Raw genomic sequence first — 279,456 nt, forward strand, 5'->3', positions numbered from 1 at the left:
CTGTGTGGATTTGGGTGAATCACTTCCTTCTGTCTTGTGTGTCTGCCTCCTGCTCCTGTCTGTTTAGACTAGAAAGTTTTCCTACCAGAAGCTGCCTGTGGTGGAAGTAAACACAAGTTTGATGCCACCAATAAAAACATGAATGAGGGAGAAGAAAAAACCAATGTGCTTTAATTTTTCTATTTAAAAATATATTTTAATTGAAACAAGCGTGGCAAGCTACTTAAAATTAGCTTGTTTTTTTTTTTTTCTTTTTTTCAACTATCCAAAATTGTTTTTATAGACAACTGACTTTTCAGATTGTCCATTTTATATGCTTTGGTCTATGCCAGAGATATTAAAATGTTAAACTTAAGGGGAAACTATAACTTACACCTGCTTTGTGGCTGTCAGTGAGGTGCTTTTCTGTTTCTGATGAGCATTTATGGAACATAAAGTTTTATGAGGAAGATTCTTAGCAAGTGTAAACTAATACAGGTCTATGGGTGTTAGTATAGGCTTGCTTATTTATACCTGATAAGTATCTGCTTCTGATGATTTGCTGGGCACATAAATTCACTTTTCTCCCCACACTGAATCTAACTTTTTAGATTTCATGCTGTGGAAGAATTGCTAAAGTGCATTTTTATCTTGGAAAAATAATATTCAGGCTTCAGTCTGGAAAAAAAACCACAACAACCCAACAAAACTCTGTTGGTTTCCTGGGCAATTTCTCTGTTTTTGTAACTGGTTTATATTAATGGTTTTGAGATGAATCCCAGGAATCTGAAGCTGACTGCTTTCCAGCCAAAGGGGGTATTTAAATACAGTACCATCCAAGATGCCAGAGGGCAGGAACCACGGAGCTTGAGAGCTGCCTTACAGCAAAGGCTGCAGACAGAGCTCCCTGACCTGGTACCAGGACAGCAGTGCTGGAAGATCATCCAAACCCACACATGGATTGAAGTCAGAGCAGTCTGCCTGGATGCTACAGCTCAGCTCCTCAGTTGTGCACATCCACGTCCCTGCTAGGCCAGCTGCAGAGCTCAGTGCCTCAAGCAGAACATCAAAAACCCCTGGAGATTCCCTCTGACTAAATATCTTGCATACCTGGACATTCACATTACTTAATTTATGCTCCAATGCCTTTGGCACGTAGGGATCTCCAGCTGGAGATCCGAGACAGGAGGAACTTGAGGAATTGCCCCCAAATAGCACTTTTGTTCCTGGGTAACTCTCTCACAGTGCTTCAGGATCGTGGCAGTGACTGCCACTGTGGGCTGGTTTTGTGGACTTCACCCTTCCCTGCTGGAAACAGGTGTTCCCAGGGGTATTACTGCCTGTTGCCATGCTATTGTTTTATACATGCCTAGTGCAAAGGGTGTCAGATCTCTCGTGCACTTGGCTTGGGTGTTTGCTTCAGCTGCTGGTTTAGTGGCTGCATCACAGGCTGGTGATCACAGTGGGACTCCAATTAAATATAAAGCAGAAAAACATCTGTCCAGACCCTCCAATTGTCATTTGGAATGTGCTCTCCAGGGAAGGCCAATCAGGGGTTTCAGCATTGCTGCCTGGGGAGCAAACACTGTGATGTTGGGTCTGTATGAGATACGTGGCTTGTTACTTCACTGGACTAATGACAGGCTTGTTTGACAGCCCTGTCATTGTGGTTGGGTTTCAGTTTTGTGCTTTTAGTTCACAGCTCTTGCTGCAAGTTGGATTATTTCAGGCTTGCTTATGGGGTTCTTTGCAGCTGAAAGGTTTTCTTGAGAAAAGCTTTGCAACCAAATGAAGCCTCTCAGGAAAGGCACATGGGGTGGTTCCCATGGTTCTGTGTTCCATTGCTCTTTTCCATCAGCAGATACCTCTGAAGGCCTCTCCTGCCCACACCAGACTTTTCTGAGAAAGGGGGATTGAATATGGGTGTGTATTTATCCCTCTGAGTGTTACAGGTTGATGACACTAACAAGGGTTATTTGAGCAGCTCCCACTAGAAGGTAAATGGTGCCAGGGTACACCAGCCCTGACCTGCAGTGCCACTGGTTCTTTTCCTGGTTCCATTTCTGCTTATATTTGGCTTTGCAAGTTCCTGGCTTCCTCTGTACCTGTCAATCAGCACTCTCCATTCCCAAGCTGTAGCATTCCCTAATACTTTTCAGTTCTAGGAATTCTCCTTGCATCTGCTTATGGGTAGATGTTTTCTCTTTTCCTTTGATCATGGCAGAGCACTATGGGTCCTGTAGTTAAAAGAGATTGAAAGAAGTTGTTTGTAATAAGCATGGAGTGTTGATGTATCCTTTACATAAGGCCTTGTACTGTAATTTGTGTCTTTGTGTCAACAGAGCATTAATTCTGGCATTCCTTTTTAATACATTTTATTTATATCTAGGAAAATGAGGTGGAAGTGGCCACCTCCACTCCTGCTTCCCAAGGCTAAATGGTTCTGAACGTTGCAATGGAAGGATGGAGACCACCTCTTGGCATCAGACCTTCTTCCCAATCTGATACTTGCTCAGATTTTCTAGGCTGTTGCTCTTCAATTCAGATTTATTGGGAGGGTTCTCAGTGCAGCCTGCAGCTATGGAAAACAAAACTGTTAAAGTGGAAGAGTCTGGGAAGAGGAAACTTCCTGGCAGACATGGCTTGCCCATTGTTGTTTCCCACAAGCTAATTCATCTTGTGATCTCTGCACTGTCTTTGGCAGGGCTCTTTTTCCACCTGAGTCACCAGCATTTCACATCTGAAATAGGTATTTCATATCATCATCTGTTTCATACCTGAAACAGGGGTGACTCTGGAGCCAAAGGAGCCTTTCTTCACCCTGCTGGCCTGATCTGTGGTGAGGATGGCAGGTGCAGAGCTCTAGGAAGCAATACCCACTTCCTTGGATGAAGCTGTTTTCTTTGGACAGGGTGTGTGGCCAGGGCCAGCTGTATGTGCCACAGTGGGCAGCTGGGGGATGCTTCTTGTTTGAAGAATATACCAAATACCTCTGGGAGTGAGGAAGGAGAGAAGCTAAGGAGAAAAGCTGAGGTTCAGGCCAGCCTTAATGGAGAAGCTAGTTAAAAGTTCAGCTCTTGACCAGGCCAAGTGTTGCCACAGCTGCCCTTCCAGCAGCCCTGTGGACAGCAAAGCTGTATTAAAACAGGGCTGGCTAGAAACTGCAGAATGAAAGAGTGAGGAGAAGGCAAAGATCTGTGAAACAGCCCCCTCTCTCCTTTTCTTGCTGTCGTTGTGAAGCCCAGAGAAGCTGTTGCTCTTTCCTTCCAGTGAGTGGTTTTCTTTAGGAGATTTCAGTGGGTTCAGCCCGAGCTTGGCTTCTTGCAGTCAGGAAATAGCCAGTTCATGAGCGCAGCAGCCGCAGGGATCTGCATCCAGCCCCCAAGCCGTGCAGGGAACAGCCAGTAACCTCTGCAGTGCCACAGCCAGGAAGCAGAAAGGTGGAAAAACAACCTGGAATTGCAGCACGCGAGGTTCTGCGTGTGGTTGAGAGGAACTACGGGAAGGAGAAGGTGCTCGATGTGCTGTCTGTGCAATGGGAGCAGCTTCTTGCCTCCCAGCCCCCAGTTTGCCTCCCAGTTTTCCAGACTCTCCTCTGGTGACGCAGCTGAACAAAAAGCTGTCAGATCTGAGCTGGCTCCCTGGCCTGATGGAGACAACAGGAAAGGCTCCTTCTTCCATGAGGCTTCTGGCTCAGCAACAGGCCAGCACCTCAGCAGCTGTAGATCAGGGCTGTCTCTGCTGTGATGCTTGAGAGCCTGGCAGCAGGTTTTCAGTGTAGGGATGTGGGGTAGAAGGAGCCTTTGCTGCATGCAGCTGCTTATGGAATTGGCCTAATGCAAAATATCTGAGGCTGGCAAAGACAGGCCTGTGTTTATGCATTGGGGTTAAAGTTGGGCTGGACATGTGAACATTCAGGCTGTTGACATAGCTCAGCTGAGGAGTGTGGGAACTTGGACTCTTGGTGGCTGTTTATACATCTAACTACCCACAGACTTCCCCATTTAATATAAATGACAGAGTTGAAGTTTGCAGTGAAATTTTGTGAGGTTCTTATCTGAAGATTATTTTAGAACTTTTCGCTAGAGAGAAACAAGCAGTTACCTGGATCTGTTTTGGGCAGGTTAGACCTGCTATTTTAAGGAGTCTGTCCCCTCTGAACATCCCACAACATCTAAAGAAGTAATCCCCTAAACTGGAAAAATCGCTGTCTCTGGTTTGCAGATGCAAGCTGAAGGGAGTGGAACTTTGGTCTGTGAGTGTGCAGACATGAAGGTTTGCTTTTGTGAAGCAGTGTTTGGAGTTCAAGAATGTACTGCTTTTCTCTGCTGTTTCTCACTGATTGTTGTCAGTAACTGCCAATACTCCTAATTGTTGTGGGGCACAGAAGTGGGTTATAGAAACACAGTTAAATACATCTCTACAGGCTTTAGGAACTGGTTTAACAGTCTTTTCCTTGAGCAAAGTCTGCTGAAAATCCAGTTGTTGCTTGTCACTGCTGTGGTGTCTTGGCAGTGCTCTCAGGGCTGGTGTTACCTTGGAATGTGCAGAGGGGACCAGCTCCTCAGGGTGGTGGTTGAGGTTCCTGCAAGGTGCTTTTCCTCTTAGTGCCAGTCAAGCACCTCCAGTACAGTTCAGTTCTTGTGGGAAGGGCTGAAAGCAGAAGTTCTAAATCTGACCCAGCTTTCCAGGTCCTGGCCTCTGTGATAGGGAAGCCCATTCCCCAGATCAGTATTCTGGAGACTTCAGTTGCATTCTGGGCTCTTCTGCCTGTGCTGCCCTAAGCTCCCACATAGTCACTCTGTCATTATTCTCCTTGTGTTACTATAGCTGCTATTAAGCCCTTGCTTACAAATCACAGGACAGAGTAAAGATTGTTTTCCAGGTTGTCTTCTGAGTCTTGAGCTTGAAGTAGAACCATATGAGGAGACAAAAGATCAAAAAAGCACTGAAGGCAGCAGATTACAAATCCAGTCTCCAGCAGACAGCTGGGTGAGTGTCAGACAAAGGAGGCAACAGCTGGATCAAGTAAAGCGCAAGAAAAATACGTTCCATCCCTAGGGGGAGGGAGAAAGATTGTTTTGTGATCCCAGAGCTGTGTGGGACCAACTTTTACATCAAAGTCAGGGGCAGATCAGAAGGTCCCAGAGGGAGGGGAAAGAGAAGAGTGGGTGTTTGTAGTAATGGTGCAGGAGGCGTTAGGGAAAGGAAGGAGGTGGAGTGTGAGCGGAGGGGAGAGTGAAGCGGGGAGGTGGGGAATTGGAAGTTGTAGGTGGAGTAATTCTGCAGAATATGAGCTGCTGTCCACAGCTCTCTGGGTGTAAATTGATGAGGTCATAGTGTTTTCCAGTTACACAAAAAAAAGTTTGTTGGTTTTTTTGCAAAAAAAAAAAGTCTTCAACTTGTTTTTCAAGAGAGACGAAAACACGGAGAAGCTGAGGAAATGGAGCAACTAGCAAAACTCCTCCTGTGGCAGATTTTGCTTCAGCAAAGTAAGCTCCTAGCTGGTTGGCATGATGTTACTTGTTTTTATTTCAGCTGCAGAGCATGGGGCTGGGGTTAGCTAGAAGATTTTGCACTGTTATCTATGTTAACTTTTGTTCAGATGCCTAAGTTAGCTGTGTTTGTGTCTGCAAGGGGAGGGAGTTGTGGATTTCTCATGCTTTCTGGAGAGGGAAGGGGAGAGGACAAGAGGAATGTTTGAGGTTGTTTAAGCTGTCTTTGTGTGATTTATTTTTTCCTATCAGTTCCCTTGATCAGCAAATTAAAAAATAATAAGCTTGCATGTGAGTACAGTAAAGCTTTAAAGTTAGATTTACATAGTCCAAGGTGATTTTATACTTTTAAAAAGGGCAGAAGCAGCTGGGACAGATCTGTGTGAGTGTTCAGGATGGAGGAAAAAACTGAAGTGGTGGTTTGTGTTTTTTTTTTTTTCTTGTCAGCATAAAGACAGAGACACAGGAATACACTTTTGGGTGAGGTGCAAGAAAGGGATGAGGACAACTCTGGTGAGCTTACAATAACAGAATGGCTTGTACCTCTTCCTTAATCACAGAGTTTTCTTTAAGAACTGAAAGCAGGTTCAGGGTCCTGAGAGTCTGGCCCCAGGCTAAACAGAGAAACTCCAGAAAAGCTGGGATGACAGGATAAATTTTGAGGCTTAAAAGCAAAACCTCAGCAAATCTACACTTGTGTTATTTTGGGCTCTAAGAAAGGCACCCATGAGCAGAGCAACAGTTGCAGCCCTAAGGACAGCATGGAGAGGCTTCATTCAGGGTGCTGGCAGTAGGAAGTGAGGAGCACAAGTTTTTGGGGAACCAGTGACCCCCCCCTCTCCTTGTTCTTCACAGCCCTGTTAATGAAAGGCTGCGGTTGCCATCTGAGCCTCTCAAAATTCCTCAGTGTGTAGATGGAGTCAGCTGAAGAGTTCTCTGGTCCCTATTTAGTCTAGTTTCCGTGTCACCTCACCATCCCCAGCTTTGCAGTGCCTCAAGGCAGGGTTTAGGCATTGGCAATTTATGGCCTCAGTCATAGGGACAGAAGGGTTAAAGTGGCTCAGAAAACTAGTTTAGGGGGACGGTTAAGCTTGTGGAGAAGGAGGAGAGGCCACTTACTGTATTTCAGAAGCACCAACCAGTCCAGCTACTCCCCAGTGTGGTTTAGCATTTGGCAGAGCTTGGGGAGCACCCAGGGCAGGAATAGCAGGTTGGGTTGCTGTGGAGCAGTGGGGGGAGCTGTGTCCCACGTAAGGATGGATGATCTCTGACAGACTTTTCTTGGAGTGTTTAAGAGGTAACTTCATCTGCCAGGCAGCCCTGATGCTGGAGTCCTGCTGTCCCCACACAAATCAGGTTATAACATGATGAGTGAAGGCAGGAAGGGAAGAAGGGAGGAAATCTGTTCCATATTTGCTGAGATGATCCTTTCTGGAGAGGAACCACACCCTCAAGTGTTAATGCCTTGCAGGGAGGAACAGCACTGGGTTTGGAATGGCTCTCCAAACTATTCTGTGGGCCTAGAGCCAACACCAAGTACACAAAGCAGAGAAGGGTTTAGAAAGCTGAGCTAATATCCAAACTGCCTGTGAGAAAGTCGGGGCAAATCTGTGAGGGATCCTGACTGTGCAGCACCCCGTTTCTGGTTTCTTGTACAGACAGAAGGCTGCTTCCTTTCTGCCCAGGCAGCACATTCTTGCTTTTTTGCTGATTGATGGGCTAGTTTCTACCTGCAGGGAGGTGTTGGAATTGTTGTGACTGGGCAGGTGGTTGAGGGCTCTCCAGTCCTGCCGTCCTTTTTGAAAGCAGAAGAGTCTGCTATTGAGAAGGTTGTCCCTGGAAGCTTTTTAAAAACAAGCAAACATAGAGACTTAGATAAAAGCCCAGTTCAAAGCCTGGCTGGACCATCAGTTGGCTTTGTGAGGGGAACTTTATTGTGCTGAAAAGCTTAGGCTTGCAGGCCCAGGCCAGCAAGGGCAGGGAATGAGAGATACTCAGGTAGAACTGTCTTGCTCACTTTCTCCCTCCTTTACCTCTTAGAGGTGGGCCCAGATGTTATTTCTGGTTACTGATCAGTGGGTTTAAAAAACCAAAGGGTACCAGGAGAGATCTGAGCTCACTTGTGTAGCTGTCACCTGGAGGTTATTGCACCATAAGCCATTATGGCCTTTGAAGTGCTGGCTGGGTCAGCTCCCTAAGGAGCCACTGCCATTCTCCAGAAGTATTTGGAAACAGTCTGGTAGCACAGGCTGCTCTTTTTGCAAGAATTGTGTAACTGCTCTGCAGAGACCAGTAAATCCACTGCAAAGACAATGGGATTTATGGGAGAAATAAAGAAGCTGACATGTTTTGTGAAGAACATGGCCTTTCTCTAGGACTGCACCATCCCTCTGTGTCCCTAATGTAAAAGTGATGTTCCTTCCTTTTTTAAAAGAAGAAAAGAGGCTGAGGCAGACTGGGAAATCCTGGAGAAGGTGTGCAAAGGAATAACAGACTGAGCTTACCCAGGCAAGTGGAGTGTCAGCCTTGCAGATCCTTGGTTCAACTCATGTGCCTGGTGGGTTATGGTACCCCTTCCTCCAGTGACTTCTCAGTTTGTTTTCTTTCCTGTTCACCACCACAATCTGGACTTCCTGGCCTTGCAAGGCCCTATTCCAAGCAGCTCATCCCTGCTCTGCTGACATCCACGGCAAGGCTCTTCCTGAGTCCAGCAGAAGCCCTGCAGGTAGAGCTGGTGGTGTCATGTCACCTGGAGCATAGATGCCACTTGGCACTCAGGCTGCCACTTCGGGTGTTGCAGTTTCTTTTTCTGCTCTAGAATTCTTCCATCCTCCAGCACAAGACAAGATCTTAATGGTTACATTAGCACATGCATCTACCTGTGGAGCAGAACCTCTGCCAGCAGCTATCTCCAGGAGGAGAGAAGTGGTAGTATTGGTCAGGCAAGACTCAAGGGATGGTTTTCTGTTTGAACTGCTCCAAGGACACTACCTAGAGAGGTCTGGGTATCTAAGATGTTTTGCAGAGGCTGAGGCTTTTATTTCTAGTTTGCCTGCAGTTTTTGTAGCTTAATTCTTTACTTGAAAAGTGGATGGAATTCAAGAAGAGCTGGCTCTGCCTTTTACAAGGGATTAGGAATCAGTTTTGCAGGCTGCTTTCCTCTTCCTATATGGTGGGACCAGGAGAAGACATCTGGGGATCCTGCTGAGAGGCATGCAGAGGCTGCACAGAACATGCCAGGGGACAGCACACAGATGTCTTCTTGTTGTTGTTTTTCTTTTGTGGGTGCCTCACAGAGAGAGGTCAAAGTGATTCTCCATCACATGGAATTTGAAACTTTAAGATGAAAGCTACAGTGAGTTATTGTGACAACTCTTCAGGTATTTGGTGGTTTTGAAGCTCCAGGTCCTGGAGTCGTGTGATTACGAAAGTCCAAGATTTTACGAGATGCATAAATACTCCTTGAATTTACAGCTGCAGATTGGGAAGTGTGACTCCTGCAATCCTGTAGTTCATAAGCTGTTAACTTGGCTGGGTTGTGGCTCTATCTCTGCCTTTGTTCAGCAGCTGATGTGATCTACAAACAATAACTGTCAAGAGCATGGCTGGGGGACATGTCTGCTCTGCTTGTCTCCCATAGCAGAGCAAGGTCTCACAGCAGAGGGAGGAAACTAAAAAGACAAAAAGGCTTATTCCTTCTTTACTACTCTATGTCCAGGTTATTGAAGGTCATTTGTTTTAGATTCCATCTTCTCCAGGCATAGGTGAGATCAGAGACATTCCAGATTCCTTAGATTGGTAAGTGATCTCATTTACAGCCTTCTCAAATAAGTTTGAGTCTTACCCATGACCTGCTGGATGTGTGCAGATCTCCAGCATTGCTGGGGAATCAGAACCACCAGTTCTTCCTCCTGTGAAGGTAGGAGCTGCAACCCTGGGCCCTGCAGCTTTGCCTGGGAAGTCAAAAGAGCAGCGTGGGAAAATGCAGGCAATCAATGGTCCATCAATGGACTCTTCCCTTTTCCCAACAGGAAGCAACATCTCCTGCTCACTGAGGGGCAGACCCAGAAAGACCCTGGAGTGTAGTTGTCAAGTAAGCAAGAGTGCTCCTGTCCTGCTTCTTCAGGAGCTGCTAGGAGGGGCTTGAACAGTGGAAGGAAATGGAAGCTGTCAAAACCCACAAGAAAAAAGCTTTCTTATCAAAAAGCTGTTATGTTACAGACAACTTCCCTGCTTCCTTGTTTTACAGCAGGTTGTGCTTGGAGGTGTGCTGGAGAAATGCAGGGAGCTGGCTGCCAACTGCAGCAGCCTGGCAAAGGCCCTTGTGAGTGGGATGGAGGGGCAGGAGCTGGGTGGTCCTTTCCATGCCAGCATGGCCAGTGAAAAGATGCAAAACTAGGGATTAGAGCTGTTGTTAGTTTAGGGCTGTGACAGGCTGCTGAGCAGGGCACACTGGAAGGCTTTGGTGGATACTTTTGTGTTAGATTTATGATGCTGCATTTAGGGCTCAATGTTTTTTACATTAACTTGCAAGAGGAAGGGAGAAAAGTAACTGCATTCCTCTGGCTGAGCCAGGAGAGGATGTTTCTGTAGCTCCAAATCAATTGGCTGTTAATGAGCAGCAGTGCAGGACTCCAGGAGCCCTGGCTGTGCAGCCAGCTCACAGACACTCCCCAGCACACCAGTCACTGCTCCTGGGGTGACACTGGGCTGCCCTTCCACAGGGCAAACAATCCATGCTCGTGGGCATGGCTCTGTCACACTGTGATATAAGGGGATGCTGTTGTGCTGAGGGCTGGCTGTCCTGTTCCAAGGGAGACTGATTTCTCCTGGAGAAGGCAGATTTGGTGCAATAAAAGAGCTTTTTATCGTTCCTTTGCTGCCCGAAGCTAAATCTAAGCCCTGGCTTCCAGAAGCAGGGCTGGCAGCTCATTGTGTTTTACCATCAGGCATTTTGGAGAGAGCAACAAATGATGGAATTACAATGTCTCGTGCATGATGTCCCTCTCCTATATCCAGAGCAGCACAGACTTTGTGTGAGATTTTCTTTGGTTGATGCTGAGATTAGAAATGTAGAAAAAGTAACTTCTGTTTGGAGTGTCTTTGAACTGGCAGTTCACCAGATGCTGCTGCTCATGTTTGTTCTCTGGTGTGACTGCTCAGTGTTTTGTGATAGGGGAAAAAGAAAGGAAACAACTCAGCCCATGCACATGATTGAAGTAGCCCCAGTGTGGAGTCAATTCTCTTCGGAAATGCATAAATTCAGGGTTGGGGGGGAAAAAAAATACAGCCTTTGTCTGGAGGGCATTGTGCCTGTGACATTAGCAGGACAAAACATCTGATGATCTTTCTGGAACCCACTTGGGCTTGACTGAGAGATGAATGATGTCATTGTGTTGGGAATCTGAGCTGTGCTCTCAAAGCATGATGGCAGGAGGCCTCCTAGACCCCTCCTACACAAGAAGCAGGAGGGACTGGACCAGAGAAATGCGAGAACAAAGGCACGAGTTCATTTATTGCAAACTTCCTCCTGTATGGATCCAGGTCACGTGAGCTGGAGCAAGTTGCAGTTGCCCCCAGAGCATTCCAGTGTTAACTGCAGCCTGGGAATGTGAGCAGGGGGACTCTAGGGACATGCTCCCCAGGCTGGGCAGTGTGCCCAGCTGAGTGTTGCCAGCAGTGTGTGTCTGGGGTGTGAAGTGAAACAACCAAGTCCCATCACCCCTCATGTGACAGGTAGACTCAGCATCCTGCAGAGTTACAGAATTCCCTCAATGCATTAATCCCACCATCAGCTTTATAGGAGTTCAATTTTGGAGTCTTGGATGGTGTGAAATAAAGACACGGACTGTGTGAAATTCAGTTGCAGGCAAAGCACATCCCACGTTGCTGTGGGGTTGGTTGGGTCAGGCACTGTCTTCTGCTGTGAGGGTGCAGTGTCTGCTGCAGCCCAGCCAAGGTTTGGGCCTCTGGGCTTAACCACAATCTACATGTTAAATAAGTATATGAATAGAGAAGGGAGGAGTAGATGGAATCATAACAGAGGAGGTGGCTGCTTGTGAGTTTATTTGTAACTTTTTTTTCTTCTTACTGTCAGTAACTTCTTTTTTTTTTTTTTCTGCCTTGACAGGTTCTGTTTATTTATATTCAGGTGAGTGAGATTTTTGTAATCTGCCTGTTTTAGTGGTCAGGAGAAGAAAAGAGAGAGGCCCTGATTCCATGACATGCAATGGGGGCTTCATTGCTGACTTCCATAGGTATGACCCGTGCATCCCATCAACTAGTGCCTCCAAGCTTTGGTTGCACTGGGGGTTAAGGTTAGGAGGGGTGGGTAGGACAGGTCAAATCCACGATCCTAGTAACAGACACCACGCTCAGTGAATTTAAGCAGTGTTTTAGTGGCTTTCTGCTGTGTTTTTCCATTAGAGAGCTCTAAGTTGGTCTTTAAAGTTACTTTATGATGGGTGGAAGGCGTGCAGAGATTCTAGGACAGCTTTGAGCCCTCATCCAGTGTCTTCTTCACATGCCATTGACCTCCTAACTGTTTCTTATTCTTTGCTCCTGGCTCTCAGTCCCAGCTGATGCCTCCAATCCAGACAGTGTGGTCGTGTCAGTGTCAAATATCAGTGCCACCCTGGGGTCCCAGGCTGTCCTGCCCTGCAAGAGCCACCGCATGGTGTGGACCCAGGACCGCCTGAACGACCGCCAGCGGGTGGTCCACTGGGATGTCCACAGCACCTACTATGGAGACAACAAGATGGAGAGGCTGTGTGACATGTACTCAGCTGGGGACCAGCGTGTGTACAGCTCCTACAACCGAGGGAGGATACTCATGCCCCAGAATGCGTTCACAGATGGCAACTTCTCCTTGGTGATCAAAGGTACTCACCAGCATCACTTCTCCCTGTGCTGTCTGCAGAGTAGGGGGGGTTCATGATTGAATTAACCTGGTGTTTTTCAGTGAAAACATCCATTTTTACAGAGTATTTTCTATCAATAAATAAATATCGGTCTAATAAGGTTAATGGTATTATCTGAAGGACTGGCCACAGTGTTTTACTTCCCTTTGAAACAGTCTCATTTTAAAAGAGAACTGGTAACATCTCATTGCCTGAAAGTCACTTGGGCTTCCTGTGGACCTTTGTGTTTCAGTTCCTTAACTATAAACCCAAGATAGTAATTCTTCCTATCCCTGCTCTTAGCTAAACTTGAATTAGCTTCCTCTTTTCATCTGTTAGTACAAATATCCTCCATGCAAGAGCAAATAAACGGAACAAATGATTGTATTAGGTGAGATGATTCTTCTCTTTTTAGCCCACCCTGGTGATAAGGATGGGTCAGAACTAAGTTATATAAAGGAATTTTTTTCATCCATACAAAGCATTTGGGAAAACAGTATAAATGACAGTAATAATTGTCTGAGTATAAAACATTCAACTTCACCTCTTTTGCCTGTTGTACCAGATGTTGCAGAGAGTGATGAGGGCACATATTCCTGTAATCTTCACCACCACTACTGCCACTTGTATGAAAGTGTGAAAGTCCAGCTAATTATCACCAAGCAAGGTAGGTGTGGCAGCCAACTCTGGGTTCCTTTCTGCAAGGGACCTGGTCTGGCAGCTGGAGTCCAGTGGCCACCAGGACTCTTGAATTCACACTGGGGCTTGTGTGCTCATTCACAGTGAAGAGCAGTGTGGACACGGGTTTGTCCATGCCTTGTCACTTGCAGGTTCAGGGCACAGATGCCACAGGAGACTTGGAAGCATCAGGAGACAGGTGCTCACTATGTTCTTTGCTATCTGAATCCCTGAGTTTCAGAAATGTTATTCAATGTCTATATTTATGAACCTCTCTCCTTCTTTTGGCATGTGCCAGACAACACGTGGAGCTTGTTAAGTGATTACTCTAAGCAGCCCAGTTAACTAACTGCCCTGTTACTGCTCCAGCAGCAGAACATCCCCAGAAACAAGCCATCAGTCAGATTAGCCACAAAGATCTGCCTTCTACAACCACAACCCATAGTGGTTGGTGGGCTTACCCTGAGAATCCTGTAGTTAAAAAGCCTCCTCAAGTTACCACACCTTAACTCCAGCTCTAAAATCAAGCTTCTGAGGGCTGCTGGCAGCTGTGGTGTGTGCCCCCCATGCACCACCCCGTGGAAATTCACCTGTGTAGGGTGTACAGGTGAAGCTGCTGGGGCTGATTGTGTTGGGAAGCTGCTGAAGGGCTGATGGGACAGTAGAAGGACATAATTTCTGCTGCTGTTCTCCAGCTTCTATGGAATAAAAACACCCAGGCAGGCCTCTCAGCCCCAGTCTGCTCATCTGTTTTGGTTCCTCTTGTTATTCCCTCTCAAGAGCAAAATGCAAAGCAGTGCTGCTCGAGCTCTGCCAGCAATTAGGGCATTTGTGGATAGAGAAGCATTTCCTGCCTGGAGAATTGAGATGCAGCACATTGGAGATGGAATCTGTTGCTCTCTTTCCATCCTGGGTCTGTAGAGGGAATGTGCTTCCTGCTGTCTGGAGCGAGGGATTAACTCTGGGAGAAGGAAAAGAAAGAGCTCTTGCTCAAGGCACTGGGGGTAGGAGATAAGGGGGCCTTTCCTTACTGAGTGCAGAAGGAAGCATGAGCGAGACTTCAGGGTCTTTTGGGGAGGTGTTACGGGGTCTGAGAGCAGTCTGGGGTGTCCCTGGGCACAGGACAGGCGTGTCCCCAGGTCCCGCAGCGCCGGTTGTCTCCCCCGCAGCCGAGGACGCGAAGGAGTACTGGGACGGGGAGAAGCCGGTGCTGGTTGCCCTGGAGGGCAGCACGGTGCTGCTCCCCTGCATCAACCGCCAGCACATCTGGACGGAGCGGCACAGCGAGGAGGAGCAGCAGGTGGTGCACTGGGACCGGCAGCCCCCGGGGGTCCCTCACGACCGCGCCGACCGCCTGATCGACCTGTACGCCTCGGGCGAGCGCCGCTCCTACGGGCCGCTCTTCGTCCGCCAGAAGATGAACGTCACCGACACGGCCTTCGCCACCGGGGACTTTTCCCTGCGGATTTCGGAGCTGGAAAGTGCGGATGAAGGCACCTACTCCTGCCACCTGCACCACCACTACTGTGGCCTGCACGAGCGCAGGATCTACCGAGTCTTCGTGACGGAGCCGGTGAGAGAGAAGAAGGTGGTGAACCTGACAGCTCACAACGTTGCCCCAGCCGCAGGTAAGTGGCCTCTGAAGTGATTCTCCTGGTTGAGGAAGGGACACGTATCTACTGTTGCACCCGGGAGCTCTGAAGAGCTCAGGAAGCCAGGGGGCAGGAATATGATGCATTACTCCCTATCATCTGGTCAGGAGGCCTTTGTTCCAAGTGACAAAGTGCCTGTGTCTTCTCTGTCCCTCCCAGTGGTCTGCAGGGATCACCTGGTGCCAGGAGGGAGCATGGTCCAGGCAAAGCTGTGACCTGCAGAGGCACCACAGACAGGACTGAAGTGAAGGTGCCACACTGAGGTTTCGTCTGTGAAGGTTTCTCACATTTGAGCCAGGGGCTGTTCTGTCTTTAGGAGAGCAGATGAGGTCTGGCCTCCCTCACTACGATGTCTGGGCTTGGTTGGTTCTGAGCTTTTTCCGTGACATTCCTGGAGCTGCCCTCCTAGCTGTAGCAGTGAGGGGGCTGCAGAGCTGCCTTCACCCTCTGCTGCACCAGCCCTGGAGTGTTCCACTGTCACGTTCACTACCCTGCTGGCTGTAGTGACATCATGTTCAGCTGCTGTTTTCTTTGCTCCAGGGCAATTCTGCAGCCTGTTCAGCTTTGCAGTGCTGACATGACCCGAGGCAAACAAGCTGTTCTTCTAACAGGCTCCCTTTCCTGATTGCTTTTATGGAGCAGAAGGTGTGGGGCAGAAGTTGGTTCTGCTCTCTTTGCTGTTACAACGTGCCACTATTCTCACCTCTTTAGATTTTCTCCCCCCTTTGCACGGGTGTTCAGGTTGTGCAAGATGCCAGACCATGCAGAATTAAGCACCGGGAATTTTCCTCCATCCTTCTTAAACCAATTTTCACATTTTCCCCTGCAGTGAGCTATCATCTGACAGCCTGTCCAAACTCAAAACCATCATCCTTAGTTCAGGCAGAAAAATAAAATTTAAAAAGCCCAGGTTTAATTTTTTTTTGTCAAGTCTTTTGGGTATAGTTCCTTATTAACGTTTTAAAATATTCATTGTGGTTTAATATGTGTTGGCTGCTTAATACAGCATTTTGACGTGCTTCATAAATTTTTAAATAAGTCTATTCTTCTCTAGCAATTGGCTTTTTCAAGTCACAGAAACGTGAGCCTCTCCCACGGGACTGAGGTTGGTGTCCAGAAACCCCAGGCAGTACCAAAGCCAGGTGGCTGTTGGGGCTGGGCTGTTGTGGAGGCCAAGGACACAAAAACACTCATCTCCCTGCCTGCAGCCCTCCAGCCCTCTCCAGGTCTCACTTGCAGATGGAGACTAGATCTTGTTTTCAGAATTGCCCACCTAGGAATTTATTTCTCTCTTTCCTGGATGTTGTCCTGGTTGTTGATGAACAGTTACCTACCTGCTCATAATTCAGACAGAAGCAACAATAATTTAACCTGCCAGGGCTGTCTTCGTTTGGCAGAAGTGCCCTCAGTCCTGGAGGAATTTGCCTTCCTGAGAAAAGCCATTTCCACTGTCAGGAAGAACAGCCTTAAAACAGTTTTGTCCCCTGTGGGCAGTGGAGGCTCAGCTGGTCTGAGAGAACCACACACAAAAATGTGCTGAGTTGGTGGAAATGTGAAAGGAGCTGCAGTGTCTTTTCCCAGCCCCACTGCTGCTGAGGAGCCCACTGGGACATGCTCGTTTTGTGGATGGCAGGAAAGGCTGAGACACTGCCCCATGCCATGAAAAACTGGATAGAGCACTTCTGGAGTATAACATACAGCCAAAATGAAACTTCAGGAGATAACAAAAGCAAAGCAATGAGCTTTTTCAGCAAGCAGCTCTAGTTTCTGGCTTGGCTTCAAGGCCTGGAGCCATTTCCAGACAGGAAACTTCATCCTCTTTTGAATATAAGCATGAGCTCAATTCTGCTCTCAGTCTCAGCAGTATAAATGTGGGGTATGTCTACTGATTCAGTGCATTTTTTTTACTCTGCTTTTGCTTTGGGACCAAGTGATTGAAGAGTGGCATCTGTTGGGTCTTGTGCCAATTGCTAAACTGTTCTCAACCCTTTGCCAGCCTAGAGGGGGGGGGTGGGAAAGGGCCACATGTCCAGCATTTGTGAGCCCTTTGGTAGGCAGCTCTCCCTTTGTCCCAGCAGGGGAGTCTGACCCTTTGGTAAAGTAATGTAAAGACACCTCTGTTCTATTTAGTTTTTTCCTCCCCACACCATTAAAACTTATTTTCCAGTAGTTAGATTATGGGAGTGAATTGGAGGCAGATGGGCACGGCATGGTGAGATGTACTGAAAGATCAGGTCTTGGTTATGGAATAAACCTCCATCACCTCAGCTTAAATTCTAATATTAGGATGAGGAGGAGAGTCTGTGTTACCTTGGTGATGCTCTTCTAGGTTCTTCTACCATTCATCTGCTGGGTGCAGTTGAATCCAGTGTTACTCTCTGCCTCAGTTTCGCCCATTACAAAATGGGATCTAGCCTGCCAGGGATGCACGTTGAAGTCCAGCAGGGATGCTTTGTCAGAGCACTAGTATGACAAGTATTTTTAGTTTTACTTGATGGGGTAAACCAAGGAGACCCCAAAGTTATTGAATCTCTGCACTGCTTGTTGTTATAGTGATCTAGTGAAGTTTAACTCCACTCCTACCCAATCTTGCAGTGTTGTGGGAGAGCAAAAAGCCAGGAATAGGATGCACTTAGGTTTGACTTGTGGCTCTGCACTGCCCTGGTGGCTACCATCTCATTATGGCAGCTGCTGAAGAAGCCCTTCACCAACCAGAGAACTGTTAAGGCAGAGCTGTCACGTGTGATGTTTGCAGCTTTGCAAGTGGGTTTTTTGGTTTGGTGTTTTTTAGCTTGGCAGTGGTGAAAAGCACAGGCTGGTTTTGGTGCTGGCCTCAGAGCCAGCAGGCACACGGCGTCCGGCAGGGCCACTGGGGAGCTGCTGGGGCACCAGGACAGGGCATTTGCTACAACCTCTTAATTTTCTGGGCCTGCTTTTGCAAACCATCATCTCTGGTTTCAAAGTGTTTATTTCAATCCACTGTCATCTTACTTGATTTTATTGATGGTGGGCTGGTGTTTTTTAAATGTTGGAAACAAACTACCTGGCAAACTGGGACCGCTCACTGTGCCAGCAGCTCCAAAAATGTCAACATTTCTCACATTAGATTCCATCTGCTAAATGGTGCTGTGGCTTTGGGTTTGTTGTTTTTTTTTCCCTCCATCTTTCCCCTTATTTCCCCAGCTAATTTACAGGGTTAAACTCCCAAGGGAATGGGAGGGCCAGGACACCACACTTGCCTGATGCTCTGGAGTGTTCCTGGTGAGGGTGGGAAGAAGGGGTCACTTTCTGCTCTGGTTTTGAAGTGAAAAGGCTCCCCCAGCACAGTGTATGGGTTTGCTCTCTGAGCCTGGGCTGGATCTGTGCACTCCCCTGACTGCTGCAAGCAGAGAACTCGCTTCCTCTTTCGATGTGTTAAAACATTGACCTATTTATTTGAGATCTACAAAAATGTTCCACGTAAGAGTTTTGAGTTACCAGAACTGAAATGCTGCTGCACCCACAAATGGAATGGAATCTTGGCTTTTCTTTGTGCCTTTTTATTTTATTGATTTATTTTTTTTAATTATTTTTTTTTAAATTATTTGAAAGGAAACTCGTTCTTTGGCACTGAAAATTCCTCCCACTCTGTAAATTACAACCCTTGGCAGGGAGGGGCTGCTTCATACTTGTGCTGTCTGGAGCTGAGGCAGCGTGGTGCGTGTGTGGGTAAGGGCCCCAGAGGAGGGTTCTGTGGCCCTGCAGAGAGCCCTGGGGCTGGCTAGTGCTGCTGCTCTCTGGACTTGCCCTCTGCAGTAAACAAGAGCACACAGACAGCCAGGCAGCAGGAGAGGAACGTTCACTGTCACGGTTCATTCTTCACGCTCCTGGGAAGCATAATGGGCTTGTGAAGAGCACAGGTGTAGTGGTTTCACACTGGAAGAGGGTTGATTTAGATGAGGTGTTAGGAAGAAATTCTTCACTATGAGGATGGTGAGACCCTGGCCCAGGTTGCCCAGGGAAGCTGTGGCTGCCCCATCCCTGGAGGTGTTGAAGGGCAGGTTGGATGGGGCTTGGAGCAGCCTGGGCTGGTGGGAGGTGTCCCTGGCTATGGCTTTAAGGTTCCTTCCAACCCAAACCATCCTGTGACTCTGTGAAAGCTGCAGTGTGTTGTAAATGATGCAGCCATTTGCCTTTTCCTTCATGCAGCTCAGAAGAGTTTCTGTCTCTTTTTTGAGTCTGCACAAGGGCCCACAGGTGAATGTGCTTTGCTTTGGATGCCAGTTACAATTATCAACCTGTTTTTCCTTTGCCATCAGATCCAAACGTCGTCAGGGGCCACAATGTGATCAATGTCATCATCCCTGAGAGCCGGGTGCACTTCTTCCAGCAGCTGGGCTACATCCTGGCAACTTTGCTGCTCTTCATTGTCCTCCTGGTCATTGTTGTCCTGGTCACCCGCAAGCACCGGCAAAGAGGTGAGTGCAGGACAAGACCAGCCCTGTGGTGCTTGAGGGGCATCTCAGGACAGGAGAGCTTACTCTGCAAAGAATTACTGCAAGGCACAGTGCTGAAGGCAGTGATCTTCTGGGGAACCAGCAGCCTACAGAGGGGAGTGTCACTGCAGGTGCTGGTGCCAAGAGAGATGCGTTAGTGTGGTGTAAAAATGTCCAGGCCTTGATTTGCTGCCTTGCTCTGTTGTGTGGAGAAGAAAACTAGAACCACTAGATAGTTGCTCTTTACTTGTGGAATCTATTTTGAGCAGAAGGCTCCCGTGCATCCCTTAGGAACTAAGATGGACAAGTCCTTGCTGGAGTCCCTGTCCTGGGTGACTCTGTGTGCGATTAGATAGAAGGACACTGAGATCTTTGCATGGAAAAGAGGAGCCTGAGATCATCCCCTTGCCTGGTAGGGTGAGATGGGAGTGTGGTTAGATACTGGACATGTGGGAAGCTGGTGGAAACCAGCAGCTGTGGCATGGGATGGGTGCAGGGCTGAGCAGTGAGCTGGGGGAGGGCAAGGGCACACACGAGATGACAGATGGGCTCAAGGTTTTTGTAATAAATGGGAGGTGGAAAGAAAGGAAATATGGCAATTGCTGTAGTTTCTGGAGGCTGGTCATCCATAGATCTGGAAAACTGGTGAGCAAAGGAAAGGGAAGCTCCCTGTGCCTGTGGAACACACAGGAATTTGTGTGTTGGAGGGATTGTGAAAGTGCTCATGGTGAGCATCACAGCATGGAGCCCTGTGAACAAGTGCTGGGTGTTACTGTGGTCACTGTTACCTGGAGGGATTGGCTGGGCTGGAAACCACTGCTCATTCTGTTTCTTCTCCCTGTTTAGGTTATGAGTACAATGTGAAGAAATATGGAGAGTAAGTATAATTACAGGGTCTACTACCTATCATTAGAATACACAAAAATGAACTTATGGGCCCCAACCCTCAGCTGTCACTAGGAGCCCAAAGCAGTTGAGGATCTGGTTAGTACCATAGAAAGCACAGGCTGTTGGATGGAGTTTGTTCATTGCTTTCCACCAGTTCTTTTGCAGCTTTACACTCTAGTCCTTACTAGTGTAATGTTCCCAGGAATGCACACTTGGATAATGATTGCATATCAGGGAGCAACTTCCATCCTGTCAAAGCACAGAAGGAGGGAATGGTTTGTAGGGCTGATCTGGCAATTCCATTTCCTCTTGTTATACTTTGGGAATTGATTCACAGATCATATTTATCTTCTGCAAACCCTACAGTGAGATTGGAGCCCAGATTGTGTTCCTGGGTTCCTTTATGGTTTCTTCTATATTGTTGAAGTGGAAGAGATGGGGAACTTCCAGTACAGATTGGCTCTCTGTTGTTCTAAATTCAGGCAAACACATGGGGGGTTAAAAAGAGGCAGCTAGTGAGAGATCTGGAGGTGTTAATGGAAGACAGTGAAAGGAGGAGAGAGGAGAGCCAGATTCCCTGGTAACCAGTGTGACCTTCTGAAACCTGTTTGATAGGTTAGGGGCAAAGACAGGATAAATGTCCAGGATAAATTGTACCCCATGTACAATTGCTACCAGTGCTGGTGTCTATCCTGTGCTTTCTCCAGGGAAGCCTTGTAGAAACTGGAAAGGATTCTGGGAAGATTGCTGTGAAAATCACCTGGTTTTCATAGAGAATTAAATCCTCTATGGATTCTTTTTCAACCTTTCTCCAGATATATAGCAAATAAACACTGTACATTAAATTGTCTGAGGTAGCATTAGAAAAGCTATTGTGAAGAGGTGTGAACAGGGTCAGTTATTAAAGGGTGTGACTATAATTTTTCACTGTTGTTCCTTTTTCAGGAAGGATGTAAATCTGAAAGAATTCACGGTCGACACAACAGATCTGACTCCACACAGAAGTGAAGACATCAGGCTGGGTGAGCATCAGTTAGCAACTGTTCTCCAAACCAGGTCAAAACTAGTTGTAACTGGGGATTTTCTAAGGGCATTTAGATACCCACGTTGGAATGACTTTAAGTGGTGACTTGGAGAATCTCAACCCACAAGTGGGTGCTAGCGGGGGGGGGGGGGCACAGGCCTGAATTTTAATGAGAGGCTGATTGATGAGGTTGGTCAGTAACCAGGCCCAGCTTTTGTTTCACCTGGAGTTTTTGGGGTTCTTTGACATGCACCTGAAAGCTAAATTCAAGTGAGTTGTGGAATGAGATCAAGACAGCATCTAGGGAAAAGGATTCTTCCAATTAAGGAGTTTGTGTAGGGGAGAATATCACCAAGGCAGTTCTTTAAGTTCTCTGTGTCATCAGAGCTCCCCTGTGAGCAAATTCTGTGCCAAACTGCATGGGGTGATATTTGCATAGATAATCCAGAGCTGTTTGTTACATGTTGGAAGAATCAGTGGTACTTGTGAGGAGCAGGACACTGAAGTATGCATAACTGCTTAGTGCCAGGGGCAAAAATGAAATTGTAGCAGTTTTCCTGCTGAGTGGCTGAGGAACTCCATGAGTTACTCCTAGAGATCTGGAGATGCCAGGCCTGGAGTGCTCCAAGGAAAGACTGATCACATGTCCATCTTGCTTGTGAAGCTTTATGTTCTTTTAATGTTCTAATGGCTGTCTGGACTGTGCTCCTCCCTTGCACAGATTACAAAAACAACATCCTGAAGGAGAAGGCTGAGCAAGCCAGAAGCTTCCCAGCAAAGAACATTGATTTAGACAAAGGTAATAACGACCTGCTTCACCCTAATTGGTGGTTGTAGGAACTTTCTGATGGGTTGGAGGAGGGAAGCACACAGTTTGGCAGGGAGCTGACCAAGCCACAGCTGAATGAGGAATGATAAACATCATGAAAAATGACAGCAGGAATGAGAAGCTGGTTCCCTTCCTATCCTTTCATCACGGAGCCACAAGATGCAAGTGGTGATTTGGCTTTATAAACTTTTGGTGTGGCACAAATAGATATTTTCTTTATTGGAAAAAGAATGCCTTGCAGGGCTGGAATAGTGCATTCTGGACTGTAACCTCAGAGGGAGATGTATCTCAAAAATGTCCTGGCATGGTGTTTGAGAAGAAAACACTGTGTAAAGAATGTTTTGAGTTGAATTAATTTATGAGTAATGGACAGTCACTAACTTCATCCACCAAAAGCAAACAACTCTAGGGGCTGAATCTGCTTTTGCTTATCCAGTATCAGCCCTGAGCATTACCCCTCAGGCTGCAGAGTCACACTTATGCCAAGCACTGCTTGTAAGAAGTTATTAGATTCCATGACTCCTTTCATATTGATTTAGAATATGAGAAATGTAACTGAAATGATACCAAGAAGGGAGTGGTCTGGAGAGACTATGAGTTTGTCTTAGACCTGCTGTTCTTTATATTTATAGAGATTGATATTTATAAAGATTTTATATTGTTTTCATTAGATTTTTGCCTGCACTCTGCAGAGGTGATTTGTGCAATAATTTATGCAGAGTATATGTCCCTGTGGAAGTTTGAAGAGGCTAGTGGGCATGTGGTTGTCTGCAAATGGTCCCTTGTCACTGTGCAATGAATCCATGCTACAGTGTGCTGTTTTGGATGGTTTGGAATCTTTCTCCAGGTACTGACCTCCATTTCAATTTGCTTTCAGATTTCAGGAAGGAATATTGTAAATGAAGACATTTCCAAGCTGCTGGCTGGACCAGAAGCTTCAATCAAAGATAGATGAATGGAAGAGAGATGCCTTTTCTTAATATCATGTCCCTCCAGTTACCATAGGTTTTTTTTTTTTCCACATAGACTTTGTCCCCACTAAGCACAAGGGCACTTGCAAATGCTTCTTGAAAGAGTTAGACCATCTGTCTTGTGTGCACTTCTGATGGGTTTGGATTTTGCCTTTTCTTCTGTTCTCCCAGTCCTCCATTCCCCTTTTCTTTCTTGACATTATTGTTGGTTTTATGCATCAATGATTTTTATGAGCTGAATCAGCAGACCCTTTGCTTTGATGTTACTGCTTTAAATAAACCAACCTGCATCACTGATCTTGAGCCATCATTATATCAGGCATGCTTTTGTGTAGAGCATTAATCAGAAAAAGAATAGCAAGGCCTGACATTGATCTCTCCTGGGCTGGCATAAATCAGGAGGGGCAGGATTGTCACACAGCACTTTTACATATTCCAGGTGAAGTACAAAGAGTACACCTTTTCACAAACAATGTAAATACCTCATTTTATGAACAGGGAAATGTCAATATCCTTATTTTACAGGGGAAAGGGAGGCACGGAAGTGACCAAGGGTAGGGTTGGGATCAGCTCCAAAGAGCTCTGGAAGCCTGACTCTGTATTTCTCATGCTAAGCTTGTTTGTTGATCTGTTTTTGTTTCAGTGCAGACCAAATCAAATTTGGCATGAGCAGACACTTTCAGCTGCAGTTGATGGAGTTACAGTGCTGTAATACCAGTCTCAGTTAGATCAGAACCAGAAAGATTATGGAGAGGGCAAAACTCCTGTGTGGAATCTGGAATGTGATTTTCCTGCAGTCCTTGGGTGGATCCAGGCCACAGAGCTTGTGTGCACATCAAACCAGAGGTATGATCCCAGCACAGGTAGACAGATGGTTAAAAGGAACAGCTTCCCATGAGCTGGCTGTGAGGAACAACACACTGAACAGCCTGTCAGGAATTGCCATGGGCCAGGGGCTCAGAAGGGGACTGGAGGAAGGAGATTAGTCCATTCTTGTGGATTTTGGCATTGTTTTGGGGAGGGGCTACCTGGATAGTGGGGCTCTGGGCTGAAGGGGAGTTTTGCAGATGAACAGTATGTCAGGTGGGGAATCTCCAACACTGGAAGCCAGTAATTGAGTGTTGTAACCCAAGCAAGGTAAAGCATCAGGAAAGCTGGAGGATAATATTAAGAGTTCTGCACAGGTCCTCTGACTGCTTGGGATATTCTTTGGCACCATTCCCAAACCAGCCCCATCTGTGGTCCTTGGGACACAGAAGAAAAGGTCTTTCCTGCTGCTGTGAGCATGCTGGCAGTGGCTTGTGCTCTTATGGTGCAAGGGTGAAGTGGGCAAGGATTGCCAACCCACTCCTGGTGGTCTGAAGAGAAGGCAGAGGGAGGGATTGTGCATGGGCATGGTGACTGACTGAAACTGGGGCAGTGTCTCCAGGGTGTTGGTGGTGGAAGTGTGGGGAGGAGCTTGTGTGGAACTCCTGTGAGGGAGGAGATGAGGATGATGCTGTGGTTTCAGTCTTGAAGTAGTGTTCTGCTTGCAGCTGGTATCTTCCCACCCCTGCCAGCTTGGGTGCTTTGTCTGACTGATGTTCTTGGACATCTAAATCCCATGTCAGACTCCTTTCCCTTCTCCCACCAGCACCACTGCCCTCTGCTGCTGTGTGGCAGGACTCAGGAAGGCTCTGAGCAGCCCAGAGTGTGGTGGGTGAGTCTCCTGTGTCCAGGGCTGTGTTGCCTGTTCAGGAGCTGGGACATCACTACTTCAGTGCCCACTTTTCATAGGACTGGAAATTGGACCATGTCAATTTATAGATGTATTAATGCTTCTGTTAGTGAGGACTCTGTTCAAGAATAAATGTGTTGTGGACCCTTAATGCCTTCAAACATTAAAAACATTAAGAACAGACTAAGCTACAGCTGGGCAGATCCTTATTTTGCAGTTTGCTCAGCCCTTCCACTGCTCTCTGCTCAGCTTCTGTGATTTTGCCTTTAACTTAAAAGTCACCCCTACAAAAGTGCTGGGATGGGGCAGAGCCAGGGCTGGTGCAGAGGAGGGGCTGGGGTTGGGCCCAGGACCCTGCTTGCCTGCCCCAGAGCTGTCAGCCTTTCCTAGGCTGCCTTTGGCTGGACCTGTCTGAAACCCAAGCTGCATTCCTGCAGGTGTATAAGGCTGCACTGGTTATTCCATCAGGGTGGCACAGTCTCAAGTAATTGTCATTAATGTCTTTCTCTCTCCCTTTCATGTCTGTGAGTCAAAGGTTGGAGATCTTTACTTGCCAGTTGAAATAGCTCATGTAGACACCAGCTCAAAGTGGGGTTACTCATAAACTCCAGAGGCATTTAAATATTTTATTTGACTTTTGGGCTGCAAAATAGCTTAAGGGGAAAAAAATTAATATGTTCTCTGAAACAAGCACTAGGAAGAGCTTTATGAGTTCCTCATCCTTGCTTTGATCAGCAGTTTGAATTTGGGAATGGTCAGACATGCAAGTATAACCCTAGACTGATGAAGATGGGAGTCCAAGTTTAGATTATGGCCCTTTTTCCTTCAGGGGAGGTATCTGTTATGTGACTGGACTGATGATCAACACAGTAGTTTTCAAAAGCAGCTTGCCACATCCAGTATGTAATTTAGTGTGTTAAAATTCTGGCTGAAAGAGATCCAGGCCAGGGTGCTGGAGAACCAGTTTTGTTCTCAAACTGGAAAAAAGAGAGAGAGAGAGAGAGAGAGAAAACTGACCAGTAAATGGAAGAGTTTTGTTTGTTTATTTCTTAATACAGAGGAATTCTCAAAGGCTAATTGCCCTGAAATATTGGGGAGAAGCCATTTAGGTCCTTTACAAATGCACTTTGTGTTCTGCCAGGCTTAGGCTTTGGGGTGGGGTCTGTGTAGCTGATCTTGCAGGTGAAATAAGAAGGCTGGACCTGCCATGGCCCCTGGGCTAGGAGCAGGACCCTTGGTTCCTGTTCCTGCTCTGCCATCCCAGCCCTGGTGCAGTTCTAGACAGCCTGGTGTTCTCTCCTCTCAGCCTTTCTCTCCCTGCCATGGGACAGTAACTCGTTTCTCATGGAGAAACACTTTATTCCTGTGTGTACTTGGGTAAACCTGCCTTGCTGAGTTCCCAAGTGGTGCTCTCACTGTGCTAATGGATTGCTGCATCTTGACAGGCCTCTTTGCCTGTCACTGTGCAGGCTCTTGGCAGGGTTTGTCTCGTTACAGGCTCCTTGTTTTCCTGAGACACATTTTATGTTCAGTTTGTTAAAATGATCATAACCCCTAATATTTTTGTGCCAATTGTTTCTCAGTGAGGGCAGAGAAATGAAAATCTTTTTCAGGGTCGTGTGCTGTGCAAGCCCTTGTTGTGGGACAGGGAAAGGGTGTATGACAGGGACCTTAAAAAGCTTCAAAACTGAAACTAGAACTAGAGCCCCCTCTTTTCAGCTCTGTGCACACTCTGCTTCCTCTCCAGACTGAGAAGAGAACTTGCTTCATAAAGCTTGGGTTGTTTTTTTTTCCTTTGTAACAGAATTTTCATTATTGTTGTTACTTAGCTTTACCATTTATCATTGTTGTGTAACTCTCCTAGCATTTAAGAAATAAAGGAGAATATAATGGAGTTTCAAGTTAAGGTTGATTTTATTTCTTGCTCTTTGGAGATGATAGCTGAGCTACTAGCCAGCATGAGCTAATTCTTCCCAAGAGCTGTGCAGTGTGTTTCATCTCAGAGCATCCTAAAGTGCCTGACAAAGTGCAGATTAGATGCAATAAGTTATTCCAGTGATTTCAGTATTGTTTCCACATGGGACATCATCATTTAACTTGGTCTGGGGGCCCGCAGACAAACTTAAGCTCTCCAAGTGTTGTATAATTAATAGATCTGCAGCTTTAGAGGGAGTTCAAACCATCTCTCAGAGGTGAAGCCTGGCAGCTCCTCCTTAGTCCATAGTTCTGCAGGTCTAGAAGGGAAGAGAACACATCCTGCTGGAATAGTTAATGGCACAGTTTCATATTGTGCTCCCAGCCCAAATTCCTCTTTCACTTGCAGAACTAACACCTTGCAAAGTTTCTGCTGCACATTCTGCTCTTGGAGGGCTTCCACCCACTGAGTAGTATCCCAGCTGGCATGACAGAGTTCTTCCAGGGACACTGATGGGAACAGCTTGTCTTGCTGCTTGGGTGCCCTGTGCAAGTGCAAGAATTTGAAGGATCAAAACATGGCCATGACACCGAAAGTGGCAAAGAAGTGTATTTAGCAAACCAAGATTATTGACCAGCTTGTCTAGCTCTGGTCAATGTATTATCCTCTCTTACCTGGTTGGAAATCATCCCACAGCCAATGTCCTGCCACTTCATACCCCCTCTTCACCCAGGGCTGGGTGTCATTAGTGCTTTCTGCTGGCAGATTCCAGCCAACAGCTCCACTCTTTGTGATTTCTTACTGGGGCATCTTGTTACTTTTCCCTGTCTCTGTAAACAATGGGTCTGATTTTCCAGAAAAGCAGCTGGGAACAAGGAAAAGCTAATTTCGTAACCACAGGGCCTGCTGTGCAGACCACTGAAATATTTCTTTGTCTTCAACTTGACTGAAATGAAGACCAGATTGTCCCCAATTCCTTTCTGTCTCCCAGTCTGGGGAGAGTGTTACCAGTGGAGAAGGACTGGCCAGTTATGAACAGAACACATTTCTGAGGGGAGGAGGCAGCACTAGGGCCTGAGAGAAGCAGGATAAAGATCCAAATAGACATTCATAGAATGGTTCAGGCTGAAGGGACCTTAAAGATCATCAGGTTCCAATCCCCCTGCATGGGCAGGGACACCTCCCACCAGACCAGGTTGCTCCAAGCCCCATCCAACTTGCCCTTGAACACCTCCAGGGATGGGGCAGCCACAACCTCCCCGGGCAACCTGTTCCAGTGCCTTCCTACCCTCATGGTGAAGAATTCCTAAGAAAAAAAAACTCCACTCTTTCCTAGAGGCCAAGTTTTTCAACATGAATGTGGCCCTCTGCAGGTCAGCAGCTCTGAAGACAATTGCTGCAGGGTCTCCCCTTTAAAAAAAAAAAAAGCTGCAGCTGCTAAGAAGAGGTAAGAGAACCAGAAAATGGCCAAGGAGAAAGCAAATAGATTGAATTATGAGGAGGAGGAGCTGGGATCAACCCAGTGATCTCACTGATGTGTGCATCACATGAAGATGTTTACAATGGCCAAAGGAATTGGTGTGCAACAGTGACTGGTTCTTCATGACTGGCACTGAGAAGACTCCAGGAGAAGTGTTGAGTGTTCATAGCTGCTGTTCTGACCCACAGCCTTTTGTGTATGTGGTTCAGTCCCAACGGGGTTTTTGGAAATGTCACAGAAAACACCTTCTGTGGTTTCTCCCCGGGTTTATTGGCATTTGAATGCAGTGGCATGAAAGCCCTGGGGAGCCTTGCCCAGGAGCTGGGAGCAGGTTGCTGCACTGCAAGTCTTCTGCCTCCCTCTAGTGTTTGATGGCTTTATCTTCTTGTGAACCATCGGGGCCCAGTTCTGCTGCCCAGAGAGGAAGAACAAAAGGGAAATAAAACCTTGCAGGTCTTTTAGACCAGATCCATGAGCAGTGCAGACTGACTTGGTTTGCCTCCTGGGGGTGTGTGCTAGCTTGGGAGCCAGCCAACAGCACCTGCAGTGGGGTTGCAGTCACACCTCTCTGCTTCTCTTTCAGGATCAGCTCCATCTTTAGGTCTTAATTGATGCTAACCTTGCCCGTGTGAGCTGGCAGAATGAGATGGGATCTTTTCCCCAGAGATGAAGAGCAGCTGCATAAATTGTCTTTTTAAATGTGCTGGGAGTCTTCACATAGTGCTTGGTGTTTACAGGGGAAAACTGGGGATCCCTGAAGGTGAGGAGCAGGTTGGCTGACAGTTCCTGTGTGGTTCATTCAGGCACCAGCTTCTGATCCATCCCTTCAATGATAAAATTCTAAAACCCCTTTCTGCTTTTATTTTTAAACAATGGTGATTTTGGATAAAATACTTACAGGAATATAAGGATTAGCCCTACTGATAGGACTCAGTACCCAGATTTTGTGTCTCTAGGTCATTGCTGTCTGGGATCTTCCCTGGCTAATGGGTGTTGTCAGTTTAGTTTCTAACCCATCTGTCCTACTGGCCTCCTTGTAGGGACCACCTGCAGGTGGCATGGGCAGCTGGCAGTAGGTGATGGGAAGCTTGCAGTGATGCCAACCACACTGATCCTGCTGTGTGAAGCAGAAGTCTTCCTTTCCCAGGGTTGACCAACCAACTGAAAATACCCCAAACCTGGTTTCATTGACATGAGTGGCAAAACTGCCCATGGCTGACTCTTGAGAAGAAATAATCCTCCAGGTAAAAGGTGAATTTTGTTTCCTTACAAATCCATTCTTGTAGGTGGATTAAAAATACTCCTGAAATCTCAGAGCTGGTCCCAAGCCACAGCTTCAGTAAGTGCTTTGGTTTTCCTTCTGTCCTATCTCTTTAAACAAATACTTATTTGCTAAGCACCCAGAGTGTGATGAGCTTTCTGAAGTCCCTGAGACAGGCAACAACCCTGTCTATAATTCAAAGGCTGGCTTTTTAAAATGGCTTGCTTATTCTCTGTGTGGTAATGAAGTGCACTGCTATATAAATGAAGAAAAGGGTGAGCAGCTTTTATGCCTCAGGCCACTCTCTGCTCCCTGCAGGGGTCAGCAAGACTATTTGCTCTATCACAGAGAGCACAGCACTAATAGGAAGAGATTTTATGCCTTATATTTATTTTACACTGAAGTGTTAAGGCCTGAACTCTGCAAGAAGCAAGATATTAGCCCTGATGGGCCAGTGGCTTGCTAAGGTGGTGTGTCCTGCATCCCTGTGTCCATTCTTTAATTGGATTAGCTTGTGGTTTGACTGCAATGTGAAAGTGGGTTATCTCCTCCCTTCTGTGCTGGATGGGGACACAGGGAGGTTTTTTGTGAGTCACAGATCCAGTCTTATCATGTCTGTTCCTAGGTAGTCATCTGACAATTATACAACTTGTTATCTTTTCAGTTGTCAAAAGTAAAAGCAGAGCTAATAGAGCAGGGACAGAGCTCTCCACAGATTTAGTCTTTGTGGGGACACCACCTGGGTTGCTGAGGAATTCAGGAGGTCATTAAGCATGAACTGAAGAGACCAAAGGGCTGGATGATAATGTTTTGCCTGAGTTTCATACTGCAGAAACTACATAAAATTCAGTATCTCAGAAAATACAGCTCGTGCTATTTACCCTGTAGCCCTGCCAAAGGAAGCCTTCCCCATCCTTGCTCCAAGATTCTTGTGTGGTGGAATTGATGGATTCATGGCATGTTTTCCATACCAAGAGTGCTCCTGGGTGCTTGCAGAACTGTAGTACGTGCTGCACTAGTTACCTGATGAGGACTAAGGCCATGCCTTGACTTTGCTGTTTATCTTATCTGGTTTGATGACCATACAGGCATGAGTGATATCAGTGTCAGCAGATGAGCAAATCACTGAAGAACCCCAGGGAATGTGATTTTGTAATTGCTTCACTGTGCCAGAAATGACAGCAGCTAGTTGATGATGATCTGGTTTCTCAATACTATGAAGACTTGTTGAGTTGTGGGTTAACCATGGGTAGAGAGGTGCCCAGATCTGGCTCTGCATAGGAGAATTTGGCTCTGGAAGGGGTATTGCTGTGTTCATGTGGTAGTGTGCTGGTGGGATCTGGGAACTGGCAATGATTAAGCTTCCAGTAAACTGAAAAGAACAAATAGCATTAATATTAGCAGACCTTTTGGCAGCCTCTAATGCAATTGGCTCCTCTGTTTCGTGCTGGCAGAAGAATCATCCCAGTGCCACAGGTAATTCAGTCACTGAGCTGTGATTTTCCCTTTCACAGCTGAATATCCTGAGAAGTGTATGTCCTCTTTCTTTGAAAGGGAGAAAGAGAGGATGTCATTAGCTTGGGATTTTCCTGAAGAGGTATTTTTTTTTTAATGAACAAAAGGTTCCTTGAGACCTGAGCACACTGCTCTGAAATCTTCATTTCCTGGCTGTTGTTTCTAGGGATTTTCAGAAAGAATGGTGAACTCTTCCCAAATACATGGTGCTCTAAGGATTTTTTTTTTTTCTCTGGGCTGTGCACTCCAAAATATGTCTCACCTGGTGGCATTGAACAGTGGCTCTTGCTGTCCTGTGAAATTCAAGAGATGATCAGTCTCAAGCTTGCTCTGTGCCAGGCACCTCCATGGGCACAGTGCCCACAGGCTTCCATCACAGCAGCTATTAAAAGCAATTTCATCTGAGCCACGAATGTCTCTCTGCTCCCTTATTAGCATAAGCTGCAGAGAAGCCAACTGCACTGTGGAAAATTTCAGGATCTGCAGAGAATCCATGAGCTCATTGCTTAAAGAGGACCCATCCCACTTCTCAGGGAACACAAAGGGAACCTGCCTGCAGGGGAGGGGAGCCCAAATTCTTGAGATACCTGAAAAACACCCAGTCTGCCTGCCCTCCTGGTGCTGCAGCAGTCAGTTCCCTGCCCAGCTCTCATAGAAATACACCTGAGAGAATGTATTTTGCACCTTGGAAAGAGTTAGAATATAAAGCTTTACTAACTGAGTATAGATCCAGTAATTTACCTCCCTTTTCCTGTTGTCTCGTGGGTAAGGGACAGTAACAGCTTTGCACAGTGCCTAGGGGTCTGTACCTGGAAAATGTTGCCTAGAAAATCAGGAGAGAGCTGCCAGGGGACTAATAGTGCTTCTATAACCCTTTGGGAATGTTTCCTGGGGATGCCAAAGATACTGATGCTTCTACAGAACATCTCCTGTGTGTTGCACTCGGATATATCACTGCTGGCAACAAAAGGACCCAAAGCTGTGTTTGTTTGAAGGGGAAAGGTGTTTTTTTTGGGTTGGATGGGACAACATGGGTTAGTGGAAGGTCATGGCAGGGGTGTGGAACTGGCTGATTGTGGAATCATGGAATGGTTTGGGTTGGAAGGGACCTGAAAGATCATCAGGTTCCAACCCCCCTGCATGGGCAGGGACACCTCCCACCAGCCCAGGTTGCTCCAAGCCCCATCCAACCTGCCCTTCAACACTGCCAGGGATGGGGCAGCCACAGCTTCCCTGGGCAACCTGGGCCAGGCTCTCACCACCCTCACAGGGAAGAATTTCCTCCTAATACGCAACCTAAACCTCCTCTCTTCCAGTTTAACCCCTTGCCCTGTCGCTGTGAGCCCCCTTCCCCCCTCTCCCCTTGGCAGGACCGCTGTTTAGACGTGATCTTAGAAGAAACCCCCTGCGAGACTCGCCAGGAGAGCGAGAAAGAGACCCGGAGATGCGGTGCTGAGGGGACGCGCTTCAGCAGAGCCGGGTAAATAAGGGCGGGGAGAGTCAGGAGATGGTTGGAAGGGTTTGAAGGGGTTTGGGGGGCGGGGGGGGAGCCCCCCGGGCCGTCCCGCTGCGTGTCGCCGCCGCTCCAGCAGGGGGCGCTGTGCGAGGGCATCCCCGCCCGGCCCGGCCCGGCCCGCTCCGCCGCCGGGAGCCGCGGGGGCGCGGAGGGGCGGGAGGAGGCGGGAGGGGCGGCCGGCTGCCGTTCCCGGCGCGGGCAGCTAGAGAGCAGTGCAGGGAGGGAAATCCCGGCCCTGGGAGCTCCCTTCCTGTCGGGGGCGGCTCCGGGACGGAGGCGGTGAGAGGAGCCGAGCGGCTGAGGCCCCGGGCCGCCTGCCCTCCCGCCCTCGCCTCTTCTCGTCTCTCATGGCGGAGACTAAAATTATTTACCACATAGACGAGGAGGAGACCCCTTACCTGGTGAAGCTGCCCGTCCCGCCGGAAAAAGTCACTCTGGCCGATTTCAAAAATGTCCTCAGCAACCGGCCCGTCCACAGCTACAAGTTCTTCTTCAAGTCGATGGACCAGGATTTCGGGTGAGCGGCTCCGGGCCGGCGGGGGCGGCCCGCGGCGGGGCGGGGGGCGGCGGGCCCGGCCCGCTGACAGCCCCGGGAGGGCCCGCAACCCCCCCCCGCAACCCCCGGGGCGGAGGCACCTGCTCCGTGCCGGGCCCGGTGCGGCCCTGCCCGCCGCGCTAGGCCCGGGCGGCAGCCGCCGAGCCCCGGGGGAGCCGCCGCTGTAACATGGCGGCCCGGCCCACCCGGCTTCCCTCAGCCCGCCCCGCCAGCTGACAGCCCCGCCGGGTCCCCCCCCGGGGCCGGGAGGCCTCCGGAGCTCGGCTTCCCCCCCCCCCCCCGCCGGGCCTGGGAGCTGTCAGGCTGGTGACAGGAGGGCTCGGGCTGCAGGTGCGCTGGAAGGGGAAGCCGGTGAGGAAAAAGCGGGTCGTTCCGGGTCTGCGTTGGCTCCAGGTGCCACAGGGCCGGTGGTCGGGACAGCCTGTGCCCTCCCCGCCCTGCAGGTGTGCTCTGCTCCCCGGCAGCGCGGGGCAAGGGCAGGGCCAGAGTTCCAAACGGCCTTTGCGATGGTCTAGGCCACGTTTCTGAGCGGAGCTGCGGGATGTCTGGCGCGGTTCTGGTCTCCACGCGCGCCCGTGGGTTGCGTGACACTGGGCTTGTTTGCAGCCGCGAGAGAACAAACCAGTACAGATCCCTTTAACAGTTTGCCAGACGGTAACTTTCAAAATGTATTAATCCTTTTGTAGCAAAATCACTTCTCTTTGTAGTCCCATCTGTCACCGGCAAGAGAATTTTACATATTTAAATGCCAGTGAAAAAGAGAGCAGGTTTGTGGGAAACTGATACGGACCTGGCTGAAATAACGCTGTGGTTGAGGTGTGAATTTTATGTTTGATGAGATACATCATCCTAGGCATCCTTTTCACATATTGTATAGCCTCTTTCTTATCCCTGAGACCTGAAGCCTTTTATGTTAATTGTGTTTTTGTCCATGGGGGAATGTGGATATTGTTTGTTGACTCATATTCCTAATGTGGCAAGTTGTTAGTATTGGCATGTTACTGTAGGAGTGTTCATGCATTAGCTTCTTGTTTTTCTGGATTGTGAAAACATTTTTTTTGGGAAACAACTATTCAGGCTGCTTGTTTTTAAAGGAAGGTCTTTGAAATTGTCTATTCATAAATTTTTTCTCCTTGCCCCTCAAGTGACAGGGACACGTACCCTGCAGTTGTCAAATAAATTCAAGCTCTAAGTTTATGTGGTGCAACCTCAATAAAGGATGTTGGGTTTGTTGAGACAGCCTGTGCATTCATTGCCACTGCAACAGAAATTTAGTGCTAGGGAATGTAAACTGTGCTGGGGCATGTTGGACATACTAGGAAGATCTCTAACACGTTTGGGCTGTTCTTGATCTTTCAGCAGGTAACAGGATTAGTCACGTAAACCCTGCAGAGGATTCTCTTGTTGGTCTCGAAACTGGGCTGAATGTTGTTCTTCTTGCATTGCCTTGGAAATGGGGATGATGAAGATGAAGGGCTGCAAGTGGGTGATGAGGATTAGGGGCTGTAAATTCTGTTTCTCTTCTTTAAATAGCCTCAAATGTAGTTACTGAGTGCATTAGGGTGGTGATCCTTTGTCTTGAGACAGCTTGAAGGAACTCTGTCGATAGTGGCTTCTGCAAGCCAATAATCTGTCAGTCAGATTGTTGCTTGCTTTTGTTTTGCTTGTCAACCACTTTTTTTGTGAATCCTAAACACTTGTGAAAAGTAGGGAGTTAGAAGCAAACACATGAATCTTGGCTGCCTTAGCAAGTGTTAATAGTAATATGGGCTTTTTTTTCATCATCTTCAAACTGGCTTTTTTTTAGATTGTGTTTTGAATAGGTAATTATAGATGCAGTTGCCATTAACCATAGCAAAATTGTGTGTCTGTTTTCTACTTTATGTGCCCGAAAATGTCCTCCAAAGAAACTCTTTCCCTGTGTGTTCTGTAAGTGGTACTTAGGCTTCAGCTGCAGTAACATTTTGGTTTTCAGTGCAGTGTTCTCCAGCTCTACTGTTCTGTTCCCCACATGGCTGCCTTGGCGTGGGGACTGCTGCTTGGCAGCTCCCTGTGTCAAGCCCAACGTGGAGTGAAAAGTACTTCTTGTATTAGGAAAACAAATGTTCTCCTGGAGAAGTGGAGCCTCCTTGAGAAGCCAGTGATTGGGAACTGACTTTGCAATGTTGCACATGTTGTTGTAATTAAGGCACAGCCTTTCCTGGATCCTGAAATCATGTAGTGAATAATTGTGTTCAACAGTGGATGTGTTGAATTGCTTCCAACCATGAAAGATAGAGTTGTTAAGGGTTGGAATGGTGGGGTTGGCTTGGGGATGTGGAGCCATATCAAGCTGTTATGAAATGCAGTCATGTGTTTGGTGTACCTGTGCTGAGACACCAGCCTGCTTGCAGCTTTGCCTCTGGGAAGCGGCAGGAGCGACATATTTCCTTCTGAGCTTTGGATACAGTTTAATTTACTACTCTGCCTTGCAGTCCTAACGTTACACTGTTACTAAAGCTGTGAAAATAGATAAAATGTGGAACCCTCATCCTGATTCTCCTGGAGGTGTTACTTTGATATGAAAAGACTTTTTCCTGTGCCATTTCGTTCTCGAGGGCAGCTCTTGATGGGATGGACTTGTCATTACTCTGAAAGCCCAGGCTTTCCTACTGCCTCCATCTGTAGATAGGTTGTTTCTAAGGTGCAGGATGTCTAACTGTGTTCTGACTTTAAGACTCAACCCTTGGAAGTCCTGTGGAGCTTCTGTTTTTATTCCAGTTGGTGGGAAATGAAGCAGGGATGTTACAGGAGCAGACTCTTTAATGTGATAGTGCCCACCAGCAATGACATTTAGAAAAGCTGGTATTTGTGATATGTTTTTTATAGACAAGGAGCTGTTTTATTGGCTTGCTTAGTTGCTCACAGCCACTGATTCTTTATTCTCAAGGGGAAGAGCTCGGAGATCACTTCTCATCACTGAAATTGTTGGTTCTAAGGTTACAGCCACACACATCCTTGCAATAATGTATAATGCAGTTTTGTTGATTCTCTGATGACTGAAAAATGACCAACAATACATCCAAAAATAAAGCTATAGTTTGTGATGTCTGGGCTCTCATGACTGAAACTCTGACAGCTGCATAAACTGTGTGGGATCCAAATGATTCATAACAAATCTACGTGATGGATCCTATAAGAGGAATTCCTATCTGTCTGCTTTTAAATATTTGGTATTTCCAGAGCTTTTCTTGTAAAACACTAACTTCCATAAATGCAAAATTAATAATGTATATGATCCAGGCATTCCCATAAGTTATGTCTTTTAACTTTGCTGTTCAATACTCTACTTGAAGACTCCATGCTACTGTTTGGTCTCTGGTCAGCACAGGATGCTCCCCTGTGACATGGTTAGAGCAGGAGACATTCAGGGGAAGAACCTGAAATAGGTGATCTGTGCAAAAGCTCATCCTGAGAAACACACTCCTGGATTGTTCTGGCTTCCTTGGCTCTGTTCAGCCAACATGTCACTGGGGCAGGAGCTGCTGGTGTGTCTTTCAGTACTGCAGGGTAGGAAGAACAAGCCAATCTTAGGCCCTGCAATCATTGTCCATCAAATACCAGAGTATGTCTGTTCTGCCATCCTTCTGGGTGAAGTTCAACTCCTCATTCTTTCCATTGTGTGAACTAATACTATTTTGATTATGCTTCTTCAGGGAGTACTCTTGAGGAGTGGCTCTTTAGGCATTCCTTTGGTATCAGCAAAATAACTTCCTTTTAAACTGTAGTTTTAGGTGCAGTGGGTTTTGTGCAGAAATGGATTTTCTTGGTACTTGGTGTGTTGACAACTAGTAAGCAGCTGTGATTTAAAGCAGCAGGAATCTGGTTTGGGATTGGGATTATGAGCTGAATGGGGCAATTTTTTATAGAAGAGGAACATGACAAACACTGTTGTGTTTTTTTTTTCTGGGGCAATGTAACATTAATGTTTCCACCTTTGCCCTAAGAGGAGAAGCCCTTGCTTAGCTGAGAAACAGGAGTCCTGATTGATAAATGTCTAGCTATGAAGAAGCAGAAAAACTTAATCACTAGGACAGCTTTTAGAGATGAGATGCTAAAAAAACACCCACGGAATATTTTTTATGGAGACAAATGAAAGTAGGAGTTGCCTGTTTATCACTGAGGCTTAGACAATTGATGCTTAAAGTGCCATCTGGACATTGGACATAGATAATTTAAAAACCAGAAAGTTGATTTGTGTGTTTTATTTGCAGAATTGTGGGCTCATTGAGTTGGACTATGAAAGCTGTTGTACAAATCCAGCAAGGAAAGTGGAAGCCTTATTTCTGTCTATTCTCTGTCAATCAGGTGCCACAAAGTTCCAGACACTGAGCTGGCCAAACTCAAAAGGTTTTGGGCTGAGTTTTGTGCTTGGAAAACTGTTTCTGTTCTTATTCAGGGATAAGGCAGGATACTAGACAAAACTCCCATGCAAGTGGGATTCTGCCTTCTGCTATGTAGTAGCAGGAGTAGTAAGAGCATAATTTTGGATTGGGTTGTTTTGGGTTGGTTATTTTTTTTAATGGTAGTTCTTGCAACAAAGATTTTAATGAGGTATTTTTGCTGGTGTTTTTAAGGAGATCCCCTCAAGACTAAAGAGCAACATGAAAGGATGCCTACTCCATTCTTGTTTGAAAACTGAACAAGCAGGTGACAGAGGCTGATATAGGTCAGTTACAGGTAGGAGTCTGTCTTTTTTGAAACAGAATAAAATAAAGGCAAGTGATTCATATTTGCATTAGAAAATATGGAGCCTGGTAGACTAATGTGCGGAAGGGACATGTGCTAAAAATAACAGTTGAGAAGAATGATCTTTGCTGCTCTGTGACAAGGATTGATGCCCACAGAATGAGTCTGTATGGAGCAGAACTAGGCAAGAGGATGTTGAGGATGTGATCACAGCTCTGGCAGGAATTTTAGCTGTATAAATAGAGTATCTCAGAAACACAGACTGCAAGGCTTAAACATAGGCTGGATGTGAGGCTCTAGGGAGCAGTCAGAATTCAAGACAATGTCCATGTTACTGGTCATGGGCAGGTAGATGAGCAGATAAGAAGAGGTGTGCCATGGAACTTTTAGCTTTGAACTGTAAGCAAGATTATCTTTACAAAGCAACCACATAGAATCTCCCTCTGTGTGCTTGCTTTTCCCATATGCATCTTTGTCTCCTCCCTGTTGAGTCTCTTCTACCCGCAGTGTTATTGAGGGAGCAGGGTATTTTTAGGAGGGGCAAATGAGTAAGGAAGTAGTTCCACGAGGGTAGAACTAATGAAAGGAAATTTCCTTGAGTTTTGTGTCCTTTCTGTGTTAACCCTCTGTCTTTTCTCTGTTACCTCAGGCTGCTTCATCACTTGGTAGATATTCAGAGGTCTGAGATACAGTTAGGCTGAAAAAAACTCAGCATTTTACTTGGACAGAAGGTTAAAAAGGGTTGGGACTTCAACTGGCAATGCAGTCACATAATTTGCCATATAGATCCCTGGAAATGCCTGTGGCATGTTTACTGGAAATATCTCCTGGATCGCAAGCGTGGTTGAACAGATGGAGCAACAAATGGATTTCTTTTAAAGATATTTTTTATCCAGTGACCTTTTTGGCCAGGTTTGCCTCTCTGTAGGCTAGAAAGGAATGATTTGGCAACAGTCAAAGCTGTCTTCAGGTCACACTAGGACAGCTGTTCCCTGGGATGTAAACAGGCATCACTGACCAGGAAAATGAATGCAAGGCATGTCACAACCCATGGCCAAGATTCATGACCCTCCTCTGCTGCTGCTGCCAGCTTCTCCTTGGGAGGCTATAACAGGGTATGTGGCAGCACTGAAGCTCTGTTTGGGATTGATCCAAAGCCTGGTGAAGTCACTAAAAGCCTTTCTCTGAAATACATTGAATTTTGAGCCAGTTTCCAGCTGAACTGTCCTGTCGCATGGACAATACTGGTGCAAATATGTAACTTGCAGTGAGTGCAGTGGGAGCAGAAAGCTTTTTAATGAAGCCTTTCTTCAAAAAGCCCACAGATGGTTAGGTAGATTGAGTTGGATTTTTATTAGTTCTTTGAAACAGCTGATAAAACTGGGTATGGTGACTCAGACTTTACAGTTCAGTGGGTCGATCGTGGTTCTTTCCAGTTTTCATTCCACTCCACAGGGTTTGTTGCACGCTTAAAGACTGGGAAGGTTGCAGAAGTCTTGGTGTGCTGTTGGTGGAGCTCAGAAGGGAAGGCCAAGTTTCACCTTGATTCAATCAAATAATTCTGGAATAATATTCTGAAAATAGGGATTACTAAGAGCAGTCCTAGGCCTGAGTATCTGGATCAGCAGCAGCCACACAGAGGCCTGCAGGGGGATTCTTAAGACTGGAAGGGAGGTTTCATCAATACCTGCAGAAAATTGGGGTACTGTGGAAGAAAATGGGTGGTTGCAAAGTTAAAGCACTGAATTGAGACTAGGAAAATAGAAAAAAAAAATGTATCCAGGCACAGATTTAGGCTTGGAGACAGTAGAGTACTTGGAGACACTGAAGTGTGCTGAATTGAGGCCTGTGTTAGCTGCTTGCCTGGTGAGAATAGCCTTTATTTCTCCCAGCTTTGCCCCATTTTCTCTGCTGAAATTTATAAACTTTCTGGAGACTGTGGGTCTTACTATTTATGTTTATACAGCATCTAGCACTGTGGTGCTTTTCTGTTTGCTGACATCAGAAAGCACTATTGTAGTACAAATAATAAAAATATGTATAAGAACACCAGCCTAGTAGACCTCAAAGCTCATACTTTGTAACCACACCAGGTTAGCTTACACATACTTTGCCAAACTGATTCTGATAGCTGTCTACAGCACAAGTCACTGCTTATTTTAACGTCCCAACTGTAATGTAATCTAAATATTTAAAACAACCACTTTTTCTGCTGGAACCTGAGGACTGCTCTGCACTGAGGGTGGAGTATGTTATATTTATTAAAAGCTAATGCTATGAAAACATGCTAAAGGGATACATCAGGTTTGGTCTGCTTCCTGTGGCTAGTGATCGGCAGTGAGACAAGTTAGAAAAACAAGTTTACTACTGTTCATTTAATGAACACCTCCACATAGTGTATGCATAGTTTTGTTTTTCCTTTTTCCAGTGCTCAGGTAGACTTGTTTTGGCTTAAGAATACACACACAGACTGTACAGCTGTTGGAAACATGAACCATCCCAATAGGATTCAAGTTCAGCAACTTATTTGTGAGCTTGCTGTATCTCTAATTAAAATTTGCCTGTGAAGTAGGTTGAATTAAATGGGATTTATTTAATAATAATTTTTGAAATATCACCATTCTAGCCTGACACAGAAGAGTGAACAGGCAACAGAAGAAATCCAGGTGCACCAGGAGGAGATCCACATTCAGCACTTTGAAACTAACCATAAAGAGCAATGGAATTGATAAAAATTTTGAATTAAGGAATTAATTTATGTACAGTGTTAAATGAAGGAGAGAGGAAGAAAAGTGACAAGTTTTAAACTCACTGAGTCAAGGCAGTGTCTAGAAGAGTTTTATTCCTATTTTCAGTCTGTGTGGGAAGAGAAAGAGGGCTTGGGAATTCTGTGTGCCTTGGCCACCTCTTTTGTGAGCTCTGGAGATGAAGCCAGCCCCTGTCCTTCCTGTGCCCACCAGCTCACCCTGAGGTGAGCCAGTAAGTTCTGTTCCTTCTGCTCTGACATCTGACTGAAGCAGCTGAACCCTACCTGCTGAAACCCTTGGAGAGCTTGAGAAGAAGGCTCAGAAAAGTGGCAGTGCCCTTTGAGTGACACAGGCTGCCACAGATAACCTTAATTTCTCCTTTGTTCCTTGAAATCTAGTTTTGCCCTTGCACTGGCAGGACTCAGCCTGTTGTATGAGGAGCAAGCTGTGCTGTTGCTGATCCTTTGTTTGAATGTTTTGGGTAGCTTGACTGTATAGAATAATGGAGATGAGCTGAACAGCCTCTGATAGCAATGGACACGGCTCTGAATTGACACAGATTGATACTGCTTGGTCTTGTAGTTATTTTTTAAAAAAGCTTATTTGTGCCTCATGATTACTCTCTTATTTACCCCACAGTTTGCCTTCTTTTTGCATAAGGATTTCCCTGTAGTTACTGAAGCTGAAGTTTGTAAACTACTACGTTGTACTGAGCAGAGGTCTTTTCTGATGCAGTTTAATGGCTAATTACTTAGGATGTCCAGGATTGTATCTTTTTTTTTTTGGCTATGTGATTTATAAAGAAAGAGGGTGCCTCATTTTTTGCTCAGCGTCTACTTTATGTACTCTAATTGTGTTATAACATGGCAATAATTAAGACAGGCCTTCGAGGGATGCTTGGGTGATCTGCAAATGAATCCTCTTCTGTGTTAGTCTTGAGTAAATGTCAGAATACTGTGGCCTTCAGTAGCCAATATTTTAAAATCCCTCAACATGTAGCTAATGAGAAAACCAGATGTAAATTCAGCTTAAGCACAGCTATTTGTTAAGAATTTTGCAAGATGTAGTCTATGAAAGCCCAGTTTGAAAGAACTGACTGTTTTCAGACAAGACACACTGAGTAGGAGGATTGGGAAAAATAAAAGAGGGAGTAAAGCATTCCTGGCTATGTCTAATATCAGTTTTACTGTTTGTTTAATCTCTGCTTGTTTTTATTCACTTGGTTGGGGTGCTGAATCTGGACAGATGATTAAACTCATCTGATTTTCTTGTCCCAGCAAAATATGTTGTTTTTTTCATAATCATTTAGGGTAGGTCTAACTCTACTTCCAATTAAGTCAGAGGAAAACCATTCCTGAAAATTTCACCATTACTGTTCAGAAATACAGTCTTGCCTTGCTTATCCAAGGCAGGGTTTGGGGTGTTTTTTTTGGTCTTATTTTTCTTCTGTTCAAAGATGTAGCAGTAAATGCAGGCAGTGTGGCTTTTAAATTGGTCTGCATTGTTAGTTTAGCTCACAAAGCTGGTATAGCAGTTGGAAGCCTAACAGTAATTGAATCAAAATGTCTGTTTGAGAGCATGTTGCTGAGAAGAAAATATATGGAAGTTGTAAAATGGCCTTTCTCAGTACAATCATAACCAAACAGTCTTGGTCTTCAGTTCTCTCAGCATTGACCAAAGGTGTGGAGACTGACTTGAAGTGGTAGCAGGAATTGTTGTGGGATGTCCTGTCCCTGGTACAATGGGCCTTGAGAAAAAGTAGAACTGAGAAGGAACCAGCCCTGTGTTAGCAGTGTTGAGAGTGCAGGTCTTCACTTCTGCATCCTGCAATGCCACGATACACAGGTTGGCTTCAAACATGCTGAACTCTTCCTCATGGCACAGAGCTGTGCTAGGTGTAATCCATCAATAGTTAAAGTATTTTGGAAGATGTTTTCATGATTTTAGCTGATCTAAAAATCAATGTTTTAAACAAGCCAAATTCACAGGAGATATTCTCAAGGAATCTGCATCTGTTGGTAGTAATATCTGATATTTTTTTATTCCCCTCTGTGTCCATGGCAGCTCCCACTGTTTTCTGACCCTCTTTTACTTTGAGAATATAGAAAACAGAAAATTCCTCTCCTCACACACCCTCCAAAAGTTGGCAGATAGATGATCTTCTTCTGGAGGAAAAAAAGAAGAGGTCATCTTTGCTCTCTGGAAAATCTGCAAGTCTGAGCTGCATCCAGCTGAGATATTAAATTTTGCTTGTTTTCCCAAGCATGATAATAACCTTGAGGTGAAAGGTACCACTTGGACTGAAACTTCCATCCATTCCTGGGTAGGTCACTGTCTTTTCTAGCAGAAATACAGTGTCTTATCAAAATGCAAAAGCCAATTTTCAGTCATCCTTGTTCCTACATGGAAGAAAAGTGCATCTGTAGCCATCTTTATTTTTTATTTGGTCAGATTGCTTCGTCCTCTACATGTGTGTATTAGGACATAATATAGTGAAAACACACTCCCATCTGAGCTGAAGAATACAGAATTTCCAGCCTTGTGCATCTCTACTTTATAAGCAGAGATCCTGGAGGTGAACTGGTTTGTCACCTTGGGACTTTTTTCCAAGGGTACCTGGCACTTCAGAGACCTCGTTAATTGTGCTGCTACTGCTATTGCTTCATCTGTTGTTTGTCTTTTGGTAATCACAGCTTTTAATTGCAAGAAGAAAATACCTGGTGAGAGAGGGTGGAATGCTGAGAATCCATGTGTTTCAGGCACAAATGGTTGGTCGTGGCTTGTCCATCACTGCTGGCTCTTTGGTGCTGAGTTTTAGAATCCAGACAGATCAGTGAATTGGGTCCTGAAAACACTGCTTCAGAAGGACAGTCTTCCTGTTGTACTGACTCATGGATAAAATAAGTCTGTGCTTGAGCCAGGTTTCTCCTGTCAGCTCCACTGACACAAATGGATGAGTCCTTCCACAGTGAGTATCACTGCTGAGGTGCTGAGCACTGAGCAGGTGCTGAGTGGGGACGTGGCAGGAGCACATAGTTCTCTGGATCTTCTGTTATCCCTCTAGTTCATCATCAGAGCTAAGAGAAGACTTTAAATGTCCATTGTAAGGGCAGGTAAAGCTTTGAAGGACAGGAACTGCTTTTTTCCGTCTGATTGCTTCTTGCCTTTTAGCAAAGGACATTTGGGTTGGCCTGCCACTAGAATGCCATTTTCTAAAGTAATTAAGCACCAACTCATGGTTTAATGAGCGTGTTGGGAAGGGGGAGGATGTCAGTGGTGATTTTGCTGAGGCTGTTTTGGGGTGCCAGTTCTCAGAGAAGACTACTGGAGGCTTGTCCTCTGGTTTCTGCTGTAGAGTTTAATCAGTTGAGACAAGCTGCTGAGCAAATACAGAGGAATTCACAGTGCTTGAGGAAGGAATGACCTAAATAATTGCCCTATGATTCTGTTGTGCCTTATTTCCATGTGAAATGTAACTAACTGAGGGAATGACCATTTTTTTTGTTGTTATTTCAGTGGCCTTGGTAAGACAAAATAGGACAATCATTTGGGAGGATGTGCAAAGCATACAAAACATGATACTCTGAGGTTGGGCTGGATGATCTTGCAGGTCTTTCCCAACCTGGACAATTCTGTGATTCTCCATTCAGTTATTGGATGGAAATACTTGAGGATAATAAGAGAACCCCTTATGCCATGGACTTGCTCTGGCTTATTTTGGCAATAATATCATTGGTGAAGACTATGGTGAAGACCATGCATGTCTGATCAGCAGGAGAATGTCTGGTTTGGATGGAGGGTGTGTGTGTGTCTGCTGCGTGGTGTCCTATTATTAAAGATTTCTCTTCCCTTTCATTTTGCTGAGTGGCAGAGAGGCTCTTTCTCCTCCCTCTGCCCATTGCTTTTTGGCGGCCGTTGGAGTAGAAGTTTTTTGCAATGACCAGCTTCAGTGGTTGTTCCATTTGTGCCCAGTTTTCCATTGAATTTACTATTGGGGTTGAATTATTAAAACGATATAAATGTATAAAACGAATTTGCAGATGCAGAAAAGAATGGAGCTACTATAAGAGTGGGTTTGTGAGGCTTTTTGGGGTTTCTTGTTAAATATGTTTGTTTCCAGTTGTTATATATGATTTATTTTAGTTATAGACCCAAATTGGAAAATAAAAAAAGGTACAGTAAATGGGACAAAGCTAATTGAGGCCGAAGACTTGCCTGGTACAGGGATGAGGAGGGAGCAAGGATACATGGCAAACTTTTTCTTTATTTGAAAAAGAATATGCAAAGAAGTGTCTGACATTAACTACATTTTGCTCTTTCTGAGGAAGAGAGCTGCACAGTGGTGGCAAGATATGAGTGCTGCAGAAAACATGAATATTTAGGAATTCCTGGACCAGCTATGTTGTTTCTAACAAGAGGTGCTGGTTAAACTCTTGAATTCAAGGGAGAGGTTGGATTTCTGATGTCATGGGGAAATGTGGGGATACTGAGTCATTAGAGATTGTTGAGCAAGTGCAGTGCTTGGAGACATGCTTGACAAGTTTCTCATTTCAGGCTACGCAGCAATACTCACTGGCCTTAGTGGTAGTAGAAACCAAACCTGAAATGGTGCAGAATGTGCCTTCCAAACAGCTCTGAGTGTTTGGAATGAAAGTAAACTAAGCAGTGGCCTTGGGGCCTGTGCCATGTGCAGCTGGAGGTCGTGGTGACTCTTCCACAGTGTGTCGTGATCAACTTTGAATGAAGATAATGAAAGGTTTCAATGCAGAGTGAATTTATTTGTTGTTCTCAGTGCTGTTTCAGGTCTCTACCTACAGGGTACACAGAAACCCTGTTCCTCCTGTGGTAGTAGATAGATGCATCTGAAGTAGAGTGATCAAATAGTTAATGTGACAAAGCCTGCTTCTTCTGTCTTTCAAATTGTCCCAGCAGGGGTTGCATTTCATGGTTGACATTAGCCCTGCTGTTCCAGCTCCTGCTTTCATATCCTGCTTTTCATCCCTCTCTCTCCTTACGTTTTTTAATACCTCTCTTATTCAATGTGGTTAATAAGCAAATTTGTCATCTGCTTATTTTTGTCTTTGCTAACCCCCCCTACCCTCCTGTTCAGACCAAATTAACAGTAAGCCAGTGAATTGAAGATAATGCTACTGTGAATTATCCTTTGCTGCAGGGCAGCTTTGTATTTGTAGTGCCAAGCTGACTTCAGTGTGTGTGACTAAAACCAGGCAGAGTGAAAAAAAAACCGGGATTTTCTTTCCTGGCAGGAGGGGCTCATGGGTGTTGAAGGGCAGTGACTGAGCTTTAGGAGGGACCTCCTTGACAGGTTCTTTCTGTGGGGACATGTTGGACTGGTCTGTCTTGGCCTTGCACTGTGAGTTGTTGCATGAATTGCACTTGCTCTTTGCAGTTGTGAAAAGGTGGTAGAGATAAAGCCAGCATGGTACTTGTTTGTACAGGGAGGGATTCTTTGTGAAGATGGGTGTTGTGTTTGGTGACACATAGTGTAAGCTCCTAGAAAGAAAACAGCCCTTACTCTGGAGAACTTCCATTTCATAAACAGATTAGGAGAGAAATCCATTAGGGTGTTAACCGTTCTATCCTTTTTAAGGAAGAATCTTGTTTTTTTCTTTATGTGAAATAAAAGTGAAAATAATGGAAAACAAGTGAGTAGAAGTTATAGTCACTCTCTGCTCAAGTTCTGGGACCATGACCTGGGATCTACTGGATACAAGAACAAATTTATTATGTAATTATCTAGCCAAGCCTGGCAAACTGACTGTGGGTTGCTTCCAGTGATTGCTTCTGGGTGCAATTGGTTTTGACAACCTCGAGTCTATCACTGTCATTCCAATAAAATGTGTTGCTTCAAATTAAGCAAAATAACACCTTTCTTCTTTTTTACAGTCCTAGTAACTCTTGGGTCTTATTGTTCATTTCTCCATTAATCCTGAGGGCTTCTAAGGGCAGTAGCAGTGGTGATTTGTCTCTGGATTCCAAGCTGACAAGAAGCTTTAAAATATGTCAGTTAATGATTGTGGCACTGTGAACTCTCAGCAGCAGATTGAATATCATAATTAGAGCTCTGTATGTTTGATTTCTTTGGAGCAATGTCAGACACATGAGGAAATGGCTTTATAATGCTGTACACAGATGGGACATTCTTGTGAGCTGTCATCACCTTGGGGATCCAGTAAGGTTTAGTGGTGGTGGCTTTTGGGTGGGCTTCTAGGTTGGAAAATAATGCTGTGCATGTTGGATTTTTTTGAGCAGTTGGTTCAGCTTCCAGTGCATGGGTATTTAGCAGTAGCCAAGGCACCACCATCCCTTGGCCTGGTGTTGATGGCCTCAACAGCCAGGGAAAGGTTGAATCTGTTTCTGAAGACATGTCTGCTTGGTTCCTCCAGGGACTGATGGTTTGAGGAGTACTGTCTATAATTTCTTGTTGGATGAGTGGAAGGTTTCATTTTTCAGGGGTAGGAGTCTGCTTAAACTTGGTTTGAGTTGGTAGTTTAGTTGACTCTCTTCTCCCTCCTGGAAAGTGCCCCTCTCATTCCCTCCAGCCAGTACTTCTCTGCTGTTCTGTCCTCACAGGACACCAGATGTCACATTTTCCTCAACTTAGCAGTCCACCATGCATCTATAAAAGGATGTGTGAGACAGGCATGGGTCCAGTGCTGCATGTGTTGAATAAATGTGTTTCTCATTTTCAGTACTTATCCTAAGAGTTTGCCTCAAATATTTCCTTCTTTACAAATTTATTTTGTTATTTAAATCTTAGGCATTTGAGTATAAGTTGTAACTGCTGGTGAAATCACCTGCACTGCTGGCAAGTAGTCGAAACCATTACTCTATTAAAGGCACAGAACTAGATGTTACCAACTCTCTTTGGCTGCTCCTGTAAACCTGTCTTTTAAATATAGCATTAGCTCTTAAGAATTTATTTTAATTAGTCACAGAACTACCTTGACTTTTCCTTGCCAAGACTGATAATTTCTCACAGTCATATATTCTTGTTCTTTGAGATATCTTCTTTGTACTTAGAGCAGCCAGGTAAAATAAATAAAAACAATGGAGATGTGCACACCTGTCAGCTCATGAAATCTTAAAACATTCTTTTCTCTAAGGATAGTAAGTAAAGTAAATGAAAATGCAAAACAAAATCAGCTTTTGGAAATCTATTACTCCTTCCCTAAGGAGTTAAGGGTAACCCTCTCCTGAGGGTTAAGCTGTAAGTGTAGATGTCAGGTAGCATCCCAAAAAGTGTTCTGTGGAGGCAGTACAAAAAAGCTGAACTTTTATGAAACCTGTGTTATCAGAAGAAGCTGTGTCTGAAGGGATGGAGGCACAGTGCTACTGGGGAACAGTGTCTGCCAGGGCAAAGTCATGTAACCATCATTTTGGAGAACCTGACAGTGCCTCCCGTTGTTGCTGTGTTTTCCTAGGGACAGATTTCCTCTTGAAAATAGTGACTCAGGACATGGTCAGAAGGTAGTATCTGTGTTCAAAAGATAACTGAGCCACTGCTGAGGTGTATGAAACTGTTAGCCCTCTTTAAGATGCTGTGGAAGAGGTAGTTGCTTAATGTGTATTTCTGATTTCCTCGCCAGACAGACTGACTTTGAGGAGGATTTTTGGTGGCTTATTGGATACTGGTTTTAAAAGCAACAGCTAAACCTGTGCCTGTGGATAAGGTACTTGGCATATCTTGAGCAAATTTGAACAACTAGTCTGTGTTTCAAAGTTTAATTCCCATCCCTGCTCCCCCTGTTCTCATCCATGCTGTCTCCTTTTAATGGCTTTGTTTTCTCTCTTTAGACTCCAGGGATCACTAATTAAGAAATCAGCCTCTGGTTGGTTGGATAACTATTGGCAACTGCTGCAGTTAGAGCTGCTGGGCTTCCCCAGACTCTGACAGAAAATGAGTAAAGATAGGAACACAGCTGTAAGAGAAGAATGGACAGATTACAAAACCACTGGGATTTGGTCTTTTCTTATCTGGCTCTGCCAAACAGCAGGATGTATTTCTCAGTGAAGTCAGAATTAGGAAATGACAAAGTGGAGTTTTACTCCTGAGAGATGCTATCGGTATCCTCCTGCAAAAATAGGATTTGGAAAGCCTGAGTAGCTGCTAAGGATTTTTGATGTGGATTCGTTGAGTTGGAGCTGTTCAGCCCCTCTTCACTGCATTTGCAAGAAAAGCAGCAATGAAGTCAAATTTCACAGCTTACTGCTTCCAGTCTTACCTGCTCTTGATGTTCAGTCAATTGAAAGTCTGACCTGTGAAGAGCTGCTTTGACTTCTGGGTTGTAGCACAGTTGGTCCATATGGTTTTGGTGCTTGTGACCACTACGAGTTGAATTTGGGCTTTTCTCATGACTTGGAGCTTGATGTGGCAAACAGCTTTTCTTGTCTGGTAGGATTTGGAAGCAATCTGCAGCAGCCCTGCTGTGTGTCCCAAGTGCAGTTCTAGGCAGCCCAATACACATACACAGTCTGGCCTCTTCAGGGAAGTTTGTTCTCAGTGCTCTGCCTGTTCTCTGGGAAGAAGGTAGGAATCTTGGCTGTGCATATGGAGCCAGTGCATGCCTTGTTGTTGTCAGGGCCCAGTGGCTTAGGAATTTTCCATGACAGGAAAATACTGAGCTTGATGAAAGATGAATGATGCAAATCTAACAACTCTAGTAATAGGGAGAACTTATAATTTCTTCCCAATTTCAAACCCAGCAGTCTTCTTGTTGTGATGAATGCATACATGAAGCATTCCTTAGGGATGCTGCCTGTCATTTCACAGTGCATGCAGCTATTCAAGATGTATTCTAGACACCAGTTGAGCATGGTGAGGAAGCTGTGCTCTGCACAGAGGATGTGGCTTCCCAGTGTTTATGCTCATAGTTCCCTAGGGAGTTGGGTTATACTGGCTCATGCCTTATATTAAAGTAGAAAGGCTGCCAGTTATGTTGGTTTTGGCTCCACCTCTGGGTTGTGCTGTCTGGTGTCAGTATGTACAAACCTGCAAGGTTCAGGATTTGTCCTTTAAAACACAGGGTTACCCAGAGTGGTATTTCTCCCTCTAAAACCTGTGGGAGATTCAGATTTCCCTGTGATACATTCCACAGCCAAAGCAGGTAATAACTGTGAGCTTTCTTAGATCCCTCAAGAGCTGCACGGCCCCAGGAAGCACCATGAGCTGCTAAAGAGAACCAGAGGGGTGTATGTGTGCATGTCTTCCAGTTGGGACAGATGAATCCAGAAGGAACCAACAGACTGTCAAAGTGCACTTTGTATACTCTGTAGCAGTCTTCTTGGTGAAGCTTGTAAAATGAAGACACTAAAGGCAAGGAGAACTACTTGTTACAAGTTGAAAATGTGGATTTCCTTTGAATGGTCATGGCTTGTGTTTTGGTCCTGTTCAGTTCCTAGTGAAATGCCATGCTGGTAACAGTGGCACAGACTCTTCAGGAGGCTGGCTGTGGCTAAGGTGATGATGATGTAGCACTTGGAAGACTTAGTTCAGTTGTCAACCCTGCCACACAGTTCTGTGCCTCATCTTAACCATCTTCTGGAAAAAGATGCAGTAAGTCTTTAATCTTGTGTTTTAGATGATAGTTTTCTCTGCATAAGGCTTATCTCATTCTGTGTGGTGCCAGGATAATGAGAGTCTGCTTTCTGTTTCAGAGGGCTTTAAATGCTTCTTAAATAATAATAAAAAAACAGTAATTGGGCCTTGTATTTCCCCCCTCTCTTCCACACTAACACACTGGTAAATTAAAGCAGAGATTCTGTTGGATTCTTTACTTAAACCTATAAATACTCATTTAGAAGTCAAATGTACTTGGGCTTGGGCAGGTTTGGAATGAAGGGTTTGCATTTTGCTGCTCTCCCTTTGCATATGGAAAAGGTTCAGTTCTTTCCATGTGATGCATAAAATCTGAACCTCTTTTATCTGAAGTGTTTCTCTGAGCAGCCTCTTAAGTTGCTGAAATGACTCTTTAAGAGTGGGAGGTGGGGAACCAAACAGGCAGGTAAAAAGCCTGTGTCTCCTGTGTGAATGGGGACCCCTCCCAGAACAGGCTGCCCCAGTGCTTTATCAGCTGCTGGGTGGGAGTTACACAAGTGCAGGTTTTGGAAGAGTACCATTTCTCTGGGCAGGCCTCCTCGCTGTTTTTTGAAGGATACCTTAGCTGGGTGGTCCCATGGTTTTGACCTATCATGTTTATTTTCCTTAAATGGATGGCCTGTTGGGAAACGCTTCGTGCTGTATTCCTGAGGAGCTGGTGATCTGATGGGAAAGCCCGTGATGCACAAAACAGGAATAGCTTGAAGAAATACTTCCTTATAAACAACTCAAAACCCTGTAACAAGTACCAAAGGGAGTCCCTGAGCACTGCAGCTTTCTGCTTTCTACAGTTAATCAGGAGCACAGCAGTAAATGAAACCACCATATCTCTGCCTTACCAGTGTCTCTCAGTTCTAAACTGAAGGGACCACTCATGAAACGGGAGGTTGGTTATTGATGCTTCTACAGGCAGCTGGCTGGAACTGGAAGACTTCAGTTTTCTCATCCATTTGGTTTTACAAGGATAGTGAATACATCACTCCATGCAATTTCTCCAATCACTTTTCACTATTTTTGTAAATGAAATAGTAGATTTTTTTGTAAAATGCCTCACAGTGTAGCTTGGAATAGCAAACTTGTGACTAAACATGCACATGGGACTGAGGGGGTGCACTTGCTATTGAGAAGTTGTTGCACTTCTCCACTGGAACACCTTCTGGGTAGTGAAAACAAACAGTTTTGGCTTATCCTGGTGAAAATCACCATCCCATGTGGGCATATATCCAGAGACTACCTGTTTCTTAATTTCTGTCTGACTTGGGATTTTGTGACAAGCTGGAGAGCTCTTTTTCAGTACCTGAACAAACTTGTAGGTCCAGTTATACTTTGAAGTGTGGGTGGAATTTATTACTAGGTCTGAATGTAAGAGGCCTGATCCTGGCTTTTCAAGATGTAGGAAGTTTGTCTTGCAATGTTGCCCTCCCAGGGAAATCTTGAGAGGGCTGTATCTGTGTGTCTCCTACACCAGCAGCACCTTGTTCCTTGTGGGAGACAAACTCTGAAGGGATGTAGACATTGACAACTTTATTTTGTGATCTGGATTCCAAAATACTTTGTCCACAGTGAGTGTCCAGGCCATGTGTTGAATGGCTGAAACAGCCATGAAGGGGCTTCATGTTATACCCCTCCTGGGTTGCCTTGAGACTCTCTGAAAGATTCTGGGAATTGTGCATGAAACTGATCTCTGCATGTGATGCAGAGATCAGTTTCAAGGTGGCACAAGGAAGGATTCTTTCAGGATTTTCTGTGTAATTCTGTGGGAGAGCTGACATTTTGGATGTGCTTTGAAGGTAAACAGAGATGGCAGTTTCCACCTTTGTGCCTGGCTTCTGTATAGGTCTGGAGGCAACAGGCATGATGTGTCTAACCTGTCACAGGCTGGGAGTTACACTGCTGGAAACTGGAGTAGCATAGACCAAAAGGCCCTATTAAAATAAAGTAAGTAATTTTCACCACATCAGTGACCAGAATTATGCCATTTAATTAAAATATGTCTAGACAAATAACCTAGGGGGAGAGAGGTGTTATCTGTAATAAGTGCTTGAGATTTCTGCACAGGGACCATACTAAATACATTTATGAATAGCTTCTTTTCTCTCCCAAGTATCTGGAGTTTTGGAGTTCTGTAGCCACTGCTGGATAATAGGGTTGTTTCTCATGTAGCTAGATTGGTATTCATCTCTTTGTAAGCAATTATTTTAACCTGTCTGTAAATATTTCCATGAGGTATTGATTAACACTTGTGGCTGTTTTTTGACCTAGCTTTATTATTATAATGAAGTACTTTGAAGAGAGCAGGAAAGGAACATTTCACAGAGGAATGAGAGTTGATTCTTATCTTGACTGCTCTCAAGTGTGTTTAGCATTACTTGTTTATGTTTTTGGCAGCTGACACTGTATCTATCATGGTTGTGGAACACCTTTATTGAAAATCAATTGAATACTTGTAATAAGAGGTCTGAAGTTGCTACCATATCCAGGGGTTACTAAAATGGTAGAAATAAGCTCACTTTACTTACAGTTGTTGAGGAGAAATGCTCTACTTTCTAAGGCTGTATGTTGAAACTTGTTTCCTTCTTGTGTGCTGTTTTGGATGGGAGATAGCAAAGGGTGTATCTGCTTTATTTGAATCCCGTTAGTGTGGGAAGCCCTTGGAATAATTTGTGGCAGAACGGGCTTAAGTGTGGTGTGGCAGCCAGAGGAAGCACCAGAATCCCTGGTATAATCTGTGGACTGGAATGAAGTTTGTGTACCTACCTTACTGCTCTTGACACTGCTGGAGCTGTGTTCAGACTAACTTGGATTTAGTACCTTGAAATGCTTCTCTGTCCATTTTCACATTAAGCAGATGAATTTCAGGCTTAAACTGAGGCATCCACAGTTCTGGCTGGAGGTCCAAGAATCGTGGCTGCAAAGTGATGCTTTTTGAATGTTGATAGATTAAAGTTAATGTTATCCCAGAATGTCCTCAGGGATTATGTGAAATCTTGGGCATTTGTGGAGCTCTTGATGCCTCCCAAGTAACTTTGGAAGGACTGGGAGCATAAGGATGCTAAAAGCTAAAAGGATGTACTGTTAGAGTCAGTTTGTGCTGAGAGAGGCTGTATCACCAAACTTTGCAGAAAACAGATTTTCTTGGTAGTCTTTGGTAGGTGGAGTGGCCAGTACAAGTTGTGCAGGCTCTCTGGCTGTTCATCCGTGGGGCTGAGAGCTGTTGATGATCAGCTAAAAGCACCAGGAACTTTCCCTTTTCCTTCTCAGCTTCACAACCAGCTCAGAGGTGGCCCTTGGACTGTGTGTTAGAAACCACAAGATCCCCATGGCCTGGTGCTCTCCCAGCGTGAGGGCATGACCTGACTTCTGCCTGCAGAGGCTTGGATTTTCAACAGGCTGCATCCCTGCCTTGACTTTGTGTGAATGTCATCCCTTAAGTGCTATTTTTAGCGTGGCCTGCTCTGGAGTTTTGAAGATAATTGCACCCTGGGGAAAGCAAAATCAGAGCCAGCTGTTTCAAATGGGCATTCCACAACCAACCTGCTGCTGCCAGTAGCCTCTCCTTTATAGTGTTTTTCCTAGGTTGTTTTCAAGAACTATTTAATTTTATGGGGTCTTGTTAATATTTATTGTTTTGTAACTAACTCATTGGACTGGGAGTTGGAAATCTGCACTCGGGTCATAAGTATGGTGACCTGTCCCTTTGTACTGAGACTGCCTTGTCTTTTTGGCAGAGATGTGCCTGTCCCTTGGGACAGTTACAAGAACAGATTCATTAACACCTGTGAGATAGTAATATAGTTCCATAAATAATTTACTAAATAACGAGGGGGGTGGAGTATAAAGGGAAATAATAAAAAAGACTGCAGACTGTCAGTGTGGCTAAAATGCTTTGCTTGTTATGGACAGTTTGACCAGTTCTATTCCAAACCCTTTCCATGGGAGTAGATGATACTGATGAAAACAAATGGTAAGGTCTTAGGACTCCCAGAGCCAACCATTTGCTTGGCTTCTCTGTGCACATAATTAACAGTAACCTTTTTATTGCTAGATTGGCTAATTATGGTGTGGAGGATAACACTATGCACAATTGGGGCTATCAGTGATAAAAACAGACTAATTTCTGTAGACATCAACTTCTAATGCCATAAATGCTTGTATTTTAGTGGGATTTTCACACCTTGAGCATCTGCACAACCACTGAAATAATGTTAGTTAGGAGTAGAGAGGTAAATTATATTCCCTATCTGCCATTGCTCTTGAACAGTCAGTCATAAATGTTTAAAAATACTTAATTGGAAGCCATTCCTCATGGATGTTACAAAGTGCACTGTATTTGGTGACACTTTCCAGGTAATGGGTGGAAGTTCTGGCAGGGTCTGTAGCCGAGCACGGGTCAGGCTGTGCTGCACTTGACTGAAATGGAAGGATGAGACAGATCTGGGCTGGGAGCCCAAGTACCAGTTGGTTCAAAACACGTGGAACCTTTTAGTGTGAGTCACTGTGTCAGAGAGTTGCACTTGGTAATGCCTGATGGGCCTTTAATAGAGCCATGAGTGTGATACAGATGGCTGAACTGGATTGCTGCAGATCAGAATTCCCCTCACGTGTTCCCCTTGTACTTCTTGGATTCATGTGCAGGGGTCTTGCTTACACAGAACTCCAGATTCTCTAGCCAAGTAATGAGGCTTTCTGCTGCTTGAATGTGTATCTGCTGTAGCTGTCGAGGAACTTTTAGATGTGGAGATCCCAGCATTTTCTTGTAGTGAGAGGGAGTGTCATAGGCCAGGTGGCCTCCTCAAGGTCATACAGTGGGTTGGGGCTAGAATGGAGCCTAAACAAACTTAATTGTCCTGCAGTCCCAACTCATTGCTATAAAAGGTGAAGCTTCATGTTTGAGATGAAGGACAGGGTCAGGCTGATGCCCTCCCAGGGTGTACAGCACTTCTAGCTTCATTCCTGTGCTTCAGCTTAGGCCAGTGGCTGGTGTAGGACCTGAATGCCAAAACTTTACCAGTATCCTGTAGTTCTCCTGAAAGATGATAAATTATCCCTACTGTTCTAGAAGGCTAGCGTGACAAACTGCTGGATGTGCCTCCAGGAATAAAGGTGGAGTGGAGAAAACAGGGAAGAGGCAGTTATGTGGGCAAAAGTGCTTAGTGTGGTGATAAAGATCAGATGTGGCAGAGGATAACTGGTGTATAAACATACAAATGCATTAACTGTTAATTGCAGACAGAATCACTGAGACTGTGTTTAGATTTTTGAAAGTGTTAAGAATAACACAAGACAGAGTGGCAGCTGATTACGTGCATGAAGAAAGAGACAGTATTTCTTGATGCATTTGTCACCTGTGCAGGAAAAGGTGACTTCCCTAACACCCACTGCACACAGTTTCTTGCTACAATTTCTACAGAACCTGTGTGAGCTTCTGCAGATCACCCAGAGCTACAGCTCAGCTGTCCTGGCAGCAGAGCTCTCGTGTGCTTTGAAGCTGGACACCTTTTTTTGAAGGGTGTTTGGAAGAGGGTTTTGTTCCACAACTGGGTGAGTCATTTGTGTCATAATTGTGGGGAGTTCGTTCATACTCATTTTTGACAGGTTTAGGCAGGAGTTGGCATACAAAAGTGCATATATGGAAAAGCAAAGCATTGTCAGTGGTGTGTGTATGGATAACAACCTGAAAAGGAGAATGCTGGTTCCACTCTGGCTCTGTGGGGTTTTGAGGAATGATGAGCTGCAGCCTTCCATAGAGAAACACCAGAGCTCTGCCTCAGAATTGAACACCCATCCTGCTTGAAGCTCAGCAGGGTGCAGACAAGATCTAAGGCTTTCCTGCATCACAGAAGGCTGCAGATCTTTCGTGTTGAGCAGAGCCCATCAATGCTGCACTCCGTTATGGTGTTTATCTGCTTGGCAAAAAGGTTTTTCTTCTCCCCTCTTTCTTATTTCCATAATAAACATTATATCCTAACCAAGCCTCACCTGTAAATTCAGAGGTTTTATTTTCAGTAGTTTCTCTGAGTTGGAAGGGTGGCTAAGGGCTCTCTGTGTTGTGACCTCAGCTACAAAAAGCCTAAAGTTTTAATTCTGAATTAAAGATTCAAACTGAAATGTTAATCAGCTTCAGAAAGACTATTTTTAGAGCTGCAGCCTTGGATTCCAGTTGAGTAGTTGCAATTTGCTGTGTGATGAGAAAGGTGAGAGGTTTTTTTATGTTTCTGTGCATGTCAGCATGTTTGCTGCTGGCTTTGCCAGGTGCATTCTGCAGTTTAAACTGTCCTGAAAGGAACTGCATGTCTTTATTTTACTTGGGTTTTCCTAAGAATGTCTGTCCCCTGTCCCTTGCTTTTGTATTGTAGTAAACAGTCTGATCTTCAGAGGTGTTTATATTGTGCATGGAAGTTTGGCCTGAAGTTGCCAGGCAAGATGCAGGGGGTAGTTTGACAAGTCAGGATATTTTTCAGAAAGGGCTTCTTCCTGAAGAACTTTAAAAATACTTGTTTATGGCCAGTGAAGTCAGGAGAGTTTCTGTGCAGCAGCTCACTGGGGTGTAACACTCCTACTGCACTTCTGACTGCTAGTCCAGTGTGCAAATATCTATCAAACCACTTTAGAAGTTGGAAGCTTCCAAAGCAGAAGTTGCTTCTGAGTGAGCTTAGAATCTGCCAAAGCAGAGTCTCACTAATAGCTTCCCTTAGTATTAACTCATTGCAGATGTGGATTTATGATTACTTATGGTTTTACTAATTTAAATAAGGATTATTACTTTTTTTGAACTTCTGCTTCATAAGTAGAATTAAGTTGTCCAGAGAGGTTGTGGAACCTCCATCCTTGGAGATACTCAAAACTTGGCTGGGTGTGGCCTTGAGCAACCCAAACCTGCTGTGAGCAGGAAGTTGGACTAGGTGACCCTGGATTTGTCTTCCAGCCCACATGATTGTGTGAATCAAAGCTGACATCTGAATAATCCCTTACCTGCCTCTGCAGGGACTGGAGTCCTTGAAGATACGTGTAGAACAAATTACTTAATTACTTCGCCTTCTCTCTGAGGATCTCCAAGTCAGTTGTAAAAAGTAATGAATGAAGCATCTCTCCTCCCATCAGGAAAGGACAGTAATAAAGAGTTAAGGAAATACTTGGTTGTGCTCACAGTGAGATGAGGGAATAATCTGGTGCTAAAGTAAATGAGGATGTGCACTTTGTGGTGTGGTACCCATTGACTGGGAAAGAATCTCTAGGGGCCACACTGCTGTCTCAACCCCACATTTCCCATAGATGTGGACTTGGAGGACTAGGCCTGCAACTGGTGAATCAAGGAAAGGAAAATTTCCTTGTTAACCTCATTTTTCTGAGTAGAAAGAAAATTAACTAGCTAATTCTAGAGATGAAGTCTTTCACAGGTGTGCATGATGCAATCGAAATGCAAGTGTGTGCAACACTATCAGCCCCACTGCTCAGTACCCAATTGCTTACATGCTTGTGGATCAGTCATTAGAGGTTTGTGGGGTGCACTTGATGTTCTTACTGTGGAGTCAGCATGTACTCTGAGGCAGCAAACAGCTTGGCAGAGGGCTGAGGGTGAGGCTAAGCCTGAACAGTCCTTGGTCTGGGGGCTAAAATCCTCTTTGGAGGAAAACTGGAAGTCAGGATCCTGGTCAGGTAACCAGGAGTATAAACCTGTCATGGATACAGGTGAGGTATGAGAGAGACAACAAGACTGGGTCTGGTAAATGCACGAACACCTATTTGTGCAGAGTGGGGTGGCAGCAAAGTGAGAGGATCCAGACACAATTCCAGGAAGTGAGAGGAAGGAGGGGCTGTTACCAGCAGTGATTGTTTCATTTAGTAATTAGTTCTTAAATCTCCTCTAAGTCAAATAACGCAGAGGATGTGAGCGGCTGAGAGCTATTCCCTCCTCCCCTTCCCCACACATCAACACCCTTTTTTGCACATACTCTTTTCAACATGATGACTGTATTGGTGTGAGATGAGATCATGGGGAGCTTGCTGACAACCTAGGGTAGGTGCTTGGGGGTGTTCAAGAGTGTGGGGTCTGTGTCCTTGGGTGAGTTGTTCCCCTGTGTTCTTCTTTTACCTTCCTTTTACCTGGTAGATGCATTTGAAGGATGAACTAAAGGTTCTAGTATCTTGTGCACCAAGTCTTTTCTAGAGCATGGTGTAGAGGAAAAGTCCACAAGTCTCTGCACATTGGAGAAAAACGTTGAGTTAAACCATTGGTGAGTGGGAGTCTCCCCTCCCTCCCCTTGGCAAAGGAAAGTCGTGTACAGCTGGAACACAGAGTAGTATGGGCTGGACCTGCTGCTGCAACCCAGGTTATCTGGAAACAACTGGTTTGTTCTGTTCCTGTTTGGTGTTCATTGAGTGGCAGCTTTGTAAATGGCTTTGTGAGTAGGTGTTCATTTGCTCTCTTCTCTCTGACCCAGAGACCTGGGTTAAGCAGAGATGGTGTGTGCTGGAATAGAGACTGTGTGTGTTCCAACACTGTCAGCAGTTAGAGAGGCACAGTGTTGCCAGGAGGCAGGATGTGACCTAGGAAACAGATTCCTTCTTCTGAAAGGAGGCTTTAGCTGTGAGAGCAGGGGATGTGTTTCTTGGTATCAGGTGATATTTGTTCTTATTATCAAACACCGAGTCGGCTAACTATTGTCCTTGGGAGCACTGATGTCACACCTGCACAGTGGACCACATCCAGTACCAATAGACTTTTCTCCATCTCAGCTGAAGGTCTCTGGCAGATCAAAGTCATCAACTCTTCTTTCTTGCCATGCTAGCTTGGGTTGGGTCTAGTTGTGGACATGTTATTTAGGGCCTTATCCTCCCTGGTCTCAAGGTGCTGTGTTTGTTATTCCCTAAGGGACTGTGTGTATTCCAGAAGCAGACCATGGCAGGGGTCTCCCTCTGCCCTTGCTTCTGTGTTCTTGTAGAGCAAAAGACATCTCCTTGGAATACAAAGTTGGCCTCAGTCTGAAGCATATGGCTGCAACCATTCATACTCCTTTCTTGCCTCCTCTCCATTGCTTCCCTTTCCTGAGCACTGAAAGGAGCTGCCTCTTCACTACAAATAATGATTTGTAAAACAGTGATATTTGAAATTAGTGGCTGCTGCTGTCTTTGATGTTCTTGGCACTGTTGATTGCTACCCAAAGCAAGCTGGGAATTACAGTCTGTCATTCTCTTGCCTCATAGCTCAGGGCTATATTTAGTAGTTCAAGTTGCAACAGATCTGGAAGTTGTTCCCTTTAGCTGCAGCAAAGGCTGATGCTGTGATAGGGTGCTTGGTTTGTCAGGGGTGTCTTCAGCCTGCTCATGTCCACTGCGAGGGCAGCTCAGCCAGTCTGTGCAGCACTGCAGGGGGATCCTCACTGCCACTGCAGGGGTCAGTTTTAGAGAGACCCCCAAGCCTGTTCTCTGGAGACAACCTCACCATCAGTCCATTTTTATGGCTTCACTTTAGCCTAAATCTTAGAGCTTGGTGCAGAATTTCCGAGTGTGATTTCTGGGATGCAGTGAGTGGCATTTCCTTATGGGGCAGGGGAGGAGATACTGTCATTTAAAAACACGCATCTGCCAAGGTAAAATTATTGCAGCATCTTGATTTGCTGATCCTGCAGTTGGATCTTTGCTGAGTGAGTGTTCCCTCCAGGACTTTATGAAACACAAAAGATAATGGTTGAATTCGAGTCAGTCTTTTGGGGCTGGAGTTCCGTGCGAACATCACAATCCTGCGTCTGCACAGAGAGGCTGCAGCTCCAGAATTTCAGGTCTGAGAGCTTCATTGACTTGTCAAGCACTTTTCAAGCACTGAGGATCTCTCTGTTTCAATGGAGTTTGCTCTTTATTGTCTCTTTAGAGTCTAGCATAAATTACTAAAAAATAGAAGGAAATCTGTTTCCTGTTGCCAAAAGGTGAAGGGAGGACAAATTCATAAGGAGTTAATATTTTTCAAATGTTTTTCTTTCCAGTAGTAGGTCAGGGATGAATTCTGCCTAATATTGTCCCACTAGCTATTAACAATGTAAATAAATGTGAAGAAAGAAATGTTCTTTCCCTCTTTCAAAAATGGATTAAAATACACAAATATTAGTGGTGATGTTATTTATTCCTAATTTTCCAAAAGTAAGATGGAAAGAAACTCCTTGTCCATTTGCTCTCCTCTCTTCTCCTTCTCTAACCAGTTTTTTTCCACCTTTAATATGACACTAGATCATGCCTAGTCAGTTGCTTTGTGGCTCTTGTGGTTTTTTTTACACAGCAACAGGAAGACAAAAACATAAATAAAGGAAAATGTGGTTGCGAAACCACAAGTTCTTATTGAATTTGACTAGACTTCGGGTTGGCTTTTTTAAAGCCCTGAGATGGTCAAAAACAAATTGTCCCTGTTCCCTTGTGTAGGGACTGAAGACCAGAAATCTATTTCTGCTACAGCTCTGCTGTTTGGCTTGGTGTGAACATAGCACCAGATCTCCTCTCCACCTAAGTTTAGACAGTCCCCACTCTGGGTATTTGCACAACACCTTGTTCAGAAGGTTCCCAGTTTTGGTTGGAGCCCTTAGGTAACAAAAAGAATGTCTTGAGTATTGACATGAACACGTAGTAGTAAAGAGAAGTGGCTCCCAGGAGGTAGCAGAGGTGCTGTGATGGTCTCGGATCTCATACAGCCTTGGTTGCTCTTTGACCCAAAGCCACAACTGCAGCTCTGCATGCAGCTCATGTCAGCTCATTCCCTGGCAGGGGGGAAGGACCATTTGGAAACCATGTTGGAGTGAAAGCAGGGAGGAACAGGGAGCAGGAGGGGCTTGTGGCTAGCATGAGAGAGCTTGAGTTCATGGAGAAGGTAGAGATGTTTGTCTGATGTACAGGAGAGCAGGGTTCAGTATGAAGCTTTTAGGGACATGGTTTAGTTGGCATGGTGGTGGTGGGTTGATGGTTGGACTCGATGATCTTAGAGGTCTTTTCTAACCTTAATGATTCTATGACTGACTGCAGCTCTGTCAGTGCTGTGGGGGAAGGTGCTGTGTTTTGGCTCCAAATCCTGTCAAGGAAATTGAGGTAATAGTCCTTTCTTTGCCAACAGAGTGGCCTTAGCTTGTCAGCAGTGATCTCTGACACAGACTGCACAGCACAGTGGGATTTTAATCACCATCAGATCTTAAAAAATGGTGGGCTGGGAGACTCTTAAAGTGGGAAAAATGCTTTTTTGCCCTCCAGTTTGGGATGGTTGTCTAGAAAGGTGCTATTCTAGCCTTTGTTTTTACTTGCTTCCTCTGTTCTAACAGTCACATATTCTTTAAACATACAAGACTTGCTGATGCCAACGTTTTAGTAAAAATTTGTGCTTTTACTGGACCACTGTCTCTTCTGATCTGATGTCATTTCAGACTCTTGATTTCCTTCCTGTTGTTTTGTTTCTTTGTTTTCCAGGGTGGTAAAGGAGGAGATTTCAGATGACAATGCAAAGCTGCCCTGCTTCAATGGAAGAGTGGTGTCCTGGGTATGTTGGCTCATCTGTCTGTATGTGCATGGTGTTACAGTGGGCACGGGAAGCAAAGATTTAGTTTTTCATGATATCTGTAACATCCTGTTATTCAGTAATCTGTTTGAAAAATTAGAGCAAAGTCCACAAAGATGTGCAGGGCTGAAAAGGGAGTTTAAACATGAAACCTTTAATGTTTAGTAACATTTTGTGTCATCTTTTCTTTCCCACTGTTGTCTCTCTGCCTACTTGCCTCCACAAAGAAGGGAAGATCCCCATGTGTTGTGCTCCATGGAGGAGTAAATTGGTTGCCAAAAGGAGTTTTCACTCTCTAGAAGAAAATCCCTGGCATTAGAGAATAAAATTAATGTTTAACCAACCAACTGTGGTCTTTGAGACCTGATGGTCCACCTAGAGTGCTGTGGGAGATGGCCCAAGGTTTGTTCTTAATGAGGTTGTTGGAACTGAACATCTGGTGGTGTTAACTCACCAAGTCATGGCTGAACACATGTGCTGGTGGCCACTGCTGTGGTGTGAGGTCCTTACTCTTTGAGGGGCTGGAGCTGGCTGAAGGGCCTCCATGCTGCTGAACATGCTGCCTTCAGGATACGCTGGAGCTGTGCGTGCTGGTGGTGCTGTTACTGTCGTCAGTCCAAGGAACACTGCTGGCTAGAGTGTGGGGTTCTGACAGTATGGGAAGAGGTTGTACAAAAAGGGATTTCATGTGTGATTAACAAGCTGAAGAGAGCATCCCCAAAGCTGCAGATACAAAAGGCTCTGAAGATGGCATTTGTGTTGCCATAGCGTGAGAGCAGTGTCTCTTTTAAAAGCAAAGGGATGGAAATGAATAGTGGCTCTTATCAGGAGAGCAAATAAATCCTGAGAACCCCTTTCCTCCTCCTCAGTCTGTAATGCACTCTGTTTGCTCCTCATTGTCATTTATTCCATAGTGCTGAACTGATAAATATTAATTCAAACAACAGGCTGATGTGCAGATGGCCTTCTGCATCCCTGGGCTGGATCTCCTCTTCCCAGTGCACTCAGGAGCGTGGCAGTGTTTGTTTTTATCTATGCAAAAGAGTGTCTCATTTGCACTGCTGATTCAACACACCCACGATTCATTCTGAACTTGCACACACTATCCAGGAGCTTCTGTGCAGCAAAATGTGACTCAGGTTGTTCCAACCAGGGCCAGTGTTCTTGGAATTTAGGCACAAACAACCCTCCCACCCCAAACGATTCCACGTGAGTAAGGATGTGGATTATTTAATCCCCCCTTTACATCCTAATCCTTTAACCTCTTCCTCCTTCCCTCTCCCAACCAAAAACCCAAGGGCTTTTGATCTCAAGTTGAGAGCTGAATTATTTTCCCAACTTCATAAATAACATGAAAATATATGCCTTTTCTGTCTTCCAGTTGAAACACAGAATATCAAGAAAAGTAAGATCAGAACAAGAATATATGCAAGTGCACACACACAAGTTAAATGCTGCATTTTAATTCTGTGACTGTTGCTATTGTAATTTCAGAGAAATTTTACAGTTTCCAAAATGCATTTTAAGAATGCCTTCAGTTTATTGTGATTCCTGTCCCAGCATAGGTGGCTGGCTGCTTTCCAATGTGGAAGAATGCTGAATCCTTGCTCCAAGGATTTGCACCTTCTTTCAGATCTTCCCACCAATTCCTCTATGTTACATGACAGTTTTCCTTGGAGGCTGCAGCCAGGATCAATGTCTCTGCTCCTTGCCATCTCCTTGTGCTGTGCACTGCACACATGCATGGGGGGGACATGGTTGCTGATCCAGAAACCTTAATCTTGTGTTTTCTTTGTATGTCACAAGTTTTTGCTTTTTCCACATTATGGGTGGGAACTGAGTCACTAAAGTTTTATGTGGATTTTTTCTCTCCCTTCAAGGTCATGTAGAAAGTCTTCTGCAGCTGGCAGCAGATGTCTCATGGCCTGGTTACTTCATCTTAAAATCTTCCTTCTTGCCAGTTTTTTGAGTGCATGAGCAAGTTTTAATTGAAGGTGGCTTCTTAAAAAATGTAACATTGTATTTTCTTCTTCTTGCAATGTGAACTATTCTGTGAATGGATTCAGTGTTTTTTTCTGGAGCTTTTCTGATCCTTGCATCATCTGCTTCAATGATAAGACTGTTTCTCATCTACCTTTAATAGACCATATAAAGACAAATTTGGTTTTCCCATCTCAGAACACAATCCCTCCTTCACTTGCTGTATCATGTTTTTAAGGAGAAAAATGAGTTCAATTTGCCTTTCTTCCTTGGGTGAAATAACATTCGTTCAGTGACAGAGAAATAGTTTTTATTTTTAATGCCAGCCCAGGAGTTTAACACTTGAGAATCAGTTCAGTCTGAGTCAGTAGCTAAGTCTCTACTCGTGAGAATGGTGTTTTTGCAAAGATCTAAAAGCAAAATGTAGATGGATGGCTTAAAAGAATTGTTTCAGAGGTTTAGTAGAGCTGTTTCTTCCTTTCCCACCATCAGCTTGTTTCCAAATTTCTAGGCAGATCCTGCCAGTTTGGGTCCAGTTTATGGCTGCATTCTCAGGGCTCTGGTGCACCTTTTGCAGATGGTGTTGACAAGGGCTGCTCACTCTGCTGAACAATCAGCTGCAACATCTGTGTCTGACCTGCATTACAAATTGCAAATTACTTTTTCCACACTAACACCCATAAAATTGCAGTGCTTATCTGCCTCTATTTGCTGCTAATTACTGGAGGAGTTTTAGGTAAATCTTACTGTAAAGTTAATTGTTCACAGTTTTGAACTCTTTAATATCTTATTCACTGAACTTGACAGATAATTGCATATATATATATTTCAGTGCTGGCAGGGTTGGTCTTTACCTTTTGGAAGAACTCTCTTTTTGGACTGGGCTGTTTCCTTATCTGGATTTTAACATGCTGGGCCTGAGCTTTCTTTGTCTCCTGTGTATGTGCATCAGCTGGTAGCAGGCAGCTTGGGGTTCTTCCACGAAACTACTTGTGGTGATTGTGTTCCTCACTGTGCACTACTGGTACTGGGGGCTGTGTGTGTGTGTTTCACATCAAGATGACATCTTTAAAATGGGAACATTAAGAGCACAACAGTCTGAGTTCACTTTCTCTTCCTCCACACCTCCTCTCTTCACTGATGCAGTGGCTACTTTGAAGTTTCCATGATGACTGACATTTAGAAAGTTGAGATTTTCATCTTTTTTAATAATATTTGAATCCTTCTGTTTGTCCTAGGTGGGAACTTTGATCTTGGTGTCAAATGCAGGACTGATTTCCTTGGGGGGAAATGTTCTAGGGAGGATCTACAAGTCTTTAGTTGTCACTTAACTTTTGCTGCCCTGGGTGCTCAGGGTACACCTAGATTAGTATCAAATTAGAATCACTGCTACTAATTAACTATTTAAACTTCCTCCCCACCCCTCCCGTGTCCTGTTTGTCTTTCTCCTCTGCATCTTAGATCTTGTCCTTTTGATTTTGGGTTGTTGTTTTGCCTTTTTTTTAGTTGGGTTTTGTTTTGAGGCTTTTTTAAGGACTAAGTAATTTGAGACAGAAGGTTCCTACTTACTAAATGCCTTTTAAATGGTTGATATTTAGGGTTTTTTCAGCAATATAGAGAGTCACATGAATTATATGGCCAAGTTCATCTAGTAAATGCATTTACACAAACACATCTGCAGAAAGTAGCTGATACACATGCATGTTTTGCTGACATAAACACACTGATAAAACCTAGGATACAATTTTTCTCAGGGGATAATTTGGTTTTGAGTTTTCCAAGAGCTGCTCACCTGAGGGAAATTATTCCTGCATTTTTGTTTTTTCTCAGGTTCAGATCCTTACTGGGCAATTTGGAAAAACAGCTTGTACAGGAGAGACTATGTTACCTTCAAGCTTTTTGCAAAAGCTTGAACTGTTTTTCTGTTCTCTTTGCATGGTCCAGGGACAGGATCCCAGTGGAAGCTGGGGATGTGGAAAGAATTGGCTCCTGGTTGCTGCCAGATGGGAGCCAGCTGAGGGGCTGTGCCAGCACTTTGCACAAAGTGGGCTGGCTGTTATCTGTGTTTTTTAGGAAGGCTTTGCAACATCTGGGAACAATTCCCTGCCTGGCTGCTGGGAATGTGCTCAATTTCCTATTGGCTGGCAGTGATGTCACAGCCTCTGAGAGTCTGCCTCTTTTTTTTTTCTTTATTATCTGGGTGCCAACAGATAATACTTGTCCTGTTTGTGCATAAGCTTTTTAGAGACCGTGTTTGCAATTGCAATTAGAATTGTTGGGTAGAACCATTTAGTCTTCTACCCTACAAGGCAACCCAGGAGCTTCAGGATTGTTAATTGATCTTCAGCAAAGTGCATTGTTGCCTTTCAGCACAGAACTGATGCAGTGAATGAAAATCCACCAAGGCAGGGTTGTTTTTTTTTATTTCTAATGTATCCAATTAACTGATTTCAGGGCCCATTTCTTCATCTCACAGAGGATATACACCCTCATTCTTCTGCTGATAGACTGAATGATCACACAGGAGAAAAGAGAGAGCTGTGCATGAAATCTGACCCAAAGTGAAGAGGATATTAACATGATATTGCAATGTAGAGCTTCTTCCATCACCTTCAGAGCTTGTAAAGAAGGCAGGTGGGATCACAAAAAATATTCCTAGGCTTTAGGGTACCTGACTAAGTTATTAGGGAAGGATTTGAGTCCTACTGTAGGAGAATGAATTCCTCTTAAGGTGCAGCTGGGGCTGGAGTGTGAGGATCTCTGTGGGAAAGAGAAGCAGCAAACAGGTTGCCATGAAGGATGGGGGACTTGGAGGAAAAATGAAAGAACATGCTGAATGAGGAAGCTTCAGAGCTCTATGATCTGATGGTGATCTCTTTGATAAAGTAGTGCTGGGTAGTTCTGGTCTGATATGCTCAGAAATTTTTGAATTGAAAGGTGCTGTCCTATTTCTAACTGTGATCAGCACCAGGTGGAGCAAAGGCCTGTCAGGAAATCTTGCTTCCTTAGCCATGTGGCAGGAGAACTGGCTGCCATTCGCAGAGCATGGATGCACTCGACCTAGGTCTCTGCATTGCTCTGATGTACACAGAAAAACAGTCAGCAACCTGCTGGAAAAAATCTGGAGGTGAGAGACATGGAAATAGGATTATAGGAATGCAGATCCTTTTTTATTTTTCTGGTTCTTACTCCACATGTTCTCCAAGAGACAGGTAATCCTCTGCTTAGGGAGAACTTGCTCCAAAGTGACTGTTGAGGAAAATGAATTTGTTTCACAGCTTATGAGGAGGAACTTGCAGCTAGCACAGCAGAGCAGGGAGCAGCAGTTCTCTCTGCCCACACGTGAAGCCAGGGGATTTTGCTTCTGCTCAGCAGCACTCCTGAGATGATCTGCCACCTCTGTCAATACAATGGGTTTGCTTCATGATGGGCTCTGCAGGGCCCAGGCTTCTGACTCCAATAGCAGGGGAATACTAAAGAACAAACACCCAGAAATAGGGAAAGGGTTTGTCTTGTTGGCTCATCTCTCTTCTCACATCAACCACATCTTTGGGACAGGTGTTGCCATCAGCAGAAATGCTTGAAGAAGGAACACGTTTTTGTGCTTTCAAAGAACTCAGGCCAGGTGCTTGTTTGTGTAGCTCCATACAACTGAGAATGTGAGGGTGAGTGGGATATAGAGATCTTGCCTACACCCAGTTTCTTTTTTTTAATTCTTTATTTTTTTCCTGCTTTTTATCCCTTATTTTGACTTTGTTAGTCAAAGTACTTGCATAGAGATTCCTCAGGGGATGAGCCAGGCTCAGAGAGATTCTTGCATCTCCGTAATGCCAACATGCTTTCTAAACCTCTCCCATTAACTTCCCCACCTGAAAGAAAGAAACCTTAATTATCAAGTTATTAGTAAACCTCATGTTGTATTTTTCCCTTCAGTGTTTCCTCTGCTGCACTTGCTTTGGTGATAAGAGAGTTTGAATAATGCAGCTGACTCCATGTGGTGCTTGGAGAACTGTTTTGTCTTCAGGCAGTTCCTTTTTTGACAGCGTGTGTGTATTTGCCTTCTCTTATCCATGGTAAATGCTCTTAGGAGGAGTAAACTGCATCCTGAACACCCACCCTCTCATATCCTGTTCCCTCTCCTCCATCCCCTTCTTTAATAGCTAGCATCTATCTCATTATTATATTAGAATTAGTCCTTGATAAATTAACCAGTTAGACTTGGAATCTCTTATATAGGGCTAGTTCTTCCACAGCTAAAAACAGAGGGCAGCTGACACCTTGTTGCCTCTTTGTGATATTTAATAATCTGCATTGTTATTTGAGCATTTATTTAAAGATCTTACATTGTTTGAAGAGACTCAGCAAAGTGATTAGATGTCTCAGGGGCTTGGTAATAGGATATAAACCTTTTTACCTCTATGTCACAAGATCAAGTCTAACTTCTGTTGGCAGCAGCCAGAAGGTGGTGTGTGTGGTCAGTGGGCTCTTCACATTTCTGGCTCGTTTTTACCTTCCTTTATTGCAAGAAAAGTATGGAACTAGATTAGGATGTGCAAAGTCAGAATTTGCTTTCAAGGGTGCTGTAAACCTCCTGATCAATCTCAGTCATGCAAAATCAGTATTATCCTGCCTTTCTGGGTTAGGAAACTGAGGCACAAATGCTGATTTTCCTACAAAAGATTTACTCAGTTGTTGGTAGAGAAAGCAACCACTCTGGTTCCTGGGTGTACACTTTAGCCAGGAGCTTTTTCCAGCACTAGTAAGACTTAAACCTTCCGTGGCATGACTGGAAAATGACTTTTGCTATCAGCAGCTCTGCCTTAAGGGGACAGTAAGAGATAAAATAGGCACACTTGAGACACAAGAATGATGAACATCAGGAATCTGGTCCTCCTCCTGAAGCGGAGATTTGGTGATTTTGGTTTTAATTCAGACTCTTTAACAGAGGTAGCAGCAACTGTGCTATTTGGCGACAGATTGTGATTTCCTGGGGGTCAAGGGTCCTTGTATAAAAAGTTTACACCATGTTTGGGGTGTCCCACTGTCAACTTTCAGCTTTTGCTTCTTATTTTTGTCACGGCAAAACCACCCTGAGCGCGCAGCCTCCCGGGGTGCGTGCAGCCTGCAGGGACTGCTGGCGGCCTGGGAAACTCTCTAAGGACAAGTCACAAGGAGAACTGCCCTCTCTGCCTGGTGTGCTTGTTTCTTCTGAGATAAGAAGAAATTTGTGGGGCTTGCAGGAATGTTGTGCATATCCCAGCTGATGATGTTTCCATGTTCAGATTGAATGTGACCTGATTGTAGGGAAGTCTGGCAGGTATCCACGCAAGCGGGCACTAAGCGCTGCCTTTCCTCTGGCTTCCCTGAGATCTCTCAGAGTATTTAGCAAAGCTGTCTGAGTGGAGAGACCTGTGCAAGTGTCTGTAATGTTCTGTTTTTCTGTTGGCAGCTGGTCCTGGCTGAAGGCTCCCACTCTGACACAGGCTCCCAGTGCACCGAGAGCCACACGGACCTTCCGCCACCCATCGAGAGAACAGGCGGCATCGGCGACTCCCGCCCTCCGTCCTTCCAGTAAGAGCACATTGTGTCTTTTTTATATATATATTTAAAAAAAAAAAAAAAAAAGCAATTCCTCTCTGTTTCTTCCCCACATTTCTCCCTGCAAACCTGCTGTTTGTTGTTAGAAAAAATACTATGAGAACTGAGGAATTAAAAAGGGGAAGGGGAAGAAAAAAGCCCTGTCGTTGTTCAAATGAAATATATATCCTGTGTATCTCATTTTGAAAGTCACTGTGGAAGAGTTAAGTAGAGAGGGAGCCTGAAATGCTTTTCATAGTGTATGGATTACAACCTTTTATTACTATAGTGTGTGTGATTATGTGGTGGGCAGAGCCAGCAGTGATATCAAGAGCAAAAATTTACATGAGGACTAATGGCTCCTCCGTGTGCACACAGGCTCCCAGCTTGAGCTGGGTATGACCAGACTGGGAGTCATCTCAGTTAATAGTAGCTTTGTTCCTTCCTGTTAGGTGTGCAGAGCCAATGTCTATCCTCTGAAAACCTTCATTTTCAGGGAGGCCCTCTGAATCTACAGAGAGGATTTAAAACAGGACTTGGCTCTAGCTGTGATCTTAGTGTGTTTGGAGAATGGAACGTGGTGTGGATTTGCGTGGTGTTGTGTGTTGCCTTTGCTTTCTGTGATATCTGGTGCCTGGAAGAGCCCCTAGTGCTGTCTAGGAGTCTTTTAGAGATAAATGTTTTCTAGAGGATGCAGGAACTCTTAGGAAGCCCTAACCCGGCCCGGCAGTGTGTCTGCCAAGGGCTTCAGTGCCCTCGTGTGTTCATACGTTGCTTTACCTTGGCTGGGAGAGGCCTGTCAGTGCAGTCACGTGGGCTCAAATATAACTAGTTCTTTGTCTTCCTCACCTATACCTGCGTGCGGTAGCTGCAAGATCAAACTTTGTTTATAAACAATTACTACATGGTGATGAGGCACAAGCCTGTGTCCGTGTCTCCACTCACTGCGAGTAACTGCGTGTACTCAGACGATGGGATCTAAGCTGAGCTCTGCTGGGGCACCTGCTGGCTGCCGTGCTGGGCTGCAGGTCCTCTCTGGGCTTCTTGCCATCAGTCAGCACACTGCTGCGAGTGGTGGCATCTTCATAGTGCAAAGCCAACGTGGGAATCCTTTAGAAAATTCTCTTTTTTGAGGTGTTGGTGTGGTGATCCTGCAGTAGTGTGTTCAGTGCCATTTCTGCACAGTCTCCTTGAATAGTATTTCCATTGAATGGGTCAGTCGTGCAACCCTGTAACTGTCACAACTGTAACTTCAGTTTTGCTGTATACTCACATCTTACTTCCTCTTCTGGAAGGGTGACTGACCTTCTTGGTTCCTAAATCCCTGAGATTTTTTTAGTGCTGTTCAGACTACCAGAGATCTGTCATCTCCTGTCTCCCTTCTTCAGTCTTGATTGAGGCCTTATACTAAGTATATAAAAAGCTCCATCTGAGCAAGGTGTTGTATAATTGTACAAACAGTACTGTTGCTGGACAGCAAAGAGCACAGGAAACAGATGAAGCAGACAGGTCAGGAGGGAATCCTATCTGTTAGGGTTTAAACCCTTGAGCTGCCTTTTGTACACAGCTCTGAGGTATGTGCACTGAAAATGGGGTTGAATTTAATTGGCCCAGCAATGAGAGAGGAAACAGGCCAAGTGTGAGGTTCCTTTTGCACCTCCTTTGTTAGGGTGTAAACCAAATTTTGTGGGCGGGTTTAGCCTGGGAAGCGATGTGCAGGTGGGCAGTGTCAGCAGTCACTAGATGGTGCTGCCGAGATGTCTGAGAGCCTCCGGGTGGCCTGAGCAAACTGTCACCTCCTTCCCTTTTCAGTTGTACTGGGCTGAAACACGAAAGAGAGACGTACTTGTGACAGCAGTTCCAGACCCACTTGCCTTTTGGTAGCTTCATTAGCGTTTAAAATGTGCAGGCAAATGTTTTCTGGGATAACAACCCCGATTTCCTCATTGGTGGGCATGTCAGTACATTTTGTGAAGGCAGAGAAAGTGTGTGGGTGTGTGGAAGGCTTTTCAGCAATCCTCTTAAATGTAACACTACACAGATGTGCTTACACATGCACCAGCTCTGGGTCTGGCTTCAAAAGCCCCTGGGACCACTTGGTTAGGTCATTGGTAGTTTAATTCCCACTGCTTTGGTTAGTCATGAAAGCCAGGCTGGTTTATATGAACAGTGAAATGGCCCTTCCTCAGGGCTTGGAAATACAAAAGTATGGAGCTGTCATTGCTGTTTGTTTAGATTCAACCAAAAAAGTGGCCATAAACCATGGAGATAAATTCTCTGCTGCTTCTTTGAAACATTTTGCTCTGGCTAACTGTAGTAGCAAGAAGGTGGCTCTCAGTAGAGCCCTCATGACTGCAGTGTGGAAGAAATCTGGGCATTGAGATCATCATCAAGGTCCTTCTGCTCTTTGCCTGAAGCTCACTTGCTCGTAATGATCCTTCACTGGGACTTACTAGATTAATATTGTGCTGGCATATCTGTGTAGCTTTCAGGCCATTGAGAACATAAGGAAAGGACCTGGGGTCTGTTTGTGCATTTCACAGACACAATTATTTTGAGCTTTGCTGTGATTTGCAAGACTTCAACCTTCAAGGTCAGAGCTGGACATGGAAAGTGGCCACAGTGAGCTGTAGCTTCTGCCCCTTGGTTGTCAGCACGTTGTGTATCTGGGTTGGGTTATTGTCAGGAAAACAGATCAGTTTGGGGTGAGCAAGCACTTAAGAAAGTGAGCTGAAACACTGGGTTTGGTTTAAAAAAAATGATGCATGTATCAGGATATTGTAGAAAGCTGAAAAAACTCAATTCACAGGCTTAAGAAGAAGCCCCTGATGCCTGATGGAGGATGTCACCTGCTGACATTACTGGAGGAGCTCATACATACTTGTGTGTATTTCTTGGGTCTGTCATCTTCAGAATAATCATGAGATGATTCAGGAGATGCACAGGAACTTGGAGTGTTTTGCAGGTTGAGACCAGCATTAGAGTTCATAAGTTTTTTTTCTTCCAAAAACCACTGTCTTCTGCTTGCTCTTGTGGTTGGCAGTGATGCTGCAAAGTTGTGATCTTAAAGCCCTCGTGCTGGGACTGAGCTGAAAGCCAAAGTCCTTTGCAAGTGTGCTAGCAGCTAAAGCTGCCTTGTAGTTGGTCATCCCAGTGCATGCTGAAATGATCCCTTTTCTTAGCCCATCAGGAGGCTTTTTTTTCCCCTGTGGAAATGTTCATTCAACAGCCTCATGGCAGCTTGTTCAGTGCAGTCTGGGGCAGCCTGCAGTGCTACAGCAAGACTGCAGCTCATCTGCAGGGTATTTCTAAACAAAAAATAAATTAAAAAAAAAAAGGGGAGAGATGACTCCACTGTTTCTTCCTCTTCTCTAACAGCCCCAATGCTGCCAGCAGCCGGGATGGCCTGGACAATGAGACAGGAACAGAGTCAGTCATTAGTCACCGGCGAGACAGACACCGACGGAGAAATAGAGAAGGACATGAGGATGGTGAGTCCTGTTCTATTTCCCCTCCTTTTCATTTAGAAAGCACAATTTTTCTGATCATCTTTCCAAGTAACAACTAGGTGTGCATGACTGCAGCAGAGAAGTGTGTCTACATTCCTGTGTGTTTCTGGGACTGTTATTATTTTAATTATTTTAATTTGATGATTGCTTTGAAGCTCTTTGAAGCTCAGCATTTTCTAAGGGGTTTGGACAACCTGCAGTCAAGTGGCAGGGGGGTTCTTTTTGATGATTTACAGAACTTTTTGTAGTATTAGAAAATGATTTGTTTGGAGAGGCATAATGACACCCAGTGCTGAGCTCCATACTGTCAAGGCGAGGCTGCCTCTGTTATTCAAGTTAGCTCATTGAAAAGGAGAACACACTCTTTGCTGCCTGGTGTTGGGAGCTTGCAGTGTAGACAGTCTTTAGTATTTCAACATTGCAAGATGTGAGCCAAAATCCTCTGAAATAATTTCTGTTGATTTCTCTAGGCTTGGATCAGCAGTAGTATTTTAAGCTGGTATAACTACAACACATGGGCCCTGAAGATCTTTTTTCTTTTTATACATAAGTGCACCCAAAGTACACACATGAACTGCAGAACTTCATCTCTTGCCTCTAGTCTGTACATCAAAGTAAGCTTGATTTTTTCATTTGTTGCCAGACAAGCATTTCCAGGCTTAGTGAAGAATTAATCATTGCCACCCATTGAGTTTAAAATGGTCCAGAATATGGAATACTTGGGCCCAAGAGATGCCATGACAGGCTTTATTGACAGCTCCACCCACTAAAGTATTTGCCTCCAGTTAGAATACATATGACTTCTGGTTTTCTATGGGTTAGAAGCAGGTGTCTTTCTTTTCATTTAACCCTTCCAACTTGTAACTGACTCAGAGTGAATGAAAATTACACAGTGGGTGGAGCAGAGAGCTGTCTTTGCATGACCCTGGCTGCAGATTCCTTTGGGAAATCCCAGAAAGAGGCAGAATCTTCTAACAGTGTGTGTTAAAAACTTGTTACGGGAAGAATGATAAAAGGTGATTTGTTTTTAATATTAGTTTAATGCCAATACATGTTTTGCCACAGACATGAGCTGGTGGCAGAAGAGCTGGTTGTTGAATCAAGGGCCAGAGTCTAGATCCCTCATGTAGTATTGTTTGAGCCTGGGAGATTCTGTCTTCTAGTGGTCTGAAAGCAGTTCATACTTTTCCCTTTAGACAGAAATAGAGTAAAATTTCCTCCTTCCTCTGTCAGTCTAAGCTGTGCTCAGGCAGGAACATGTCACTCAGCCTGCAAACATTGTACTCAGTACAATTTAGGCCTCCTACCTGAAGCAGGCTCTCCATATGAGCAAGAAGTGAGTTTTGTTCATGTGCATAAAGCAAGGACAACTACTGTATCAGTTTGGTCTCATGGAATATGTCATTTAATATCCATACTGTTTCTGTGGGCATAATATTTTATTTAAAAAATCCCCACACCCAGTAGTGTGTTCCTTCCAGCTGAAAGCTCATCTCCAGAATGCACAGTTCAGCACTAGATCCTGAACTGCCACTTAAGAAAGATACAAAGAAGTGAAACAGCCTTATCCTGGAGAAGGCTTTTAAGGCCTCTTCATAACAACAGTCATTCTTGTCTTGAGTTTGTCTTCTTTGTCTGAAGCACAGTTGGGTGTAAAATGGGGGAACAGCCATAGGAAAGAGGGACAAGGGTGGAGGAAGGGCAGCAAGGTTGTGACACCTGGTTCACAGCTATTTCAAGGGCAGAAGCTGTGTGCTCTCTTGTCATTATGAAATAGTGGCAAATCCTCCTTTCCCTGCAGAAAGAAGGAAATGCAGTTAAAGTGTTTGATCTTGTCCTGTAGAGACTTGTTTAAATAATACCCAAATTACAGCTCTAGTAGTTCACAGAGAGGCAGGAGGAGGGATCTTCATTGGCACACTGTGTTACTCATGGTTTGGTTCCTTAGGTGTTACACTGCAGAGCAGCCAAGACATAGGGACAGCACTGCCAGCTCACCAAGCTGTGCAATGTGTTGTAGCCTGAATTTCAAACAAGGTGAAGGGAGAAAAGGTGCTGAGGAGCAGCCTGATCTGCAGCAGGTTTCTTACATTTTGTTCTGATTGGAGCTAAGGTGAGGGTACACTACCCACATTCTCTGGTAGCTGATCATTAAAAATGTGGTACCAAGGGTGGATTGTTCACAAATCCTGGTCATTTTACTGTGTTCCTTTTCAGTAATTTTTAGTAGAGCATTCTCTGCTCATGGTCCAGAATACAGACCATGATGTATATGCAGACCACACCCTAATTCTCATCCACAGATGCTCAGTAAAGCTGGGGAAATAATGAAGGATCAACAAGTAGAGATATAATTTTTCTCCAGGGAATTGCCAAAGTTTGAGTTACCTGTTGTATGCCTCTTGTGCTTTAAGCAGGTTATATTTTTCCAAGAGTGCAAGGGGAAAGACATTTCACTCTGTTGTTGCTGTTGTGTTCTTACTGAGGTTAATAAAGTGAACAAGTTGAGCAAGATGAGCCCTGTCAGCTAAGCCTGGACAAAGTTCCCTTCTGTCTGTGTACATATGGTTTTAAAGGTGTAATAATAATTATATTGTGGAGGCTATATATGCAGAGAATTTGTATTAGTTTTTGGAGAGGCTTTGTATCCAAAGAGGCTTTTGTATGGATTGGGGAATATGTCTTTTCCTGATCATCTTTCACACTAATTAGTAGCAAATCTGTCCCTGGCGTGAGCTTCATATAAAATGAGTCTGAAAGAGTAGAGCTGTCAGGATGTCAGAGCTCCACTTTCTCTCGTAAAGCAACAGAAGTCCTTGTTGCTTTGAAAAGCTGACAAAGTTCTATTAATTGGAAGTAGAGTGAGGATCTTAATTAGAAATGTGGGAGGTCTGCCTGGCACATGTTCATGGGACCCCTTGCTGCCCAGAACAATGCTCCCACATCAGTTTGCCAAGGAGAAGTGGGAAAGGGGACTGTGGAAGCTCTAATTAAGGAGGTAATTAAGGGACAAGTTTTCTTTGGCATTGGAGGACGTTTTATAGCTACTGCTCGTTTTCTGACAAGTCTGCAGATGTCAAGTGTCAACACTAGTGTTTCAACACTGAGTTTGCTGTGGGGTGAACTTAACTATTGTGCAGCCAGCTGAAAAATGCTGGATAATGACCTGTGCTTTGAGAAGCTCTTACTGAGGGCATGCTTGTAGATCCCCAGTGTTTGGGAAGAGGAGCTGTGGCAGGTTTCCAGCCGTCGCTGCAGTACCACGTCCTCTTCACCACAGTGTGTGCCAAGGGATCTGAACAGAAAGGGCTGGGACTGCAAAACAAGCACAGTGGGAACTTCAACAGCAGCCCCTGAAAATGCAGTTGTCCTCAGCTGTGGTTGCTCTTTCAAGACTGTCATGTATAAACAACGATGAGGGGGGGGGTGGTGAGCCCCTGAAATTTCCAAGTGACCAGATGGCCACGCAGGGGACACTGGCAGCCCAGGACTGTGTGCCTTGGGAACAGGACCTTTGTGCCTGCTTGTAATCCGTGCTATGGTGATGTCTAGAAGCCTTTCTCTGGTAGCACTGTGGAATGATTAAGGGTTTAAGGATTCCAAAGCACTTCAAACACAAGTCAAGGGATATAGCATGCAGATGGGTACAAGCATCAAGCAGGAGTGGACAAGGAATAGTGGTCATTCTTCTCCCCTTACATAGCAGAGACTCTGAGCCCTGCAGGCAGCAGTGGCTGCACAGATGGGGCTGCAAGTCATCATTAAAAAAGCAGTAACGTGTCCTGTTAATAATTGACAAAGGCTTTCTGCATTGGTGGGGACTGGAAACTGTTGTTTTTTTCTCTAAACCAGGAGCTTGGCTATGACTTCTTCCTGAGACCCTGTCACCTCTGTTCTCTGCAGTGTCACGGAACCCTCTTTACAGCTTCCTTGAGCAGATGCTGCTCTACTCTTTTCTGCTTTCAAGGCTTGTTTGATTTAGGACTTTGATGTTCTTTTGTCCCTCAGGCAGGGCCTACTCTGCTGCTGATAAAAGTCAAGGAGGACATTTTCTAACCTCCTAGGCTATGCTTTATTCTAATCTCTGTCACACAGTAAAAGGCTTTTGTCAGACAGTCTCAATGAACTCTGTCATCCTCTAATGAAGAAACAGGAGCAGAGGGTCAGGCAGAAAGTCCCAGGTCATTAGTGGGACAGGCATTGAAGCAGAGCAGAGAATGATTCTTGTTTAGACTAAAGACTTGGATACCTGGCAGTATTTTATGAATAAAATCCTTATAATCATGGTTTGTGGAAGCACTCACTCAATTACAGTTCCTGACCCTTACCCCAAAACAGTGTTGGCTAAATTAGAACAACTCTGGAAAGGGAATTTTAATTGGCTAGAGAGATTACAAAAACTATGGATTTAAGTGCCCACCCTAATTACACAGGAAACCTGTGCTGTGAGCTCAAGAATACCTGGTGCTGTTTGGGAGGTATAAAACATTGTTAAAGTGGAAGTGTATTTGCATGCTGGTAAAGCCACTGTGATCTATTGTAGCAGTGTATGGGAGCTTTTCTATGACAGAAGATCTGGTTCAAACTGTGAATGTGTGAAGCTGAACCCATTTTTTTCTGTTTAAAATTTAGCTGAGAAGATAGAGCTGGAAAAAGGGGAAAAATGTAAACAGGAGGCATTGTTAGTGTAGTCAGCTCTTCTGATCTAGTATATACAAACCAGGGGTATTTTAGTTGGAATACCTAGAGATACAGATCTGCAAAATGAGACTAAAAGCTCTTCCCTTTACCTCACATCTGTTCACCCATTCCAGTTCCAGCTGAATCCAGCTGTGCACTGGCTTTTGGGGAAGCCATGAAGCAAACCTTTTGCAGTGCTCAAAAACCAGTTCCCTTCCATTTTTGGTTTACACTGAATGATACGAGATGAAACCTAAATGGTAGTTTTAATTTACACAGTGGCAAACACATTGCTAATCAGAAGCCTTTAAAATGCATCTTTGTATGATAAATATATTTTATATATATATATTTAATTATTATAGTGACATAATAATAGTATGTTTATATTTGATAAATAAGTTCAGAGTTAAAGAGGAAAAGGGAGGGAAACTGCATTTAGATACAGGTTTTTCCTTTGTTGGGGTCTCTTATTTGTGTCTCTGTAGCAGGATTGAATTTGGTTGTGTGGCTTTAACATGCAAAAAATAACTGAAAAGCTGACACTGTGTTTCAAAAGGCAAGGATTTAAGGTCCTTCTCCACTGTGACCCTGTGTTAGCTGTGTTTTGGCTGCTTGGAATGGGTTTAAAAGTGCCAACAAGTTTCAGCCAGTGTGGTTTTGGGATCTGAGTTCCAGGTGCAGCCCTGCTGCAGGCAGCAAAATCTTGTGTCAGGTTGAGTCAGGGCAGCCAGACAAAATGCATACATTGCTGCCATCATTCATCCAGCTCAGCTTGTCCATGCCTTTCCCTTTCTTCCTGCCTAATGCTTGTGAAGAATTCAAGGGCCCTGTAAATACCGTATAAATCTGTGTCTTGTCATCAAAGTCATGTAAGATGCTGCTGTAATCTGATTTCCCTGGCAAGGCTTTATGTGTGAGAAATGTGCTCTTTCCCCATTAGAAGATGGGAGGGGACAGAGTTTTTGTTTAATTATTCTTTCTGGTGGGTCTCCTGAACCTGCAAGACAACCTTAAACCACATGCTTTGTCTTCTTTGTTTGCTTTGTCTACTGGAAACATGATACCGCGGCACTCCAGATCCCATGTCAGGAGGGACTGTCCTTTTTATTGTTTCAGGACAGCCTTGCTTCCACTCATTTGTCCCAGGTTATTCAAGGAGTAGCCGAAGCTTGCCCACCCCCTGCAGGCAGTGGCAGGGGAGGGTTTTAGGCGAGGGGTTCCCAGTCTGGATGGCAGAGCTCAGAGGTCGGTGGTAGAGCTGAGGTAGCGTGGGAGGAAAGAAGATTGCTTCAACACTAGAGACTGTGAACTTTTCCAGGAGCAAAGGTACACTTTCTAAATGCTATTCCCTGCAAGGCATTCCAATTTCATAGAGATTTGTTGGAAAACAATGATTCGTTCATATCCAGTATGATCCATAATACTAGGACAGTCTGTGAGTCAAACGAGAAAACCGACCTGGATGATGTGAGAGAACATTAACTTTTTGAAGAGCTCAGGTCAAAATCTTGAAAGAATGTGGTAAATTTGTTTTAACTTTAGCATTTGAGGTGCTAATTGGGCATCTGTGGTAACACAGCATCTGCAGTAACACTCTCTCTTGGTAAAAACACTTGCAGAAGTATATGGAATTTAATGATGAGAAACACACATAGAGATTTGAGTGAAAAAGTTCCTTCACCTCTATCTCCAAAAGAGAGAAATTTTATGTCAGAGTAAAAAACCCATATATTTAGATCTGAGATACATTTCTGTAATACATTAAAGTAAAATACTGTAAAAGAAACCCCAGATCAGTATAATCTCTAGTAGCCTGACTGTATTCTAAAAAGCAATTACACAAATTCCAAGGCCTATTTATGTGTGGTTTATTGGGATAAAGAGAGCTGTGCTGTGTTACAGGATCCCATTAAAAATGTGGCTGTGAAAGGATGTGGATTTTCAGAATTGATCTGTGAAAAAGAGTGACTTGTATCCAGCAGATGTGATTACAAAGTGTGTTGTGGAAGTGGCAAGAGCGACAAATGGCAAAGTCAATGCAATTGATTTTTGTTCTATTTCCCCAGTCCTTCAAGATACACTGCTTGCCAGATGTGCTGCCTCTTGGGCACAGGCTTCCTTGGGATTATGTCACGGAGGAAGAGCATGCAAAAATATATGTATTTTTCATGATCTTTGAGTCTTCAGGAATTGAATTTTCCAGTGTCCCAGCAGGAGCCCTGAACTGGCTTTTTTTTCCTCTCACACTGTGCGTGAAAAATCACGACTTGTGGGAAGCTCCGTGTACACCTGGATATGTTTGTTGGACTTGGACACAGTGATAGTCACAGTGCACGCTGGGGAGTTCCTTAAGTGGGCACAGTGTGGGCAGGGAAATGGTCACTGCCACGTTTCTGAAGTGTTTTGGTAGGAGCCAGCCACAGCAGGAGAGGCAACAGGAGCTCCACTCACAGCAGCCTTCCCCTCTGAGGCCCACTCCCAGGGGGAGATATTGTCACAAGTGGTGTCACCACCTGATGAGGCCATGGGAACCAGCCCGATGCTATCCAGAGGCACAGCCCCGCATGTATCACTGTAGGTATTCATGTTCACTTCAACTCAAGTTTCTGGGCAGTCAGAGCCCTTGTTTTGTGGAGGGAAGCTGAGGTACTCAGCGAAAAAGAAAAGGGCAGTGTGGCTGGGCTTGATTTTATACTGATGCTGAGGTTGAATTTTGTCTGATGCTGTGATTAGGTTTCCAGATCTAGTGAAATATTTTGGACTCTAGGCTGTACTATGTAAAGCCTTAAAATGTTAATTTGTAGTGTAAGAAAAAGAGGAATTTTAATTGTTCAAGTCTGATGTTCTCCTTAGTTTTAAAAAACAGAACTCTGACTGTCTAAAGCCTTTTAATTTACAGAAAAGTGTTGTTTTCTCAGCTTTAGAACCCAGATGTCTTTTCCCTTCTTTTTTCTCCTGTTTTTGTAATGGATGAAAGCAACTTTGAAAAAATTTAATTTTTTTTTCCTGAAACCCTGGGTGAGTAGCTGAGGTTGAATATTCAGGGACTTTGCAGAACAGACTACTTGACCTTGGCTCTCAGAGGTCGAAGTTGCTTGCCCCCACTGAGGAGGAGAAACAATGCAGAATAGGCTTGACCTCCTCAGTAACTAAATCTGGTTGAGATATTCCCTGTAAACTGCTAGTGCCAGCTTAGAAGGAGTAAAATTTGGCCAACCTCTGTGTTTCTTTTTATTTGTATGCATCTGGCACGTGCAGGCATAATTGGCTGCTCCCTTGATTTTAGTTTAAAGGCAGAGCTAGGAGACTAGTCAAGTGTGGATGTGGGGAATGGGGGTTCCTGAAGGTACTTTATCATTCCTCATACATAAAGAAGCACTTTAATAATCGGTGTCTTTATATTAGGCTGTAGAATTTGAAGAAATGGGTGAACACTCATTTATTCAGAGAGAACTGAAAGTTCAGGCCTTTAAAAGCTTTCTTGCCTCTGTGTCTGTGAAGAGTTGCCAATCTGGAGTCTTGGGTTGCTGGTGACAAGCTGATTAGTTGTTTTGCAGTGTGATCTAAGTGCTACCACCCGGTCTTGGGAGCACATTATGGTACTTGTGATGGCCACATTATAGGAGGAGAGGATTTCTATACTCCAGAATGTGGATCTTGAAAAGCCCTGGCAAATGCTGTTGTGTCCCCATTTTACACATGGGGAAATGAAGAGGTAGAATGCCAGGAGAATGGGGCTCTGGAGGCAGAGCCTGCAATTGAAACCTGATAAGCTTCATTTTTTAACACCACAGAGCCTTTGACTTTGAGGCAGTTCCTAGAGGACAGCAGTCAGTCCCTGACTCACCAGTGTGTGCTACTTTCAGAGGAGGATTCAAGGCTTGATTAAATTGTCTCAGCTGCCCTCCAGCATCTGGCCAGATGAAAAACAAGTGGCAGTTCTGAGAAGGATGATGAAGGGATGCTGTGGTTCAGCTTCACTTCAAACCAAAGCTCTGTGCTGTGGCAGGAGGGGCGGAGCTTTGGGTTTGCTCTGTGGCTTTAAAGATGAGGTCTTCTTGGGTAGCCAGTTTAAGTGTTTTCACGGCCATTTTGTGTGCCTGGAGATGTGCCTAGAAGCTGGGTGATCAAACAGGCTGTGGAAGTGACATAACAGGAGAATTTGTCACAGCCTTTTTCTTCAGTTCTTTCACTTTGCAGAAATGAATGGTTTAGATATATGTATAAAAAATTGAGATGAGACCTCTGTATGTTTGTTACCTTTTAATGGATCTCCTAAACACCTGTAGGGATAAAAATATTTAAGCCCATGTTCCTCAGGTGGGAAGGCAACTAATTTTTAATTATTTTTTTTATTTCACTGCTGAGCAGTTTGCAACAGGAGGAGTGAAGGCTATCCATGATGGATGTGACAGCCAGGTTTTTAGGGTGGCTCTTGCTTTTTCAAACTGTGTTGCTCTGATAGTTAGCATGAGTTGTCAGTTAGCTTTCAATGTGTACAGCTGCACAGTATCAAGTGTAATTCCTACTGCAGACATTTCTCCTTTATGAAAATTTTCTGCTCTGTGATTGAAGAGCAGATCCCTTCAACCTGGGAGGAAATTGTGAGTTTGGAGAGTGTGTTTTAAAATATCAGTCTGTATTTGAAACCTGTACGTTTATTTCTTGACCAGGTGCCTTATCAAGCTGAGCCTTTCCTGTTTCAGGGAAGGGGAAGTTCCTGGCAAAACAGAGCACTTACAGATGATGGGTCTTCTAATGAGAGGTCCCTGAAGGGAAGCAGGCAGAGGAGTTTGCTTTGCAGAGGAAAACCCATCAAATATCTCTAGAAAAAGATGAATCACTGCTGGCTTCAAGTAAATGGCATTCTTACTGAGGGGATTATCTGCAGGAATGTTTGTGTGTCTGACAAGATTCACACAGCCAGAGATCAGCAGGAAATTGTTCGGAAGCATTTTATGCGTGTGGAATGGTCAAGACAGTGTGACTTTAATACAGCTGAACTGCCCAGACAAGGTGCTGTAGGTGTGGGGACAGGGCCACATAGCACAGGTTGAGGGAAAGGTAGCTTTATGGGTGAGATATTAATAGAATTCCTCCAGGAATGTTGTTTAACATTTTCTGTGCTGATAGCCCTGCACGAGAAGATCAAATTGTGTTGGCTGCTGCTTTTCCAAGACCTTCATATGTACTTTCCTATTAACATCAACTTCTCTTTTCTAATTGATGTTCTAATACCATTACAGTACTTGTTCATGCCTGCCACTGCTGCCTCGGTCTGTTTGTGGCTTGCCCATGAACTGAGCCATAGACAAATGGAAAAGTCAGGAAAAGGCAGGTTGGTAGGTGAGCCAGCCTGAGCTTCCCAGTGCTGAATGAGGTCCTGCAGGGGGCTTAGTTTTGGCACAAGGACCCTCCTGCAGAGCTGTCTGCAGCTCTCAGTGTCAATGTTGTGCTACTCACAGTGCCACTTCTTCCTTCCTCTTCCTCCTGCCTAGTAACCCTCCATTCCTTGTGTGTTCCCAGTCCCTCGGATCAATGGGCACCCGAAGCTGGACAGGCACCGCGAGCACCCTCCTGGCTACGACAGCTCCTCCACCATGCTGAGCAGTGAGCTGGAGTCCAGCAGCTTCATTGACTCTGATGATGATGACAACACAAGCAGGTAGGGCATCAGCACAGCAACTGAGCTCTTCAGTGCTCTTTGCATCTGTTCCACTTGACTGCATTTCTGGGCTTCCCTGGACATGCTCGTTGGCAAGATGAGAAGATTTAGATATTCTCTTTTTTTTTTCCTTCTTTTTTTAAAATTTCCTTTATTTCCTTTTGATTTCCTGCTACCTACCACTTGAGCACTGATAATTCTTCAGTAACATCATGCTGGGTGTAATCACTGCTCTGAGAAACAAGTGAAATTATTGGCGTTGCCATTTAAGCTGCCTGTAGCCACTCTTCCAACTCAGAGAAAAATTCTGGTCATGTTCTTTCCCTTTAATAGCAAGAATTATCACATTTTAAGTTCAAAGCAATGTGCAACTGTCTGCCTATTTATAAAGAAACAGTGTGATTATTGTAACAGAATACTTTCAGCATACATTCCTAATAAGTAGGACCTCACTAAAGCTCAATTGTAAGGAATTCTTGTGTAATTGCATAGTCTGAGAGCTATGAGCAGTACAGAAATTCATGAAGGTTAATGCTATTCCAAGGCAGGCTGTGATGCCATGGATTAATGACTTCTTAATTATTTTTTTCATTTTTTGCAGAGAGAATGTGAATGATTCCTTGCTTTTTGCAAAAAAACTCTGCATTTCGAGACATCCTTGTTAATCTCCAAACATATTTTGTTGTTATGTAAAAGGTTTATAAGCCAGTTCATTTATTGGGCTCAAAATACATGTTTTTAAAGATGTAAAATCAAGCAAAACTAATATTCTTTGCTTTCCTGTCTGCAATGGTAGCATTCTCTGAACACTGTCTCTAGAGCTGTTTGTTGCTCATCCAGATGAGTTGTGAAAACCCATGGCAGATCTCTGGTGGTTCATAGACACCTGTATCTAAAACAAATAAGATGCAACATGATATTCTAAAATTTTAGGTAGAGTGGAAACAGCAAAGAACAACTAGTCCTGGAGATACTTCAGCATTTGCTGTGTTTACAAACAGATTAACTAGCTTATTGAACTCAGTGGATCTGTTTGGTCTTGCAGTTAAGCCATGTCTTAAAAACCTGTTGAAGGACAGCAGTTCCTTCAAATTCTGTCTAAAGGCTGGGTGTTCCCAAAGGGTTGAAAGGGTAACTAAGTGAATATTTAAAATTTGGTCCTGAATTAGTTTCAAGAACTGATTTTGCATTTACAGTGAAGTTGCCAACACCTGAAGATACAGAAAAAGCCTTCTGGATGCTTTGTACTTCACCTGGATGTTCATGTGCATAAAGGCTTGGCAAGATCAGTAGTTTACCTGAATGTACTCCAAGCCTTCCTGAAGCCTTTAGGGCTTCTAACCCTCCTTCCCTCCCTAAAAAAAAAATCAAGCCCACAACAACAACAACCCTGCAGCTGATTTTATTTCTGGTAAATATATTAATCATTTCCATAGCAGCAAGATATGCAGTAGGGCAGGATTAGCACAGTCAGGCTGGCCACTGAAGCACATTATACTAGACCCAGCTAAATCTGTGTTAATAAAGTAAAGCTTCCTGTGTCTGACCTGAGAAGAAAGAGACTCTTGGAAGCTGCTGCGCAGGACTTTTCCTTTCTAGGCTGGGGCAGGAGCTTTTGGCACACAGAAGAGCTGCCAGGCCAGCTAGTCAGGAAGAGCAACTAAAAGGAATGCTCCAAGGTATGCTGTTGTGTTCTGGGATGGTGTTTTCAAGCAGATGAGAGGTTGTGCTGGCAGGGAGAAGTTTTCTTGAGGGGCATATACAGCCCAATAAGAAGGTCGAACATGCTCCAGATCTGCTGGAGACAGAGGCCTGGGGAAACAGGGGCTGGAAGGGGTAAGTTTGTTTAACAGCAGCTGGTGAACTCTGGTGTCAGAACCTGTGTTGTGAGGGAGATTGTACATGGAGGATGTCGCTGAGAGAAGAAATCAGATGCAAAGGATGTCACTGTCTTGGGAGTTAAGATTGAGGATGCTTTTCTAACAGTTTCTATTTGACACTGGGTTTGTTTTCTTTTCAACTTGCAGCAGTGCAGCAGAGTTGTTTCATTTCCAGCCCAGGGAAGTTGGATAGCATTTAGTTAGAGAGAAGAATAATCTTTTGTTCAGTATATTAATTTGTTTACAAATATTACAGGACAGTAGAGAACCCTTCGAGTAATGTGAGCGGAATAATTTATTTCCTTTGCTTTTCAAGTGTGATGTAATTGAAGGTCAGTGTTGGTGGGATTTTCAGGACAGATTGATGTAGAGAGCTCATGGTAAACTTTACAGTAACTGTCTTCTGTCTTTTGTTAAGCAAATAAAGGTCTAGCAGATGTGACACCTGTAGCTGTAGGATTATTCTCAGCAACTTGCAATTAGTATTCTCAGTTCAACGTGACTAAAATTATGTTTATTTCTCATTTAAGAAATCAACATTAGTTCTTTGCCATCTATATGGACAAGCTTTCTATAACAAATTGTTACCTTTTTTTCCTTTTTTTGGGTAATGCAGGTGGGACCAATTGTTTTTATTATTTTAAAAAATCTCTTCTGTGGGATTTACTAACCTTTCTGTTAGAAGTACAGCTGGGGTTTTGGCCAGTAGCTAGTGCAGGAAATTGGTAATTATGATTCCAGATTTTTTTTTTTTTTAAATCTTTGGACTTTATTTTTCCCAAAAGCTCAAATACACCATCTCATTTTGCTCATCCAATTGTAATAATAACTTTTACTCATTTCTGAGGATACTTCAGAGATCTAAATATGACTTCTCATTAGAATACATCTGGGCTGCTGTTCAGCATCCAGATACTCCCAGAAATTGTGCAGTGTTTGTGTTGGATCTAGGTGATCTTTAAGGTCCTTTCTGACCCCAGCCATTCTGTGATTCTATGAATGATTCAGCAAGGATATATTAGGGCCAGGGATTTAAAAGATATGCCAAGAAGAGCTGAGGACATGTACCACAGCTGCATGAAAATAGATACTGACTTGACTTCTTTTTTGTGCGACTTCAGAGACTGAAACCTGATGTTTACAAATCTGCTTCCACAGATTGTGGGAGTCTTGCTGAAGGAAGCTGTTCTGCCTTTGACTTCCACATGGGCTTATTAAGGAAACTTAAGTCATTACCCAGCTTCCCCCAAGAAGGGATGAAAAACTGGAGTTGAGCAAGCTCTCCATTTAGGGTCTTGCCAGAGTAATAATTAACATGTTCTAATGCTTATCTGTATGGAACAGATAGGCACTGGAAGGTACTTCTAAGTTGCTTACTTCTTAGGATGCAAAATGCTATGAAATAGCACCAGATCACTGCCAAGACTGGTTGAGACAAAGACATTCAGGGAGTTGTCTGCTGAAACTCTGCTGTTCCCATCCCTCATTTCCACAACTTGCTATTCAGATAAAACACCCAGTGTTTGGAAGGGGGAGGAAGAACTTTGTTACTGGGTAAATTCCCATTGTGATCTCCTGCTGCAGGCACCTGAGGCTTCCAGGATAGATTTGCTCTCCATTCTATTTCTCTGCTATATGAAGATTCCTAATTTAAGATTGCTTTCTACAGTGGGCAGTGATGGCTGGAGCCATTACCCCTTTCAGGGACAGAGTAATGGGAAACTGAAAAAATGAAATGATATGTCTGTTCAATGAATTCTCTTTATCTACAGTAGCCATTAGGAGATGCCATTGTAAAAAAGTTGGTGACAGGAAGCAGTGCATGCTCCTTAAGTGCTGCACACTGGGATAAAACCATAAAATATGTGTGTTGAGAAGGTCAAGCCTCAGAAAACCAGGTGCTGTGAGCTGTTTCCACAGATCAAATTTTTGATCTCTTTTGGAAGTACCACCTCTTGTCTCTTGAAATTAATTTGCCTTACTGGGAGGGGAAAAAAGGAGTGTGTGAGGTTAACATGCCTGAAATAGTTTAGTGAACTTAAAGAGAATGCCAAGAGATTCACACCCTCAGAGCAGTTCCATCATGTGTAATATTCAGCTCAGTGTGCTTGACTAAAACACACCAACTTTATGCAAGATGGGTTTCTCACTGTGGTGGGTTATAATCTCATGACAGCCAGCTCCTTTTCTGAAGTTGCTGGTATCAAGTTTTCTTGAGGTATTCTGGCATTCCTCCATGTGGCTTGAACTTTGAAGACAGGGACATGAAGGCTGGGGGAAAAAAGACTGGCACTGTTTTCTTTGTGACAGTGCCAGTTCAATTACTTGTGTTCTGTAGGGTTGTGGTTTGGAGTTTTTTTGGGGATTTTTTTGTTGTTTAGTTGGCTGTTTTTTGTTGTTTGTTTTTTTTTAAAATCTTGGTTAATGATGGAGCATTAATTTGTCTTTTTTTTGGGGGGCCATTATTAACAATAAATAGGGGAGAGGTGTCTCTGGTATTATGGTGGTATCTCTGAAATCTAGGTTCTGTTCTAGGCTTCTGAAATGAATTTGGCCAAATCCATTTATGTCTTTCTGTGTCTCAGTCCACTATCTGTAAAATGAGAAGGATTAATATTCCCAACTCTCAGGGGAATTTTAAGGATTTATATCTAGAATGTAGCACATTTAGGTTCTGTAAGTTTGAAGAGCCTGAAAAAACCCTGACAGGATATGTAAAGAGAAATCAGATTCACTGTTCCTCTGCCACTATGTGGTAGTAGCTGTTACCAATTGCTACTGCATTTCATTGCATTCAAGCCCAGGTTCCTGTTAACAGCAGAAGGAAATAACAGCTCCATGACTCACAAAGATTATTATTAAGAGATTCTCCAGGTTGTTCTCTCAGAGCAGAGGTTAAAATCACTGGTTAATGTACAGCTGTTCTTTGCTGTGATGGGCCTCGAGTCAGAACCACCTTTAAAGTAGTGGAATGTAGCTACCTCTGACCTTGGGGTGACTAAATCAGGGGGCTAGATGCCTGCTGAGAGGCACTCAGTCTTGCTCCCAGAACAAAGCAAGCCAGTGAATGACACTCTCTGATCCATAGTGCAGTTCAGCTGGTGTCTCCCCTGTGCCCCTCGCAGAGGCTGAGGTGCTGCACGCACCGGGAGGGAGCAGCAGAGCAGCACCTTGGGAGCCAGCTGATGGTGTCTGCATGGTTTTACTCTCCTGCCTTCGAAGGAATCAGCCTTTTTTTTGGCAGGGTGCAGGGCAATGCAGATGGCTCAGCTTTACACATTTGCTCTCCATTTCCCTCAGGTTGAGTAGCTCCACTGAGCAAAGCACTTCATCCCGGCTCATACGGAAGCATAAACGCAGGAGGAGGAAACAAAGGATGCGGCAGATTGACAGGGTAAGGTTGGCATCATCATTTCCCAGGGAGCTGAACTGTGAATCTTGAGTGCAGCGTGTAAATTAGGGGTCCAGAACAGATCTGTGTCCTGTTGAAATAATTGGAAAGGCTCCCTTTAGCACCAGGCTACCCTGGTCTAAATCTCTAACATGAAGTTCTGCAGCACCAGGGCCAAGACTTTTTTCTCCTCTCCCTTTCTCCTTTTACTGTTAAGTGATCTCATTTCTTGTCTCTTCCAAGACCAGCCTTTGCAGGGTAACCTCTCTTATGCTGCTGGCTGATGTGGGCAAGGGGTGTCTGGGAGTTAGACATCTGATGGATAAATTGCTGGTACTGACATTCTGCTGAAGGGAGGAATCTGTGTGTGTAGGAAACCACACATCTTTTCTCTTGCCCTTTTCTGCGCTAGTCCTATGGTAGCAGAAGGAGGATGGTCTAAATGATACACTTCTTAAAATAGCTGGTTTGTTCTATAAATATCAGTCCTCACAGATTAAAGAATGAGTGTGCATACAATTTATCACAAGCACTGCAGTAGTGTTTTAGAAGGTATTTGATAAGCTGTCTTCTTACTTCCTGAAGGATCACACGCTCACTCCTCTCTTCAGGGAGGAGCTGTGGCTGTACTAATTCACACTACACTGGGCACTTTAGTGTTTAAATGTCTGCCTGTCAGTCGTGTGATCAAGAAGCAGAAATGATTCAGTGTGAAGTTCAGTTGAGAAACCTCAGTATTGGAGCTTATCTGGGTGTTTTGTAAAGAAATCTTTTTATTGTCTTATTCTGAGCCATTTCAAACCTCGAGAATATTCTGTTGTGTTTTGCAGTCGTCTTCGTTCAGCAGCATCACTGATTCTACCATGTCCCTAAATATCATCACTGTCACACTCAACATGGGTAAGAAGATAAGCAATGTTTTTTATGATGAATTTCAAGTGATACAGATGTATTTTGTCATGGTGTGGTAGTTTTTGGAGCCAGTAGAAACATTCCTTGATTAGAAGGGATGCCAATTGATCTAAAGGGAGTGGCAGCTGAGCTGCTATTCTGCTGCCTGTGCGTGGATTCCTAGTCTGGAACTGGATGGTTCTGAGCCATTTGCACAGCCAGATCAGTATTCTTCCTGCAAAACCCTGGGCAGGACTGCAGCTCCAGGATCTGGAGTGTGCAGGATTGCCAGTTCAGCACCTCTCAGTAGCACCACATTCTTCCCACCTCTGACATGTGGAAAAACATTGCGTAATGCTGATCGGGTGCCTAATTTCTAGGTGTAGACATGTCTTTTCAATGCTCTTTTTCTTGCTGATTTTTTTTAATGTAACTTCTCAGTGTCTTGCATGCAAAAATCATGTCTTTAGCAGCATTTCCCTGGAGGTGCCAGGCAGACAAACACCATTAGGGTGACTGAGATGATTGTAAGTCAAACATGCCCCAGCAGATGTGTCGAGAGATCTAATTTTTCAGGACTGAAGTCGCCTGCTGTTAGCTCTTCGCTATCATTCCAATCACCTTGTTTGCTTTTTTTCCCCCCCTACCCTCCACTTTCTATCTGTGTAGAAAAATATAACTTCCTGGGAATCAGCATTGTAGGACAGAGCAATGACCGGGGTGATGGTGGCATATACATTGGCTCTATTATGAAAGGAGGGGCTGTGGCAGCAGACGGCCGAATTGAACCAGGAGACATGCTTCTGCAGGTTGGTCCGTGTCCACAACTATGTGCTGCTGGCTTGTACCTTGGTGGCTCAGCTCAGTCATCCCACCAGATCCATGGGCTTAGTTCACAGAATTCATTCATACTCAGAGAAACCTGTCACAAAGACTATTGACCCTTAAATCTATTAATTCTTAGCAAATTCCGCGGGATACTTGATGTGCTCTGAGAAACAATTTTTCTGCAGCTGCTGAAAGGAATGGAAACAGTTACAAGGCAAATAAATTTGGGAAGAAATAATGAAAATGTCTTTCAGTTTCCTGTTGCAGAGCCTAACCTCTGCTTCTTGCTACGTTGCAGGTGAATGATGTCAATTTTGAGAACATGAGCAATGATGATGCAGTCCGGGTTTTACGGGAAATAGTCTCCAAACCAGGGTGAGCACATTCCCAGATCTTTTGCTGCTTATCCTCCATATGCAGGTATTGGGTAAACCTCAAAGAAATCAACATTTTGATCTCAATAAGCAGCCAGTGTGACTGATGATCTCAGCTCTTAAGTTCCTCAGTGTAAATGATGAATGGGGGAGACTGGTGTCAACCTACCAGCCAAAACCAACACCAAGCAGGAGTTGCCTGGTTTCAGTAGCACTGTTTGTTGATAGGATGAGTGTCTGAATGTCTCAAGAGCTGATCACTCAACAGATTTCACCAGTAGTGCCCATTTTCTGTGCAATACAAGAAACATCCTAATGCTGCTTCATACTGAGAATACTTTGACACACATCTTAAAAACATCCTCAGAATGAACTTGACAGCTGTTGGATAGGGAGAAGTTTGTTTTAAAGAGTTCATTGTAGCAGTTACCATTTCTGTAGGGCAAGTTAAGAGTCATCCTCATTGGTTTTCTTTCTTCCTAGACCTATCAGCTTAACAGTAGCCAAATGCTGGGACCCTACTCCCAGGAGTTATTTCACCATCCCCAGGGGTGAGTACATGTTTGTGCTCTGTGCTGGTTTCCTTTGGAGCCCTCAAGATTTAGAATATTTTCAGCTATTTTGGCATCTCACAGATTTTTCTTTCCTGCAAGTTTGATACTTTTAAGTTTGGTTATATTTGTTTGCTTTTTGTTTTGGGAGGCAGGAGTTTAAGATAATCCTTCTGAGACTCCAGTGATTGATTCACATGGCTTTGGATCAAGCTCTTAACCTTTAGTGGGTATATCATCATGATCTTAACCCTCCAATTGATAGAAAGTTTGCAGGATAACTATAGTCAAGTGTGATAAAGTCTCATTTTGTCACATGTACACTTCTTAGAGTTGAAACTGAGGACTTTTTAAATTGAGGCAAACAGCATTGTTTAATATACATAAACACTGGAGAATGATCTAGTTTTAAAACTTCTGGCTTAATAAACTTTTCAGTAATGATTATAGATCTGTGCTTATGTGACAAACAGCTGCCTCCTGCTGGTGAGTGTTCTGCTTATGGCATTAAACCAGTTTGTTAGCAGCCCTTCTAAGACACGAGGATGGGCTTGGCATTGAAATGAATGCAACAGGCTGGTCCAGAGCAGGGGAGTTCACTCAGGGAAGTCCTTAGGAAAACCAGCATCATGAAAAGAAAAACCCCACAAATCACAGATTTCAGATTTGCTGAAAACACTGAGAGGGAAATTCCATGATGCTTCATCTCTGCAAATAGAGTTACTGTTCTGATTCACCTTCTGTCTCTGTGCTGGTTTTCAATCCAAGACACTTAGAAGTAGGGAGAGATCTTCGTGTCAGCTGTGACAAAGCACTGGGTGGTACTTCACATCAGAGCAAAGTGAGAATCTCTATCTCACTGTATAGAACAGTAGTGAAATATGATTTTTGGACTGGTAGCTTCTTTCCCACAAGTGGCAACATTTTGCTGCTCCTGCAGTTAGAGGAGCAGGAGTCTCCTGGTTGTCTCCCATGAGGGTGGCTCAGCAGTTGCTGGAGGAAACCAGCTACTGCTGGCAAGGTGCTGCTTGTCCCCCCCTGCTGGGGCTATCTCAACTGTACTATCAGAATGGCAAGGCCTTGTGCACCCCCAAAACATTTCTCCTTACTCGAGGTGTTCACTGCAAACCTAATTCCATCTTGTCTTTTTCTCCCTTTCTGGCGGTTCTGCAGCTGAACCCGTGAGGCCGATCGACCCCGCGGCGTGGATCTCTCATACCACGGCCATGACGGGAGCGTACCCCCGTTACGGTATGAGCCCCTCCATGAGCATCACCACATCTACCAGCTCCTCACTAACAAGCTCAATTCCCGATTCGGAAAGTAAGTCACACTGCGGCCAGCACAGGGCAGGCGCCTTCTGCTGGGGGCCGGCAGTGCAGAGCTGTGCACACACCCCGGCCCCGCCACAAGCACCACCAGACCGACAGCCGGCTCACAGCTCCTGAGTGCTCTTAGACCTCTCGGTCTTGTGGGGAGCAGAAAGCACTTATTCCAAACGTCAGAAGTTGAGGCAGTGGTGTTTTGAAAGGGTTCACATGCAGGAAGAGGTGGCGGCTGGTCCCTTTCCAAGTAACAAGGCAGGTCTCTCTTGATCTCCTCAGATGAATGTTGAGAGCTTCCTCCTTGCATTTGTCTGGTTTTTAATAAATTTAAATAATTTACTAGAGAGAGATGTCACTGGATAATCATGTTAGTGTATCATTTAGGAAACCTTTAGGAAGACTGCTGTTCACATAGCCTTCTTTTGTACCTTTTTATACTTTGAGAATTTATTAAACAAGGACGAAAGCAAATGTAACGTCCCATGTGAAGTTAGAGTTGAGCCTTTTTTCCTGGGCTGTCTGTGACAGTCTCTAAACTAGTCATAGCCACGTAAGCAACAAGTTGTTGTGGTTCCTTAGCTTGGAAATTTTTGGTTAAAGAATATAAACTCCTCCTTTCTTTTACTCTTCCTTTGCTTTCTGGTGCAAGCCTGGGTTAAAAGCTAGCATTTGGTTTTAAGTACATGGCAGTAAGGCAAGGCTAAACGAGGAGCATGTGTGTCTGAGAACACTGTCCACTGAAGTCCTAGTTCAGGAAAGTGTTCATATTTAAAACAGCACTTCTGTTTACTTGACAGGAAAGTTTTGAGGTACTTTACACATTGTTAGTACAAGTTTGTTTCCTGTGATATTAATATGGAAGAATTTCTCTGGAGATGCAACCTGTCTTATCAGATTTGTTCATTTGTAGCAAGGGGATTTATTGTATTTGTTTATATACACATAGAAATCTTGAAGTGGCTTTGAAGTTCTAAGGAGATTATCTCCTTTATGGAACAATGCTACCCCAGCATGCATTCCTTGAAAGATAAATTCTTACATGTTTAACAAGGGATGCTGCCAGATCTGGAGTCTAAATTTATGACTAACTTCATTTTGGAAGGTTTTTCCAGAGAGTAAGGGAGGATATCATTTGGAAAACACAACCAACAGCATTAACCAAAAAACAAAACTTGGAAGATTTTAAGGACCAATTGGGTGTTGGTGATTAGTGACAGATTCTGCCCTGGACAAATGCATGGCTGAAGCAGGAGAGTTGCTTTTTCAGGGACCAGTTAAGTCCTACATAGGTGTCTGCCTCTTTTTCCTCTCCTCTCCCTCAGACTCTGTAAGTGCCTAGTTCCTGGAATTAGACCTCGCCTCGGACTGAAAGTGCAGTGACCCTTTTTGTAGGTGCAGTATCTCAGTGCCTCTTCAGGTAGCAGGCAGCACTGCTGTAGGGGAAGTACATCAGCAGTAGGAGGCAAGGGAACCACTTACCTGATGACTGCTTTATCTTGAGATGTGTTTTCAGCCTTACAGGTACTAAAGATTGCTGGACTCCAATGTATCTGCTGATTCCTGTCAAACAACTAGAGTCTGTTATCTGCATTCCCCTTGAATGATTCATGTATCGTGTGCCTTGCTATCCAGTGATGTGATTGGGAGGTGTGGAACACAGACACCCTCTCAATCATACTGTTAAAATAAAGGTTATTTGGGAGCAGAACCATGTTTCTGGAGACAGCTTCTCATTTCTGTGCCAGTGCCTTACAATGTTTCCTCTCCTGAATGCAGGAAAAAGCAGAGTACCCCTGACCTTTCTTGTGGTCCTCTGCATAATGCTCCTTCCTTCAGTTCAGTCCTGCTACCCCCCTGAACACAATTCATAGTGATTATTGCTTTAAAAAGAATCTTCTTCTGGCTGATGTAGGAGAGTATTCCCTCACAGTGGTTTGTGAGTGTTGGACCTGCTGCCTCAGTCAGTGCAAACTGCTCCTAGTTTACTCTGCTAAAGGTAGATTTTTCCAGCCTCTCCAGGACCCCTTTCCACAGAGTAGTGCTGTTCCATTTCCTCAGATTATTTTCAAATGTTTCAATGTTTCTTGAAAGTCTTGCTGTTTCAAAATGCACTCCACTGACATTGTTGGAAAGTTCTCTTTTTCTCTTGCATGGACATCAGAGGATTTTGAAGTGAGACTTCATACTATTTCAGCTCAATAGGCAGCCTGAGGTCCTGCGTAATTCCCTGGAGCCCTTGTGTTTGGACAAATGGGTACTTCCTTACTCAAATCAGGATACAAGCCAGTGGTGGTATTATATGTGGTAGGACTTCATTTTCCTGGAGCATACACTTCTTTTATTACCAGGATCTGCTAATGGGAAAAGATGCCACTCAAAACCAATAACCAAAACCCTGAGAAGAAGCTTTGTGGTAACTCTGGTTCCTCAGGAAGGAGTTACTGTCTGTGCCATTCTTCACATTTCCACATACCTGTGCAGGTGGTCAGGTAGCCAGGCCACAGTTGACTGAGTTCAGACCAAAGTGGGTGCATTTCAGATGCATCTGAGAATTTTTCATATTTGTAGAGTAGCTGGCAGACTTAGAAAATACTGATGGTCATTTGGGCAGTGTTGTTCTTCACATGCAGATCACAGGTCTCCAAGAAAATGCAATTTCTTGCTCCCCATGTACTTTACTTGAATATTGGTTGGTTGTTTTTTATTCTCCCCCAAACAAACACATTGCTTTTTGCCACTAACCAAACTAACTTAAAGCAAAAGCAGAATTTTAGTGTTTATACAAACTTTGTTAAGTATTGCAACCGCATGCACAGATGGTCTGGGATATTGTCATGCATATTAGCAGTGCATGTATGGAAAGAAGCATTTTCAGTTGTCATTGTTACGTGCTTGTTGTACCTTTTATCAAAATTTTGGATTGCTGGAAAAGGACAAAATTGGTTCCCTTGTGCTTTGGAAAGGTGGGTGAAATGGGAGAAGGGAGGGGAGGGGGTTCTGAATTCCTGCTGGGGAAGTGTCTGAACTAAAAACACAGGACACAGATGCTCAACATGAGTTGTCTAAGGCTGAGAAGATGGGAGCAGGAAGGAAAACTGGGTGAATCTCAGGGTGAATCTCAACCCTGTTACCATTTTATTATAAAAATTGAGGAAAGTATGAAGCCTCTGGTGAGGCAGCTCTGCCCATAAGAGGTTGTGGAATATGGGGCCATGACAGCTGCTGGGCCTTTGGGAGCAGCATTGTTTGAAGTGTTCTGCAAAGAAGATGCAGGGCAAAATAATGCTGGGTTAAGTGAGTTGTTACCTGGTAATTGCTGCCATCACTGGCATCCTGGGCAGTCTGTATTCTGAAGGAAACCAATAGCCTTTATCCTGATGATGGAAGCTTTCTTTTCTAATTTCAATTCTCCCCAGTGATGCTGATGTCCAAATCTTAAAAAGCCAGATGGACATTGAGACATGGTCATCACCTTTCTCTATGCAGATGGGTATTACTCCTGACAATTAAACCAAAAGTGTAAGAACAAGCCAAAAAACCTTGTCCTGCAGAGTTTTGCAAAGAGGGCCCTGAACTCTTGGGTGAGTGGGGGCTGTTGGTGGCAAATTGAAATGGAAAGTGGTGGTCACAGAGCTCCTTGGGTTTCCTTTCCTGCAACTCCCAAGGCAGTGTGGATTGGAAGAATGGAGTGCTGATTAGAGCTGGTTTGTGAAGGGACTCAGCACCTCAGTGACTAAACTGGTTGCACTGAACCCAGTCTCTGAAGAGTTGGTACAAATGCTGTCATTTATGCCACTGATGAGGGTGCATTTGGGAACCTTTGTGTCTTTTTTTGCATCTGTTGGTAAAGCCTTGAAATGTTTAATCCAAACTGGGAGCTGAGAAGTTCTTTCCAGACTCTGTTCATTTCAAAGAAGCATGTAACCTTTCTTCCTTTTAGAATTAGAAGAATCTCCCTTAACTGTGAAGAGTGACATGGCTACTATTGTCAAGGTTATGCAGCTGCCAGACTCAGGCCTTGAAATTCGGGACAGGATGTGGTTAAAAATTACCATCTCCAATGCAGTGATAGGTAAGCAGATCAAAGAAATGCTGGAGAGAAAAAAACAACAATTTTTTTTTTTTGGAAATGAGCTGAAGAAACTCTGTGTATGAACTATTTTTTGTCCTGTCTGTGACCTCTTGACTTGGTATTTGTGAATAACTGACAGGAAGTAATTATTAGCTCTTGTTTGAGGCTGGACAGCCAAAAATACTGCAGGGTTCTCATGCCCACACACAGCTGGTCCTTAACCCTTGCTTGTTGTACCTCGGGTTTTCTATGTAACTGGTTATGGGTCTAGAATCTGCTTCAGCAGAGCAAGAATCCTTGTAATTCAAGTTCGACAGCCACACAACCTTAAGAAAGACTCTTAATTACATTAAAAATTACCACAACTAGTCTGCCTTTGATTCTGACTGTCCTGTGACCTGAACTGCACTAACACTTAGTCAATCTAGGTTGAGTTGTATTTGCTGAGAAGAGGATTGGAACTCAGGTTTTTTGACAGTGTAACATCTGTCTTTAGAGGAAGGTGACTCACCCAGTCTCTTCTCTTCTGTAAATCCATGTCATTTTCATTACTGCAACTCAGAAGGGGTTGGAAAGTGTAACCATAACATTCAACTGGATGGAAGATAATTCATTGCTTTCTTTATTGATGTTTGGTGATAACTAATTTAGCAGTTGGGCTGAGTTGTGAACAGAACATTTTAAGCTCTTCACAGCAAGATTGGTACATGCTCGTGTTGCTGTTCAGTACCTGGCACAGGAATCCTGCTGGGCTGTGTGATGAAAAAATGGAGATTAAAAAACCAGAAGAGATCAGTTTGGCTCAGATGATCCCGTGTCTCCTTTTCCTGTTTTCATTTCAGGAGCAGATGTGGTTGACTGGCTTTACACACACGTGGAAGGCTTCAAAGACCGGCGGGAGGCAAGGAAGTACGCCAGCAGCATGTTAAAACATGGCTACCTCAGGCACACAGTGAACAAGATCACCTTCTCAGAGCAGTGCTATTATGTCTTTGGAGACCTCTGTGGCAGTAAGTTCTCCCTCTGGGAAGGACTGAGCTCCATGGGTGTTGTCTCTCCTGTGCTCCCAGAGTGCACAGAGGGGTGTCCTGTAGGATTTCACAAGTGGGTGTTTCAGGATGGGACATTATTCTGAAGTTGCATGACAAGGGGTTGACAATTCCTGTCAGACCAAGCAATTAGACCACTTGGGAGAGAAGGATGAACTCATCAAATAGGGCACTACACTGAGGCTCAAGAAAGCAGGATTGATTTCTTGAACACTATGATTCTGTGATTTCTGGTGATGCCACCAGACTTCCTGCTTGTCGGGTACATTGGTGCTCAGTGGTAAATTCTGATGTCTGCCCTCATGTGTGATGTTTTTGAGAGAACTCTGGAGGCTGAGTCCCTCCAGTCCTTCCCCACATGAGGTGCTGTGTCAGCTGTTACTGAAATGCAGGAACCAGCTGCTGGGTAAGAACACAGTCCTCACTTTTTCTCTCTTTTCCAGATATGGCTGCACTGAATCTTAACAATGGTTCTAGCGGAGCCTCAGATCAGGACACCCTTGCTCCACTTCCACATCCTGCTGCTCCATGGCCCTTAGGCCAAGGATACCCATATCAGTATCCTCTGCCCCCTCCGTGTTTTCCACCAGCATACCAAGACCCAGGCTTTAGCTATGGTAGTGGCAGTGCAGGGAGCCAGCAAAGTGAAGGTAAGATGGTTCAGCTGGTATTTATTCCCACAGCTGTCATTGTCCCTGACCATTTGCTTGAGTTCCCTCCTACTGTCTGTGCTCCTGTCCTGTGGTTTTGTATGCTTCCTGCATGGATTTGGTGCCACCTGTTTGTGTGTGGGATGGAGTGGGTTAGCTTTTCAGCTCTGTATGGAAACTGCCAGTGGTGCTGGAACACCAGCAGCAGAGCAGAACAGCAGCTCTGCTGGTGATCGTTAGGCTGTAGTTCTGCACCCTCTGCAAAATGCCAGTGGGGAGCTGGAGCCAAGCTGTTTGTCATGTCCACGGTGGTGTGGGCAGCTGTACTTTTCCTCCAACACCACTTGGTAAACTGCTGCTTAGATAATGTTGATCAGGCCAACATGACTAACTCAATTGTCCACCCTGTTAAAACAGATAAACTATTGCCCCCCTGTTTAGAGGTCAGAGCTGTTGCCAGCAGTGGGGCTGCAGTTGCTTGATAGCGTGAGAAATCAGGCCATTTTGTTGCTGATGGAGCAGGGATTAGAACCAAGGTGCTCTTGGCTTTCACTCCAGTACTCAGTACAAAAGGAAAATCCCTCTTTGCTCTTGTGAGACAAGCATGAGGTGGCCAGCCAGATGGTTTGCAGGGCTGAAACACTGTTCACAGGGAGGAGAGTCTCTTCTGTAATCTAGAACAGGGGCAAAAAAAGACAATACTGCATGGATTAAAAATCTGACCTCCTCCTTTCCTGCCCTAAGATAATTCTGGGGTTCATCTTTAAACCTTGGTAAATTAAAATTACCTATTTCTTTGGCTGTACAGATTTAAGTTTTTTAATCATTTCCAGAGTGAGTTTTGCTTTTGGAAATGCTGCCAGTAAAGAAAGGGTGAGGTTTCTCTGTCTTTTTGTGGTGATTATCCAGTGTCTTGGAAGTAACTTCTTCCCGTTTACCACAGCCAGTTAGATTTTGCAAAAAAGAATTTCCTAACAGGAACTTTGCTCATAACATTTTAGCACTACTGCTTCCCACCTCATCTCCAAATAAGTGTGTGTGAGGAAGCTCACAATTGGTATCCAGAGGCTTTAGAACTGCAAGCTGATTGTACTGGAAAGAATGTGATTATTTTTTTTGGCAGCTGGTTCTGTGGGCAGTAGAATATTAGATCTCTGCTGCTGGAATGGGAAAGGGATGGTATTTTATCCATGCGACCTGTGCTAGTGGTAAAGAAAGCCTGAAAGGTGCCAAGGTGTTTGATTTTGAAGGGTTTCAACACTTGCCTTGTTCTTGGAAACTACACTTACGTGTTGTTTCTTGTTTTGTAACTGTTATTCCCTTGTTTTGTTCTGAGCAAGCATTAGACTGAAGGATTCATAGAGGAATGGCTGACTCTAGGGGATTGGTAAGCTTCAAATGCCTCCATAATAATAATGAATTCACAGCATGATCATTTAGACTCTTGTGACCCAAATGTTTAGCTGTATTTTTTCTTTTTTTTTCCCATTTTTTCTTTTTTTCTTTTGAATTGTCTTGGACCCTCAACCTGTCTCAATGCTCAGTAGTCCAGCAGTGTGGCATTAGCACATCAGCCTGGCCCCTGGGTGACTGCACTGCAGCAGCTGCAGAGGGGTGGCACCAGGATGGGAAAACACTGTTGTGGCAATGCTGTGAGTGCAGGTGGTGTAGGCACTTGGAATGCAGATTCTTTACATCCATTTTATGACACTTGTTTTTAGAGTTGGCCTTAGATGGAAACAAACACTCCCAAGACAGTCCCTACCTGCCCAGAGGGTGACACTTGTTAAATTGTATTTAAAGTCAAGGCTTAGAAGGACTTTCTGATTGTTCCATGACAGGGTTTAAAGGTATGTCAGGGAGAGAGTGAACCTCAGCATGAGCAGAGGAGAACAGCCATGCTGCTGAGCTTTCTTAGATGGACTGCTGGAAAGGTAGATAGTTCCTCTGTTTTCTTTCTGCCACTTAATCAGCTTGGAGGGCAGCTGCAGGAAGCCAGGTTCCTCTGAGATGAGAAGTCTGCATTAACCACTTGGCTTCTTGGAGTCTTGGCAGATCAGGTAGAGCTGCTACTCCTGATATACTGAAGACTGGAGACATGATGGATTGCCACAAGGCAGTCTCAGTCCTACTGCTTTTGGAGAGCTCTCAAGATCATTAGCACATGCCTTTAGTTTGCAGCATCTGGGTGGGTGGCAGCAGAATGCATCAGGAGATAGAGCAGAGGCTTATTAGCTGTGAAAAGGTTAAAATAAAATAGCAGTTTTCTTCCACTGTGAACCATGTGCCACACTGGAGTGCTTACAGAGAGAGAGTATCTTGTTCTTTGGAGCAAAGGCTGTAACAGTCAACCTGCTACCAAGTCTTTTCTCCTCTCTTATTTGTCTTTACAAGACTGCTGTGAAACATTTGAAGTTGGAGCATAGGGAACAAACACCTTACCTCTTCAAAAGGTTCACGTTGAGGAATCTTTGTAGTTGTTGGTGGAGGCAGCAGAACCCAAGTTAATGTCTCCATTAAGAGAGGCACAAAGTAGGACAGTGGTTTTCCCAGGGCAGAGCTGGTAGGGATGACAGTCAGCAAACACCACTTTGGAGTCCCAGGCTCGGAATACTAACTTCAAGTCCAGTGGTTTTGTATCTTGTGTATTCCATCCATCCCCAGCTTTTCTTGCACTCTGCAGGGGAATTCCCACCTTTCCACCACACACACCACACTGGTTTTCCTGTCCCCTGTCTGCTCTGAACATCAGCTGGAGCAGAAAGAAGGCCGTGGTCATCTGTAGTTCAAGAAGGAAACAGCTCAGAAATCATTCTGGTTTTCCCTTTTTAGGTTCATTCAGATTCAAAAGCTGGTCCCCAGTTCTGCTGGCTGGGGATCCTTTTTGGGAAGACAATCTTGCACTAAGATGGCCTCAAGTTAATGAAATATTCTGTGGGTTCATTGAGGTTTTAAGAATAATAATTAGCTTGGAAATGTCTCCTGACATCATCTTAGCCTAGGTCTCATGGTAACAGAGCAAGACCTTCAGCTTTCATGTAAAATCACTCCCTAAGTTTAGGAAGCCTTCTGTGTAGCAGCAGCTCAGCTCACTCAGCAGCAGCCCTTTGTTTTTCCAAGTTGACTTGGGGACATCCTGCTTGTTACTGGTTCATCCTAGAGCAGCTCAACAGTTCTTGAAGAATCATCCAACAACAGAACCCCGTAGTGATGAGTTTTAAAAGAATCTACCCACTGAAGCCAACAAAAAAGACATCAGATAGCCTTGGGTGATTTGGTCCTGGGTGTCAGTGTGCCCAGTGTGCCCGGGGGTGACAGAGAAGGGCAATCTTTGTGAAGATTGCTGGGACAGAGACAGTTACACTTAGACGGGCCTCGTTTGCTAGAGTTGGCACCCAGACACAGATCCAGACCAGCTGCTGCTTTCACTGCGCAAGCTCTAAGGTGTCTACGTGTCCCTGTGCATGGCACAGCCTTGTCACTTTTGTCCTGCCCATTGTCACTGCTCCATCCCACAGGCCACCACCAGCACGGCCCGCTCAGGTCCCCGTTGCTGCCATTCGGGCGCTCATTGCCAGCTGGGTGGATTTGGGTTAGCAGCTGACGCGGGAGCCCCTAACTCTGCTTTTCCTGTGTGTCCTTTCCACCTCGGGGGTGCCTTTAGGAAGCAAAAGCAGCGGCTCGAACCGAAGCACCAGCGAGAACAGCAGGAGGGCGGCGGGCAGGGAGAAGGAGCGCAAGTCGGCCGGCAGCGGCAGCGAGTCCGACCACACGGCCCGCAGCGGCGCCAGCCTCGTGCGGCGGGACCGGCCCCTCAGCCAGCTCAGCCACCGCAGCCACGTCTCTGCCACCCACAGCGAGAGGAGCCACCACAGCCACCATTCCTACGGTCCCCCAGGAGTCCCACCCCTCTACAGTCTCCCCAAGCTGGGCTCCAAAGTCTACGGGACGAGCGGACCCCCGGGAGGACCCCCCGTGAGGGAACTGAGCTCTGTTCCGCCGGAGCTGACGGGGAGCCGGCAGTCCTTCCAGAAGGCTATGGGCAACCCTTGTGAATTCTTTGTCGACATCATGTGAGAGGAAAGTGCCTTCAGACTCTTGCTTGGGGGAGGGCGGGGGGTTGTTTTGGGCAACGTGGTCATTGTCGAACACTTAATGGAAGAAACTTTCGGCTGTCTTGCATGTCACGCCTCTCTGGTTTGCGATTGTGTTGGCAGAGAAATCAACAAAACAAAAAAACACACAAAAACCCAGCAAACCTCTCCCACAAAAACCAACCCAAAACATATAATCTCCTGGGACTGTTAAATATCAGCAAATTGATGGCATCTTTTCTTCATCCTTTCCCCCCCACCCCCGCCCCCTTCTTGTTTTTGATTGTGAATGGCTGGTGTATCTTCACATCTTAATGAGCTTCGGTGATTGTGGCACCTACTTCACTGCAATTAGTGTATCTTTTGGGCTGATTCAAGGACTATTCTTTCACATGACTTCTAAAGTTCCAGTAATGCATAGTAGCACTTTTATTTTCCCCTGCTTTTTCTCTTAGAAGGAAAAAAAGGAGCACTGGCTGGTATCTGTGATACTGCCCTTTACTGCTGTGTCTTGGATGCATCAACCAGCATGGCAGCACCAGCGGACAGACAACACCTGCTTGGCAAGGAGCAGGCTCAACCCAATTCCTATCTGAAGGCAAAGTTGCAGCTACCTTCTTCTGCTCAGTAGGGAGTACAAGTCAATCTTTATATTTTATTTTTAGATATTATTCTAGCAAGGGAGTGGTGGAGCCTTGCTACTGAGTGTGTTCGTTGTGCAGAGCTTGTTACTTCATGTAGTATCATGGTAGTGACTTTGTAGCTGCAGTCTGCTCCTGGGCTTTTCAGTCACACCCCTGCTGACAGCTCTGCCTGTTCTGGCTATAGTGCACACTTCCTTATAGGTTTTAAAAGTTGTTTCCACAGAAATAGGACAGTTCCTGCTATGTGATTTCCCTTAGTGTAGCTGCAGCTTTTCCCTTCTGAAGGAATATTTATCCCACCCCATCAGACACAGGTAAATCCTGGCTCCCTCTGGACATTCTGATCACCTCTTTTTCCACTTTTAATTTCTGAGCAGTATCTTTTTATTTTTCTTTTTTTCTTTTCTTTTTTTTTTTTTTAAACAGAAACCTGGAGATGTCTAATCCCAGTGGCAGTGTTACCCAAGGGAACATGTTCTGAACACAGGTGGGAGCTGGCTTTTAGCAGAGAGGTGAGAGGGTGTTTTGAGAACAGGTCAGAAATGGTACAATGAGTGAATCTCTACCTGACACAGAGTGAGGCCCATGCTAAGGCTCCTGCTGGGGGGCTTTGAATTAAGCAACTGCTGTTGTCTGTTCCCAAGATTTCATTACTGTATTTTTTGCTCTAAGGCTATGGACACTTTGATAAAGTGTGGTCAGGAACCTTCACTGACCTTTAAGAAGCTTTTATAAAAGTATCTAGATGGGGGTGTGGTAAGAGCACACCCACACTCTGTTGGGGTGGCTCATTTCATAGGAAAAATGCATTCAGCTGCAGTCACTTGGTGGCATTGACCATGGGGCCATGCCTCAGCAGAACCCTCCCTTGTGAGATACCTGCTTCTGGCAGGTTTTAGGACAGGTGCTTTAAAATCACTCTTTTTTTGTTTATAAGCATTTTCTTCACTGGTAAGAAGCTTCTCTTTGGTATGTTCCATGCTTGTGGGTAGTGTGAATATCCAACATGAATGTCAAAAGAGAATGTCTTTCTGACTATATACGTTGTAGTTTCACCTTCCTTTGTCACCCTGAAAAATTGCTCTTCAAACTGTCCATTATTTATGTTCATTCTGATAGATTTTTCACTTCTTTTCTTACTGCAGGTCAGTGTGTAAACACATCCCTTTTACACAAGGCAGAGTAACATTTTGTGTCAATTGGAGACTTAAGTCTCACTTGGAGAAGGGAGCCAGGCATTGAGCAAGCTGTGTGTCACTGACTAGGTACTTCAGTTCCTGGGCTTCTAAACTGGCTTTGAACAGGTGTTTTTTTCCCAAAAAAGTCTCCTGAAGAGCTACATAATGTTTCTGAAAGTGGTGCATCCATCTGATGGGCTGGCACAGAATGCAAAGCTGGTGATGGCTTGCTCAAAATAACAGCACTACCTAAAGCCTGACTGTGCAGAGTATCCTTTCTTTTTTTCCTTTCCTCCTCCTGGGAACACAGCAAAGATGCTAACTCAACTCAGCAAAGTATTTTGGAAGATTGACATTTAAAGCAATGAAAGAAATCAGGGTAAAGTAATTCTGCTACGTCTCCAGGAGACACTGGTAAGGAGTCTGTGACTTTACTGACAATCACTAGTGGTTCTACTTTTAAATTAATTTTAATTTCTCTGGACTCTTATATATTACAATTTTTCTGGCCCACTTTGTCTTAAGGCAGAACTTGCAGGGCTGGAGCAAAAGACTGTCATTTTCATAAGATACTTTGAAAAGGGATTAAAGCTGGGGGCTGAGCTTTCACCCACGGAAGGAACATGTTCCTCCTGTCTTTTCAAGAGTTCCCATTTACACACCTGCTGGGTTTTTTTGTCTTGGTGTTAAACGCTGTTGGCAGAAACTGTTCTGTGTCTTTGCTGGTCTTTGCTGCTATGTTGAAATGACTGTGTTATATACTTGTGTGTTTGTGGGTAACTGGAGTGAGGCTGACAGTCCAGAACATCCACGTGGGCAAGTGTCTGTCTGCTGAGGAAATCCAGCTGCTAAACCCAGCCTGGATTAGCTTCACCCACAACTGGGCATCCAGTTCAGGCAAATCATGAGTGCTCTGGAGGCACTGACAGCTGTGCTGGGTGGTTAATAGTGTAGAGCTTGGAGAACCTGCTGCTACAGAGAGAGAAGAATGTAAATGACCCTTCTGTGACCAGTGCAATACATAATGGCCACTGTCTGTAGAGCAAAAGCTGAATTTCCCCACTTTGTAGTGTGCAGTGGAGAGGCTGGTTGGAATGAATGGGAAGTTAGGCCTGGAACTTTGCTAGCTCTTCATTTTCAGAGGTGAATGAAGACAGGAGATTTCCCACATCCCATCCTTGGCTTTCAATGCCTGTGCATGTGTCTGTGCAACAAGGGGCCTTGGGGGCCAACTGTGAGCTTCTCCCATGTGGTAGGGTAGAACCTGCAGAAGGAAATGCCACTGATGCCAGTGAAGCTAACCAGAATAGGAGGTGCTGTGCCAGGTGGAAGAAAATATGAAGGCTGGAGTCCTGCAAAACTGTTTGTTTCTCTCACCTGAAATGTTTATCTGATTTTAATGTCAAGTAACTGGCACTGGCTGGGCTCTAGAGAGCAGGACCTGTGCCTCTAATGATGATGAGAAGTTATGGGTTTGCTACATGGGGCATTGAAACAACCTCATAACAGGAGCCTTAAATAGTTGACATTTTTATTCTGGAAGTGACACCCTCAGTTACCTGCCTGTGCTCTGCAGCTGAGCTTCAGATTCACACACACCTGCCCACACCTTTTAACAGGGACTAACAGGGATGTTTGGAAGATCACAGAAAATGGTAATAAAGCAGTTTGGGATGATGTCTCCTACCCAAAGGAGGCAGTATCTGCAGGGGCTCTGTACCCACCCAGCATATTGATTCGGAGCAGTTAAGGGTTTTGGCAAATAGTCTTAAAAGCACTGCTGTTGTCTTTTACCTCCTGTTAATAAATCTCCTTTTCAAAGGTAACAGTCCCCTGGACACTTTAGCCAAAGGCATATTGGATGGCAAGCAATGATGCACAGACGTTGACTTTTGCTGTTATTTTTGCTCTGCTCAAATGGGCAGTCCCTTCTTGAGACTCGACAGCTCATGAGTTGATGTAATTGTTTTTGTTTTGCATTTAACTGGATTGTAATAAGATTGACTTAAAATTATTAATTCTAATCAGTGATTAGAAAGACATGTAAAGAATTTTATGTACAGTAGAGGAACAAAGTTACATGATTTTAAATAATGAAAACCCAGACTATCACCTATTCTAGAATTGGTTCTACTCCAAGAGTGACCTCTTACTAGCATGGACTGCACTGTTCCTGTTAAATGTCTATTGCATAATTGAATTCTTTTTTGTAGATACTGTATTAAAACCCAAGTGTCTGTATAGTTAATATATAGCTGCTTATGTGTAAATGCTATTTTAAACACTAAAAAGCTTTTAATTTTATGTGATAACCACAGTGTATGTCTTCAGTTCTTTGCAATGCTGCTTTATCTTTCATTGAAGAATGAGGGAATATCAGCTGAATCTTCATCTTTTTATTTTTTCCCTGCCACCCTGAAGTTGTGTCCTCTCCATGGAGGACTGCTGAGGAGCTCATGCTAGGCAGGCTGGAGTTCTGTGATATCTTGGGACTTCAGAAGTGCTCACAGTACTAAATATGGCAGAAACCCTGTAAATGTTCACCTCTGACCCAAGTTACAGATGGTTCATCCACAGAGGCCCAGCCTTCCCTGGGAGCTGATGACATCTGGCTGCAAACACAAGGCCCTGCAGCTGTAGCTACAAGCTCACGACTAACAGATGGGTGGAAAAGTTGTGCTTTCCCCCTAAACTGCCCTACCTCTTAATTACTGAGCTTCTCCCTCTTGCAGCTTGGCAGGAGTAGATACACAGGAGAGGCTGAAGAAAGTTTGTGGAAGTCAAAGACAGCTGGAGGATATGTCCTGTTACAAAGAGATGAGCTGGAGCAAGTTGTCCTGCCTGCAGACCCAGGAGATTCACCTGCTGGTAGAACCCATCAGTGTATTCAGCTGCTGATTTGAATGTTCCCTTTTTCTGGACTCACAAGCTCCAGCTCCACAAGCTAGGATCATTAGGACACCACTTTGCAGACTAACTGGTAAGCCAGAGAGCATTTGTCATGCAACAGAAGGACACCCAGCCTCCCTGTAGGGTCTGAGTGGTTCATGTACAATGAACAGCCCCAGCTTGATGAGGCAGATGCCCTCTTAGCTGGTAGAGATCAAGCAGCAAAGGGAGAGACAAAGTAGAAGCCACTAAGGAGAAACTAATTATAAGTGGCACAATTCTGCAGCAAGTTTATGTGAGAGCCTGTGAAAAAGTCTAGCAGAGTTTCCCATATTCTCCCTTTCAAACCACATTTGTTTACATAGGGTGCAAAATGGTCTAGCCAGCATTTTCCCAGTTAGGTGAATATTAAACGGTCAGAGTTTTTGACACAGTCTTGCAGCCTTTCACTGCAGGGCCTGATGGATTCCAGCTGACCCCATATGAATTGTCTGCAGGTGACTGGGGCTGGCTGAACTATTAATCAGCTGCTTTTCCCTTCCTCCCTCCCCCTCCTACCCTCCCCTTTCTGTCTAAAGGACAAGAAAAATCAGTCCATCATGGCTCTAGCTCTGCTGCCAGGAAGAGAAGCAGTAAAGGTGTATATTTGATTTTTCCTTCTCTATTTTTGGAATTACAATCAAAAGTTACTTGATGCTTCTCTGCAAGAAGTCCCAGCACTGAGGTGAGGATTTACTGCTCAGATTCTCAGGTGCAACATTATGCTCATCAAGGCTTGCTGCAGTCTCCAGAAACAAGGATTTCCAGCCTTCAGGTCAGATTTTTGCTATCTTTAATCACACTGAGGAGTAGTTTTGTCAGATGTTTCCTGTTTTTTCTCAAGTACACTGGGATAATTTTGTATGCAGGTAGCCACAGGAGTCTGGGACAGCAATGCAGTGCAGCAAAAAGCTCTTTCTTTAAGAATCAGAATACTTGTAAATTCTTTAATTGAGCTGAATTGATGAGTTAACTTCCAATACCATGTAGTGGATAGATGGAAAAACTTTGAAGTCTAATGGGGGGAATAAAAGAGCAGTACAGCTTCTTGTCAAAGTGGGTGGGGAAAGAAATGTGTGACCTGCTGTTTACTTCCTCCTGTTAGGTAGCAGTGTGAAATAATATGGAAGTTTTTCCATTTTCACCTTTTGTGGTTTGCCCCTTGATTCTTCTGCCATTTTTTGCAGGAGTATAAAGATTGTTTAAAGGATAAAAAAATCACTGTGAACAGCCTGTACTAAAATATTTCTGTTTTCACTTTGAGAAAGTATTTGTTCCTGAATAGCTGCTTAATTTCAGTGACATGAAATCAGTTTTTTAAGTATTGTATTAGCATCCAATTGTACTTTTACCAGGTTTATGAAAGGATAAGGTTGATGGCTTTGCTTAAAAAGTGTTGGAGCAAAGTGTCCTTTGCTTTTGAACTGAGAGATGTGGTGGTTGTTGTTCCATGATGCAGAATGACAAGAGATAAATCTCTGTACTCTATTGCATCTGCTCTGTTGGGAAAATATGCAGCAGAATGGCAGCTGCCACTTGGCTTGATGGGAAGAGGCACTAAGTGGCTGATATCTAATGGTAATTACTGGCTATTATTGGTAATTATTGGTAGTGCAGTCATCTAATTAACCACCTCCTATTACATCAGTGCACGTAGCAACATTTGTGGTGTGTAAGTGGACTTATGATCATTGCTGTGATACTGTGTACTCCAAGAAACTCTTCTTTCCTTTCTTGGTCTCTGCCATAGGTGTCTGCTCTGGGCTGGCTGGTTTCTCTCTAGCCTTTTGGAAGTACAGAAGTGTGTGATAAATGTGTATCCACATGTATTACAAAGAATATAATGTAAACCACAATATTCTTCTAAGGGCCAAAAGTTCCAGACTTGCTTATTAGGTCTGAAAATATTGAAGACCAAAAGGAAATGGTGCTGCTGGGACTCTGTTGGGCAGGAATAGTGGTTCTGCAGCCACCTGTGCATGCAGCTGCATCAGGTTAGCTCTGATGAAGCACACTAAACACTTGGAAGGATGTGGAAAAATTGGAGGAGTAAAGCAGAGCAGCAGCAGGTTCTGCAGAGCAGTCTTGGGCAGGCTGAGGAGTGCTGTGTGACCCATGAATGTGCTGGTGGTGGCAGCATGACCTCTCCACCCTCCGTGTCTGAAAAGCAGCTGGCAGAAGGCACACTGGTAGTAGCAGCATTTGGCCTCTTTTGTCCTGGATTATAGTCCTTTGGTTTTGTGGACCCAAGAGTCTCAAGTGGCAAGAGGAGAAATGAAATGCAGCTGCAGTGGGACAGAGGAGGGAAGGGCCTTGGCCTGCAGGGCACTTGGGGTCTGCAGGTCTGAGGTGCTGTTTCAAGGAGTTGAAGGTTTGGGGTGACCCCTGGGACTGCAGAGTCAGCTTTGTCATGCTCTGTGACTGCAGGTGGGTGGGTCTGGCAGTGCTGTGGAGCTGGCAGAGGGGACCTGGGGGCAGAGGAATTTCCCCATAGGCAAGAGCAGACAGGAGTAACACTTGAACTTGGCCTCCTGGCCTATAAAAAATGTTTCCATACAAACATACTCTCCTAGCAGGAGCAGGGAAAGGCCTTTTGTAGCCTTGCCAGGTGTGGAGGCTTCTGCATTATCTGCACTTGTACCAGTTTACTTGCCAGCCCTGGAGCATTCTGTCCTGGCTGTGGTTTGGGCACAAACCTTTGGAACAGGGTTTCAAAGCTGTGCACCCCATTTCTTCTGCCCTGCTGTGTCTCTCTGCTGCTTTTTGCCTGTATTTTTAGGAGGGGAGGAACTTTTTGCTATGACTTTGGTTATAGTGTGATTCACACACTGTTCATTTCCGTGTGTCTTGCCTTCATTTCCATGTGCTTTGCACACAGATGTTAATGAAACACAAATGAGTCAATTGGAATTTGAATGGGCAATATACTCTTTATATCATGCATACAGCTGCCCTTACGTACCAAAATGGTTTTTGTCACATTGTGTGACAAAGTAGCCAAGAAAATAAAAAGCTCCACAGAAAACATTACTGAGCAGAAATGTAAACGTTGACTCTGGGAAGTTCTGCTTTGTGTTTCACAACAATCATCTCAAAACTGAATTTCATATTGTGAAAGAAGTGTGAAATTACTAGAAACACTTCCATTACAATATCTAAACTTTAACAATATAATTTATTTAAAAACAAATCTCACTTTTACTGAGATTCTGGTTTGTGTAGCTATAGAGTCACCACAAATAGAATTATCTCATTAAAATGCAGCCAGCTTTTTTTGAGGAGCAGGTGACAATGGATCTGGTTTATTTTCTGTTTATTGAGAATCCTCCTCTGGTTCCTCTTTGATGGAGTTCTGGAAATAATCCACTGTGTTCAGATCAGGCTTCAGCAAGAGGATGTAGCACTTGGGGATATAGTAGGTTCCCAGGATACCCAGAGTGGTTGTCAGAATGGTACCAATCTGAGTAACAGACCTGAGCACTGTCTTGAGTGTGACAAAAATAGCAATGAAGAAGATCCAGATGATGAAATAGATGAGGATGGCAAATGTGATGCCCCTGGCAATGTTGTACTTCCTACCAGAGGTCTGGACCATGAAGGTGCCCAGGAAGGAGACAAAGGCTAAGCAGCTGTTGTAGCCATGCAAGAGGGTAAAGGCAAACCAGGACCTGGTGTCACACACCAGCAGGACTTCAGTGGGCAGTGACTTGTAATCAGACAGCAGGTAGTCAGGGCCCAAGTGCAGGTAGCAGAAACAGAGCAAGGACTGGGTGAGGAGGCACAAGGCAACAAGGAGCCAAGCCCTTCTCTGGGTCAGCCAGGGCAAGAAGGTGGGAGCACAGCGAGGGAACTCGGTCATCAGGGTGATCTCAAGGGACTTGATGAAGAAGGTGGAGAAGCAACCGTTGAGGCACAGGGCATAGACCATCTGCTGGGTCATACAGAGGTGGTGACTGGGCTTCCCTATGTAGAGGCAGCAGCTGAGACACAGCAGCACGAGTGCAAACAGGGCAAAGAGGCTCAGTTTGCCTCCAGAAGCCTGCACAAGGGGCGTCTCGAGGCTCTTGAAAAAGAGCAGTGCTGTCAGACAGGTGAGGGATAGGGTGATGGACATCAGGGTTAGCAAGGCAACGCTGAGGGGCTCACTCCAGAAGAGGAATCTCTCGCTGCGGTCGTGGCACTGGGTGCTGCGGGCAGGGGACCACTGCTGCTCCGGGCAGGGGCTGCAGGTGGAGCTGTCTGCAAAGCACCAGGCAGAGCTGGTGAGCAGCTTGCAGCGGAGCACTGCCTGCTGCTGCAGGCAGGCCTTGAGGAAGGGCCACAGGCAGGAGCTGGGGACCTGGTTTGGGTGCTGCCTTGCCCGCTTCCCCCCTTCTCTAAGTGTATTGGCTCTTCAGAGCTTATGATAGTTCAATCTTTTTTTTTCCCCCTCTACTTCTCCACATTCCCACGAGAAGATCCATGTATTTCTTGGCTGTGCTTCCCTTCCCCAGCTTCCAAAAGAGCCCACAATTTCATTATGTGCTTCTTTTCTACTTATGATGCCAGAATTTCATCACACCCCTCTCTCCTATCTCTTGAGATAAAACACATTGTCCTTATGCATTCCCTTTGGGATCAGCAGATGAAGATCCCCATGAAGATTTGTAGAGCACGACTGAGCAATGCACAGTGGGACAAAGGCAGGAGAATCCTCTGCCCTGGCAGTGGTTCTTGGAGGAAGAGCTCACAACAGGTCTTCAAACCTGGTGTGACCTCAACCAGTAGAAAGACATAATACAGACAGTGAAAGCCATGGAATTCTCAGACCTCACCTTTAGAGCTCCAGAAGGTGTTTTCTGGGCAATCTGTACAGTCATAGCAGCAGAGGTGGAATCCTTTTATTTGTCTGAATTGTCCTGGGCTGCAGTCTCTGAAGCACTCAGATGTGGGCTCCTAGACAGAGGGAAGGAGTGTCAGCCAGGCACTGTCAGGAGAACAACTGCATTGCCAAGCGAGCAGGTTGGCTGTGCTGGGACCCAGCCTGTGGCTGAGCCTCCAGCAGGGCTGGGGATACCTTTTCTACCTTTGCAGAGTGGAGGGGGTTACATGTTTGCAGAGGAGCAAGACCTGAGTCCCACCCAAGTCTTGCAGGAGCAGCATGCAGGCTGAGAGCTCCTAATGACCAGTCCTGACCAAGTGGCGATAAAGTTGATTTCATTTTGTGATTGTTTCTGCTTTGGCCTGCTGCCTTTTACCTTTTGATCTGCAGTGTGAAACTGGATCTGGGATGTATTGATGTACAAGGACTCTTCATAGTCTCCAACAGGCAGATACGTCAGGGTATTGTTTTTCCAAGACCAGAATACAAGCTTGTAGCCAGTGTTTGTGCCATGGGACTGATCAAACCTGAAACTTTGGCCATTCACCTCGAATGGGAGGGTGTTCATGAAGTGCAGCAGCTGAGGAGAAAAAGGAAATTGTCAGTGAAGTTGGTACAATTGATGTTCTTGCTCTGGGTAATAGTGCAGTAGGTTCATTTCTGGCCAGAATCAGTTGTCCCTGCCCAGCTGTGGGCAGCTCTGGTGCACACAATGGGATGAAAAATTGCTCTTTGGCCCCCTGACTTTTACTGACCTGCCAAGGTCTGATGGGAGCTTTGGGGCAGGCTTGGTGGGTGCAGCCCAGGGCTCTGTGCAGGGCAGTGGCCACGCTGTGCACTGCGATGTGGATGGGTTGTACCTGGAAGTGGCTCAGCGTGGACAAGACCTGGTGCGGGGAGATGTGGTCACACTCTTCACAGGGTGTGTCCAGCACCTCTGAGTTCATGAGCTGGTTGAATTCTCTCGACTCCTGACAAAATTTATCCTGCTGAATAGAGGTAAAGAGGTTGGCAACATATTGCTGGAAGCCAGGGACTGTGCCTGTTTTTATAATAAAGCCTAGGACTGTCCCAATGCTCTGAATATTTGGGATGGAGGCAATTATGTCAGACAGTATCCAGGCTTCAGTACCAATCCAGACTTTCTTGCTCAGTCCCATCCTGACACTGTGTTGCAGCAGGGCCTGAGCTGGATGACTGGAGGCAAAAAGGACAATGACATTGACTTTGGTCCTGTTAATTAACTTAATGGTATCTTCCAGTTGTTTTTTGGCTTTGGGGTCTGCAAGGTCTGCAGGAATCAGCCCCTCGAATGCAATGCAGATGCTGTGATTCCCAGCTATGCTTAAGAAGAGCCCTTGGGCTCCTCGGCCATATTCATTATCGCTTCCAATGGTGGCAATCCAGTTCCATCCAAACTTCTTCAGGAGCAGGACCACAGCTTCCACCAAGCTCTTGTCACTGGGAACAGTGCGGTAGAAGGACGGGTACAGCTTGGTGTTGCTGAGCATCTCGCTGCTGGCTGCATAGCTGACCTGCAGGTTAGGGGATGAGAGAGAGAGTGAGGCAAAGGGTGAAGCTGAGGGGAGTGTTCACAGTCCAGGTCACTCTCCACCTTCTCTGCTCAGTCTCAGTGCACTAGATTTAAAAAAAAAATAAAATGCTGGGTTGGGATAGAGGGAAGAAAGAACTCATCGAAAGGGATAGGTCTGTTTAGCAAGAGATCTGTAACCTGGCCCCTGTCCCTTGCTTCTGGTAGCACTGTCCCAATGGCTATGTCCTTCCACTGCCATTTGTGTCCACCATCACAGCACTTTATCATTAATGACAATGGCAATTAGCTACTTTCTAAAGCAAAGCCTGGAATCTGTGCTTTAACAGCCCTGGTTCAAAGACACAGAGCATAGACAGCATTGTTGATCCAAACCCTTCCCCCAGCTGAAACGAGAATTCCTGCTTCTCCAGAGAGTTTCTTTACCTGTGGGATCAAGAAGGAGCTGAAAAGTTTGGCTGTCAGCAGGCAGAGACCTGACTTATGAGGCCCAATGACAGCAGTGATCCGGGGCTGGTAGCTGGTGGAGTTGCAGAGCACGGGCAGGGCCCGCGTGCCGCTGCGCGCCAGGAGCAGCAGGCTGGGCTGCAGGGCCACCATGGGCTCAAAGCAGGTGTCGTGCATCTCATAGCCCAGCTGCACCCCTGGGAGAAGTGAGCTGGAGTTGTTGATCTGATCGATGGCAAACTTCATCCCCAGAGCCCATATTAACCCCTCCACAAACAACCTGCAGTAAAAGGAGATGGGGAATTTCAGGGTCGGTCGGTGCTGTCAGCTTTGACGTTGTAGCATCTCGTCTGTTGCTGGGTCAGATGGCACTGTCAGCAGAGCATCCCCCTTCCCAGGCGTTGTATGTGTTGTGCTGTGGATGGAGGGGCTCTGAGCACCTTTCACTCTAATGAGCCTTGTCTGTCAGCAGATGTATCCTCTGTGCTTCACAGGAGGCAAAAACAGGTATAAAAACCAGTAGGTTTAGCTGTGGAGGTCAAGACTTGGACATCTCCTGCTTTCTTTGTGTACTTCAGCCACGAAGCCAGTGGTCCCCAAATTCCTTCTTCCTGTAATTTCCTTTTCCTTAGTGCACTGGGCATGTTCCCTCCGCTGTGGCCTGTGAAGATGGATAACAAGTACCAGTGAAGCTGACATTGCTCTTACCTTTCACACACCACTAAGCTGGGCTCCGATCGTGCCGTCAGGTTTACGGTGTCTGTCCCAAAAGGGAACAAGCCTCCTAGGATATAATCCCCTGGCCTTCTAAACTGAGCTGACAGGCATGTGGGCTTGAGGGCTGCTGTGTAACCAAAGCTCCAGCACAGCAGCAGGGCAGGGACCATGATTTGTCTGTTGGGGAAAATGCTTCAAAGAAATCTCCAAGTGACTGGGAGAGGGAACAGGGGACCCAGTCTCATCAGTTCCCTGTGAGTCTCTTTAAATAGAACTCAGAGAGATTGAAATGATGGGGAAGAATTTGTTTAGCAAAATGCATTAAATGTGGAACTCTGCTCAGTGGGCAATAGTCAAATAGGCAGCAGTACCCTAGGGGAGAACCTGGTTGCAAACCTGATCCTGGTTTCCCTTACTGGATGAGTAGCCTCTGCTCCAGCAGAACAACTTAACTTCATTGTCACAGCTCTGAAAACTGGACTTGCTGTAGGGAGAGGTGGTAACTCAGGTGTCCCACCCTAACTTGGATGTGTGTCTTCTGCGTTAAGGCCCCCCCTGCCCCATCCAAACAGGAAGCATCTTTAATGGAATGTGTTTGTAGAAACTGTCTCTGGTTAGGGTTTCCACAAACAACTGGATTTGTGACTCATCTAATACTGGGAGCAGATCTTAGTCTGTGCTGGCTGCTCATCTAACAGCATCACCAAGGAGAACACACCTTGGTAGGAGTGGAATCCAACAAGGTGAAGTCTGCCTGGATGAGATAAGTAGGAGAACCCTCAGCTGCTGACCAGCATTGCTTCCTGCTGGGAGCTGAGGTTCTCCCTGACTGCCTCTGATCCAAGCCTTCACTTGTGTCTTCCCCACTTAGAATGAAGGAATGTCACATAGTTTATTTTTAAATGAACTTCAGAATCATAGAGTGGCCTGAACTAAAGGGTCATGGTAAGAGACACACACAGCAGTGTTTTTTATTTATTTTTAAGTTCAAGGTCAGCTCTAACCAAATCTTCCTTGGTGCATCACAGGAACTTGCCCAGAACAGGTCAGCATTGAAGTGCCAGGTTGGTGAGCTGTTGCTGAGCTGTGCTGCTGCTTGTAGGAAGTAGTTATAGGCTGGTATTTTTTTCACACTGAGCTATGGTGTTCCCTTCAGCTTAAAAACTTTGCTTCAGCTACAAATTCCACAGCACAGTAATGTAGGTTGTGTCCTGGTTTGCATTTTTTGTCAGGGTTGAATTTCAGAAAGCAGGGTAGCACTGGACATAAAGGTTCAATTTACTGCTTTTTATTGTCTTATTATATTTATTTATACTGTGGCATAAAAACTGCTTATATTGTCAAAGTGATACACCACTTCTGCTCCAAGGCTAGAGTATTTTTCCATACATCTTCCAGCAGGTGCACTGTGGAAAGCCGAGGGTAGGAGTGCTTCAGGCAAGCAGCAGCTGCATGATATAGACACCATAGAAGGTCTTGGGTTGGAAGGGACCTCTAAAGGTCATCTAGTCCAGCCCCCCTGCAATAAGCAGGGACATCTCACACTAGAGCAGGGTGCTCAGAGCCCCATCCAGCCTGACCCCGAGTGTCTCCAGGGATGGGGCCCCCACCACCTCTCTAGGCAACCTGTTCCAGTGACCCCACCAGCCTCATATTCAAGATCTTTTTCCTAGTGTCCAACCTAAATCTACCCTTCCCTACTTTAAAACCACCACCCCTTGTCCTATCATTAAATGCCCTATGAACAGCTCTTCTCCAGCCTTTTACAGGCTCCTGTCAGGTACTGGAAGGTCACTATTATTTTTATTTATATATATTTTATCAGTATATATACTTTTAAGGATACCTTCCCCTTAATGGAGTATTTAAGTGTTAGCTGTAACTTGTTCTAAAAAGTTCTAAATACAAATTCAGCTGCACAGGGGTGCAGAAGTCAGACACAGGCAATTATTTACTTCCCTCCTTCCCTTTTGGTGAGACCAGGGGTGATAGTCGGTGACAGGCTTTGTGCAAAATGCTCCAACTCCCTCTAGTGCATCTGTGCGTTCTTGCAGCTCCCGAGTACCCCGGGCACTGCAGCTCAGGGTGCTCTTTCCTCGGCTGAATTTGGCCCCGTGTGTGAAAGCTGCCAACCCTGAACTTGCCCGAGGAGAGCTCATGTTCCTCCCAACACCGCAAAGCAAGCAAGCGTGCCCATAAAGGATACTCTTCAGAGGCGTGTTGTTGACAGGATTAAATGCCCAGTTTAATCTCAGTGAGGTAACAGTGATTTCCTGAATCATTCAGTGTTATGTCAGGCCTTCTGAGACACAATCGAACCAGGCTGTGGCCTGGAGGACTCTCCCTCCTCCCCCAGATATCCGTGTCATCCTGAAATAAGTGTTTTTTCAGCTCTCAGAAAGCAAACTCCATTATACATACATTGTGTGTGTGTACACACACCAGCAATTATATACAGTGATTAGCAACAGAAGCCATAAGCCTCAGAGCAGTGACAGTGCAAGTTCAGAGTTCTCCCTAGATAGAGAACTCGTTTTTGTAGGTATTTGACACATTCATTAAAAAAAAACAAACATGAAAACACAATTCAGAAGCGTGGCTGGAACAGGATAAGGTACAGTCTGCAGCCTTAGCTGGATACAGAGTATTGTGCAGTACATCCTAGTTGTTCCACATCCCAAGACAAAGCACAGCTGAAGGGGCAGGTCTGCTCGTGCACAAAGGCACAACTGTCACAGCCAACACCCCCCCCTTTCCTCCTTTAATTCCAGGGGACACAGAATTAGCAGCAATAGTCAAGTGAGCCTGTGGGCACAAGGGACAGGGGTGACTCAGGATTGTATTTTCAAGGCTGAAGCGTAAGAGGGAAAAACCCCCAGACCTGTCCGAGGGAACAGCTTGTAAACAAAGGAGCAGAGTGAGCTCACAGGTGGCATGGATGTTCTCAGACTCCAGAGGGGGGGTCCTAACTACTCATGTAAACACAAAAGCTGAAGTTGCAGCGTTTGGCTGAAAAGAAACTAAACCTGCCCACTCCCAGCCTCGCTGGAGGTGAATGCAGGAAGAGAGATCCTGGCAGCCCGCCAGCACTGGTGCCTTTTCCTGCTGTAGAGCTGAGGCTCTACACGACAGACGTGCTAAAAAAATGGGTACATTTTTTTCTCTCCTAAACTGAGGCATCCTGAGTAGGTTTGCCAGCTTGTCAGCTCCAGCCTGGAGGAGGAGAAAGGAAGAGGGACCCCGGACAGACAACCCAGACACCGTGTTTGTTGTTTGTTTTTGCCTCAGTTCATCCCGCTTTGGTCAGAACACGGAGCTGGGCCCCTGGTCAGGGCAGGTCCAGCAGCTGGTGCTGGGCAAAGAGCTCCTGGGTGATGCTGTAGACCTGGCAGATGTGGGGCAGCGCCTCGCCCAGCACCGCCACGGCCTCCTGGGGGGACCCCACGTTCATGATCTCCAGGAAGGCGTCCCGGGGGGGCAGGGTGCAGAACGCCAGCGTGGCGGCCTTGCGGACCACCCAGGGGTGGTGGGCGGCCAGGGACGCGTTGTAGGAGTCCGTGCAGATGACGGAGGGCCGGGAGTCCTCCCCGCCGCTCCTCAGCCCCTCCAGGAAGAGCTGCAGCCAGCGCAGCGCCCTGTGCAGCCGCAGGACGGTGCGGCAGCCGGAGTCGGGGCGCCCCGAGGGCTGCTGCCGAGCCACCAGCCCGCTGCCCAGCTCGTACTCCACCATGGACTGCAGCGAGACGTAGCGCTCCCGCTGCTCGCCCCGGCAGTAGCTCTCCATCAGCTGCACCTTGGCCACCGCGTCCTTGGAGATGAAGGAGAAGATGGCGCCCAGGCTGTGCAGGAACCTGCGCGGGGGGGACAAGGCGGGTGAGCGGCGGGGCAGCGCGGGCCGGGCCGCGGGGCCGCCCCCGGGACTCACCGGATCAGCCCGCGCCAGCCGCGCAGGTAGGGGCCCAGCAGCACCTCCCGCCGCTCCGACACGCAGCTCTGGAAGGCGCCGAGAACCTCCCGCAGGCTGAACGGCTCCGCCATGGCGGGACGGGGCGGGCGCGGGCGGGGCCGGCGCCTGCGCGGGGCGGAGCGGGGCCGGGGGAGCCGCGGGGGGTGCGGGGTTGGTGCGGGGCTGCGGGGTTAATGCGGGGCTGCGGGGTTTGTGTTGAGGTGCGGGGTTGGTGCTGGGCTGCGGGGTTTGTGTTGAGCTGCGGGGTGTGCGGGGCTGCGGGGTTGGTGCGGAGCTGCGGGGCTTGTGTGCTGAGCTGCGGGGTGTGCGGGTCTGCGGGGTTGGTGCGGAGCTGCGGGGTGTGCGGGGCTGCGGGGTTGGTGCGGAGCTGCGGGGTGTGCGGGGCTGCGGGGTTTGTGTGCTGAGCTGCGGGGTTGGTGCTGAGCTGGGGGGTTTGTGCGGGGCTGCGAGGTTAGTGCTGAGCTGCGGGGTTTGTGCTGAGCTGCGGGGAGCGGCGGGGCCGTGGTGGTGGAAGCTGGGCCTGAATTCCATCCCCCGCCTGTTCCAGCGGCCTGTGCTCTCTCTGCCCTCTCTCCAGGAAGAAGCTTCAGGCCACGAGCACTTGCCATGGCGGCTGTGGCAGCGGCCGGGCCTGCTCCCCTGCTGGCGGCGCGGCCGGGCCCGCAGTAGCCGGGCCCGCAGCAGCCCGCCCCGCAGCAGCCTGTCCCGCAGCAGCCCGTCCCGCAGCAGCCCGTCCCGCAGCAGCCCGTCCCGCAGCAGCCCGTCCCGCAGCAGCCCGCCCCGCAGCAGCCCGTCCCGCAGTAGCCCGCCCCGCAGCAGCCCGCCCCGCAGCAGCCGGGCCCGCAGAGGAGGCTGAAATGCCCGAGATAAAAGTCACTCCCTTGGGTAAGTCCGGTCTGAACTAGCAACGCTGCAGCGCGTTGGGGTTCAGGATTCAAGGGGTGTGTTTCCTCGCTGGGAGCCGGCGCGGTGGGTTCCCGCAGCCTGGGCAGCAGCCAGACCTGCTCCTTGTCCTGTCCTGCCTTGTCTTTGCAGCCGGTGAGCTGCGTGTACAGGGCTCACGAGTGTGTGCGGGGAGAGACGTTGCAGTGGCAGGGCTGGGGGGCTTGTGTGGACCTTCAGGGGTGCCTGACTGGTCTGTGTTGCTGGGGCCCAGGGGCTGGGCAGGACGTGGGGCGCAGCTGCATCCTGGTCTCCATCGCTGGGAAGAACGTCATGCTGGACTGCGGGATGCACATGGGCTACAACGATGACGTGAGTGTTGCTGGGGGAGCCTGGGTGTTGTGTGGAGGTGCTTCCGAGGTGTGTCTGCCCGGTGCAGCTGGCTGTTTCCTCATGGAGAGCCTGTTTTTCTCCTGTCTCTGCAGAGGCGCTTCCCTGACTTTTCCTACATCACCCAGAACGGGAGGCTGACTGACTTTCTGGACTGTGTGATCATCAGGTGAGGAAGCTTCCTTCCTTCTCAGGTGGGAAATGGGAAATCTTAACACACAGTCCTCACGAGTCCATCGTTCGTGTTTTGGCCAGTTCCTCTAGGTCACACAGTGCTTTTAAAATCAAGCCAGATCTGAGCACCAGGAAAGTCGAATTCCTCCTCTATCCTTTGTGTCTTCCTGCAGCCACTTTCATTTGGACCATTGTGGAGCTTTACCCTATTTCAGTGAAATGGTGGGTTATGATGGGCCCATTTACATGACCCATCCTACCAAGGCCATCTGTCCCATCCTCCTGGAGGACTACAGGAAGATCACTGTGGATAAGAAAGGGGAAATCAACTTTTTCACCTCCCAAATGATTAAAGACTGCATGAAGAAAGTGGTTGCTGTGCATCTTCACCAGACAGTTCAGGTAAGTGACCGTTTCTGCATCCCTCTGGGTCAGCCCCACTGGGTGGTTGTGCCAGGCAGAGCAGGTTTGGGTGGTCAGGGTGTGTGCAGTTGGGCAGTGTTTGTGTGTTGGAGCAGGTGGATGAGGAGCTGGAGATCAAGGCCTACTATGCAGGCCACGTGCTTGGAGCTGCCATGTTCCAGATCAAGGTTGGGTGTGAGTCCGTCGTCTACACTGTGAGTACAACACCTGCAGATCCCTGCATGGCCTTTTAACTGCCTGTTGCCTTGAGAAAATTAATGTATTTCCCTTCTTCCACCAGGGTGATTATAACATGACACCAGACAGACATTTGGGGTAAGTGGGAAGCCTGAGTTTCCTTCAATTATATTTCTGGCAGGAACATACTCGCACAACTTCTGTTGGTACTGGGGGCTTATCAGCCTTGATCCTTTGTTGGGAGACTGGAACATTTAATGGTGTCTTTGCTGAGAAGATAAATGCACTTTTGAATTATGAGAATGAACAGATTTACATGGATTCTTCCAGACAGACCTTAATGTCATCTTCTCTATACTCACATCAATTGATTTTTAAGGCTGTGTAATAATTAGACTTAGATGTTTGAAATGTTTTATTCTCATGGTATCTTCTAAATGCATTGACTTTCTCAGACAGTGCTAATCACAAACTTTATGTTTACCTGTAGATATGAGAGATTAATACTATGTAGAGTAATACTTTAATTCACTTAAAACAAGTAATAGACTGGAGAAGAATTGCTTTTCAGAATCTGTGCTGTCTCTTCTGAGCTGGTCTGATTTAAAGAGAGCAAAGAGGGGGATCATGATGCTTCCACAGGACCTTCCAGGTGACTTGGGTCAAGCCTGTGCACACCTGGGTACCAGTTTTTCTCTCTGCAAATGGAGACAGTGACATTCTCCACCCATCTTTGAGACCTGTAGGTCAGAAATGCCAGAAACCATCTCCCAAACTAACTTGGCTGTTTAAATTCCCTTTGTTTTCAGAGCTGCCTGGATCGACAAGTGTCGCCCAGATTTGTTGATCACTGAGTCCACCTATGCCACAACCATCAGGGATTCCAAACGCTGCAGAGAAAGAGACTTCCTGAAGAAAGTCCATGAGACTGTAGAGAGAGGAGGGAAGGTAGGAGGTTGTGATCACCTCAGTGATGGGATTTTTCCTCTGGGAAGCTCTGCTTGGCTCTGTAGTGCTGTGGAACTGCAGACAGACTCGGGCACCCCTGCCTGACACCAGAGGCATCTCTGTGTTCCTCCAGCTGTATTGAAAAGAGAGACTGTTAAACACTTAAACTCTGCCAAGAACAAAACCAGTCTGTGAGTTAAAGAGACAGCAAGGGAAGTGCTGGACTTAGGATCTGCAGACAGTGAGGATACAGGCAGAATTCACCTGATTTGCTTCTTGTATAGTGAAGCATCCTCTTAGCCCTGTGAATTAAGAAACTGAGCTGGACTGTTCAATTTCTGCTTTTAATCTTGGCCAGAAATTATTGCCAGTGTAGCCAGGTCTGTTCATGATCCTGCTTTGTGCTGTGTTAACAGTGTGAAAGTTCTTCTGAGGTTCTCATTCCCACCCCATGGAGAGCAGACCTAGGAAAAGGCATTATGAAAAGAGTCATCTTAACCCCTCAGAAAGTGGAACTAGAACTGGAAATCTGGAGCATGAGGAAGTTTTACTGATCCCACTGTAGTTAAGGATCTGGTTCTAGTTTCCTAGGACTTGGTTAATTTAATTCCATTTAAATGGAAAACCAAAGTTTGTCTGTTGATTGTATGTGTAGAACCTGAACTGCCTTTTGGTTAAAGGTTGTAGTAGTTTATCACCTGTGGCCTCAAAACTGCAGGAGATGTTCCTGTGGGGTCAGCAAAAGAACGTCAGAAAGTGAGAGGGGCCTGAGGGGCTTGTTAAGAACTGAGAACACTGCAGTGCACTTACCTGCAGTTTGGGTTTCACAGACTGTAAAATCCTACCTCACTTGCAGGTTCTGATCCCGGTTTTTGCCCTTGGACGTGCCCAGGAACTTTGCATTTTACTGGAAACCTTCTGGTGAGTGCACCTCCTCTGTGCAGCTCCCACCTACCCCTCTGTCCTCCTCCTGTGTGCTCCTGGCAGGTTCCTGTCCCTGTGTAGCACCAGAGTTCTCCTCACTATCCCTCTGCACGTCAGCCCGTGCTGGCAGGTGCAGAGTTTCTTCTTCCCATGCATGCCCAGAGTTCCTGACTCCAAGCAGTAAAACACCATTTTCTTACCCAGTGTCATTCTCCACCCCTTCCCCAAACACTCAGGATCAACTGTCCCTTAAAGACTTGGGCTGCATCTGTGCCAGGGTGTAAAACTGTTTTCCTGGGAGAGGGAGGAGGGATGAACAAGTACTAAATTAACATCTAAGCACCGTGTGGAGATGGTTTTGATCCCAAATGCGGCTGCTTTTAATCACATCCCATGGCAGAATGTTAAACATTTGTAATGGCAGGAAGCTGGCTCAAGTAGGGGAGGAGAATTAGAGCCTCCCTTGCAGCAAGGTGATGCTCAGTGATGGAGGATGGTCCTGATTTAGAGCTCCAGGAGAGGAGGGGATGCACAAAAACCATCTCTGGAGACTCCATGGGTTTATGGGATTTTGGGGTGGATCACCAGGGTCCTCACAGGTCTCTGGAATACTTCTTTCTCCAGGGAAAGGATGAATTTGAAGGCTCCAATTTATTTTTCCACGGGGCTGACAGAGAAGGCCAACCACTACTACAAGCTGTTCATCACCTGGACTAACCAGAAGATCCGGAAGACGTTTGTGCAGAGGAACATGTTTGAGTTCAAACACATCAAAGCGTTTGATCGGGCCTTTGCAGACAATCCAGGGCCCATGGTAAGGGGGTGTGAGCAGGTCCTGGGGCAGGGGGGGTCAGGGAGCTGGGTTTATACCACTCTGCTCCTGGCTAAGGCAAAAAGGAAAAGATCAGCACCCCCCTTTTGCAGCCAGGCCACCTGGAGGCTTTTAGCTGTGTGACTATTAAAGATCCTTCCTATCTTTATTTTGCTAAAGGTAAAAATGCCCAGAGAAAATGAAACAAACGATGGAGGGTTTGTATAATCTGTGCCTCTGGGTCTGATCCCAGCTCTGGTTTTTACAGAACGTTCTTTTGACTGAAATTGTGAGACACCAGATCCTTTACGACACCACCTCTTGTTGCTGGTTTTGTTTCTGACTGGTTCATTGGGCAGTGGCTGAAAGAGGAATCTGTGGAGCATGGTGGTACCATTATAGAACTGTTCAGATGCTGTGGGTGATCACAAACATTTCCTAAACCAGTGGCTTGACTTAATTGAAAATTAGAGAAGGGGGAAAAACAGCAGAACCCCCTATGACAGCTCTGGGGTAGGAAGTGGGGTGGGGATTAGTGGATACTCCAGTTTCAGGATATTTATGTAAGTCAAACAAACAAAGAAAAAACCCAGGACTGTGTGGTGATTTTTGGTACCTCTTTGGATTCTAGGTTGTGTTTGCAACCCCTGGCATGCTCCATGCAGGACAGTCCCTTCAGATCTTCAGGAAATGGGCAGGGAATGAAAAGAACATGGTAAGAAATTCTGTTTGCTTGAGGGATGTTTTGTTCCTGCGACGCTGCTGCGAGAGAGTCGTGAACAAGGGTTGGAGGGAGACTTGTCCTGAGAGTGCAGGGCTGCATGACAAGGGTCCTTTAGTGAGACACATCTCAGGGGGTTGTGGGAGATGTTATTTTCAAAGGTGCTTTTGTTAATCTGAAGAGGCCTGGGAGACACTTGTCACTTGCACTAGTTCTTACTAGTGGTGTGTAGGTTTCAGCAGTTTGCTTTCCAGTTTTGTTCTCGTGGGTATTTTGGAGCTGGGTGCTCCCAGGCTGCAGAACAAACAAGCAGGTTTCCAGTGAAGGAATCGTAGAATAGTAGGGGTTGGAAGGGACCTCTGGAGGTCATCAAGTCCAAAGATGGTCTGTGTAAAATGGGATGAGCACAAACCTCATAGCAGCCTCCCAGTGCCTGAAGGGGCTCCAGGAAAGCTGAGGAGGGGCTGTTGACAAGGGCAGGGAGGGAGAGGACAAGGGGGAATGGATTAAAACTGGAAGAGGGAGATTTAGGTTGGACATGAGGAGGGAATTATTTAGTGTGAGACCCTGGCCCAGGTTGCCCAGGGAAGCTGTGGCTGCCCCATCCCTGGCAGTGTTGAAGGGCAGGTTGGATGGGGCTTGGAGCAGCCTGGGCTGGTGGGAGATGTCCCTGCCCATGCAGGGGGGTTGGGAATAGATGACCTTTCAGGTCTCTCCCAACCCAAACCAGTCTGTGATTCTCTGATTTGTGGCTATTTTGATGTTACCAACAGCTTTGCTCCACAAGCCCACCTGCAGAGTGTGCAGATGTTTCTGTTTCCTTCTCAGGTCATCATGCCTGGCTACTGCGTGCAGGGAACCGTGGGCCACAAGATCCTGAGCGGGCAGCGCAAGCTGGAGATGGAAGGAAGACAAATTGTAAGTGTTCTTTTCAAAAAGGAGGATCCTCTGGGGAAACTCTTTGGAAGCTGAGGTGGCAGTTAGACTCCATGTATTGGAATATGCCACATACAACAGGGAAAACACACAAGTGACACTTTCTTTGGGGTTGGGCGAGGTTTTTTCCCCCCTTTGCATTGACAGAGCTCTGTTTCTGCCCTAAGATGTTGTCAGGGGTGTATTTATAATGGTGTTTAATAAGTAGGCCCCGTTAGTCAGGTGAAAATGATCCATAACACAAGGATATTCAAACCGACACCAGCTGCCCTCAGGTACTGATTTGTTTTGGCAAATGTGTGGCAACTGTTGTGCTGTGAAACGGGGCAGCTTCTCCTGGAAGTTACCAGGAGCTGCAGCAGCTTGTTCAGTCTCTGCTGATCAGCAGCTCTCTCTCCAGCCTCACTTTCACAGAATCCCAGACTGGTTTGGGTTGGAAGGGACCTTAAAGATCATCCAGTTCCAACCCCCTGCATGGGCAGGGACACCTCCCACCAGCCCAGGCTGCTCCAAGCCCCATCCAACCTGCCCTTCAACACTGCCAGGGATGGGGCAGCCACAGCTTCTCTGGGCAACCTGGGCCAGGGTCTCACCACCTTCACAGCAAAGAATTTCCTCCTCATGTCCAAACTCAATCTCCCTCTTCCAGTTTTAATCCATTCCCCCTCATCCCATCCCTTCCTGCCCTTGTCCAAAGTTCTTCCCCAGCTTTCTTGGAGCCCCTTCAGGCACTGGAAGGTGCTCTAAGGTCACCAAAACCTAAGGTTCAGCTCCAGGCTGAACACCCCCAACTCTCTCAGCCTGTCCTCCAGCCCTCAGATCATCTCTGTGGCCTTTCTCTGGGCTTTCTCCATGAGCTTCATGTCCTAAAGAATTTTCCAGTTCATTTCCTTCTCTAAACCCAATGCAGAGGAGTCTGGGTCTGTCTGTGTGGGGTGCAGAGAGCCAGAGTGGTTCCTGCTTCAGAAAGCCTGTGCTTTCTGCTCCCCCACAGCTGGAAGTGAAGATGCAGGTGGAGTACATGTCCTTCAGTGCCCACGCAGATGCCAAGGGGATCATGCAGCTGATCCGTCAGGCTGAGCCACGGAATGTTCTCCTGGTCCACGGGGAAGCAAAGAAAATGGAGTTTCTGAAGCAGAAGATAGAACAGGAATTCCGTGAGTACAGTGCTGGTTCTGAAGGGAGGATGGCAAGAGAAGGGAGGCATTGAAGTTCAGGTGCTTGATCCCTGGGAGCCCAGCACAGAATCAAGCATAATGTAGGAATGACCAGGACCAGTCGTCCTCAGGAAGCTACTGCCTGTCATGTATCTTAATTAACACATGAGGCCTGTATTTTAATGCTTATTTAGCCTTGATTCAAATGTATCATTACAGTTCAGCTCTTACTGAATTTCTATCCTAGAAGAAGCCAGGGCAGGCAGGGTACACCTGAACCTGAAGTTAACAACTGCAGCTGGGGAGTGAGCTCCAGAGGAAAATAAAAAATGAATTCCTTGGAAACAGCTGACTGAAATAGTGAGAGAGCAAAGAATTCCCCCTGGCTGGTGCCTTGCTGTCTGCAGGTTGCTGAGCAGTAGTTGCTATTGATGCCAAAGAACAGGCAGCTTTGTTGCAGTTTGTTTTCTTGTTACCCTCACAAGGATTTAAGGACAGCTGGGCTGGGAGATGCTGCCCTGTTTGGGTTTTGATGGTTCTGGTGGGGTTGTTCACCTGAAGTCCAGGCAGCAGTTCTACTTCACAGCCTCTTTCAAATCCCTGGTTTCAGCTGATTGTTGTTAAACTGCATTTTCTGTCCTGAACAGCTGCCATAGGCTCCTGCCAAAGTCCCTGTCCCCTCTGGGGCTGGGGGTGCTTATGCATCCTGACCTGGGGTGTTTGCCTTGCAGATGTCAGCTGCTACATGCCTGCCAACGGGGAGACCACCACCATCCTCACCAATCCCAGCATTCCTGTGGACATCTCCCTGGGACTTCTGAAGAGGGAGACAGCAATAGGTGAGAACTTCATCTTGTGGGCCCTGCCACTGTGTTGTGCAGCACCCATGGTGCAGGGTCACTGGTGCCCCACAGCAGTGCTTCCCGGGGAAGAACTGGTTTGAGCAGCAGTTGGTGGCTGAGGGAGCTGCCTGTGACAGGAAGTGGCTGCTGTGCTGGGGATGTACAGTCAATGTTTCCAATCAAATATACACACTACCTCCTTGCCCAGTCCCTGTGGTACCAAGTCCATCTGCACTTTTACTAGCTCGGTCTGTGAACACTGGAATTAGGTTTAATAAACCAAATTTAAGAAAAATCTAAGATCTCTCAGAATCAAGAAGTACACAGGCAGGTACAGACATTCTGTATCGCTGAGTGTGGTTTCTTACACATAAATCTGCAGCACTGACACTGGTTTAAGCACCGTGTATTTTACATCTTTCTTCTCCTTTTCCTTAGTCTCTGAACCTTAGCAAGCCCCAAACCCAATGTGTTCAGACCTGCAGCAGTTCTTAGGTGTGAACAGTGAGCACACCATTGCTAACCATGTCATCCTTCTCTTCCCTGGCCTTGCTTTAGGTCTGTTGCCAGATGTCAAGAAGCCCAAGCTCATGCATGGCACGTTGATGATGAAGGACAATGTAAGTACAAGGTTCCTGTGTTTGGTTTGTGTCCTCTGGAGGAGCGTGTTGTCGTTCACTCGCGAGTCCTGGATGAACAGGGAACTAAAATCAAGATAAGCAGTCTTAGTGGCTTAGGAGGAGCCCAGAAACTCCACACCTGGTCCAGCACAAGAAGTAGCTTGTAATGGATTTGTCCTTGTCCTCTGCAGAGCTTCCGCCTGGTGTCTCCTGAGCAGGCTCTGAAGGAGCTGGGCCTGGCAGAGCATCAGCTGCGCTTCACCTGCCGCGTCCACATCCAGGATCCGCGCAAGGAGCACGAGACCGTGCTCCGTGTCTACAACCACCTCAAGGGGCAAGTCATTCCAAGCTTTTCCCCACCCTGGGGATGCACTTGAAGCCCTGCAGGCAGATGCTCTGTTCTGTGACTGGTCCCTTGCTCAGAGGAGCAGGGTTCAGGCTGGATTCTGCAGGATCTCCTGCCTGGTGAACAAAAGCACAGACCCCCGCGTGGGTGGGCCCCACTCTCCCTGCCTTGGGTGGGGGTGCTGGCTCAGACACAGCTACAAGTAACAAGATGCAGGGGGGTTCAAAGATCGAAGGGGTGACCCACCCTTCCTTTGATGCCTGTCCCCCTCAAACTAAGTAACTTTATCTTCTCTCTCACCAGCATCCTGAAAGATTACTCGGTGCAGCATCTCCCTGATGGGTCGATAACAGTGGAGTCCATTCTCATCCAGGCCACAGCACACTCAGAGGACCAAGGAACCAAAGTTCTGCTCGTATCCTGGACCTACCAGGTAGGAATACTTGAAGACAGACTTTCCTTACCTCCTTACAGTCCAAAACTATGGTAAGGGTGAGTCTTCATCACTCTCTGCACAGTTTCAGGTGAGTCGCTGCCATTTTCTTCACCATTTTGGGTTTAGCACAAATAATTCCATGGAGCTCTAGAGTCCTGCAGTTCTCTGGGGCCACTGAACTCACAGCAACTGATCTGGAGTAATTACACTTAATACAATTAGATAATGACTCATTAATGTCTGTGTTTTGAGGACACTATAGTATCCAGTTTCTAAACTCTCAGCTGTATCACTGCTCCCACACAGCACATGCAGGTATTTCATATTGTATTTCTCTGAAGTTTTACACCTAACCCCAAGCAGGAGGCTTGTTAACAAACCAGTGATAAGATTAGACACAGTCATTATCTTTTCTTCCTTTTAAAAGTGTACTTCCTGTGGCTGTATTTTTAAATCCTTGCTTTACAGAAAGGAAATACCTTCTTGAGGGCAAAACAAAACAGGTTCTTTATTCTTTGGTTTAAAGAAAAATGGTCGTTTTCCTCAAAAGAAACACCTCAGGTCCAGACACCTCCTTTGACAAAGTGGTTTTACACTGGTATTTTTAAAGAACCCCCAGAAATGTTGTTGTGCTAACTGGACTGGTTTCCAGTTTTGAACACTTGCTAGCATTAGATTTTGATGGGTCTAAGAATTAATTCCGTTTCTAGGTTTTAAAGCCTCATTTAGTGCCCCAAATGGGAAAGTCAAGGAGAAGGGAAGTCAAGGAGAAGATTCCTTTCATCTTGGTTCTCTTTATTCTCTCTAGGATGAAGAACTGGGCAGTTACCTCACATCCCTTCTGAAGAAAGGGCTGCCCCAGAGCACATCATGAGCAACAGAACAGCAGGCACTGGGGTTTTTCAGAGAGAATTAGGTTTTATTTTGTTTACATTGTCAAGGTGTGTTTCTAGTTCTGTTTCAATAAAGGAAGCAGAGTCCTTATCCAGTCTGTGCAGTGCACACAGCTCAGCAGTAGGTGCCCATCACAGCCTGGGGTTGGGGAGTCCTGAGGAGGAAGCTGGGAGTTCCCTTACACAACAAGGTGAGAGATGTTCAGCATTCTTCCCTCCCACAGCAGTGCTGAGTGAAACAAGGAGCTTGCAAAGCTTCACAATTAAAATGCAAAGTGTGAGTACCATGGAGGGAAGAGTGTACAGCTCCCTGGCAGTGTGACATTGTTCTCTGTGCCTCCTTCACTGACAGCTGACCAGCCTGCAAGAAAGCTCTGCACTCCTAGAGGGAGTCCTTCAATTTTGTTTTCATCTGTCCAGGATATAAAAATTTTGCTTAGCTGGAAAGAATAGTCCCTCCAGTGGTGGGAAGTTTCTCCATAGCCTATAAATGGGACAAAACCAGCAGTATCTCATGAAAAGTAAAAGATTTAATTTGTCCTAAAGCTCCTTCAGAGGTTCTTATCTGCATTTTACTTGTCTTGCCAAGCCCAGTCAAGCAGAGGAACACAGGAATTATTTTAAATATTTTAGAAAAGTTTGAGCAGCTTTTCTCACCCATATTAAAAACTTTCCTCCAAGCTCATAGTGAAAGAACTGGAGAGGTTGGTGACTGACCCACCGTTAGTAAGAGGTGTCTGTTGAACATGATTCAATCTGCATGTGAAATAATTTATGTCAGGCCCTACTCCCCAACGCCACCTACTGCAAAGCTCCAGCTTTGTTAGTCATTTCAGCTCTGCCCTTGGTTTGCTTCCTGCACACAGCTCAGCTCCTGCAGTGGTTTATTGATGTGCTCTAACTGATCAATACAGCCTCTCAAACTCAAGACCCCCTGCTTGCCACCATCATGTGAATTTCTTTTTCCACAAACCAAGACCCCCAGACTTCTTACTTCCCAAACTCCTTCCTCCTGTCCCCATTGGCAAGGGGGCTGTGGCAGAAGCTGCATTGTCCACTGCTGTGCAGAGAGAAGTCACACCTCCTACAGAGAGATACCATCACTGCTCTCCCACCACCCTGCCACCCCCAGGTCTGTGGCAGTTCTTGTTCCAAGTCCAATGGTGCAGCACAGCATGGGACCCCAACCCCCTGCTGTGGGTGCCAGGTCAGAGCTCAGTGTTACCCTGCAGTCTGCACCTCTGGAAATGGGAATCCTGATGGAACACACTGTCCCCGGGGTGCTGCTCAACAGCCCCTGCCCACTTCCCTCTGCTGGGCAGTGCCTGCAGGCCCACCAGCTTCCTAAAGCTTAGGGGTGGAGGCGTGGGAAGGAACAGAAGAGTGAGGCTCTAGATCTGTGACCAAAATCACATCCTCTTTAAGTTCAACTGTTGGCTTTTCAGCACATCCGTCAGCCAGGCCCGTGGTTTTCTGGGGACTCTACTAACCCACAAATGATACATTCTTTCCAAAGTCTCATGTCTCACAGGGTGTAAAAGGCAGCAGTTCTCAGGAGCTGTGGTTCTGTTGATGCAAGAAAAGGGTGAAACAGTCAGATACGTTTTGTGATACAAGCAGTGACTGCAAAGAGCTTTGCCACGTGAGCAGGAGCCCTGCCAGCTCCCACAGCCACCTCCCTGCCTCTGGCCAAGGCAGCTTGTTTATCACTGCTCCTGATAAATCCTTGGATCTGTTACTTTCTAAGCTTGCATGAATGGATGTCCACTGAACCCAGAGGCATGCCAGCTAGAAAGCCTGCACTGAAATCCTCCTCAGGAGCCAAAGTATTGATGCACAGGAAGGGAGGAGAGGCCCTTATTTGGCTGTGGAATGCAGGCAGAAAGCCCTTGTGAATCCAGCTGGCTGCAGGGTGCCCCAGGGAGAAAACAGGATCCCTCCAAAATAGGGAAAAGCCAACAGGACTGCCCAGACCTCGGCTTCAGGGGCAATGAGGAGGTTTCAAGTAACTCTTTCTGGGCTGTACTGGCTTCTGGAAGAGAGCCCTGAGTTGTCCCAACCCCAGAGTTAACCTAGGAGAGACCAAGGCATCAGTGCACATGAACACTATCTGTCACCAGGTGCTCTTGAGGCCTCACACAGCTCCCAGGTACTGTCCTGAGATATATAATACTAATAAATACTATTATATATAAATAATTATATATCATAATTAAAAATAACTATGAAATAACAATAATAATAAAAAATAACTAATTAAGACTAATACAAATACACAGCTCTTAGGCACTTCCCTCCAGGGTTGCCTTGATGTAACAACCCCTGTCTGAGAACAGGGTAGATTTCATGGATTTCACAGGTTTGTTTTCAAAGAAACAGCTGGAAAGATGAAAACTCTACTTACTTTTAAGTAGATGAGTTGATTCCATCTCTGTGGTTTTTATTTCCATGTGTCTGATGCAGTTGGTAAACATAGGAGAGCTCCCCCAGTTTCTGGTCACAGATGGTGTACACCACTTTAGTCCTGAACCTGAGCTTGCAGTTGCAGTGCCACAGCTTGCTGGAGGAGGAGAAGTAGTACAAGAGGGGGTTGAGGCAGCAGTTGAAGCTCACGAGAGCCAAGGTGACCCTGCGCAGTTTGTAGATCCAGGTGGTCAGTGCTGGGTTCTGGATGACCTGGATTCTCATTAAGAAGTGGAGCAAGTGGGTGAGATGATAGGGGAGGAAGCACAAGGTACAAATGAGCAGGATGGTGTAGATGGTGCTCAGGGCCTTCCTCTTGCGAATGCTGCGTTTGATCTGGGAGATCCTCTTGGTAATGAGAGGGTAGAGAATGAGAATGATGGAAAAGGGGATGACAAACCCAAAGACTAAGGCCAGGACGTTGTAAGGCGCCATGCGGGAGGTCCAGCTGCTCGTAGCAAAGTTCTCAAAACAGGCTGTTGTGTTCCTCACCCCTCTGTTGTGGAGGGGACCTCCAAGGATGAGTGGAATCATGACACTTACAGCAACCACCCAAAGGACGGTGACCACCAGCAGGTAATGGCTGCCTCTGATCTGGATGTAGCTGAAGGGGTGCAGCACAGCAAGGTAGCGATCCACACAGATGCAGGTGAAGATGGCAATGCTGAGGTAGATGTTGACATAGTACAGGGTCCCAGTTATCCTACAAGCCACATCCCCAAAGATCCAATTGTTCCCATTCAGGTGGTAATGGATTTTAAAAGGCAACACACAAACAAACAAGGTGTCCACCAGAGCCAGATTAATCAGGTAGATGTAGGAGTGAGAAGTGTGCTTTACTCTGCAAGACAGGAGGTACAGAGCCAGGACATTTTCTGTCAGCCCCAGCACAAAGACAATGCTGTAGATGACAGTAAACAAGGAATACTGGAAGTCTGCTTCCAAAGTGAGTTCTGAACTGGTGTTGGCAACTGTCTCGCTAGATTCTCCTTCAGTCCAGGGAATTTCTGCCATGATTTCTGCTGGAGTGCAGGGGTTTCCAAATGGGATAAAAGGCTTAAACCATCTCTCACCTCAGGAGGTTCCTGAGCTTTAGTTCAAGTGGTGAGAGCTAAAGCTACAACCCAGCAATGCTGAGTCTGGTGAAGTCTTGTCCAGAGATCTGTGCTTGGGCTGCTGAGATGGGAAGTGGTGTTGCTGTGAGGGAGAGTAAAGTCATGTAAAACACAGGCATGTCAAGTTCACAGTAGACAATTATTTACTGGCATTAAAATAATCACAGGATGACAATATTGAAGTAACAGAGGTAGCAATTCCTCCCAGCTCTCAAAAAAATACATGTAGAGGCTCTAGCTTGGGCTAAGGATGGGCCAGCAGCTGAAGCAGGACAGGAGAGCCTTAGCAGTGATATTTGTACCTCTGGACATCCTGCAATTAACTTCCTAAGCCCAACCAAAACTCTTGTGTCACTGCTGAGATGTGTTGTTATTATCCTGCCCTTAAACAACTGCAGTGATGGACTCTGCAGCCCTCCCAGGAAAACAAAAGCAGCAGAGGCAAAAATACAAGCAAGGCCTGACAAAAAGGTGTGCGGATCAGCTGAGAAAAACAGGGGTTTTCCATTCTTCCCACCTACACTTTTATACCTGAGCTAACATTTGTGGGCTGGGGGAAGGCTTGGTGCAAGCTGCTAGGTGGGTTTTCAGCACCCTACAGCTCTTCTGCAGCCACACTGCAAAGGGGAAACCACCCCAGGGAGCCTAAAGGACTAGTTGATGGATTTGAAATCTGGGAAAGGGGCACTGAACAAGTGGGACTCCTCTCATCTAGGTCACTCACATCATATAAGCAATAAACTGCAGTTTCTCTCTGTCAGATGTAAAAGAAATCTGAGTAAGCCAAACATGGACACCTGGACAGAAGCCCTTAAAGGCACTGGAGAAATGAAACCCAGCTAGGACATGCACAGTGTTCCTGAAGCTGAGCCATTGAAAGCACAAAAATACAAAGGTTGTTGGGTACTTTCCAAAGGAAGCTCTGATATCACACTTCCTCCTCACACTTGTTTATCTAATGAAGTAAATACCACTCAAGATGACAACTGGAAGATTAGAAAGGGGGAAAAAAAAATGGTTTCACTTTAAGTAGGCGAGTACCTGCTTACATGAGTCTCTCACCTAGGAGCAAAGGGTTTGTGCACAAAGAACATGAATACAACCCAGGCATGGCTAAGCCACCCACCATCTCTCTCTTCTAGGCTCAGAGAACAGTGTTGCAGCTGTGGGAAGATAAGACAGGAGCCTGTAAAACCACTGGAGGGGCAGGACAGGCAAAGGAGACTCACCAGCCACTGCTGCTCACCAGACAAGCAGACAAGCAGTGAGAACATCCACAGACCCCAGGTAACAGCCCCAAAACAAACCAAAGGAGTTTTTTCTAAACATCACATAGATTGTCCCAAGATCCTAGACACAAGAGTGTCTGTGCCTCGTGCTGACTGATGGTTGGGAGATGGCAAAATGAGTCTGGCTGCAGGTACCCTTGGGCCCCTGGCAGTGTGGTTATGTCTGCACAAAGTTATTTGGTACAGAAAAACACACCAAAGTTTTCACTGGATTTTGAGCTCATTAAATTATTAGAAAAACCTTCATATATACCAAGCTTGAGTCTTTGGTCAAGCTTGAGGTTTTTCTGGTTTTAGTTTTAAAGCATCACTGTCAATCAGAAAGACAGATCTGCCCCTGTATTGGATGCTCAAATTGAATCAACTAAAAAAATTCAGTAATGCAACAACATGAAAATCATGCTAAATAGCCCTTGATAATCAGTAACTAGTGGTAATGATGGACACAAAAAATGATCTGGAGTTTGTACAGTTCTCTACTGATGGTACAACTTGTGATGCTAAGAGTGCATGTTCTTTAATTAAATGTTTTCAGGTTATTTTTAACAGTTGCTCTGGGATGTTAGCAAAAACAAAGCAGCAACCCACAGCAGCTCCTTGTGCTGACTGCAGGGCTTACCAGGTAGTCTGCTCCTGGGGTGCTGCCTGCACTGCTCAGCCTGGGTTGCTCAGTTATGGGGTTTGATAACAAGCCCATCAGTTTTTGTTGTACCCAGAAGCTGGGAAACATTTGAAGAAACATCAATAGCAGGTATTTTTGCACTGTGATTATTAAAAAAACCCGAAAGACAAAATATGGTGATAGCTAAGCCTGTGGTTAGCTGGATTAACACCCAAACAGTGTTAGAATTTGGTTCAGTTTTCTGCCCTGCAATGATAAATTTAGATAGAAAGTTAACTTACCTGAGCTCAGATCATCTCCTCTCACTCAAAAGCTGCAGATGACCATGCTGGCCTCTCCACAGAGTCCTCCCAGCCACCAGGTCACTGCTGAGCTCTTCTGCCTGCCTTTAACAGCAGAGCAAACTGTCCTGCAGACACCCTGCAGAGAGCTCGTGCACTGCTCTGCAGAAAAACCACAGGAAGCAAAGATGAAAAGCTGCCACTTAGATCAAGACTTAGATCAAGACAGAGCACTTGCCCTGCTGGTGAAGTGTCCCCCCCTGAACTGGGGAGAGAGCACAGCACGAGCCAGCACAGTGCAGGGTGTAATGTCCCCTGTGTGAGGGTGGCACAGTGCTCCCACCCTTGGTCACCTCCAGTCCTGGCACTGCAGAGCAGGACCTGCCTCTGGAACCAGGTACCAGGGCCCCAGACAGACACTCTGAAAGGGGCCTGGAGCTGCACTCTCACTTCTCCTCTGAGGGAGGAAGAACCAGTGTCTAAACCCACATGGGCACATCAAGGTTTGTGTGGAAAAATCCCTGCAGGTTGTTACAGCATCCCTGCCCCTGGGAGCTGCTCCAGAAGAGCACATAGAGGTACCACTCTGGCAACCCAGCAGCTTCAACTCTCCTTGGCCATGGCAGAGACCTCCACAGCTGCTGGAGGTTATTCAGATTCTTCTTTTATTTATCTGAAGGGGATAATCTGCATCACTTGAATTGCCAAAGGACAAAGAACATCCCCTTACCAGGTGCAATGGGCTGTCTGCTCTGACAAACTGGCTTTCTCTGGAATTCTTCTCTCACAGACAAAGGGGAGATGAATGATGGTGGTATCAGGCATCTCAGCTTCATGTTGCTTCCACTGCAGAAGGGCTGAAAGCAGGTATTGTTTCTTCTGGTAACTTCACAAGTCAAAATGTTTATCCTCTTTCTTGTAACCTGGCACTCCTAACAGTCATTTTATAACCAAAACAGACAAGAGATTCTGGTGTAATTCATGAGAAGAAAACCCACAAGCTACTCAATGTGTATTTCATTGCTTGGGCAAGCAGGCAAAACCTGAGGTTAGAGTGGTTTAAAAAAAAGAAGAAAATTAAGAATAAAAAAGTCTCTCTGCACTAGATTCACACCCCCTCAGGTCACTGGTAGGCTCTGGCACACGCTGCAGCCCTGCTGAACCAAAGACTGTGGAAGAGCAGAAGGTGGCAACAAGCAAACTGGAGCCCAGCAAGAGGGTGGCAGCCACCTCCTGCACCCAAGTGCTTGATCTCACGGGCAGGGAGACTCACACAGTCCTGCCTGTGCTACCAGCCCAGGCTCTGAGCATTAAAACAGGCTTACGTGACCTGAAAGGAACTTTGTGACATGGCACATCCCAAGTGCAACAGCCATGGCTCTGTAGTAGGAACAGGATAATGTAAAAGCTCCTACAGTTGAGCAGCAGAGTGACTGCTGATGAGGAGAGGAAACAGGGAATACTTTGAAAGGCTGTTTCTGCAAGTCACACAGGAACAGTTGTCCCTTGCACTGTGCTGTACAAAGGCCGGGTTACAGAGGACAGAGCCAGAGGAAATGCTACATTCTCCTCTGTTCTAAGACTGAATCCCTCTCTCACACACCACAGAAGGAAAAAAGAAAGAAAAAATAAAAACCAACACAAAACCCCAAGCCCCACTCCTTCCTCCTCCTGTTTGAGACAGGCACCAGAATTTCAGAGAAAAAACAAAGAACAAAACCCGTTATCTGAAAGCCTCATGGAGCTGTTCTTCCCTTCCTCTTGGCAGTCTCAAAGGGCAAGAACAAATGATAGGAAGATGCCTGCAGTCACAGTCAATGATTTTTATTGAGACAAGATCATGTACTGTGGGAAGAGGGCTTGGCAAACCTCCATCATACCCACAGCAGTCCCTGCAGACACAGCTGCAGCTCCCAGAGCTGCTATTCTGCTGGGGAAACTGTAGTGTCCAAATCTAGGAGGGAAAAAAGAAAACACTAATTTAGGGGAGAAGATGGCACTGAATCCACCTGAAAGCACATCACATCTCTGGTGCTCATGTCCACCTGGGCTCCTTCCCCACTGGCACAGAGCTCCACAGCCAGAACTGTCAGGAAAAGCACCACATCTACATTTCATGGGCACTGGATTAATCAGAGACAGATCAATCCTGCAAATTTGCCCTCCCCTCCTTTTTATTAAGCTAAAATACTTAAAACAGTTTAAATCAGCTGCTGTTAAATTAAGAGAGCCACCACACAAGCAAAATGATGAGCCATTCTGTCCTCCTGTCTGTACAATCCTCTCCTAAATACCAAGGGAGAAGTAAGTGAACAGAAATGGATCTGTAGGTGCTGAGACACTGCAGAAGATTTGGTCTTTATACATGATCAGGGACTGAACAAGAATTTATGAGAATCTGAAGTGTCATTCAGATGAGATCTCTAAGTTACTATCAACACAACTTCTCTTTAAGGGGAAGAAATCTACCAGGAAAAAACCCAGTTTTTCCATAGCAACTGCACACTCTGGGGCACCTGCTCAGGTGTAGGTGTTGATGAACAAAGCTGTGAGCCACGGGTCAGATGCACATGAAGGAACATGTGGGTGTTACTGCTCCCTCAGTATTAGGTCAGACTCCTACAGAAAGCATCCCAGGCCCTGCAGTCACCCACCTGCTTCATTATATTCCACTGATTTCAGGAAGAGTCCAGATGGTGGAGCCATGGCATATGATGGAAAGGCCCGTGAATCTTTTATCTCCAGTAGCTCCTTTATATGATGAGGTGTTAACTTGCCCTGACCAACTGCAACCAGAGCCCCTGTCATTCTCCGGACCTGGAAAAAGAGAACACAGCTTAGGAGCTGCCCTTGGAAAATTTAAGGAGATTAGGAAGTTCTGGCCAGAGTCCTACTGTCAGTGGCATTGTGCTGTTGAAGTGCTGATGGCAAGTCAAGCTAGAAACCTCACCAAGGAGTTCAGTGCCTGCCCTCAGGAACAACTGATATCACCATGATTTCTTAATATGAGCTTGCTCCTGTAATAGGGACAGCATTCTTACTAAACCCCAAAATAGTTCTCTAAAAGCCAAAAGGTTCAACAAGCCAAGATCTATTTACCCAAAGGTAAGCACTGTCTCTCCCTCTGTGCTCTGATCCTAAACCCTGGAGTGCCAAGAGCCTTTAGGGAGATGGCACAGAGAAGCAGCACAGACCCTTGACATATGCTGTTTTATCCACCTCTCACTAGAGGTCATTGTCTGCTGTGACTTCAGCTTTAATGTCTCCACACTTGTTAGTGTGAGTTAGTGTAAATGCAGACTCATGGTAGCATGGGAAATAGCCCTGTGCTTGGTGTCTGCCCTGTGCAGTTTCTGGGGCTCTTTTCTCTAATAAAAACATCCAGGTGTCAATACTTATAGCAGAAACCTGAGGTGAGATCAGAGGTCTCCCTAGTCCAGACTCCTCTTTTGAAGGGGGGCAGCAGCAGATGCTCAGGTAGGAGAAGATGAGTTCAGCCTGTTCCTGCCTTCCAACAGCCTGCCAGTTCAGAGGCAGCAGCCTGAGCTGAGTGCTGCAGGTAACCACCACTCTGCACACTCTCACTAATCAGCATTTCCCTTCTAATGCACTAAATGGGTTACAAGCATTTTCTCCCTGTCACAAGAGCATCTGATGAAGCAAACCCCTGCTGTGTATCAAGCCCTTCCCAAGCACGTTGTTGTTCTTCCCCTGCTCATATCCAGACACCCACTGTCAGAGAGCTCAGAGAGCATTACTTGGCACAGGATAAAAAACAAATTTGGTTTGTCAAAACAGAACAAAAAATAGCTGCTTACTGTTCCCACAACACACCCCCTTCTCTCCTCCTCCTCCAAAAAAGCCCTCTCTTGCCTGTTCTCCAGAGTGTGACCATGGCCAGGACAGGCAGGCTGAGGACAGCCAGCACATTCCTAATGAGGTGATCCATGAAGCTGTGGAGAGTGCCAGCCCCCTGAGAACAGCACCAAAAACCTCACTGGAGTTATTTGAAAGAAAACCCAGGGGAGACCAGACAGCATGGCAGAGGGAAGGACCCTGCAGTCACGACTGCACAGCTGAATCAGGTCTTCCCATCTCTCCTTTGTGCAACACTGAGAATTACTTCATGCTCCAAAGCCAGAAAGTAAAATTCCAGGCAGTCTTTGCTGGGCCCAGTGCCATTCAGCAGAGCAAGAACATATGTCTGTTGGTTTTTACCACTCAGACTGCAAGGACAAAGATTGCAGAAAACAAAACTTTCCATCCTCCCACACGATTATGTGACTTTGGACATTCATTTTAGATGTAAACTTAAAGAGATTCTGGTTCTACCAGCTCAGACAGAGATTACAGAACCTCCCCTCTCTGAGGCTAGGTCCCTGTGTGTGTCACACAGCTCCCACAGCAGCTCTGCCACAGGGATATGACATTGCTAACCTGATAAATAGTTACAGCCAGAGCAACACTTTGGTTCCTGGAGGCAAAGTGTGGGCTGAACACAGCACCAAACAGTACCTGTCGATAAAGAAATGATCTGCTCCTGAACTTCAGCTCCCAAAACTCCAGTTTCCTAAAGAAAGGAACCAAAAAAAAAAAAAGTCACATTTCAAATGGCTCTTCTACCCACAAGAGAAGTATAAATCACAGGTGAATGCAAAGAGAACAAATAAACTGCTGCCCAGCCCCGAATTAACCTGGCAAAGCACCAAGAGGTTTTGGACACCAGGCTACTCAGATGCAGACATTTTTTGGGGTGAAACAATTCCTGCCTGTTTCATGTGTACCTGGTTTTTTGGGGCTTGATCTTCCTGCTGCCTGACCCCTACATAGATAGCCATTCAAATAAAAGTGAAAAGTGCAACTCAGCAGCCTTGCTGAGGTACTAGTGATGTGAGGAACACAGCCTGAGGCCTCCTGGAAAAAGGCAGAACCAACCAACTCTACCATTTCATTTGGAGCTGGCTTGGGACAGTCACATGGCCCTTAGAGGCTTTGCATGATAACTCTGAACACTCAGCAATGCCTACTGTGACATCCATGTGCTACTGGAAAGGCCAGGAGAAGCAAGTCAGGACATGGGCATGCCTGAGGAATCCAGCTGCAGCACTGGAACACAGGCAAGGCTGGACAAGGAAGCACTGCAGGCTGAGGGTGGGCAGAGCAGGAAGTGGCAGAGCAATGTCTGGGGATGGATGGATGCCAGAGTGACACAAAGTGTCATCCTTTCCCCTCACCAAATCTGCCTGTTTATACAGATACACCATGTTCCAGAAAATGTCATGGTAGTAACCAGCATTCCTTATAAGAACTCTACTGAGGCTCACTATTCCAGCACTTCTCTGACACTTGCATCCTCTGCTAAATCTTTACTAGTTCTTTTCTAAATATTTGTGTTGTTTTGGTGATGTTCCAGTACCAGCTCTAACACTAAAACCCAATGCAAACCCATGCTCAGGAGCAGTCCTGCAGGGAAGAACCTGCATGCACATTTCTTTCCTACAAATAAAAAGCCCCACCTGATATGCACATTAGGTATATATAAAAATCATTCCTACAGCAAAAAGAGACAAAGCTAACCTTGCACAATCCAGAAGAGCAGGTTTTTACATGCAAATCCTCTCCTGCCCTGAAATGAGCCCAGGAACTGGGCACCGAAGGTCTATGGAGGACTCTGCTGTGAGCAAAGTGCAGCTGCAGAGTAGGTTTGGGGAGGGTTCAGGTGGACAGGCTGGGTTTGCACCAAGGAAGGGGCTGCCCTTTCCCTGGGAGAGGGGGAACAGGGACAAGGTGTTCACAGGCCCACACGGGGCAGCAGGGCAGGGCCAGCAGGAAGAGAAACTGAAATAGTCATGCAGGGAGCAGCCACAAGCTGTTTTCTCACAGGATTTACAGATACATTTCTGCTTTAACCCTCCTTGTCGTGTCTGTTGGCACATGCAAAGGCAGCTCCTGCCCCCAGATTCCTCTTTATGTCAGGAAATGACAGTTTCTATCACTGAGGTATGGTCTGCTCTCCCCCCAGCTTGGTGCACGTGGCACAGAGATGTGCACTGCTACACACGTGCACTAATTGGGGTCATAATTCAGCTCAGCTCGTTGGCAAAGCATGAGAGACAGTTTTTTTGAACAGGGACAAATCACCCTCTCATCAAATTGCACACTCCTTCTTCAGCCAGGATTCTCCTGTCTCAGTTGTCTTGACAAGATACATTGAGCTACAAAAGATGGGTCAAGATATTTAGGAAAAGTATCTTATAGACTTTGAAAGAGAACAAGATCTTTTCCTATAAGAGGGAAACGTTGTTTGCCTTGTCAATCATCTCACAGATAATTTTGCTTACCAGCAAAAAAACCCAGCTGTCTTTTTGCACTTGGCAGCAGAAGCCAGCACCTTGCAATGAATAATACATTATCAGCTAAAAGCCAGGTGACAGAGCAATCACTCCCTAGAAGGAAGTCTCTGAACACATCCTTAGCATTCAAAAGCATTTTGTATGGATGGGACACTAACTCCACTTCCACTGTTGCTGAGCAACTGAGTTTGATGGAAGGAATAATTTTAACAGTCAGCCTTTAAACAGACAAGAGGTCAATTCAGAGGATTGGTTTAAGTTCAGAAAGGAAGGAAAGGATGAGAGAGAAAAGCTGTATTATTTGACTAAGAGACCATGGTTGATCATTCTATGGATTCCTCCCTCCAAAACAGAAAACAAAGCTCCTTAGATTAAGAAAAAAAAAATAAATTAAAAAATCTATTTATAAGCTTTTACTTCTATCCCAGCCCTTTCACTGCAGGAACAGTTCATTCTGCTACTGAAAAACACACATGGACTTCAGGCATATTTGCTGTCTTCCTTGCAGAATGGGCAAACAAACACCATGACTGCAGCTGTTCCCATAGGGGAAGTTTTACAGATTAAAAGTAACAAGGACTCAGTAATTAAAAAACCCTGAACCAACAAACATAAAACACCCCAACAACACCTAGTCAGTCACAAAGACCCAAACCCCTCCGCTCTCTTTCTCTAGATCAGAAAACTCATGATTGTGGTTATTACTAAGTATTTTAAGAGAGTTAAATGCCATTTTAATGCATTGAGACCTGGCTTCTCAAAGCCATTCCCTTCAGCCTAAACATTCATGAAATCAATTAATATTGACAGATTACAAAAGTGACTCACTATGAAACACAAGTTTGGCTGCATGTGTCACCAAAAGCAAAAATATTCTCTCAGCAACTAGCCTGATGCTTTTGATCCTGTTTTTAGGTTTGCTCTCTCTCTCTTGTGAGCTGTTTTTGGCCTCATGTGGGATGGGTTTATGCAGCAAGTTAGGCAAAGAATGGCAATTTCCCTTTTTTACATAAAAATGGAAGACATAAAACATTTCATTACAATGCTACTCATCACAAAGAACAAAATGATCTCGTGGATGAAGCCTTTCACTGTCACTTGTGTCCCTAAGCAGAACCACAATTGACAGAAGATGCTGAACAGGAAAAGCAGGAACCAGACAAAATGGGAGGAACTGGGAAGAACTGAAAAAACAGGGTTACTCTGAGCTCAGAGACCTCTCTCTGCTTTGCAGCTCCCTTTCAGTTTGTGTCTTGCAGTGACTGCTGGCATAAAATACCCTGTTTGAAGACACAGGGAAAGAAGCAGTGGGCTGTTTGCAAACTGCAGTGAGCTGGCAGCCTGGAGTGTGGCACTGCTTGTTCCTCAGGAGGATTCCAATCTAATGGAGGGTCGCTGGGGAAAACTACAAAGAAAAGGGTTTTCTCCTGGACAGAAAGCAGGAAAATGTGGTTGAGAGACAGGCAACAGTGAGATTTCCTTTCAGGATGAAACAGAACAGCCACGTGTCTGTGACAGAAGCCAGCACAAAAGCAAAAGCCACGTTCAGATGATAAAACACTCATGATCTTTCTGGGAAAAAATCCTGCAGTTTTTGCTAGAGAGAAAATACATCCAGCCACATCATTTCAATACTTGCAAGACTTGGTCCTGAAAGAACCTGAAACTCAACAGTTTTTTGCTTATCTAATGACTGAGGAATATTGGCTTTTCCTTCATGAACATTCCCTGGGAAGACAGGAGTTACTGGTGTGAAACAAGCAGATCTGCATAGCTAAAGCAGTGACCTAGGTGTTGGGTGGTTTTTTTCCTGCTATTTGCAGCCTTCAGGCAAACCTAGGATAGCAATGGGGGAAAAAAATAAATCCCATTCCCTGGCAGAGCTGGTCTTTAGCAACCAAAATGAGTGTAAATGCTGGAAGCACCTCATAGGAATTGCTGTGTGCCAGATTCCATACACGAGTTTATAACATCCTGCCATTTAATGCATGAACAACTGGAGGAGAGGGAAAGAAAAGTCCTTTCCTGTCACTAGGCAGAACCCTGCTGCCACTATGGAAGGGCTGTGAAGGCAACACAAGGGGGGTCGGACCTCAAAGCAGATGAGAGCAGCTCCTGGGTCAGTACCTGGACTCTCACCTGTTTTCATAGTGGTGGGACAGGAAACCAGGAGAGGGCTGGATGTCTGCCTGGAGCATGGTTCTGACTGGAGGCTGGAAAGCTGTTTTGGAGTTAAGTGAGCGAAAGGTGCTGAAGTCATGGGTTCCCAGCAGGAATTGTGCTGCATCCTGCATGGCAGGCACGTCCAGGGAGCTGAAATGAAAGGAGCAGAGGAACAGGGCAGGAGCATCAGGTGGTATGTTAGGTGAGTCAGAGTCCAATTAATTGATGAGATGCATAAACCTGGCATTGCAGCTCTGTGGAAACACGTTTTGCAAGCTGGAGTTTCTCTTGTAATGGCCCAAACCTCAAAGCAAGATGCCAAGTGACCTGAGGTCAGAAGGTTTTCCAAACCCCAGGCAAGCTGAGGGGTTGGCAGGCAGGGGCTTTGACACAAACCTTGATCCTGCTGTGCTGCTTGGAACACTTCAAATAACTCTATTCAAATTGCTGGCTAGAGCATAGGGCAAGAGAACCAAAATCCTTTGCAGTATCTGGATCTTATAAACTGAAAAACATTGCCAGGTAAGAAAATATCAAACACTATGATGGCTTTCCAAACCTTAGATCTGCAACAGCCAGAAGATTAAATTAGGAAGTAACAGAAATGGAATGAGTGAGCAGACTGTTGGAGATGAAGCCAGGGTAAACCCAAGGTGGAGGAGATGCAGAAGGAAGGGCTAAGGGTGAAACTCAGAATGTCAAGTGTCAGTAGGATCTCTTCATTTGAAGTCTCTAGGTCTGTTCAAAATAGTCTCAAGCAAAGGAATTCATACAGATTTACTAATCTGTTTGCTGAACAGATGCTTAGTTTGATTCCATTTTTGTTAATTGCTCCTAAGAAAAGCCAGATCAAGTATGCATGATCCGTGGCTTCAGTTTTTCAGATCTTAACTGAAGTAAAAATATTTCTGAAGAAAAAAAAACCAAAACCCAACAAGACCAGGTTTTCCAACATCATTTTTTTTCACTGTGTTCAAGAAAAACAACTAGCATGTCAGAATCCTGGTCACATTGAGAAGAGCTGATGACACATAGTTGGTAATTAAGATGCCAATAGAAGTTTAATGTGTATTATGTGTTTTATACACCAGATGTGCACATACTAGGAGCTTCTCCACTACTGACAATGCAAACATCCCACCTTTTAGTCAGCCACCTCCCCTTCAGAATCTCTAATACTCTCACCCTCTCCTTTCTGTGGCATTGCCATTTGAGAAAATGAACTGCAGTGCCTGGATTAAATTAAATGCTATTTCCTCAAGCCCATAACATCTAATTTTGCAATTTCATATTTATTTTTCCCTTCCACAGCCCGCAGAAAAGTAGGTCAGCAATTTAATGTTAGGACAATGTCATCTTCATGCCTCTGCTAAGACAGCTGAGATTACATTTTTTCCATCACCCACAATTGTTATTCCAATGGTGGTGATGAAATTACCATAACTGGCTACAAACCTGTTGTGGAAAACTCCAGGTTTCCTGAATGTATGTTTATCCCAGTACAACGTAAACTAAAGGAAAATAACAAATTATTTTCTGGGGTTTGTTTGTTGTTTCTTCACCCACTGTTTATCATAGCCCAAGTTGTATTTTTTAAATGGCACTGAATTTGTTTTTCTTCCCTTGCATATATAAGCACTGATTTGTTAAGACTGGGAGGCTACTCCAGGAACAGAAGTGAATACTGAGCTAGAGACACTGGTTTGTTATTGTAGGGTTGCTCAGTCATTGGCTTTTGCTATTTAAGCATACAAGCACTCTGGGAATGAGAGAGCAGATTTACATACAGTGGCTACTAGAAACAGGACTAGGGGGGGAAAGATAATTCTCAGCCTTCATTCCTGCCTGTCTGTATGGTCACACCTAAAACTCTGAGATGTGCTGTGCCAGGCAGTTCTGCCTGTCTGCATCACATCAGGGCATGGCTCCTCCAGCCAGCTGTCCCACTGGGTTTGCTGGAGGAACTGGCAAGGTCATCTGAGGAAACGCTCCTCACTTCCATGGGGAGGGACACAGAAAGTTGCTGATGGGCTCTGACCAGACTCACTGAGTCTTCCAGCAGCACTAAGCATGTTTAGCTCAGGCCCAACTGACAGTCCAGTTAAGAAGAGGTGTAGGTCCCAGGTTTCTGCCAACATCACTCAGTGCAGCTGCCCTGATTCCAACAGGGAAATCTTGTCAGTACAAATGGGAAATCTGCCATCATGTGTGGAAATGACCCCCTCCCCACCTGCCCCAGAGCCAGGCCTTTCCTGAGCATTGACAAGGTGGCTCCCAGGGAGGTGTCCTGGCACACACTTACGGTCCCATGGGAGCCCAGCAGAGATCCCTTTCAAACACAGGTATCTGGGAGTAGTGGGCACAGCCCGTCAGCACCCGGTAGATGTAGGTCCTGGACAGGGCGGAGAAGCGCGCGTGGAAGCTGCTGCTCACCCGGTGGGCTTTCAGAATGCTGTTAGGGCAGAAGAGAGTCAGGGGGATGGACAGAAAGTGGTGTGCACCAATTCAAAACTTTTGCCTGGTCACCACAAAGGTGGGAACATTCAATGGATTCTTTGAGAAACTGCAATTGCAATTAATCAATTCTCATTCTCTCCTGACAACCAGTGACTAACCAGTGACCAAGGGTTTGCACTCGCAGGCTGGCACAGGCATCTGACAACTAGAAGAGGCAGAAGAGTCTTCAGATGCACAGTGAAACCAACTCTGGGTCATCCATCATCATGTTTTGGGGATACTGATGCCATCACAAGAGGCTAAGACTGGTCAGTCCTTCAGGTGAGAAACAGCAACTCATGGTATATGTTCTGTGTTGCACGGTGAAGGCAAACGCCTCGCCCAGCCCCTCGCAAGGTGCCGTGTCTGGCTGAGGGCACGTGTGCTCCCAGCCACCCTGGAGGTGGGAGGAGCAGCTTCCCAAAGCAAGCTGACCCCCTCCCTTTCCAGCTGAGGAGCACACCTTAAAAACACTGTGCCCTTCTGCCTTTGGAGAACCATGCCAGTGGGAAGGACTGCCCCAACAACAGCCACTTCTGTGCTCACTCAGCTCAGCAGCTCGTGGTGGCAGATGGAGACAGTTGAAACTAGGTCACCTCCCTCCCACCACCCCCCACATCCTCCAAGACAAACAGGACTTGGCTGCAGCAGTGAAGTTGCATCCCACCGTTGCCTAGATGGGGTCTATCCAGGATCAGCAGATTGCTGCATGCACCTCTCTGCAGGTGTTACTTTAGAGGACATCTCTCCTGAGAAGGTAGTTCTTCTGCTGTGTGTCTGTCTTCTGAGTTTAGCAGAGGGAGGAGAAGGGACCCAGGACAGCTAAAAAATTGATACCATTTGGGATCCAGTAATAGACAAACCTATTTATTTACTTTAAAAAGGCTGGTGCTTCAGGGATTTTTGCCAGCTCAAGTGCCTCTGGCTCACATCCCTTGACTGCAAAAGCTCAGACCACAGAAGAAATCAAAGCTGAGCCACAGGCCTCCACAAAGATTTGCAATAACAAGCCCAGGAGATTGCTCCACTGCTATAAACTCTCAGTAGAAATGCAAACTACATCCTCCAGGCCTCTAATGGAGTTTGAACCTAGGTCCTCCAGCCTCTTCTAAACATAACAGTATGATTATTACTTGTATTTTCCTCTGTCTACATGCCTCCACAAGCACCTCATCTATCTTGAGCTTCTCTTGTTAACACTTACGTGATTTTTATTAAATAAACATCCTTTTACTCTCTCTGATAGAATAATTATTTCAGAAAAGCCTGTTTATGCTCAGATGATGCTTCAACAAAGGCATCCTTTCCTGCCTCTCCTAGCAGATGCAATTGCTACCATAGGCTTTTTCCAGCTAGGAGTGCCTTTTCAACATTTATTCCAGCAGCTACATTTCAGGCCCTGTTAAGTTCCCAGTTTTTGAAAGACTGCTGGCAAACAAAGTGGCATTCTTTACCTTTTCAGAGCCTGAATTTCAGAGGAGGTTGAAGGAAAAAAAAGCCTGGAAACATTTAAGTAGAAATTAGCAACGTATTGGATACAAATATGTCCTCCAGAAGTTCATCCTTCTCTTGCCACTGACAACAGAAACTAAGTGACAATTTGCCAACACTTAGAAGAGGGGAAAATATATCTTGTGTGTGAAGATGGGAGAGTGTATTTCCTCCTTTCTCCAACAAGGGCAATAGAAAAGATTTTGACTTGCCACCAACTCACCGGATTGGCTCAGTCCTCAGGTGGTAATTAAGGCAGTGGATGAGCTGTTTCTCATTAAAAGCTGGCTTCCCCGGCGCCCTCTGGATGTCAAAGTGAGCAGAGTTGCAGAGAGCATGGACACCACTATCCGTTCGGCTGGAGATGCAGAACTTGATGGGAACGAGGGGTTTCAGGTTCTGCGCTGCCTTCTGGAAGCCAACACAAAATGGAATCACACTGAAATTTTCCCTGTTCTGTGCCAAAATGATACAGATCCACATTTCAGATTGCTGCTACTGCTGACAGCTCTGTTCTCTTCTCACTCTGTACAAATGCTGGAGAGGTGAGGTGGAGAACAGGCAAATTATTGTGTACCACCCACGGCAGGAAAGCAAAAGTTCAGCTACTTCTCTCGAGTCTAAATAAAAAATCCTGGGGACACTGAGCCATCTACCTCTGCAAAGCAGCTGAGAGCCACAAAATGAACCTGTGAAATCAGTTGTGCATGAGGGTGTCCAAGAGCAAGTGTGTATTAGGAATGGTCTGACAAATGAAGCATCTATTTGTCTTTCCCTGCAGCTGGATTGCTTACTGGTTTCATCATGCAGTGGCTTTAGTTGCAGAGACACAAGGGATTGCACCACGTTTCCAACTGCTGCACCACTGCTGCATTGCTGGGTTCTAATAAATACTAAGGTGCAAGCTTCTGGTTGGAAGTCATGACAGCCTCACTGACACAATGGGTGCTTTGTCAAAGGAAATTAATTTAAAAAATCTAATTCGCTTTTAGTGGAATAGATAAAAGTTAAAGCGAAAGCCAGGAAAAAAGCAACTGACAAAGTGATTTTTCTGTTGCCAAAGCAATCTCCTACGTCACTGAAATTATTATCCAAATGAGTTGAAGATGACAGTTCTCTGGGTCCATTTTCCTTCCTCTCTTCCTTTTTTCTGGGGGGGGTGGAGTGGGTAGGAGGTTGCACCAAACTTGCCTTGCATAGCAAGGAGTTTTGTTTCTCTCCTGCTTTGCCTTTTCCTTTCATGAAGAATAATATCTGGCCTTAGCACAAGGCTGCTGACCAAAGCAGAGCTCTGTGGGGGGAAGATTAGTTCTGGGCAGCATTTACTGGCACAATGGGAAAGAGCCCACTCAGGAGATGGTTCAAACCCACTCAGGAGATGGTTCAAACCAACATGAAAGGGAACTTAATTCTGTAGCTCCTAACAGGCCTCACACATGGTACCTGTTAGCACAGAAGAGCTGCTCACTTCAGCAAAAGGTGCTACACAGGGGATCTTCCTTTACAGCACGGGCATTTGTAAGAACTGAGACTAGAGCATGAAGTCCCACATTTTCCGTGTTTCCATAAGGAACAGGAGGAAGCCAAATCACAGGACTCAAACTTCCCCATGTGGGGAAGCAAGGCCTGGAATTTTGGTTTGGACCCGTAACTAGCAAGCTGGGATTCCAAGTTCTTCAAGACCAATATGTTGTTTCCAAGAAAGAAAGAAAGCAAGCATTGTCTGCAAACCTCACCCCCCTCAAAGATATATTAAAAGCTCCTTCAAATATCTACATCTGTCCTCAAACTAAAACAAGTCTCCATTTCCTCCAGACAATCCCAGGGCTCTGTTACATAGCAGCACTGAGGACTACCAAAGCTTTCATGCCTGCTATGATACAGTGCTTTATGGGTTATAGACAGGTCTTCTGCTCAGCCCCACACCAGCAATTTTGCCTTCTCACACAGAGGGCTTCAATACACATTCACAAACCAGTCCATTACCCTTCTGTTGAAACACAAGGTCTACACCTCACAGGTTATCGCTCGTCTGTAACTGCAAACAAATGTCTGAACATACTTAGAATACAATAAGGATTTCATTACCGTTTTAATTTTGCCCTTCCTTTTAGTTGCCTTCCTGGCTTTGGAAAGTTGTGAAGTTCAAGGCTGCACAGAAATGGAGGAAGATAAATTCCTACAGGCCCCAGAAGTTTTCTATTAAAGTTGCTTTAAGACTTCCCATGTGGATCTAATAGACACAGCCCTGCTCAGCAGTGCCCAGCATCAATACCACCACATGAAAGCAAAGCACATATCCCAGAACTGGCCTGCAAAGTGCTGATACAATGAAAAGACAACACCAAATAAGTTTATCTTTTTCTTTTTTCTTCTTCTTCTTTTCTCCTTTAATCGCTCATCCTACCCACTTGCCTGATAAAACAAAGTTCCTCAGATAATGCAAAACAACTGCTGGGCTCACCCAAAGTCCGGCGCCTGGGGCTGAGACACTGGATGGTTCAGAGGATTAGATAAATGAGATAGAAAGTCCTTTGGGGCTCTTCTTTCAAGATCTGCACAATATTTATACACTTTCTCCACAACGGTCTCAGGCAAGAAGCCATACAACTACACCCTGAGAACTCTTATTCAAGCCATAATTCCTCACACTTCCCTTCTGCAGCCTACTCAGCAGGAGCATGCAGGAACGATCACCCTTGCTCAGTAACCCACAGCACTGAGTGGAAATAACCTTGGCCACGCTCACAGAGTGGCTGGGTAGGACAGCAATTCTGCTCCCAGACCAGCTCTTCCACAGCTTTGCTCCTTCACAACCCCAGAATCTTGGTGAACGCAGGCAGGGCACACCACAAAGTGGGCACACCACCTTCCAACTGCTACAGTTGGTGCTTTCAGGTTAAGACAGCCTGACCAAACCAAACAAAAAGGCATGAGCTGACCTAAAGCAATCAGCTTTAACCTTGTTAGCAATCTCGTATCTTCAGACACAAGCTTCATTTCAAACTACATGGTGCTTCCAAGGCAAGAGAGAAAAATAACGCAGCTTCCTTTTCTTTCCTGCACAGGAATGTGGGATTCACCAGCACTGCTCAAATAATGCAGCTCAACAGCAGCTTGTAATTAAATTACCACAAGGTTACACAAACATCCAGGTGTGCTGAGCACTCTACCCTATACAAGTGACCCAGTTTCTACTCTCTGGTGTGACAGCTCTTCTTTTGCACTCCTATTGCACACTTACTCGGAGCACACTTGCATAGTGCTGTGCTCTGTAATATTCAAAACAATCCAATTAAAAGTACTGTTTATCCTTGATAATATCTGTGGCTCAACAACATGACTCTATAATTTTCATCTGAATGACCACACAATTAGCAAGGACCTACCTCCAAATAATTCTGGACTCCAGCTATTGCCTGATCATTCGAAGTCTCCATAACCCCACTGCAGAGCAAAACAAATGGCAAGTTATTGATAAGTGTCAAGACCTGAGGACTTGACACAGAGTCCACCAACACATCCAGAAGCTAATGAGGGACACTCATCAAACTGTTTGCCATTGAGTGCCCTGGATCTTTTTACAGAATTTGCAGGGACCAGACACTTTGATGAATGGACAGGGAAACAGATGCAGAGGTTATGTGCACTCAGGAGGCTGGAAATAAAAATCATCCTGTGAATGTTACTTTCTGAACTAGCCCTTCAGAGGGTGGCTGATGTGTCTGTTGGCAAACGAATTACACTAGAAAAGAGTTTGCAGATGAAACTTTTCCAGGGGCAGAAGCTGGTTGGAAGTTGCAGGTCCCTTTCTGGCAGGCCCTGTGGATGTCATCAAGGGACAGAAAGACCATGAAGACAGTTTGTGATGAGCTTCATTCTCTGCTACAGAAGTCACAGCCCTTCACAAAAGCTGCTGAAGTGCAGAGAGATAGCTCCTGAGGCTAAACTCAAACTACCAGTAACTATTTGGACTAATTTAGGTGAGTACCCGCAGTGACACAGACCAAAAAGAATTGTGGGTTTTCTTATACAATGCTATTATTCTGTAAAACCCTCATGAAGATGGGCACAATTCCACGAGCTGGAGCTGCACACGTTCTCCCACACGCTTTTCAGGATGCAAACAAGCAGAGCTACACACGTGGGATGCTTAAGGCCTGGGGAGATCCAACCTCAGCTACATCCCGCAGGACCCAGCCCACAGATCCCATCACCTGCATCCCTGGCACCCCACGGGGCACCCCACGAACCACCACTGCAGGGAAGGCAGGAACTTACCTTCCTTCTTCCCCCCCCCCCCAGCCTGAGATGAGGGGTTTGCCACCTGCCGTCCTCCCTTCGCCTGCTTTACGCGTTTCCCACCCAAACCGCCCCTTCCAGCACGCGGACCCCAGCTCCCTGCCGGCCGCCACCGGCTCCCCGGGGGGTTTTTTTTCCCCCTCACACGGGGCACCGCGCTCACCCAGCCGCTCTCCCCTCACAAGCCCTGACGAACCCCCCGCCCGCGGCCTCCACACTCTGCGCTCCCACCTGACGGAGCCCGCTGAGGCACCTACCTATACTTAGTGCCAAAATACTGAAAGAACACTAGGTACCGGGCTGGGGGCGAAACCATCTGTGCTGCCTACAGCCCCCACCCCCCCTGAGGGCCGGGGCTCTGGAGAGCGAGGCGGAGAGAGACCCCGGGGCGGGAGAGAGGCCTGCCCGCCCCTCAGGGCTGGGCGGGAAGAGCGGGGCGGCCTTTCCCGCCCTCGGGGAGAGGCCGGGAGGCCTTTCCCGCCCTGAGGGAAGAGCGGGGCGGCCTTTCCAGCCCTGAGGGAGCGGTCGGGAGGCCTTTCCAGCCCTGAGGGAAGAGCGGGGCGGCCGGGAAGCCTCTCCAGCCCCCTTCCCGCCCCTCAGGGAGCAGCCGGGAGGCCTTTCCAGCCCTGAGGGAAGAGCGGGGCAGCCGGGCGGCCTTTCCAGCCCCTCAGGGAGCAGCCGGGCGGCCTCTCCAGCCCTGTGGGAGCAGCCGGGCGGCCTCCCCGCCCCTCAGCCGGCTCTTCCCCCCCCGCCGGCCCGCCCAGCACCGCCCGCTTCCGCCGCGGCTCCGGGCGGCTGCGAGAAGCGGCGAGAGGAGCCGCGCGGGCTTTGCCGGCCCCGGGTGTTGTCCCCGCCGGCCCGCGAGGCCTCAGGGCCCGCGGGGGAAGGCAGCGGCCCCCGGGAGGAGCAGCCCCCGGCCCCGCGGCTCCTGCCGTCCCTGTGCCACCTCGGCCTGGGCCCGGGGTTCTCCTTTAAGGCCTGTCTGACCCAGGCAGCCGTCCTGAGGGGACAAGCCCCTTGGAAGTCGGTGCTTCATCCTCTCGGCTGCTCTTCGGCTTTTTTTAGGTTTTTCCTGCTGGCGGCAGGTTGGCAAGTGGCTCTGTTTGCCTTTAGAAACCCTCTGAGTGAGCTTCTTGTTTGGTTTTTTTTTTTTTTTTTTTATCGAATTCTAGTGGGAATCGATCCCTTGGGCTGTTCCTAGCGCAGTTCTGCAGGCTTCGCTTGCCCCCCGAGCCAAAGGGGGCCCCAGATATGCCCCCCAGATAAGCATGTCAAAAAAATTAAAAGACTTGAAGTGCCAGAGCAGGAACAGGAAAAAAAATGGTTTAATGGGACCAGAAGTTTCAAGGGCCAGGCCAAGACACAGAACTTACTGTGGTGAGTGGCCCTTCCATGCTCTCCTGCCTTAGGGCTACTTGTGAACTTGGGATTGTGGACTCCGAGGCTCTGATGTTCCCAACCTACAGTGTGAAACTGCTCCTGACTCCACCAACAGCCATGGCAAAGTCCCCAGAAAAACCAACACGGATTTTTCAGGAAAGGCATTCCATCTGTTTCAGCCTGCTGATGAAAAGATGTGTGCAGGCTGCCTCTTGCTGAGGGTAAATTACAGCTACAGGGACCAAAATAGGCCAAGAAAGTGCTGATAAACAAAGGCTGCAGATGTTCTTCATTTCTATGTTCTGTATTTTTAAATCTTCATTTGTCTTTCTAAAATACTGAACTGCAATATCTCTCTGTACAATGGATAGCCTGAAAGCAGTATGAACAATCACCCAACTCAGCAAAAGAGGGAGAGCAACAGAAAAACCTCTGGTCCTCTCATACAAATCTGAGATCTGTTTTGAATGGAAAAATCCAGCCCAGCTTTCAGCTCACACAATGGCATCCAGACTCTATTATAATGAAAGTGATGAATCTCAGCTTTAAAGAGGATGGTAATTTTCTAATCCCTGAGCTTATGCATACACACAGAGAGGCAGAAATACCCACAAGATTTCCTCAGTGCTGGAATAACCAAAGGAATTAAATATTGTATTGATTTAACCTTTATGAAACCACATGAAACGGAGGCCACAAGAGGTCACCTTGTCCCTTCTCCTGGACCAAGGCACTGAGCTGGGCTAATTCCTCTTCCTGCATTCTTCAGAACCTTTCAGCCTCTGATAACTGGGTTAAACAAGTCAGACTTTTGCTCACACAAAGATACTCTGGACTGTGGCTGACAAATCACACGGGCCTGAGAACTCAGATGGAAACAGGAGCCTGGTCTAGAGGCAAGTGTTAGCTGCAGTGTGTGTGCAGAAAAGATGTGGAAGATCTTGTTTCATCTCATTTCATCACAGTCCTTTCCATGGCTGAGGTAAGGCCTCATAGTGACAGTTTGTAATGGATTCACATGCCTCTGGCTCTCGTGTTGGTCTGGTCTTGGTTTAAGTCCAGATTACACAGGATTCTTAAAATGTGGAGGTTTACACTCCAGGCCCTTCTCTCAGTTTTAAATTAATGTTATCCTGTTCTCCTGCCTGCGTTGCTCTATGGGTGGAGGATCAGACCCAAGCCCATTGTAATTAGCCTCATTTATCCATGCCACATGACATTGCTATGTCCTGCAGCAAACATGATCTGTTCTGCTGGACTCACAAGCCCAGATACCTCCCTTCCTTGGGTGGTTACATTGGCTTCAGAGGAGTTACTGCAGATTTACTGTGCAGCTGGGGACAGCAGCAAATTAATTGCATACAGAAGATTAAAAACTGTATTAAGTAGTTACAGGATTGTCCTTTTCACACTGCTGGTATAGAATCACCCTGTGCTCAGGTCTGGGGTTCCCAACACAAGAAGGACAGGGAGCTGTTGGAGAGAGTCCAGAGAAGGGCCATGAAGGTGATCTGAGGGCTGGAGCAGCTCTGCTCTGGAGACAGGCTGGGAGAGTTGGGGTGTTCAGCCTGGAGAAGAGAAGGCTCCAGGGAGACCTTAGAGCACCTTCCAGTGCCTGGAGGGGCTCCAGGAAAGCTGGGGAGGGACTTGGGACAAGGGCAGGGAGGGATGGGATGAGGGGGATGGATGAAAACTGGAAGGGGGGAGATTTAAGTTCTTTAGTGTGAGGGTGGTGAGACCCTGGCTCAGTTTGCCCAGGGAAGCTGTGGCTGCCCCATCCCTGGCAGTGTTGAAGGGCAGGTTGGATGGGGCTTGGAGCAGCCTGGGCTGGTGGGAGGTGTCCCTGCCCGTGCAGGGGGGTTGGGAATAGATGACCTTTCAGGTCTCTCCCAACCCAAACCCACTCTGTGATCCCACAATCACGGACAGCTGCAACTTTTTTTTGGCAGTTTACACCGCCTGGCGCAAACGACGGGCTGCACCTCCAGCTAATCAACCACACAATTAGCACCGAGCTGCTGACGAGGCCACCGCCAGCCCAGAAACACACCCTGCAACCCGCGTCCTCTGAGAACACCGTCCTCACCCCCCCCCCCAGCAGCGAGGAGCGGCGAGGCAAGGAGAACCACATCTCCCGACCCAGCGGGACCAGCCGGGAGGAGCCGGGAGGAGCCGGGAGGAACCCGCTGGTGCTGCCCCGCGGCCCCGGGCCCGGCGGGCGCGGGGGGCGGGCGCGGGGGGCGGGCGCTGGGCTCGGCCGGCGGGCGATGCGCTTCCTCCGCTGAGCGGGCCCAGCCGGGCTGAGCCGAGCCGGCAGGATGACGGTGGAGTTCGAGGAGTGTATCAAGGACTCGCCCCGGTTCCGGTAAGCGAGGCGGTGAACGGTTTCCCCCGGTGTCCCATCCCCTTCTCCCCCAGCCCAGTGTTCTCTGCCTGCCCAGCCCCATCCCGCCGGCGCGGTCCCTGCGGTGGAGCAGCCACGCTCCGCTAATCGCTTCAGGCGGCGGGGGCCGCGGGGAAGCCGGGCGGGGAACGGGCAGGGCCCGGCAGGCTGCGGCTCCGCCGGGCCGGCAGCGGGGAGCTGGCCCCGCTGCTCCCCCCGGCCCCGCCGAGCCCCGGCCCCGCCGCTCCCCCCGGGATCCCGGGCGCTGCATCCCGCCCCTCTGGGTTCGGACGCTCTGCAGATGTAAAACCCCGAATTGTGGCGCCCGGCAGAGCCCCGGGTCCCGTTCGTAGGAGGGTGAAGTGGCAACACCCTCTGGGGATCGGCTGGACGGTGGCTGATCTGAACCGCCCGAAGAGCCAGTGCTAAGAAATCCAGTCGTTTTCCAGGCAGGCACATTCCCATCTCTTGGAGGATGGATTTTTTATTATTTTTTTTTTTTAGCGGTCTTGAAGGAATCTGGGCTATGACAACAAAGACTCCGTCTTGGCTGTGCTGCATTTCAATCCCTCCGTTTCAGAAATGCCCAGGGCTGGTGAGGAGCCTCCACATTCTGGGTACAGATGCTCCCTGTGCCAGGAGCATCCTGGCTAGGTGTCTGCACGGGCTGGGATGTCCTGGTGCTGTAAAGGGAAGCTCAGAGCTTCCATAGCTGACAGTCTCCTGCTGCTTTCAATATTGTGCCTGAATGGAGACAGAGGGAAGGACAGACAATAGCCTGCTGAAGCAAGTTGGTTGGCTGTGTGTACAGGGGAAAGAGTTATCAAGGGCTCTCTCCTTCCCTGCAGACATTTCTTGTTGCTCCTTCTTGAAAATGATTTGCATTTTCCTTTAAGTGCATTTAAAAATAATTTATTGGCATGAAATATTCATATGAAAGGCTGCAGTGGTCTGTTGCTGTGGCTACTCTGAGCAGTTGTCATTTTCTGTGTGTGTGTGTGGGGTTGTGTTCAGCTCCAGGGAATGCAGATCCCTGGGCAAGTGCATCTTCTTCATCCCTGCTTGAGGGAATATGGCTGGCTTTGGAAAAGGTCCTCCTGCCCACGGTTTTATTTAAGTTGTTTGGTAAAATCCTGCTCTTTCTCGTTGCGAAGCTGTTTCCAAAAGTGTAATGGACAGTGTCATGTGAGATGACAGGCTGGTCTTATTTGTGAGCCTGGCAGGGACTGGAATCATGGGAGTTTTTCATCAGGAAAAAGTTAGGTGCATGGACAGGTTAGCAGGGGGGTGTGAAGCTCCTTTAAAACCTCTGCTCACTTAGCATCAATTAGAATTTATCCACCCCCTCTTTTTCTCTTCTGACTGATATTTCATCCGATTGTGCTGCAGAGCTTGTGAACTGTTTGGTGGCATCTTTCCAGAGCAGTGACTTCACTGTCCAGATGTCTCGTTCCACATGGCAGTGACCCTTTTCCTGGTGACGTCAGGATTGATTGATATGTTTATTTATTTATTTTGCCTTTGGTGTGTGTGGGCTTCAGGCCAAGTTTCTTAGTATGCAGGCAACATCATTCTGCTCTGTCTGCTCCATCCATAAAAACAAAACAGCTCTCAGAGCACTGTGTTGGACCTTTATCAAAAGCCAGTCATTTAAGCATGGAATTATGAACTATTTCCCAAATGACCAGACACAGTCTGCCTGTTACAGGGAGAACAAGAGGTTAGGCTGGAGAAATAAGCTCATGTATTTCAGGAGGCCTGAAATATAGGTAGCAGAGGAATATTTTACCTACAGACGCCTCCTAGAGTGTGAAAATACTGACATTAACAGGCCCGTGGCATTACAAAGAAAAAGGACAAAATAGAATTCCTCAGACTTTCTCAAAGGATAGAGATTTTGGCCTCCTTGTGTACTTTTCTTCCTCTGAACTCCTTAATTAGTTCTTCCTATGCAATTATGTGTTTATAATACAAGAGAATCCTTAGATCCTTGTAAGGGACAGTGCATGGCAGAGATGCTTATAATCACATTCCTAAAATCTTAAAACTATAAAAAAAGTAAAATACCATACAAGCTAAACTGTATACAAAAATATAGATACAGATGAGGTGTGAGAGAAGGTGACATCTAATTCATTGTCTCAGCAGAGACTGAGACAGCAATCAGTAAAGTCCCTTGTCATTGTAGACACCCATGGAAGAGGCAAAAACCTGCTGCAGCTTTCCCATACCAGTCCCTTAGGTAGGAATCACCCTCCCTTTCCTGCTGGCACCCTCTGCTGCACAGAGCCCCTTGGTGTTTCCCAGCCAAGGGCTGTGCCATGTGTTACAATTGGCTTATTCCCCTCAACAGTCAGCCTTCAAGATAATCACATTGTTTTCTGTTTGTTAAGCACTGGGAGGAAAAAGAAGAAAACCTCCCAAAAATATTGCATAAACCACGAGGCTACCAAATTAGTCTACTTCAGGGATCAAATCTGATTACATGTCTGAACACTGCAAATCAATACTCAATATACATTCAATCCATCACTGCTTCCTGCTTTATAGGGACCAGTTGCTACAAAGACAACTTCTTTAAAAAAGTAAATTGTTACTTAAACATGTACAGATCTTTAGATGGGTAGATAAGCCTTATTTCTGTATGGCATCTTGTAGAGACATGTATATTCAGTTCCAGTAAACAAGTATAATTACCTGGAAGGACCAGTTCTAGCACATTTGAATGCAATCCCTATAGATATTGTGGCTTTCATCTCCCGACTGCAGAGCTTTCTGGTTAACTAGCAGGAGGCTGGGAAATCTAGGAACATGTTTCTGACTTGCTGCACTCAGACACAGAAGCCAGGGGTCTGGAGTGATGTGAAGAAGACCCAATACTGCCCTTAGCCTTTCAGATCTGTTAAGCAGCAGTGCTAGATGGGTAAATTTGGCTCATTCTTGCAAAATGGCAGTCCTCGGGTATCCTGCCAGCTCCCAAGCCTTACCCCCTGCCTTTATTCCCTCCTTGCTCAGGGAAGACTCGCCTGGTGCTAAGGGATGAGTATAGGGGCTTTGTTACTCCTGGGTGTAAATACACTCTAGGAACAACCAGGAGGACAAGGGAAGAGTAGGAACAAATTGCAGGGGTTGGACCTGGCTGTAGTGATCTGTGGGTCACAGAAAACCCCAAATGCCTCTGTGGTAATTCCCACAAGGGAGGGAAACCAGTGGTTATTTCCCTAACTAACAAAGCTATTGTAGTTGCTGTTGCTATTAACTAACCTTATTAATCAGACTTGCGAGGTCAGGATTTCCCACTGCAGATCACCTGAGCGGGGTGAGCCAGCAGGTGCTGAGCTCTGACTGTAGCACAGTGACTCAGATGCTGGAGTCGTCTCACGAGGAGCCCTTCCAGCCTCCATGACCCGAGGGAACAGACAGCTAACGGCATCTCTCTGGGTGCATCCAACCCCCAGGCCACCAAGGGACCTTAGCAGGGTGGGGAGACCTGTAGTTGAGGCACAGGCTGCAGAAGACATGGATGTGCCAGGCTTTGCCTCCCCTGTGCCTCGCAGCCTCCTGCCTGGCTGTGATGCAGCAGTGCAGGAGCTCACAGCAGTCCCTGGAGCAGCACTGCCAGCAGGCAGTGACCCAGGGACACAGGCAGAGCTGTGCACCACTGTCTGCTTGTTGTTGTGGCTCTCATTAGGCAGAGAAAAATGCAGGCATGCAATTCTTGCTCCCTGAAAGATGTAAGGAGAAAAAAATTTGTTGTTTGCTAGAGGAAAGTGGAAAACCATTTAGAAGATATTTTTCTTTCACTAGGATGTTTCAAACAGGATGGGAAGAATTAAAACCCTGAGTCAAACTGATCGTGCTAAGTTTGATCCCAGATTGAATTAGACAAGCTTAAAGCTCTCATAACCAGTTTTTGTGTGTCCATGCAGTGTGAATGTGTGTTAGTGAAGGCCTCTGCAGAGAGAAACTTCAGTGGCTCCCGTGTGACTTGTGTCAATGGACACTGCACACCATTGACATGCAGTCTGAGGTGAGTTTTACTGAAAGAAAAACCCAGGATGGCCAAAGCAATAATCTTCATTTATTTAACTATGATGAACTGAATCAGTTTAACAAAAGATAGCACATGCATTGATTCAGCATTGAGTTTTGTTACACAAGGCTTCTTATGTAAGCAAGATCCCTGATCCCCATGGCAGTTGCACGATGATTCGCCTACATGGAGAGCTTCTTTTCCAGAGGCTAATGAGGACAGTTGCCATCACTTGCTGGTTTAGTTGCACAAGAGAGAAGATATTGTCACAAAAGCAGCACTGTATACTAGCTGTATCAATCATAATACCTGTCTTTATTATATTTCTTGCTTCTTTATGGCACTTCTAAAGTCAAAGGGTCTGAAGTACATAAAGGGAGAAGTGAAGGCAAAGATGTCACCTTCTAGTTACTTCCTCTCACAGTTCCAGCCATGAGGTGCTCTCCCAGTTACAGCAGTGCATCCTGCCCAGTCAGTAATACAGAAACAAATCTGGCCTTTACCAGGGTTGTACTGGGGCACAGTTTTTGGTGATCACAGCAGGACCCTCATGTGGCACAGGTTGTTTTTCCTTCATAGGTAGTATCACAGAAGTACATGGAAGCAGAAATCCCTTGATCTGAGGTTCCCTGTCATCAAAACTGCCATGTGAATCCTGAAGTACTCAGGAAAGCTGCAGTCCTTCAGCCTGCATTAATGTGGGCAGACCTGAAGGTATTCATTCAGCCAGAGAAAATCTCCTGGTATGAGAGAACTGACTTGGTGACAACTGACTCGAGATCTCTGGCTTGGCTTCATAAATGGCATTTTATGGCAGATTTTTGGCAAGCAGTTTCCTTAGTAACTTTGAATTGTGAACTGCATAAGTAGGGTGTGCCAAAGGGCCATGGTTCTGAAGCTAAAACCCCACTGATCCATCCCAGCTCTCCAAATCAAAAAAGGTTTTTTACATTATTTTTTTCCCTGAGGTTGATGAAACTGCTCAGACATAGAAGCTGTGAGTTTGCAGTGGGTGATATTAAACTCTGAAATACAATCTCTCAGGCTGCTCATGGGACAGTTCAGAAGTTCCACAGTGTAGCACACAGACAAAGGAAATTTTGATATTTTGTAATTTGACCACTGACTTTGTTACTGAAATAACACTCCTGTAAAACATCTTACTTTGTATGTACCCTGTAAGAATATCTGCACCTTTGCAGTGTTTCTAGTTGTCTAATGGATCAGTTTCTGAGTTGCTCGCTTTCATTTTCAGTAGTTTTGCAAAGTGTACAACTCTGGCTGTCACATGCTGAGGGTGTGGGTGTCAACTCCTTTCCCTCAAAGCCTTCCAGGGGGCAACACCTCAAGGAACTGTTGGCCTTGTCATGTTACAATGGCCAAAACCCATGGAGAAAGCCAAGAGCAGAGTTTTGCTACGTGCTAGCTGTAAGAAAGAATGTGAGAGGGCTGGAAGTTAGATGACAAAGCTTGCTAAAAGGAGAAAAACCAAAATAGCAGTAACCCTGTGGTGGAAGAGGGTAATTAGACCCAGAGATAATGTGGTTGAGGTGCTGATGTAGCTTATCTGTGCTACTGAAATGATGTGTGTGAGAGTTATCCATTGCTCCTCAGAGAGTGCCACCTGTGGTGATAATTGTGCTTTGCTGTTTGTCTGAGCACCATGCAGGGTCTCTGGATCCCAACCCTGGTCCTCGAAGGCCAACTGAGCATGCAGAAGAAGAGTTCAAGGTGTCTTCATCTGGCATCATCTCATTCACATGCACTCCAGACAGGCTCCTGGTGAAATGTGTTTTACTGCAAAGCCAGTGAGCTTTGCTTTCTGAGGGTAGGTCAGAGTCATTGTCACTCACTGCTGAGGCTGGAAAGGTGCCACAAAGTCAGTTTGGTGGTGATGGGAGACATTGGTGTCGAGCCTTCATGTGAAGGAAACCCAAGCTCTCTGCCAGTTGGAGTGGAGAATGGGCAGACCAGGGGCTGAGGGCTACTGCTGGCTTTGGCACTTGTTGGATGTGTGACTGGGGAAAGTCCCTTTTATTTATTTTAACAGCTCCTCTGTTTCATTTTCCTGACCTTCAGGAGTGGGACAGGATGGAAGGGTCACACTGTGTCTCTTGAGTCAAGAGCCTGTGAAATGTTTGTGATGACAGAGCACCTTCAGTAAACTAATGGATTAATAATTCTTTTCTGGTGATACCTTTAGGTAGGAAAGCCTGGTGTTCCAGCACGGGGCTCCCAGGGGAGGTGGGCTGAAAGGGAGGGCAAAATACTGCTGCTGCACCCACCAGGGACCTCTCCCAGCCTGTGTGTGGGAAACCATCCATTTCCCTTCATCTTGTGATGCGTCCCAGAGACAGAAAGGTTGTGCAGGCTCCTGGTGTCAGGCTGGGTTTTGTTTTTTTTTGTCTTGGTGGCATCCTCAAGGCTTCTCACCAGTCTGGTCAGGGAGGAGTGAAGCAAGAGCATGGTGGAGAATCCTTTGCTTGGAGGAGCTTGGCCTGCATGTCTGGCAGCTTTCCCTGGCTGTCGCCTGAGATGGAAGCTTGCTCCACATTCTGTGTTCTCAGTGACACAGCCTCTAGTAATCTGGGTGCTTTTGCAAAGTTCTGCACTGTCAGTAGGGCAGTTCAGCTTTGACCTAGAATCACTGGATAAGGAATCACTGTCTCATCTCCTAATGCACAGATCAGGGCTTGGTAATTTCACTACAACTCCTGAGTTAGTTAAATCCACGCTCAGAGGATCTTGCAAGTCCCTTTCCCCTCTTGAACAGTATCTGCTGGCTTGTAGGGCATGTATTCTGGGGTTATTGACACAGGTACACTGAGTTGACAGATCCTGTTCAAATGTAGTAGATTTAAGGAGGCAGAAGACTTTCAGGGTGACAGATGAACTCAGGATGGAAAGTGTGTGTGCTGCGTTATTTGAGGTTGGGAGCAGCATGAAGGCTGAGACCTGTAATCAGAGCTCCAAGAGTGACTGTGAGTCTGGATGCAGCTGTCTCTGGGCTGTGTCCAAACTGTCTCACATAGTTTGTCAGGGTGAACATGCAGGCCCAGCCCCTGTTTGGATACAGAGCTGGTTTCCTCACTAGCTAGCAACTTCCTGTAGACATTGCAAAATAGATTTATGTTAATTCCTGCACCTAAAAGCTACCTGAAATTGCTAACACTGTAAAGCCTAGACTTTAAGCATCCTAAGATATGAGATGTTGAGAGTTTCACCTGCTGGTAGCTTTCCAATTGCTCCTTTATCTTCTTTGAGGCACAGCAGAGCCTGGGAAAAGGAATTTATGCTGCAGAATTCCCTGTCTGGAGTATGTTTGAGCAGTAGGGAGCTGTATGCTTCAGTATCAGGCCAAGGGGATGGACTACCTGGCTTAACTGCAGCCCCAGGGAGTTGTGTGTATCTTCCAGGCTGCATGGAGATGAATTGACTCTCTACTGCCCAGTACACAGCAGCCAGAGTGTAAGCTGCCAGCCTTCCTCTCTGTGGGACCCTGTAGGATAGGCAACAGAAGTGGGATACTGAACAATTATTCCTGTGAACGGCCAGGAGGGTGGAGGCTGATTTCCTGCAGCTCCCCTGCATCCATGGGTAGCTGCAGCAGGCTGGCCTCAGCCCAGAAGGAGCTGCCCACAACTGCAGTCCCAACACCCCTTGTGGCTGGCCGTGTACCAGCAAGGAAAAGGCATCGTGCTTCATGTTCTGCCCATTACTGTGCTGGCTGCTAGGAGAAGTGTTTCTACAGCTTTAGAAAGAGGACAGGGTATGCTGGAGACTCTATTCCTCTAGAAGGCTTGGAGAAGGGTCTGTGTTTGTTCCTGCACATGCTTGCTGGTGAGGGAACTGGCTTTGCCACCAGTCCCGTGCGTATGAGCAGAGCCTGGGCATGCAGGTATCTGGCCTGCCAAACTGGGTGAGGCAATGCCAGCACGGGTCAGAGGAGCAGTGAGTAAGCCACACATGTTGTTGCAGGAGCTGGTTACTCCTCTGAGCCACTGCTCCCAAAAGAAGAAAGTAAGGCAAGACAATTGGCCCTACACAAATCTTTTGGCAAAATGTTCCATTCTTTTCACGTGGTGGGGTCCATGTTTTGGCTCACTGGAGAGGTTTGTTTTAGAGCAGTGCATCTACAGACCTTATTTTTGTATGTTGCTGTCTCCTCCAGCCTCTCATTTTGTAGAGAAGGAAATTCAGTTACAAGACTTTAATTTATGGGAAGGAATAAAGGACCAGAAAAAGAACACTAGAAGGGTTGCATGCATTCTCAACAGCCCATACCAATCCACTGCATAAGGTTACTCAAAGGCAATGTGGTACATTTACAGCAGAGTGTGCCCACACCCACCTTACATTCTTTTCCTGCTTCACTTTATCTGTAGGAGAAGTTGACTTTACTCAAGTACCAGGTCTCTTCTTGAGGGAGGGGGAGAACATTCTGTCGCCCTGCTGTAGTTAACCAGCACTTAATTCACTGCAGGAGAACACACACACACACACCCCACAGACTCTGAGAATAATCATTCTAGTGCAGAACAAAATTTTACTGGATATAGTGAGGGGATGGCTAAAAAGCAGAGCAGTATATTCATTACAGGGGATTAAGGGGATGATGTCAGAACTCATGGGTGGCACATCCCAGAGTGAAGTGCTCATTCATTCCTTAAATAAGCATAAAGTGGCACAGTCTAAACAGATTATATAATATCAGAGAGTGAGATAATCTCTTCTCTGCATACCCAGTCTGCTTCATCACACTACAGCAGGGCTTAATAATTTCCATACTCTTTATTAAATGCTTCTGCTAATAGAAACAGCATGTGTGAACATGTGTGTAAATGCATATATGCACATGCAGTATTTGCAAGGGTTGGATACATCTGCCTGTTGATAAAGTGAGAGGATATTTTATGGGAATAAAATGTAGCTGTCTGTGCATGCTCCAAGGTACAGACAGTAGTCCTTGTAGTCCTTTCTCAGCATCCAAATGGCTGTGCTGGTCTTTATTTACCACTACGTAGAGGAGACTGACATATGGTTTTGTCTGCTAAATCTCTGCCCATCAGACTGAAAATAGTGTCCCATATGTGTGGGTTTTACAGACAGAGTCTGTATATTGTGCTACAGTGAAGTATCTCCAGAGCACAGGGAGCAGCTAAAGGAGATCTGTCTGTACTCCTACAATGAAGAAAAGTCAGGCTGTGCAGGTAGGCACACTTGTGGCTGGCTTTGAGGACATTTTATGTCCATGCACTTGAAGAATACCAGCTTAAACATCAGCACAGCCCTGCTCCGTTGGCAGTGTTGGAGTAATGCAGAAATCTTGGTAACTGTTGTGAAGAGCAGCTCTCTAAGCATGTCAGTTGTTCCTGTTCCACTCAAGCTCAGAGAAATAATGCTGTTTCCCACAGCTCAGCTTCTTTTCAGAGTATCACCCCTTTGTTCTCTCTGATAAACCCAGTTTTTGGCAGGAAGTGTGGATTTGCACCGTGACCTCGCCCCAGGATGTAGGAAACGGCCACTGTGATAGCACTGACATAGCAGGAGGCCCCTTTCCCTTCCCTCTCCTACCCACACTTCCTCACCCCACACTTCCCACATGCTTCCCACACACAGCCCTCCCCACTGTGCTTTCCCCACACACTTCCCAGTGTTCCTTGCTTGCACCATCTGGAGGCTGGCACGTCAGCTGGTGCTCCCAGGTTGGCAGAGAACAGCCTACCTGAAGGCTGGAGGAGGAGAAGGCAGCAAGTTTGTAGAAAGACACCCGCCCTAAGTGTTCAGAGTGTAACAAAACCAGTTCTGCCAGATGGAGTTGGGGAGTTTGGAATAGCTTGAGCTCTTGATGTGCCACTGACTCATCTGAGTTCAGAGATAATGCATGGGGCAGTGCCAAAGTAGTGAACAGGGCTGAGACACTGGAGAATTCCAAGCTGAGACTGGTATTGGTGGAATGGGGAAAAGCTTCTCAGAAGCCCAAGTCCTATAGCATCCTATTCATACTTCTCTGTGACTTGCAGTTCTGAACTGTGTAGTTTGAGATGTGTGAGATGCCAAGCAATCAAGATGTGGAGGTTTCTAGCTAAATCTTCAGTATGGAGGCTGAGTATCTGTGAATCCTCCAGGGCTGAACCCTGTTGTTCTAACCCTTGACTTTATGCTTCAATTCTTTTTCTGCTGCTGAGGCCCAGTTACTACAATGCCAACTTTGTTCTCCCTTCCCTGGGCCACATCATTCAGTACAGAGCATGTATTAATTTTTACTCCAAGCCATGCTGGTCCCTGTTTCCTGCCCAGTGATTCCCTCTACCCCCAACATTCTGGCTTTTTGTGTGAGCTTGGGAATTTCCTTCTTGTGTGTGAGTTTAACCATCCTATCTCCAGAGCAGAGTCCAAGACAACATCAGGTATGAAGCAGGACAGTAAGGTTCATCCTTTTATTTATTATTTATGAGCTCAAAGGGATGTGACAGTCCATCACGTGGCCACAGAGAGCAGATGAGCAGTCTGTAGCTGGTCAAAGTCCTGCTAGCTGTACTCAAAAGAATGTCCTTTACTAAAGCTTGATGTCTGAGACACTAATCCTTTGCATGAGAATTAATTCACCAACCCCAGCCACATCACAACAGTTCAGTTCCCTCTAGAGAGGTGTAAGAGGAAGTCAAAGCTGGAAAAACGGGACCAGACCAACCCTTGAGAGTAATAAATAAAAGCAAGGGATGGGCAGTGTTTAGGATGCTTTTTCATATCTCCCCCAGCAAGCTGCCATGCAGCACCAGCTGAACTAGCACAACCATGAACTTTTACCCCTTTAAGGAAAGGGTTGTGTTACTGGTGTCAGTCAGTACTCTGCAAGAAAAAAACAGTTTTGTGCCACTGAGACACCGCAAAAAACATCTGGAACCTTCAGGAGGGTGCAAGCAACACCCAAGTCTCCCAGGGCAAAGGAAGGGGCAAGGACCTTCCCTTATTGCCCCCAGGTCAGTCAGCACTTCAAGCACTTCTGCTGCTGGAGAGGGCAAGACCTTTGCTGTGTTTGGCAGGACACAACACAGGAAAAGCCTTTGAGACAGAGACAAAGGGAGCATAGAGGTTGGGGAGCTCCAGTTCTGGCCAAGACCCGAGGCAGGGAGAGAAAAAAGAAACAAGGAGCATTTAGTGCTGAAAGAGATCCCTGCTGGGGGAGGGTGGATTGAGCTAAACTATGGGCAAGGGGAAGTCTCAACAAAGCCATGCTGGAACTTGTCCAGCCCTGTTGGTAAACGGATGCTGCTGAGTTCACTTGGGGAGAAGACAGAACACTTTGATATAAGTTTTTTGATAAATCCATTTCGCTTGTGAAACAAAGCAAACAAATGTAATCTGAGGAGCTGCATGCCCAAATAATGTTCCTTTCTTCACCTCAGAGAAGAATATTCCTGTATTCATTCATTGCTGTTTCCATACTGCCACTACCAAAGCTTAGCCCTTGCAACCCAGGAGAGTACTGAGCTGCAGGAGTGCAGTTGTCCATGCAGATTTCAGATGCTGAGAATTGTATCTCTTCTTGGACTTTGAGATGTGGTGCTGAGGTCTACTGCACATTGAACCAGAGAGGCTGAATCTTGCCACTGTGTCATTCTTCTGCAGAGTGAATATTCAGAACAAAAAGGAAGGTAGAGATCCATTCAGTTTTATAGCCAGAAAGGTTACTATCATCAGAAATAGTGCTATGCTCTGGGAGCTGGAGATGGCAGTTGCTGTGTGGTAGATAGCAGATGATCTTTGTCAGTTGCTCTGCCAGTTCATCAGCATTTGTGTGTATGGCTGGCCTGTCTGCATGGAGAACCCATCACCTTGAGGTGCTCAGCTCAGCATTTGAGCTGAGAAGAGACTTTCAGTGAACTGAAAGGGTCAAGAACAGCATTGAACAAGAAATGGGTAACGGTCCTGAGTGCTCTGGCAAGTGGAGAGCCCCCTTTGCCCTTAAGATGGTGCCTTTTAAAGTCAACTGGCTGACTTACTGTCAGTCAGACTGTGGAATCCCCAAGAGGTCGATGTTCCTTACTGGTTTTACCACAGTTTGCGCAGATGTCTGTATATTGCTGAGCTGAAACACCCAAAGGCCTGTGCAGAGAAGAGAAACAGTCTAGTTCAGTACTATTTCCTTCCTGCCCTCGCCAAGCCAGTTTTCTAAAGGGATTTTCCTTTCTACACACCCTGAAATAACAATATCGGAAGATTAACATTATGTGACATGATTGGGCTGCTTCCTTTTTCTCTCAAGATCTGAGAAGCTGCTCAAGTGGTATGGGTAGAAGTAGGAAATACTGTGCTGCAACTTCTGGCAGCATTTCCCCCCTAGTCTCTAATGATGACTGGTGAAAATTAAATTGCCTTTTTATAGTATTTCCTCTCCGTCTACACATGATGATCTGCAGATTAGTCAAAGATGGATGGTGAGAGATCCAGATGCTCAAGGTGCTGTTGTCTCCTTGCACATTCTAGTTACAAAAGAGAAGCTGGGGGAAGCCTATTATCATGAGATATATTACATAAGGAATGCATTAAAAGAGCTAAGGAAGGATTTCGTCTTTAAGCCATTAAATCCTGAAGTAATTTAGGTTAGAAGAGACCTCTGGAGGTCATCTAATCCAGTGTCCCTCTCAGAGCAGGTCCAACTAGATCTGGTTGCTCAGTGCCTTGATTCTACAGGAGCTCAGGCTAGTAGTGATAGAGAATTCAGTGTATGGGAAAAGTATTGTTAAAGATTTTAATACATTCCAGTAGGCCTTTTCATAATTTGAACATAAATGAGAAGCTATACTGAAATAGCCTCTACTTGTGTACATACAGCAGTGCATAAAAGCTTTATCTGTCATTGTATATCTCCTGAAGAGAGGTGACAGTTTTTGCTAAGTATTAATGTACTGATTTAAAGTCAATGGAGCACCATGCAACCAAAATATGAAGTCTTATTCATCTTGCTTCAAAACACTGTCTAAACATACACCTCCAGCCTCTCAGTAGAAGGGTAAGAGCCATAAACTGACATTTAGCACATTGCAGAGAAAGACTTGGGTATTTCTGGAGCTGTGCAAAACACGAAAGCTCTTACCAAAGCTGGAGCTGAGCTAAGTTTAGGCCACGAGAAGACGTGCTGGGAAGGGTTTGAGGGGTTGTGTACCTACATCCAGCCTCCATGAAAAGCATGGGAGAACAGAACACTAAGCACCTAGGAAATACCTGTATTTATGTGCCAGTGAAAAACAGATGTTTATCTGCTTTTTCATGTCTTGAGGTACTTGCCATATTTTAACTTTTTATCGGCTTGGAGGTTCTTGGAGCATTCAGAAGCTGTGCTGAGGCCACCTCTGACTGCTCTTTACAGCAGAACAGCAAACTGCTGTCACTTGCTGGCTATACTACCTTGCTCTCAGCAAACTTGTGATCCAAACCCCATCTTGCAGCAAGACAAGCCAGCAGTTTCTAACTGTCCTGCCCACTGGGACTTTATAAGAAGCAAAGAGTCAACTGTGGTGGCTACTTGTAGTTCTGTGGCAGGAGAGGAGCACAAGCTGATAGATATGGTGACAAGTTCAAGTGTTTGGGCAATCATTGGGCTCAAAAAGGGAAAAGAAATTTTTCAGTGGAGCCTTTTAAAAAAAACAAGTGATAACAGAACAACGAGGAGAGATGTGAGGACCATCATTTCACTGTCACATTATCAGAGCTTCTGCTGGTCTACCTCAGTTTTTTTACAGCAGAAAACTCTCTTGTGCTCCCAGGATCCAAAAGCATTGGCACAGCCTTCCACATCTGCATTGTGCTTATAGCCATCTGTAGAGAGATTTTTAGTCAAGATTAGAAATACAGCTTATTCCATTATCCCAGAACAAAAACAGGAGACCCAAACCACTGAAAACAGCTCTTCTAGTGCCCTTTCTCCATTAAGCAATTGGTTACAGTTTATCCCAAGGATAGATACATTTTAATGATGAATAAAATCCCCTCCACACTCCTTAGTCCACAAGAGTGACAGTAAATAAATTATTCTTTACAAAACATAACATGAACCTCAGATAAGAGAATTGCATTTTTTTAAGTGCTTTGAATATGAGTGGCTTTAAAACTGCTTGCATAATCTGTTTTTACCTACATTTCTCCCATTTATTCAAAACACAGTGTAGATCTCAGATGGAACCAGCAGTTTCCCCAGGGAGGAGATCAGCAGTGCTGCAGGAAATGAAGGACTATATGGTTCACTGAAAAGGAAGGCAAGGGGAAGTACACATCTAGTTTATAGCAAGAGCTGATGATCTGAGAGCTAAATGACTGCTGGCTGCATAAAAGCAGTTAAAATGAACAGGTAGCAGAAAGCCTCACTGCTCCAGGGAGGACAAGTGGATCAGACCAGCCTATGGAATTAGCATAACTCTTACTATAAATAGATTTATCTGGGCCAGTGTAAATCTCAGTTGTTTTGACCAGAATGACAAGTCACCTCTAAATGTAGCAGATCCTTGCTGCAATCAACCACAAAGTGCTCCAGCCTAAGCCACAGTCCTCGGGGTTGGTGGGAGGGAGGTACAGCAGGTCCTGTCACAGAGCCAGGCAGACCTGGCTGCAGAGCAGGTTGGTCACACCGAGGACACAGAGCACCAACAGCCTCTTTGCAAAGCAAGACTGACCCAGCCCCAGTTCCTCAGTCATCCCAGCTGCCAAGAGGAGAGCCAACAAGCAAGCTTGGTTCCTCAGAGGCTGGTGGTAGCCGTGCTGTCGTGGCCAGGCAACACACACTGGCCTTGCAGGGTTGGTTTGGGGCTCTCCAAACTGCAGTCTTCAGGAGCCAGCTGAAGGCAGCACCTTGCAGGTGAAGCACTACTCACTTCCCTCCAAATGCTTCTCAGCTCCTTCTCCCAGCCCACAGCCAGCCTTCCCTCCTGCTGCTGGCCTGTCTCCTAAGCAAGGCAATTAGGGACAGCTGAAGCCAGCTGAGACCTCTGCCCAGGGTGTCACTTCAGGACATGAAACCCTCTCCTGCTAAAAGTTTTTAAACTATTATTTTATTACAGAAGAGGCAATGAGGGTGTTGGAAGGAAATGAAGAATATAGATATGTGTATACATATATTCCCTTGAAAGAGAAGAAGACTTCTAGTTGCCCTGACCCTTAGTTTCCCTTCATTTTTTCAGAGTAGGACCTCTCTCAGCCAAGGTGGAGGTGTGGGTTAGTTATGGCTGGTTTTACTGCTTCCCTGTTCCCTCTCCCAGACCCTCGGCCCATCCTAGTATTTGGCCTTTTGCAAGTTCTCTCTGGATGTTATGCTTTTCTTCTGATTTATGGTTTCCTGTGGGCTTGGAGGAATGTGAGGCAGGAGTAGTGTTCTGCTTTGTCACTTCTGAGCAGAAAGGGAAACAGAGATTAGTAGCAACAGGTCTTGGGTTTTGTGGAGGTTTGCAGGCTGACAACAAAGCTTTAGGGAGGGTCAGAGCTACCCTGTGGTGACAGGACCTTGGTGAAGTGCTGGCAGTGCAGCAAGCCACAGACCAGGCAGAAGTCATGGCAGCCCCATTGTTCCCATTTTGCAATGGGATAGACATGGGTGGTATCAAATACAAAGAGCAGATCTGAGGATAAAGTAGTCACTGCACAAAGAGAGCCTTAACACAGAAACCAGGATGCTGTGTGTTATTCCTGCCTATCCTCCAGGACCGTGTGGTGATTTTGTAGTGCTCTAGGGTCATCCCTGTGTCTGGGATGGAGGCAAAGTCCTGTTAGAGCATTAGCCTGTGAAATGATTCAGGATACAAACTGCCAGATCAGAGCCCCTTTGGTTCTGGATTGGGTGGAAGGCTGAATTTTAGTGCCTTTTGGGTCGGCTGGTGTGTCACAGTCACCAGTTCTGAGGAGGTTTTTGTCAGTTGTTTTCTGAGTCAGGCTTGTGTGATCTCAGTGATGGAGAATCCAGGGCTGTGGCTTGGCCTTGACTCAGCCTCAAATCAAAACCAGGCTCTCCTCCCCATATGAACTCTGTCTCTTTGGCCTGTTTCTTTCCAGGACATCTCCTTCAGGCTTCTGCGTTCTCATCTTCCCTTTTCAGTGAGAGGATGTCAGCTGTGTGGAGGACGCTGACAGGGCTTCCACCATCCTGTGCCTGTTGGGCTCCCTGCCTTTTGGCCAAGGGTGGGAAGCACTTGCAAGCAAGGGTCTTTGCAGACTTCTCAATGAGTTGTCCATGGGTCAGGGTATCTGAACACAACCTGCCTGTTTTTAGAGGCCATAACTCTTCCCTTGCCACTACTCACCAGGCAAAGTGCAGCCCAGAAGTGTGGCAGGTAGCTGTGTCTGTTTGAGCAGCATCCTTGACAGGTTGTTAGCCCATGGGTCTGTGTTGGGTGCCCATAGTGGTCAGCACTGCAGGTGAAATCCAGCACCTTGTTTTAGCTGAAAGCAGATGTGGTTTTATTTAACTCAGTGCACATCCTCTGTCTCTTTGGACAAGACACACGGTGAAATATTTCCTTTGTTAATCTGCTGTGTGAGTCTGTAACAGAGTTTTCAGAGCAGAAATCCTGGTGTATGGAAAAAAAGGCCATTTTAAACAATGTACTGATAGGCCATGGCCCTGCTTCCCAAAGCAAATGTGGCCCTCGTTAATTAAATCAGTTGAATATCCATTCCAGCGTGCAGAGATGTTCACTTAAATCATGGCTGATATAAAGAGCATTACTCTGCCCACTGCCTCTGCAGTTATTTAGCTCTCTCTGTGATAGGGGAATGTGAGTGACTGTGCAGAGCTTCTCAGAGGTGCTGTGACCTGGCTGCTTGGGGCTGCCTGTCTGAAGAAGGCAGTGGCTCTGCCAGGGTTGATATCCTTTCATTCCAGGTGCTCAGCCAGTTGAGAGCAGAAGTGGAGCAAGATGTGTCACACAGTGAACTGGGAGCCCCTGTCTGCAGGATCAGTGCCAACATCTGGAGAGTTCTGGCTCTAGTTATTACTGTGTCAGCAGAGAGAGCTCAGTGGTCAGGAAGGACTTGCACACGTGTAGTTAAATGCTCTTCCATTTCTAAAGCAAGGACACTGCAGTGCTGCCATCTGACTTGATTGAGGGATTGACAGTTCCTCCCACCTTTGGCTTTTCTCCTGTTCTATTCTTACTTAAAGGACAAAATCCAGAAATGCAAGGCTCAAAGTAGACAGGGATCAGGCTTCTGCCTGGCCTTGCCTGAACTGTTTCACCCCGGTGTGTGCATGCTTATTGTTGTGTCCATTATGGACCAGCTGCAGGCTTGAGAATGTCTGGTTTTCTTTTCAGTTATATTTATCTGGCAGGCAGTGCAAGGAGGGATCAATTCTGTTCTTGGTTTGGGTATTCACCTTTTGTTTTGACTTCCTTGGGTCTCATTACTTCTCCTCTGCCTCTCTACTTTCCTTGCTCTTTGCCTCCCTAATCTGCTCAAAGCCCTTGGAGGTGTGGCAGTCTTTTTCTGTGACACTGTATGTTATAAAATATGTGGGGGTTTCAGTACCCTGGGAGAATACAGTTGCTACTCCATGTAATGCCAACAATAGCATCCTTTTTGTTCCCTATTTTTCTGTGGGTGTGGCTTCTCTATGTATTTTGTAAGCATCAAGTAGTAGCCAAAAATGAGTGCAGAAAAACATAGCCCCTGGCTTGAGTAGTCAGGTAAAGGTATTAATAACCATGCACACAAAGGAAATGATTAAGAAATAGGCAGTGTTCCTAATTGAATGCTTCTTCCCCATTCATGGGAGGAAGGGTGTGAAATCTTTCTTATACTTGGCAGCTCTTATTACAGAAATCAGCCATTAGCCCCATTTGCACAACAGGTTAGTCTGCAACGTGGAGCCAGTTCTCAGGGCAGGGCTGAGATTTCTCTGGAGCTATGTGAGGAGCTAGGAGTGCAGGTTTGCAGGAATTCCTGTATTTTTTTTTTTCCCTATTTTTATTTCCCCGGTGGAATGGGCTGAAAAATTGGTGAAAGAAACTCCTGTGGTATGAAATTCCAAAGCAATTTCTCATTTGAAAACTGTCATTCCATTTGCAGCTGGATTCAGATCTGGATTGTGCAACTTAGAAGGCAAAGGAGCTCAGGTTCAAGGTAGTGGAAGCAGAACATATTGGTCCATCTTTTCTGTCCAGAATGGAATATTGCCAGTCTCAGCACTGTCCCATGAAATGTTTCACTCTGATAAATCAGCACTTCCCAATGCCAGGGGCACTATTGCAGAAAATACTGGGGTTTTTCTCCAGAAATTTCCCATGCAGCTCTGCATTGGATGGAACTTTACAAATCCAGTGCCATCCCAGGCTGCAAGGGAATGACTTTGCTCTTGGCCCTCACAGTTGCATAAGCAAAACCAGCCACGCAAGCCTTTGATGTGGAATCACTCCTCCACAACCCTGAGCAGGAGAACCTGTTTCACAGGGAAATGAAGCGTTTCTTAAAACACATTAGTTACATCCAGTGCTTTTCAGATGTTTCTTCAGCCTTTCCTGTCAGATTAGTTCATTACTGAATTATCTAGACCTTGTAAATAAGCATTAACAGAGTTCTTTGTACAATTCTTTGCTAGACAGGGAATAAATCTCATTTTAGAGCTGATCATCCGAGGTTAGAATTTGGAAGTGGCCATGGAAAGACATGGATGGCTTGTGAAGCTTTAAAAACCCCCTTAAATCTCAGTATCAGGCAGATGCAGGCTGAAGCATATAAAATAATTGATAGAAACAATGACTCAGTAAATCTTAGGTAGTTCTGCTGGATTTTGTACTGAAACCGAGTAGAACCTTCTGATGATGGGGGGATGGCAAGATAGGAGGTGGGGGGGGGTCATGTGGGTGTCCTGCTAGTTGCTTTTCACAGTAGGTATCTGGAGAGGCAGAAGGATGAACTCCATGCAGCTAAAACACTGAATAACTCTGGGATTTTGGTCCTATAAGGCTGTCCTTGCACAAAGGTCAGTGTGGTTAAAGAGCTTGAAAAGTTTAACTTAAACCAAATTAAACAGCATCAGACCAAATGGGGGGATTAAGCTTCTCCTTTGTATATCACTGTAGCCCCCAGTGGCCTCTGCAGTGGTAAGGAAAGACTGGGCCAGATTTCTGTTGTATTTACACTTGTGGAAGTCTGCTGAGTTTATTGGGCTGGTATAAATGGAGGTGATTTAGGCTAGTGGGGGTGGAAGTGAATGTCCTAAAAGAAAGCCAGAAAGTTCACAAAAACAAGTCTCATTGAGTCTTGAGTTTGCTTTGTGGTTTCCTTGTGAATCAGAGAAGAAAAAGGGAGTGGGAGGAGGGGAGAGAAAAGGCATTCAGAACCCCATCCAAAACCAACCCTCTTCTCTCCCCCCTAGCCAGTATCTCTCATACAAGATATTTGTTTCTTCTGGCAATAGGAAGAAACCTTTCCAGATATTGTCCTCTGAGAACTGCTCAGTATTTGCAGTTAAAAGGGCAGCGCACATGTAAATATATGTGTACGCTAAGAAAAAGGAAATAATAACTGTTATTGTAACACAAAGGACAGGTTGTTTTATTTTTTTTGGCCTCAAGAGTTCATGCTGCATCACATACACAGTGGGATTTCGTGGAGCACCTCCTGACCTGCAGGGCTTTACCTGCCTCAAGCCCCAGACTCCCTCAGCTAATTCCTGCCATGACCCTGATTTCTCTGTTGATGGAGGACATGATTAGGACCCATTTCTTAACACTTTAGGGCTGCACATGTATCCCTGAGTCCCAAAACATTGCTAAGGAGAGCAATGATTTTCTTATCTGTCTTCATGGATCAGTAACAACATTTCTTCCTCCTCTACTACAGGAGGCCAAGCTAATTTCTTAATCCCCATCCTGCTTCTTCAGCCTCAACAGGGAGGATGGAGCTTCTGGCATTGAAATGACTTCCCTGGAAAGGGTGCTGCCTGCAAGCTGTCCTTAGGTGCCAGTGGAATGTATCCAGGGAATACCTGGAGCCAGCCAGCCTTGTATAGTGTTCATGTGAAACACCTTGGGCTTCTGGAGAGACTTGGCTAATCCACTTGTGCTGAACATGCAGAGAGGGGCTTGGTGAGGGCTGAGATGGTCCAGTCTGAACATGTTCCCCAGCACATGGAGAACAAAGTGTGGGCTAGTAGGAACACCATGCCCATGGAGCCAGTGGTGGTGCATGTCTTGATAGCTTCACTCAAGACTGGGGACTTCTAAATGGCCTGTGTGGTGTGGCAAGTTAGTCAAATGAACCTTCTTGGCCTTGAAATCTAGCATGCTGTGCTGTAGTAACCAAAGCCCATTAGCGCTGGGGAAAGGCTGAGAGGGTGGGGGCACAACCTGTTTTAGCAGATACAAAGGAAAACTAATCAGCTAATACAAAGGCACCTAGGAATGACATACTGTCCATTATCCTGGGATCTGTGATGTGGCTTGTTTTAAACTGTGCTGTGTGTAAACCGTTCAATAGGATTATTTTGAAGGCCACAGTAATTAAGGGATTATCTAAGGAAAGTGGTAGATGCTCTCTCTGCCTTAGATAATGGGACAACTGCTCCTTCTGTGGCTGGGATGGAGATTCAAGGACTGTGTCTCTGACAGGAATTTACTTTGAAACTGGTGGTTTTAACAGGAATCCTGCATGCCAAGGGGACCAGCACATCATGCTGGTTGAAACATGGGTAGTTTGTATCTGCTGTGCAGCAGTGCCCAGTCTGCAGGACCTCCCTGTGCTGTTCTGGTTTTTTGATGTCAGATTTACTGGTGGCTTCCATGCACTGTGAGTCCACTTCTGCCAAGAAAAGCTGTTGTGCTGAGACAAACTTGAAGTTTAGTTTTGCTGCAGAGGCAAAGGAGATGTCCAAAAGGGGGTAGGGCAGGGTGCACTCAAAAAGGGCATCTGTGTTTGTTCCCAGGAGAGTGTAGTTCTAGATATTGTTGCCCTTGGGGGAAAAAATAATTCCTTCCTTCTGGAAGCAGGGAAACATTTGACATTGGCAGGTGTTGGCACAGTAGAATTGATGGATGGATGAGATCTGTGTTTCGTGGCTTGAGGCTGAGGAGGAGGGTGTTCTGCTCTGCTGCTGGCCTTTTGAGATGGCTCTGTGACTTCCATCCCCCTGTGTCCCATCTGCAGGCTGGGGGGTGCACAGACCTCCTGTCACCAGCCTTGGACTGACCCGTGCTCTGAGGGCATGGGGACACCCACCCCATCTCCCACCCCTGCTGTTGGTATGAGAGGTGTTCCAGTGAGCTGGAATGGTCCTGGAGCGACCAACTGGAAATTTCTGGTTTGAGTGATGCAAATATGACTGTCCCTGCTGCTTGCAGACCTGTGAATCCCTCTGTCGTTTTGCCATTGTTTTTATTATTATGTTTATCCCAGCAACTTTCTTCAGATTTCCCTGTTTTACTGCTATCACTGCACTTCACTTACTGGAGGGTTTGAGCAGCAGGCACTTAAAGTGAAGCCACTTAAACCTCTGGGAGGTGAATTTTCCAAATGACTCAGCACGATGAGCAGGGAACATTTTCAAAAGGCTGGTCTCAAGTGTCACAGCGAGCAGTGCCAAATGCCAGCACCTCTTGCAAACTGGACTCCTTTTGGGGTTCCAAGGGAGAATTCTGGGGGTGCCGTGCGGGTCCAGGCCCTGTGCTTTGAGCAGAATGAGGTGACCTCAGGCTGGGGTGGTGGGGAGAGCTGGGAATGTCGCCTGTGCCAGTGGAGCTGCAGTGGGCAGTGCTGTGCTGGGAAACGTAAAGCAAAACCTCAGCTGAGAAGGCCAGAGAGGCTCAGCTTTGGCAGAGGATCGGGAAATCTCACCGAGCGGGGAGAATCGTGGAGAGGCAGCCAAGGGGAACACAGCTCCAGTGTTGGGGCACACAATGGAGTTCCTGTGGCAGAGGCCACAAGGGAGGACATTGTCTGTGGTCCCAAGTGTGCCCGGGCTCCACGTGCAGAGCCATTAGTAGCTACACTAATGAGTTCAAAATTCACCGTCAAGGCAGGGGACAAGCAGCAATCAGTGGAAGATGATACTGTGCCCCTAGAATGGGCCCTGTGTGGTTGTCTGCTTTGGAGCTAATAGGAACAAGAGATGAAGTGTGTCCAAGTGTGTGTCTGTGTTCAGGAGGTGACATTTATCACTGCCAGTGCAGCAAAGGGACACCTGCCACTGGCACATGGAACGTTTGCCTCGCTCCACTGTTGTGTGTGAGACTGGCTCCCCACAGTCCCTCTTTCTCTCTAGTTTGGCCCTTCAGAGACTGTCAAAGGACAAGAAGGGCTCAGAGCCAGGCCAGGTGCAAGCACAAAGAGGCACAGGAAGCAAAGGCCTGATCTAGGGAAGCAAAAAGTCTCTTCGGCTGAAGGGATGCAGACCCAGTGCTGAAGGCTGGGCTGCAGCTGCTGCAGATGCTTCACATCCACTTCCTATGAACTGGAACTGCCTCTGAGAGACAGCAAAAGCACTTCTCTTCTGCTTTCTTGTACTTCCCTTTGCTGCCCTACCCTTGCATCTTTTTTCTGGCCCCCTCCCTGACTTGCAGCATCCCCTGTTCTTGCCAATGTGCCTTTCCCCCTCGCCATCCCCTGGCTCCCACTGCTCTCCCTGAAATGCCTTTGCATTCCAGCTCTGCATCTTCTGCCAAACACTGTGTGTGTGCACTGTGGTCATGTATGTGTGTGGGGGAATGAGTATTTAGGAGTAAAACAAAGTTTCCTCTGCAGCAATAACCATGATAGACTAAACAACATCTTGCTCACATCTGCAGTCCAGCTAATTCTGGTTCGAGGCAGAAGGCTTGTGCAGCATAGCAAAGTCCACCTAACATCTGCCAGCCATGCTTTTTTTTCCAAAACAACTGTGGAATTCTAGTGAGTCATAGGCCCTGCATCTACCTGCCACTTCCACAGCGATACCAGCAAGGTGCAAGGCTCTGCTATTTTACATAAAACAGATTTGTTTTCTAACCAAAACCCCATTTAATCCCTTCTGATCTCAGAAGATTTTCCTCTGTGTTCTTCTGAATTTGGTGTAGATCAGTAACAAGGTATGCAGCCTGCATTTTCAGGGTCTCGTTCATCATTTGTGCAGGTAAACATTTAGTATGTGAATTAAGGTAGACATTTGACAGTCAATTCTGCAATCCATCACCCCCTACTATCATTTTATGTGCTGATTCTGTATATGTCCTGCCCTTCTGGCTTAGCATTAAGGATGATATTTGTGGCAGGACTGTGATGTGTGCCTCTGTCTCATGCTGGAAGGTGGAGCCTGTCTGCTTTCACTTACTGGCCAAATGCACCTCTCACACCATAGCAGTAATTCCTTCAGGTTGCTGAGGATTAGGAGTTGATAATTGATTTGTGATATTTAGGTTTTTTTAAAGTTGAATCTTCTGTTAACATGTGATCACATGGAACCCAGAGAAATCAAAGACTTAATGGTTCCATAGGAAAGCCCAGTAGCCAAAGGCAAATAAAAAAGGATTTCATGCTCTTATTTTAAGATAAGACATCTGTGGTGTCCTTGCATTGGGCAGTGCAAGAAATGAAAGAGACACAATGGTCATGCAGACCTCCAAAATACCTCATCCTCAGCTGTGTGCCTGGTTTTACTGCTTGGTTGGTTGGTTGGTTGTCTGCATAAAAGCAGACTGAACATATTTTTAGTTAGAGGAATTTAGCAACCTGCAGTTTAGCTGACTGGCTTGGAGAAACAGTTATTTTCCTGCCTTTGTTGAGGCTAGCCTGGGATGCTCAGGTGGAATGAAAGCACTTGCTTTGGGGCTGGCATTTTGGTGGGACTCCAGTTTATTTGTGTGCACACCTCTTGTGCTCTGCACCATGCTGCTCTTTAATGCCAAGTAATGCAGATGGAGCAAACCTACAAAAAACTAGGGAGTGCTTCACATACCCATCTTGGCAGGAGGCTCTCCATGGCTTTCATCTCTCATCCTGGGGACAGTGAGGCACTCAGGGGTTTAACTCCCTAGTTTACTCCTTGCTGGGCATATCTCTGGATCTAGTTCATCCTACTGGCTATACCAGTGCAACTGGTTCTACAAAGACATTTCTTCACTCTGGTTCCTGTTCCAACTCAGCGAGCTGGGTGAAGCATGTGCTTAGCAGTGGGCATAGATGTGAAATCCCATTGAATCTGGTGGGAGCGAGACAGGTTTAAAATCAAGTATCTGCTTGAGGACTTTGCATATGCACACCCTTTAAACCCTGCTGGCTCAGGTCCTTTTCCTCCAAGCCTTTGCCAGTGAGGGCCCTGATGTTAACCCACCTTTGGTAGCTTCCTCACTGGCTGGCTGTTGCCACCAGAGTGTAAAATAGTGCCCTGCGAGTAACTACTCCCACATCTGTCACTGAATGGCTTTGTAAGCACGTGGGATTGTTTATTTTCCCTGGTTTAGTCTTTCCCTGGGGAGCATGAGGCTCTCAGGCCTTTACTGACCTGTGGTCAGGCCATGTGGTGAGATCTCAAGAGTCAAGTCTCTCTCCTCCAGGTATCGTGGTGCTGTGCCAAGGATCCTGGCCAGGTGGTGGTTTTAATGAATAGGGCTGCTGCTGCTGGTGGTTTGTGTTGCAGCCCTCAGCCAGATCCAACCAGGCTCCAGGCTGCTTCATGCACATGTGCATGTTTTGGAAGGACCTATGTGGTGCTGGAGCTGACGAGCTGGGCAGAGGTCATCTGCTGTGCAGCAAAGCAGGGCTGCAGAAAGGAGTCCTTAGAAACATCTCTATCGTCTGTTCTCATCTGTCTCCATCCACCTCTGTTGAGCTTTGTTTTTCTAGTTGCCACACTTTGGCCAGCTTGAAATGCTGAATGGGCCACGCATGGAGAATGGTCCCTTTCAAGACCCTTGGAGGCTGATGGCAATTTATTTAATGTTGCTGTTTCTCATTCATAGGACCAAGTGTAATTCATCCTTGCATCTCAGAGCCCTTCCCTGCATCAACACAGCCTCTTGGCTGCCTTGCAGTGCAAGTGTTTGCCCTCCTGACAGGATGACAGCAGAGGGGATGGCAGGCCAGCTATTTTCTCCCTCTTCAGTAGCTCCTGGTGACACTTCTGTATCCTTCTCTTACAGAGTGTGCTCAGCCAGGGTTATTACCTCAGTCTTGATCAGGGATCTTCCTGTGCCTAATGTGTTTAAATTTGCTGCCTTCTTTCTTTGTGAGAGATGGTGACTTCCCTCTACTTGTGTCCCAACCACCCAAGGCCAGGTGGGACAAGCTACTAAGATATCTTCCTTGTTTAGTCAGACTCACTCCATTGCAGCCTATTCTGGGCAGCAAAGTCTGTAATTTTGTTCATATCATGTGATCTTTGCATCTGGAGAGAATAACCCCTAAATACGGTGCCCGCGCAGAACCACATATTATTTTCTTTGGCAGACATGGTTTGTCTGGCACTGCAGAGTAGCTCCTGTCCCTTCTGCTTGGCTTTTACTGTGAGGATAATATATTGACCTGTGAAGAACTGACCTGGGATCAAACACTAGGCCCAGCTACTACAAAAGACTGCCTGTTTAGGGAGTCATTGTCTTTCCTGTTCAGGAGAGCTCTTTTCCATGGGAAAACTCCCACAGTGATTAATGGAATCCTCCTTTTCATTTCTCACCACTCCCTTTGATAAACCCAAGTTCCCTGAGGCTTACCTGTTCAAGGTGCCATCTTAAAACAGACTTGACTGCTGAACTTTAGTATCACTGTCCTAAATTCACACATCTGAAGGGAACAGGAAGGTTAATTCAGTGCTGTGGAGACATCCCTCACTAACTCTCTCTCAGCCTGTCCCTTACCTGTGCCTTGTGATTCTTATCACCTCCAGAGCCAACCAGCAGGACATGTGCTGTCTGGTGCAGCAGCTGCATGGCTGCTCCAAGTGAGCCATTCAGACAAGGCAAGCAGAGTCTCTGTTCTGTGAAGACCACTATCTCATGAGGTTTTGGCACCAGAAGCCAGTTATAATATAAAATCTGACCTTATAATGGTCAGAAATCAGCAAGGAAATCAGTGTTTTCTAGTCTCCTTACCCTGATGCACCACTGCCCTTTCCTGGATGGAAGCTGAAGTGTCACAAGGTGTTTCAGACCTTGTTTTGCACCTAGCAAACATTCTGCTTCCACTCAAGCAGCAGAGACCTTGATTTGGGGGTAGCAAAAGAGAGAGTAATCTTTGGTCTGGTCTTGCTGATGCTGTGAAACACTGAGTGACAGTGGGAGAGAGCTCTGGAACTAAGATATCTGTGTATTCTCTACTTACGTGAGTGCTGCTGACTTGAAAGCCAGAGCATCACATGTGCCAGTTTCTAGCATAATGACTCAAAAACTAGGTCAGTGTCTTTGCACTGTGTCAAGCATTTATGCTTGGGAAGGCTATTGACTTGTCAGCACCAGGGGTGTGTTAGTAAATCTCTGGCAATAGTAACAGTAATCTGTTCACAGTATCTTTGATCTGAAGGTCTTTAAATGTGGTGCAGTTGTCATTAAGTGCAGTTCACAGTCCAGCTTTCTGAAAACAGCTCCACTGTACGGAGGGGGAAGCCGAGGCAGGGAGCCATGATGAGTTATTTCTGATGACATGACTGAGCCATTGCCAGAGGTAAGGAGACAACCCAGGAGCACTGGCTCCCAGACTCCTGCTCCGAGTCACTAGACAATCTCCCCAGCCTAGTTAGACCCACCCTTGGAATATGGTATTCCAAGGCATGTAGCTCCAGCTGCAGCAAGACTTCTCTGCTGAGCAGTGATGTACATACCAAAGAACCAGATAAACATTTACTTTTCCTTTGTGTGAGAGTGCTGCAGCCAGCAGGGACTGCAGGGGCTCCCTCCCCCTCTGCAGGCAGGCAGAAGGCAGGGAGCTTGGAGGGATTCATTGGAGCTGACTTGCCTCAGTTGGAGGCAGAGTTTTCAATTATCCAGGCTGCTCCTTTTTCTTTTTCTTTTTTTTTTTTTTTTGGTGCTCCTCCCACCATGTGGAGAGCCAGATGTTCTAAAGAGGGTGAATGGAAGTGTGGAAGAGCAAGGCCTCTGGTGTGCAGGGCAGGGAAAGGTTAGTGCTGAGTATAATAAGAGCCACACTTAACTGATTTAGTGGGCTGGGAATGGGAAGGTTTCCTGTAGATGGAGTCTGTTTCCCACATACTCTTCCTGGCTCCTGATTGGTTTCACTCCCTGCTTTCCCTCTTCCCAGCTCTAGGTTGGCTGTTCCAACCAGACTGGGACCAGGACTCAGGGATCTTACCTGGTCTTTGTAGTTCAAACAGATGAGCTCCCTTTTTCCCACCTTAGCTACATGGTGTGTGGGAAGCGCGTGAGCCTGTAAGGTTTTGGAGAGCTGCTGGTTTCAGGGCTTGCTGGTGTTAGTGGAGGGAGCAGATGTTCTTGTCCAGGGTAGCTCTTCAGTCCCTTCTCAGCTCCCTCGGGGAGGTACTTGTGTAGGATTGAGCCTGGCAGAACCAGCACCAACAAAGTGATTCAGCTCTCCAGCATTTTAACAAGTGGTGCGTGTGTCTGGAGTGGCAGTTTGCTGGCAGGGCTGCTCTGCTGCCTTGTGGAGGAGAACAGCAAACCTGCTGTGGCTGTAGCCACGAGAAAGCATCTCTCCTGGACTCTTTCTGCTTTCCAGCCCATATTCCAGCTGAGGTGGGATGCTCAGCTGGTATTTAGTGCCACTGTCCCATATATTTCTCATTCCAGCTCCAGCACTGGCCTGTATACTTTGCTCATCAACCTCAGAAACCTTTGGCTATGCTGAACAGTGTCACAATGGGTCCCATGCTATTTCCATGAGCAAGTGCAAAAAGCCAGGCAAATGCAGCTGGCACTGTGAACTGCTGGGAAGTCCCAGCAATTGCAGGATCTGGTTGTCATGGATATTGTCACCATGGAGCTGTTACCATGGTGCTGTCTGCTCACATGGACAGAGAGATGCAAAGTATGCTCATTCTTTTGAGGAAAGGGGGAAGAACAGTGGATACTAGAGGGCACAGAAGCTTTCAGACAGGTGCTTAGGGAGGTTAATAACTACTTTGTTTTAGAGTTTTGCTGACTCTGCTGCCTATGTCATGTTCCTTATTTTTCTCTTTTGTACCTTACAATAGCAGCCAGCAGAAGGAAGTGAGACAGATGTAGTTGCTGGGTCATCCACAGCAGTGTTGCACTGTGCAATAGAGGCAGCACCTTTCTCTTGGAAAAAATAAAATTAAAAAATCCAAAGAGTGGTTAGTAGTAACCAGTGCTTGGCTTTTACCTGATCTCAGTGTAAACCTCCAGAAATACAGTGTCTTGCTGAATATGAGGATAGGGAGGTGGAACTTAAAATCCCATCTTCTCCTGCAGGCCCCTTTTCCTTGAAGGAGCACACTCACCTTATTTTAATTGCTAGGGAATGTCTGGGCACCCTTGGAAGGTAGTTTGGCAGCTGTTAGTGACCTTGTCAGGCTGCTGATGGTTCTGGAAGAAGAAGTTGAATGAAAAATGACTTGTGTCTGTTCCAGATATCCTTGTGTGGTTTGGAGCAGAGCTAATCTCACTGAGGCAAATGCTGGTTTTACTCCATTTCAAATAGAACATTATCAGATTTAATAAACAATAATAATTCTGCTTTGCAAACCTACAGCTCCTGACTGCCTGAACATTTTGCCTCTATTTATTAAACCCACCAAACACTCCTGTGATAGAGGGAAGGATTAATTTTTCTCACTCTTTTAATAGTGATTATGGGGCACAGAGACTGTGGTAAGTGGCCTCCCATGGATGCTGTGGCTGTCAGGAGCAGGATCCAGGAGTTCCTGTTTCCTGCCCTGAGCTCTGGAAGGCCCTTGTTTCCTCTGTCCCACAGCATTAAACTGAGGCAAACCCTGAACATCATTGTAGTGACATGGAGTGTAGGGCCCTTAGCAGCCTGATTTGGAGCTGTTCTAAACAGAGCTCTGAATGCTCCGGGTGGCTAAAGAACATTGCCTTTGATCTGAATATGCCAGTTGCTCACTTCCAAACACATTAGGCTCATGAGGCAGTCCTCTTCCTGGCCACAGAAGATGTTTCTGTGGAGGAGCTGTCACTGCAAGGCACGGATTAATGATTTTTCTGGATTTGACAGGAGTTTTTGTTGCTGCTAGCAAAGCAGGTTTTATGCCCGTGTGCATTCAGTTATTCCTGCTGCAGGGTGGGTTTCTGGGGTTACGCAGCCCACTCAGCATGTTGCTCAGGTGTAGCACTGGGTATAAATGCCCTGCTTGGAGTGAGGTGCTCCTGTTTTGTGTACAACTTAGATTAGAGAGGCAGCAAGGCTGCCAGGGGCCCAGCCAGCAGCTGGGAGCAGCTGGGCTGCAGGTGGGTTCACAGTTTAAGGGCTGCAGCTTCTCCTTCTCTCCAACTGGGGAAGGGTGTTACAGAGGGCTTGTAAGGGGATGGTAACACCATGCAGCAGTTAGATCACATCAGTGAGAGTCACAAATCAGTTAGAATTGGCACCGATGGAGGTGGAGGGAGGGAGGCTCTCCAGAAACATCCCTGCTCCTGCTGGGCTGAAGGGATGTCTTCATGTTGTCTGCAATGGGAGTTGGCTTGGACCCCAGGTATCCTGCTGATAGCACTTGGGGCAAGATCAGCTCATGCAGTGCAGAGCTGGGGGGCCCCCAAAGAGATGCACCTACATTTGGCAGGCACTTTTGAAAGCAAGAACCTCCGAGGCTCTTTTCACATGCTTGGCTGTAGCTGGTGAATGAGAGAGCCTGTGTGTACACATGTGCCTTAGGGACAAAGCAGCCCTTTACTTGACCAATTTAACAACCTGTAACCTGGTGACTGCATGCAGAAAACAGCCCTGTCTTTTTCTGAACTTCAATACTGAAAAAGAAATCTTAGTTTTTGTATTCTTGGGGCTCAGTTTCCCTGCCAGAAAAGTGGGGAAAGCCAAATGAACTTCCCAAGGAAAAAGAAGGGTGAGTTTAATTAAATCAGTTTTGTCAGTTGCTTTGACAGCTGCAAATATAAGTAGTTGCTATTATAGCCACTAATAATTCAGAATTATATTTAATGTTCTTTTGGTTCTCTTCTTTGTATAGTTGCCAGAGGTAACCAAGCATTTTTAGGTCATTTTATTACTTTTTAATACCTAGTTTGGTGTTGGATTTCTGCTGTACTTGCCTTCGTGTAGAACACGTGTGTTTGTGCCACATGCACTCAGTCAACAAAAAGCTTCACAAAAACCATGACCACTGTTCAACCACGAAGGAAAAGAAATGTGGAAAATGCAAACAGGCCTCTCTGAGAAATGTCTGTTGATCACTTCATGCCTAAGCTGGTTAGTAATGTGGTATTGTTTGATGCTCAGGTTTACTGATTGAATACATGGCTGTTGTGTGCTGTAGTCAGCATGTCACCTGAGGATCCCCTGGAGCTTGCCAAACAGGGATTAATTACTCAGTGCTCCCTGTGTCTCTGGGAAGCAGATGTTTATCAATTTAGCAATGGGGAAGTCAAAGCTAAGAGATGAGTGATGTGGCAGCTAATACCAGCTTTGTTAGGCCTGCTCGTTGCTCCACTCATCATAAACCATCTCTTTTGTAAGACTATTCAGCAGAGTCAGAAGCAAATGGGGACTAATGATAATCTCACTAAACAAGGGGCTTTGTGGTTGAGCTCTCACCACCAGTGCCCCTCAGTAAGGATGTCCTTTCCCCTCTGATCTTGTCTGGCCTCCTCTACCACCTCCGCCAGCTCTGTCCTTCTAACTGCACTCCAAGCACAGCTTCTGAAACACAGTTCCAGGCACCCACAGAATTACCTCAGCTTGTAGTGATGCCAACGACTTGATTTCTGCCTCCCTTTGCCAGGAGGACTTTCTTGCTTTGATCACTTTTTGGATGTGAGTGATTATTCTCCTTGGTGCTTGGCAGGGCCATTTAATGCAAGTTAGTAGAACCAAGCCAGATGTGTTCTTGCTGTCCTCTGATAACAGTCTAGGTTATTATTTCTGTTCCCTTGGGATGTAAAAATGCTTCTGGGAGGGTTTTTGTCACCTAAAAATCATGCTGCTGAATGGCTTCTTTAAAGGACAAAGAAAAATTCACAGTGCAAACCCCTCTGGACTGTGGGGAATTGCTGATAACTCTGAGCAAGGAAACTCAGGCCTCATCCTTTCAGCTGGAAGGGCTCTGCTTTCCACGGAATGACTGGCAGAAGAGCTTGTGGATTGTTTTCTCTCCCCTCACGACGGAAATAGCCCAAGGCCTGGAAAAGCATTAGCAGGAAGAGCACAGCATCAGGAAGTACACAGGGCACCCAGCCAGGACATGACTGCACAGCTTTTAGCTGCCCAACAATTGGGACATTGCTTTTTTTTGGGAGAAGGGGTTCAGTTCCTTCTTGGTTTCGAGTCAGGTGCCTGCAGCTGGGTGAGCATGGGAACCCAGAGTGCTGAGCATCCCTGTGTGCAGCCAGCAGCCACTGCCTGGGGTGTCCTGTGGATGTCAGGAGCCACAAGAGCTGTGGACATGACAAGCATGGAGGTCCAGCAGGGATCACACATGACACTTGCCATACCTGTTCTTCTCTCTTCTGTGTTCGTTCAGGATGGAGCAGTGGAGCTCAGTAGTGCTGAGGTGGCATTACTCATCCCAGTGAAGTTATTCCAGGTTCTCAGCTTGTTTGTGTAACTGAAAGGGTTTTGCCTTTTATCTATGACACACTGGTTGAACAGTGGGAGGATTTAAATTTGGGAATGAAATTGGCAGAGAGTTTAGCCCAGTGCTTATGTTCTGCAGTAAGCAGTTGTACTGAAACCTATTATTTCTCTAGGGGAGTGTGATCAATGGACTCTGGAACTGCATTTGTGAGCAGGATAAGGGCATTCTGAACACAAGAAGCCACATGTTGTACCCTTGAAGGGTGGGAAATGAGGTGTTGAAGAATCTGATGGTCTCTTTCCCCAAGCCTTCTGCCTCTCTGCAGCAAATGTGCTGGGCCTATCTTGGCTATAGGAAGCAGGGGCTGTCAAGAAGCATCTCAGCTAATGCTGCTTTAGTTCACAGCCAGCTTTTTTGCTGGAAGGGCACAGGTCATCATGAAGTTCAATGGCATTCATGCACATCATTCTGAGGAGGGACAGTGGAGTTTGTGAGCAAGGGAGTCAGTAGCTGGCATTTCTAGATTCTGCAGGTCCTTTTCTCTTCCACTTGCAGCTTATCCAAGATCACAGAACAGATTGTCAAGGTCCCTTCCAACCCAAATCATTCTGTGATTCTATGAATGCCTGGCTGCACTACCCCTAACCACATCTCAGCCTCAGAATTCATTTCCCCAAGGAATTAATATAGTTAGAAAAACCTTTTATGTCCTGTCTGTACACCAAATATAAAGCTCAAATTTCATGCTCTCCTAGCCATAGTCAGTTGTGTTCATACCTTCATGGATACCAGACCCAAAATGTCTTCCTCCTCCACACAGAGTCCAAATGTATCAGCTCCTTTTGTTAGTTTATGATGAAAATGGGAAGTAAATTGCAGATGCTCTCTCCACCTTCTGGCAAGAGATCTGTTGCTAGACCACCTTGCTGCACTGGCCTCTAGCTGATGTCTGCAGATGGAACAACGGCTGCTCTTGCTTTCCTGAAAATAAAAGCATCCCCAGAAACCCCAGCTCTCTTTTTTGTAGCTGGTTATTATGTCCAGCTATCAGGAGCATGAAGAAACCAAGTGGAAAAATTGAATCTGGCAGGAAGAGTGCGATGCATGAAGGCACACGACTCCCAAATCCAGAGAACAAAAATAGCTGTGAGAGAAAAAAATTGCCTGAAAGAAGCTCTTTAATTATTCCATTTCATTCAAAAGCTTTGCCCCTGGCACCCCAGGCTGCTGTTGGTGTAGGGCAGCTCTATGTGTTGCAGTAAAGCCTCAGCACTGCATTATTAGAGAGAAAGAAGCTTCTTTTCTGGCTGTCTTTTCAAAGAGCTGGTAGCAGATCGATTGTGGCCAGAGCCCTGGGCACAGGGGGATCTGTCCTTTCCTAGGGAATCACCAGGATTGCATTTTCAGTCTGGCTGATGCGAGGGTGAAGGAGTTGAGATTTCTGCTTGGATTTTAGAGGCTGGAAGAAGTGTTGGAGGAAAGCAAAGAAATAATTACCCAGGAGGTTTTTTTTCAGTCTGGTGGAGAAAGTTCCTGGGTTGTTGTTGCTATGGCACAGAGGACTGAAAGCCTCATGATGGTGCTTGCTGCCACTGCCATGGAAAGGCAAAGTCATGTCTCTGTGCTGACAGGGCAATAACCAGCAGCCTGGTGGATCTGTGTTTCAGGGCACTGACAACACCCTGTCTTCTAGAAGCCACCCATTCCCTTCTGTGGTGTCTGAAGTCTACATCTGTCTCTAACGCCTGCAAGCTGACACTTTTGAAGCTTATGAGGAGCACTGAGAATATTGCAAAGCTCTGAAATGCTCTTGTGGGTGTTGTTTGTGTTGAAGGTGGCCACACTGACATCTGAGTTTTCTCTAATTAGGGAGCAGATATTTGGTTTTCTATCTGTCTCTGAAATTAAGTCAACTGCAGTTGACTCCCTGTTGGCTGAGATGTTGTTCCAAGGATCATTGCAGCAGGACAGAAAAGTAAGATCTGTTAGTTTAATTTTAATTTGAACAAGTCCCTTGCTGCCCAGTGGCACAGGTACCAGCTGTACTCAGAACCAGCAGGAGGAAGAAGGGAGGGATGCCAGGTCAGGAGAGCAGTGCAACTCTCTACCTGCAGAGAGTGTGGTCTGGCCTTCTGCTGGAGTTTGCAATGTCCCTTTTGGTTGTGTGGCTTGAGTGAGGCTGCAGATGCAGCAGAGTCAGGCCTTGGGCTGGGGAGTAGTTTCACTGAATTCCTGCTCCCACCCTGGTGAGGGCAGGTTTAGTCTCAAGCCAAGTCTCTGCCTAGGATGAGAGAAGTGATGAGTGGGGTGAGGGAAGGTATAAGAAATGCTCCGTTTAAAGTGCTCTGCAGGTATCAGACTTTCTGGAAGTAGGTATTTTTCCTTGCCTGGCAGGAAGCAGAGGAGCCAGCTCTAGGCAATACTTGTATTTTCTTGCATCCGGTGTTTTTTGAATGAAAGCAGATTCCAGGCTGTCTGCTATGGTATATAATGGTGATTAATAACCCGGCCTGTTTCCTCTGGATTTGATGTTCAGCTTATGTTAAGATGTAGGGAGGATTGTTTGCTGAGATGACATCAGGAGCTCTTGGATGAAGGGAGCAGGGACACATCTTTTCTACACACAACACTGGCAGGGTTCCGGTGCTCCTCACTGCTCACAGAGCTGAAGGACATCACAGCTCTTTTAGGAACAGCAGACCTACCCCTTCTCCTTCAGATTCACTTTTTGAAAGAAACCAGATGAGGAGGGGGTGGCAGTGGAGTCACAAGTGGCCTGTAAATGGCCAGCATCCTCCTTCTCCCCTCCAGTGCTGGATTTTTTTTAAAGTCTGGGTGTAATATTACAGGAACCAACGTTTTAAATTACAAACCCACAAATTTAAGAAGCTCCTTGCAGTGAAATTGGGGTTGCATAGCCTTGGTGTAGGAGGCTGGTGTGAGGCTTACCACATTTCCAGGTGTGTGGTTAGAGAAACAACTGCCCAAGTAGAGACATCACAGAGCAGTGAGCAGCTCTGCAAGGGAACACTCTCAGGTTTACAGTGCTTACTGTTGGACTTTGGCCTCAAAAATGTCATTTCATACCACATGCTTCAGTCTGGGAATGCCTCTGCAAATGGCTGATGTCATGTCAATATTTCTCTTTGTGAGGGAGGCCTGGTGACCTTTGCAGCTGGATTCTAAGTGTCTCATGCCACATCTGTCTAGTGACGTGGAGAGAAAACATCCGACAGTCATGGAGCAGATGTAGCTGTGTGCAAGCAGAGCCCCAGGCCTGTGAGAGACTTCTGGTGTTCAACAGCAAAAGGACCAAGACATGTTTCTGCTTGAGATATGGTTCCTGAGGTTCAAAGGACATGATTTGCCACGTGGCTGCACTTCAGGCACAGCCATAGTTTAGAAAATGGGGTTTGGTGGTACCAAAGCAAGCTGCTTGTGCCTGATGTGAGTGGATGGCTAAGGTGTGACAGTGGCTATTTCTGTGTCACTTGGCATTGCTCCCAATGAACAACATTGCCTGCAGGATCAGAACAAGGCCTCTAAATGAGTTTGCTGTGTAAAACTACCACAGCACACCTGAATTTCTCCATGCACTGACAGAAGGTAGCATAATCTCCATCTCTTTTTCAAGCCCTGTAGAATTCATTCCTGATGAGGTGTGATCCTTCTCCTGAGTAAGTCAGTCCTGAGCTTACATAGCAGCAAGAAGCTCCAAAGTGGGAAGTGTGAGTCACTCCTCCTGTCCACCACCAGCACACATACCTTAGTCCTTCTGATCTTTGTTCATCTAGGACTTCCTGGCTTCTTTCCCAATCATGAGAAGCAATCATTCATTATTTCTTGTTGTTGTCATTGCAGGGCAACCATTGATGAAGTGGAAACAGATGTGGTGGAGATAGAAGCAAAGCTTGACAAGGTAAGAAACCAATTCCTTGGTTAGGAAACCAATTCCTGCTTAGGAATATGGCCCCACCAGACTCCTCTAAAAAGTGATCCCATCTCAGGCTGCCAGGAAATTAATGTGTAACTACACTGGGGTTGTCAACAGGACCATGTCTCCCTCTACTGACAAGTACCTGTCAAGGCTCCTTTGTGAGTTGGGACAGGAGGTCCAGACTTGGGCTCCTCATGCTGCATGATGGTCTTCTTGTACTGGTCCTGGTTCTCGGGGGACTGGCACTGCTTCTCCTGCTGTGAGGAGTTATTTTGGTACTGTCTTTTTCCCTTTTCCAGCACCCTGACTGTGCTGTTCAGCTGTGTGGGGTGGGAGCCATTCCATGGCCACACAGCACGGGCACCAGGGCATCAGCTCAGGGGTGTGGGGAGAGACCTGCAGGTAAACAAGGGGCTGTATTCAGCCTGGTGATGGTGGTTGCTGTCTTTTTTTCAGCCAGGCTATGCACCACTGCTGTAATCTGACACTGGAAGTACCCTCTCAGGGACCAGTTTGGCCATTTTGCATTTGTGCTGGTGATTCTTTACACGCAGTTGGTAGTTTGGATCCAAGTCAGAGGCTTTATGATGGAAGGTGGCTTTTCCACCCCGACTCTTCCTGATGTCTGAGACACCAGCCAAGTTGTATCTAAACAAGAACAGAGAGAAATGAAAAACAGGAGCCAGAAGAGCTGCTGGCTTTTTATCTGTGAGATTTTCGAGAGCTAGAAAGGGATAAAACTCCTGTGTCTGATGGAGAAATGGGCTTTGTTGCAGTCACAAGCCCTGGGCAAAGCTGTGTCCTATAAAACCTATTTACTAATGAAGCTGCTTGAAATGGTTGTCTGCATAAGCTAACTAGTCTCACTGGTGAAAGCTGCAAAGGGATTTAGGTTATCTTTTTCCCTCTAAGCTACAGCTCTAAAGATAAAGTGTGGGGTGGAACTTGCTCTGATTCTAGCATTACTGCTGTCAGTGTTCCCTGTAATTAGACAACTTGGTGTGCCAGGAACAATCCTGGAGCAAGGAGGGTGGCCTTGAAGTACAAGAGCTGTTCAGGGCTCTCAGCTTTTTATTGTTTTGTGTTGTTCAGTGATACCCAAATAGCTGGCATGGCTGGTTCTTAAAGAGCAGCAAGCTGGCAAGGACTGACTCTGTTTCTCTGCCTTTTACTGTGCCCCTGAGGACTCAGTTTCTGAGCGATTAACCTTTTAACACCTGCTTAAAATGGAGGTAAAGGGCACTATAAATGATTCATCCAAGGGAACACCAGAGATTTGGGCCGGAGTGCTGTTTCAAAAAGGTTTCCTTCGTTCTGCCCTGTGCTCCATCTGCAAAGCCATGGCTGCTCCCCTTGGGAGGGTGCTTGTGCTGAACGGTCTTCAGCTACTAGTGACAGCCTTGGCCACAAGTGTGTGCGCAGAGGAGCGCTGGAAACCGCCACGTTGCAGAATAGGCTGGATTTCCTTTCCAGAGGATCTGTCCAAACCCTTGGTGTACGTCTGGGCTCCAGATGTGACAGGAACTGCATCTGTTTGCTTTTCTTCTCTGGGCTTGGATGGGGTAGTACAAGGCTGCTAGCAACCAGGGCTGCTCTGTCAGATTGTACAGACAGGAGAGGATGTGAGTGTGAAAGAGTGAGGACTGTATAAACTGGGTATACACAAGATATACCACGTGTGACTGGATATATACTAATAATATATATACTATTCGTACCTTCACATACATTTAGATACAGTTTTACAGAACTGCAGACAGAGGCAAACAAGCTTCTTCTGCAATATGTGCATATGGATTAGATCCCAAAACCTTGAGGCTGCATAAATAGAACAAGCACCAGGCCCACAACCAGCACATCAACCCTCCGTGGGGCTTTGGCATCCAGGCAAACATGAGAGCTGCTCATCCCCAGCCTGTAGGTGAGGCTGGTTGACAGGGAAAGATTTCAAAAGTCATTGTCGTTAATAAGATTAGATTCCCTAAAAAAGCTCCTGGGTTTTGAGAATGGAAAACTTCAGTTCCAGGTGTTTGTGATCAGCAGCTAAAGTTTTTCATGTAATTAAAAAGCCCAGAACAGTGAGGATTTAAAAAAATGATCTACCAACCAGATGAAGAAATTGAAAATTGTGCTGAGTGGCCAGCTGTTGCTGTAGCAAATGTTTCGAGCCTTTGTTTTGTGGATTTATCTGAAGTTGTTTAATGTAACTTTTTACAAGGAGTTTTGGCTGAAAGGAGATAGGCTAATGGCCAGGAATTCTGGCTAAGCTAAATCTTCAGTCTTTAAGCCAGTTCCAGGCATGCTAAGGCAGCTTGCTGTGGCTGGGTAGTCTGGGAATGTTTCCTGCAGCTGTTAAATTATCAACAGTTAATAAAAGTTGTCTGGAGATGTATGCCTGTGCTGCAGCAAACTAATTCCAAAGTGAGGGATCCACCCCATTTTGCTGCAAGTTCCAGGTAACTTCCCATGTAACTTCCCTAGAAGGTGATGAGAATTGGAACTTGCTTAAAGTTGTTAATGTTTCTCCAGACAAAGCTCTTTCCAGATCTAGCAGAAAGACTGTACTAAGTCACAGGCAGCCCAGAGATGAGTGCTGTAATCCCTCACCAGTGAAATTTCCTTGGGCTGCAGAATTGTGGGAATTGATTTGCAGTTACCTGCAGTCTTAATGGTTGAACCTGTGTGTGAGGGAACATGCTTTCCCACAGCAGACATGGCTTAAACAGTCCTGGGCAGTTGGGTTAAGGAAAACATGATACAAAAATGTCAGGCTGTGGGCTCCCCTTCATCCCAAGGTAAGAGCAAGGCAAGTCTCCACAAGTCTGCAGAACAGCCAGCTGGGCTTGGAGGCTGGACAACCCCAAAGAGCAGCATACTCCCAGCAGGGAGATTCTGGACAGCTTATCAGTCCACCCAGCACCAGCGAGTCTGATCTCTCCCCACTCAATCTGTGTGATCGGGTTCCTGCTATTGCAGTCCTGGTGCCTCAAGATAGAATGAAGAGCAGAAACCCACTGGAAAAAATGGGCTCCCCTGATTCGTCTGTCCTCAGGGGATAGCCTGGAACTGTTAAGTGACAAGTGAAACATTGACAGGGAAGGGAGATTGTCATCCCTGCTCCTGCCACGTGCAGCAAGGCTTGCTGGTGCAGCCACAGCAGGAACGTGGATGGCGTCGTGTCCTGAAGGCCTGGGGCTGGGCTCTTGGTGCAGCTGAAAACCAGGCTGGTTGCAATTCAGCTGGATGTGCTCAGCTCCCACCTCTCTCTCCGTGCAGCTGGTGAAGCTCTGCAGTGGGATGATTGAAGCAGGCAAAGCCTACATCACCACCAACAAGCACTTTGTCAGCGGGGTCCGGGACTTGTCCCAGCAGTGCAAGAAGGATGAAATGATTTCGGTGAGTCCTCCTGGGGGATGGAGTGTGGGACACAGGGAGGGCTGGGGAGAGTTGAGCTTCCTGATGGTGTGAATGGACCAGAAGTCCCAGAGGCTTACACTGTATAAGTAGCCATTTAGTGTGAGATTTTATTTTTGGAGGAATGTAATGACCATGCAATGCTGGCAGGTCAGAGTGAGATTTACTGTTAGCAGGGAGAACTGGACTTTTAAGAAGCCACAGTTCTGACAAGGTTGATGGAATCCAGGTCAGTAAGCATGAGTTATTTTGGGTTATTTAGGAAACAAGGGTAACCAGCCCACACAAGCAACAGCTGACATGTTGAGTTCAGCACTAAACTGGAAAGGACAGGGAGCTTATGGCTTCGGTGTCAGAGGTTTTTGGAAGGTTGGCTCTTCAGTGGCTTACTGAGAGTCTCCCTCAGCCATGGAACCCCCTGGGAATGAAGGGCAGCTGCTTCTGTTCACTGCCAGAACCTTTTTCTTTACCTTTTTTTGCAGGAGTGCCTCGACAAATTTGGAGACAGTCTGCAGGAAATGATTAACTATCACATGGTAAGATGCTGCTTCCTCTTGTCTTTTTGTGTGCTGGTGGCAACCTCTTTCTCAAGGCACTGCTGAGTGGTCTTCTGTGTCTAATTTACTTGCCACTGCCCAAAGGACTGGTCCATGAATGTCTTTCAGGTTCCAGTCCCTGCACGTTGCTTAGTCAAGACAGCAGCAAAGGGCTGGGAGTTGTTGTTGCCTCTTGCCACAATATTGGATTAGATGAGCTGAGAGTCTGTGTGCTCTCAACAATCAGTCCTGGTGCCTCACCTATGCTAGGAAATGGGATTTCCACAGCTCAGGACTCTGGCTGTTAGCAACCTTGTTGCTGCAGATTAGGAATGCACTCTGAGGCTTGGCATGCAGATCTGTGCCATTAGGACACTGGCAAGGCTGTGAATGGATGAAACCAAAAGGGCTGCATTGTTCAGCTGGTGCTGGGAGCAGACCCAGTGGGCTGTGTGCAACTCTGTGTTTAAGGATAACACAGGACATGTTAATGCTTTGTTGAGATGAGAAGATGGAAATGGCTTTTCTCCAGAGCTGACTGTGTCTCACTAACAGAGCCCAAGGAGTTAGAATCTGCCCTTTCTCCATCCCATACATCCAGCCATGGCATCTGTAAACCTCGTAGAAAAAGAAGGTGCTTCATTCTTGCTGGCTCCATGCCACAATTTTAAGTCTGCAACTCAACAGGGAGCTTAAAGCACAAGTGCTTGAAAGTGAAGGAAGTTTCAGGGTGTCAGCATTGGACTGACCCACTTTTATACCCCTGTCAAAATACATTAGGCACAGTGCTTCCTTTTGGGATGAAAATAACCACATGCAGCAGGAGAAGAAGCTGCATCAAGTCCATTTAATTATTTCATGAAGCAAGTGGGAAGACTGTTTCCTTGTAAAAAAAAAACCAAAACAACAGAACTGACAGGGAAAAGAGGAACTGCACACACAGCTCTCCTAAGGCTGTTAGTGTCTGGGGACAGTCAGACACTGTACAGCAATGCTGTTGGTGTGGAGGGGGTGAATAAACCAGGGTGAGCATCAGAGAAAAAAAGTGCATTTGTGTCAAAGCAGAGAAAGTCAAACCCTGATTTTTTCTGATGCTGCTCAAATTCCCTCTAAAAATGTAGAGCCTTTTTGCCAAGGAGCACGTGAACCCCTCCATTCCCGGGGGTCACAGCCCAGCTGCAGTGGTTGGGGCTGTGCTGAGGAGTGTGTGCAGCCAGCCCTGAGGAAGCACTCCCAGCCAGAAGCCTGGAGCTGCAGAAAGCTGTCTGCAAGCTCTGCCACGCCAGCTGTGCTGCTTCCCCTGCATCCCCCCCTCTCTGCCAGAAGTGGCACTTCTGGGATTGCTCTTGCCTCAGCCGACTGTTAAGCAGAGGGACCCTTCCCAGAGCTGTCAGATCCCCAGCTGATGTGGTATAACCCTTCCATGCACCCCACCCTGTCCAGCAAGGTGAGCTCCCCACTGTGTGTGCCTCAGGGGCTGGAAAAGGCAGCATTTCCCAACCCCCAGCTGCATGCACAGGGGAAACCTGCTTAAATCCTCCCTCCCCCCAGCCTTTGGAGAGCACCCTCCTCCCTTGTTGCACAGCAGGGTGAGTCCCTCTCCAGGAAGTGGCTTTGCTGCACCTTGAGCCCTCTTCTGTTCAATTAGCTGAGTTATTTTTAGTGTCTTGTGCTGTCTCCTTTGTGTGTGCGTGTGTGTGTATGTGTATCTTGGCTCATCCATGTCTGAGGAGCTCAGCTCTGAAGCAGTTGTCAGTGCTTGCTCTAGGAATGTGGCCAGGACAGTATGTACAACTGGAACAAGTTAAAAAGAAGGGAAAATATCCCCAAAAATCAGCTGGAAAAGCTTGTTCTGTAAGTTTATTGCTAGAGACTGGAGATGTCCTCATTCTAGTTCAGCAAAATCCTGCTTGAATGTAGAAGATGAACACACTGAGCTCCAGAGCATTCCTACCTTCCTTTTAATGCCTAAGGAGGAAAAAACATCAAAGCAACCTTAGAGGACAGATGACAAAAGAGAGAGTTAAGATCAGAAGAGCTGGAGTCAGCATCCTCTGCCATTCTTTGTGCTCTTAGCCACATGCACTTGGGCTGATGCCTTAAGCATGTCAAAGCATGTTTAGGAGGTAGAAGCCTCAAGACCTTTATGGATCTGCACTTTGATGCATTTATGTCTCAGCTTCCATATCTGCAAAAAGCATTTCAAGTGCTTTCCTGTCTCTGGGGGGCTATTGGGAGGAGACACAGACTAATAACTAACAGAAGCTCTGCTAATTCCTGCCAGGTAAATGCCAGGGTTGTCAGAAAGATGAATCAACACCTCAGAATTTTTGCCCAAACTATGGAAAGGAATGAAAGCAAGGGAGGGCAGACAGGCAGGGGGAGAAGAAGGTAGGTTTAGCACTGAGGTGGAAGGTGCTGGGGTTGAAATGCTGGTCAGTCACATAGAACTCTAAGGGATGACAGTGACAGAACTGGAAACAGTGTTGGGCTCCTGTCTGGTACTAAAATGTAGGATGCACTGTGAGGGAGCAGCACTGCTCCATGGGGAACAGGGTCTGTGGAGGGGTTTTTTGCTGTCTTGTCCCTTCCTCATGCAGCTCTTTGCAGCACAGGCAGTGCTGGGCTGTCTGGGGGATGCTGCATCAGGTTGCCTCAGCCCTGTGCTGGTTAGAGGGGCATGATCCGTGACAGGCAACAAATTCCCAGCTATATCTGGGAGATCTCTGAGCAGTGGGTGGCAGACAGGGATGCCAGGACCTTGCAGCACTTGCATGGCTCACTGGAGTGAACCCTTTCCTTTCTCACAAGCCAGAGTGGCATGAACTTGAATTTTGCTCGAGGGCCTGAAGTCTCCCCTGTGACTCCTCCTCCTCACTACCTACCAAACTAGAGTGAATACATTTTGACTGTGCCTTTCCAGGCTTCTCTGCACTGGGAATGCTCCTTGCTTGTCTGCAGGCAGATGCTGTTCTGGCAGCTCCAAAACCTGTGTGTTGGTCCACTTGCCTCCTCCCTTCCCCTAAGACACAGAACAGGTTGAAAGGCATCTGCCACTGCATGTGTGAAGACAATCTTTCCCTCTCTTTACAGAATCTGAGGAATGGCTTTAAGTACATGAGTGTAGCAAGCCATCCCCACAGGTAGAAGAGCATAAAGTTGCCATCACTTCTAGAGCAGTAGCTGATAATTATGGGCTGTTGAATTTAAATGCCGATGCTGAGTGTTTGAAATTACAGCAGTGCAGAAGCTCACGTGGTTTTTTTCATCCTGTTGCCAAAGCCTGAACTGTTAAACTGTAGGCTTGAAATGGGTTTTGTTCCTCCAAAACTTCTGATTAGGTCAGAGTTCCCTGCACTGCCTTTAGGTGCAGTTCTGTGTAGTGCAGGTCGTCCTCTCCACACGCTTTGGAAGCAAACACAACTGGCTGTGCTCCATGCCAACCTCTTGGTGCTGACCAGCTGTCCAGATAAAGAGATGTACAATTTATAGTTCTAAGCTATCAGCACCCAAGGAACTAGGGAAGGGGAGGCTCCAGCTTATACAAGGGCAAGGGGCTGCAAGTGTGGGGGTGCAATAGCCCCCAGCTTTGTAAAAAAATGGTAGTTTTCCCACCAGCCTAATCCCCTGCACATGCCTTGGAAAGAAATACCAGGATCTGCAGCAAAACCATGTCACATTTACCCACCAAGGCTCTTTCCCATACAGTTCCCTCTGTCTTGTGTGGTCAGAAAGAAAAGTGAAAGGATGTGAGTGGAAGTGCTTTTGTGATAGAATTACTCTGGCTGAGCCCCTTAAAGTGCATCTTCAGGTATTTTCCAGGTCAGAAGAGATACCACTGACATTGCCCTCATCAGTACCCCTCCAGCCAGCCCTGTGTCAACCTTCATTAAGTCCTCAGCTTTCCTGGCTGCCACCAGGCACTGGAGCTACGTCACAGGAATCCTCCAGCAGCAGCTTGCAGGGGAGATTTAGCTCTGCTGAGCAAACCAGGAGGCATTTCCTGCTGACAAGAAGAAAAGCCACCCAAGCTGTGATGAGTCAGGGAGGCAGATGGCAGATGTCATGGGTGGAAGGTAGTGGTGGAGTTCAGGGGGAAAGAAGTGAAATGGAGGGTGCTTCCAAGCTGCCTGCTCTCCACAGGGTTGGGTGGACCACCTGCATTTCTGACAGCACTTGGGAAGGGTCCAGGTGCATCAAGCTGCCACGGTGAGGGGTATAATTTCTGGATGCAGAATTGCCATCTGACAAGGGAGAGGCTTTCTGTCATCTCATGGCTTCACAGGTTAGGTGACATTACACTCATCCAAAAGTCAGCTGCTGCCCTTGGGTACCAGTCTAGCAGTTAACAGAAGCTCAGTGCTGCCTTCTGGGTTTCATAAAGACTTGTCATTTTCTAGAATACTTCAGGATGTCTACTTTCTAGTTAGAGGAGAGGAGCAGCTTCAATAATATCTAAGGGGCAGGAACAAATGGCCTTTGACCCAAGCACGAAATAGAGCTCTTGAGCTGTTTGTGAGAGAGACTAAACTTCAGCTTGGTTCAGAAGTTAGGCTTGGTCTGTGTTGACATCCAGCATGTGTAACAGAAGTAGTGTTGGCTTGTTTTCCAGAGCACAGCTCCTCAAGTGAGCTGTATTACAAAGGCATTGCAGATGGAATGCTCTTCATGGGTGGCATTTATCTGGTGGGCCGTTGCTCAAGAGATGTAGGACCAAATTATATAGCCAGAGTGGAATAAAAGTGGGCTGTCATTGTGGAGTTTTGTTACTTGAGCAGCTGCAGTGGTATTTGCTTGATCTTTCCAAAGCTCTGTCAGGCACGCCCTGAGCTCAGCTTGGACAGACATACCTTAGAGCAGGAAGGCACCCAGGTCTTGGAAGGCCTCTTGGGAACTCTGGAGCAGGAAAGGTAGCTGAAGAGGAAGAGGTGGAGGTGGAGGAAGAGGTGGAGAGGCCAGTCTGACAGAATGTCAGACAGGCCTAGCAGCACAGTGTTGGAGAATGGGCTTGTCAGCTGAGTGGGCTTTGTGGAGCAGGGTGTCTGATGGGAAGGCTGACATAAAGAGTATAGATAATCACCTTCTGCAGGTGGGAGGTGTCCTCCTCACTTTCTGAGGAGGGAGGTCACTTTTGTTCCCCAGCAGATGCTCAGAGATGACTGACAGACTCACCCAGGCCATCCCCACCATCCCAGCTGGAGCTGCCTCCCTCCTGGACTCTGCAGCATCCCCACCCTGGGAGGCTGCTGACAGGATTCCCAACACTGGATAGAAGGACCAGGCTCTGATTCCCAGGCCACCAGACAACCAGCCCTCATTGAAATGTGACAGAAACCAGCTCCCAGACCCTTCCTGGGGATGTTGGTGGGAACGAGGCCTCTGGACTGGCCATGGGGGAGATAAGAGCAGGGACGTGACTCACTTGGCTCCCAAGCAGGGCTGGGGTGGGGGATTGGTGAAGCTGGAGAAGGGACATGTCCATATGTCAGGCAGCTGCAGAGGAAGTTCCACACCCTGTGGCTCATCAGCTGGGGCCAGTTGTTGCTAGAGAATGGCTTATTTGCTGTGGCTCTCAGTGTACTAATAGACCTTGAGGGCCCTGAACAGCTTCACCTGGGGCCTCTGCCCATGTCCTCCACCCCTGGGTCCATTTAAGCTCTGCCCAATGCCTTCAGTCTTGGTTTGAGCTTTGCTGTGGGAACACTGGTCTCCAGCTCAGCTACAGCCACACCCACCTAGGGACCCTGATGCTCTCAACTCACAGACTGATTTTTCTGGCTTGATGCTGGACTTGCCTTGTCACTGTGGTCCTGCCTGGAAAACTTTGGGCCTGATACATGGACCACGCTTGGCCTTGGACCTGCCTTATCACCACAAACTTACCTGATGATCTGGGCTCTTGGTTGAATATGGCCACCATCTCTGGACCTGCCCCGCTCTCTTGGTGTGATGAGGCAGAGCTTTGGCTGGTGAGGCCCCTGCCCTCTCTCTTCATCTCCTGCTCCCTGAGAAATTCCCACCACAAAGGCCATTGCCTGCCTTTGATCTCTGCTCAAGCACTATTCCTGTGTGCAGCTGTCATCTCCTGCTGCTGAACTTCATGCATGTGAGTGCTGAGAGAAGCAGTCCACATTCAGTCCATCTCGCTTCTTAGCTTCTGCTTTGCTTTGGAGCCTGGTGGGATCTCCTCTTCACTTGGAAGCTCTGTAGGGAGCCACGTGGGAGTCATGTATCAACAGCATCCCTTTGGATCTCTTATGTTCTGTATCTTGATTTTAGGCTTGCAGTTCTAGGAATAACATCCTGAGCCACTGAGCTTGTTTTCATTTCTCGGGGGCTTGAAATTCCTAAGCCCCCTGTCACACACAGGTTGGGATTTATCCTGTTTCCTCAGAAGCCCATGCTGGGAAAGTGGAATGTAGGATCTAGCCTTTTGCTGCTGTTGGATGAGAGCTGTGTTAACTCCCTTCTTTCATGCTGACCCTCCTCAGGCACAGATGTGTGTGAGTCATAGGCTGGACTTCTCATGTCTTGGTGGAAGCTAAGAGAGAGGGTGGGGTGATATTTGGTCTGGAAAATCTTAAAACAAGTTATTTGTTCCAAGTATGTCTGGGAAAGGAGGAGAAGCCATGGGATGATTTTAGATTTGAAACTCTAGCTTTTAAAACTCATTTTGTGTTGAAAATTGAATGGAGGTACCACTTGAAAACATTCCCCTGGTGATCTTGCCTGGCAAAAGTAATGAAGAAGCAATGAAAGTAATGCTGTTATCATAGGATGCTTCTCAGCAGAGATGCTGCTGGCAGGAAAGGCATATTCAGTACCTGACCTGGGACCTTGCTTGGTTTGTCTGAGTGCTCAGCAGGTTTTTGCTTGCAGTTCCCTAGGGAGCCATCTAGGAGCTGATTTTTGTGTGCAGGAATGGGAAGGTGGGTGTAGGTGCCCCACCTCAGCACTGCCTGGTGTGGTGTCTGCTTGTCCTCACACAGCAGGGACCAGCCTGCATTTCTGTGGAGCCCTTCAATCCCCCTGCTGCCCATCCACACTGCAGCTTTGTGTGGCCTGGATGTAATGTTTATCAAGCTGAGGAAGCCCCATTCCTTCAGCTGGGTGGGGCTTTGTACCCTGGAATCCATTCTTCCCTGGAGTGTCCCAAGATACTTGTCTGCAGTAGGACAGAAGTGTCCTTTCCTTTCCCTGATCCTGAGCAAGTGTGTCATCCTGGTGGAAACCAATGATGGCAACTTTGCAGAGGTAGGTGCAAGTGGGAACCAGATGGCTCTCTTGCTGCTTGCCTGTCCTTGCATGGTGTCAGGAGTGGAGGAAAGCATTGTCAGTGACCAAACATCACTTGAGGAAGCTGCTTCCTGGGAAGAGCTGCAGACCAGTGTCTCTTGGAGAGCTGCTGGAGAGACAGAACGGATGCCAAGAGCCGTAAATAATTTACATTGGTAAAAACACAAAGCTGGGTGGTCTTGGGGTGTTCTTTCTTTCCCCCTTGCTTTGCATCTGTTCATATTTAGAGGCTGTTCATGCTTAGCTAGTCCTGGCATGTTTCTTGCTTTGTCCTTGGCTTCAGCAAGGCACAGAATGAATGTTTGAGGCTCTGCAGCCAAGGCTGCTGCTTCCATGCAGAGGGCTTTGCTATCTGTTTGGAGCAGTGTACCTGTGTGGTGTCAAAAGCTTGACTTGCTTACCTCCTAGTGGGAGGTGTTAGAGGACATCTGAGTCTGTTGGCACTGGAAGGAAGCATCAGGAATGAACCAGAGTGTTGTTGCTGTAGGTTGCTACGGGCCACGAGAAGGTTAAAGCTTGTGACCCCCTCAGAGTGTGTATCCCTTGCAGATCTCTGCAGTGCCTGCCAAGGCCTTAGTGCTGTGGACACAGCACTGCTCTGGCTGGGAATGTGCATCATGCTCCAGTTTTGTTCTTGTATGTCACCAGCCTCTATTTTTTTCATAGGCAATTAGTTAAATCAATCTTCCCCAAGTCAAGTGTGTTTTGTCTGTGGAGGTAACTGGTGAGTGATCTCCCAGTACTTGTCTCAAACCATGAACTTTTCCATATTATTTTCTCCCCTTGTCCTGCTGGGGAGGGGTAGTGAGAGTGGCTCGGTGGGCACCTGGCAGCCAGGTATGAGGTTAACCCACCACCTCCTCACAAAGAGCTGCTGCTTTTGGCAATACCAGCTTTTTTGGCACTGTAAATGGTCCAATATAAGATGACTCTTCCTGTGGAGTAATGGGCTTGGGACCATTTTTTGGTGAGGGACAGACAGGAGAGTAAAACTTGAAACTCGTAGGCACAGAGTTTCTTTGTCCTGGTTGCTTGGAGCTCTCGGTGGAGCTGATCAGCCTGTGCAGGCTGTGCTGAACCTTTCAGCGGCTGCTCCGACTCCTTCCCCGCGCGGGGCAGTGCGGAGGTGACACTGCCCTCCTCTGGCAACACGAGAAAGCCGAGGCTCGGGAGAGCGTTCAGAGCGGGGACTATGAAGGCATCTGCTCCTACAAACACTCCTCTTACGAAGGTACGTTGTGGCCTCGGTCTCCTTGGGATATTCAGAGCCCTGACACAAGCTGTGGAACCTGCAGTGCTGGAATTTGTAGGGGAATGCTGCAGCCATGAGGGAGAGTTGTTATCCATTGTGACAGCCGTCAAGTAACAGACACCACTAAGTCCTGGAGTGATGCTGAGTCCCTCACACTGAAGGTCCTATAGGGCATTCCTGGAATTTCTGACTCCTCAGTACTTCCATGTTGCAAAAATATTTGATATTCGTTTTCCTCTCTTTTCTTTCAGATCCTGTTTGACCAGGCTCAGAGATCAGTCCGGCAGCAGCTGCACAATTTTGTGAAAGAGTGAGTACTTGGCTTATCAGTTTGGTCTCCAGCTTCTTGAACCTCCATTGCACCTGTCCTCTGTGCACTGCAAACAGAACTGCAGCCTCCACACAGCTACTGAAGGCTCTGCTTGGAGCAGAAGAGACACTGAAGGGCAGAGGGAAGGCTCTGGTTTGTGATGGCTGTTGCTGACATCTAGCTACGCTATCATTTGGTTGCTCTGTTGTCAACCACAGGTCTTCATCCTGTTCCCAGCTCATAGTTAAAGCTGGACATGAGGCACACTTCCATTATCCCAAAGCCTGGTGAAGTTCATCTGCAGAGCCCGACTTTGCTGCTTCTCACTGATCCTCTAGGTCAAACACATCCCAGAGTTCAGATCCCTGCAGAGCAGGGCCAGCTCTACATATTATGTTCCTTGCACAGTTGTCATAGTGGTTTATCCAGTGCATGCTTGCAGAAGGAACTTTGCTGCCAAATGACTTTGGGGTCCAGCAGAATCATTGTGTTCTTAGCTCCCTACACAACATGTTTAGTCACTCAAAATGACAGCAGCTCCACTGTTCTGGAGAAACCTGAGCATCTTGTCTGGTAGGTGATGGACAGGAGGGCCCTTTGTGCTCATCATCACTGTGCCTTCAGCCTGGAGCTTGACCACTGGTTCAAAGTTCTGTGCTAATGTCAAGCAGGTTTCCAAAGCCCTGGTGTGAGCAATGCAGACTATTCCATGTTAAGGATGTGAACTTGCACATGGCAGGTCTGGGGTGCAGAAGAGCTGGGCCCAGGAAGTTAATTGGATGGGAACAGCCTGTACGTTTGATCAGGGCTCTCAGCAGGCTGTCCCTGCCATTGCAGCATGAACACTGAGTGCCTTGTGTCCCCAGGGCAGGTGCCCAGTGCAGCCTGGGATCCCAGCAGCTGGATGTAGGTCAGGGAGGCAACTGAGGCCTTCAGCTAAGCAGGAGCTGGTTGCTGTGGGAACTGGTAATTGGCTGTGAATCCCTCAGCAGCCGTGTGGTTTGATGAAAGGGGGGGTCCCTAGTTAACCCCCCCCCCCATTCTTCATCCCCATCTTCCTGCCTGGCACTCCCCCTACCTCCACTTTCTCTATAATCATTTCTCTGATGAGCTCAGATTTAATCTGCTTGGGGCTGGCAGTTGGAAGGGGGAATTTCACCTTTGTTTTGGGTCTGTCATCCTTTCAGTATCTTTGCATCTTGACACTTTTTTCCACTCGTGCTGCTCACCCTCTGCACTTGCAGACCCTGGTGCTTTGATCTTCTGCATTGCTTCTGCCCCTGCTTGGAAAATAATTTCTGTGCTTGGGACCATTTTGAATATTCCACCTAGGGCCAGTCTGCAACCTCTGGCAACAAAGGATGGCAACAAAGGAGCAGTGGGAACTGTGCCCTTGCCTGGTGATCCACATGTGTCTCTGAGGACAATATTTACCCTCTAACCTGCCCTCCCTGTCCCTAAGCCCTGAAGGTCTTTGCCTGGTTTATTTCTGTGGTATACACAGGAGAGGTCAGTTTGCCCTGCACGTGCTGTCAGTAGCCAAGTGCTCTGTGGCTGCCTTGGCCACAGACCTTGCTGAGTTAGGAGGGCTTTAGGAGGCCTTTATTAACTGAGTCTTGAGGTTGCAGTCATCTGCTGCAGCCTGGCTTAGAGCTAACTGGGCATTTCCAGCAGCATGAAATGCCTCCAAACTCCTGCTCTCTTCCACTGGGAATATGCAGAGAGGGGGGAGGTGTTTCAAAGCTGGATCCAAAGCTGTGTGACATCCCCACAGCCCTTTGTTGCAAGTGACCCAAAACCACAAGAAGTGACCATGTTATTTTCCTGTGAGTGGAGCTAGATGGCCACATAACTCAGCAGCCCTGAGCATTGAGGGAGATGTGAAGGAGCAACAACCACCAGAACAGTAATCCAATCACCTCTCTTCTCATCTCATCCTTGTTGTACCTGCCCCTGCTATATTTTCTTAGCCAGGGGCTGATCCACACATACATATAGTTAACTTCAAACAGTTTGCCACAGGGCAGAGTTGTGGCTGACTGTTGTGTTCAGCTGAGGCTCTTCTTCCCTAGGCCAAAGAATAAGTGGATGCTACTTATTTACTAACAGTTCTTAACTACTATAAGTTATAACCATTTATAATTGAGGTAAACAGAGCTCCCCTGAACAGAAAATAAGTGTGTTACAGCTGTAAATCAACATTGCTGCTTTCAACTCCCAAGGAAGCAGGGCTGCTTGTGAGAGATGATCTTCAGGTATGGTTGTCCTCACTTCTTTGTGGTCAACTCAAATCTGGTCCTGCCTGAATGGTACCTGCTATTTAATTGGAAAAAAAAAACAAAACAAGAAATAAACTCAAACCTTCCTGTTGCTGTGACTTACAACCTCACCCCTGAAAGCAAACCCCTGATCCCATGTGAGGTCTCTGAAGTGTAAGTGAAACTCTGGAAGTTCACATTGTGGATTCTGTGTTTCTGAATGCAAATGTTAATAAATGTGGCTGTTGTAAAAGGGGAAGAGAATAGTCAAATGTCTGGATTTTACAGTCAGATGAGACAGAATCAGCTAGAGAGGCACATGAGCAGCCTGGCTGCCCTGGTTGAATGCCCTGTCCTGAATTTGAAAGGCAGCTGGTTTTACTCTTCTCACAAAGTGAAACAGGAAGCATGTGTTTTCACTGGTAGGTCCTGAAATGTTCTGCTCACCACTTATTCTGAGGGCAATCATGGACTATCTTTAGGGCTGGGTGCCATCTGGTCTGGCTTCCTGGAAGCTGTCCTTGGAGGATTTCCTGAAGGCTTTGAGGGCAGTATGTAAGGTCCAAGGTCTTTCCTTGCCAACTGTCTCTAGAGAAAGACTGTTTAGAGTTGACCTGGAGTCAGTCCAGCTGGACATGGTGGTGCTGAGTAGGGTAGGTTTAGGATCCCAGTGGCATCTGGAGCAGGATCTCTGAGTGACCATCGTGTACCTGGTTGAACCCCTACTGGCTCTGCTGGTATCAGCAATATTCTGCCTGGTTTGTAACAAAGATTCTCCCCATCTTTGGGTTCCAGTGACGTCCGGAAGTTCAAGGAAACCAAGAAGCAGTTTGACAAGGTGAGGGAGGACATGGAGATCTCCCTGGTGAAGAATGCCCAGGCACCTCGGCACAAGCCCCACGAAGTGGAAGAGGCCACAGGCACCTTGACCATCACCAGGAAGTGTTTCCGACACCTGGCCCTGGACTACGTGTTGCAGGTTGGTGTGTCTGCCCCCAGTTCCCACTGGATTTCCCAGTAGAGAACAAGACAAACTGCTAAATCACCTTCTGTAGGGCCATGAAACTGCTGGCAGTGAGGGACCCAACACTGCCAAGTGGTCTCTGCAAGTCATTGTCTGCTCCTAGAGTGGACCTGAGAAGGGAAAGCTTAATCATTTTGTGGGTGAGAGAAATTAAGCACACTGCCCGAGACTGAGTTTCTCTTCCCAGTGGGAGGTTTCCTGCAGGAGCACTCACTCAGTGCCCCCAGAATTGTAAAGGATTTTTCTTAATCATTCATAGGTTTCGTGTCAGATCTGTCCTTTCAGGCAGTGGGTGTATGAAGCAGACAAATTCAGCATGAATATTGATCCATGTGTGTCTCCACTAGCTGTCACTCGTGCAGCACTGAGCTAAGACCATCTGCCAGCACGTTCTGTCTGATCTCCTGTGCTCTGGCAGCTGTGGAGATGAAGGCAGTGCCTTCCCCTCCAGTATAAATCATGCACATCATTGATCCTCCTTTAGGATTGCAATTTCTGGCATCTAGGATTTAGACATGATGGCAACTGTATTTGGTGGCAAGGTCATGCTATAGGGAGCTCCCTCCCCTTCCACTGCCAAAGAGGAAGAATTATTTCATGTGCTGATCCACTACTTGGGGGAGGTTTCCCTGTTGGTCCCCACTGCAAGGGGGGTGGTTTTAAATGCATCAATATGCACTTGTCCAGGCATCCTTTGGTACTTAATTAAGAATATAGTGAGGAGAATTATCATTTTATTTGCCTTCTTGGGGTCCCAAGTTGCACTCTGGGGTCACCGTGTGCCAACATAGATCTAGCAGTGACCTTACTCAGTAGCAGCCCAGGTCAGAAAGTGCATCTGTGCTCTTTCCCTTTTTATCCCACCTGGAACTCACCAGAACTGTCTTTTCAGAAACCAGCTTCCTGGCACTGTCCATGAATAGTTTGCAGTTTGCTGCTAGGGGTTGTTCCTCCGTAGATCTCTGTGCCCAGCTGCTTGGTGCTGCTGGTGCTGAGAGTCTTCTCTTGGTTCCTTCACAGATCAACGTGCTGCAGGCCAAGAAGAAGTTTGAGATCCTGGATGCGGTAAGGGCTCTCTGGGTTTGCTGGGGCTGCTCTCAGGGCCTCCATGAAAGGCAGCCCTCTCCATTTCAGGTTGCATGGGTCGACATACCGACTCCTCGCTCTGCCCTGGAGATACTGTCTGGGACTGCTCTGGGGGCTGCAGGTATGCTACAAGAGGGGAGAATGAAGGACCAGCAAGATGCTCCACAGGCCAGAGCTGGAGGGGACTTCCAGGGTGAAGGACACTGATCTTACTGCTTTGTGCTCACGACAGGGGTTACCTGACAGTGTGGAAGGATTTGAGAGGAAGAAAAGAGAAGAGGGAGAAGCATCTAATGGATAGTTTGCTTTGGGAAAGGAGAGGGTTAGACCTTGAAGAGATTTTTTTTTTTGTGGGTAGTAAAGAATAGGGACTTCTCACCCTCTGTCCCAGAACCTTTTCTGACTTTGCTGTTTCCCTCCCCAGATGCTGTCCTTCATGCATGCCCAGTACACCTTCTTCCAGCAGGGCTACAGTCTTCTCCATGAACTGGATCCCTACATGAAGAAACTAGCCACAGAGGTGAGGGGACAGGGGATGTGATTGGCTCCATCTGGCTGTTTGAACCCCTTCACCCTGAAGGGACATCCATCCTCTTTCCTGATCAGCCACCGTATTTGGTCATCAGGGAGTGGTGGGAGCATTGGACAGGCCATGCTGCTCTCTGGGGTGGCAGCCAAGAGCCATGGTTACCTCCAGTGCACACCCAAACACAGCCCTTTTTCCCTCTTGTGGGGATTTATGATGTCAGGTAGGGCTGGTGTAATCCCAGGGCAGGGAAGCAGAGATGGACAGTGGGCCATAAACCTCCTTCCTGATGTGTTATTCTCCTCCCTGCCCTTAGCTGGACCAGCTGGTGATTGATTCTGCAGTGGAGAAGAGAGAGATGGAGCACAAGCATGCACTGATCCAGCAGAGGGTGAGTCCTGGGGCTGCAGCACTATTCTCCATCAGGGCGGGTGTCTGGATCACAGTGGTAACTGTCTGATGAGGGGCCTTGCTGGTTAGTCCTTCACAGCCTGCAGCAGTAGCAGCAGAAGCTGATGAGAGTCATAACCTTGTGGAAGCTGGGGAGTCTAGCTAGTAGTTAAGCCTGATGAAATGCAGGGCATTCTGGTCCTGACACATCAGGTACACAACAGGGAGGGACACTGGGCACCTGTGGGCCAGCACACCTGGGCTGGGTTCCCAGTTCTGCCCTGCTCTGCCTCTGAGCAAGCCTTCTTTCTCTGCTTTGTCTCCCTCCCTGCTCCTGAGGACGTGGGAAGATTTAGAGGTTCATGTTCTATAAATGGCTCTGAGGTAGAGGAGTGGATGTAGTTTGTAATTGCATGTGAAAACAATTTGACTGCAAAGAGAGGTTAGAGCACTTCCCTCCCACCCTTTCTTTTATTCTCCTCTTCTGTCCCCTGGTCTTGCATCCTTCCTCCAGCTGAACAGGCTGGCTTTTATCTGGCAAGCCAGCTACTGCAGTATTAGCATGTCCCTTCTGACATGGGGTCTGATTTTCCAGACCATTCATCTGGGAATTATTCCAAATCCAAGGCCTGTAGAAACATAAACTAATTTTTTTTTTCTTTTTTCTTTTCTTTCTCCATGGATTTCTGACCTGCCCCTGCAGACCCTCCTGCAGGTGAGTACCCACATGTATTTCCTCTTCTGGCATCTTCATTTCTCAGAGTTAGCACTTTGCTGCTCTGGGTGGTTACAGCTGCTGCCTTTGAAAGCAGAACAGAGAAACCTCACTGTAATATTAATGCTGTAAGAGTGCTGGTCATTGGTGGACTTTAACATCCTCACACACACTGTCTTGCTCTGTGGGCACAGTAAGAGGGGATTTCAGGGACCCCTGAGCAATAGGTGTTGGTGAGCCCAGCCCTGAGCAGGGTTTGCTAAGGAGTCTGTGTCTGGCAGGCACTTGTGTGGATCAATACATCATAACAGGAGGATCTAAGTGGCCACTGTTACTTTTCTAATGCTCTCTCTCAAAAATGTCATACCCCATGAGATGGAAACATAACCACATTTGAAAGCTAATGACAGACATTCCCTGTGAAGCAGCCTGTGCAAATGCTCCCTCTGGTTAAGTGTTGGGAGGGAGGGGTAAATCCATTTGTGAGCTCTCAGTTCCCCTGGGACTCTACTGGAGTGATGACTTCATTCAGGGGGACATGGAAAGTCTCTCCAGTGCAGTGAGATCTCTTTATGTGCCTTTGCTGACTGGACTAGCAAGGAATGAAGCAGAGGTCAGGTTCCAAGAGGGAGAAGGAGCAATTAGTCTCATATGCATGGAGCTGTGGCTTTCTGTGTGCATAAGCTTATAAGAAAGCTGAACATCCCTACTGCAACTCAGGATTTAAAGCTTCCTGCCTGGAAATGTTATGAGGCTGCTTTTCAGCTGCTCCCAGGCAGTGTTGCTCCTGCCTTTGCCATGGAGCATGGCACTCTGCCTCTGGGGAGTGTGGTGCTGTCTCCAAAGGGAGCACAGCATGTATTGGAATATATGGCTCCATGCTGAGCCCTCAGCAGCCTCTGGTCTCTTGAAAAATGTGGTGATTTAGCAGTGCTTAATTAGAGAGGAGTGGCAGAAGTATCCTTTTTTTCCCCCTCAACACAGTGTCTTCCCAAACAGCCTGCTGAGACATGATGGAAAGGGAGGGAATCCAGTTTAAATAATAGATTTTGAAGTGTTCTTGGGGTGGGGATCTGTGCAGATTCTGAAGACAGGGAATTGAGTTGTCTTTGTGAGGCATGGAGGGCAGCCTTCTAAGACCCAAGATGATGGAATCATTAAGGTTAGAAAAGACCTCTAAGATCAAGTCCAACCATCCGCCCAATACCACCAGGCCAACTAAACCATGTCCTGAAGTGCCACATCTACATGGTTGGGGTTTTTTTGCTTGTTTTATTATTGTTTAAAATAAGTTTGGTAGGAGATTAAAACTCTGCACAAATCTTGACTGTTTTCTTTAACACTGTAATTGAGGTACCTTTTTCCTATGCCATGCTTTCCTCATCATCCCTCAGGGAACACCTGCCACCTTTGGGGCAGATTCCTAGGGCAGCTGTCATTTCAAGCTGTCATTTTAATCACTGCCCTTTCTGCCTTTGCAGCTTCAAAACCTTGAAGAGCTCCATCATTTGCAGCTTCACACTAGATATGAAAATAATGCTTACTTATACAAAAAGGGCTCCAATAAAATCAACAAGAGAAAAGGAAGAGTCTCTAATTTTTTATGGGCTACAATAAATATTGGAGTTATCCTTCTGGTGAGTGGGATCTGTGTGTGCAAGGACTGGAGTGTGGGATACATTCCTGGTAAGGCTGAGGAGATAGTCTTGTACCTTCCCACATTTCTCGTGTTGAACTAAGCAGTCTCAAGCCACATGTGTAATGAGTTGGTATGTTGTTGTGGGCTCAGCTGCTGCAGGTGGATGCACAAAGACATACAAGGTCTGGTGTAGTTGGAGAAGAATTTTGGAGAAGTTGGCCCTGTAACACCCAGGCCTGGGAATTTTTTTTTTTCCAGTGGGAATCGAGGAGGGAAATGGTAAAGTTTAAACCAGGTCTCCCTTCAAGACCCTGACCTTTGTGAATCCTTCCACTGCACCAGAACAGGTCAGTGGAAGGTGGAAGGATGCAGGGATATAGAAAAGCTCCTGCCCAGCCTCATACCCATTCCCAGCCTGGAGCAGTGTGGGAAGCACTGGTGCCAGGGCAGGAGGATGGAGAGCAGGCAGAGCTCTCTGCCTCGTTTCATCCAGCTGGTAGATGAGAACCTGGGGGCCATGTGGCACCTCAGCCCCCTGGCTTGGGTGGCTGTGGTGGGGCTGGGATGGGATGGCTGGCTCTGCCCCCGGAGCTGGGGCAGCAGGCCCTGGGGGGGCAGCCAAGGCCGGCTCTGTTAAGGTCAGGGAGGATTCAGGGAGCATCTTCCTGTCAACTTTGCTCTGTGTCGCCTGGCTTCTCCCTCTCCCTTCTGTCCCCCTGACAGCTGTATGGTAATTAGCCCTTGCTCTAAGCTGATTGACTGTGAATAGGAAGCAGGAGGAGGGGGGGAGGCAGGTGGTCCCCAGAGGCCAGCAGACTTCCTTTGCCTAGTGCCCCTTGCTTTGACAGCAGCCGACTGCAGAGCTGAAAGCTTCCCAAAAAGGAGTAGGAGGGGTAAAGGAGAAGGGGCTGCAAAAGAAATCCCTCCTTCCCTGCCAGCCCACGGTGCTTAGCAGAGATGCTGCTCTAGAGAGCGAAGAGAGAGAGGACACACAGAGCTGCTCCCTGCTCTCCAGGCAAGAGCAGCAGAGGCTCCCTTGCAGCTGGCATCATGAAGATTTTCGGCAGGCTTGAATACCTCCTGGTAAGGAGACTCCTGTAGGGTTGGCTGGACTTGGGGAGAAAGTTTAGAGGGCACCTCTCCCTGGGGGAGCAGGGTTGTGCCTGCAGGAGGTTGCTTGCAGTGTGACCTGAAAGCAAGTACAGCTTTATTGCTGCAGCAGAGCAAATGTGTTTGGTTCTGTTTCTAGGGTGGAAAAGCTGTGGGGCAAGGCACAGGTCTCTGTGCATCATTCGGTGGCAAGCACAGAGCAGGGAGGTTGCTTGGCATTAGGAAATGGAAGAAACAAAAGGTCTGTAGCTGGGGTTTGGCTGGGATGAATGAAAGCTGTCTGTGCAGAATAGGAATGTTGGAGGGGGAACCCTCCTCCAAATGCCATCTGCCTCCCAGGGTCTTGGGTTGTACACACTGTGCACACAGAGGTAAAAATATCCAGGTAGGGAAAAGGTTGAAAAATATTCAGGCACCAGAAGAGAACAGAATGTGCATGTAGCAGTGTTGGTGTGGAAGGGGGTGTGTGCCTCTTTAGGGAATGTGAATATTCCTCTGAATTATATTCTCTTTTGAATTGAATAGCCAACCTGGTCACATACAGCTGTTAACTCACCTCCAGGAGAAATTCTTGTCAATGCATGTGTGTGTATATATGTATAGACATATAATGTTGGTAAAGTGTACATAGTAATATTATTAAATACTGAGCATCACTGGTTACTCAAGGGAACAGGGCACTTTTGGATGAAGCCTTTGTCTTCTGTTTGGGAAAGCATGTGTTGTGTGTGTTGTTGCTTATCCTGAATGAAAATAAAATAACCTGGATGTTTGGTAGGAAGACCTTTCCCTGAAGAACTAAAAACTGGACTGAAATGATTCTCTGGTCACGACTGCCTCGTTTTGATAGTGTTTTCTACCAGCAGAAATAAAAAAATGGAACAGAAAATGCCAGTATCATTATTTCCACCTTGAAATGATGCACGGAGGGAGTGATGCTGTGGCTTTGCAGGGAGGGCCATTGCTACAGAGATTGAACTTTAAAGAGTTTCAAGGAAGTTTTGATGTTTTAGAGAGAGGTTCTACCTGTTCCCTGCCAGGTGTTGTGCTCTTTGGTAGAAGAATGAACCTATAACCAAGAGTTTCCTCCTCCAGTGGGTGTTCTCTTAGGCAGAGATCCTTACTTAGAGGACTCCCCTCCCACTGAGCATTCCAGGCTGATGAGGAGCATCTTCACTCTTTATATTAAGTCTGTTCACTGAAGCTGGAGGCTTATTGCAGTTCATCAGCCATGTTCTCTGCATGAACTGCTAGCTGGAGCAATTGGAGGAGCTTGGTGGCCTCTGCAGCAGTGCAAGCAGCCTCTGTGCATGCTGGAGGGGGATGGACAAGGGAGTTCTTCACTGAGGGAGCCATGAGGCAACCTGCACACTGGCTTTTTCCTTAGTTTTCCTTTTTATTTCTTTTATGGGTCTGTGCCTGTGCTGGGTCTCTTTATTTCCATTTGCTGGTTTGAAAGTATCTGCATTAATATCCTTCTTCACATCCCTTTGGATGGGTCTCTTGGAACGTGTTACTTCATTGTTGCTTCAGCAGCATTCAGGGTGCTCCCATGGAAACCATTGTGGTGGCATTTCCAAAAGAATATCAGCTCTCAGGCAGCCTCGTGTGTAAATTCAGAGTGACAGGACCAAGAAGGGGAGGGGACAGTGAGGCAAGGTTGTGATTTACTGATAGTCAATGAAGGAACAGGAAGCAGATGATGGCAGGGATCTGGTTTCTTACTCTGGAAGACGTCTGATTTGTGTTACCAGTGTGTGATCCAGCATGTCACTGCTGTTGCTAATCATGGTTCCAAAGGCAGTTGCAGCCAAAGCCATTCACATCCCAATCCCAGGAAGTCTTTTCTGTGTCAAGCATTTTTTCATATTGCAGAAACAACGTGGTGCTAAATGCAGACTTAATAAATCAGCCCAAACTCATTCAGAGCAGACTTGCCTGCTGCATGTGTATTGCAGTGATGGGAAGAGTGCAGTAAAAGGTGGTTTATTAAAATAATGTATTAAAACCTCATGTATAGCAGGAAATGTAAAAAGGGGACAAGAGGAGCTTCCATGTGCACTCTTACCCTGTTTTGATTTGAATCAAGTTATTTTGAATGTTGTAGAACGGGTGATATGTTCCTTCTCCACCAGCACCTCACAGACGTTGTGGCTTGGCTTCCAAGGCTGGCAGGTTTTTATTTCCTAGTGCTGTGTGGGCTCAGATAGTCCAGAGATACATTGCATCCCATGTAGGAGTCAGAGAGACTTCCTGATGGCAGAGTTGATGCTCTGCTTGGCAGGAGCAGTGTCTATTAGCCAGGAGCCTTTGACTTATTTCCCAGAGCTAGAAGGGTCAAAATCTTTGTGTCAATCAATAGAACAGATATGGGGACAGATCTGCCAATTAAGGAGATTCATTGTCACATCTGTGTGTATCCAGCTGTGGCCACAACACTACCATGATATTTCAACACCATTGGCAAGATGATCTCCTCAGTTTCTAAGCTGGCTTTGACCTGGAATGACATTTCAACAGATGTTCTTGTAACGCTTTTTTCCAGAGATTTGTCCTCCCTCTCTTTTCAAAGGCTGTGGGAGGAAGGTTCCCTCTGTGGGCTACAGCAAGATGATGTGCCCAGGAGTCCATTATTTAAGCCCATAGTTGAAGCTCACTTCACTGTGCTGGAAATTTCCCAGTTGCACTTGCCATGGTTTTGCCTTTCAGCTACCAGAGCTATTTCTGTACATTTCCCTTTTGGCCCTTGGCAGTGAAAGGAAAAATGCTACTGATCAAAGGGATCATTTCTCTATTTTTTTCACCCTCCCCTTTCCCTTACTTTTTGTCTCTCAGTAACTTCACAGCAAAGACTTTAGGTGCTCCCAGGCAGTGCAGTGAAATGGAACAAAGTGCCCCTGGGGGTCAGAATGCCCCATGCCCCAGGGATACTAGGCAGAATGGTCCTTATCCCTCAGATCTCTCCCTTGATTTGTACCTCCTTTACAAACCCAGCTTCCAGCTCTGCTGGGTGCATTCTGCCCTGCAGTAGTTGATAGGAGTTGATAGCAGTGGAGTTGCTCAGGGGTTACACCAGCAGAAATATGAGCAGAATTTGGCCTGGGCATGTTTCCTAACCAATGAGAGAACAGGGAAGAGAAGTATCTTCCAAGTAATGCAAACACAAGCCATTCTTCCCAGCTATGTTTCTGTGTCTGGACATCATCCAGATGGCTCTGTCAGCTGTACATGTGCTTGATGGCTTTGGGTGGAATTTTCTCTTCCTAAAGCTGGGCTTGGTGCAGGTTAGAGTTTGTTCAAAGGCAAGGAACAACTCCATGTGCCTTCAGCTGTTCATTTTCAGCCACTCAGTTTGTAGAGAAGTGGGATAAATACAACACAGGAGCAATGAGGTTAAATTCACACCTGGCTTGACTCCACTGGTTTCCAGTGGATTTACTCCAGTGACGCAGAAGGCCCATCTGTCCTTCCTGCACTCAGCAGCACCACATCCTTCTTACTTCTGCTGCTTAGAAGGGCAGCTGAAGAAGTCAGGTGATGGTAAATGAGACCCTCCCCCTTATTTTTACCTCTTCCACAAAGAGGTCAGTGGTCATTTTTAAGACTTGCTTGGAAGGGTTTTGCCCCACGTTTGCGCGCTTTTCGGCAAGGCCCAGATTCTTGGCTGTCTGCATTATTTATTATAAACCAGTGCAGATTCTCATCAGATGTATAGAGTTGTCACTTTGGAGCAGCTCTACACGTTCAAATATCTACGAGTTAGAGGAAAATTCCCTCTGGTCTTTGTTTGCAATGTGTTGATGAAAGACATCTGCAGAAGAGGACCCCATGGGATTCACCCTTTTATGGCAGGAAAAATGTGGGGCTGAGCAGACCTCTCTTAATTGGGTGCCTTGCAGCAGTTCTTGGTGTCTAATTGGGCATCATGCTGTCTTTCCAAGGAATGACTCAGTCCTGTCCCATTATATCTCCTCCTTCTGTATCAGTATTATTATGACACCTCCCAGGCAAGCTTGCATCTCTGAACACGAAAATAACTCATCTTAATGAGAGTGAAGTGCAGGTTGCCTGGCAACACAGAATCACAAGGGTCTTCATCTGCTGAGCTAGGAAAGGCACTTAACTTAATGGGGCTGTTTGCACTGCACTGTTGTGTCTTTGAACCAAGTAGAGTGCAGGGGGAAATATTTGTGCTCAAGAGAGAGGGAAGTGTGGGAAGAATCCATCATTAAGGTGGAGTCAGTGTGCACAGGGACAATGGGCCTTCCTTCCCCAGCTTGGAGGGGAAAGGCAGGGAGGTTTGGTGACCTAGTTTCTCAAGGGAAAGAGGCAGACCAGTGCCCAGGGAGAAGGATCCCATCTTCTGTGAGAGCAGCTGCCTTTCTGTCTGCTCTGTGTCTTGCTCACCAGCTGTCAGAATCCATGAGATCTGTCTTGATGAATCAGTGCCAAACCTGACAAATCTGCTTTGCCTGGTAGCACAGAGAATCGAATGAGTGCAGATTGGAGATGGCACGTGAAAATGGAATTTGTAAGTCTTGCCCTCTCAAAATCATCTGGTGTGAAGAGTCTGAGGTTTGTTCTGTTCCTGGCCCCTTGCAGAACAGAGGTGGCAGCAGCACTGCCAGCTCCCCTGGCCAGTGAAAAGCACCTCTCTTGCTTTATTTCTCATTGCAGACTGCCCCAAATATTGGGAATTTTTAGCCCTCACTATTATAAGCTACCTGCCTTTCTCAGCTACTTGGGGGGAGGTGGAAATACAGCATGATAGTGCTTTCTTCCAAACAATAGGGACAGATAAGCTTACTGGAAAGGAGGATAATTCATGGCTGCAGCCCAGCAAGGCACAGGGATGCACGAGCCTCAGGGTCCTGCTGTAGATGTTTTTCCCTTCTTGATGTTTTGAGAGGCTCCTCTCCAGCTTGGTCTGCTGAGTGCAGTCACGTTAGAGCCTGTCTCTTTATTTGCAGGACTTCTCCTATGATGACTCAAAGGTGGAGTTCAATGTTGATGCCCCAAATGGGGTGGTGATGGAAGGTTACCTCTTCAAGAGAGCCAGCAACGCTTTCAAAACATGGAACCGGTGAGTAGGAACTCCAGCTCCATTTGGTGTTTGGGCTAGGGCTCTGAAAACAGCTAATCCTGCCTGCACAGGAACACACTTCAGGGAGATTTTAGCAACTTGTGCCTGTTGGAAGGGTTCTGATTAAAATGAGGTTGGTTTGATAGTTTCTGGATACAGAGAGTTTTCTTTTAAGAAGGCTTTGTGTGCAGGTTGAGGGAGGTGATCCTTGCTCTCTACTCAGCACTGGTGAGGCCATATCTGGAGTAATGTCTCCAGGTTTGGGCTCCACAGTTCAAAAAATATAAGGATTTACTGGAGGGGGTTGAGTGAAGGGCCACAAAGATGATTAAGGGGCTGGAACATCTCTGATCTGAGGAAAGGCTGAGGGAGCTGGAAGTGTTCAGCTTGGAGAAGAGAAGGCTCAGGGTGGGATCTCATCCATGTGTACAAATTCCTGATGGGAGGGAACAAAGAAGAGGCAGCCAGACTGCTCAGCAGTGCCTGTTGACAGGAGAAGAGGGAGTGAGTGCATATTAACCTTGTGAAACTTCATCTGATAACAAGAAACTGCTTTTTTGGCTGTGAGGATGGTCATGCCCTGGGAAGGTGGTAAATTCATAACAATTAAGAGAAGTGCCTTAACACAGCAGGACATGCCATGAGTATCCAACCTGTCTATTCTGGAGTGGGGACTTATGTGAGAGTGGAAATCTCAGCTGTGCTGCCAGGAGCTGAGAATTGGCTTTCTGTGCACTGACCCTGCTCTTAATAATTGATAAATATTTAATCTGATAAGTCACTGGGAATGCTAGGCTCATGTGTCCCCTGCACTAGTCTGCAGCTGCCAGAGACTTCAGGGAAGTGGAAGGAAAGGTTTCATGTTCCAGCCTGGCTTGATATTTGTGTGTTTAGTTTCCCTTGAGATAGTCAGTGGGTTTCATATCTGGTTGTACAAAAGGATTCAAGCCCTTTCAGTGAGTTTCTAATGCATGAGATCAATGCCTTTTTGACCTACATTTCCTCCTCTCACGTAACAGGGAAATCAGAGACTATTAAGAGATCTTTTACTGGTGATGGGATACATTCCCAGTGCATACCACAGCCAGGCTGAAATGGGCTGCTCTTAGACTTTGGAATAAATCATCACAAAATGCTGCAGTGATCAGTTTGTGGCATGCACAGGAACTGCTTGCATTTGCATGGAAAAAAGACTTGAAGTTATTTGAGATCTCTGAATTGATTAGATAAGTGATTCCTTCTCTCTGAAGTTTCTTCTAGAACTAATTAGATTCCAGACAGATTTATTCTAATTTAGTTACCCCTCAGGCTCTCTGGTCCCCTGACATTAAAGTACTAAGTCTTCACTTGAAAGAACCCAAAATCACAGCAGCAGCCACAGCACAGTGCATTGTGACCTTTGATTTCAGGGCTCACAAGCTCTTGTGCTGGAAAGGTTTCTTAGGTGAATTTTTATCAGCCTTCTGGGATTTTCTGCTTGGAGTTTCCTAAGGACAGCAAGGCCTCTGTCCACAGCATGGCTGCTTTGGCTGGCTCCACTTGTCTTTGTGGAGCAGAAGGTTGTTCCAAAGTGTGAATGTGAAGACCTGTGCTGGACTCTTGTGACAGAGATGAACGTTGCCAGGCAGCTCCCTTCTCCTGGCAGCTCCCCTGGCTGTGAATTCAAGGGTCACTCCAAAGGGCACTTATCCTGGAGGGAACACAACCTTCTGGGACTTTCTGGTTTTCCTGGTGTCTGAAGCAGTGTTAGGTTCCAGGTTTTCCCCCAAATCCCAGCTTTCCTCCCTGTATCCTCCTACATCCCAGTCATACACAGCCTGTATCCTCCCCTCAGCCATCTCGGGCTCCTCAGTCACACCCACCCTTTGCTGTATCTACCCACACCTCAGCTATTCACAGCTCCTGGAGCCCGCTCAGCTCCTCACTGTTGGTGCTTCCCCCTCGTGTGAGCAGGAGGGGGGAGGCAGAGAAGAGCAAACTCCCCAGCTGAGGCTGTGGGGCTGGGAGCCAGCACCCAGCAGCAGTGCATGCTGTGGGGTGGCGAGCAGGAGAGCTCAGCTGCAAGGAGCAGAGACCAGAACCTGAGAGAGAAACTTTCTACTTGGCTCTGTGTGACAGCAGAGCTCCTGGAGCACAGATTGCTGCTGTCACAGCAGCTCAGAATGATGCAGAACTGGCTCATCAAATGGGCACCCATGTAGAGGGGATGGCCTCCAGTTACCTCTGTTTTCCCATTTCTCCACAGAAATGTCAAGTCCTTTGGTTGTCTTTTACCTGTTTAATATTTCAGCAACGACAAAAGAAAGAGAATCCTGTCTCATCTCATTTTCCCAGAACCTAGTTCTTTAGCAGGCAGAGTATGAAATACATGCTCTAAGTAACAGCTTGCTGCAGGCCTCTTGAGCTCTTTATTCTCAGGTAGTGCAGCACCTTCTTCCTGAAGCACAGTGATGGTCATGGCTTCCTCCATGAAGCTGATCAGGCTGTACCTTGGGATGAGGAAGTGAATGGGAGGTTTGGATTTAGCACCAAAGATGAAGACAAAAGAGAATTACCCCGATAGCAGCATCACATGGACCTTCTATTTTAAGGGGAAGCTGCTAGCTCCTTAGAAGGCCACAACAGGAGTATTCCATAGGAATCAGGAGCTTTGGCATTGTTTGGCCTCCCACAGGCTGCAGTACAGAGAAGTCAGCCTGGTGGGTAGCACAGCAAGATGTGCAACTCATCCTTGTTCTTTTCTCCAACACTGTTTGTAGAGCTGCTAGTCAGCAGGGTTTTCTGAGTTTGTTTTTTCTTTTGGCCACCTGGAACCTGCTTCATTACGTTGAGGACTTTCTGGCTTGCATTATGGCAGCCTGTTTGGAGAGGCAGCAGGCCTGCTGCAGCTGGCATGGCATGTGCAAGTAATCCAGCTTTCCCAGTAAAGCTCAGGTGTGCCCACAAGTACAAGGATGCCCTCACCAGTGCCACATGTCCCATGGGCACTGGATTTACTACCTGCACCAGGGCTGGAGTGCCCACAGACCACCCAGGGAATCCCAGGCAGTGATACACGACTGCCCTGCTTCTTTCCTCTCTCCTTCCTCTCTCCTTCCTCTCTCCTTCCTCTCTCCTTCCTCTCTCCTTCCTCTCTCCTTCCTCTCTCCTTCCTCTCTCCTTCCTCTCTCCTTCCTCTCTCCTTCCTCTCTCCTTCCTATCTCCTTCCTCTCTCCTTCCTCTCTCCTTCCTCTCTCCTTCCTCTCTCCTTCCTCTCTCCTTCCTCTCTCCTTCCTCTCTCCTTCCTCTCTCCTTCCTCTCTCCTTCCTCTCTCCTTCCTTCCATCACAGCACCTCAGTGCCAGGAGTTTTTCCCTAAAGCTGTGAATCCTTTGCTCTCTGAGGAAGGGCACTGGAGAAGTGTGAGCTTTTCTTAGGGCATTTCTTCCCAGCTCCTTGGAATAAATCACACACTTTAAATGCAGATCTCCTGCTCTGCTGCAGAACAAACTGCCTCTGGAGCTCTGCTGTTTGCTTGTTCTGATGTCTGTCTGTCTGTCTCCCCTCAGGAGGTGGTTCTCCATACAGAACAGTCAGCTGGTCTACCAGAAAAAGCTAAAGGTCAGTGAGGTTACCCCAGGTGGCACTGGCAGATTAGCTAACTTGTCTGGTGTCCTGCTTGGCTGGGGACACCCATGGTGGGGGAGTGGGATGGCAGGAGTGGGCAGGGGAGTTGGATCAGAGGGACAGCAAGCTCCAAAGCTTGGCTGTGCTGAGAGCTAAGTGGCAGCTGATGATGTTTGTGGTGATCTGAGTATTCCTGTTGAGCAGAGGAAGTTGGGGGAGGCCCCAGGGAGCCTCCCACTTTGTGTGCACATTGTGCTTGGTGGGCTGGCTCTGCTCTTGCTGGACTCAGCTCACGCTAACCAGCAGGGGTTGGGAAGGAGCTTTCTGAGGGGCCTGATGATGACAGAGATTCAGGGAGCCAACAAAGCCACCTCTTCTCACCCTTTCAGGATGTCCTCACGGTGGTGGTGGAAGACCTGCGGCTCTGCACTGTCAAGCCATGTGAAGACATAGAGAGGAGGTTTTGCTTTGAGGTCGTCTCACCTACCAAGTAAGTTTGGTGGCTTCCCTGGGCCATCCTCATGGTAGCTGGACTGCATGTGGAACTGCAAGAGATGAGATTTGAGCAGGTGCTGCCCTGGGCTATGAAATGTTGCCTGGGAGATGCCATTGCCTGGACTCCAGAGTCCCTGTGAAGTTCATCAGCCATCAGCATAAGCCAGATCTAGGCCACACATCTCTACTACCCAGGCAGCCAGTGACACTGGCAGTGCTCAGCTTTTCCAGAACAGCTGCCAGACCTGCATGGGGGTTTTTTTGAAGAGGCACCACCTCGTGACAGAGCAAACTTGTGGGATTAAATTTTGGCCCTTTGCCTATCAAATCAAGGTGCTGCCCTCCTTGGAATGGTGATGCCGAGAACGAAGTGGAACAGTTTTGACCCAAGTGTGCACCCTGTCCTTTTGGTCCTTGCAACTGGTTTCCTTCCTCCCCAGGAGCTGCATGCTGCAGGCAGACTCGGAGAAGCTGCGTCAGGCCTGGATTCAGGCTGTCCAGGCCAGCATTGCTTCTGCCTACCGGGAGAGTCCTGACAGCTACTACATTGAAGTGAGTGAGGGGGTTGTGGAAGATCCATCAATGTGTCTCAGAGCCCTGGCAGTGGCTTTTTGGGCTGTGGCAGGTCCAGGGTGTGTGAATAGGCCATTTGGAAACACTCTTCTGCCCTTCAGGAAGGGAGCTGATGTCAGTGATACCTCAAAGGCAACAATTGTTCACCAACCAAAACCACACTTAAAAAGCTGGGCTGGGGGAAAGGCAGGGCTTTAAGTCTGTCTAGTCCTGACATCTTCAGTTTCTTGCCATCACTCTCTGGATTGATGTCACCCCCCTGTGAAGAGCCTATTCCCTAGTTGGGACAAGTGCAGGAAGGCCCCATGGGAGCAAGCAGTTTGCCAGACAATGCTCTTCCCAGAGCAGGGATGAGGTGCTGTGCCAACTCGTGGCCATAATGAGATTAATGAGGCTTTACCTCTTTCCCTCTTGGTCTGGCCCTAGTTTATTCCCCTTCAGTTAATGTTTCCTATCAGTGCTTCTGCTGTGCAAAGCTCTGGTTTGTTCCACAGTGCTTTGCAGAATCCTTGAACCCTTTTTTCCCCTGCAGAGACTGGACAGGACAGCTTCCCCCTCAACCAGCAGCATTGATTCTGCTACCGACTCCCGGGAGCGCAGCGTGAAAGGAGAGTCCATCCTGCAGAGAGTGCAGAGCATTCCTGGGAATGACCAGTGCTGTGACTGTGGGCAGCCAGATCCTCGCTGGGCCAGCATCAACCTGGGCATTCTGCTGTGCATTGAGTGCTCTGGTATCCACAGGTACTGCAGGCCTGGGCTCCCTGCTGCCAGCCAGGCAGGGATTGCAAGCTCCTGGAAAAAAAACTGTGGAGCCTGAATTACCACAGGTTATAGTGTTTGTGCAGATAGATTCAAAAGTAGTTGCTTGCTGAGGCACCTGTGTGTGCAGGTCCATCTGTGTGTGCACATGCATAAACCTCTCTGCTGTGGCTGTGTAGCTCAATCCAGTTCTTACTGATTTATCTTGCTCATCTCATGATGCACGAGCAGTTCTGCCTTGAGGCACGTAACCATTTCAGTTTTCTTCTCTTGGATCAACAGGAGTCTGGGTGTTCACTGCTCCAAGGTCAGATCTCTCACACTGGATTCCTGGGAGCCAGAGTTACTAAAAGTGAGTCTTGGCTTTTAATGGCAAGGGAGAGACAGATGGTGGGCATGGAGGGAGCCTTGCTTGGTGGCAGGCTGGACTGGAGGGGAGGGAGCTCCTGACTGGAGGGGAGGGAGCTCCTCACAGGAGGGTTTCATTCATTCCTTCTTGTATTGCAGCTGATGTGTGAGCTGGGGAATAGTACCATGAATCAGATCTATGAGGCACAATGTGAAGAGCTGGGACTCAAGAAACCAACAGCAGGGAGCTCCAGGTGAGTCTGAGTGCCCATGCTGGTCCTCTCTGTCCTTGTGGAAAGCTGTCACCTCCACAGCAAAGCCAGTACCCTCAGCCCTCCAGAAAGTCACATTAAGTGTGACTGGCCCTTCCCTGAGGGCCCAAACTGCCTCAGGTCCACCTGCCTCAGCCCCTTCCCTGTGCAGCTACCCTGAGCTTGACTCTCAGAAAGGTCAGTGGGACATCACCAGCCAGCAAACCTGGTGAAACGTGCTTGGGAACCAGGGCCTGCTGGCCTGACACCTGCTCCCAGACCTACAAATCCACGTAGCCGAAGCACGTGGTGTTGCCTTAGGGCTGAAGGTCACATTCCACTCTCAGCTGCCCACTTGCACTTCTGAGTTTTGCTTTGAAATGGGAGATATTTTTAGGTTTGAGAAACTCTCCCTTCTCAACAGAAGCCTCAGGGATTTTGAGGACTCAAAGCTGGGTTGGTAGAACGAGCCGGAGCAGCTTCATCTCCTCGTGGCCGTGTCCTGTGGGAAATCAGGCGCCCCTCTGCTTGGCCTGAGGCTGTTCCTCTCTTAGGCAGGACAAGGAAGCCTGGATCAAGGTGAAGTACGTGGAGAAGAAATTCCTGAAGAAGCTGCCGAGCGGGGAGGCGCTGGCGGAGCACGAGCGCAAACCGCGGCGCTGGTGCGTGAAGAAGTGCCAGAGGCACAACAGCAGCACCCGGGCGCCCGCCACGCGCCGCAAGTACCGCCACGAAGCCAGCAACGCTTCCCCAGCCCCCTTCTCATCAGGTGGGGACCTGCCCTGGCCCCACTGCCAGCCAGGGCTCTGCTGCCCCACTGCTCTTCCCAGCTGCGTTCCCGCGGCCCCGAGAACGGCTCTGGCCCTCTCTGGCTCGAGGGGCGCAGCCTGCCAGAGGGAGAGGCAGAAATCCGTCCTGCGCGGGTCTCTGGAGGCATTTCCAAATGTTTTCCATCTGAAAGGGGCTACAGGAGAGTTGGGGAGGGACTTTGGGCAAGGGTTGGTAGTGAGAGGACAAGGGGGGATGGGTTATAGCTGGAAGAGGGGAGATTTAAGTGAGACATCAGGGGGAAATTCTTGAGTGTGAGGGTGGTGAGAGCCTGGCCCAGGTTGCCCAGGGAAGCTGTGGCTGCCCCATCCCTGGCAGTGCTGAAGGGCAGGTTGGATGGGGCTTGGAGCAGCCTGGGCTGGTGGGAGGTGTCCCTGCCCATGCAGAGGGTTGGATCTAGGTGATCTTGAAGGTCCCTTCCAACCCAAACCAGTCTATGATTCTGTGTCTAAGGAGGTTCTTGTGGCTAGAGGAGAAGAGACCATTACACTAGGGTGATCCAGCAACTTGCTTTGTGCATTTTCTTTTGTATTCCAGCTTCCTGCTTTATAAAAAGTTTCAGGTCCCTTTCTTTCTACCTCCCTGGCCTGTAGGAGGAGAGGGCATGATTCTGAAGGGTCCTGGCTGCTCAGGATGCTCTGGGATGGGTTGGCCTGCAGTGTGACCTCTGGTCAGCCTGTGTGGTATTTTGATGGTGTGTGTGGGCATGAGGATGGCACCAGACACACCTGGGGTGCATTGGACCTGCAAGCTCAGCTGCAGAACTGTCTCATGTTTTTTTATTTTCATGCTATTCATGATGGATTTCACAATCTCTCTGTGTAAAAACAGCAGCTACCCTGGAGAGGAAGTTCCGCCGAGATTCCCTCTTCTGCCCTGATGAGCTGGACTCTCTCTTCTCCTACTTTGACACAGGGGCTGGCTCTGGCCCACGCAGTAAGTACAAACAAAGTGTCCCTGTCCCTGCCAAGCTCTACCCCCAGCTCCTCTAGGGCACCAGACCCAAGGCAGGTGTTGGCCTCACGGAGAGAGAGGGGCAGCATTTCGGAAGAGTGGTGGGGAGTCCGTTGCACAATTCCAGCCCATTGCTCTTTTATGACACTTATTATTTTAATGCCCAATCAAGTCAGTCCCTGGTGTTTGCATCCTGCTGGATGGGATTTCCCAACCCCCAACATCTTTTCCTCCCAGACAACACAATTCCCATCACCTTGGTTTTTCTTTCTTTTTGGTTTTTTTCCCCTCCTCTTAGCTTCGCCTTTTCGTTTCTATTCGTTTTGGTTGGTTGTTTGGCTGTTTGTTGTTTTTTTTTAGCAAGGACAATTCTGGGTCTTTCTGTGTTTGTGCTGCTGAACTCCCCTCACGTTCCATCCACCTTCCTCTAGGTGCCAGCCACATCTCCATGCAGCACCCTCTGGCAGCTGGCCCTGGGAGTGGCAGTGGCCTTGGTCCCGGTGGGAGCGGTTCGCCGTTCCTCCTGGACGGAGGTAAGGCAGCCAGCAGCAAGACAGACACCCAAATTCTGCTGCTCCCAAGCTTTCAGGGGCAGTTAGGTTTGGTTGGTTTGGTTTTTTTTGGGTTTTGTTTTGTGGTTTTTTTTTTGCAGCCAAATGATTGGAACTCCTTCAGTTCCCTCCTGGGAAGGAAGGGCAGGCTGGCAGGATTGCACCGGGCCAAAAGCTTCCTAGGCTTTCCTGTGGTCATAGGGTCATAGAACAGTTGGAGTTGGAAGGGACCTTCAAGATCATCCAGATCCAACCTTCCTTCACGGGCAGGGACACCTCCCACCAGACCAGGTTGCTCCAAGCCCCATCCAACCTGGCCTTCCATGGATGGAGCAGCCAGAGCTTCTCTGGGCAACCTGTTGCAGGGTCTCACCAGCCTCACACTCAAGAATTTCTTCCTACTGTCTTACCTAAATATCCCCTCCTCCAGTTTTAATCCATTACCCCTTCTTCTCTCACTCCCTACCCTTGTCCCAGGCCCCTCCCCAGCTTTCCTGGAGCCCCTTCAGGCACTGGAAGGTGCTCTAAGGTCTCCCTAGAGCCTTCTCTTCTCCAAGCTGAACACCCCAACTCTCTCAGCCTGTTGTTACTACATCTTAAAGGACCAGTTGTACCTCTGATGAGGAGAAAGATCCAGTGCTGTGCATGTGGGATCTCATGGCAAATAGGAAGTAGGAATCATAGAATCACAGAATTGCTGGAGTTGAAAGGGACCTCTAGAGATCATCTAGTCCAACTCTCCAACTGAAGCAGGATCACCTAGAGCACTTTTCACAGGGCTGCATCCAGGGGTGTTTTGAGTATCTCCAGAGATGGAAACTCCACAACCTCTCTGGGCAGCCTGTCCCAGGGCTCTGCCATCCTCACTGTAAAAAAAGTTTTTCCTCATATTTAAATGGAACTTCCCATGTTCCAACTTGTGCCTGTTGCCCCTGGTTCTGACACCGGGAACTACTGAGAAAAGCCTGTCTCCATCTTCCTGGTACCCACCCTTGAGATACTTGTAGGCATTGATAAGGTCTCCCCTCAGCCTTCTCATCTCCAGGCTGAACAGCCCCAGCTCTTTCAGCCTTTCCTCATCAGGGAGATGCTCCAATTCTCCAATCATCTTCATCATCCTCCTCTGGACTCTCTCCAGCAGTTCCCTGTCTCTCTTGAGCTGAGACCAGAACTGGATGCAGGATTCCAGCCGTGGCCTCACCAGGGCAGAGTAGAGGAGATATGGGGACTTAACCTCTTGAGTCCTGGGAGGACAGACACTCCCAGGCCTTACAGTCATTGGGAAGTTAAAAGCAGCAAGAAGCTGAGTTCAGTCAGGGTTCCCATGGGTGCTGGGCATCCCTCAGATGGCACAAAGGTGATGTGCCAGCCCTCTTCCTGCAGGAGCAATTCCTGCATGTGCTGCTTCCTTCCTTTTGGGTGCACGCTGGCAAAGGTACAAAGGTGCTCTGCCACTGACACATTCTGTGTCCTTGGTCAAGCTGCTTCATCTCTTGATGGTCCCATTTCTTGTATGTAGTCAGCTGTCTTGTGACATTCCCAGCTGAGCAGGGAAGGTGGGAAGCACTGTGGGGATAGGGAAGGGATGTCTGGGAAGGTGAAGGAGCCAGCAGACAATGCTTTATGAATCTGGCTTGAGATTGACATGGTCGTGTCACGAGAGGATGCATTGCCAAGTGCCCCCTGGTGACAACTGAAGAGCTCTGGGGAGGGCCCAGGTAGGGCTGAAACTGAGATGTTTGGTGGTGAAGGCAGAGGGGGTGTCTTTTTGTGCTCGTGGCACTGCACGACCTGCTGCAAAGTTGTCTCTGCTGCTGCTCCGCTCCAGTCCATGTCACGGCGTCCCTCACAGACCAGCAAGGGGCTGTCCCCAACAGCCCAACCTGCCATGGCAGTGCTGGAGCATCCCTGCATGGGGACGTGGACACCATAAGGCTTTGCAATTTTTCCTTGGGCATTTTTATGGAGTGGGGCTAAGTGGGATAGCAGCCCCCCAGTCCCGGTGCAGTGTGTGTGTGTGACGTTCTGCTCAGCCCTTTCCCCCCTGCCCCCCTGTGGCCTCAGCTGAGCCTGGTGCTGGAATCCCTGGGTGTTAACATGGGCTTGGTTTGTGTTCTGTTGGCCCTGCAGGTCTGAGCAGTGACAGTGGGCTGGGAGGGAGCACAGATGGCAGCACTGACATCCTGGTGTTCGGCTCCGTGGTGGACAGCGTGACCGAGGAAGGTGGGTGCCACAGGGTGTTGGTGGAAACGTGGGGAGGCAGCTCGTGGTGGGTGGTCGGGGCTGTCTGGTGCCAAGAACAGCTGGAAACGTAAGAAGCTGGACATGCAAAGCTTTTGGGTCATCCCTCTCCATCCTTTTCTGCTTCTTAGAGTGTGAGGTGTCGGAGGAGTCAAGCGGTGAAGCAGAGATTGAGCAGGAGGCATCAGATTTGGAGGACCTGAGGGAGTTGCACCCTGGGCTGTTGATCTACAAGGCAGCACAAGCCCGAAACCTGTCCCTGATGGCAGAAGCACTGGCACATGGTGCTGAGATCAACTGGGTGAACGATGAAGATGAAAACAAAACTCCTCTGATTCAAGCTGTGATGGGGGTACGTTGGCTGGGAGGGAGCGGGAGGGAATTTGGGAACGGGAGGTCTTGACTCTAGTCAAGCTTAACGGGCACCTTTCAGCCCGGTTGGGTGCTTGTGCATCCTCTCGGTACTGAATTGATTTAGAAATTCCCCTTTTCCCTTGCCAGGGCTCCTTGATAGCCTGTGAGTTCCTGCTGCAGAACGGGGCGGATGTGAACCAAAGAGACAGCCGGGGCCGGGCTCCCCTGCACCACGCCACCTACCTGGGGCACACTGGGTGAGTGCTGCCCCCTGCTCTGACCTGCTGCAGCACCCTGGGACTGGGGCTTAGAGCCGTGGGGTGAGGTGGGCAAGGCCGTTGGACTTTGGTGAATTGGTTGTGAGCAAAATAGGCCTTTTTATATCACATGGACAGCTTAGTTTTCTGAGGGATAATTGATTGCTCCCCGATGATAGATGGGGGTGAGTGGGGCCCTGTACCCCCCATTCCTTTCTCCATGCTGCTGCAGCACGTCCTGATTTAGAGCAGGATAAGTGAAGCTCTGCCCAATGTGGGGTGGGGGAGCTGGAATTTCTGCTCTGATGGTCTTTTCTTCCCCTTCTGCAGCCAGGTCTGCTTGTTCCTGAAGCGAGGAGCGAATCAGCACGCGGTGGATGGGGACGGGCAGGACCCGCTCAGCATTGCTGTCCAGGCAGCCAATGCAGACATTGTCACCTTGTGAGTACAGCCAGGACTTCCCAGGGCCTGGATACAGGAACTCTGCCTGCAAACAGCCATCAGGGAAAGAATAACCAAACCTCTCTCCCTTGTGCTTTCTCTCCAGGCTGCGTCTGGCGCGGATGAACGAGGAGATGCGAGAAGCAGAGGGTCCCTTTGGGCAGCCAGGACAATATCCCAGCAACAGCCCCACTGAGCTGCAGTACAGGAAGTGTATACAGGAGTTCATCAGCCTTAATATAGATGAGTGTTAGTGACAACTCCCCCACCTCCCCTTTGCTGTCTTGAAGTTGGGCTGAACTTCTAGAAGCCCTGAGAAGCCCCATCCTTGGTATATTGGTGTTTCTTGCAGATTGGTCTGTTGTTGATGCCTGCACATAGAGGTTGAGATGCACACAGGAAAGAAAAGGGGTCTTTCCTTTTAGCATTAAGTTCTCATGCTTGACTACTGGATGGCTGGTTTTGTGTAGGAGACTCTTAGGGCATAACCACAGACCATGGCGTGTGGACTTGAGTGTGTGAAGAGCAGGGGAGACAAGTTCATTGTTTTGAAAAAAAAGAAAAAAAAGAAAAAAAAAAAAAAAGAGAAGAAAAGGAAACCCTCTATCACCAGGAGAAACCCACCAACAGTAGGACCAGCCCTGGCTCTGCTGCAGTGTATTTACCATGCACTGAGTTCTGGTCTGAACAGTTTGTTCGAAAGGGGTTCTGACATGGAGCCCTCTGTCCTGGCAGCCTGACCAGCAGCCTGCCCCTCCCCTGGGGCTGCTGCAGCGTCTGGGAGCTGCTGGGGCCAGTTCAGAAAACTAAAAGGTGACCTCAAAGTCAGGAACAGGCTGTTTTGTGGAGCAGAGAGACTTGGCTGCAGAAGGCACATCAGAAGGGCGGGGGCTGCTCACTGCGCCGGCTCTCGGGACTGGACCAGCCAGGCTCCCCTTTTTTTGCCCGTGGGGGTGAGCTGGTCAAAGCCATAACTCCCCTGCTCCCCGGGCCAAGCTGCAGGCTGCCCAGAGCTCTGCCAGCAGCACTGCTGATTGCCTGAGGCTGGGAGGAGCTCGTTGCTGGCGACGGGCTTTGTGTCAGGGAAGAGAAGCCCCACCCGCTGCCCGAGGGGCTGCACCGCGCCCCGGGCTGGGCTTCGGTTGTCCCTGCTCACCTGGGGTTCCTGACTCTGCATCTCCGTGGAGGAGACTTCTCCCTGCACGTGTGTCCTTCTGTGCTCTCCCCACGTGTGCTGAAGCATGTGGGCATCTCAGCCCCAGGGGGCTTTGGAGTTCCTGAATTCCAGTGTCCAGCAGGATCTTCTGTTTCTTTCCTTTTTTTCCCCCGTGGTGTTCTTCCCTGGAGTGGGGGAATGTGCTGCTCCCTAGAGCACGTGGTTGCTGTGTCTGTGGTCTGTGCTATGAGGATCATGCTGCAGCAGCTCTGCAGCCATGAGATCCTGTCTCAGGAGGGCTTCCAGAGCCCCCATCCCACGGGCAGGGAGCTTGGATGCCCAGCTGAAATGTGCTCCTGGAAGAGCCTCTTCAGGACCCCCAGCTGGGATGGACAGTGGGTGTTCAGGACTCGTGGGTGGCAGTTCACAGCTGGAGTTGAGCCTGCCTGGGCACCCAGGCTGCTGGCTCTGGGGCTGGGCCATAGTGCCTTATGGATCTTGAGGGGATTGAGACCTCTCAAGAACCCAGGGATACCAGGCAGAGTTCCCCATCCTCCTGCAATTCCATCAGCAGGGATACACAACCATTATTTTTTCATCCAGTAGGTGCTTGACAACTTTTCTTTGTATAGTGGCTGCTGTTGTGCTGCAGCCCTGAGGGGATTAAACCTTCACAGGCTTGTTCCTGTGGATGTAATTGTGTCCTCAGATCCTGAAGCAACAGTGACCCAGCTCTTCACTCAAGATGCTGTCCTCAAAATGAATTAACAGCATTCAGTGCCCACCCACACATCTAGAAGTGGAATAATAAACTCCACTTAGACTCTAGTAGGGTGTCCTCTCAGTGCCAGGGACAGGCCTTAGGGAAGGGCTGTCCCATGTTTTGCTGCAGCCAGACCACAGGTTTGTCTGTGCAGTTTGGGTCTTGACGTCTCTCTTCATCTCGTAGCTTTCTCTTTCCTGTTCCCTTTGGAGCTCTGGGATGCACTGGACCAAGTGCTGAGTTCTGAGCTCAATCCCAGTTGTCTGTTGTGAGTCTGAAATGGTCCCCCTGACTGTGCTGGAACTGCTGCAGATCCCTGGCAGTGCAAGGTCTGGCTCCAGGGCCTTTCATGCTTCCCTAAATAACAAACCTGTGTGCCAGCTGGAATTCTCCCTTCTCAGCTGCTCAGTGCCTGGTCTGAACTATCCTGAGGTCTTTAACCAGGCAACACTCCCCTGAGCCCTTCTGAGTAGAGGCTGTAGGATGTGCCTGTAGCAGTTGGCAGAGGATGGATCACTTGGTCTGGATTCACCTTCTGCTCAGCTGTGGCAGCTCAGGAGTGGTTCAGAGCTGCTGGTGGGATGGAGCAGTGTGGTTTCAGAGGAGTGTGAGGACCTGTCAGTCCTTAGTTCAGAGTTTCTCTGTGAGCAGGGACTGTTCTGGCTGTGGCCCCCACGTGTGGCTCTGGAGTCACATCACTGACAGGGCTGGCTCCAGGCCTCCCCTGCCCCTGGCAGCAGGGGTGGGCAGAGGGGCACAGTGCAGAGCTGCTGCTGCAGGGCTGTGAGCTCCTTCACTTTGCATTTAGCCCTGGGTTCAGGCTCTTGCCTGTGAAGGTGTAGCCAGCATCCCTGCCCACTTGTGGATCACAAAAGGTCACCACTTGACATTCTCATGGACCTTCTTCTCTCAGTCCTTTTCATTGGACTTTGTCTTATTTCTGGTAAAAGCCACCCTAAACTCAGCTGGGCTTTTCCCCACTGAGCAGGGTGCTGCCTTCACTGCCCCATTTGACAGCCCATCCTTGCCCACTCCTGGTAGTGTCCCTACCAGCCTGAGTGGGGTCAGGAGCAGATCTGCAGCCTTACAGGGGTAGGAAATGCCCTGTGGGCCTCACTGCTCTGTGCAGAGCTCAGGTGGTGCTGGGTGCTCTTGTCCAGTGATGAGTTGTGGTGCTGAGCCTGCTAGAGCAATACAGCAAAGCCCTCCAGCCTGTGGCTGCCTGCAGCAGGACTAAGCTGAGCCTGTGGTCAGATCCTGCAGCATCCAGCTCAGACCTTAGTGCCCAGTGCAGGAACCAGTATCCAGCCAAAACTCACTCTGCTTCCTGGGTTAGGAACAGAGAGGTTCTCCCATGAATTCTCTCTGAAAACCCAACCCCATCTTATACTGCTCTGTAGGCATTTCTCAGTGCTGGTGTCCCCTCCAGTTGTGCCCTTCCCTGGAAAAGGCAGCACTGAATCCAGGCTGGCATCTTTCAGGGTACTTCAGAGATCTGGAAAGAGAAGCAGATGTTTCACCCCTGCCATGGTCTTACCCTCTTAGTGACTTTCAGCATGCTCATTGTCTAGCAATGGTGGTTTATTTCTACATGTACAGCAACTTAAAACACCCCAATTGGTTTTCCAGCTGTTTCTGAGGAGTTAGAGCTAGGACTGCTCCTTCCTGGAAGCCAGTGAGAACTGGAGACCTGGCTTCCACTTTGGGTCATTTTATTTCACAATCAGCATTGGTGGCTCATGAGAACAAGACACACAAAATCATGTACAGTTTGATCCCTTGGAGCTCAGACTCACTGCTGAAGTACATGAAGTGAAAGCCTGTGTAAATACTGATGCAAAAAGCAGTGTCTTGCAAGACAATTTTATCTATTTAACATGTATTGGTACTTTATTTAGATTCAATGTATAAAGCAACTTTGTGCACTTTTCCTACACACAGTATTGGGGGGTTTTATGTTCTTTTGTTATGGATTTTGTGCTGTCTTTTTTAATCGGTGAAATTGTTAAGTATTTAATTTATTATTGATGTGCCCAGAGGACTAGTGCAATTTTTATTCAATACAGTTTGTCTGTATTTCATGTCAGGATTTTTTTTTTGGTAGCATTATTAGGGAATATTTTCCAAAACCTGCCTTTTCCCCACACACACACAATTTTCCTTTCTTCCCTCCCCTTTCCTTTTATCTTCTATTTTCATTCTCCAGATCATGAGGCATTAAATGCCTCTAGTTTGAAATATCATCCAACACTTTAGCAGTTGCTAAAACAAAAGAGGTTCTACAGGAAAAAAACAACAATGCTGAGGAGGCACTTCTTCATCTTTTCTGTGTTTATTTGATGATTATTTGGGGGCCTGTGGGGGGGTGTGTGTGCTTAGGAGTTTGGAGCAGAGAGTGGGGCAGCTGGACAGAAAGTTTGTCCAACAAAGAAGTCAGTGGCCAACGAGGCTGGGAAGAGGAGGATGTTGGAGACTCTTATTTTTTCCTTCTTCAAATACAGCTGTTGGTGTTGGTACCATCTTGTTGGACAGATCTAATGTCACCACCACTCTCTTCTCATTCTTCCTTTTCTTTTCCAAGAGCCTGTGTTGTGTCTCTGACAGTAACTTGGTTGCATCCACAGTTCCCAGCAGGAGCTTTGCCTTTGTCTAGAAAGCAACATGCCAGGGGTTGTCACAACAGAAATGGACCCAAACCATGGCCTCAGCCACTCAGGTTCTGTCCTCTTTTGAGTTCTTGAGCTCTGGGTGAACATTTACATTCCTGTTCTAGCTTTTAATTTGACTCCACCCAAACCCTCTAACCAAGTGCCTGGACAGGTAGTCTAGGTTTGAGTCTTTGGGGTCTGCCACCTGCTTCTGATTCCAAATGGGATGAGTTCAGGTTGCTGGCAAGTTGGAATGACACCCTCTGTGTTCCCTCTCCACGTGTCACCCAAGGGAAACTCAGGTTGTTTCCGTGTTGTTGTCTCTGAGATGGTCTCTGCAATGGGAAGTGTCCTTGAGCAGTCTAGAGGAAAACATGGAATTGGAAGAATTTCTGTCTTTAAAGAAAAGGACAAGCTGAGACTGTGATCAGCACAAAACAGACCAGTCACATCTCAGAGGAGCAAAAATGGCCAATATTTATGCAAGAAAAAAAACAACCAAGAACCTCCTAAAGAAATGCACTGATTAACTCCTTGTCCAGGGGCCAGAGCAGCTGCTGTTCCTGTGCTGCTGGGCCCCCTGCACCCCCTCACTGCCCCAGCATTCTTGCTTTCAACCAAAGACAAACCAGGATGAAGAGATTAAATGTGATATTAAACCCTGGGTTGGCTGATGGCAAACATCTGTGTGTGAGGGGGTTGCTGCCAGGTGGGGACAGGGGCGTGGGGAAGAAGTGACTGAGCAGGAGAAGGGAGAGTGGGAATGCTGGAGAAATGGGTTTTTTTGAAATTCCAGACTATCTAGAGTCCATAGGAATGTGATTCTCCTCAGCCTGGGAGGGAATTTGGGCTGGGGTACATCCCTTCTGAGCTGTGCACCCAGCACTGTGTCAGTGGGAAGAGTTATGGGGGGATAGAGGTGGGGGAGGAGGACCTGCAGGTTCTCCAGGACAGGAGGGAGGACCATGTGCAGCAGCTGAGGAGGCTGGAGGGGCTGGGTGAAGTGGGAGCATTTGCCACAAACACACATCTCAGCACCTTCCTCCCCCTGAGGGCCACAAAGGAGCACGTTCCGTTTCTGCCCCTTGTGCTCCAGCACAAGTGGGAGCAGCCCAGTGGCTGCCCTCAGGTTGTTGATGGATCTCAGCCCTGTCTCGGGTGGCTTCCATCCCTCACCTCCCTCCAACAGCACAGGGAACGTTGCTGTGGCTTCCCCAGCCTGGGGGCCCCCGGGGCTGCTGAACCCCAGGAACAATCAGCCTCCCCTCCTGTGGGGGTGCAGGCTGGAGGGGAAGCCTTGGGGCTGAGGGCCCAGCTGGGCTCCTGCACCTCCTTGGCTGAACAGCACAGGAGGAAACAGCTCTTCACCAGGTGACAGCTGCCACCTGTGCTGGGGACCAGGCTCTGTCACCCAGGGAAGGGCTGGGCTGCTGTCCCAGGGCACTTGCTGTAAATAAGCTCTAACCTATTAACCTCCTTCACTTGCCTGCTCCCAGTGCTACTTTGTAACACGTTTTTTAATCCCCCCTTTCCCTGCACAGCCTGTACTGACTGTAGCTATGGAACCAGATATTCTCTCTCTTATTATCTTTGTACAATTTTAAAACTGTTGCTGTGGTGTCTGCCCTTCCCCTCCCCCCCTGCCCTTCTCTTCTATTGTCTCTTGAAACACTGTTAATAAAAATCTAGATAAACTCCTTCCCTCCTTCTTCTTTGGCTTGATTTATTCATGTCGGGTTCCTTGCCTTGTTGCCTGCATTAACTGAATGTAGAAAACCAGCCCCTTTTAACCTGTTTTCCTTCTCTGCAACCCACAACCTGAATTCCGTGGCAGTGAATAGACCTGGAATGCTCTGCATTTTTGTTTGGGTTTCTGTGACACTGTCTGGTGATAATGGGATTTCAGGGTGCTTGGGGTGGGGGGGCTGGGGTGAAGGGGACAGGCTCAGATCACCCCCCTGGCCCAGCCCCCCCTTCACATTTCCTCAGAGCACCTGGATCAATTCATGCTTGATTTGTTCTGAGCTCTGCTGGTGGCTCCTGCACAAGGAGACCTGGCACCAGCTGGAGATCCCAACCTGCTGCACCTGGACCTCCCTTTCCCCTGTCCCTGTGGCAGAACAATAAAAGAAGAAGAAAAGCAAGACTTGGCCTGGCCTGGTGATTTCTGTCCTGCTCAGCATGGAAAGCAAACGTAGCAAAACAAAACTATGGAATAACCTCCATTTTTTCCCCTCCAGGGACAAACATCCCAACCAGTGAACCCAGGTTGGCTTGTGAGCTGAGTGAAGGAGTTAAACCAGGGAGGAGACTGAACTGAGGAGCAGGGAAGTCACCTGAGGTGCTGGGGGCAGGGGAGCTGCCCTCAAGGTGCATTTGTTAGCAGGAGCTTGGGAGCCACTCGGGCTGCTCCCCACCCTCTTTTCCCTCTGCCACCCCTTTATTTTACTGCCTCTTTCCCAGCCGGAGACTCTGGTCTCAGCCAGGCTCAGGGGGATGAACACATTGAAGACTTAAATGCAGTTACAGAAACCCAGGTCTCCAAAAGGCTTCTCTCTTAAGTTGATGAGGGTTAAATGCTTAACTACAGAAAGCTGGGACTAAAACTTCACCACAACAGTGGGATGCTGGTAATTAGAGTTACTATCCCAGTGCTGCTGGAACAAATGCTTTCCCAGGGTGCTGCCAGGTTTGATAACCCAACAGCAGGTTCTTCCAAAGAAACCCTGGAGGGACAAGTCTTGTTTGTCCTTGTAGGAAGCTCCCTGCTTTCCAGATATAAGGGCATCTTGTGGTTTAATTCTCCCTGAAAATGAGGGTGTTCTCCTTAGGGAAAGTGGGAAGGAAGAGGTGGTGGAGGAGCTGCATGGCCAGGGCAGAGAAAACAGCCCTGTTCTGTTCCAGAGAGGCTGAGCAGGATCTACCAGGGAGCTGAGGCTGGTTCTGTGGCACAAATCATCCATGTCCTGAGCATTGCTGGGCCTGAAAAGCAACAGCTCCTCATCAAAGCCTGACAAGAAGGTTCATGTCACAAGCCTTTGCCACCTGTGGGTGGATAATTATTCCCCAGACCTTTTGGGCTGGCCACACATGGAAGTGAGACAATTCGGACATCCCAGCCTGTTCCCCCATGAGCAGGGGTGGGAGGGGGACACACCCCGGCAGGATCCATCCTGTGAGCTTCCATCCAGGGAGCAGCTGGAGGAGCACTTCTGGAGGCTGCCTCTTCCCTCAGAGAAGGGGCAGGGTGCAGGAAAGACTTGCAGGCAGCTGCACCTCCGTGGGTCAACCCCTGGGATCTTTCACTTATCTCTTCCCCTCTGGCTACAGCTTCACCACCAGGTACAAATGAGCTCAGCAGCCCAGTCGGGGCAGAAGTTGCCCTGGACCATCAAGCAGCAAAACATCCAAGCAGAGATGTCAGGAAGGGGATGTGGGTGCCTAATTAGCTCTAGAATTGCAGCCTAAAGCTGAGTCCATTCCTGCATCAGGTCAGATCCTATCACAGAACCACTGCTGGGACACCTGAACTCTGTGTCTTCCCTCGTGGGTGGGACCAGTGCCTTGAGTCCAGGGAGTTGTTCTTATCTGGTAGTGCCCTGAGACAGACTTTGTGTTCCAGTACAGGTGATGTTGTGCCACAACAAGCTCTGGAAAGTCTGGCTGCCAGAAGAGAAGCCAGACAAGGAGTAAATTACCTTTTCTCTGCTCCTGGCTGAACTGATACCAAGCCCTGTGCTCCTGACTGGGAAGCTCTGCTGCTGCACAACCAAAGACTTTGGCCTTTTCAGAGCTTCCAGACTGGCTCTCTCCTTTGAGCCTTCAAAGTCTCTCTGCTGGCTCTTGGGCTTTGGGGGAAAAAAAAGGTGTCAATACTATTAAAGGGGAGGAAAACAATTTAAGATCCCACCTCCCTGTCTGGAACCAAAACTCTTTCCATGACTTGGCCTTATGGATTTAGGCTTCTCCAAGTATGGTTGGGACATTTTGAAAAAGGCTTTTCCAGAGCCAACAAGTAACAACTAGACAGCAACAAACCCAAATACTGGTTGAAGGCAAAACAGAGTCAGACTAAACCCCAGGCACAGTCTGTATTCAGAGCATTCTATTATTTAAAAAAGTTACAAAAAAAAAACTCCCCTTGATTTCTTCTTAGACCTTGTTTTCTTCAGAAAGTCATAAACATGATTATAACAGAGTAAAATGCTCTTGTGCAAACTTCATCATCCAAAAGAAACCTGTACACACTTAGGTACACATAAGTTACTGTCAAATATTAACATTAAAACGTCTCTGTTTATAAATGGACTGCAACAAAAAGGCAGCCTTGTTTTCATCTCCTAAATAAATTAGATGCTTTGTCTGTGACATCCGAAGATGATCGACCCCGTTTCTTCTGGTGAGATGGTCAATCTCACTTGAGCTCTGCGGGGTGAAGCCTCAGAGCATCTCAGCAGCAGCAGCAGCCTCTGCACTGCCCTCAGAACTCAGCAGGGGCAGGTTAAGGCCAGAGGTGTCCTGGAGGCAAAGCTGTGATCAGAGCCCCCTCTGCCTGTGACACTCTCTGTCATCCTCCAGACCACAGTGACACATTCGGGTGCTCACTCCCCAGCCTCCACTGGAAAGAATCCTTCCATTAAGTGACTTTTCTCTGGAGGTCATTAGTGAAATGTAGATGGGCCTGTTTGCAGCCACAGGCTGATCCCCTCACCAGGGTTGAAGAGCTAAAAGCTGTGCACAGGCTTTTATCAGGGCTCCACGACTGTCCTGGGGAGTGGAATTACAGTCCTCCCCTCCCCAGGTGTCATTAGGAACAAGAGGACATGATGCCTGAATCCAGGACACACGGATGGTTTAGTCATGAGCCTGGATGGCCAAGCTGAGCTGGGGGGTGTTGGGGTGCTCACAGCTCCTGGATCCACTTCTCTGTTTGACACCCTTCTGACAGCACCTGGGTGAGCAGCAGGGGAGCTCCAGTCTCCCACTTCTCTGTGCACACAAGCACATCCTTAGCTGTTCAGTTCCCCTTCCCAAGAGCTGCCTTCATGTATCTAAATCCATTCAGCACCACACCTGGGCAAAGCTCTGGCATTTCCAGCTTGCTGGAGAGTGGGTGGAGCTGGAAGGTCCCTGTTAGCCACAGCAACACTCACTCCAGAAGGGTGAGTGTGAGCAGAATCATCACCTCTGCCAGCTTCTTCTTGCACAACTCGGTAGTTTTCCAGGGTCAAGCTGACACTGGGGATGGGAGGAGGATGAGCCACCTTCAGGGTCTTCTTTGACCTGAGCCTTTGGTAGCAGAAGAGGAGACACAAGACCAGTGTGTCTATAAGCAGCTCGAACATTTCAACCACAGACAACACTGAGGATCCAAACCAGAGGCTCCACTGGCTTCCCATGCTGGACAGAAGCAGGTTCTCCTGTGGAAGGAATCAAAGGGTTGTGTTTGTCAGACACAGCAGAGCTGAGGGAACATGGAGTGACTGCAGGTTGCCAGCAGGGCAGTGAGCTGACCCCCCCCCCCAGCTGGGAAGTCATTTTGCATGACTGAATAGAAGGTGAATTTTTCAAGTCTCTTCCCTGAGAATTAGAATCCCATCCTATCTTGGGGGCTGCAAAGAATCCTCCCTCCAACCACACACACAGTTAATGGCAGCTGATGTAGGGCAACCTACTGAGAGCAGAGGAGACTCGTTCACAGACTTGTAGTTCAGCTGCTGGTAGAAGATGGTCACCTTGGCAATGTCCTTCCTGCCGTGAGGAAAGGGAGCAGTTAGCAAAGGTGGGTCCACACACCCTTCACCTGGCACTGCTGGAGTTCTGGTCTCCACTCTGCATGCTGCTGGAGAGCAGGTTCTACCACTCACTCAAGCTTTCCTCCTAAGGGTGTTCAACACCAGCTTGGAAAAAGGTGACAGAAGTGCCCTCACAGTGCTGTGAGGGAGGATGGGACATTGAGTGGATGGCCTGTACATCTTTCCCTTGTCCTCTAACACCTAAAATTGGGCAAGGCTATAGAGTTAATCCATGGCTTCAAGAGCAGCAGCTGCTCCCAGTGACTGACCTGTGGCTGGTGGAGTTATATCCATTCTGATGCCTGAGAGCCTGGCGGATCCAGTCCTGCAGCAGAGCACACCTGAGTTACTGGCAAGCCTGGCTCCTGAGCCTTGCTAGGGTTAACATTCTGTAAATGCAGATTTCCTGAGCAATCAAATGGCTATTGCTAATAATCAGAAAGGATGCAGTGGGCTGGTTTATGGCACACAGTGGTACCCATCAAGAAGCAGCTCTATTTGCCAGAGCAGCAAGGAAACAAACTGGTACTTCAGGTGTGCAGAGTATTTTGGTGCTTCAATCCTGCCTTTAACAGCATCCCCACCAAATAATTTCCTCTTTTAAAAGGTATGGCTTGTATTTGCATCTCCAGTATCACCCATTGCAGATGAATTAATTACAGCCTGAACGCTCATTAGAGCACGAGGCATGGCAGGAGGTCACCTGCTGACTCACAGGGTTCCCATGGCAGCCCTGCAGCTCCTCACAAGCAGCACTGGGTGAGCAGCTCCACCACAGCACCCACTGGCAACAGAAAACCATGAAGACCAGTCTGTAGGTGGGAGCTGAGGCAGGGAGGTGAATTGCTCAAGGTCATGAGGAAGTTTGGATTAGAGCTGGAACTGAATGTTCCTCTGTAGCATCTTAGTCTGGCATCTCAGCAACAGGGTCACTGCCTTGGGCCCAGGTTTTGGACCTGTTTTGCTTTATTTGCCTGTTCCATTGCTGTTGCCTGAGTCACTGTTTTCACCCTTGACTCCAGTGTTCCCACAGGCAGAGCACACTCACACACAGTGTCCTCTACAAACCCAGCAGCTCTACCTGAGATTTTGCTGATGGCCACTTTGCTGTCCCAGCAGACACCTTGTACAGTGATTCCCTGGTGAGATAACAATGGAGATTAGATCACTATGACTCCTGCCATTTAAAAGTGGACACACAAAGGAGTTTAACAATGCTAATTCCTTGCCCCAAGCTCAAGTTCTGGGGGCAGCTCTTGAGAACTTTGGAAAAACCTTTGGGGGTCAACTTAAACAAAATCAATCCTGGGAACTGTTCAGGAAAACTACAATGGTTTCAAAATCCTGACTCGTAGTAGTTGAGATTTTGCTTCAAAATTACTTTGTTTAGTTTTGAAATTGACCTACAATAAAAAAGGTGAACCAAGAAAAGTATCAGGTTGAAAAAGGACACAAGTTTGGGCTTAATAAAACATTTCAGTGTGATTAAGGTGATTTCCCCTCTCTGCTCTCATCACACATTATTTGCCTTTTCCCCTCCCCAGCACTGTGCTTCAAACAGCCAACTGAAATCTCTGGTTCAGAAAAAGCTGAAATTCAGTCCCCCAGTTGGCCAGAAAGTTTTCCATGAAGTTTTCCCACATTTCCACTGGGGTAATTTTCCTCTGCCACAGGCATTTGTGGGGCTCTGCTTGTGTGACCTACCGGCAAGGCTTGGGGCACTGGTCAAAACAGTTGAGGTGATGGTTCCTGAGCCTGTTGTACAGCTGGTAAAAGCAGTGACCTGATGGAAGAAATGGGAAGAACAGGCTCAGGCACTTCCTCAGGGAATGGAAGGCTACCAAATGGATGGCTACCTCAGATGAGATCATAGAATGCCAGGTTGGAAGGGACCTCAAGGCTCATCTGGTCCCTCACTTGGCCTTCCCAAGCAGGCAGCCTCTCTCTCAGACCTGGTTTTTTTGTGTCTAACTTGGTGTCCAGCAAAGACACAAAAAGGTGTTTGCCCCGTGGCTGGATGCAGTGATGTGAGGGAACAGACCCGGCAGGAAACAGGCAGTGAACTAAGGAGCCGAGTCACCAGTGCCTCTCGCAGGAAGGCTTCCCCTCCGACAAGGAGAAGACAGGAGCCACCTGCCCTTACCCCAGGCGGGCTGCTTGTTGTAGTTGCAGTACTCAGCGCCAGGAGGCAGCGGGTAGTAGTAGTAGCCACAGCCACATTGCTGAACCATGATGTGCTGGAAGCAGGAATGCAAACAGGCCTGGGGGAAAAAAAACAAACCAAGGCGTAAAAGATGGGGTAAGGCAGAGATTGTGGAGTGCCCGAGTCTGCAGGCTGCAGCTGCTCAGAGACAAGGCCCAGGTTTGGTGGCTGCAGAAGGACACCAGCCATTCCTGGAGCATGATGATGGGGAAGGTTTTCACTTTTCATTCCTTGGCTTTACCCCTGAACTCAGTCAGACTGAACTTTCCCCAGCTCCCTTTTCCATCATGCCCAGTAACAGCACAGTTAAGAAAGGGCCCAAGCATCTAGAGCCAGGAGTGGCTGCTTAAACAGATCAAGACCTGATGGCTCAAGAATGTCCTACCAGAGCAGCCCAGCTGCCTCCCCAGGCTCACTGCCTGATCCTCTGGTGTTCCATGGAGGGATGAGCCCCAGTATCTGGGAACGTGTCCCCCAGATGCCAGGTTAGAACCCCTGTTTGTCTGCTCCTTCTCAGAGGGGCAGGAATCTCTCTGTTACCTCCACCAATGAACCTGCCAGTTTGTAAAACCTCTCTGGAGAGCAAGGGATGACTGGTTTGCTGTTCCCCCTCTCTGAACAAGCCCCATACAGCCACTCTGACAGTACCTGCAGGGTGTAGGAGTTGTTGTAGAGGAGTTTGACATTCACATCATCACCATTAGTTGTGCATCTCCCATAACTGCCACCCAGGCGATTCACCTCGTCCTGTGGGCACAGAGAGGAGGCCTGAGTGATGAGGAGCTTTGGTGGGACCATCATCACCATCCAAACCCAGCTGGAAGGAGCAGCATGTAAAGGACAGGAAGGGCAGCAATGTAGGGGAGCAGCCAGGCTCTGCCTTGCTAATAAAACACACAGAGTAACAGCAAAGGTGCAGGGGGGCAGTCACTGGGCTTCAGCTGACAAGCAGAAACTCCTCAAAATAACTAAATCCCTCCAGGTTGATGGTTCTCAGCCCAATGTGCAGCCCCCTGTGCAGAGCTGGAATGAGATGTAGGAGCTGTAAGAGCCTCAGTGTCAACCAAACCAGGCCCCATTGTTATGAAGACCAAAAGGCCACTTGCACCTTTGGAATCATTTTGTTTTACCCACGAGAACCTGAGCACAGGGAGGAGAGAAAAGGATCTTGAATCAATGTAGAGGCACAGGCAGGAGAGGAAGAGGAGCCCTGCAGGTGTGAGTCAGGCAGTGCTCAGCTCCTCACAACTTTCTGCAAGCAGAAGGAGAAGGAGCAAAGGCTCCTGAGCACGTGGCCAACCTGCTGAATGCCTATGGTGGTTGCAATGCCTGGTCTGATGTCAAAGCCTTCATGCTCCAGGAATGGGGTCTGGTTGTGGTTGTGTATCATCACTTTCACCCCTGCTACTGTGGACAGGAGTGGGATGTGATCCTTCTGCTCTGCTCTCAGGATAAGGGAAAGGCCTGGAAACCAAAGGAGAGGGAAGCATGTCAGCACTTATTTTGGGCCAAAAGAGGAACACCACCACATCCTGAATTCTCTGCACTGATCAGGTTGCTGGCTGAGCTCACAGGAGAGCCACTCTTTTTCCTTAGAGGTGAGTGGCCAGGTAGCAACTGCACCAGCCTATTCCAAACCTGTGATAACATTCTGCTAGAGAGCTCAGAAGCTCTAAATGAAGATGTGGCTGTTGCAGACCTGTGGCTGGGGGAGCAAGGAAACACAGTCTGTCATTTGTACCACCAGGCTAGAAGAGAGGGCTGCATGTCAGGGAACCATGTGTAGAAAACATGTTATTTCATCCACAGCCAGATTTAGCCCCTCTTCCCACCCCTGCCAGACAACATACCATAAGGGATCCCTGGCTTTGTGGCTGTCCAGAAAGGGTCTGTCCCCTTGCTGTTAAAGGTATAGCAGCTTCCAAAGACTGGGTGGTGAAAGTGGACATAGTCACTGAAAGCAAGAGAGATTTTGACAGGTTTTAATGATGAGTGAAACACCCGTTCTCTGCCCTCATCAGGAGAACCAGATTCTCTCTCTGTTTTCTTAAAAATTGTACCACTTATGATCATGCTGAACTTCCCAGTCAGCCTCCACATCCCACCAGTTTCTAGGGAGCTCTTAAGAGCTGGATGAACACAGGAGTTGTCCTGAAATCACAAGGAATGTCTCCAGAAATAACACACCTGGGTCTGCAGGGCTCCCCATCATACTGACAGGAGTAGACCATGTCTTCTATTTGCTCCTCATGATCAGAAATGTTGATTATAACTGGTAGCTGGGACATGATGTTCATGTAGTGAAACCTGTACCATTCCAGAATTGCACCCATCCCAGATGAGTAGGTCTTGTAGAAGCAATTCCCACCCGTGGCATTGCACTGGAAGGAAAGAGAGGGAACCATAGAGCAAGGCAGGACATGCCAGCTGAAGGGCAAGAGAGACCAGGGGTGATGGCAGAACTGGATACAGGGACCAGGGGAACCTCTGTTTTGGCAGGAAGTGAAGTCTCTGACCATTGTAGTTATCACAGAATGGCCAGGGTTGGAAGGAAACCTCTGGAGGTCACCTTGCTGTGTGCTAAGCACCTTCTCTCCTTGGAGCTGAGTGAGGTGTGTTGCTTCATCTCAGGGGAATGAGTGTGGGGAGAAGAGGCAGGAGAGAGGAGAGAAGCAAACTCAGGTACCCTGGGAAAAGAAAGGATGGGGCTGGTGGGAAATCTCTGCAACCCATGAATCATGAACCAAGGCCTGAGATACTTTCTCTGTTCTTACTCAGGCATGAGGTGAACACCCACAGTTGCTGGTGAAAGTGTGAAGGACTTCAGGAGAGGGCAGGATGATAATAATCAGGCCAAAATTGCTGGCCTTTAAGCCACCTCAATGTCTCACAGCTTCTGCTCTTGGGTCTACACTAATCCTGGTTTTCATAGGAAGAATCTGAAGCATTTGCTTTCTTCTCCAAGGTCAGAGATACACATTTATTATACTAATCCTCTTGATTTTGAACATCTTTCACATCACCTGCAGCATTTCCAGTGCCCCCAGAGCCACAGCATTTAGGCACTGAGGGAGTCCTCCCCTCTTGTTCCTCTGTTGTTTCTAGGTTCACCTGCTAAGCTGAGATGTTTTGTATATTTTTAGAAAGGGGTACAGTGATTCCCACAGCCTGCTGCCACCCTTCCCTGCTGAACTTGTCACTGTCACAGGTGGGTGGGCTGTGGGAGATCATTGATGTTGCTGTTCTTTCACTTCACAAGAATCCTGGCAACCAGCATCAACTGTTAGAGGCAAGGATGGACCCCTCAAACACCCTCCAGCTGCCATGCACTGCTGTGCCTTAACAACCCTGAGCAGCCTCACCTGGTGTCTCCACCCACACCCCTCAGCCACAGGCCCAGGAGCTCATTTAAGCCTCAGCCCAGGGTCCCCAGCTCTTGGGACTGTGCTGGAGGGCTGCTCCTGTTTTTCTGTTTCCTTGGGGACCCTGCTGACCTGCCTCATTGCTGTGAACTTGCCTGGTGAGTTGGACTCTTGGTTGAACCTGGCCCAGGACCTCTGAGCTCCTCCTGCTCAGGTACTGTGGGGTGTGTCCCTGTCCTGCTTGTAGGATCCCCCTTATTCCCTGCCCCTTAGGGAGCAGCAGCCCTCACTGCTTGTGCCTGTAGCCAGGTTAACATCTCAGAGAGGACAAGGTGCTTACCAGCCTGAAGCCCACACTGGAAGGCTTCTTCCCTGGCATGTCTTTGTGGTCAGGCATTCTCAAGAGTGAGAAGTTTTGGCTCAGCTTGAAGGTGGATCTGCTGAGGTTCCCCATGCTTGTCAAGTCTTTGACATGGACATTTTTCAAGTTGGTGTGGAACAAGCTGGCAGATGTGTTGATGCCATACAGGAAAGCAATGGACTCCTCTGCCATGCGGTCCAGCTGAACCAAATGCTCACTCACCAGCTCAAATCTGCAGGGAACAGAAAAGTTTGCTGTTTGGGAGCAGCTATGTTTCTGCAGGACAAAAAGTACTTTTGTTTTCTGTACCCTCCTGGTCTTTGCAGACCTTGATGTCTGTGTAAGAAGAGCCAGCAGTGGTGGTGCTCTGCCTGGCACACCTCACTTCCATAGATGAGTTTACTAGCAGCTCCAGTAGCTGAATTTCCAGTTGCTGGATCCTCCAGTGAAAACCTCAGAACTTGTAGCCATGCAGCATCAGCTGCCCAAGCTGGCCCTCCTGTCAGCCAATTAGTTAATTATTCTGAGGAAATGACATAATTCCTTCACTATGTAATCTGAAACTTCTTGATAACTTGCTCCTTCTGTGTGAGCCCTGTTAGACCAGCAGAGCCACACAGGCTTCCACAGAGGTGATAGTGTTTCCTTGGAGCCATTCTGCTGCATGAAAAGCCAAGCAGGATCAGCTCTGGGATGCACCACCCTGGAGATGGGTGGTTTAGTTAGGGATGACTGCACACAGCAGCTGGGTTTTTCTTTGGGAAAGGCTATTTTTATCAGAGCACAAAACCAGTTACCAGCTGGAAGCAAGACAGGAGGTAGAGTTCCCTCTCCCCTGACTCAGTGCATGAAGCAAACTGGTACATGCTGCTGCACAATTCCCAACAAGATCTTATCTGAAAACAAGTTTGGAAGTGACAATAGTGCCTTCCCACCTCTGTGACTGGCCTCCCTCTACCTTCAGCCTCCTCCAGGCTGCAGCCATGAGGTTGCTGAGCCTTCCTGAGCCCTGGTGACTGCACTGACAGCCCAGGGGACAGCACAGGTTACCTGTATGGGTCCAGGTTGCAGATGGTGATGGCTGGAAACATCTTGGGCTCTGAATGCATTGACATGGTGAGGACAACAGGGTAGGCCCAGTACTGGCTGAACATCAGTGCAAACTGCCAGTACAACATGCCAAAGCTGGCCAGTAAAAGCAGTGTCCAGAAAGCTGTTTTCATCCTGTTGCTGTCTGAGCACACCAGGCGGATGGTGCCATGGATGGTGGTGTTCTTGCAGAAGAACTCAAACATATCCTTGAAGGAGTCATAAAACTCAATCAAGCCTTCTTTCTTCTCTTCTTCTTCTCTTGCCACTTCCTGTTCCATCCTCTAAGCCTGTTTCTGTTCAATAGAAATAATAGAAACATTCTTATTAGCAAGACCATGGCTGATCTGTGGACTCTCTCGTGTTGGGTGTTGGGGGGTTTGTTATTAGCAAAAGCTGAAAATAACTGTGCTCTGACACTCATCTCTCCTCCTGGACACCAGGAAGGAGCAAAGAGGTCAAATGTTGTGTATGCTGCTGCCAAGGTGAGGATTCTATCACCCTGTGACTTCTCTGTTAGGCTGCAAAGTTCAAGTGAGTAATTAGGTGGTGAGAAGTCTGCAGCCAAAGGGGTGTGTGGTTTTCTTCTTTCTAAGAACACTCAGGACCAACATTCAGCTCTGGAACATTGTGTAACTGTGCATGAATAAAGGTCTGTCACTAATTCAGTGGGTATATTGCTGGTGAAACACACTGGCCTGGAACAAGATTGTCTCCAAATCAGCACTGTGGTTTCGTCCTTGTGTCAAGGAATCAGGATAAATCCAAATTCCAAGTGAATGAAGGGGGCAAAGCAGGATCTGGCTTTAATTTTTGCTGCATGCTCTCTCATTCTGCAGAATGGAGGCAAACAGGATTTATTTCTGCCCTTCCTGAAACAGTGACTTCCAAGATGAAACAGAGCAGGTATTTCATAGGTCAGATAAGCAGAATCAGTTGTTTAGGAAAGGGAGTGGAAGAAAGCACCACCTAAAATGAAACCACAGAGGGGATTAACCAGATTAGGATGGGGATAAAGCACTGCAGATCCTACTGAAAATAAAATGTGCTTGGGTTGCTTCTGAAGACAACAGAAATGTTCAGGACTGCTAGTAACAGAAATGTTCATGTCTCTTAAATGAAGAGGTTCTTCCAGGAATCTAAAGATCATCTTTGTATTTTACAGAATGCAAGGGAAGCACAGAACCTGAAGACAACCCAAGCAGAGTGGCAAAAAGTGGAAATCAGAATCCAGGTCTCCTTTGTCACCGTAAGTAAAACATCTGCTATGCTCCTCTAGATCCTTTCAGACTTGATGCTGATGAAAGTGTGAACATGATTTACACCCATATATTTTAGCCAGCACAGACTGAGGACCTCTGCCTAGGTTTTAGTGCTGGCTGGGGACACTGGGCTAATCCTGACACACTTCCCCTGACTGAACATGACCTCAAATCCGGTACCAGGTGAGTTTCCAACATTACAGCACCCTGTGAATCACTGCACCCATTATGCCATTAGGAGAAGTTTACTGAGTTTACATCACTTTGGCCTAACCTTAACTCCAAATAAAAATCTTACCAACACAGGCACAGAGCTGGAGGACAAGGAGCAGACAAGCAAGGACAGAATTGTTGCAGGTGGGCTGTGTGGTCATGGGGTAGCTCAGGGCCTTTGAGTTATGGGTCTGGAAGTGTTTGGTGGTGGCTCCTTTGGAGGTGACCACCAGGGCCTGGCCTGCCATGCCTTCTTCCTCAGGAAGACCCTTCTGTTTTAAAACATGGCTTTGCCTCCAAGGCCTTTGGAGCAGGACTCTGCCCATGAAATGAAACATTCAGGAGCTACAACCTGCCAAGACAGTCTCTGCAGTGCCCCTGGTCATGGCAGAAAGATGAGGAAAAATCCCTCCAGAGTGAACACCAACATCACCAGAGCAGCTTTAAAATAGCCCACAAAAGTGTATGATCTGACAAGGAAACCCTGTTTACCACAAGTTATGTCCCTAAAGACCACAGCACATAAAACCTGGATCTTATAACAATAATACAAAATTAACCCAAAGGCAGCTGTGTCCCTTTTAGACTTTTCTAATGAAACATTAGAAATTATTTTTTTCAAGCTTCTTAGATACACTTGGCATTGAACAGGAAGCCTGAGCAAAATTAAATCTTAAAAGAAAAAGGGGGGGCTAGGAAGAATTGAAAGACAATATGTGGTTTAAGGAAATGAAGGGGGGCATGAGCAATTCCACTTTTGCTACAAGAAAACACTGTTTTTTTCAGGGTTGTGCATAGATAGTTGAACTGTTCATCCCCCAGAGCCACAGTGCTCTGACCCACTGGTTACAGGTTTTACCAGCAATCCCTACAGCTGACTCCTTTTTCCAGTCAAAAAGGACTATCTGTGGCCAAGCCCAGAAATAAATCCATGGTAGTCTGGCTACCCCCTGGTGTTACACATCTTCCAGATTATGATGATAAATCCTATGCTCAGCCTAGATCTTGTTCAATCCTTTCTTATTTTATTTAGCTCAGAATGAATTAAAGGAAGCCTGCAGTCTACATTAAGAAATATTTTGAATGAGTCTTTAAATGTTGATGGTATTATAGAAATGAGGGTTCTGTGAAACTCAAACACTAAAAATTTAATTTCTTACTATTATACTAATCTTGCTCTAATGAGAAAAAGCAGAACAATAGGGAATAGTTACCAAAAGTGAAAGCTAAATGAAATCTATCAAACATACTTTTTCTATGTATAATTTTGAATCTAAGAAACACCTGTAAACATTCCAACCATGGCTTTCAGAGGCAGTAGAGAGTTTTCAGACATTCTAACTTGGCTATGAAGGCTGTGGCTAGTTAGTTCATACCATTTGAATCTGTCTTCTTAAAATAACCAGAATGAAAAAGCCTGTGATAACACAAAACTAACAGAGGGAATCTTTCAAAACACACATGTGCAGGCAACAGAACATCCTCTCTCCACAGGGTTCCCAGATCAGCCCACCACCAATTTATTTAACACAGGAATTGCAGTCAGGGACTTCAAGCATGTAACAGTGACCTGTTGGCTGTCCTGTCTGTGGTCAGTGCCTGGGGAGAGGCTGCAGGTTATGAGAAGCCAGTGGAGGTTCTCCAGCAGTGACAAACAAGTCCATGTGTGAGCACAGCAACTCAGTGCTCACCACACAGGATCATGGAAGGGATGAGTGCCATCAAGTCAATAATCTAACCAGGGGTATAAGCATCTATATCTACATACCAAACACACATCAAGGAATATACAATAAGACAACTCAAGCCCAAATTGCAAACCACCCCCTTGTACCTTGGCAGGAGCTCTGAGTGTTTAGAGCAGCTGCTGAACTTGCTCTTATCCTGAACAGGAGCTGAGTCTTGGTCCAAAGCTTCTCGGTTTCCTTTCCTAACTGCAGCCACCTTGGGACCTGTCCTGCCTATATGGATCCCATCGATGACATCAAAAGAGGCAGGACTTAGGAAGCAAAGCATGATCCAGGGAATAATAGGAAGTGAATGAACTGGCTGAACAAGTTAACATGAAGGTTACGCTTGACTTAGAGTTGGTTTGAGTGGTGGTTGGGTGATCTTTTTTTTCCCCCTATGGCTAGAACAGCTTTTTAGCCATAATCTCTACAAACACCTAGGGAGGTAACCATGGCTCCTATAAGATTATTTCCACCCTGGACTTCCCCATCAAGGAACTTGCTCTCTGCCTTCTTCTCCTGGTTTCCGGAGGAAATTCCCAGTAATTGAGGCCATCAAGGTTTCCAGAGGTGTGCTTGAGGAATGACATACCTCTGTGTGATCTGAAATGATCAGCTACTCAGTCCAAGGCACACGTGGCACTGGATTTCTTCCTCCTTCTCCAAGACTTATTTCTCATCTGCAGTAGGATATCCCATGCCCAAGGAGAACTTAACTCTTCACATGTTGAGACTGGAGTAGACTACATCAGCCTCCATGCTTACAAAAGCAGAACACTCTGGTTTTGTGATCTTTCTTAGCTAAGAGTGACAAAAGTCTGCAGAAGTGATGCAGAAGGAGATTCAGAACTCCAGGACTGCTCAAACACAAGCACCTTGGATTGCCTGCATAATTAGTACTGTCATTTGCCCAGTGGGAAAGCAGCTCTGCCAGGGTTTTGCAAGAAGCTTGTTATATGAAGATACTAACACTCTGGATATGGATGATGTTTGGTGCTCCAAAATCAGCCCAGCAGAGCTCCTGCCTTTTAAAATTGGCTGGAACTGGATTTTCTCTTATGTTGGATGTACTGTCATCTGCAAAGGCAATTGACATTTCTTGTGAAATTGAATTCAAAGAGAAGGGAGAAAGCAAAAAGATCAAGGAAAACCTCCCCTTCTGATTTTGTCTGATTTCAATCTTGCTTTGTTTTTAACAAGTGCTTTGGGCTTTGGATTTTGTGTTAGAAAACCAAAAGATGTAGAAAGTTCATTTCAGTTTTTAAAGCAATCATTCTAAAAGGTGAAAATCCCATTGAACAGCTGATACTAATGTGTTTTGCCCCTATTTGTCTTGGCTATTATAAGGAAATGCCACAAATATTTGGAAAATATTTTAATTTTTTTAAAAAAAGCTAGAATTTTGGAGTGTAGAAAATAAAGTCCTGATTAAAACCATTCCAACTGGCTCTTGAATGAACAGCTACAGCAGAGCCACTTGTCACTGATGAGTGAAGAGGTAAGTAGGAAATTCCCATTAAAAAAAAACCAGAACACTGAAAATTTAATCCTGTCACGTCCATTATTTGTCCCCCACCCTTCTCTCTCTCTTAATTTTTATATTGTGCAATAGAAAATGGCAACAATAAATCCTTGACAATGAAATCATTGCACAATGAACACAGACAAGACAAATTCTGTTGCTTCATTATGGCTGCAGAGTAGAGATTCTCTGGCAACACCTCAGAACATTACCTCCTGAGCCAGCCATGAATTTTTCCTGCAGGAAATGGAGAAGAACTGGATATGCAGACAATGCTGTCCCTCAAGCAAGATACCATTTGTGTTTGCACTTGCTCAACTCTCACCCTGTATCAACTGGGAGGAGAGGGGAGGACAACTCTCTCACTGCTGAAGAGGTAAGTTGGTGTTTCTTTCAAAATGCAGAAGCAGATTATGGAGATAACATTAATGAGAAAGTCGTTTAGGGTTGCAAAAAGGCTGTGCTATGATTATTTTCAGTGGGGCAGAGAATGTTTCTTGGTGCTTGTAGGGGAGGGCAGGAGTAAGTGGATTGCATGCCTGCACAACAGCACAAATGGCAGTTTTCAAATCTCTATCCCTGAACTGGAGTTTGTTCCCCACTTGGGCTTAATGGAATCACATCCCATTTAGCTGACAAGAGAGTACAGGTAAACAACATCAAAGGAATATTTAAAAGCTTTGCAGCTTTCACATTGCTGCCACATACCAAGGAACTGTCCAAGCTCTTGGCCCCTGGCTCTGCTCAGCTGTGGTTATTGCACCCCCTCAGCATGGATGGTAACAGTTCTCACCCCCTTGACAGGCTGCTGAACCACAATGAAAACCATGGCAGTACTGACCTGCCTTTCAGGAGGTGCCTCAGTATCAGCACCAGCTCAGAGTAGAATCATAGAATCACAGCCTGGTTTGGGCTGGAAGGGACCTTAAAGACCATCTAATTCCAACCCCCTGCATGGGCAGGGACACCTCCCACCAGCCCAGGTTGTTCCAAGCCCCATCCAACCTGCCCTTCAACACTGCCAGGGATGGGGCAGCCACAGCTTCCCTGGGCAACCTGCTGCAGTGAGAGGAGGGAGGCACAAAGAGTATCCTGCAGGCAGAGAGAGGAGACTTCAGCTACTTCACACAGGCACAAGAGTTAATCAGTGAATTGATGTTCCTTGTGGAATGCACTCAGGCACTCAGGGAGATCTACCAGTCAATTGTTTTTTTTTAAATCCATGAATATTTCCCTACAGCTGGTGCATGTGAGAAAAAGCTTTGCTCTCTATAGAGCAAACCTCTCTCAAAGCACTGACTTTGGTTGCTCTAAGACACTAAGCAGATGCACAGCACAATGTTCAGCACGTAGATCAGTCCATGTGTCTGCCTCTTCTTACATTTGCTGCTGTTCCAGGTTTGAGGGAAACAGTCACAGATTAAACTGGAGAGGATTAGTGATGACCTCTTGCTGTGCCTGACTAGTCGTCTAGAGCTCAAATATTAATATTTGGTGCAATTTCATTTGAAATGTCCAAAACAAGAGGTGCCACACTGTCTGGACTTCTTGTCAGAACACAGAATTGCAGTGAGGTGAATCTGACCAGACAGATAGGATTGCTTTTCCTAATCATGCACAATCACATTCTCTTTGACTAGCACAGGAAAAAGAGAGGACACTTGAGTTCCCCATTCATGAAGGTTTTTCCAATTAGCAGAAAGTTTTTTGCACTGAGAGGCCCAAAACAAATTAGTAAATTAAAATGACAACAAAATCCTCCCCCCACACACACTTCCAGCAGCTTTCCCTGCTGCCACACCATCCTGTAAACTTCACTGCAATTTGCTGTCCACTAACCACACAAACTGTCTTTCAGTTACTCACTTTCTCCCTTGCTGCATTTGTTTCATATGATTGTGCTCTCTCACACTTAAGTGTTTCTTACTCTCTATTATTCCTAAACTTGCCTGTGTTTTCCAGAGACTCCCCCCTCTATATTCTTCTTCAGTTTGTGAGCTGTGAAAAGCAGCTTTTGGCATCCACTCCCTCCAGCAGTGGAGGGGATATGGAGCAGATCCTGCACCCTCCTGCCTTCATCAGGCTTTCTAGATCTACAGTTTAATCTTGATTTTTAGCAAGTCTGGCTTTACTCACGTCACTTGTTCCTTCATGAATGGCGTTTACTCCTCCTGGAATGCTCCAGGTTACTCTGTCAAACCATCTCCCCACATTTTTCTCTCGTTTCACAGGACACAGCACACCAGCCCAGTTTTCCTTCTCTCCAAACTCAGTGCAAATTGTCTCCTCTGGTTTTGTGGAAACTCCCTCACGGTGCTTTCTTCATGGCCACTGGATAAGCCAGTCTATTCCTCCTCCCACTTCAAGGCAGGCAAACTTCTGTGGGCAACTATAGCAGAAGGAAACTCCCAGTGTTTTCTCTTTGCATGTATTGCTTGGCTGTGCTGTCTATGGGCCTGAACTGGCACAGAGCAGGCTCTGCCTCCTGTATTTTTTTTCCCCACACCTTACTAGCCAGAACGACTTTGTTATCTTTCCAACAGAGAATGGTTTCTCTGCTGTACTCCTGGAGGAAGGAGCGTGCTCAGAGGTGTTATGGAAGGTGCTTGACAGCTTGTTCAATCCTATGTGAGAGGCAGAACAAATGCAATCCCTGCCCTGGAGAGCTTTCAAACATTGCTTAATGTCTCCTTTTGATCCTGCCACAAATGTTGCTGAATGGATTCTGATTTTCAGGTGGTTTCCTCTCCTCCTGGGATCTCTTTTGTGTTGAAGCTTTGTGCACCAAACTTCCCTCTGGGAATCCCACCATTCACTGCTCTGACTTTTGAGCCACAGCTCAGGGGATCTGTATCTTGAAAGCACAGTGAGTTCTGCCTGTAGAAAGGACAGCACTGGTGTCCCTCGGGGTCTCTTTTGCACTGGATTGGATCTTGCCATTGCCAGTAGCTGCAAGGGCTGCCAAACCTGCTCAAGGAAGTGGGTAAACACTCCTGACCTGGTGCTGAGCTCCCAGGTGCTCTGGCTTTATCACCACCAGAGCCTGAGTTGGCAAAGCTACCTGGCACATCCCTACAAACCCCAGAACTCACAGCAATGAGCACATGCATATTCTGCGAGTCACCAGCCATTTAAATATTCCTTAATGACACCCCTTGGTACCCAGAGGCCCCACGTCACCTCTGCTCTTCTTTGAGCCTCCACCAGAGGCGCATAGGGTTAAAAATGCAGCCTCAGTAACAAAGTTCTGGCTCGTTTCCAGGGTGACCCAGCATTCATTTCCACTCACTCACCTTTCTGAGTGAGGTGTCTGTAGCTGCTCCTGTCATCCCTCTGGGATAACACCTGCTTCTTTTGTTTCTCTTCCTGTTCTTGTTTCTTTAGTCACAGGCCTTCGTAGATGCTGTTCTACCTGTTCAGACCTGTCAGCTCCTCAGCCAATTTCAAGATTCACAGGCTGGTGAAATCCTCTTTGCTAGTGGATTATTATTATTTTTTTTAATCCTACTCCAGCTCGGACATGGTATCTGTAGGAATGCTGATGCAATTAGAGCTGACAGAGGTTGGAGAACATCAGTAAAAGCTTCTTGTTCTGTGGTTGTACGAGATGCAACCATCCTGAAATCTCAGGTACCATAACTGCACCAGAAATCAAGTCCAAATCTCCCCAAGCAGTTGTCCAAGCTCGTGGATAAAGTGGTAGATACCACTTCTGGCTCCTGTCTTCTGGGAATAGGCTCCTCTTGGTACCCAGGAGAGAGACTCCCAACGCTTGGTAGCAATTCACTGGGGTTAATCAATCCTGTAACTTCAGGCTTTCCTATTGGGAACTAGCCCAGATGTCAACACGAGGAAAGGGTGCTGCAGGATGGCAGCTCGGGATGAAGAAACAGGCACCAAACTGCGCAAGGGCAAAACAGTCATTAGCAAATCAGTCACTGAAACCAGCTATTAGACAAGTGGCTGGGTCAGCTGTCATGCCTCTCGAGATGGATGCTTTTTGGGTTAAATTCAAGTGCTGTGCTACATTTTTTCCATCAGCGACCTCTGCAGGATTCCTTCACCTCCCTGTAGAGCAGCACTCTCCATGCCTGAGTTGCTAATCGCAAGGTCAGAGCAAGTGCTGGAAACCATTCCAGGGCTGGAAACCATTCCAAACTTTGAAAAGCATAGGAATAATCCTCTGAGAGCCCGTCAAGCCTCAGGGAAGCATGGTGGCTGAAGAAAAGCCCTGGCTTTAAAAACCACAACTTTGTAACCTGTAAATGATGTCAAAGAGAATCCAAAAAGCTAGGATGTAAGGACTGTGTAGAGACTTGGCTTTGGTTCATCCAAAATCTTTGCAAAAGATGATCTGGGACAGCCATAAATGTCTCTATGTTCTGGATCTGCTTGCACTGATGTTTGGAGTGTGCTTATTCCCATGGAAAGCACCATAGTTAGTCCATAAGCCCTAAGATTTGTCATTAATCACTTGTTTTTCCCTTTTCTCCATGCCTGGGAAAGCTTTACTAGCCAGTTGAAGAATAGAAATACTCCCATGTGGAGTGAAATATTCCTGGTCTGACCTGAATTCATATAATGTTCCTTATCCACCAGAACCACAACAGCAATGGCAAAGAGTACAAAACTCCACCCACAGACAAGGCCAGTGCTTGCCACAACATGGACCAAGAAAGACCAACTTAAAAGCCTTAAACTCTTGAACTTTTCTCTTCTTTTTGCTGTGCAATCTTGGGCAAATCTTCCTGCCTCTCTCTGTTGCTTCATCTCTGAAATTGACATAATGACACTCAGCAGCATTGTTGAGAGGGTTAATTGGTGTTTGTATAAAGCTTTGGTGATGTAAGCTGCCATGTAAGCATGATGATGACTCTTGCTTTGATACTGCTTGGCAGTTGCAACAGGATGGGTTGTAGTCATGCTACAGTGTTTTAAAATGTTTTAAAGATATATTCCTAGATCTCATCTGGTATTTTATGATCAGTACTCACTCTTGAATAAGGCAAGCAGATGAAAGAACTCTTACTGCATTTAACAGCCCTGCAGGGGCTCTGCAGCAAGGGGTGCTGCCTACACCAGGTCCCGGCTGTTTTGGCCTTTAGCTTTCAGCCTCATCAAGTGAGCTCCCTGCAATTGCTTCACCTAACAGACTTTCTTCTCACTTCATCAGCACAAGAGGATAAGATCTTGAGATTATTTTCACTTCTAGACCCATTTGTCATAAAGAGCTCTACAGATCAGCAACACTTGTGATTTGCATTTGCCTTGCAGGGTGTTTCATGTGCCTCCAGAAGTGCATGTACATCACATTAGGGCTTATCTCCTTTACCTGGTATTTCTTCTGACATTCTCCTCTCTGAGACCAGCCATTCCCTCATTACTCAGGGCCTGACAGTCATGCATTTTGTATGACTTAGTTTTTAAAAGTGTCTTAGCATAAAATACCCTGATTTTCCTCATTTCCTCTGGCATTTTTTTTTTTGACTGGAGTCTTCCAGCACGGTTTGGCAGCAAACATCAACTTCATGTTCTATTCCCTGCAAAACCTGAACACTGACTTTGATGGTTCAGCAGGAATTAGCTGTGAAACTCTGTTAAAGGCATTTCCTGCTCCCCCATGTCCTGCTGTGCATGGTTAGGTCTTTGTCAAAGAACACTGGATACTGCACAAATCTCTGTGCTTAAACACAATAGTGAAGTCACAAAGCAGGTAAAATCGGGTGGAGTTTTCTGCTGTTGGGTTGAACAAAAAGCAGATTACCTTTGATCTGTCACAGACCTGAGAATGTCCTGAGCAGTCCTCAGGAGAAGACTCTCTAGGACACATAGTGATGAATATACAGTGTGAAGAGATGGAGCATCATTCTGCTATCCTGGGTGCCACAGGAAATCATGCTGCCTCATTACCTTATTTCTGATCATCTGTCTGGAATATATTTATTATTAAGCTTCCTAGAGACTCTGCTGGCAGACAAAGTCCAAGCATTATTTGTATCAATAGTTCCAAACCTCTTCCCTCGTCCTCTTTGAAGCTGTGTTTTCCTGGGAGGCTGCAGCATCTCCAAAAGCTTGCATCAATAAGTGAGCTGTTTATCTACACCTGAACTGATCACAATCTGGCTGTAGGAGATGGCATGTGCTTCTGCTCCAGCCCTCTGGGTGGCATTCAGTGCCTGCCTCCTCCTTTTCATGGACATTCAGGGAAAAAAGGATAAGAAGGTGGAGTGGGAGAGCAAGGATTTACAACTCAGGCCATTTAGCAGGTACTCTGTGCTGCTCAGTAAGCTCTAGAAAGGAAATATTTTCTCACTGAAAGGCTCAGCTCCTCCTGTCAGCACTGGGGACAATTCCTCTAGGTCAAGGCAGAGGCATATTTGTCAAAGACATTCAGCAAAGCAGCCCACTCAGTAAGGCTCATTTTTGTGTCTAACCAGAGGAAAACAAATCACTGCTCAGCTCAGCCAGGATCTTCCTGTAGGACAAAATTAGTCCTTTAAGCCAGTGAGAAAAAAATTTGGGCATAAAAACCTGCTATGAAATTGCAAATTATGTCTGATTATCTGCAGATGTTCGTGTAGAGATTACCTGGCTTTAAAGAAAGATGATCTTTAAGGTCCCTTCCAACCTGAACCATTCTTTGATTCTGTGAAACCACAGCCACTGTGATGGCTTTTTGAAGGCACATCCATCTGGCAAGGTTCTATCTCACATAGCATTCCCACCCTGGGCATGCTGCACTGTGGATATAAAGAGCACAAGGTAATCACAGAAATGTCAAATACTAAAGAGGAGCAGTGAAAGGCTCTGGGTGAAAGTGATGAAGAGCAAGGAGATACTGGTATGTCATACTCTTTGTCTTTGCATCTTAAACTGATGGTCATTAGAAGGCCACTTGAGGGCACTGATGGCTGTGTACTAATTATCCTTTGGGAAACACAGGATGGAGAGGCAACTGGAGCTGGATCCTGGAAATGGAGCTCCTTAGCTAGTACATGTAGAATAAATAAGGAAGATGAATGACCTTCCTTCTTTCTGACTCAGAAACGTGTCAAAATTATTTTCTAAGTAATATTATCTCCTTGTCAATCATCATAAGTAGGTCACACCCAACCTTAGCCAGGCAGGAGAGGAAATCAAAGGGGACAAAAGCCCTGCTTTCAGCAAGTTTATCAGGGATTTCAGTGCTTAGGTTAAACTGCCTGCCATTTTATTTGGGTCACCTATTTGGGTCTGATTGCCTGCTGCCTCTCCAATTCAGGCAGTAGAAAATGAAGTAAATCACAAAGAAGTATGATGCCTGGAAATATTAATCTGGCCTATAAATGAACAACATTCATCATTATCACAACAGCAATTATTATGGAAAACAAAGATTGTGATTCACCTCTGGCACTTGCTGATGTGGAACCTTTGCTCCAGAGAGTTCAAAAGAGGTGACACCAAATGATTAAGTGTGCATGCTTCCACTAAAGCTAGATAAATAATACTCTCCTTTCTTTATGCAACAAGAAAAACGGAGCTTCAAAACAATTGAATTATTTCCTCATGATCAACAATGAATCAGTGAGACTCAGAAACCCTCATAGCCCTTGTCTGAAACTCAAGGTAATCACCCATGTTGAAGCTATTTATGAACAAGATATTGGTTTCCATTTAAAAAGCCATAAAGATCAGTTTCCTGGATTGGGGAATTCTACAAAAAAATAATGTAGCTCTACTAGATAACATATTATACTTCTGCAATACTATAAAACAAACATGCATTATAGAGACAAAACATTCAAGTCACTCAGTAAAAGCCAGGATGGCAGTGAAAGCAATAAAACCCCCCAGGAGAAAGAACCAAAAATAAGACCAAAAAATGAACACACAATAACTTGGCAGCACTTGGTAAGAAAACCGAAACAAAACCCCCTACCTTGTTTTGTCCATCAATGAAATGGAACTTCTTTTAGATGGGAAAGCAGCAAGATGTTTTAATGCAAATGACATTGCTCATAGTTTGGACCTGGAAGTGATGCATGTCACATGCACTTGACATTGGAAGGGAATTCAGGAGGGCAGGATATAATTACTTGAACTAGATCCAGCCAAGATATTAGCAATGATGTCCTGTACTCTTACAAAAAGGTCTCTGAAGGATTATTGGTCAAGGATATCTCTTGATTTGAATGCAAGCTCTGACAGTGGAAAATGTGACCCTGGGACAGTGATTTAGTTTCTCAGTCCCTTGCCCAATAAGAGAAGAAGTCCCTGTGGCTTCCTGCACTAAATCACCTGTTACTCATGGGATGAATTCTTCGAGGTGATTGTTCAGTTGCTAATTCTTCCTTAACAACATCCTAAGGATTCATGTTTTCCTTCCCCATGGCTGTGTGGAGGTTCAACCCCATGCCTGACTTCTTCCAGCCCATTCAGATCCAGGTTGCCATGGTCCCCTTTGCTCTGAGGCCCTTGTGTTTTGTTTCCCCATTTGTTCTCTCCTCCTGCGTTCCCATCCAACATCACCCTCACCTTTACTGTGCTTGGTAATCTCCACCCACATCTCTCCTACTGGGGTGGACTCCCAAACCTCCTTCTTTACTGATCCCTCTGGTTTTTGCTTGCTTTTTGGTTGTATTTCTGGTATTGGTGGAAGCTCCCAGGCAGGACTTGTCCAGCACCTTCAGTTCCCTGAGGGTCCCTGTTCTTGGAGGTAGTCAGGCATGAGAGGTCACTTCATTTCTGAATTTATTCCCTGGGCCATGATTTCTTCAGCATGTCTTGTGTTTGTAGGCTGAAAGCTCTTCCTGGTGAAACTCTGGGTTTGTATCTCCAGGATATTAACATGGTGCCAGTGAGCAGTGGCTTTAGACAGCAAACAAAACCAAGAGGTCAATGGTCTTGCCACGACACGTGTCAGGGAACATATTATACAGGTGTGTGAAGCAAGAGACAGCATTGTAACTGACTGATCTTCCAACCTCAGGGGCTACAGAGACTGAAAAACCAGGAAAGAACCTGGGGGGTATTCAGGGCAAAAGCAAAGATTCCTGTTGGGTTGTTGTTTTTTTTTCTACTTAAGCTGACAGACCTGTGGTGGTCATCTGAAGCAGCAATGGGTTCAATGGTCAACCTGTGAGGTAAGGAAAGAAAAAAAGCTGCCCATGGAGTAGAGATGAGTCTTCCTGGGATACAAGAACTTCCCATTTTATCAGCATCCTCAGTGATGAGCAGCCCTGAGGTATGGCTGCTCTTCTGAGCACTCTCTGTCTTTCTGGACAACCTAAACAGAGAGGTTCAGCAGCCACAGCATTGCCACACGGATGGGACAAGATTACATTTGAGCACATCTGAATGCTAATTAACCTTCGTTTGCTCCTCAGGGTGCATTTTCCTTCTCAAATTATTTCTTCATCCACCAAGGTCAGCCTCAAAATACTCATTTAACTGCATGTGTGCAGTAGTGCACAAAGCACTGCTGTCATCTGATGCAGGAACTAAAGCAAAGGGCCAACCTTGAAGGCACTCCCAAACAGAACACATTTTTAGTCCTGTTAATTGTATCTGACATGAAAACTTGTAATGCTTTTCTTAGGACCACACTCAAAGGAAAATTTCTTGCAGGCTGAAGCTATGTATTTTAAAGAATAATACACAAGGCCTGTGTTGCCAAGCATGTAAAGATGTCTTCAGGCCGTGTAGCCACACACATGACCTTGCTGAGGGGCCCATATCACATGAAAAACCAACTCCAGCCTTTATGAAATAGTGAACTGTCTCAGTTGTCTCTGTCCTGGAGTTAATCACCTTCCAATTTAGTATATACTTATTTACTTAGTGCACTTGGTGATTAAAGAAGGTAAATTTGGAACTTCCAGAGACTTCCCAAGCTTAGTTCTAAAATGTGCCTTTAAGACATGGTAGCAGGACACCAAAGATCTTTTACAGAGCCAGGAAATTCTATAGTGTGATTCATTTGCATGTTGGAAAACTACTGGGAAGAAACTCCTCTGAGAGAGAAGTCTCATTCTACACTATCATTAGTGTTGAGAATAACATACCAGAGAGATGAATGGAATGTTAATGACCAGACACTTATGCATTAAATACTTTGGGGTTGGGGAACATTGGAGAGAATGTCAGAGATGATCTCTGGAATTATCCCTTCAGCATTCTGGGGCTTTTATTACAGTCTCCAGGTCCACATGTTTCTCCCATTTCTAGACATTGTAGGAATTTCAGTGTAAATATGAAAAAAAAAAAAAAAGAGGGGAAAAAAAGGTTAATTGTCCTCAGGTCAAAGGTATAAAACTAGGTTTGTGTTATGCTGCATGAGTTACTGTGGGGAATTAATTGGGTGACATATACATAGATTAATACAGCATTTTAATAATACCTTGTGTTTATACAGTGCTTCTTCAAGTACAATAATGACTTATTATAGAGCTCCTCCTGTTCTGCAAAACCTTCAAGCATTTCTAAACTGTGAGCAGAGATTAGATCTAAGGATGAGCCAGTCTAAGCCATTAAAACAAAACAGATCAACTGTTACTTCTTTTTTGAAGGAAAGGATTCTTCCCTGAGGGATTTCAGGGCACCAAAATCAAAACAGTCCACAGAAAAAAAACCCCCAAAAACAAGGTTTGATAAACTTCCCTAACTCAAAAAGTTTTGATGTGGCCACAGGTGGGACACGTGAACACTTTCTGTATGAAAGATCCTGTTTTTGTGATTGAATTCTGAGGTAAAATAGAAAATATTAGACATCTGGAATTAAACCACCATGAAATTAACTTTTAATTTATTTTTTTTTTTTCAGCAGACTGAACATATTTTTTTGTTTTGTTGGTTTCTCTCTTCGATATTTCAGACTGGCTTTTTCTAAACACCTCTACAGTTTTTGCTACTTCTAGCAAAGATTTCTTGTCCATTTCATGCCCTGCTGAAGTAAGTAAGTAAATAAATAAAGAGTTACATCTCTCACCGGGGTTCTGGAAGTCCAAACATCACTTCATCACTTCTCAGAGGGGTTCTGGAAGTCCAAACATGAGATCTGTTTGCTGCAGAACCGCGCCTGCCTCTGGGGCTTAGGACAAGAGTCACTTGGCATTAACCAGCGTGTAGGACAGGAATAAAGCCTCACCCCACTGAAAACAGACTGATGTGCTGAAGGGAGATATTCTGCCAGGAAAAAAAAAAACCACAAAACACCATGTTTTTGCAATCCCCACTTTGGAGAAACTGAGATTTAAAACGTGCGGGTGGTTTTGGGTTTCGCCCACAGGGCCTGGCGCGGCGGCCGCGCTTCCCACCCCCCCTTTCCTTGCTGTTGATGAACCCCCCCGCCAAATCCATGACAGGAAAGGCAAGACTTTGCTACTCGGCTACAAAACTAGGAGGTTAAAAAAGCCTGTGGGCTGCCAGTGCCCTCTGTTGGCTCCCAGCTTGGGGGTGCTGTGGCCGCTGCGCCCGCACGGATCGTCTCCATCTTTCGGAGCTGGCAGGGAAAAATTCTGCCCTTTTGTTGCAGCTTGTCCCAAAAATTCTGCCCTTTTGTTGCAGCTTGTCCCGCCTGTTGAGTCTGTGGTGAACTCTGTGGGCAAGTCAGTCCTTTCCTTTCCTGTCTCTTCGTTTCATCTGTGGTAATAAAAGGAAGACTATTAGCCTGACGGCAGAGATATACGAGAAAGTAGTGTATGTGTTAATAGTTCATACAGCCATGGGATGGTTTGGGTTGGAAGGGACCTTAAAGATCATCTAATTCTAACTTTCCTGCACGGGCAGGGACACCTCCCACCAGCCCAGGCTGCTCCAAGCCCCATCCAACCTGCCCTTCAACACTGCCAGGGATGGGGCAGCCACAGCTTCCCTGGGCAACCTGGGCCAGGCTCTCACCACCACTGGAGAATTTCTCCCTAATATCCAAGCTCAATCTCCCTCTCCCACTTTTAATCCATTCCACCTCATCCCATCCCTCCCTGCCCTTGTCCCAAGCCCCTCCCCAGCTTTCCTGGAGCCCCTTCAGGCCCTGGAAGCTGCTCTAAGCTCTCCCTGGAGCCTCCTCTTCTCCAGGCTCAACACCCCAGCTCTCCCAGCCGGTTGCTCTCAATCAGGACCCAACATATTTCCTTTATTGATTGACTTATTCAATCAAACCTTGGATAATCAAACTGCATCAACAGCCTTTCGCAAGTATCCCCTCAGCTGCAAGTTTCCAAAGCCCTGAAAGAAGCTCATCAAATTCCCTCTCAGCTGGGATGCAGTTTGTTGCACCAGGGACAGCTGAAGGTCCCAAACATGAGACCTGAGCCACAAACAGGCTATTCCTTCAGTCTCCTGAAGATAAAATCTTTAACTGGCTGATTTTTTTTTTGTGTGTGAAAAATACAGTAGAAATCCCAAGTGTCCCAATTCAATATAAAATCTGGGCTCCAACCCCTGAAGCGATGAAACCCTTGGGCAAGGGCCCTTCTGACTGCTGGCAGTTAAACCCTGTCTTGCACAGAAGAGCAGGTCAGTATCACTTCAGGGTGAGCTGTACGGGTGTATTGTGCCAGGAACGAGGGAAAGGACAGGTGGAATTTCGCAGAACGCTGCATTTTTAATTAAATGCTTCATCTTTCCACCTCCCACAGCCCTCAGGGGGCTTCCCCTGAAGGGAAAGTGCAACGGCGCTGGGCGCTCGGCCCATCTGACGGTTCGCTGTTGGAATGCGCGGTTTTTCGGGTGTTTTCCCCCAAAACGAGCGCGACGTGACACGCCCCGCGCGGAGCGACCCGCCCGCCCCGCAGCCCGCGCGGCGGCGCCGGAAGCGGGCCCCGCCCCGGAAGCTGCCGGCAGCCGCGGCCCCGCCTGGCCGGGCCGCCATCTTGGCTGGGAGCTGCGGTCGCGCCGCAGCGGGAGGCGAAGGGGGAAGGGGGGGGGGTCCCGGCCCTGCCCGCTTCATTCTGTGACGCTCCCTCCTTCCCTCCTTCCTTCCCTTTCTCCTTCCCTCGCTCGGCCTCCGGCTGCAGGCTAGGCGGGGCGGCCCGGCGGCGGAGCGGCCTGCTCCAGCGGGGAGAGGTGAGTGTGGGCCCGGGTCGGGGGGCTGAGGCGCTGGGGCAGCTGAGGGAGCCCTGAGGGGGCTGCAGGAAAGCTGGGGAGGGGCTTGGGAGAAGGGCAGGGAGGGAGGGGACAAGGGGGGATGGATGAAAACTGGAAGAGGGAGATTGAGGTGAGACACGAGGAGGGAATTCTGGAGTGTGAGGGTGGTGAGAGCCTGGCCCAGGCTGCCCAGGGAGCTGCCCCATCCCCGGCCGGGAGCAGCTGGGGGTCCCGTTCCCTCTGCCCTCTCGCTTCCCCGGGCCGGCGGGGCCCGTGCCGGCCAGCCGGCCTGCTGTAGGCCGAGCGCTGCCGCTTGTCCTCTTGCTCCTTCCTCGGTCCTTCCCCTCCGGCGCGGAGCCGCCACCCAGATGCTTGGCCGCCTTGGAAGAGCGTTGGGGTTGTTTTCTTGCTTCGGGTAAATTGTATTATCTAAGTGAGGAAATCCGTTTGCGGTCGCAGCTTCTCTAAGTGCCGTTTATTTTCGGCCTTGGAGATACCAGTGTTCCTTCAGATAAAGTTCTGAGGGGTAGCAAAATCCCAGTAGCTGGGCTTAGTGCTGTGAAGTATTTCAGCGTGGTTTTGCAGCCCAAAGCTTCAGATCAAATGACTGTGTTAACTTTAAAAGGATATTATTTAATCTATGTTTTAAAATCGAAGCTGCCTTTTTTTCCAGGAAAAAAAAAATTACAGTTTTATTATTTCAAGAGGTGTGACTTCCTTCAAGAATAAAAACTGTACGTTTCAAAGAGTGACTTACAGTAATTCTGACAATAGCCAAGTTATTTCGAGAGGGATTTGGATGTTTGACCACATACAGTTGGTGCTCAGGGTTGAAATAAATGTATTTATTCAATACATGGTGTCTAGCAACCTGTTGGTAGTAAAGGAATGGAAAGGGTTGTAGGGATTTAACGTATATTTTGTGCTGGTATCATACTGTGAGCATTGTGTTACCTCTGTAGACAAGCTGTTTGGAAAAATCTCCTTTTTGTTTTTGCTTTAATCTCTGTTTATAAAGCTAAGTCACTTGCTGTGTTTCTGAGAGTAAAGTGAGTTAAGTAGCAGCTATTAATTGGTGTGTGTGTGTGTTCTGTAGGTACATTGTAAGGGCTAATACTCTCTTTGTCTGGTTGAGCAGCATGGAATTTCCTTCACACTGAGCTGTCTCACTTTGGATGAAGTCTTTGTTTCTCAGGAGCAGAATAATCTGGCTCAGAAGCTCCCTTTTGTAAATTCAACTGACTCTTGAGCAGGAGGCAGATTTAATTTAAAACCCTTGGCCTCAAAGTCAGCAGTGAGGTTATTGTCGTTTTGTTTTTCCTTATCTCTAGTAGCTGGATGTGGAGAAACACCAAAGGAATGTAAATCATGGGCAAATAGGTATTCGAATCAAAGAGGGAAGTGAAATCAAATAGGGATTAAAAAGTTAAGCCCCTTGAAACAGTGGCACGATGGTGTTCAGCCTGAAGACAGGGCTGGTTATTAAAGAGTTCATGGGGGTTTAAAGTGCAGGGTGTTTTCATGGTAGCAGTTGACACTGGTATTTAAGCAGTATTTTCCCTTTGTGGCAATAACCAGTCTCTTGACAGTGTGTTCCCTGGTTAAGGTTCTGCATGGTTCTTGCCACTTAAAATTATGGCTGTTTAATTTTTATTTAAAAAAAGATTAAAAACCTCTCCCAAGTAGATTTTGCAGAAATCTGGAGCTGTGCTCAGCAGAGCAGCTCTGGGTCTGTTGAGATTGTGCTGAGATTGGGTTTACATCTGTTTTTTTTTTTTTTCAAAACTAGATGAGCAACAACAGTAATAAGAGAGCACCCACGACAGCAACACAGAGGCTGAAACAAGACTACCTTCGAATTAAGAAGGATCCAGTGCCTTACATCTGTGCAGAGCCCCTCCCATCCAATATCCTGGAATGGTAAGAATTGGGATCAGCTCGTCACACACTTGTGGAGGGAACAAGACTTTCCAGGTCGTCAAGTCAGACTCCCTCAATCCTACAGATTTTATGGGAATCTTGGGTTTGGGAGGTGGCCTATAGAACTTGTACTGATTTTCCTTTTCCTAGAGAAGCTGGAGTCTGACTGTGTCTTGCCTTTCATCCTGTTTACATTTCCTTCCCTGTCTTAGGCACTACGTTGTGAGGGGACCTGAAATGACTCCCTATGAAGGTAAAAGCATAGAGCAAAGTGTGCCTGTACTTTGTGTTGTGATTCCCTGAGGGACAGCATGCCTGTGAACAGCTCTAAAAACTGTTAGTGCAGTTCCAGAGCTGTCTGTGGATTGTGTGATGGACTGAGGTGGTGGCACTGCTGGCTTAGTAATTTTTCTGTTACCAAGGATGCTAACAAACCCACATTTAGGTTAAACTGAAGGCAGGTCAATTCCTGTTGAGTAATTGCTGAAGGTCTTGGGGGCAGTAAACTCACTTTAGATAGTCAAAGATAATTTTGGAAGGCTTTGTTACCACAAAAATGGTATCAGTGACCTGAGATGTTGGTTCTCTTAACTAATTTCTCTGGAGAAAGTAAGGAATGTAACTTCCTAATTGGTTGTCACATATTTCACAGTTGTCTTCTGGAGCTTTTTTGAAATCAGATTCTTCATAAGCTTGTATTTGCAGTTACCTGTGTTCCTGGAAAGCCAACCCCTTTGTGTTGTATTAAATGCCACTTTGGCTGGTTTTCCTTAAGTGTATGATGGACTTGACATCAAGTACTGTTTGTTATGTGTGTGGGAGAGAATCGTCCCCAAATTCAGTCCCATTATTCCTGTGTTTTAGGGCATGAGATTATGAGCTTGATATCTTTAGTGAGAGAGGGGGGAGGAAGGAGACATGGGTTTTATTTGGCCCATTTTGTGTAGCAGTTTAGGATTTCATCTTCATGCAAAATAAGTAATTCATCTCTTTATGTAATGCAGGTGGCTATTATCATGGGAAACTAATATTCCCCAGAGAATTTCCTTTTAAACCTCCTAGTATTTATATGATTACACCTAATGGAAGGTTTAAGTGTAATACAAGGTAAGGATCTTCTTCTAACACCTAAACAATTAACACCATTTTAGCAACATGTATAATACCTAACAATTTCAGTGGCAAAAAGAAAACATGCTGCCTGTCTTCCCCTTTTTGAAGGTTGTGTCTTTCCATCACTGATTTCCACCCGGATACATGGAATCCAGCTTGGTCAGTCTCAACGATCTTGACGGGCCTTCTTAGTTTTATGGTGGAAAAGGGCCCCACACTGGGCAGCATAGAGACATCAGAGTTCACAGTAAGCTCCAGACTCTGCCATGTGTCTTTTTGTCAGCTATGGGGGTGTTGAACATCACCTCAAACAGCAGCAGCAGTTGGCATTTTGATACCTGAGAAATTAAGATATTCTTTTCTACTACAGATGATGGGCAGAGGAATCAAGTCACTGTAGGTCACGTGGGGTTGGGGAGAGGATTTCTTAGCAAGCTTAAGATCCCTCAAGTGAAGACTTGAGAACATGACTTATCTTTAGATATGTTTGTTGTAGTGATTAATACTCACATGTATGAAGTTGTGTTAGAAACTAGTTGGCTATTTTGCTCTGTTCTTGTGGGAAATAATCGGGTGTTGAATTAAAGTGTATTAACTTGGTTTATGTATGTGCAGCTGCTGATAACTTTTGTTTCCTCCACAGAAAAGGCAGCTGGCAGCACAAAGCTTAGCATTTAACCTAAAAGATAAAGTCTTCTGTGAGCTCTTCCCTGAAGTGGTGGAGGTAAGGGAATTCATTTGTGCAATAATCTGGTTTTCTGTAGTTTTTCCACTTCTGTGTGCAGGTCTGTAGTCCTATTGTCTATAAAGTCCTCATTGTTTTGGACTTTCCCCAGGTAGTAGCTAATTTTGCCAATCTTGGAAGCCTTTTAAAAGGCTCTTTTGCTGTGTGTAACAGTTGCAAACTTGAATCTTGAAATGGAATTACTTTTCTGCTGCCTGAAGATTGTCTAGAAATGTTTCAAATTGGCTCTTTCCCTGGAACTTCCTGGAGAAGGGATTCAGTTCTTTCAGCCTGCTTTTGAGACCTTGAGACTTAATTTTCTACATGCCATGTGGGTGGGAACAGTTCTCTGTTACGGACTGTTTAATGACTCTGGAGTGATGATACTATAATGTTGATGCTCATTGTAATTTGGAATTCTAGGCACAAAATGGCTTTTGTCAGAAAGGCTGCTTTGGGTTGTACAGATGTCACCAAATTGTCCTTTTCCATGATTTTGCAAAGAATATAGAGAAGAGTAAAGATAGAATAGAGCCTTTTTCCAGCTGTTTTCTGAAGCATGAGAGATGTGTGTTTTTGTTAAGAGATAACCTGAGGTCATAAAACACGGGAGCCCAGTAGGGAAGTGAACGTTGTCCATGCACAGAAATGTCCTTTCTGGGCAGAGTGGCGAGTGCTCACGGAACTTCAGGTTTGAACCATCTATTATTATTCTTAAAGGTATTCACAAAGCTCTAGTTTAAAAACCATTCTCCCCTCTTTTGTCTCGTTTTGAGACAGCCTTCTGGAGAAAAAAAAAGATCTTTATTTCCTCATTCAAATGCAAATCTGAACTGAAGGTTTTAATTGCCTTTTCTTATCAGAATGCCAGAGGATCAGAGGGACTTTCTGCAGGACTGTTTTGCCAGTGCCTACATCATCAAGAAACACTGAAGACAATAATAGGTCACTGCTGTTGTATTCCAAGCAGTTCTTTAACATGTAATACTTAGAGTCTGAATCCCTCTGAGCTTCTGTGGTTGCTTTCTTCATTTTTTTTGTGTTCAAAACAAGCTGGACGTGCAAGAATTTCTCATTCCTGAAAAAAAGCAGTTTCGTAAAATATATATGTGAGCTGAAAATACACTTGGCCAAGTGATGGTTAGTGTCACTCCTGAAGTAGGTCACTTTGAAAGAAGCTGGGGAGACTGTAATGCAATTAATTTAGTTTAAATGACCTAGAATGGGAAGGACTGTACCATATCCTGGGCTGAAGTTGTGTAAGAACTGGGGTTCCGACATCTCGAAACACTCAACGGCTTCACCGCTTTCACTTCGGTTTTCTTTTCTCTTTCCCCAGGAGATGAAACAAAAACAGAAAGCACAAGAAGAGCTCAGTAACAGACCTCCATCCCTTCCTTTGCCAGATGTTGTCCCTGATGGGGAAGCACACTATGGGCAGAATGGAATACCCCTCCTTAATGGGCACGTACCCCTGGCACCTGCCAATCACCCCGGTCTCCAGCAGGCCAACCGCAACCATGGACTTCTAGGCGGAGCTCTGGCGAACTTGTTTGTTATAGTTGGTTTTGCAGCCTTTGCCTACACAGTCAAGTATGTACTGAGAAGCATAGCGCAAGAATGAGGATAATAAATCCAAGACCAAATTAGCAGTAGTTGCAGAATGAGTGGGGACTCTTTGGGCATCTTGACTCTGACACTGGGAGAGTTAATTGTTTGACCGAGTTGGAGGTGAAACGTTTGTTGGCTCATGGGTTATGTTTGGAGTAGCTTTGGTTAGTCAGACAACTAAAAGATGTTCTGCTCGCAGATCCTCTTGTCCTCACTACTGTCTGGTAGTGGCTCACAAGTCAAAGCATTATTATGAGAAGCTAACATTTCTAGTGCTTTGATTTTTATAGCAGTTCTTCCATCTGTGATTTGAAATTTGCAGATCTTGAGCAAACGAGGCTTTTTACTTCATTGAACACTTTTTAAAACTTCACAATTTATGCATATCGTGTTTTATTTTCATTAAGGTTGAGTCTGTGCAGATTTTGAAATGAAATGACTAGAGATTTACATGTGGACTTGGTCAAGGGTTTGCTTAATGTGAACATTGATGCTACAGAAGATTGCTGGTTTCTTTTTTTAAAACAGAATGAACACCATTGCATATCTAGTCAGTAGTGATTAGATGAGTGGGACAATAACACCATGTGTGTTACTTGTGTTGTCTAAATTGTCACAATGTAATTGAAAGTTTTATTTGGGCTACAAGAAGTGCAGTTGTCAGCTTTTAGGAATGAATAGTGAGAAAACTCATTTAATCAGTCTTTAGAGGGGATAGCAATATCCAGTATTGGTTTGGATTTGTTCCCTTATGGGTTTCCAGTTTGGGAGATGTTCTATCTGAAAACTGTAATACTTAATTTTGATCACAAGGTGCCACTGTTGGAAAAAAAATAAAACTGCACACACCAATGGAGAGTTGATTGTGTATTCAGAAAATCTTCCCTGCATTTCTGGGGCTTTGGTAAATGCAGGAACCCTAGCCCTTGTGAAGATAAAAAAGACATGGGTGAATAATAAACCAGCTTCATCAGAGTCAACTGAATAAATCTGAAGTGTCATAAGCTGGAGTAAATCCTTAACATTTGTTCCACTTTCTTACTTGAAGATTTGCTTAAACTCTTCAAAAAACCACCACCACTAAAGTCCAAACCCTTCAAATCCGTCTGAGATTCTCAAAGCTTTTTAATTTTAGGTACAAGTTCATCACTGTTCCCCCTCAGATGATTGATGATGGAAATATTGATGTTTGTTCAGGGAATCCCAGGACTGTGGATAAACACTAAAACCCCTAGGATAGTTCAAAAATCTGAAATTACTTTTTTCTTAACTGAGTTTTCTTGGTTCCACCCCCCTGCTTAATTTTACCCCAATGCTTTGTTGCATCAGAGGCAAACTTCTGTGCCTTTCATGATTATTGACAGTGATGCCTCTTCATCTGGGGAAGAACATACAGTTCATGTACAACAAACTGTCCAAGGTGACAAGCTCTGCATCTAACTGCATAGTCTTCTTACAAGGATTGTGAAGAGCTCAGATAAATATTACCTCAAATATCTAAGAATTTTTTTGAAACTATTTTATTTTCCTTTTCAGATTTCTTCTCACTGCTTCTCCTTGGTGTCTTGAATTGTAAGCAAAAGTGTATTGTTAACCCATGAGCCATACAGCTTAAAGCATCAGTAAATGTGACCAATTCTCTGCAATAGGTAGGAATTATCAAAATTAGCAGAACAGCTCTCTACTAAAGAAATCTTAAAGCAGTTCTTATTGAGGTAAGGAAGGGAAAGAGGAGATGGGGTGTGTGGGGTTGGAATTTGGAAGAGGCTGGATTTTAAACTATTTATAAATATTTGATTTTTTTTTTTAATTTTGTTGTTCTACCAAATCTTATTTATAACTTTTTTAATTTACCTCTTGTATGTGCTTAATCAGCTCTTGTAATAAGAGAAGCACCAGTTGTACCTATCTCAAAGCAGTTATGTTCTGTTGGTCTGGGGGTGTGCTGGAAAGAAAGGGGGAGTGTTGTGTCTTTCCTGCAATGACAGGATTTTCAAATGGCATGTCAGACTGGTGTTATTTTTCTCAAAGCATCTAGACCTGTAGCTGAGGCTGCTCTGCCTCAGAGATCTTGGTATCATTCACACGTTTGTGTTCTTACACTGCCTTTTATTGACATCACCTACAGACAGAAGCTTATAATTAATTGGTTGTCCATCTTTATCTTGTGGAAGTTCTTTTGTCCACATAAATGAAGACAAAGGCAAGCAGACCTTGGTTGTGGTGTGTTTTCATCTTTTGTGAAATGTACCTCACCTAGGTAAAAGACCTAGTCCAGTCTGGAGATGCTGAATAAAAGGCATTTTACTTTGTGACAAGAAGTTGGCCTTAAGCTGCACCCAAGTAACTGAAGGTGGATCTCATTTTTAGTAAGTGCCACAATTGGAAACAAAAGAACTTTGGTAAAACCCTGGACATGCTGCATTTTTTCTGCAGATTGACTATTAAAAAAAAATACACCACAAAAACCACGACTTCCAGTTGCAGTTTCTCTTTAGTACCCTGGATTCAGAGAGAGACTAGACAGTCATTTCAGGTGCTAGCTGTTGAAAGCTAGGAGCAATAGCTGACTGAACCCTTGCATCTGTGGCTTACAAGATGTTGATACATCTCCTTGCCTTTGGTAACAGAAGATTGATTCCCTCCTGTGTAGGTTTGATTGGTTTGTATTTTTAAAAGCATTTCTATCAGTATGCAGGATCTGATCTTTTTGTTACCAAAGCCATTAGATGGAGGAAACCATTCTTTGCCATGCAAAAATATTACCATGCCCTGAAGCAGTGCATTACTTCATGTAATAAAGCTAAAAGCTGCTCCTCACCATCTTCTGATACTGGAACAAATGTCTGGCCCTTCACTTTGATGCTGCAGTTGTATAAATTTCTGTAAGGTTGTTGCAGGTGGCAGGGAGTTTTGGCAGCTTGAATCAGAAGACATCTCAGTGGTTGCCTTTTAAAGCTCTCTTGATTCTTAAAATCCTGGATTTGTGTGTAGTCATAACTCTTCTCCCCCTAAGATTTCAAGGTCACTGAAGTTACTTCAAGCATGTACTGAGGAGTAGAAATGACTGCATTGTAAAGTTGTTTGTTCATAATAAACATTCATGATCAAATTTCATCCTTTCTGTGGGACTGTTCTTGGGAAAGGAATCACTGGGGAGAAATCTAAGTGGATATGTATGGACTAGAAAACAAAACCTATGGCAAAACTGCATCTCCCACCTTTTTTTCATCAAGTTTGGTATCCCTGACATCTGTGGGAAAACACCTACAGGCAGTAACTTCTTTCAGATGTTTTGTTTGACGGTGCAGTTTTTACAGAGAGGTATTAGTTCTATCGTGACACAAACTTCACCCCTCTAATTGCAGTGCAGTTTCAGGCCCTACAAAATGTATAGGGGCCACTCTAAGATGCTGCTCCACTGTTTTTGCCAACAGTGAAGATGTGTCTGAAGAAAAAAGTAGATTGGAACCTTGTTACCAACTCAGCATTGCTGTTTGAGTTGGACTTCTGCTGTTCCTTTAGCATCTGGATAGCTGCTTCTGGGACACCTGGGCAGCTTCTGAGATCCACATGCCTAGATAGCTTCAGTTCTGTGTAAAGCACTTTTACTCAGAGGCTGTCTTGACTTTCAGAATTTGATTTTGGGCTGGCATTCCAGTTGTGTGTGTGGCTCCAAAGCAGCTGTTTCCAACAGCAGTTTGTTATGGAAGTGAGGTGTTCTGCTTGACTGACATCTGTCAGGGCTGAGATATGTCCTAATGTGTTTTATGAAACGGTGCATTTTCCTGAATAAAGCTGGTGTTTTATTCAGAACCCTTCTCATGCCTGGAGTTCTTTTGCACTCTCTTGTTCAGACTTTGTGCTTTTCATTTTGTCACTTGTCCTGCTTCAGGGGTTTTCAATGCTTGTGTTAGTCAGGAACTAGTTTAGTGAGGAGAGGAGCCACGTTGCTGTGTTTGGATCCATGTGGTCATACAGGATTCTTGCTGTGAGGACAGGCATTTTTCTGCCCCTACCCTAGAAAATTTCTGTAAGGGAAAAAAAAACTACTGCTTTTGCACAAGTTCTTGAATTTGAAACTGCTCAGGGGTGTTGACAGTGTCTTATCTAGCCAAGTATTATATTAGTTATAGTCTATCTAGCCAAGTTTTAAACTTTCCTGTACACAGCCAAGGACATGAGATGCTTCTTGCCCACCTCATGGATTCTCCAACTTGCCTTAAATCTGTAAGCAGTCAGGAAGTGATTATTTCCTCCAGAATAGCATGATTATAATTTGTAATTATTATCTTAAGCCCTGTGCTTCAAAAGGCATATTTTGAATGTCTCTAAAATTTCTGCTAATAATTTGCTGCAATTAGTGGCTTATATTGCAACCCAGTCCTGGGAAGATGGTGTACAGGATGATACTATTTTTGCTGCCCAGATACTGCTTAAAGCAGAAAATTCATGTTTTCAGCAGAAAAATCATCCAAGAGAGGCTATTGAACTCGAAGTATTCATGTCTGTGTTACTGCAGAGAGCTTCTAGGGAAAGGAGGCTGATTTATTGGGGTTTACTTGGAACCTTTTTGGTAAAAGCTTTGCCCCAACAAGGTTCTTTCCCACCTGGGTGAGTCTCCAGAGCAGATGTCCCTGCTTTGCCCAGTGTCTCGGTGTTTCCGTGGGTTTGCCACGAGATGGCGCAGCGATCCCGCGTGGGTCGGGAGCTGGGTGGGAATGGGAAAGAGCCCAAGGGAGAGATCCTCCCAAACCTGGGGCCGGGGGGCTTTGCAGAAAGTAACCGAAGCGGCCATCGGCTCTTGGTGTGTCATCCTAAAGCTGCTCATTTTCTCTGCTGGTGTCTTTAGGTTTGTGCTAACAGCTTTGGTGTATCAACCCAACTGACAGTTTGAGTTTCTACTGGATTAGCATTGGGAGATTTTAGATTGAGACCTAAGGGATCTGGCACAGGAATACTCTAGGGCTTTTTCTGCTGTGAAACAGGCAGGAGGGGTGTCAGGGAATGGTGATGTGCTGCCTTCTCTATTGCCTTAGAAATCACTCTGCACCAAGGAGTTACTAATATAACTGCAATGGGCAACTCTGGAAAACCCTAACTTTGGACCTTTTTGCCCTCTGGATATTATTTTTAGCACAGTTAAGTGAGGTCTATCTTGAGTAAAAAGGAAGTGGCATAAGTAGAGATTGAGAGATGAAATCACAAGTTTCTTGCCCGACTGCTCAGTTTCCTCTCCAGCTTTACAGTCACCTCTTACAGTGTTTGCAAACACTGTGTTTGGGTTCTTGCACACAATTGTGAAGTGTAAATGTGGCTTCTTATAACACCTTCCTTTCTTCAAAATTTTACTCATGCAGAACTGGTACTGTTCCATTCTTTACTGTTCCCATCATTGCTGCAGTGGTGCTGAGCTCAGAGAGGAAACTATTTGTCTTTTCAGTCCCTTTGAGATCCTTGTTTTGTGGTATTATTAAGTACAATACCAGCCTGTTCCTATTTTTTTGCACGTGAGGGTTGAATGTTGTTCATGCATTGGCAAGACTCAGGTGCTTTGGAACTGCTGCAGCTAGGATGGGAGAAGAGCAGCTGCCAGGGGTGCAATTTTGTACAGATAATCCTGACTTGGAGGTTGAGGGAGAGGGAGCAACTGTGGGACTTGATGAGCCCAACTTAAGAGAAAAATACACAGTGCACAGGCAGTTAGCTACAGTTTGTCCTACTGGACCATCAAGTAACTTTGCCCTGTTCTTGCAAATGTAGTCAGGATTCCTGTCCTCCAAATCTGAAGATACAGGCTTGGGCTTTGGCTCCTGGGATGGGATGGGAGATGTTCCAGGCAGACAGATGCAGCCTGCAGCAGCAGACCAAAACAGCAGTTGCCCCGTTCCAGCCTTGAGTGTCATTTCTTGCCATGGTGTGTGGATCTGTCAAGCTGTTTAGCTGCAGTGTGACAGATTGTCCTATTAATGTGTCATCAAGTGCACTTTTACAAATTCATGGCTTGTCTACAACTAACCTGAAAAAAGAGGCTTAAGTATGAGAAGGCGCCAAAGAAAGTTAAATATTATTAACAAATAAAGTCTGCCACGTAGTTTTGATGGAATGTGAGCTAGTTGGGGGAGGGGGGATATGCTGTTAACTATTCAGCTTCTGTGTAACTTCCCTTACTCTCACTCTCTCCTCTTTCCCAAACCCCATTTCTCTCAAAGGATGCTTTAAAAAAAAATAAATTTGTATTCTTCTTGATTCTGGGCTCAGATTGTTCGTGCCTCAGTTTCCCTGAGCCACAGAGGACACAGCTGATCCTCCCTGTCTTACAAGTCCAATGAAGTGCTGGATGACAGGAGGCATGGTAAAGGGAATGCTAAGAGAAAATAAATCTGTTGCTTGCTGACTGCACAGGGGACTCCAGATTTTGTGGTCTTCAACTTTTCCTCATTCTTGGGCTTCTTTATGGTAGAATCTCATTATACATTTTTGCATCACTTTCCCTATTTGTAGAAAGAATAGGAATATCTGTTCTAGGTGGTGGGAAACTGTCAAAGCTTTGCAGACTGGCCAAGTACTTCAAGATCTTCCTTACGAAGGGTTTGTAGATGTGTAAGCTTTGGTTTGCTGTTCAATTTCACAAAAAATCCCACCCTCCTGTAAAGAAATTGGCCCCCAGTGAGCTGGGGGAGAATGTTGTCTGGAACAGAGCTAGAGGGAAAAGCAGGAGTTCTGATGTATCCATGTGTGGTGTGATGCTGAGTGCATATTCCAAGCCACATATTTTTAGCTCTACCACACACTCTTGTACAGTTTTACAAACTTCCCAGAAAAATGGTGATTTCTCTGAGATAATGAAGGGGAGGTACAGAATAGGGCTGAGGGGAGGGAGCAGGGAACGGGCATTGATTTAAATCTGCCTGGCACACGGGCCAGCTCCACTTATCAGTGAGTCTAATAGGAATGTGAAGAGAATAGGCTTGACAGCTCATTAGAATGTGATCCCTCCTCCTTTTTTTTCTTTTTTCTTCTTTTTTTTTTTTTTTTTTTTCCCCTTTCTTGAAGTTGATGGAAACTCATTCAGGAAAGAAGTACTTATTTGCTGAGGTAAAGCAAAAGCTGAGGAGGATTTTGCCAGTGTGCAGCTGAGGAAAGGAGCTGAGAGAAAAATCAGGCATGATCTACACTCAGGGGTACCTGAAATCTTGTCTAGGGTGAAGAGAGATGAGGATGAAAAAGACATGAGATTCTACATCCTGACAGCTGCTTGTGGCATCGGGGCTTGCTGCTCGTCGTCTCATTAAAGAAAAGTGAAGATAAACCCAGCTAGAGAGGGAGAGAAGCTAGACTTGGGATAACTTTATCTGCTTCTGATGGACCTAGGTACATCCTCAGATTCTTTGCTTCTCTCTGTTTTCACTTGTATGATATGAGAAGTTTATTTTCTCCTTAGAAGACTGAGCACTTGGCTGAGCTGTGATGCTTTCAGCCTCTTCAGAAGAGCAGTGGCTGTAGCAAGCTTGGTTTACCATTCTGCAGCATCTTGAGAGGAGAGGATGAGGACTTGTCACTGAGGAAAGGGAAGTCTCCTTCCAGAGAGAATGGATGGGATGTATTCAAGCCTGCTTTGAACTGAACACAATGCTTCAAATGACAGAAAGTGAAATCTCCTGTTGAAGAGGAACAAGCTGACAACCCCCCTAATGAGTTTGTGTTGTCAGCTCTGGCCTGAGCAACTGTTGCCCTGAGCAATTTGACTTCTCTAGGTTTCATAGTTGAGTGCATTTTAAACGAGTCTGAAGACTTATTGGGGGGGGGGGGAGCAACACTTCAAGGTGGGTGGCAGGACTTTCCAGGGCCTCTTGTATTTATGTAAGCTTCAAGAGGCTGAATGGACTTACCTCTTTCTTCGAGTGAATCCAGATTTTCAGACAAGTTTATCTCTACCATTTCCATGTGTCCTGCTTGAACAGAGATCTCTCCAGCAACCAGTGCATCCGTGTGTGCTGCTCCTTTGACACTGCATAGCCCAGAGGATCATCTTTAATAGTTCTAACCTTTTTAATTTTTATTCTTTTTTTAGAGAGAAGTCTGTGTCTATTCCTATTATTGGTGGTGAAGGTTTTTTGTGCTTGGAGAGTGCCCTTCCTGCCTTGGCCCCTCCCTTTTCAAAAATGAAGGGGTGCACCTGGGTATTTGTGGCAACTTTACTTTGTCAGCAGTTTTGCCTCTTCAGAGTTACAGCAGCAAAGAGAGAGAGAAAGATGAAGAAGGAGCCTAGTCAGTACACAGAGCCTTTCAATGCCACCCTCTCAAACAGTGAAGAACTGCACGGGCATCCCAAGGTAGGTGGTTTGTGTTGTCAGGGCTTGGTAGAACTTCTTTCTGGCAATGATGTGGTGCTGGCTCCTTTTTCCAGTGATTGAGGCAATCTTGCCAAATTCTATTTGACTTTAAAGAGAAAAATTCTCTGTTTTGCCTTTGCATGATTGATTTTCTAGCTTAGTGGAGCAAACACTGGAATACTGCAATTTGTAATTTATTTTAGAATATGCAGGAGTGAAGTTCTAGTCCTATAGTAGCTGCAAAATTGTAAAGACATTTTGAAGTTCTAGTGTATGAACACTGTCCTGTTCAGAAACAATTGATTAAAAGAAGGCAAGTGGGCTATCTCAGTAAAATAATGATACTGGAATATTAATGTATCTCTTGCAGGCAAACCTTTTACTCTCTGCAATGTTATTTCAGAACTGTCTTAGGCAACAGTATAAACACCTGAGCATGCCTGAGCTTTCTCTGCACTGCACCTTCCACCAGAGAAGGTGCTGACTGAAAATGATAGATGAGATAAATGTTGCTGTAGTCAGATGATCTGTTGGAGGTGATTGTGGCTCTTGAAGGAAAGGATTCAAGCTGGTGGTAATTGTGCTTAAGTGGCAAGTGTAAGAAAGTGTTGATGATACCTCAGTGGCTGTGGCTGATGACTTCCTAGGCTCAGTGAGGGAATTTTGCAGGGTAGGATCCTTCCAGTTACATCTTTGGGGAATCACCCCAGGCTGAAAGCTGTAAAAAAATTTCCAGTCAGTAGATCATAGCCCCCAGAATCCTTTAAGATGAAAACTTGCATAGAATACTTGGGTGTAGGAGAGGGAGTTAGGGAATGAAAAGCAGGTCCTAGGATTAGGAACAGAATGAAATGGAAGGGAGACAGAGAAAGGAGGGAGTCTCCCCTATCACACAGTCCCTTCTCTCTCTGCTCACACAAAAATGTCCCTTGTTTCAATTGGAGGTGACCTCTAAAACTTGACTTTGATCACAAGCATTAGGGATGGCAGTCACTATAGCAATAGAGGAACAAACCTGTCAAAAATTGGGGCATGGCAGAGGGGGCAAGTCAGAACAATTGGGCTGACATTCTACATATCCTGTTCAATGCTGTTGTGAGAGTAATTGGTTAAGGTTGGGCAAGTCTGGGAAACAGCCCTCTGTATAAAAAAGCTGGCTGCTGCATTTAAAATTAGCATTAGGGGACTGTAAGCAGCATTTCTTCAGCTAATTTTTGTGTGTATTGCAGGGCTGTGTCAGGACAGGTTGTATACATGCTAAATTCTTGAGGTGCTTATAATCAATCACTTTGTTCTGCTCTCTCTAGAACTGCATCATTCTGCTGCTTCTGCAAAAGGGGCCAGATACCTAATCTGGTGCAAC

The 279,456-nt window shown here is 46.6% G+C and overlaps 11 protein-coding genes and 1 long non-coding RNA gene across 19 annotated transcripts in view; 6 read left to right on the forward strand and 6 right to left on the reverse strand.

Moving 5' to 3' along the window:
• The first annotated feature begins 5,262 nt into the window (after window positions 1-5,262).
• Window positions 5,263-23,187, forward strand: MXRA8 (matrix remodeling associated 8). Its single transcript, XM_051637171.1, has 10 exons — window positions 5,263-5,471; window positions 11,605-11,625; window positions 12,047-12,355; window positions 12,939-13,040; window positions 14,221-14,679; window positions 19,002-19,160; window positions 20,025-20,055; window positions 21,012-21,088; window positions 21,812-21,889; window positions 22,797-23,187. Exons 1-10 carry the CDS (start codon window positions 5,423-5,425, stop codon window positions 22,820-22,822), a joined length of 1,311 nt encoding a protein of 436 aa, XP_051493131.1. The 5' UTR covers window positions 5,263-5,422; the 3' UTR covers window positions 22,823-23,187.
• A 3,310-nt stretch (window positions 23,188-26,497) lies between these two features.
• On the reverse strand, window positions 26,498-32,783 carry LOC127392812 (uncharacterized). The gene is made up of 2 exons (XR_007891338.1): window positions 32,693-32,783; window positions 26,498-27,066 (listed from the first exon to the last, which is right to left on the reverse strand). It is a non-coding gene; the product is annotated as an uncharacterized LOC127392812 (long non-coding RNA).
• On the forward strand, window positions 32,464-106,124 carry DVL1 (dishevelled segment polarity protein 1). Of its 3 annotated transcripts, none has more exons than XM_051637164.1 (15): window positions 32,464-32,811; window positions 61,384-61,453; window positions 68,901-69,022; window positions 72,407-72,519; window positions 82,747-82,885; window positions 88,066-88,159; window positions 88,987-89,056; window positions 89,717-89,856; window positions 90,174-90,250; window positions 90,733-90,800; window positions 91,974-92,123; window positions 96,066-96,197; window positions 97,040-97,207; window positions 97,690-97,896; window positions 101,561-106,124. In XM_051637164.1, exons 1-15 carry the CDS (start codon window positions 32,642-32,644, stop codon window positions 101,971-101,973), a joined length of 2,133 nt encoding a protein of 710 aa, XP_051493124.1. In that variant the 5' UTR covers window positions 32,464-32,641; the 3' UTR covers window positions 101,974-106,124. The 3 variants fall into 3 exon arrangements, with proteins under 3 accessions (XP_051493124.1, XP_051493125.1, XP_051493126.1); XM_051637165.1 differs by having other exon boundaries at window positions 91,974-92,051; XM_051637166.1 differs by lacking the exon at window positions 101,561-106,124 and adding an exon at window positions 99,237-99,266.
• A 3,929-nt stretch (window positions 106,125-110,053) lies between these two features.
• Window positions 110,054-114,487, reverse strand: TAS1R3 (taste 1 receptor member 3). Its single transcript, XM_051637163.1, has 6 exons — window positions 114,309-114,487; window positions 113,580-113,880; window positions 112,357-113,136; window positions 111,978-112,181; window positions 111,555-111,675; window positions 110,054-110,979 (listed from the first exon to the last, which is right to left on the reverse strand). Exons 1-6 carry the CDS (start codon window positions 114,485-114,487, stop codon window positions 110,054-110,056), a joined length of 2,511 nt encoding a protein of 836 aa, XP_051493123.1.
• A 2,050-nt stretch (window positions 114,488-116,537) lies between these two features.
• Window positions 116,538-118,359, reverse strand: CPTP (ceramide-1-phosphate transfer protein). Its single transcript, XM_051637184.1, has 2 exons — window positions 118,243-118,359; window positions 116,538-118,168 (listed from the first exon to the last, which is right to left on the reverse strand). Exons 1-2 carry the CDS (start codon window positions 118,353-118,355, stop codon window positions 117,646-117,648), a joined length of 636 nt encoding a protein of 211 aa, XP_051493144.1. The 5' UTR covers window positions 118,356-118,359; the 3' UTR covers window positions 116,538-117,645.
• Window positions 118,360-119,072: 713 nt separating this feature from the next.
• Window positions 119,073-129,055, forward strand: INTS11 (integrator complex subunit 11). 2 transcript variants are annotated; one of them, XM_051637167.1, is made up of 17 exons: window positions 119,083-119,169; window positions 119,441-119,538; window positions 119,652-119,725; window positions 119,904-120,132; window positions 120,249-120,347; window positions 120,434-120,468; window positions 121,140-121,278; window positions 122,135-122,199; window positions 122,827-123,016; window positions 123,645-123,728; window positions 124,563-124,652; window positions 125,665-125,827; window positions 126,559-126,666; window positions 127,228-127,289; window positions 127,481-127,623; window positions 127,939-128,068; window positions 128,880-129,055. In XM_051637167.1, the coding sequence occupies exons 1-17, from the start codon at window positions 119,142-119,144 to the stop codon at window positions 128,943-128,945; spliced, it is 1,803 nt and encodes a 600-aa protein (XP_051493127.1). In that variant the 5' UTR covers window positions 119,083-119,141; the 3' UTR covers window positions 128,946-129,055. The 2 variants fall into 2 exon arrangements, with proteins under 2 accessions (XP_051493128.1, XP_051493127.1); XM_051637168.1 differs by lacking the exon at window positions 119,441-119,538 and having other exon boundaries at window positions 119,073-119,169.
• A 489-nt stretch (window positions 129,056-129,544) lies between these two features.
• Window positions 129,545-135,981, reverse strand: LOC127392799 (lysophosphatidic acid receptor 6-like). Of its 2 annotated transcripts, XM_051637173.1 has the most exons (4): window positions 135,465-135,981; window positions 134,735-134,896; window positions 131,369-132,624; window positions 129,545-130,530 (listed from the first exon to the last, which is right to left on the reverse strand). In XM_051637173.1, the coding sequence occupies exon 3, from the start codon at window positions 132,439-132,441 to the stop codon at window positions 131,371-131,373; it is 1,071 nt and encodes a 356-aa protein (XP_051493133.1). In that variant the 5' UTR covers window positions 132,442-132,624; window positions 134,735-134,896; window positions 135,465-135,981; the 3' UTR covers window positions 129,545-130,530; window positions 131,369-131,370. The 2 variants fall into 2 exon arrangements, with proteins under 2 accessions (XP_051493133.1, XP_051493134.1); XM_051637174.1 differs by lacking the exon at window positions 129,545-130,530 and having other exon boundaries at window positions 131,301-132,624.
• A 460-nt stretch (window positions 135,982-136,441) lies between these two features.
• On the reverse strand, window positions 136,442-152,190 carry PUSL1 (pseudouridine synthase like 1). 4 transcript variants are annotated; one of them, XM_051637177.1, is made up of 8 exons: window positions 151,836-152,190; window positions 150,627-150,684; window positions 147,461-147,648; window positions 145,553-145,702; window positions 143,227-143,400; window positions 139,250-139,304; window positions 137,389-137,551; window positions 136,442-136,688 (listed from the first exon to the last, which is right to left on the reverse strand). In XM_051637177.1, exons 1-8 carry the CDS (start codon window positions 151,853-151,855, stop codon window positions 136,657-136,659), a joined length of 840 nt encoding a protein of 279 aa, XP_051493137.1. In that variant the 5' UTR covers window positions 151,856-152,190; the 3' UTR covers window positions 136,442-136,656. The 4 variants fall into 4 exon arrangements, with proteins under 4 accessions (XP_051493137.1, XP_051493136.1, XP_051493138.1 ...); XM_051637176.1 differs by having other exon boundaries at window positions 151,797-152,190; XM_051637178.1 differs by lacking the exon at window positions 145,553-145,702 and having other exon boundaries at window positions 151,797-152,190.
• Window positions 152,191-154,800: 2,610 nt separating this feature from the next.
• ACAP3 (ArfGAP with coiled-coil, ankyrin repeat and PH domains 3) lies at window positions 154,801-229,568 on the forward strand. The gene is made up of 25 exons (XM_051637188.1): window positions 154,801-155,284; window positions 190,846-190,903; window positions 194,198-194,317; window positions 194,818-194,871; window positions 203,671-203,729; window positions 206,783-206,966; window positions 208,032-208,076; window positions 208,522-208,617; window positions 208,940-209,014; window positions 209,717-209,728; window positions 217,448-217,560; window positions 221,108-221,159; window positions 221,555-221,655; window positions 222,101-222,212; window positions 222,766-222,974; window positions 223,275-223,344; window positions 223,500-223,594; window positions 224,146-224,360; window positions 225,251-225,355; window positions 225,805-225,906; window positions 228,055-228,147; window positions 228,297-228,517; window positions 228,667-228,776; window positions 229,107-229,217; window positions 229,324-229,568. Exons 1-25 carry the CDS (start codon window positions 155,238-155,240, stop codon window positions 229,469-229,471), a joined length of 2,607 nt encoding a protein of 868 aa, XP_051493148.1. The 5' UTR covers window positions 154,801-155,237; the 3' UTR covers window positions 229,472-229,568.
• A 9,267-nt stretch (window positions 229,569-238,835) lies between these two features.
• SCNN1D (sodium channel epithelial 1 subunit delta) lies at window positions 238,836-246,875 on the reverse strand. Its single transcript, XM_051637169.1, has 12 exons — window positions 246,556-246,875; window positions 245,485-245,737; window positions 243,970-244,163; window positions 243,633-243,736; window positions 243,083-243,246; window positions 242,431-242,529; window positions 241,723-241,840; window positions 241,284-241,362; window positions 240,661-240,718; window positions 239,849-239,904; window positions 239,460-239,535; window positions 238,836-239,204 (listed from the first exon to the last, which is right to left on the reverse strand). Exons 1-12 carry the CDS (start codon window positions 246,873-246,875, stop codon window positions 238,836-238,838), a joined length of 1,890 nt encoding a protein of 629 aa, XP_051493129.1.
• Window positions 246,876-264,153: 17,278 nt separating this feature from the next.
• On the forward strand, window positions 264,154-272,874 carry UBE2J2 (ubiquitin conjugating enzyme E2 J2). The gene is made up of 7 exons (XM_051637180.1): window positions 264,154-264,368; window positions 266,179-266,309; window positions 266,522-266,562; window positions 267,314-267,416; window positions 267,531-267,669; window positions 268,066-268,146; window positions 269,486-272,874. Exons 2-7 carry the CDS (start codon window positions 266,179-266,181, stop codon window positions 269,768-269,770), a joined length of 780 nt encoding a protein of 259 aa, XP_051493140.1. The 5' UTR covers window positions 264,154-264,368; the 3' UTR covers window positions 269,771-272,874.
• A 4,997-nt stretch (window positions 272,875-277,871) lies between these two features.
• C1QTNF12 (C1q and TNF related 12) overlaps window positions 277,872-279,456 on the forward strand; it is a 22,495-nt gene continuing 20,910 nt past the window's right edge. Inside the window, exon 1 of the mRNA XM_051637187.1 lies at window positions 277,872-278,093. Coding sequence (XP_051493147.1) covers window positions 277,923-278,093 — 171 coding nt within the window. The 5' untranslated portion in view covers window positions 277,872-277,922. The remainder of the gene's footprint in view (window positions 278,094-279,456) is intronic.

The sequence above is a fragment of the Apus apus genome, chromosome 20, assembly GCF_020740795.1.
Source record: "Apus apus isolate bApuApu2 chromosome 20, bApuApu2.pri.cur, whole genome shotgun sequence".
Taxonomy (NCBI): Eukaryota; Metazoa; Chordata; class Aves; order Apodiformes; family Apodidae; genus Apus; species Apus apus.

Excerpts from the sequence above, each read along its gene's own strand:
- CPTP (XM_051637184.1), bottom strand. The coding sequence starts at position 118,355 with ATGGCGGAGCCGTTCAGCCTGCGGGAGGTTCTCGGCGCCTTCCAGAGC. Across the intron at positions 118,169-118,242 it reads GGCTGGCGCGGGCTGATCCG|GTTCCTGCACAGCCTGGGCG; the intron begins GTGAGTCCCGGG and ends CCCCCCGCGCAG.
- DVL1 (XM_051637164.1), top strand. The coding sequence starts at position 32,642 with ATGGCGGAGACTAAAATTATTTACCACATAGACGAGGAGGAGACCCCT. Across the intron at positions 89,057-89,716 it reads CACTGTCACACTCAACATGG|AAAAATATAACTTCCTGGGA; the intron begins GTAAGAAGATAA and ends CTATCTGTGTAG. Across the intron at positions 90,251-90,732 it reads GAAATAGTCTCCAAACCAGG|ACCTATCAGCTTAACAGTAG; the intron begins GTGAGCACATTC and ends CTTTCTTCCTAG.
- UBE2J2 (XM_051637180.1), top strand. The coding sequence starts at position 266,179 with ATGAGCAACAACAGTAATAAGAGAGCACCCACGACAGCAACACAGAGG. Across the intron at positions 266,310-266,521 it reads CCATCCAATATCCTGGAATG|GCACTACGTTGTGAGGGGAC; the intron begins GTAAGAATTGGG and ends TCCCTGTCTTAG. Across the intron at positions 268,147-269,485 it reads TCTTCCCTGAAGTGGTGGAG|GAGATGAAACAAAAACAGAA; the intron begins GTAAGGGAATTC and ends CTCTTTCCCCAG.
- TAS1R3 (XM_051637163.1), bottom strand. The coding sequence starts at position 114,487 with ATGGTCCCTGCCCTGCTGCTGTGCTGGAGCTTTGGTTACACAGCAGCC. Across the intron at positions 113,881-114,308 it reads AGCTTAGTGGTGTGTGAAAG|GTTGTTTGTGGAGGGGTTAA; the intron begins GTAAGAGCAATG and ends CTTTTACTGCAG. Across the intron at positions 111,676-111,977 it reads TTCACACTGCAGATCAAAAG|GAGCCCACATCTGAGTGCTT; the intron begins GTAAAAGGCAGC and ends CCCTCTGTCTAG.
- SCNN1D (XM_051637169.1), bottom strand. The coding sequence starts at position 246,875 with ATGGAACAGGAAGTGGCAAGAGAAGAAGAAGAGAAGAAAGAAGGCTTG. Across the intron at positions 244,164-245,484 it reads CCAGTGTGGGCTTCAGGCTG|TGCAATGCCACGGGTGGGAA; the intron begins GTAAGCACCTTG and ends CTTTCCTTCCAG. Across the intron at positions 239,536-239,848 it reads TATAACTCCACCAGCCACAG|GAAGGACATTGCCAAGGTGA; the intron begins GTCAGTCACTGG and ends TCCTCACGGCAG.
- MXRA8 (XM_051637171.1), top strand. The coding sequence starts at position 5,423 with ATGGAGCAACTAGCAAAACTCCTCCTGTGGCAGATTTTGCTTCAGCAA. Across the intron at positions 19,161-20,024 it reads CCGCAAGCACCGGCAAAGAG|GTTATGAGTACAATGTGAAG; the intron begins GTGAGTGCAGGA and ends CTCCCTGTTTAG. Across the intron at positions 21,890-22,796 it reads GAACATTGATTTAGACAAAG|ATTTCAGGAAGGAATATTGT; the intron begins GTAATAACGACC and ends ATTTGCTTTCAG.
- ACAP3 (XM_051637188.1), top strand. The coding sequence starts at position 155,238 with ATGACGGTGGAGTTCGAGGAGTGTATCAAGGACTCGCCCCGGTTCCG. Across the intron at positions 206,967-208,031 it reads CCCTGGACTACGTGTTGCAG|ATCAACGTGCTGCAGGCCAA; the intron begins GTTGGTGTGTCT and ends GTTCCTTCACAG. Across the intron at positions 217,561-221,107 it reads GCTTTCAAAACATGGAACCG|GAGGTGGTTCTCCATACAGA; the intron begins GTGAGTAGGAAC and ends GTCTCCCCTCAG.
- INTS11 (XM_051637167.1), top strand. The coding sequence starts at position 119,142 with ATGCCCGAGATAAAAGTCACTCCCTTGG. Across the intron at positions 119,539-119,651 it reads ACATGGGCTACAACGATGAC|AGGCGCTTCCCTGACTTTTC; the intron begins GTGAGTGTTGCT and ends CTGTCTCTGCAG. Across the intron at positions 120,469-121,139 it reads ACACCAGACAGACATTTGGG|AGCTGCCTGGATCGACAAGT; the intron begins GTAAGTGGGAAG and ends CTTTGTTTTCAG.
- LOC127392799 (XM_051637173.1), bottom strand. The coding sequence starts at position 132,441 with ATGGCAGAAATTCCCTGGACTGAAGGAGAATCTAGCGAGACAGTTGCC.
- PUSL1 (XM_051637176.1), bottom strand. The coding sequence starts at position 151,855 with ATGGTTTCGCCCCCAGCCCGGTACCTAGTGTTCTTTCAGTATTTTGGC. Across the intron at positions 145,703-147,460 it reads CTGAGGACTGAGCCAATCCG|CATTCTGAAAGCCCACCGGG; the intron begins GTGAGTTGGTGG and ends CTGCCCTAACAG. Across the intron at positions 137,552-139,249 it reads GATCATTTCTTTATCGACAG|GTCCGGAGAATGACAGGGGC; the intron begins GTACTGTTTGGT and ends CTCTTTTTCCAG.